This window comes from Scyliorhinus torazame, chromosome 10 (genome assembly GCF_047496885.1).
Source record: "Scyliorhinus torazame isolate Kashiwa2021f chromosome 10, sScyTor2.1, whole genome shotgun sequence".
In the NCBI taxonomy this organism is placed as follows: domain Eukaryota; kingdom Metazoa; phylum Chordata; class Chondrichthyes; order Carcharhiniformes; family Scyliorhinidae; genus Scyliorhinus; species Scyliorhinus torazame.
In genome coordinates this window covers 178,603,658-178,892,015 of record NC_092716.1, presented here as the reverse complement: position 1 = coordinate 178,892,015, position 288,358 = coordinate 178,603,658, and the positions used below count along the sequence as shown (strand labels likewise).

At 48.3% G+C, this 288,358-nt stretch overlaps 2 protein-coding genes across 3 annotated transcripts; both read left to right on the top strand.

The window, feature by feature from the left end:
* The first annotated feature begins 81,170 nt into the window (after positions 1–81,170).
* LOC140431070 (lysosomal membrane ascorbate-dependent ferrireductase CYB561A3-like) lies at positions 81,171–91,464 on the top strand. Of its 2 annotated transcripts, none has more exons than XM_072518999.1 (6): positions 81,171–81,262; positions 82,147–82,340; positions 84,959–85,167; positions 86,252–86,406; positions 88,617–88,788; positions 90,427–91,464. In XM_072518999.1, exons 2-6 carry the CDS (start codon positions 82,154–82,156, stop codon positions 90,445–90,447), a joined length of 744 nt encoding a protein of 247 aa, XP_072375100.1. In that variant the 5' UTR covers positions 81,171–81,262; positions 82,147–82,153; the 3' UTR covers positions 90,448–91,464. The 2 variants fall into 2 exon arrangements, with proteins under 2 accessions (XP_072375100.1, XP_072375101.1); XM_072519000.1 differs by lacking the exon at positions 81,171–81,262 and adding an exon at positions 81,421–81,552.
* Positions 91,465–141,419: 49,955 nt separating this feature from the next.
* ddb1 (damage-specific DNA binding protein 1) lies at positions 141,420–259,877 on the top strand. The gene is made up of 27 exons (XM_072518998.1): positions 141,420–141,574; positions 144,789–144,937; positions 148,233–148,349; positions 150,260–150,481; positions 163,132–163,246; positions 167,385–167,482; positions 174,147–174,305; positions 174,813–174,896; positions 176,084–176,200; positions 177,235–177,337; positions 178,719–178,794; positions 182,200–182,308; positions 185,564–185,742; positions 194,905–195,068; positions 196,060–196,167; positions 198,442–198,649; positions 198,876–198,971; positions 205,965–206,076; positions 224,940–225,063; positions 228,292–228,456; positions 229,972–230,066; positions 231,719–231,889; positions 234,165–234,274; positions 237,373–237,542; positions 245,937–246,039; positions 248,023–248,146; positions 257,406–259,877. Exons 1-27 carry the CDS (start codon positions 141,514–141,516, stop codon positions 257,487–257,489), a joined length of 3,423 nt encoding a protein of 1,140 aa, XP_072375099.1. The 5' UTR covers positions 141,420–141,513; the 3' UTR covers positions 257,490–259,877.
* Positions 259,878–288,358: the final 28,481 nt, after the last annotated feature.

Sequence of the window (288,358 nt, the reverse complement as noted above, 5' to 3'; positions counted from 1 at the left end):
CGAACCCAAACCTATGCAGCACCTCCCAGAGGTACTCCCACTCTACTCGGTCAAAGGCCTTCTCCGCGTCCATAGCTGCCACTATCTCCGCCTCTCCCTCCTCCGATGGCATCATTATCACGTTTAAGAGCCGCCGCACATTGGTGTTTAGTTGCCTGCCCTTTACAAATCCCGTCTGGTCCTCGTGGATTACCCCCGGGACACAGTCCTCGATCCTCGTGGCCAGCACTTTTGCCAGCAACTTTGCATCCACATTGAGGAGCGAGATCGGCCTGTACGATCCACATTGCAGTGGGTCCTTGTCCCACTTTAGGATCAAAGAAATTGTCGCTTCCGACATTGTCGGGGGCAGGGTCCCCTCCTCTCTTGCCTCATTAAAGGTCCTCACCAGTAGTGGGGCCAACAGGTCTGCGTACTTCCTGTAGAACTCCACTGGGAATCCGTCCGGTCCAGGGGCCTTCCCCGCCTGCATGCTCCCCAAACCCTTGCTCAGCTCCTCCAACCCAATTAGTGCCCCCAAACCAGCCACCTCTTGCTCCTCCACCCTCGGGAATCTCAGCTGATCTAGGAATCGTCTCATCCCCTCTTCCCCCGCTGGGGGCTGGGATCTGTACAGCTCTTCATAAAAGGCCTTGAATACATCGTTTATTTTCGTTGCACTCCGAACCGTGGCTCCCCTTCCATCTTTGACTCCCCCTATTTCCCTCGCTGCCATCCTCTTACGGAGCTGGTGTGCTAGCATCTGACTAGCCTTTTCCCCATACTCGTAGGTCGCCCCCTGCGCTTTCCTCCACTGTGCCTCCGCCTTCCCTGTGGTCAACAGGTCAAACTCCGTCTGAAGCCGTAATCTTTCCTCCGGGGCCTCTGCGTATCTCCTGTCCACTCTCAAAATCTCCCCCACTAACCTCTCCCTTTCCATACCCTCTGCCTTCTCCCTATGAGCCCTAATGGAAATTAGCTCTCCCCTGATCACCGCCTTCAACGCCTCCCATACCACCCCCACCCGCACCTCCCCGTTGTCGTTGGCCTCCAAGTACCTTTCGATACACCCCCTCACCTTCCCACACACCACCTCGTCCGCCAGCAGTCCCACATCCAGCCGCCACAACGGGCGTTGGTCCCTCTCCTCTCCCAGCTCCAGTTCCTGGTCCGCCACCTTCAGATGTGTCTCTTGGAGCATGGCCACGTCCGCTTTCAGTCCCTTTAAGTGCGCGAACACTCGAGCCCTCTTCACCGGCCCATTCACATTCCACGTTATCAGCTGGATTGGAGGGGCTCTCACCCCCCCCCCACGCCCCGCCGACTAGCCATCTCCTTTTCTGGGCCAGTCCCGTGTCCACGCCTCCCTCACCCTCCAGTCCCCCAGAGGGGGGACCCCCGTCCCGACCACCTCTTCTGTGTCCCATTCCCTTTCGGCCAGTGCAGCAGCAACCCTTTCCCCCCCCCCTCCCCTCTCTAGCTTTTTAAAGGTGGGACATGTTGCCACTCTCGCTGGCGGGCAGGGTACAGTTGATTAAAATGGTGGTTCTCCCGAGGTTTCTTTTTGTATTCCAATGCCTCCCAATTGTGATTACCAAGGCCTTCTTTATTTCATAGAATTTCATAGAATTTACAGTGCAGAAGGAATTCTACCCTTTAAGAGGATAAGCAGGAGCATTATGGGATTTTTGTGGGCGAGCAAGACCCTGAGGGTAAGGAGGGGGTTCCTGGAGCGTAGCGGAGATAGAGGAGGGATGGCGTTGCCAAATCTGGGTGGCTACTACTGGGCAGCCAACATGGCGATGATCCGTAAGTGGGTGATGGAGGGAGAGGGGGCAGCGTGGAAGAGGTTGGAGATGGCGTCCTGCAAAGGAACGAGCCTGGGGGCGCTGGTGACGGCACCGCTGCCGCTCTCGCCGACAAGGTACACCACGAGCCCGGTGGTGGCGGCAACGCCAAAGATCTGGGGGCAGTGGAGACGACATAGGGGAGCGATGAGAGCCTCGGTGTGGCCCCCGATCAGGGATAACCATCGGTTTGTCCCAGGAAGGATGGACGGGGGGTTTCAGAGCTGGCATCGGGCAGGGATTAGGAGAATGGGGCCCCTGTTCATCGACGGGACGTTTGCGAGCTTAGGGGCGCTGGAGGAGAAATTTGGACAACCCCTGGGAAATGCCTTCAGGTACATGCAAGTGAGGGCGTTTGTGAGGCGGCAGGTGAGGGAATACCCGCTGCTCCCGGCACAGGGGATTCAAGACAGGGTGATTTCGGGTGTATGGGTCGGGGAGGGCACGGTATCGGCGATATACCAGGAGATGAAAGAAGAGGGGGAGGCTTTGGTAGAGGAGCTGAAAGGTAAATGGGAAGAGGAGCTCGGGGAGGAGATTGAGGAGGGGCTGTGGGCTGATGCCCTAAGTAGGGTTAATTCCTCTTCCTCGTGTGCCAGGCTTAACCTGATGCAGTTTAGGTAGTTCACAGAGCGCATATGACGGGGGCGAGGCTGAGTAGGTTCTTTGGGGTGGAGGACAGATGTGGGAGGTGCTCAGGAAGACCGGCGAACCATGTCCACATGTTTTGGTCATGACCGGCACTGGAGGGGTTCTGGAGGGGAGTTGCGGGAACAGTATCTAAGGTGGTGAAAATCCGGGTCAAGCCAAGCTGGGGGCTAGCACTATTTGGAGTAGTGGACGAGCCGGGAGTGCAGGAGGCGAAAGAGGCCGGCATTCTGGCCTTTGTGTCCCTAGTAGCCCGGCGAAGGATCTTGTTAAAGTGGAAAGAGGCGAAGCTCCCCAGCATGGAGGCCTGGATAAATGATATGGCAGGGTTTATCAAGTTGGAGAGGATAAAGTTTGCCTTGAGAGGGTCTGCGCAGGGATTCTACAGGCGGTGACAACCGTTCCTAGACTATCTCGCGGAGCATTAGAGGAAGGTCGGATAGCAGCAGCAGCAACCCAGGGGGGGTGGGGGGGAGGGGGTGACATCTTTCTTGGGAGGAGGGAGGGGGGGGGGGAAGGGGGGCCTTTCTGGGGGGCATTTGAGCAAGAAAATACATGAATGATCCGGGAAACTGATATGTACGGGAGGAATCCAATGTACAAAGTTCTGTATCATATTGACTTGCCATGTTCATGTCTTGCTATGCGAGCTTTCTTTCTTTTGTGTTACGGGGGAGGGGGGGGGTTTGTTTTGTATGGTTGAAAATTTTGTTAAAAATTCTTAATAAACATTTTTTTTTAAAAGGAAGAAAGATGTGTTGGGCATTTTGAAAAACTTGAGGATAGACAAATCCCCCGGGCCTGACGGGATATATCCAAGGATTCTATGGGAAGCAAGAGATGAAATTGCAGAGCCGTTGGCAATGATCTTTTCGTCCTCACTGTCAACAGGGGTGGTACCAGGGAATTGGAGAGTGGCGAATGTCGTGCCCCTGTTCAAAAAAGGGACTAGGGATAACCCTGGGAATTACAGGCCAGTGAGTCTTACTTCGGTGGTAGGCAAAGTAATGGAAAGGGTACTGAAGGATCGGATTTCTGAACATCTGGAAAGACACTGCTTGATTAGGAATAGTCAACATGGATTTGTGAGGGGTAGGTCTTGCCTTACAAGTCTTATTGAATTCTTTGAGGAGATGACCAAGCATGTGGATGAAGGTAAAGCAGTGGATGTAGTGTACATGGATTTTAGTAAGGCATTTGATAAGGTTCCCCTTGGTAGGCTTATGCAGAAAGTAAGGAGGCATGGGATAGTGGGAAATTTGGCCAGTTGGATAACAAACTGGCTAACCGATGGAAGTCAGAGAGTGGTGGTGGATGGCAAATATTCAGCCTGGATCCCAGTTACCAGTGGCGTACCACAGGGATCAGTTCTGGGTCCTCTGCTGTTTGTGGTTTTCATTAATGACTTGGATGAGGGCGTTGAAGGGTGGGTTAGTAAATTTGCAGACGATACGAAGATTGGTGGAGTTGTGGATAGTGAGGAGGGCTGTTGTCGGCTGCAAAGAGACATAGATAGGGCGCAGAGCTGGGCTGAGAAGTGGCAGATGGAGTTTAACCCTGAAAAGTGTGAGGTTGTTCATTTTGGAAGGACAAATATGAATGCAGACTACAGGGTTAACGGTAGAGTTCTTGGCAATGTGGAGGAGCAGAGAGATCTTGGGGTCTATGTTCATACATCTTTGAAAGTTGCCACTCAAGTGGATAGAGCTGTGAAGAAGGCCTATGGTGTGCTAGCGTTCATTAACAGAGGGATTGAATTTAAGAGCCGTGAGGTGATGATGCAGCTGTACAAAACTTTGGTAAGGCCACATTTGGAGTACTGTGTACAGTTCTGGTCGCCTCATTTTAGGAAGGATGTGGAAGCTTTGCAAAAGGTGCAAAGGAGATTTACCAAGATGTTGCCTGGAATGGAGAGTAAGTCTTACGAGGAAAGGTTGAGGGTGCTAGGCCTTTTCTCATTAGAACAGAGAAGGATGAGGGGCGACTTGATAGAGGTTTATAAGATGATCAGGGGAATAGATAGAGTAGACAGTCAGAGACTTTTTCCCCGGGTGGAACAAACCATTCCAAGGGGACATAAATTTAAGGTGAATGGTGGAAGATATAGGGGGGATGTCAGAGGTAGGTTCTTTACCCAGAGAGTAGTGGGGGCATGGAATGCACTGTCTGTGGAAGTAGTTGAGTCGGAAACAGTAGGGACTTTCAAGCAGCTATTGGATAGGTACATGGATTACGGTAGAATGATATAGTGTAGATTAATTTGTTCTTAAGGGCAGCACGGTAGCATTGTGGATAGCACAATTGCTTCACAGCTCCAGGATCCCAGGTTCGATTCCGGCTTGGGCCACTGGCTGTGCGGAGACTGCACATCCTCCCCGTGTGTGCGTGGGTTTCCTCCGGGTGCTCCGGTTTCCTCCCACATTCCAAAGATGTGCAGGTTAGGTGGATTGGCCATGATAAATTGCCCTTAGTGTCCAAAATTGCCCTTAGTGTTGGGTGGAGGTGTTGACCTTGGGTAGGGTGCTCTTTCCAAGAGCCGGTGCAGACTCAATGGGCCGAATGGCCTCCTTCTGCACTGTAAACTCTATGATAATCTATGATTAATCTAGGACAAAGGTTCGGCACATCGTGGGCCGAAGGGCCTGTTCTGTGCTGTATTTTTCTATGTTCTATGTTCTATACATCCCCTCAATGGGGCGGAGCCAGGGGCGGAGCCCACAAGGGCACCAACATGATACATTCCGTGTAGTACAGTACAATGGTCCATAGGTGGAGCCCACATGGGCAACAGCATGATACAATATGATACACAATGTGATACAGTGGGGAATGGTTGGTACAATACGTTCACCACAAATACAGAGCAGGGAGACAAGTTATCTCCACTTTCCTCTCTCCCGCCAAGCAACAGGCAGCAACAACAGGCACCTCTTGCCCTCCATCCAACCGGCATAGCTCCGTTCTCCCTTCAAAGTCTGAAAAAGGCAGCCAGCATACAGAATAACACACCAGGTCCGGAAGCAGGGTTACAGCCAGAAGCAGCAGGAGCTCAGAGAGATTCCCCTCTTACAGATATTTTAAGTTTATTGTCAACTCAAGAGTACAAAAGAATCAGGGAGGCATGGTGGTGCAGTGGTTAGCACTGCTGCCTACCACGCTGAGGACCCGGGTTCGATCCCGGCCCCGGGTCACAGTCCGTGTGTATTTTGCACATTCTCCCCATGTCTGCGTGGGTTTATCCCCACAATCCAAACATGTGCAGGGTATTGGCCATCGCAGTCCGCCTATTGCCTATCGCCGCAACCGGTCCACAGCAGACGCTATCTCCCTGCCCCTACAATCGACACTCGAACATCTCAACAACAAGGATACCTACATCAGACTGCTGTTCATAGACTACAGCTCCACCTTCAACACCATTATCCCTACAAAACTAATAACCAAACAATGCAATCTTGGACATGACCCTTCCCTGTGCAGCTGGATCCTTGACTTCCTCATCAACAGACCACAATCTGTCAGGATAGGTAACAGCACCTCCTCCACGATAGTCCTCAACACCGGAGCCCCGCAAGGATGTGTGCTCAGTCCTCCACTGTACTCCCTATACACACACGACTGTGTGGCAAGATTTAACTCCAATTCGATTTGTAAGTTTGCGGGTGATATGACCGTGGTGGGTCGTATCTCAAACAACAACAAGTCAGACTACAGAAGGGAGATAGATCACTTGGTTGCATGGTGTACCGAAAACAACCTCTCTTTAAATGTCAGCAAAACCAGGCAGCTGATCATCGACTTCGGGAAGCGTAGTGCGACACATAACCCATCTACATCAGTGGCACCGAAGTGGAGATTGCCAATAGCTTTAGGTTCCTGGGGGTCACCATCACCAACAATCTGTCCTGGTCCACTCACATTGATGAAACAGCCAAGAAAGCCCAAGAACTTCTCTACTTCCCAAGGAAGCTAAAGAAATTCGGCATGTCTGCATCGATTCTCACAAACTTCTACAGATATGCCACAGAGAGCATCCTATCCGGCTGCATCATAGCTTGATATGGCAACTGCTCAGCCCAAAATCGCAAGGAACTGCAGAGTGTGGTGAACTCAGCCCAACGCATCACATAAGCTTACCACCCTCCCACTTATTCTGTCTACACCTCCTGCTGCCTCAGGAAGGCAGACAGCATTGTCAGAGATCCCTCGCACCCAGGCTTTGCCCTCTTCCAGACCCTTCCGTCAGGCAGAAGATACAGAAGTCTAAAGATCCGTACATCCAGACATAGGAACAGCTTCTTGCCCACAGCTACTACGCTCCTCAATGACTCTCGCTCGGACTGATCTGTTCCCTGAAAGACACTATTCACGACGCCCTATGCTGCTCTTGCTCATGTCGTATTTGCTTTGTTTGGCACTTGTTCCGCACTGTAACCAATTACTTATTAGTTGATGTACTTTGTCGATTATTCTTTTTGTCTACTGTGTACGTTCCCTTGGCCACAGAAAAATATTCTTCACTGTACTTCGGTCAATCAATTGCCCCTTAATTGGAAAAAAAAACAATTGGATACTCTAAATTTTAAAAAATGAAACAGTCACGAAAATCAGTAATGTGCGGAAAGCATTTACAAGACACCAAAAACAACCAATATCACTAGCTCTCAAGCCAGCACATACCCACCCACCACCACCATACACCCACCCCCCAGCCCCAATGATAGCCCCACCTCAGCGGAAAGGTGCCCAAATGAGCAGCAGGAACCACCGGAAAAGGACACACTGGTGCACAGCATGGTGTGTGAGAGAGGGAGAGAAAATACATCCTCCCTGTGGTGATATACATCACTGTAAGTACACAAAGGGTTAATGTACATACACTACACCTAGCTGGACACTAGAGGGAACACCAGAGACATGACAGACAGTCAACCAATAGGTCAGTAAGATAGGACACGACCAATGGGCATTCACGATACACACAGAGGTGACACTACCACAGGGGGGCATTACACCAACCCATATATAAGGACACTGCACACATGATCTTCCTCTTTCCAGTGGAGACTCTCAGTGAGTACAGACACAGGGTTGATTGAACATCACTCCCACCACGTGGATTGTAGCAGACTGGTTCGTCAGTCTGAGTAGCTATAGCAGGATTAACAGTAGCGTCGAATCCAAGTAGGGGAATTGTTAATAGTTCAATAAACGTGTTGAAGCTATCTCCAAGTCTGAACCTTCCTTTGTCAGAGTGCACATCAAGGAAGCAGCTTATGCTACGTCAAGAGCATAACAAAACATGATTCCAGGAGTGGACTGTTAAATCCATATAGTTTCAACTCAGCGAACAGTGACAACCAGCAACAAAAGCCAGGCAAGATGATGTTCGGGTTTCCGATTCCACAGCAGCTCCACTACCAAGGCAATCTCAGTGAAAACTGGCGTTGGTTCTGGCAGAGATTCGAGATCTACCTGGTAGCGTCCAACCTAGATGGCATGGCGGATGCAGAGAAAATAAAGCTTCTACTTACCATCGCGGGTCCAGAAGCAGCTGAAATCTTCCAGACCTTCAAATACTCAAAGGGGCAAAACAAGAGCGACTTCCAGGCAGTCCTGGACAAATTCCAAGAATTCTGCGAGGAACATACAGGAAGAAAAGGTAAAAGAGGCGCCAAAACTCACCGCGAGGTAGGCTTGCAGCAACGAACGGCAGTTTTGAATTACAGCCATCTTATAAACGGTGCTGCACATGCGCAATTGAAAAGAAGGCCCCAAGTAAAGGAACAGCGATATGCGCATGCGCAATCGCTTCTTACGCTCTATGTCACACACGTCATGACGTCAGAGGCCCCCGGACCACGCCCACTTAAAGGGGAAATGTCCCAAAACACGAAAAAAATAATTTAAAGTCTCCAAAACAGATTATTTCACCTGGAACGACAGCACAATGCCTGAAATTCGACCAGTAGCTGAAAGTAACCTCCGCAGAACCCTGCAACAAGCAGTAAGCACTGCCCAAAGAGATGGTACAGTCCTTGAAGACTGTGACTCAGACCTTGAATTCTTCTTTGGACATCGCAAGCCCAATGCCAGCTCCGACACAAAACGTGATGATATGGTCTTGGAAGACAACGACTCAGACAAAGCTTTCACCTTGGGAGGCTACCCCAGTACCAAATCCGAACCACAACTAAACGTGTTGCACATTGACGACCCTGCCGACGAATTCTTCGGATTTGAGGATCTTCAGCCCAGCAGATATGACATCCCGACTCGGGAGTGCAGGATTATGCTGCGACCTGACACCAAGAGACAGAGAGTGGTACAGGCCCACAGAGAGCGGCCTGCTGCCACACAGAGAATGGTCCATGCACCGTGAAGGGTCCCCGACTCCAAACAGAGCGTGGTCAACGCACCACAAAGGGTCCCAGCCTCCACACAGAAAGCGATGAAAGACTCCACAGTGAGCTCGTGGACAGACTCCACGATAGAAGCAACGCAATACTCCACAGCGCAGTTCTTGCATGACCAAGAAGTGACTCGAGTGACACAAGCCTCCACAGCGAGCTCGTGGACAGACTCCACGATAGAAGCAACGCAAGACTCCAGAGCGCAGTCCTTGCATGAACAAGAAGTGATGACAGTTTCCACAGAGAAACCAATGCACAATTCCACACAAGGAACGCTGCAAGACTCCATAGAGGGAGTGACACAAGCCTCCACAGTGAGCTCGTGGACAGCCTCCACGATAGAAGCAATGCAAGACTCCAAACGCAGTCCTTGCATGAATAAGACCATGAGGGTCTAGCAACCTCCTCTGAGCAACCAGCAGCCGACGATGAAAGTCTGCCACGCTCAAGTGAACAACAAAAAGACTATGACAGTCTGCCACACTCAAGTGTACAGCAAGCAGACTATGACAGTCTACCACGCTCCAGTGAACAAGGAGAAGACTTTGACAGTCTACCACCCTCCAGTGAACAAGAAGAAGACTCTGACAGTCTACCACGCTCAAGTGTACAGCAGCAGACTATGACAGTCCACCCAGATTATTTGAGCCACCAGAAGAAGACTCTGATGGTCTACCCAGCTAAAGTGAACGACAAGAAGACACTGAGGCTCTACCCACTGTATGTGCGACAAGTGACGACGGCACCCCACTTCCCATATCAGATGTGCAACGTGACAGACCTCATCTAGAATGTACAGAGGCACTCGACAATCACAGTGAAACTACTGGTGACTCCGGTGACACCACGTTACTTCAAACCTCATTCGCTCGAGCCTCTCCACAACCAAATGCATTCCTGAATGTTTTGAGTCCGGACGTGGAGCATCAAGAAACCTGAGAAGATGCAAGTGAACTTCAAATGACTCCGGACGGGGAGCACCAAGAAACCTCAGCTGACTCAAGTGAATCTGCAATGACTCCGGACGGGGAGCGTCAAGAAACCACAGCTGATTCAGGTGAACCAGAAAGCGCTCCAGACGGGGAGCATCGACAAGCCAAAACTGACTCAGGTGAGACAGACCAGACTCCAGGCGGGGAGCATCGACAAGCCAAAGCTGATGCAAGTAAGCCGGACATGACTCCAGATGAGGAGCACCGCAAACTCAGTGACGGCATGCTCAAGGAGACAGCAGATGCCACAAAGCACGCTAACACGAGTAACTGTGTGAAGGACTCGTATTATCCACAGAGTGTGGTCCTTGAGCGCAGCGAACACGGCAACAAAACCAACCACAACAACAACATCAAAGACAATAGCAAGAAGCGTACCAAAGGCAACAACGTCAACAACAAGCACGACAAAAACAACACCAATGGAACTACGACTGGTACAACATGGTACAACTCTCCAAATGAGGGACACTGTTACTGCTCAGCTCAGTACAATGACATACCATGGCAGGACGATGAATCTTACCAATTCACGTTTGCTGCACTACCAACAGGCAACCTGACTTTCAGGACAGATGCCATCAAGAATTACCACCACAAGCAACGAAAGAAAAAAATAGTCCAAATCAGACAACAGAGTGATTTGACCACTTCTTGGTTCCTTCAGCACAGGGACATTGATGGCGTTTACAATGCAATGCCACCATCAAAATCACCAACTCACCAACCAAACAAGAAAGATACTCGACCATAATAACTGATGAACTTTCGACTCATGCATATGATTTGGACTTATTGTTTAATGATCACTGTTATCATAACTTGTACAGAGTATCGCTCATCTACCTAGTTTGTTCAATTTTCTTCAACACTGTACAGAACATATGTAACACAAAAAAAGGGGGGATGTGGTGATATACATCACTGTAAGTACTGTATGTACATACACCACACCTAGCTAGACACTAGAGGGAACACCAGAGACATGACACACAGACAGTCAACCAATAGTTCAGTAAGATAGGACACGACCAATGGGCATTCACGATACACACAGAGGTGACACTACCACAGGGGGGCATTACGCCAACCCATATATAAGGACACTGCACACATGATCTTCCTCTTTCCAGTGGAGACACTCAGTGAGTGCAGACACAGGGTTGATTGAACATCACTCCCACCACATGGATTGTAGCAGACTGGTTAGTCAGTCTGAGTAGCTATAGCAGGATTAACAGTAGCGTCAAATCCAAGTAGGAGAATAGTTCAATCAATGTGTTGAAGCTATCTCCAAGTCTGAACCTTCCCTTGTCAGAGTGCACATCAAGGAAGCAGCTTATGCTACGTCAAGAGCATAACAAAACACTCCCCTCCCAAGAGGCGACACAGTTGAACCTTAAACAGTTCCTGTAAACAAACTACCAGCTGCAAAGCCAGCACACGGTCACCTGTTCCCCACCCTCCCCAATGGTAGCCCCATATTGGTGGAAAGACGCCCAAACACGCAGCATAGACCACCGGAAAAGGACACACCGACGCCCAGCCCTAAAGCTAGCTCCACGTCGATGGAAAGGGACCCAAATCAGAAGTCAAATGGGGCATGGTGGTAAAGAGAGAGAGAGAACTCCCTTCACAAAAAAACACAAGACAAAAATACAGAAAAACCACAAGAAACTCAACAAACAATTAAGTACAAGGCAAAGCTGCCAGCACTCAAGTCAGCACACGCACACTTCCCTCAGCCCCTCAGACCCCACCCCCCCACCCCCCCACCCCCCAGCTCCAGTCCAACAACCCCACATCAGTGAAGAGGTGCCCGCAAGCAACTCTGTCCACCAGAAAAGGGCAGCAGCGCACAGTTGAGGATAGAGAGAGAGAACACCCCTCCCCTTCACTAGCACCAGGAAAGACCTGTCAACCCCCAGTGCACAGAAGCAGGAGGGCCGCAACTCATGAGCGCCCAGCCACTAGGCCCAAAATAACAATACACAACAAACATACAATAATAACCATACAATCCCCAAACAATAAAACAAAATCAACATCAGTACAAGAAGTACACATAGTCAATTGAACCACTGCCCTGCTGCTCTCACAGTCCTGGCATCAGGTCTCCAGACACCACCCAGTCCAAAATCGCAAAAGCGAGTCCGTTCTACTCCACTTTCAGCCCGTCAGCGGGCCAACCAAAATCTGTCCTGTGCTCCACTCCCAGCCGATAAGCAGAAAGGCAGCCAGTAATAGGTACGGTTCCCAGGCATGGTAACTGCAGGCAAGCACTCTCCTCTCTCTCCCCTCCAAGAAACTGGCAGCAACAACAGGCACCTCTTGCCCTCCATCCAACTGGTCGTAGCATCGTTCTCCCTTGCCGTAGTCCAGGCTTCAAAGTTCAGAAAAGACAGCCAGCATACAGAATAACAAACTAGGTCTGGAAGCAGTGTTACAGCCAGAAGCAGCAGGGGCTCAGAGACAGATTCCCCTCCTGTACCTCAGAGTATGAGCTATCCAGGTGATTAGGGGCAGAGCTCCCTCCTGAAGTGTTGGGTACTCTGCTACACAGACGAACCAACACGGGTGCGAATGGTACAACTCAGTTTTATTACTAACATTTATTTACAGTGATAAACTGGTTACTGAGGTTCGATCATAACCCTAGAATCTGTGGACCTATTCCTAATACTGTCTTGTAGTGGCACTCAGCACATGGTGGATGTCTGAGTGGCTTGTTATGAGCTCTGTGCCCTGAGCTGTCTCCTGCTGGAATCCCCAGGAAGTGTTGTGTTCCCTGTTTTGTACTGTGTATGCTCTTGCCTGTGATTGGCTGTGGTGTTGTGTGTGTGTTGATTGGTCCGTTGATCTGTCCATTAGTATGTATGTATGTTTGTACTATGATGTTTACCTGAATATCATGACACCTCCTAATTGGAGGAGCTGCCCACAGAATATAAACCCCGACCTGGAAGCAGTTCGGGGAGTGAGAAATATTTTAAGTTTATTGACAACTCAAAAATACAAAAGAATCAGCAACATGCTAAATACAGTCACGAAAATCAGTAATATGCTAAAAGCATTTACAAGACACAAACAAAATAACAAACCACCAGCTCTCAAGCCAGCACACACCCACAGCCCCCCCCCCCCCTCACCCTCCCCCCACCCCCCCCCCCCCCACCAGCCCCAGTGACAGCCCCACATCAACGGAAAGGTGCCCAAACAAGCAGCACAGACCATCAGAAAAGAACATGCTGGTGAGGGTACGGTGTGAGCGAGAGAGAGAGAAAACATCCCTTCCCTCCCAAGAATGGGCACAGTTAAACCCCAAACAGTTCCCTTAAACAAACTACCAGCTACAAAGCCAGCATGCGGCCACTTTGCACCCACCCTCCCCAACCATAGCCCCACATTGATGGAAAGGTGCCCAGACGAGCAGCGCAGACCATTGGAAAAGGACAGACTGATGCCCTGCCCTAACAACTGCCCCACATCGGTGGAAAGACACCCAAATGGGCAGAGCAGACCACCGGAAAAGGACACACCTATATGGGGCATGGCAGAAGAGAGAGGGAAAGAACTCCATTTACAAAAAAAACAAGACAAAATACAGGGCAACCACAATGAACTCAACAAACAATTATGTACAAGGCAATGTCGCCAGCACTCAGGTCAACGCACGCCCCCCTCCGCCACCCTCCCCTGGCTCCAGCAACACCCCCAAGTCGGTGAAAAGCTGCCCGCAAGCAGCTCTGTCCACCGGAAAAGGACAGGCAGCACACGGTTGAGGAGAGAGAGAAAGAGAGAGAAAACCCCTCCCCTTCACTCGCACAACAAAGGACCTGTCAACCCTCAGTGCACAGGAGCAGGAGGGCCGCAACTGGTGAGCACTCAGCCACTAGGCCTAAAATAACAATACACACCAAAAATACAATAATAACCATACACTCCCTCAACAAAAATCAAAACCAACATCAGTGCAAGCAGTACACATAGTCAATTGGGTCACCGGCCTGCTGCTCTTACAGTTCCAGTGTTGCCGATTTTGATGAGTGGAATACTATCCCACTAGCGTCACTAATAACTGTTGCCAATTCTGCACTGGAGACGCCAATAATGTTGCCCTTCTTAATATTGAGTAATATTGCTTTTCAGAGTTGCCAGGTATCAGATGATACTACCATAAGATTCAACCGGATATTGATCAAAGACCCAACAACCAGTCAGTTAGTTCAAGTTCAATAATGGTTTATTTACACACAAGATTAACTCACACATGCAACATAAAAACACTACAAGCTAAACTACACCTAACACTACAACAACCTGTACTTAACTTTCAGGCACCCAGCTTTGGCAGAGGAACAAGGCCTTTGTTCGGATCTGGTAGCGATCGTTGATCTTGAACTTGCTTCTGGTCGTGGTGCTGCAGTTGGCTTTAGGTATAGGCCAGGCCGAAGAGTGCCGGGGTGCCAGGGCCAAAAGAGATCGAACACATGGCAGTGTCTGTTTTTATCCTTTGGGGTTTCACGCTCTTTTGGGCGGTCCTTTGCTCGGGACCCAATAATTCATCAGGCTTCGATTACTCCCTTCGATTTGAGCCAATAAAGGGGCGGGTGCCTTGATGGCTGGGCGTGTCCTGAGCGGTCATTGACCTTGGCTGTTTGGGCTTCCTGGGTGAAGGGAGTGGCGTCGATGTGTCTGGAATTGTATCTGATACCTGAGTACCAGTCCTTTGTCCTAGGGAAATGGGTCATTAGAATGCAAATCGGCTAGGGGTTTCGATACTGTCTGGTTCTCTGTCAGCAAATATACATTCAGGCTCTGAGTTTGCCTGAATCCTGTATTGGCCATATTTCCCTTGAGTCTTTGCATGTATCCATGTTTACTTTGTAAGTGGCCATCCCAGATGGCTACACCGGTATCCGGTTTCCAGACACCATCCAGTCCAAAATCACAAAAGCGAGTCCGTTCTACTCCACTTTCAGCCTGGCAGCAAACCAAAATCCACCCCATGCTGCACTCCCAGCCAAGAAGCAGAATGGCAGCCAGTAACAAGTACCGGTCCCAGGCATGGCAACTAAAGACAAGCACTCTCCTCTCTCTCCCCTCCAAGAAACTGGCAGCAGCAACAGGCACCTCTTGCCCTCCATCCAACCGGTTACAGCACCGTTCTCCCTTGCAGTAGTCCAGGTTTCAAAGTCCGGAAAAAGCAGCCAGCATACAGAATAACAAACCAGGCCCAGAAGCAGGGTTACAGCCAGAAGCAGCAGGAGCTCAGAGAAAGATTCCCCTCCAAAACCTCAGAGTGTGAGATACCCAAGTGACTAGGGGGCAGAGCTCCCTCCTAATTGGAGGAGCTGCCCACAGAATAGAAACCCTAAGCTGGATGCAGTTCGGGGAAGGAGACTCTGCGGGGAATGGAGCGTGGAGAGGAGTGATTATTGTGACTAGTGTGGAATAAATTGAGTTGTACCCTGTCAGCCTGGTCTCTTGTGGAGTCTTTGCCTCCATCAACAACACTGGTGATGAGGATCAAGTGTAGCTGCCATAAGAGGCAAGTGTGTGACCTCGGATTGTTTTTCAACTACTTCGGGAGGCCGCTCTTCGACCGGCAGGCATGGCATACAAAGCCTTTTGACCCCGATTCGGACAATTAGGCCCAGTATGTAGAAAGACTTCAACTGTTTTCCGCATTAACGCCATTACCATTGACAAGCGACAGATGTCACCTTACTGACCACCGTTGGCGGACCAACCTATGCATTAATCAGGAACTTGACTTACCCAGACAGGCCGGACGGGTTGTCATTCATCATGCTGATAGACCGGGTGGGCCATCCCCTAAATCCACAGCTACCGATTATGGTCCGGCGGTACTGGTTTCATACCCCAGCGCAGATGCCGGCGGAATCCACATGCGAATTCTTAGTACGTTTCAGGGGATTCGCTGCCCCCTGCGAGTTAGGAGCGGCCCTGGCTGAATCGCTGCAGGACTGCTTCGTTTGCAGGCATCGGGACCGGGAGGAGCTATAAATGGAGACCCCCCTGACCCTTGACAAGGCCAACAACATAGTGCTCACTCAGGAAAGCCGTCTGTGAGCTCCAGGGTCTGGTGGTCCTGAACATTGGGTGTTGCCGAGACCATCGGCCGATGGCTACCAGAAACGAGGTGATGAGGACTTCCCAGTCGGAAGCCACCGCAGGTCCCGCAACTGCCGCCACGACCCGCCCCAAAGCGACCATGGAGCTTTCCCCTGAAGTAAAAAACTCACCACTATTCTTAGAATTCCTCCTATACCAAAAAGGGTCAATAAGACATTCTAAATGGTGAACAGGGATTCTCACTCCCTGACTCCTATGCAGACTTAGGTGGGTGCTATTCGGGCAATCTAGATTTTCAAGTTATCCCCCGGTATAACCCATATCTTCATAGAAGATTCCATCTACTTACCACTTAGTCGCATCGACCCTGGGTCCCGCATTGCTAAGTAAGTAAAGTAGACTTTGTAATAACTAATGTTTCAGGTTAAAACTTTGTTATTTTATTATTATATTTTTTCTTTTAAAAGATGCAATCATTGTCTTTACAGAAAAGTAAAAAGATCTTGCTTCTGGATTCTCCTCGTTGGTTGAAAAGACCTTCAGGTCGACCTTGACAATCTCTCTTCTTTATCTTTTGGTTTTCTCCTGATGGATTCACTGTTCTGCTCGGTTTCTGTGTTCTATCCTTCCCATGACTGAGGGCAGCTATGAGAGCTGACTCTGCTGGCTGTTACCGATTTAGGGTTTATATTTCCCTTACCACAGTTATTAAGTTTATATGACATTATCGTAAAGTAACTTTGTTTTGCTCTTGATTGTTCAAGGTTCCTTGAATCTTAATTACTTCTAACACAACTATGTATTCATGTTAAGCATGACTTTAGCTCATTGAACTCTGATTACATTTTTTTCCTTTGTAATGTTCAAAAGTGCTTTGATCCTAGAGGGGTTCTGGTTCCTGTCACTTCTAAAGTTGCTTTATTACCAAATAGTGCCCTTAGCTTGTCAGAACTCTGGCCCTGATTTGGGGTTAACCTGTGCTCTCGTGGACACGTCGTCTCCAGCTTCCCATATTCACCTGGTGTCAACAGAATTTCACACTTAAACATTTGTCACCCAATTCAACTGAGGATCCTGGCAATTCTTTTTTAGTTGCTTACTAAAATAATTAACTTCAAAGAAGGTGTAAAATATTTTTTTTCCCATGTAACTAAAAGTTCAATCTGCTATGACTTGAATGGCAGGCATCAGTTTTACAGCTTGGGCAGTCACAAGCTGTTTTCTTAACGCCTGTTTGATAAAGGCTATCTGCATTTCAAAACCTTCTTTTGCAGCTGCTGTTAACCCTTCGTGGGATTTTTCCCTACATTTTCTCATGTACCCTCAGGTCAGGTTTTTGCCAGACTTCCATGTTTCAAATGACATATTTTCCCATTTTTACTTTACACCCCGACTCAGCATTCCTGGATGACAGACGCCAGTATCGAGCGGGAAACCAAGGCCAGGAATGAGGCTCTGGGCGATCACGTGAGGGCACTGTCCCCCGGCAACAAACAAGTCACCATTTCCTCATAAGAGACCGCACACATTTCCTGGAGGACTTAGATGCTGAGGGGCCAACCTACCGTTGCTCTGTGTGAGTGGCCCCAGAAAGGCACCTATCCGGGTGACGCTGCTGTTAAACGGACAACCCACCGAGATGGAACTGGACACGGGAACGGCAGATTTGGTCGTCAGTCGTAGCACGTTTGCCACCATCTGGACAGGTCTTCAGCCGCGAGAGCTTCGCGACATGGGGTCCCAACTGGCCACATATACCAGGAAGTCCTTAGAAATTGAGGGCAACGCCCATGTGCCTGTGGCATACGTAGATCAGTCCGTGTGCCTACCATTGGTGGTTGTCCGAGGCAATGGGCCCAGCCTATTGGGGCGCGATTGGTTACCTTTGGATTGGCAACCCGTGTGTCAGATGCACCCCCTGGGACGGATTGAGTGCTGTCAAAATTCCCATCGGTTTTTGCTGAAGACCTCGGGACCATTAAAGTACCTATGGCCACGATAAATGTGGAGGAAAATGCCCAGCCCGGTATTTCCATGCCCACCCTGTGCTGTACGCATTTTGCGCTAAGGTGGACCAGGAATTGGACCGTTTGAAGCAGCTGGGGATTATTCACACTGTCCACTATGCTGATTGGGCCGCACCCGTGGTCCCCATGTTGAAGCCATACGTGTCGATCTGGCTCTGTGGGACCAAAAAAATGACCGTAAACTGGGTATCCCGTCTTGACCCTCAGATAGAGGATCTCTATGCCCGGCTGAGTGGCAGAAAAATCTTCACTAAGCTGGACATGAGCCACGCGTACCTGCAGCTGGTGCTCGAGCCAAGTTCCCGGAAATACATGACAATTAATACCGTTCGGTGTCTCTTCAGCTTTTGCATTATTTCAGAGGGTTTTGGAGAACATCTTGCGAGCGATGCCAAGGGTGGTCGTCTACCTGGATGATGTTCTCATCACTGGGACCTAGCATCAGGAAAAAGTGGAGAACCTAACCGAGTTCCTCGAGCGATTTGCCTCATCCTCAAAATTTTTTAATTCTTATTGTTCTGGTGCAGAAAGCGCCAGGGATACCCCCCCCCCCCCCCTCCTCCCTCCCCCCTCTCCCCTCCCCCCATCAAAAGAGGAGAAAGCCGTGGCCATCTCGGATGGGGCAAGAGATTTAGGTTTGGAATTATCCAATATAGGGTCCAAAACACAGTTCAGGTCGCCTCCTAGAATCATCTGGTGTGGGGCAGCACAGTGGAACAGTGGCTAGCACTGCTGCCGCACAGCGCTGAGGACCTGAATTCGATCCCAGTCCTTGTGAAGTTTGCACATTCTCCCGGTGTCTGTATGGGTCTCATCTCCACAACACAAAGATGGGCAGGGTAGGTAGTTTAGCCATGCCAAATTGGGGAAAAAGGAATTGGGTACCCTAAATTTATATATTTTTTAAAAGAATCATCTGGTGTGAGTCAAGGCTGGGGAGAGAGTTTAAAAGAGAATTGATGAAGTTTGTGTCATCCCAGTTAGGGGCATAGATGTTAACATGACTACTGGAGTGTTCACCAGGGAGCCACACACAATAATATAATGACCATTAGGGTCAGCTATAATCTGAGAGGAGGAGAACTGAATTATCTTATTAATTAAAATTGCTGTGCCCCTGACCCTGCCACTAAAACTGGAGTGAAAAACCTGCCCAACCCAACTCTTATGTAACCTGGCCTGGTCCTTGACATGCAAGTGGGTTTCCTGCAAGAAGACAACATCGGAGTTTAGGCTCTTAAGATGGGTGAATGCCCTCAACCGTTTTACTGGGCCATTCAGACCCCGACCATTCCAGGTGACCAAACGAATTGGAGGTCTCCCACCAATCCTCAATCCCGAGTCAGCCATTCCCAAAGAGGAATACCAAACAAGGGACACTGAAAAAGCAAAGTAAAGGAGTCCACCTAAGATGGCCACTGAGATAAGTCAGATGACTCGACAAAAAAGAACCCATGAACACCATCAGCAAACTAATACTCCCCCCTCCCCACCTCAACAGCGCCATAGAACATAGAACATAGAAAAATACAGCACAGAACAGGCCCTTCGGCCCACGATGTTGTGCCGAACCTTTGTCCTAGATTAATCATAGATTATCATTGAATTTACAGTGCAGAAGGAGGCCATTCGGCCATATTGAAACAGTAAAAAACAATACCCTATCCCAAAACCCACAGTTAACAAAATGCAACCAACTATATGTTCTAAGCTCATTCTCACAGACTAATTGTGAAGAGGTGCAGGAAACCCTCTATCTCCGCTTCCATTTGCTAACCCCTTCATTAACACTCCCAACTAGAAAGTAAAACCTTTACTAATTTACAACACCACAATATTGTTCAATTATCAAACCCAACAACAATGATGAAAAGAGTAAGGGAACAACAAACTGATAACAAACAAACCCCAAACATGAAAAATATGAAATATGAAGTTAAAAGCAAATTACTGGAGGCTGGAATCTGAAACAAAAACAGAAAATAGTGGACAATCTCAGCAGGTCTGACAGCATCTATGGAGAGAGAAAGGAACTAATGTTTTGTATCTGGATGGCTCTTTGTCATGGCACTATGAAGTTCTTGTTCGCAGGACCATAAAATAGAATAAACATGTATTAAACAGTGCCCAATTTGAGCTCTCGAACAAGGAGTCTGCATCCTCTGGCAAATCAAAAAAGGGGTCCGTCTCCCCAACAGTCACTCAAAGGCGTGCCAGATAAACCATTCCGAATCTGACTCCATTTTTATACATGATGGCTTTCACTGCAGCTCTTCGGTTTGCAAGGTCCCCACTCAGATCTTGGTATAGCCTGATGGAGTGACCCTCCCACTTACATGTCACTGCTGTCTAGCCCAGCAAAGGACTTGTTCTTTTTCTTTGAAGCTATGAAATTATACGATGACCGCGTGAGGTGGAACTCCAGATTGAGGCTTTGGTCCAGCTAACGTTGATTCTGACGTAGATTCGTTTTCTCTGGTTTTCAAGAGCATGTGACGATTTGTTCTTGAAACCAACCCTTCCTCTGTCTGTACATTGTAGGGACGAGGTGCTACTTCTTCAAGTACAATGGTTTTTCTTGACCAATTGCCTGAATCTTCTATTCTCACAATGTCTTCACTACTCATAAGTGGTAAAGTTCGAGACACTCTATCATAGAACTGCTTTTGTTTTGCTTTAATGTTTTGCATTTCCTGCAGTACCACTGCATTCTCCTCCTTTTCCAAATATGGAAGTCTGGTACACAACCTTCTATTCATGTGTAACTGCTGGCGATCTACCATGTGACAATGGAGACACTCTATAACTCAATAGTGTGAGGTATGGATTAGATTAGCTGTCCATTGCCTTCTTCAACAATTGCTTGACAATACGTACACCTTTTTCGGCTTTTCCATTGGCTTGTGGGTACAACAGACTTGATGTGACGTGATTGAAATCATACATGGCTGCGAAGTGTTGCCACACTTTACAGCTAAAACAAGGACAGTTGTCACTCACAACAGCTTGAGGAATTCCGTGTCTAGCAAAAATTGACTTAGTATGCAGTATTACTGCTTGCCGTTATGCTTGACAGTAGAGCCATTTCGGAATAGTTTGAAAAATAGTCTATGATAATTAAATAATCCCTCTTGGTGAAAGAGATCCATAGCTACTTTCTGCCATCAGATATTTCCCTAGGTTCTCTTGTTTGCTTGCAATGATGCGTATGGCATGCGTCACAACAACTGACCATCCTGTCAATATCCTGGTTTATGCCGGTCCAGTAAACAGTCATGAGCTCTCTGTTTACACTTCTCAATCCTGAGATGTCCTTCATGTATCCTCTTAAGTACATCCTTGCGAAGAGATTGAGGTATAATTACAGTGTTCAAACAAAGTACACTCCATTATTGATACTGAGTTCAGATCTTATATTGTAGAACTCCACACATTGACCTCTGGGCCAGTGTGAGTTGATGTTCCTCATCACCTCTTGAAGAGTTTGATCCTTCCTGGTCTCTTCTTGGACCTCACGTAGCTTCGTATCTGATACTGGTAGTAGTGTGGAAATAAGATTGATATACAGATCTACATCTTCAGCAATTTCACTACTAATATTTTGTATCGGCGATCTTGATAATGCATCGGCTGAGAACAAATATTTGCCTGCCGTGTAGATGAGATTGAAGTCATAGCGTTGTAACTTCATCATCAATCTCTGAATGTGTAGAGACATTTGGTTGAGATTCTTCTTGATGATGTCAACCAAAGGACGATGATCTGTCTCAAGTGTGAAAGTTGGATGCCCATACCCGTAGCCGTGGAATTACTTCAAGCCTACAACTAAATATAGGCATCCTTTTTCTATTTGAGCGTACCTCTGCTCTGCTTTCATCATGGATCGTGATGCATATGCGACTGGTTTCCGATCGTCATGTTCGAGTTGCAGAAGAACTGCTCCTAGACCATCTTTGGACGCATCTGTTGACACTTTTTACAACACAATTGCAACACAACTATGACATCACTACATATCGTGCTAAATTATTGGGTTTCTAAAAGATAAATGGTTTGTGGCGCCAGAAAAGAGGGTTAAAAAAAAAACAGCTTTCTAGTGGGAGCCACCTCGTGCATGTCCTCTCCCTACATTGCATCACCAGAAGTTGAGGTATCCATTTCAAGGGACACAGCAGACGTCTCAAGTACCTTGGAAGTGTAGTCACTTTTGTAGTGTAGGAAACACAGCCGCCAATTTGTGCACAGCAAGCTCCCACAAAAGCAATGTGATAATGATCCGATTATCCAGATAACCTGTTTTTCTGCTGTTGGTTGAGAACACCCCTGCTCTTCTTTGAAATGATGCCATGGGACATTTTACATCCACCTGAGAGAGGAGACCAGACCTCAGTTTAATATCTCAATGGCGCCTCTCTCAGTGCTGCACTGGAGTGTCAGGCTAGAGTTTTGTGCTCAAGTCCTGGAGTGGGACTTGAACCCTGAACCATGTGATTCACAGCAAGAGTACAACCATTGTGGTTGGGGCTGGCATAACTGACAGGTGTAGAGCTATCAAAAAAGTATAATTCCAGACACTCTCTACTCAGCATTAACCACGCAGTAATGGTTTACAAGTCGGTCTGAATCAATCATTTCAGTGTAATCATATGTTTGGAAAGTTGAAATGACCTGTTGTTCATGTACAAGCCTATGCAGGTAAATACAGCATTCCCATTTTATTATATCTCCCAATATACTGTATTCTCCTAAAGTTGTTCACTCTTGCTTGGGTTGAAGTGCACTACATCCATCTACTGGTAGCTTATCAAAATGGAATAAACATTTTTTGGTTGTAAGTCTGCAACTATATCGTAGCATGATGACCAATGCTTGAGCCCCAGCTATCTACAATCTATATCTATGACTTGTGTATCCAGGTTTGCAGAAAATACAAGCTAAGTAGAAAAGTAAGCTGTCACGAGGTTTCAGACACTGTAAAGGGACATGGACAGAATGAGTCAGTGTAAGAATGCTGCAGATCAAATATCTTGTAGAGAAATGTAAAGTTAACCACTTTGTTAGGAAAAATAGAGAAGAGCAGAGTATTTTTTAAAAGGTGAGTGGGTGGGAAAGTGTAGCCACGTAAAATGGCTGCGTTCCGATTAATCTGGCCAAAACCCAGTTTGAAATGGCTAACCCGAAAGACTGCTGGGAAAAGCAGCTAACAAGACACAAGCAGGCAGCTGCAGACAGTATTGCATATTCGGCTCTGGGGAAGTTAGCCCAGATCGATACTCAGGGCTATCAACAGCCCATCAACCCAGGTATTTGCAGTTACATTCAGGACTGTTTACAGCCCATCTATCCAGACATCTGCAGTTAAATCGGCTATCCCCGGGAACAATTGCAACATATTAGCAATTGAATACCGGGCCAGACCTGTCGGCGCCTGCAGTGGCCGAAACAAAGACAGGTGAACGACCACCCCCCGATCGAGGAATAGTCTCACCATTGGATACATCGACCCCAGGGATTGGGAACAAATCCAATCACTTGGGACTCAGGGTCAAGGGCCGCCCCGGGAAGCGGGAAGCCCCTGGGCCCTATAAAAGTGAGGGGCCAAGTTCAGATCTCTCTCTCTCTCCTCTTCGCCTGCTCGAGACCTTCGCAAGAACAGCAACCGGCAACAGTAAGTTTGAATCCAGCGATCGCTATCCGGTAGAGACACCTAGCCACCGACCTGTAGCAGCCTTTTGAATCCCACGGGCCAGATCTGATTGGACAAGCCATTCGTTTCCCTGACCTGGTGGGCTCTTCCTAAGTTAAGCATTGGCCAGTAGTGATAGGTTTATTATATAGATAGTAGTATTAGTGTATTAATATTGCTTGTTGTATATAATAAATGACCTTTGTTTTAATCCTTACTAAGCGGTGTGCTGTATTATTAATCATAACCTGAACTTGAACCATGTGGCGGTATCAGAAAGATACCTGGCGACTCGTGAGCAAAGGTGACGTAATCAGAGCAAATAGACTAAGGCTAAAAAGAGCAACATAATTGATGACATCCTGACGGGACCCGACTTAGAAGTGGAAAACCACTCCGGGAGAACCTCAACATTTTGAATTAGAATACAATCGGAAACAACAAAAAAAACCACAAGTGTTCAAGCAGTTCTGGTTAATAATTCACAATTCGGAAGTGTGTATATGCATGCGTAACTAACAGGGTTATAAGGCAAAACTGATAGATTTTTTGTTGCGTGAAAACTATCGGCAGTTGGTATTTCGGAAATTAGCGCAAGCCGTACCCGCGTCTACCACACCACCTTAGCCCCCTGTTCCAAATTCGAACGTAATGAGCAGATAAGAGAGAGCCATGCAGGCAATGCAAGCGATGCAGCGCCTCATGAACCCCAAAGATTTTGCTGTCGCACCAGTCAGCAGCGTAGGAGCGGGACAGTGTCCCGTTTGGGAAGTGGAAATCCGCAAATTTCTGCAGGGTAAAGGATGGCCCATGTGGAAGGATTTCTGCAATAACGACGACTCAGGTCCTGGAAGTATAGTGCATACTTGGTGGGAGAACCCGAGTGAGATCCACAAAAAGAGTTTAGCAAAAGCGCGCAAGCCGATGGCAATTGTGTCCTGTCTGGCACAATTGCGAGGCACAGAGGAGGTCGTCAGGACGCTCCGCAGGGAAATAGAAGGCATACATTGGATGAGTAAAATCGATGTATGCGAAATTGAGAAAGAGAACCTGGAGTTAAAAGGGAAATTAGCAGCAAAGGACGAAGAGGTGGCTGACGCCAAACGGGGTCACCAATCTTGTCTGGCGCACTTGAGTAGTTTCCAGTCACAATATGAAAAGGCTTATCAGGACCTGCAGCGTGCAGTCCTGGTAAAGAAAGAAACAGAAAACCAGGTAGAGACGCTCCAGAAACAATGCAGTGATCTCAAGGCAGCCTTGAGAGCGCTCCACGCCACAACCACGGAACAAAGGCAGAGTACTTTGGACCATGCAAAGTGCCAAAAGCAGATTGCAGACTTGAAAGCATTGCTTTCTGTCCAAAAGGGATTTCAAGAAACCTTTGGGGAAAGTTTAGACCAGGAAGATGGCCCTGATTGGGAAGAATTGCAAGAGACAGCGCAGAGATATGTTCAGGGAGCATGTGCGCAGGGAAAACCCCAAAGGAGGAAAGCACCCCCACCCCCCACACAACAGATAATACAGGCTCCCATGAACCCTGTAACAACCCACCGCACCGCCACAGCAGACAAGGCGGAGGTCTTATATTCCATCCCCCTCACAGTGACCCAATTACGGGACGCGTGTGCCAAAATCACACCGTTCCTCCCCGCTTCAGACCCACACCATTTCTTTGCCACCGTCAAACACCAGGCGACCATGTACGGCCTGGATGAGAAAGAGCAGGTAAAGCTCACGGTCCTCAGCTTAGACCCATCGGTCGCAGCAGCCCTTCCCGACCCACAGAATGTAGGAGGAGGCACCCTTGCAGAAATGCATACCGCGATCCTGGATGCGATCGGGTACAACCGGGGCGACCCCGTAGACGGTCTGAATAAATGAAGGCAGAAAAAGTCTGAACACCCCACAGCGTTCGCAGGACGTTTGTGGATTCATTTTGAAGCCGTTTTCGGCAACGTAGATCGGCCCATTTGTCCCCAGACAATATGACCAAGTGGACCCGCACCCTTATCTGCCATGCCACGAAGCAGGACAGAATGCCTGTAGCAATTATGACCCCTCGGAGGAGGCTCATAATCAGAAGTGGGTGGTCAAAAGATTGTCCAGCGTTTGGGAACAAGCGGCTCACGGCAAATCAGCAACTAGAACCCCCGAGGAAAACCAAGCCGCCGCAGACGTGCAGGCAGTAAGAACCACTCTCCACAACCCCGCCTTGGTAAACGAGGGAAAGAACAGCCTCCCAGCCAAACCGCAAGAGTGCTACAATTGCGGACACTTGGGGCATTTTGCTAGAGAATGCAATGGCCCTAAAAACCCACAGAGAGCCCATCAGACCGGCACTCCCAATAAGAAAAAGGCAGAGCCCATACATAGCGTTAGCGCCCAGTCCGATCAGACAGACGTGACCGGAACGGACTGACGGTGTATAGGCTCCCCTCAGCTGGATCTGCGATACCCTTTGGGATAGGTCAGGACGACCCGTAGTCGCAGCAAAGGTTAGGGGACAGCCGATCGAGCTTCTCTGGGACACAGGAGGGTCCCGCACAACCTTAAATTCCTCCACCCTTGGTAAGGACACGTGGCCCACCACATCCACTATCACCCTCAGCGGCTTCACAGGCCACTCACAACAGGGGCAAATCATGACCCCTGTACCCATCCAGATCGGAAATATTAATACAAAGCACCTCGTAGTGTTAGTCGACCTGCCCCCAACAGCAGAGCACATTTTAGGGATCGATTTTATGAACTCACACCACCTCTCCTTCGATCCAGTCAACCAGTGTGTCTGGAAGATGGCGAAATCCGCTAGAGCCCCCGCAACACTCAATATAGGGGACTACATGAACAAAATAAGCGCCGTACGCGAGTTTTGGTTTAACCCCACCACACTCAGCACGGACCGACAGGTTAGGGCAGTCCTGCAAAAGAACAGGGCAGCATTTGCAACCCATAAACACGACTGTGGACGGATGACCGGCTCCGTACAGATAACCGGACCGGACCCAAGACCCCAGAAACAGTACAGATTTCCCCTAGAAGCAGAGGGAGAAATCCTAAAGGTCATAGAAAGCTTGTTAGAACAGGGCGTCCTAAGACCGGTAGCCTCGACTAACAATGCCCCGATTTGGCCAGTAAGGAAACCCGACGGATCATGGCGTTTGACCATTGATTATCGGGAACTCAATAAAGTCACCCCCGCAGCAGCCCCCACCGTTGCAACAAGTCCCGAGACCATGCTCAAACAGGGACTCCATGCCTGATATTTCACGGTTTTGGACGTCAGTAATGGGTTCTGGTCCATTCCATTGGCAAAGGCGTACTGTAGCGCACAATGACTTACGAGAGAGACGAGTAGAGATGAAGTCGATGAGGCTTTATTAAGCGAGACTTGTCCCCAGCAGTTCAGCAACAGAATGGAGCGGCAGGGAGAAGCTCGGGTTCTTATACTCCGCCTTCAGGGCGGAGCCAGGAGTCAACAGCCAACCAGGACCCGGGATCTGTCAGCCAATAGCATCACGGCTTCACAGTCCCACGTGACCCCTAATACATACTACCACATTCACCCATTTGTTAAAAAATGAACCCGGCGGGGTGGTGGTTCGCATGGTGGTAGGGGTTTACAAGGCTGGTCCTGGGAGGAAAGTTTCGGGCATGTCATTACAGTTTTAGCCCTACACTGGGCTATGTACAAGGTCTTCTGTGATCCGGCCGGGGGCCGTTCGGAGGTAGCCTTCAAAACAAGCTTGCCAGTGTTTAAAAGCTGCTGCCGAGTTCGTTGCGTGGGGGCTGATCCGCAGGCATTCCGGGGCGATCCGGAGCTCCATAGTCCTTTAAGCTCGCTTAATAAATTGTAGCGCACAATGACTTACGAGAGAGACGAGTAGAGATGAAGTCGATGAGGCTTTATTAAGCGAGACTTGTCCCCAGCAGTTCAGCAACAGAATGGAGCGGCGGGGAGAAGCTCGGGTTCTTATACTCCGCCTTCAGGGCGGAGCCAGGAGTCAACAGCCAACCAGGACCCGGGATCTGTCAGCCAATAGCATCATGGCTTCAGTCCCACATGACCCCTAATACATACTACCACACGTACCAGTACAAATTTGCCTTCAATTTCCGAGCTCAGCAGTACACGTGGACATACCTGCCACAAGGCTTCCACAACTCCCCCTCCATTTTCCACCGACAGCTGGCAAATGGACTAGCAAAATTTTCTCGCCCCGAATGTCTGGTACAGTATGTAGACGACCTACTACTGCAGACAGACACAAAGGAAGAGCACATTGAGCTTCTGTCCGAACTCCTGGAGTTACTACACTCCATTGGCTGTAAAGTAAACCCCAAAAGGCCCAAATATTGGAAGAAAAAGTGATATATTTGGGTACTATCATCACACATGGCAAACGCGAGATCGAGCGCAAAAGAATTGACTCGATCGCTAAATTGCCCCTTCTCCAACACGTGTCAGCCCTCCGGTTGTTTTTAGGATTGGTTGGCTACTGCCGAAACCACATTGACGGTTTTGCCAGCAAGGCAGCACCCCTCTCAGACCTCCTAAAGAAAGGAACCCCCTGGGAATGGCTTCCGCAGCATACGGAGGCTGTGGAATCACTAAAACAGGCAGTCATAGCCGCCCCCGCACTACAAGTTCCCGACCCGCTTTCCCCTTTCGCCATAGAGGTAGCGACCACAGACCGCACCCTTTCAGCCGTGCTCCTGCAGGAACGGCACGACCAGCTAAGACCTCCCGAAGTTCGGTCTCCCGAATTTTAGATGCTGTGGAGCAGGGATTTTCAGCCTGTGAGAGGCACCTGCTCGCAGTTTTCTGGGCAGTCCAGTACTTTTCCTACATTACCGGACTGAACCCCATCACCATCTTGACCGAACACACCCCCACACAACTTTTACTGGACGGACGACTTAAAGACGGTACCGTCAGCCAAATCCGCGCTGCTTGGTGGACCCTTCGCTTACAACGACGGGACATCACAGTAAAACGGACAAAGACTCACACATACTTAGCGGACAATCTACAATACCCCCGGAACCCCCCATGAGTGTGAAATCATCTCGCCCCAACATAATACAGGCCCCTTTATAGCCAGAACACCCCCCAGAAAACTAGCCACTCCATCTCAGAACCCCCCTCACCCGGACACGTGTGACCCCATCAGGATTTATGTGGATGGATCTTCCACAATCCTGGATGGGCAACGCATTATAGGTAGTGGGATTTATGTTGAGGACGCGCAGGGACGTGCCCTCGAAGAAATCGCATTAAAATTGCCCGGGCACTTAGGCGCGCAGGCTGCAGAGCTTGCGGCCATCGCCTACAGTGTAGACCACCCAGATTCCCCAGCCCAGCAGACATATATTCAGACAGTCTGTACGTCTGCAGCAGCCTCAACGAATTTCTGCCCCTCTGGGAAACAAGAGGATTTGTTTCCGCGGATGGAAACCCCACCCCCTCAGCCCCATTACTCCGCCATATTCTGGAAAAGGCCAAGAACAGGACTTGTGGCATTATAAAAGTCCGCAGCCACCATCGTTCTTCCCCCCCTGGAAATGTAAAAGCCGACGCGCTGGCTAAGGCAGGATCCATGCATGGGTACGTTTGGAAGCCCCCCGGGAGCGCCCCAGTGAGTGCGCCAGTGAGTGCAGTTCAGGTCGCGCAGACTAGGATCGAGGATCTAGTAGCGGCCCAGAAGCAGGATAGCGCTCTCACTGAAATCGTGAAAGGGACGTTTCCAGCCTCATACGAGAGATTCCGGAATACCATAACCACACATGATGGTGTGGTGCTAAAAGACAGCTTTTACGTGGTTCCTGTACAAGATAGGAATCAGATGATCTGTCTATTCCATGACGGCCATGGTCACCAGGGAATAGAACCCACCGCAGCTCACCTCAAGCAGCTTTGTTGGTGGCCAAATCTTAAAGAGGATGTATCCCATTACATCAAAAATTGCCTCATCTGCGCGCAAAACAACCCAGATAGGTATGCCAAAAAGGCACATCTCAGCCACACCCAACCCGTTAACGGCCCCTGGACTAACCTCCAGATCGATTTTATAGGTCCATTGCCCCCTTGCAGGAATGGCTATAAATATGTTCTGGTGGTCATTGACACTTTTACAAAGTGGGTGGAAGCATTTCCAGCCCGCACCAACACCATGAAAATCACCGCCAAAATCCTAACCCACCACATCTTCACAAGATGGGGACTCCCCCGCAGTATTGAATCGGACCAAGGTTCTCACTTTACGGGACGGGTCATGCAGAACGTCCTCACGATATTTGGCATAACCCAAAAATTTCACATTGCGTACCACCCTCAGTCGAGTGGTATAGTGGAGCGCATGAATCGGACCCTAAAAACCACCCTTAGAAAAATGGTCCAGCAAAACAACACCACTTGGGATTCGGTCCTCCTCTTTGCGCTGATGTTTTTGCGTAACACTGTTTCCACCTCCACAGGTTTCACCCCGCACACCCTCATGACCGGACGCCCCATGAAAGGGACAGAATACTTGCTAGGTTTAGACCTAACCAGCCCCGAAGTCACGGCCCTCACCCACGAGAAGGCCGTGGAACAACTACTTGCAAATATAAAGACGGCTCAGCTAGCAGCCGCTGTTAAACTGGGCACTAAAAGAAAACAGAGCAAGGCCTGTTTTGCTAAGGCAGTACATGCCACGGAGTACAACATAGGACAGCAAGTAATGTTGTCCGTGTACAACCCCAGCACGTTTCTGTCTCCAAAATACTCGGGTCCCTATTCAATTACGGACAAAATAAGCCCGTCAGTATATAAAATTAAATACCAAAATGGTAAGACTGCAAGGTTTCACATAAACCAGCTCAAGGTTTATGGAGCACAGTCAAACCACTCCCACCACGTCATGCTTGACGCAGCCGACCAAACCCCGCCCACATCCAACGTGACCACTCCCACCCCTTCCACGTCCAGCCCAGACACAGACTCTCCACCAACTCCACCCACGAACTTTACGCTCCGCCCCGGAACGCCCACAGACTGCAGCAGCACAGACAGCGACTGTGACTCTGACGACAGCCACAGCACGCCTCCCTACCATCCTGGTCCCACACCCAGCAACTCCGACATCGACTCCAGTGACCCCTTCCTCATCACCTACTTAAATAAACCCCACCACTGACCACCGAACTACACGGACGACCCCGACTTTGTCCCCACCCAACTCGACACCACTCATTGGCACCGAGCCAACTCCTGCAGACTCGTCCGCAACGACGAGGACGATCCCAACTCACACCACGCAGCCCTTTCCGCCCTGATCCACTCCAGAGTTTGGCACCCGGGAGAAGGTGACGACCTCGGGCCTGACTCCGCCAACCCTTTTGCGACCCTGTTCGCAACTGAGAACTGAGGTGTCCACATGATGATTTAAAGGAGACACTTGGTGAAAAGTGTTGTCCTTCCTGATGGAACCTGCAGAATGTTTTATGTGGTCTGTCTGTTTGTTAAATGTTGTTCGTCCTACAGGAGAATTTTCTCACCGCCCCACACCCATTCACCTGAACTTTGTAGCTCTTTTCCAATTGGACAAGCCAGACGCTTGTTCAGCGGTACCAACTTGTCCACAGATACGTGGTCACCAGACCAGACGCCCATCATAGCTACTCTTCTGATTTGATGGTAGAATCAGAACAGTAACCCCACTATGATGACTACATTTTTGTCCGTTCTTTGGCCGCTCAGGCAGTGGAGAAACGGCGTGAGACCCGCCCTGCCTGGGGATCCCCCCGTTGGTCAAAAACGCTCGGGTAGGGAAGATACGGTATTGGTAGCCGTCCTACCCGGGGACTCCACCCAAGTCTTACCCGTCGCGGCCCACACGCACCTCATTCGACCTTTTCTTTCAAAAACAGTTTATTTTATTTAGGCAACCTTTGGGTTGCTGCCACATGCTATTTACATCCTGGAACATTTGGATGATAAACCTAGCACTGGTCCACCATTGGGAAGTGTGCCGTGTCCAAACATTTGTTTTGAAAAAAAAAATGGGTGGGAGAGTCACATACTGTGACCAATTATAAGAGTTTAATTAGCCCCAAGAAGGACAGACACACTAACACACCAGATATTAAACCGAAGTATTTACACACACTACGCTTGTCTTACAGAACTCCAGAAGCTCCAAGTCCGGAGAAAACCAGCGAACACAGGAAAAGGAAAGAAAGAAGACAGCCATGAGGACTCCTTTCTTCGTGCTCAACATGTTTGTGCTGGACTTTTGGTTGCGTGGGAACGCAGACCCCATCACTCCAAACCCCTTTACTGTTAACACTTCACGGCCCAGTAGTACCGAGGGCCCAGTCACCAACCGCGCTGCATTATCCTGGTGTGCCAAGTTCATAACTTGGTACTCCTTATCGTACATCATTGAGGCACTGTTGGCATTGGCTATACGCAGTTGTGCAGTACAGACCATGCGCCTCCGCAAGTGGAAAAGGAGAGCGTACCGCGCTCGAACCCCGGTCTATCGGATCCGATCCCCGATATTCGGCTATGACCAGACCCCAGACCACTGCGACATATGAATAATAAAACATGCACTGGCATTTTTTCCTGTAAATAAAAAGAAAATGTATGGAAATGTATGATCCTTAGCTTGACTGCCAAGCCAGGAAAGAATATATTAAATGTTGTGATTGTTATTGTATGTTTAGAGAGATAAGATTGTATAATGCTTGAAAAATTGTTTAGGTAAAATTAGAGGTTCCAGTTTATTTTGTTTATAGATACAAGCCCCTGCCTGACATAGCGCCCTCAAGAATTGTTTAGGTAAATTGTTGTGCATAGCTAGGGTCAGAGTATTGGCCATGTAGGAGGTGCCCCCCCCACCGCCCCCCCCCCCCCCCCCCCACCCCGGTCAGGGAACGAAGAGGACAAAATCTATGTGATCCTTCACGCTTCGCGTTAGGATCACAAGGCGGGTATGTAGCCACGTAAAATGGCTGCGTTCCGATTAATCTGGCCAAAACCCAGTTTGAAATGGCTAACCCGAAAGACTGCTGGGAAAAGCAGCTAACAAGACACAAGCAGGCAGCTGCAGACAGTATTGCATATTCGGCTCTGGGGAAGTTAGCCCAGATCGATACTCAGGGCTATCAACAGCCCATCAACCCAGGTATTTGCAGTTACATTCAGGACTGTTTGCAGCCCATCTATCCAGACATCTGCAGTTAAATCGGCTATCCCCGGGAACAATTGCAACATATTAGCAATTGAATACCGGGCCAGACCTGTCGGCGCCTGCAGTGGCCGAAACAAAGACAGGTGAACGACCACCCCCCGATCGAGGAATCGCCTCACCATTGGACACATCGACCCCAGGGATTGGGAACAAATCCAATCACTTGGGACTCAGGGTCAAGGGCCGCCCCGGGAGGCGGGAAGCCCCTGGGCCCTATAAAAGTGAGGGGCCAAGTTCAGATCTCTCTCTCTCTCCTCTTCGCCTGCTCGAGACCTTCGCAAGAACAGCAACCGGCAACAGTAAGTTTGAATCCAGCGATCGCTATCCGGTAGAGACACCTAGCCACCGACCTGTAGCAGCCTTTTGAATCCCGCGGGCCAGATCTGATTGGACAAGCCATTCGTTTCCCTGACCTGGTGGGCTCTTCCTAAGTTAAGTATTGGCCAGTAGTGATAGGTTTATTATATAGATAGTAGTATTAGTGTATTAATATTGCTTGTTGTATGTAATAAATGACCGTTGTTTTAATCCTTACTAAGCGGTGTGCTGTATTATTAATCATAACCTGAACTTGAACCACGTGGCGGTATCAGAAAGATACCTGGCGACTCGTGAGCAAAGGTGACGTAATCAGAGCAAATAGACTAAGGCTAAAAAGAGCAACAAAAGTGTTGGTATTCATAGAGACCTGCCTCTTCTTGTACATAAATCACACAAAGTTAACATGCAAGCACAGAAACAATTAGGAAAGCAAGGAGATTGGGTGAAACAATAAAGAATATCTTACTATAATTGTCTATGGCTTTGATGAGACCACACCAAAAAATATATCACCAAAAACAGATTACGTGTTTATTATTACATTAATGTTTGTGGGAGCAGTTTGTGTGAAAATTGGTTGCAACGTTTTTTACATTACAACAGTGCAGAAGAAGTTTCTGAGAAAATGGGCCTTTCAGTTAAATGGCTGTAAAATTAAGGTCAATCAACACAACATCTACCCCATTGATTAAGATCAACAGCCAGATCCTGGAAGATGTGGACCAATTTCCATACCTTGAGAGCCTCCTCTCAATGAACGCAGACTTAGACAGCAAGATTTATCATTGCCTCCAATGAACCAGATCAACTTTCAGCCAACCGAGGAAAAGAGTATTTTGAGGACCACAAACTCAAACCGAAGACTAAGGTATTAGTTTATCAGGAAAAATTCAGAATTCTTGTGCTCCCAGATGCTTCATAGAATTGGGCAACCTAGAGCAAGGACCTCAAATCACTGGCATGTATCACCAGTGGTACTCTAAATCTGGTGGCAAGAAAGGCAGTCCAACAGCAGCATCCTCTGCCAAGCCACCAAGTCCAGCACCAAGGTGCTAATCACTCAAAACCAGCTTGGCTGGGTAGGATGTGATGTTCAAGTGCCTGACACCAGACTCCTGAAACACCTCTTCCAGTCAGAAATCAGTAGCAGACTCCCAGGAGGGCAGGAAAACACTCTGGGGATCTCCTCAAAACATCCCTGAGGTTATCAAACATCCCTGCCACCCCTGGCTGTGACTAACCAAAATGGAGAAAGTTCATTTGGAGAGGCACCGAACATATCGAGAGACTTTGTCGGGAATGTGTAACAGCAAAATCAAGGCATTGGAAAGAATGCATCAAACCTCCCAACAACTCATCTACTCAACCCTCCAACCACCACCTGCCCTGTAATTGGCAGAGTCTGCAGATGACACATTGGACTTCCCAATTACCTCAGAACCCATTGCACCAGGGTGGAAACATGCCATCCTTGATCCTGAAGAACATCCTAAGAAGAAGACAACAACAGTGAGCACACTTAAAGGGTTGTGAATCTTTGGAAGTCTCTACTCAAGAGAGCTGTGGTTGCTCAGTCATTGAGTTTATTCAATAGATTAATGGATACTAAGCAAATCAAGTGTTATGGGGATGGTACAGGAAGGTAGAGTTGAGATATGGGATGATCCATGATCTTGCTGAATGATAGAGCAGGCTTTTGTGGCCAAATTACCATTTTAGTATTTTTTATGATAGACTACATGAACTTACATTCCTATATCTCTTATTATGTACAGGAATATATTCCAATAGTTTTATATTGATGATAAAATGCTATGTGGGTGGAGAGAAGCCAGCTTTCAGTAGCAGAACACAAATAAAGTATTCAACTCAGGGATACCTTGCTTGAAACAACTATTACCACCATATAATGGCTGCCATTATTTGGCACTAGGTTAATCCCAGAGTTGAGGGGGTTGGATTACGAGAAGAGGTTGAGTAGATTGGGACTGTACTCGTTGGATTTTGAAGGATGCGGGAGGATCTTATAGAAGCATATAAAATTATGAAGGGACTAAATAGGATAGATGCAGGGAGGTTTTTTCCACTGGCAGGTGAAAGCAGAACTGGGGGGCATAGCCTCAAAATAAGGGGAAGTAGATTTAGGACTGAGTTTAGGAGGAACTTCTTCACCCAAAGGAATGTGAATCGATGGAAATCCCTGCCCAGTGAGGCTCCTTCAGTAAATGTTTCAAGGTAAAGATAGATAGTTTTTTGAAGAATAAAGGAATAAAGGATTATGGTGTTCAGGCGGGAAAGTGGAGCTGAGTCCACAAAAGATCAGCCATGATCTCATTGAACGGCGGAGCAGGCCCGAAGGGCCAGATGGCCTACTCCTGCTCCTGGTTCTTCTGTTCTTATGTTCTTATTCAGGTCAAAAATAGAGGGGAATGGGGCAGACCCATTAAATGTGGTGGAGGAGGTTTATGGAAGTCCTTAATGAGAACTGGATTAAAAAAAAATGTTTATTCAAAGTTTTTTCCAACAAAAATTTTCAACCAATTAAACCCCCCCCCCCGTAACAGAAAAGAGAAAGAGAAAAGAACAAAACACAACATAAACATATCAATCAAACATACTACAGAACTTATACAATGGTTTCTCCCACACATAATAACCCTCCCATATGCTTTTTACAAGTACCCCTAGGGAAAAAAAACCTCCCCCGCCCGCCCAACTACCCCCCCCCCGAAAGAGACACCCCCCCCCCTCCCTTCCTGGGTTGCTGCTGCTGACCGACCTCATTCTAACGCTCCGCGAGATAGTCTAGGAACGGTTGCCACCGCCTGAAGAACCCCTGCGCAGACCCTCTCAAGGCAAACTTTATCCTCTCCAGCTTAATGAACCCTGCCATGTCATTTATCCAGGCTTCCACACTGGGGGGCTTCACGTCCTTCCACATGAGCAAGATCCTCCGCCGGGCTACCAGGGACGCAAAGGCCAGAATACTGGCCTCTTTCGCCTCCTCCAAATAATGCCAGTCCCCAACTTGACTTGACCTGGACTTTCACCACCTTGGTCATAGTCTTTGTGAAACCCCTCCAGTGCCGGGCACGACCAGAACATGCGGACGTGATTCGCCGGGCTTCCCGAGCACCTCCCGCATCTGTCCTCCATCCCAAAGAACCGACTCAGCCTCGCCCCTGTCATATGCGCTCTGTGAATAACCTTAAACTGTATCAGGCTGAGCCTGGCGCATGAGGAAGAGGAATTAACCCTACTCAGGGCATCAGCCCACAGACCCTCTTCGATTTCCTCCCCCAACTCCTCCTCCCACTTGCCCTTCAGCTCCTCTACCGAAGCCTCCTCCTCTTCCTTCATCTCCTGATATATCGCCGAAACCTTGCCTTCTCCGACCCATTCACCCGAAATCACCCTGTCCTGAATCCCCTGTGTCGGGAGCAACGGGAATCCCCTCACCTGCCGCCTCACAAACGCCCTCACTTGCATATACCTGAACGCATTTCCCGGGGGTAACCCAACCTTCTCCTCCAGCGACCCTAAGCTCGCAAACGTCCCGTCTATAAACAGGTCGCCCATCCTTCTGATCCCTGCCTGATGCCAGCTTCGAAACCCCCCGTCCATCCTTCCTGGGACGAACCGATGGTTCTCCCGGATTGGGGACCACACCAAGGCTCCCATCCCACCCCTATGTCGTCTCCACTGCCCCCAGATCTTTAGTGTTGCTGCCACCACCGGACCCGTGTGTACCTTGTCGGCGAGAGCGGCAGCGGTGCCGTCACCAGCGCCCTCAGGCTCGTTCCTTTGCAGGACGCCACCTCCAACGTCTTCCATGCCGCCCCCTCTCCCTCTATTACCCACTTACGCATCATCGCCACGTTGGCTGCCCAATAATAGTCACCCAGATTCGGCAACGCCAACCCTCCCTGTCCCTACTACGCTCCAGAAACCCCCTCCTTACCCTCGGGGTCTTGTTTGCCCACACAAAACCCATGATGCTCCTACCTACCCGCTTAAAAAAGGCCTTGGTAATCATAATAGGAAGGCACTGGAACACAAAAAGAAACCCCGGGAGGACCATCATTTTAATCAACTGTACCCTACCCGCTAGCGAGAGTGGCAACACATCCCATCTTTTGAAGTCCTCCATCTGCTCCACCAGCCACGTCAAATTAAGTTTGTGCAGGGCCCCCCAGCTCCTAGCGACCTGGATCCCCAAGTACCGAAAGCTCCTTTCCGCCCTCCTCAACGGTAGGTCGTCTATCCCTCTTCCTTGGTCCCCTGGATGCACCACAAAGAGTTCACTTTTCCCTACATTGAGCTTATAGCCCGAGAAGTCCCCAAACTCCCTTAGGATCCACATGACCTCCACCATCCCCTCCACTGGATCTGCCACGTACAGCAACAGGTTGTCCGCATACAGCGACACCCGATGCTCCTCTCCCCCTCGGACCACCTCCCTCCACTTCCTGGACTCCCTTAATGCCATGGCCAAAGGCTCAATTGCTAATGCAAACAACAGGGGGGACAGGGGGAACCCCTGCCTTGTCCCTCGATACAGCCGAAAATACTCCAACCTCCGCCGGTTTGTAGCCACACTCGCCACCGGGGCTCTATAAAGGAGCTTAACCCAACTGATAAACCCCTCCCCAAACCCAAACCTCCGCAACACTTCCCAGAGATACTCCCACTCCACCCGGTCAAAGGCCTTCTCCGCGTCCATAGCTGCCACTAGCTCCGCCTCTTCCTCCACCGAGGACATCATAATCACATTGAGGAGCCTCCGCACATTGGTGTTTAGCTGCCTGCCCTTTACAAATCCCGTCTGGTCCTCATGAACCACCCCCGGGACACAGTCCTCAATTCTCGTAGCCAGCACTTTTGCCAGCAACTTAGCATCCACATTGAGGAGCGAGATCGGTCTATACAACCCACATTGCAGTGGGTCCTTGTCCCGCTTCAGGATCAGAGAGATCAGCGCCCCAGACATTGCCGGGGGCAGGGTCCCCCCCTCCCTTGCCTCATTGAAAGTCCTCACTAGCAACGGGGCTAACAGGTCCGCATACATCCTGTAAAACTCAACTGGGAACCCATCTGGCCCCGGGGCCTTCCCCGCCTGCATGCTCCCCAGTCCTTTAACCAGCTCCTCCAACCCAATTGGCGCCCCCAAACTAGCCACCTCCTGCTCCTCCACCCTCAGGAACCTCAGTTGATCTAGAAATCGTCGCATCCCCTCTTCCCCCACTGGGGGCTGAGATCTGTACAGCTCCTCATAAAAGTCCTTAAATGCCTCATTTACTTTCACCGCACTCCGCACTGTAGTTCCCCTGCTATCCTTAATTCCACCTATCTCCCTCGCTGCCATCCTCTTATGGAGCTGATGTGCCAGCATCTGGCTTGCCTTCTCCCCATACCCGTACATCGCCCCCTGTGCTTTCCTCCACTGTGCCTCTGCCTTCCCTGTGGTCAACAGGTCGAATTCCATCTGGAGACTTCGCCGCTCCCTAAGTAGTCCCTCCTCGGGGGCCTCTGCATATCTCCCGTCTACCCTTAGGATCTCCCCCACTAACCTCTCCCTTTCCCTCCCCTCTCTCTTCTCCCTGTGAGCCCTGATGGAGATGAATTCTCCCCTGACCACCGCCTTCAGCGCCTCCCATACTACCCCCACCTGCACCTCCCCGTTGTCGTTGGCCTCCAAATACCTTTCAATGCACCCCCGCACCCTCCCGCACACCTCCTCATCCGCCAGTAATCCCACATCCAGACGCCACAGCGGGCGTTGGTCCCTCTCCTCTCCCAACTCCAGCTCCACCCAGTGTGGGGCGTGGTCTGAGATAGCTATGGCCGAGTACTCCGTTCTCTCCACTTTCGGGAACAGCGCCCTACTCAAAACAAAAAAATCTATCCGGGAGTAGGCTCTGTGTACGTGAGAGAAAAAAGAAAATTCCCTGGCCAGGGGCCTAGCAAATCTCCACGGATCTACTCCCCCCATCTGGTCCATAAACCCCCTAAGCACCTTGGCCGCAGCCGGCCTCTTCCCCGTCCTAGATCTGGAGCGATCTAATGCTGGGTCCAACACCGTGTTAAAATCCCCCCCATTATCAAGCTTCCTGCCTCCAGATCCGGAATCCGCCCCAACATGCGCTTCATAAATCCAGCATCATCCCAGTTCGGGGCGTATACGTTTACCAATACCACCCACGCCCCCTGCAACCTACCGCTCACCATCACGTATCGACCTCCATTGTCCCCGACAATATTCTTGGCCTCAAACGACACCCGCTTCCCCACCAGTATTGCCACCCCTCTGTTCTTCGCATCCAGCCCCGAATGGAATACCTGTCCTACCCATCCCTTTCTTAACCTGACCTGGTCTGCCACCTTCAAATGTGTCTCCTGAAACATGACCACGTCTGCCTTCAGTCCCTTTAAGTGCGCGAACACTCGGGCCCTCTTAACCGGCCCATTCAGGCCCTTCACATTCCAAGTTATCAGCTGGATTGGGGGGCTTCTCCCCCCCGCCGACTAGCCATCTCCTTTTCTAGGCCAGTCCCGTGCCCGCGCCTCCCGCACCCTCCAGTCCCCCAGACGGGGGCCCCCCGACCTGACCACCTCTTCTGTTTCCAGTTCCCCGTCGGCCAATGCAGCAGCAACCCTATTTCCCCCCCCCCCTCTAAGCCCCCTCTCCCGCCCCCCGCTAGATCTGTATCTAGCTCTTTTGCTCCCCCATAACACTCCCGTAAGTCAGCTGACTCCTGCTGACCCCGGCCTCCCCCGCCATCCCATTGGACCCCCCCACCCCCGTGTGGGAATCCCCCCTCCCCAGCAATCAGTGTGCGCTCCTCCAACCCCCCCCGCCCCCCGCCATCCTTCCCTAGCGCGGGAAAAAGCCAGCGCTTTCCTGAGCCAGCCCCGCCCCCTCTGGCGCCGCACCTGTTGCGGCCTTATCTCAATTCCCCCATCTCTGGGGCTCCCCTCCCTCCAGCACCGGCACCCACATTCTCTCACAGTCTCCCCATCAGATCTCTTCCCCCATCCCCATCCCTCACCCAACTCGTGGAACATTCCCTACGCATAGTTAAGACCATAAGACCATAAGACAGAGGAGCGGAAGTAAGGCCATTCGGCCCATCGAGTCCACTCCACCATTCAATCATGGCTGATTTCAACTCCATTTACCCGCTCTCTCTCCATAGCCCTTAATTCCTCGAGAAATCAAGAATTTATCAACTTCTGTCTTAAAGACACTCAACGTCCCGGCCTCCACTGCCCTCTGTGGCAATGAATTCCACAGACCCATCACTCTCTGGCTGAAGAAATTTCTCCTCATCTCTGTTCTAAAGTGACTCCCTTTTATTCTCAGGCTGTGCCCCCGGGTCCTAGTCTCCCCTGCTAATGGAAACAACTTCCCTACGTCCACCCTATCTAGGCCATTCATTATCTTGTAAGTTTCTATTAGATCTCCCCTCAACCTCCTAAACTCCAATGAATATAATCCCAGGATCCTCAGACGTTCATCGTATGTTAGGCCTACCATTCCTGGGATCATCCGTGTGAATCTCCGCTGGACCCGCTCCAGTGCCAGTTAAAACCCTGTATACAACCGACATCCCCCCCACAATCACAACCCTCAGTTTGAGTCCAACTTTTCAGTTTGTATAAAGGTCCAAGCCTCCTCAGGCGTTTCGAAGTAGTGGTGTTGATCCTGAAACGTGACCCACAATCGCGCTGGCTGCAGCATTCCGAACCTCACCCCCTTCCGATGGAGCACCGCCTTGGCCCGATTAAAACCAGCTCTCTTCTTTGCCACCTCTGCACTCCAGTCCTGATAGATTCGGATCTCCGTGTTCTCCCACCTGCTGCTCCGCTCTTTCTTGTCCCATCTCAAGACACATTCTCTTTCCACGAAACGGTGAAACCTCACCACTACCGCCCTTGGCGGCTCGTTGGCCTTGGGTCTCCTCGCCAGGACCCGATGAGCCCCTTCTAGCTCCAGGGGACTCGGAAAGGCCCATCAGTGAGTTGAGCATCGTGCTCACATATGCCCCGGCATCGTCCCCCTCCACTCCTTCAGGGAGACCCAGAATCCGAAGATTCTTCCTCCTCGACCTGTTCTCCAGGTCCTCGAATCTTTCCGCCCACCTCTTGTGCAGCGCCTCATGTGTCTCCATCTTCACCGCCAGGCCCAAGATCTCATCCGCGTTCTCCGTGGTTTATTCCCACACCTCCCGGATCGCCGCCCCTTGGGCCTTCTGGGTCTCCACTAACCCCTCGATCGCCGTCAGCATTGGTGCCAGCACCTCTTTCTTCAGCTCCTCAAAGCAGCGCTTGAGAAACTCTTGCTGCTCTTGCACCCATGCCACTTGATATCCGCCCGCCGCCATCTTGTTTTTTCTCCCTCGCACTTTTCGCTCCTCCAAAAACGCTTTTTTGACCGCTCCGCTCCTGGTCCAATCCATATACTATGGGGGTGGTCCTTGCTATCACCTTCCCACACTGGAAGTCGTCGAAAAATTTCCGTTGGGGCTCCTCTGGAGAGCCCAAAAGTCCGTTTTAGCGGGAGCCGCCGAATGTGCGGCTTAGCTCCGCAGAGCCGCAACCGGAAGTCCAGGGGCGTCATTCTCCGACCCCTTAGAGGGTCAGAGAATGGCCGTTGGCCGCCGTGAATCCCGCCCCCGCCCCCGCCGAAGTCTCCGAAGGGAGAAAAGTCGGCGGGGCGTTAATGGCGCCGCTGCCGCGGAGAATGTCACGGGTCTGCGCAAGGCAGCCGATTTTCGGCCTGCCGATATTCTCCCTTCCGGATGGGCCGAAGTCCAGTCGACGTGATGACCGTTCACGTCGACGTGAATCAAACCTCCTTTTCATTGGCGTGACCCGGTGCTCCAGGCTCACGCCGACCAGCGTGGAGGTGAGTGACGGCCTGGGGGGTTGGCTCTGGGCAGGAAATGGCGTGGCCGCAGTCTGATTGCGTGAGAAGAGGTGTGTCTCGGGTTGTGTGTGTGTGTGTGCGGCGGGGGGGGGGGGGGGTGGTTAGAGTAGGCTGGGCTCCGGGGGAGTGCCGGGAGGGGGTCCGTGCCGGGGTGGAGGTTGGGGGGGGGGTCCGTGCCGGGGTGGAGGTTGGGGGTTGGGGGGTTCCGTGCTGGGGTGGAGGTTGGGGGGGGGGGTCCGTGCTGGGGTGGAGGTTGGGGGGGGGTCCGTGCCGTGCCGGGGTGGAGGTTGGGGGGGGGTCCGTGCCGGGGTGGAGGTTGGGGGGGGGTCCGTGCTGGGGTGGAGGTTGGGGGGGTCCGTGCCGGGGTGGAGGTTGGGGGGGGGTCCGTGCTGGGGTGGAGGTTGGGGGGGGTCCGTGCTGGGGTGGAGGTTGGGGGGGGTGCGTGCTGGGGTGGAGGTTGGGGGCGGGGTCCGTGCTGGGGTGGAGGTTGGGGGGGGGGTCCGTGCCGTGCCGGGGTGGAGGTTGGGGGGGGTCCGTGCCGGGGTGGAGGTTGGGGGTTGGGGGGGGTCCGTGCTGGGGTGGAGGTTGGGGGGGGTCCGTGCCGGGGTGGAGGTTGGGGGGGGTCCGTGCTGGGGTGGAGGTTGGGGGGGGTCCGTGCCGGGGTGGAGGTTGGGGGGGGGTCCGTGCTGGGATGGAGGTTGGGGGGGGGGGTCCGTGCTGGGGTGGAGGTTGGGGGTTGGGGGGGTGTCCGTGCTGGGGTGGAGGTTGGGGGGGTCCGTGCCGGGGTGGAGGTTGGGGGGGGGTCCGTGCTGGGGTGGAGGTTGGGGGGAGTCCGTGCTGGGGTGGAGGTTGGGGGGGGTGCGTGCTGGGGTGGAGGTTGGGGGGGGGGTCCGTGCTGGGGTGGAGGTTGGGGGGGGGGTCCGTGCCGTGCCGGGGTGGAGGTAGGGGGGGGGTCCGTGCCGGGGTGGAGGTTGGGGGTTGGGGGGGGTCCGTGCTGGGGTGGAGGTTGGGGGGGGTCCGTGCCGGGGTGGAGGTTGGGGGGGGGGTCCGTGCCGGGGTGGAGGTTGGGGGTTGGGGGGGTCCGTGCTGGGGTGGAGGTTGGGGGGGGTCCGTGCCGGGGTGGAGGTTGGGGGGGGGGGTCTGTGCTGGGGTGGAGGTTGGGGGTTGGGGGTTAGGGGGGGGTCCGTGCTGGGGTGGAGGTTGGGGGGGTCCATGCCGGGGTGGAGGTTGGGGGGGGTCCGTGCTGGGGTGGAGGTTGGGGGGGGTCCGTGCTGGGGTGGAGGTTGGGGGGGGTCCGTGCTGGGGTGGAGGTTGTGGGGGGGTCCGTGCCGGGGTGGAGGTTGGGGGGGGGTCCGTGCTGGGGTGGAGGTTGGGGGGGGGGGGTCCATGCTGGGATGGAGGTTGGGGGGGGGGGTCCGTGCTGGGGTGGAGGTTGGGGGGGGGGTCCGTGCTGGGATGGAGGTTGGGGGGGGGGGTCCGTGCTGGGGTGGAGGTTGGGGGTTGGGGGTTGGGGGGGTGTCCGTGCTGGGGTGGAGGTTGGGGGGGTCCGTGCCGGGGTGGAGGTTGGGGGGGGGGTCCGTGCTGGGATGGAGGTTGGGGGGGGGTCCGTGCTGGGGTGGAGGTTGGGGGTTGGGGGTTGGGGGGGGGTCCGTGCTGGGGTGGAGGTTGGGGGGGTCCGTGCCGGGGTGGAGGTTGGGGGGGGGTCCGTGCTGGGGTGGAGGTTGGGGGGGGTCCGTGCTGGGGTGGAGGTTGGGGGGGGTCCGTGCTGGGGTGGAGGTTGGGGGGGGTCCGTGCCGGGGTGGAGGTTGGGGGGGGGTCCGTGCTGGGGTGGAGGTTGGGGGGGGGGTCCGTGCTGGGGTGGAGGTTGGGGGGGGTCCGTGCCGGGGTGGAGGTTGGGGGTTGGGGGGGGGTCCGTGCTGGGGTGGAGGTTGGGGGGGTCCGTGCCGGGGTGGAGGTTGGGGGGGGGTCCGTGCTGGGGTGGAGGTTGGGGGGGGGTCCGTGCTGGGGTGGAGGTTGGGGGGGGGTCCGTGCTGGGGTGGAGGTTGGGGGTTGGGGGGGGCCCGTGCTGGGGTGGAGGCTGGGGGGGGTCCGTGCCGGGGTGGAGGTTGGGGGGGGGTCCGTGCTAGGGTGGTTGTTGGGGTGGGGTCCGTGCTGGGGTGGAGGTTGGGGGTTGGGGGGGGGGGTCCGTGCTGGGGTGGTGGTTGGGGGCGGTCCGTGCCGGGGTGGAGGTTGGGGGTTTTGGGGTGGGTCCGTGCTGGGGTGGAGGTTGGGGGGGGGTCCGTGCCGGGGTGGAGGTTGGGGGTTGGGGGGGGGTCCGTGCTGGGGTGGAGGTTGGGGGGGTCCGTGCCGAGGAGGGGGATGGGAGGGCAAATGAGTTGGTCCACCTGGCCAGGTGCCAGCCTCCAACAGTTGGACCCATGTGGTCCATGCCACCTGGCTGGGGGGAGGAGGGGATATGGGCAATGATGACATGTCGTCGTTCCCCTCCCCCCCACCAGGCCGTCATGTTTTCAGATCATCCAGCGATGTTGGCCGCCGTGGTGGCAGCCGCTCATGTCTATGTTGCCCTGGATGAGGAGGAGGAGGAGGAGGAGCGTGCCAGAGAGGCGGCGCAGGCTGCCGCAGGCGGGCAGGCGGTAGCCGCCCAGGCTGGAGGGACACCTGACCGACAGGACGAGGAGGGGAGGAGGACGTCGCGGCCCCACGGCAACGGAGGCACCCGAGGGCGCCCCGTGTGTACCGGCCACGGCAGTCATACCAGGACCTCACGGACCGGGAATGCAGGAGGAGACTCCGGATGAGCCGGGAAACCGTGGCACACATCTGCCACCTGCTGGCACACCTGTCACCGCGTGGCACTGGCGGGGGACACCCTCTCCCCGTGTCCGTCAAGGTTACGGTGGCCCTGAACGTTTATGCAACGGGGTCATTCCAGGCACCGAGTGGGGACCTGTCCGGCATATCGCAGACATCGGTGCATCGGTGCATCCGGGCAGTGACAGATGCCCTATATGCCATGGCGCACCGCTACATCCGCTTCCCCGTGGACCGGGCCAGCCAAGATGCCCGGGCCGTGGGCTTCCCTGCCGTTGCCGGGTTCCCCATGGTCCAGGGCGCGATCGATGGGATGCACGTCGCCGTGCGGCCACCTGCAGATAACAGGGCCGTGTTCACTAATAGGAAGGGGACCTATTCGATGAACGTACAGGTGGTCTGTGACCACCGCATGATGATCCTGCACGTCTGCGCCCGTCACCCAGGCAGTGTACACGACTCATTCGTGTTGTCGCGGTCATCCATCCCCGGCATGTAGGAGGGACGCCATCCCCGGCTGAGGGGCTGGTTGCTGGGCGAGAGGGGCTACCCATTGCGATCGTGGCTGATGACGCCTATACGGAGGCCACGCAATGAGGCGGAGAACCGCTACAATGATGCCCATGTAGCGACAAGGGGAGTGATCGAGAGGTGCTTTGGCGTGCTGAAGATGCGTTTCAGGTGCCTGGACCTCTCTGGGGGCGCCCTCCTGTATCGGTCAGATAGGGTCGGCCGCATCATTGTGGTGTGCTGCGTCCTGCACAACATAGCCCAGCAGAGGGGCGATGTGCCGCAGGCAGAGGAGGGCGGAGTGGAGGAGCAGCAGGAAGAGGCCCAGTCCTCCCCAGATGAGGGGGATGGGGGCAATGGTCAGGGCAGACGGGGTAGACACAGGCGGGTGGCTGTCCACCGTTACCGGCTGGCCCAGCGGGCACGGGACAGACTGATAGACGCCCGCTTTACTGACTAGATGGGCGTGGGAATCGGGTAGTATGGCCACAGATCGCACACCATGGCAACAGCCGACCACCCACACCCCCCACCCATCCACCCACCCAGCACCCTCACCCCCCTCCCCAACCCCACCCACCCCACCCGCATGCACACCACCCCCCCCCCCCCCATTGCCGATCCACCTGCGGCACAACGGGCCGGGCTCACACAGTTGCGGGTGGACGCGTGTCTATCGCAGGCCATGGAGGATGATGACAACCCGCCCTGCGATGAGCTCCTGGCTCTACATCGTTGGACTATGTCTGACCCATGGCCACAGTACCACCATCCACCCGGACCATCCCTGCATGCGGCTGTGACACTGCAGCGCACGGTCCCGTCCTCTGCCCGGGGGATGTTGATGGCGGCCCAGGGGGAAGGGGGCAGACTCACCTGGGGCTGAGGTAAGACCACCCCTCACACACACACTTGCGCTCAACGTACATGACACCCCCGCACACTTTGGACAGAGCACAAAGGCAGCTTCTGTAGGTGTAACATTGACTTTAATAACCAAAGGAGTTCATGCACGTGCCCTAGCCCCTAAAACTCATCTGTGCCCTGCACCCGTGCCAACTTACTCAGTGTCTAATTGTTTGGCCTTACGGGCCCTTTGACTACGTCTACGTGGTTCCCCAGATGGTACAGCAGAACTGGAGGTGGACTCCTGTGATTCCTGCCCTCTGACACTGGATCCCTTTGGCGGCCGTTTCCTGGGGCGTCCTGGCCTAGATGGGCCAGGCTGCGGCCCGGGCAACTGGGATGGCGAGCTGCCAGCCTGTCCTGCCCGTTGCCCAGCCGATGCACCTGGGACGGAAGGGGGGGAGTCCGAGATGTCGCGGTGTACCGGGACCTCCCCTACAGAGGGAGCCGGGACGGACCACACCACCTCCTCCTCCCTCAGGGTGCCCGATGGCCCCCAGGCCTCTACATGGGTGGGGGATGCGAACGGACTGGCCATCCGACGCCCCCCCCGACATCTGGCGCTGCCAGTCCTGGAGGCCCGTGCTGGTATCGACAGGGGTCTGCAGGTTTGCAGCCATGGAGCCCAGGGTGTTGGCAAACCCTGTCTGTGACAGTGCGACGCCGGCTCGCACATGGCCACTGGCGCCGATGCCCTCAGCGATGGCCTGCAGAGACTGGGCCATGGCCTGCTGAGACTGGGCCATGGCCTGCAGAGACTGGGCCATGGCGTTGAGCGCTTCTGCCATCTGGCGCTGGCACTGGCTCATGGCCTCCTGTGAGAGGGCAGCCATTTCCTGGGCCACAGACGCCGCCTGCACGGAAGGCCCCAGGCCTCGCAAACCGTTCCCCATGTCTGACACCGCCGCACCCATTGCCTCCACCGCGGACGCCACCCGTGCGGTGTCAGCCTGGGTGGCACGCATGACCGGCACCACTCCCAGCTCCTGGACGCGGGTGGACTCCTCCACCTGCGACCGCAGCCGCCGCAAGCCGCCCGTCACTCTCTTCGCTCGTCTCCGGGTCGGTGGTTGCATCGGATCTATGTGTGGGTGTGGTAACTGCAGGAAGCCGGGATCCATCTGGGCGGCAGATGTTCGCTTGGGCTGGGCTGCCCTCCGACCGCCCGGTCCCTCTGCTGCTCCTACCTCCACCTGCTGTACCGGGACGGCTGTGTTGTGCGCACCAGTGAGTGTACCAGACGCCTCATCACTAAAGTGCCCAACCGTGGTGAGTGTTTCTGCGATGGTGGAGGGTGTTGGTGACAGCAGTGGCGTTGTGTCGTGCTCTTCGTCCCACTCTGAGTCCATGGCACTTTGGGGTGGGGGTTCGTCTCCACCCATCCACTCTGAGTCACTGTCCGGTATTTCGTCTTCCTGGGTAGTGCTGTCCCGGGTAGTGCTGTCCCGGGTAGGGGTGTCCTGGGTAGTGCTGTCCCGGGTAGGGGTGTCCTGGGTAGTGGTGTCCTGGGTAGTGGTGTCCTGGGTAGTGGTGTCCTGGGTAGTGGCGTCCTGGCTCGGATGTGACGGGGGCCTGTGGCTGCCCCCCTCATCGCTGGCTGGTCGCTCCCGCACGTGACGGGGGTGTCATCTCCCTGTTGCTCCAGGTCTCTCCGTCTCCCGTGGTGTGCGAGGGACATCCTGCGGGCGTCGCATGCTGGAGGGTGCGGGTCTCTCCGTCTCCTGTGGTCTCCGAGGGGCATCCTGCGGGCGTCGCATGCTGGAGGGTGCGGGTCTCTCCGTCTCCTGTGGTCTCCGTGGGGCATCCTGCGGGCGGTCTGCATCTGCGGGGATGGGTGCCTGGACGTTTGGTCCTGCGATACACAATGAAGCATGCATGGTTAGACATCAGGCAGTGATCAGGTGATACGGGGGAGGGGGATAAAGGGGAGGGGGGATATGGGGACGGGCTGTCGGTGGCTCACTCGCTAGTACGCCCCCGACCTCTGCATCAGCAACCTCCCGGTCCTCAGGTCCGCCAGCCAGTTCCAGTGCCCTTTCCTCCTGTACGGTCAGTGGCCTCTCATCAGCGGGCCCTCCTCCAGTCCTCACATGCTCCCTATTGTTGTGTGCGCGCTTCTCCTGTGGGGGGGGCGGGTGGTGGCAGGGGTAAAAGGCAACACTGTTAGGCAGGTATATGAATGCACGCCATCGGTTGCGCGTGCATTGCAGAGGTTAAGGTTAGGGCTGGATTCACTTGGGGATATGGGGGATATGGGGGAGGGGGGATATGGATGATATGGGGGAGGGGGGATATGGGGGAGGGGGGATATGGGGGAGGGGGGATATGGGGGAGGGGGGGGATATGGGGGAGGGGGGATATGGGGGAGGGGGGATATGGGGAGGGGGATATGGGGGATATGGGGGATGGGGGGATATGGGGGAGGGGGGATATGGGGGAGGGGGATATGGGGAGGGGGGATATGGGGGAGGGGGGATATGGGGAGGGGGGGATATGGGGGAGGGGGGACATGGGGGATATGGGGGAGGGGGGGATATGGGGAGGGGGGATATGGGGGATATGGGGAGGGGGGATATGGGGGAGGGGGGATATGGGGGATATGGGGGAGGGGGATATGGGGGAGGGGGGATATGGGGGATATGGGGAGGGGGGATATGGGGGATATGGGGAAGGGGGGTATGGGGGAGGGGGGATATGGGGAGGGGGGATATGGGGGATATGGGGGAGGGGGGATATGGGGGAGGGGGGATATGGGGGAGGGGGGATATGGGGGAGGGGGGGATATGAGGGAGGGGGGGATATGGGGGAGGCTCACCCTGCCTGCTCTGACGAGGTCGTCCACCTTCTTGTGGCACTGGGTGCCTGTCCGTGGTGTCAGGGCCACAGCGGTGACGGCCTCTGCCACTTCCCTCCACAGACGCCGGCTGTGGCGTGGGGCAACTCTGCGGCCGTGCCCGGGATACAGGGCGTCCCTCCTCTGCTCCACCGCGTCCAGGAGCGCCTCCACATCGCGTGACTCGAACCTCGGGGCTGAGTGACGGCCAGCCATCCAGTCGGGTGTTGCGGTCGGGTGTTCCGGTCGGGTGGGGGGGAGCAGCGCGGCCTTATGAGCCGTCACGCCGTGCAGCGCGTATGACGCTGCACGGCGTGAACCACTGCGCAAGCGCGGATCCCGTTACGTCGCTGCTAGCCCATTTCGGGCCGAGACTATCGACCCATTTTTCCGACGTGACGCATGTCGGATTTGCGCCGTTTTTTGCGCTGATCGGCGGACTTTCCGCCGATAACGGAGAATTTCGCCCCAGAACTGGATTTTTTATTGTCAGCAGAATTCAGCCACAGTTTTGTTTTGTGGCAAATTTGAGATGCCTTTAAGATTGCATTGTTCTCAGGCTTTAAGAATGCTTTTCATTGGGAATAATTTTGAGCTGGACAGTGATCATGGCACTAGACTGCACCAGAAGTTAAGCTAAGCTTTCAGTCAACAGCTAAAGACTTGCTAAAAGTTGTAATCAAGTTCTACTGCTTAGGATTAACTCTGTCAGATAACTTATTGCGAGACAATTAGATAATTTTTATATAAGGCGGCAATCACATTTCATCAGTTGACAAAGCATATTATGAAGTTACCATTGAATAGCAAAATATGTGTCTACCAAGCATGTGTCCTAAGCACACTGCTGCAGAGCAATGAGACCAGAAGTACTTATAGCAGATATGAAAGATTAAACTCTTCCAATACCCGCTGTTTTCCCCGTATTCTAATTATTGAGAGAGGAGATAATGTTCCTGACACTGAAGCAATCAAAGAAACCACGTTGTCATGATGGGCATATTCCAAAAGATCTCTTGAATGGAGCAATTTCATATGATTCAAGACTGCTGGGCTGACCTAGACTAAAGTTTAAAAATACTTGGTAAAGTAAAGTAAAACTTTTAACATCAATACTGCAAGCTGGGAAGATGTGGCTAACAACAGGCCATACTGGCAGCTTTGCTGGATCAAGGAGCCAAAGATGCTGATGAGAGGTGACTGAGAGAGAGGAAAGAGAAGACAGCAAACAGAGAAACACATCAGGTTTAAAGAGTCAAAATTGTTCATCGTTTGAGTCCGTGATTGTGCCTGCATCATCTATGACATGGTTGGTATTCAAGAATTGGACTCCAACCGCTCACATTATTGTAGCACGGCAATATATATTTATCTGCCTCTCTACTTAACTATAAAACATTTTAAAATAATGCATCAGAACTCCAGATGTCATATTCCAGGCGCCAAACTGTCTCGTTCAAATTTATATATCTCATTTAATGGTGGAGCCAAAATGTCTACAGATCCCTACAAATAAAGTCAACATTCTGCAGCATGACTTTTAAGCAAGCTGAGGATTAATTTAAATGAACTACAAAGTGTAATTGTTTGCATATATATATATAGCTATACTTCAGCAGCAGAATCATCCATTATGTTTAACATGGTATATAATGTTTCTGTCTTTAGAAAATTGTGCGTTCTTATCATGATCAGTGCCATGTAATGTTAACTAATAATGTAAAAACAATACCATACGTCCGCATCTGCTAGATGTCACACTCAGGGCATCATATTTCACTCATCTAATCATAGATAGAATGTAATCATTAGTCTGTGTAGGGTTCACCCCCACAACCCAAAGGATAGGTAGATTGACCACGAGATGCCCCTTAATTGAAAAAAAAGAATTAGGTACCCTAAATTTATTGTAAAAAAATAATATAATTGTTAAAAAGAGAAAAAACCCAAGTTGTTGATGGCTGAGTGTATTTGATCTGGAGTTGAAACTAACTTTATTGTTTCCAAAGTTTTCTGACTAAAGAACAACTAAACTTTGGTACCTTTGCATTGTATGGTGTTAAGCACAAGCCCTCGGTCTTTTTGCTTCTAAAAACCTCTCCCATGTTCTAAAAATTCCACTGATCCCTGTAGCACAATATTATTATTTTCGTATTAAAAAGTTATGAAATTAAGTATGCATGTTTATTATTTCTGTTTTACTTAATTGCCGTTGCTGCTGCTGAATTCTGTCAGGATGTGGAGATACTTTGACGAACACATGCAAATGTAACGGTCAATGTCCATCCTGGTTATTTTATTTTCAGTTGGTTATAGCTGAACCTATCCAGGGGCTAGATTGATGGTGTTAAGCAGAACCCTAACGCAGACGTGGCATTAGACCACTTCTCGTGGACGCCTCCGGGGTCATGGGCTGCTCGTCAAGAATTCCTGGTGTAAAACACCAGCCTCTATAAAACAGGGTATCAAATGATTTACTGGAAATAATAAATTCATCACAATCCAGATATCACCCACCAGAGGGCATACTTTCTTACCATTGTAAAACTATCAAAAAATGAAAGCCATAGTGACCTGGAGCTGATCTGAAATCTGCAAGCATTTTGTTGACTTCAAATTGATCCCAGAAATTTACAAGTAGCTGAAATCCGTGAACTCCAGAAGTAAAGCCATGATGTGGAGATGCTGGCACTGGACTGGGGTGGGCACAGTAAGAAGTCTTACAACACCAGGTTAAAGTCCAACAGCTTTGTTTGGAATCACTAGCTTTCGGAGCGCAGATTCTTCATCAGGTGAGACTAATTTTGAGTCCATCTGTAGCGAGGTGGTGGACTCACTCGTGCCCGACATCGAGTCACCCTTCATCTCCCCAGGGTAACTCTGGGATTTTCTATGTGGAAACCGTGGTCGCCGAGACCGAGTGCAGCTAGCCCTCAGCCGGTAGTCGGACATGGTGCTGCTCATTAAGTCTTCCCGCGCCTACCCTAAAGAGGAGGAAGACACAGATGACACTGAGCAGAGCTGGCTGAAATCTTTCCCCAACGGACCCCAGAGGGAGCGGAGTAGCACGTGCTTGTCTGCTTCGTCCGAGCACTAAAAAGGTGACTGTGAAGGTAGCACCTTACTGCCGACATGAAGGTGACCATAACCAACCTCAACATCTTTTTTCTAATGCATTTTATCCCAAACATATTCAAAAATTCAAAAAACATAAATAATCTGGGGAACATTCTCCCCAACTCACAATTTTACTGTCTGTACAAATTTTCCCCCCTTTTCACCTCCCCCACCTGCGATGAAGAATTCCTGAAACATGGTCATGAACAACCCCACCATGCCTCAAAGCAACCCGCTGAACCCCTCAATTCAAACTTAATCTTCTCCAACCGGAGTAAGTCAAGCAGGTCCCCGAGACAAGCCGCCTCCCTCGGCAGCGTTGTCGACTGCCATTCAGCAAAATTCTTCACCGGACAACCAGAGAGACGAAAGCCACGACATCGGCCTTCCTCCCCTCCTTCAGCTCCGGCATTTCTGATACCCCCAAAATTTCCACCATAGGATCCGGCCCGACCTCTACCCCCACAATCTTTGTTAGCATCCCGAACACTCCCACCCAGTAACTCTCTAACTTCTCACACCACCAAAACATATGTGCATGGTTTGCAGGTCCTCGCCTACACTCATCTACCATCGCCTGGAAGAACCCACTCATCCTCGCCTGAGTCACGTGTCCCACCTGTGTACCACCTTAAACTGTATCAAACTCATCCTCGCACACAAGGAGGTTGAATTCACCCTGCACAGCGCCTCACTCCACACTCCCCAACCTATCTCCCCCCCAACTCCTCCTCTCATTTCTCCTTGATCCTCATCATCCGCTCCCCCATGCTCCCCCAACCACCCGTATATGTCCCCAATCCTACCCTCCCCTTCCATGTCTGGAAGCAGCAGCTGGTCCATAAGGGCATATTTCGGCAGCCTGGGAAACCCTTTCCACACCTTCCGTGCAAAGTCCCTCATTTGTAAATACTTAAATTCACTTCCCTCTGGGAGCTCCACTTTCTCCTACAGCTCTTCCAGACTTGGACCTTTCTCTCCAGCATCAGGTGCAGTGTATCCCACCTCCTAAAGTCCTCCCGTATCGCCTCCACCAATTTTGTTAAGTTCCACTTGTACAATGTCACCCACTCCCCTGTCACCTGGATCCCCAGATACCTAAACCTATCCCTGACTATCCTAAATGGTAACACCCCAAATTAGCTCCTGACCCACCTCATTCACCGGGAATACCTCGCTTTTTCCCATGTTCAACGTATAACCCGAGAAAACCCTGAACCTTTCTAATAAGCTCAGAATCCTCCCCATACACTTCAGTGTGCCTGACACATATAACAGCAGGTTGTCTGTGTACAGTGACATCCGGTGCTCCCTATGTGGGGATCTTTGTGAGGCGTTTCCAGGATGGAAGGCATAGTGGTCACAAAGATACACAAAGCTCTTTTGAAGAACTAAACTAATATTATTAACACTACTAAATTTGAGTTCGACACTTATTCTGAATAGCAAACATACACGTAAGAATTAAACTATGCTCACTAACACTATCTCTATCTCCTAACTATAACAATTATATCTTAACTAACCTCTGCAATACACTATGAATCTTAGCTTGTCAGCTCTAAATTCAGTCTCCCCACCGAGCCCAAGAGCCAGTGCAATTTATAGTACTGTCCCTTAGCTCCCTCTAGTGGTTAGGCATAACATAACATTAGCTCTTCACATGCTGTACATTTGTATAATGTCACACCTTACTCCCCCTCATAATCCCCTGCCACTCTGCTTACCCCTTAAGGGCCATCGGCAAGGGCTCTAACTTTAGTTCAAACAAAGGCAGTGTCAGCGGACACCCCTGCCTCATTCCCCTATGCAACCCGAAACTCCATGAGCTCATCTTGTTGGTCCGTACACTCGCCACCAGAGCTACGGGCAGCAAACGCACGCTGTGCTGATAGGTAGATTATTATCTGTAATAGGTTCATCATCATCTACATATATATTATAAGTTATAAGTTTTATTGTTGTAGTTCTAGCATCCGACCAGCAGGCGGGGCGAGTATGCAGTGTCAGGACCCGGATGCACCATGCGTCCTTCAGAAGGTGTTTGTAAGGAGTTGATAGCAGTCACAGATTAGAGTAGCTATGTACTGACTTCCGGGTGCGGCGATGACCAGCTAAGTCGCACGTTTCGGCAGCTCCCGGTGGAACGGACTTTTGGGCTCTTAATAAGAGCCCCAACGGCAATTTTAACGGCTAAAAGCACTGTGCGGTAAACCAGAAGGGAATCCCCCCTGGATACAGATGAAAAAGGAGAGGAAAGTGGCCGGATTGCGGTGGGTCCTTTAGAGCAGCGGCAAGGAAGGCAAGCAAAAACCAAGATGGCGTCAGAAGGTGGCAGTTTAACATGGGGCCCTGAACAACAAGAGTTTTTGAAATGTTGCGTGGAAGAACTTAAAAAGGAGATGAAGGAGGAGCTGTTGGCCCCGATATTACAGGCGATTGAAGGGCTAAAAGATGAGCAAAAGACCCAGGAGCCGGAGCTTCGGGTCGTGAAGGCAAAGGCTGCCGAGAACGAGGACGATATACAGGGCCTGGTGGTGAAGACGGAGATGCACGAGGCACACCATAAACGATGTGTGGAAAGGCTGGAGGTGCTGGAGAATAATGCGAGGAGGAAGAATTTAAGGATTCTTGGTCTTCCTGAAGGTGCAGAAGGGGCGGATGTCGGGGCATATGTGAGCACGATGCTGCACTTGTTAATGGGAGCGGAGGCCCCGACGGGTCCGTTGGAGGTGGAGGGAGCATACCGAGTGATGGCGCGAGGACCGAGAGCAGGAGAAATTCCCAGAGCCATAGTGGTGAGATTCCTCCGTTTTAAGGACAGAGAGATGGTCCTCAGATGGGCAAAGAAAACTCGGAGCAGTAGGTGGGAGAACGCGGTGATCCGCGGATATCAAGACTGGAGTGCGGAGGTGGCGAGAAGGAGGGCGAGCTTTAATCGGGCCAAGGCGGTGCTTCATAAAAAGAAGATTAAATTTGGAATGCTGCAGCCGGCAAGACTGTGGGTCACATATCAAGGGAAGCACCACTACTTTGAAACGGCGGATGAGGCTTGGACATTTATTGTTGAAGAGAAATTGGAATAAGCGGGTTATTAAAAAAGAACGTTTGAGACAAAGTGGTGGGGCGAATATGGGGGGCGAAGAGGGGGGAAAAAGTGCGGAGAGATGATTTTTATGTTGTTAATCCTGCGACCCGGTAACTTTTCTCTCTTCCACAGGTTGTGGGGGAGGGAGGAAGGGAGGTGGAGGAGCTGGGGGCGTTGGCCATTGGGGGCGGGGCCAAAAGGGAAGCGCGGGCTTTGTTCCCGCGCTATGATAATTATGGCGGGAATAGGGAAGCAGGAAGGAGGGGGCGTCGCACGGTGCGAGCCGAGGTCACGGGGGGAAGCCGAGGTCGGCCAGAGTTTGCTGACTTCTGGGAGCAACATGGGGGGTGTAACTACGCTAGTGGGGGATCTAGCGGGGGGGGGGGGGGATTTACTGGGTTGTGGCTGCTGGGGAGAAGGGGGAGCTGGTATGGGGTGGGGTGGGCGGGGCAGGAGGGCACCGCCTGGGGGGGACACAGCTGCGTGGGAACCGGGTGAGGAGCTGGATAAAAGGGGATGGCTAATCGACAAGGGGGGGGGGTAAAGAGCCCCCCAACCCGGCTGATCACGTGGAATGTGAGAGGGCTGAACGGGCCGATAAAGAGGGCACGGGTACTCGCACACCTTAAGAAACTTAAGGCAGATGTGGTTATGTTACAGGAGACGCATTTGAAACTGATAGACCAGGTTAGACTACGCAAAGGATGGGTGGGGCAGGTGTTTCATTCGGGGCTAGATGCGAAAAACAGGGGGGTGGCTATACTAGTGGGGAAGGAACGGGAGCGGTTGCTGCAAGAACTTTTGAGGGTGGACAGACAATATGCGGAAGTACCGGAGGAGGGACTGTACAGGGAAAGGCAAAGGCTACATGTAGAATTTGACTTGCTGACTACGGGCACTGCAGAGGCACAATGGAGGAAGGCACAGGGTGTACAGTACGAATATGGGGAGAAGGCGAGCAGGTTGCTGGCACACCAATTGAGGAAAAGGGGAGCAGCGAGGGAAATAGGGGGAGTGAGGGATGAGGAGGGAGAGATGGAGCGGGGAGCGGAGAGAGTGAATGGAGTGTTCAAGGCATTCTATGAAAGATTATATGAAGCTCAGCCCCCGGATGGGAAGGAGAGAATGATGTATTTTCTGGACCAGCTGGAATTTCCTAAGGTGGAGGAGCAGGAGAGGGTGGGACTGGGAGCACAGATCGAAATGGAGGAAGTAGTGAAAGGAATTAGGAGCATGCAGGCGGGGAAGGCCCCGGGACCGGATGGATTACCAGTTGAATTTTACAGGAAATATGTGGACTTGCTCGCCCCGCTACTGATGAGAACCTTTAATGAGGCGAGGGAAAGGGGACAGCTGCCCCCGACTATGTCAGAGGCAACGATATCGCTTCTCCTAAAGAAGGAAAAAGACCCGCTGCAATGCGGGTCCTATAGGCCTATTTCCCTCCTGAACGTAGACGCTAAGATTCTGGCCAAGGTAATGGCAATGAGGATAGAGGATTGTGTCCCGGGGGTGGTCCATGAGGACCAAACTGGGTTTGTGAAGGGGAGACAGCTGAATACGAATATACGGAGGCTGCTAGGGGTAATGATGATGCCCCCACCAGAGGGGGAAGCGGAGATAGTGGTGGCGATGGATGCCGTGAAAGCATTTGATAGAGTGGAGTGGGATTATTTGTGGGAGGTGTTGAGGAGATTTGGCTTTGGAGATGAGTATATTAGATGGGTACAGCTGCTGTATAGGGCCCCGATGGCGAGCATGGTCACGAATGGACGGGGGTCTGAGTATTTTCGGCTCCATAGAGGGACGAGGCAGGGATGTCCTCTGTCCCCATTATTGTTTGCACTGGCGATTGAGCCCCTGGCAATAGCATTGAGGGGTTCCAAGAAGTGGAGGGGAGTACTCAGGGGAGGAGAAGAACACCGGGTATCTCTGTATGCGGACGATTTGTTGTTGTATGTGGCGGACCTGGCGGAGGGGATGCCAGAGATAATGCGGATACTTGGGGAGTTTGGAGAATTTTCAGGATATAAACTGAACATGGGGAAAAGTGAGTTGTTTGTGGTGCATCCAGGGGAGCAGAGCAGAGAAATAGAGGACTTACCGCTGAGGAAGGTAACAAGGGACTTTCGCTACTTGGGGATCCAGATAGCCAAGAATTGGGGTACATTGCATAGGTTAAATTTAACGCGGTTGGTGGAACAGATGGAGGAGGACTTCAAGAGATGGGACATGGTATCCCTGTCACTGGCAGGGAGGGTGCAGGCGGTTAAAATGGTGGTCCTCTCGAGATTCCTCTTTGTGTTTCAGTGCCTCCCGGTGGTGATCACGAAGGCTTTTTTCAAAAGGATTGAGAAGAGTATCATGAGTTTTGTGTGGGCCGGGAAGACCCCGAGAGTGAGGAAGGGATTTTTGCAGCGTAGTAGGGATAGGGGGGGGCTGGCACTACCGAGCCTAAGTGAGTACTACTGGGCCGCCAATATCGCAATGGTATGTAAGTGGATGGGAGAAGAGGAAGGAGCGGCGTGCAAGAGATTGGAGAGGGCGTCCTGCAGGGGGACTAGCCTACAAGCTATGGTGACGGCGCCGTTGCCGTTCTCACCGAAGAAATACACCACAAGCCCGGTGGTAGTGGCTACTCTGAAAATTTGGGGGCAGTGGAGACGGCATAAGGGAAAGACGGGAGCCTCGGTGTGGTCCCCGATAAGAAATAACCATAGGTTTGCTCCGGGGAGAATGGATGGGGGATTTGGAACATGGCAAAGAGCAGGAGTAACACAATTGAGAGATCTGTTTGTAGATGGGACGTTTGCAAGTCTGGGAGCGCTGACCGAAAAATATGGGTTGCCCCAAGGGAATGCATTCCGGTATATGCAACTGAGGGCTTTTGCGAGGCAACAGGTGAGGGAATTCCCGCAGCTCCCGACGCAGGGGGTGCAGGACAGAGTGATCTCAAAGACATGGGTGGGGGACGGTAAGGTATCAGACATATATAGGGAAATGAGGGACGAGGGGGAGATTATGGTAGATGAGCTGAAAGGGAAATGGGAAGAAGAGCTGGGGGAGGAGATTGAGGAGGGGCTGTGGGCTGATGCCCTAAGTAGGGTAAACTCATCGTCCTCGTGTGCCAGGCTAAGCCTGATACAATTTAAGGTGTTACACAGGGTGCATATGACTGGAGCACGGCTCAGTAAATTTTTTGGAGTAGAGGATAGGTGTGCGAGATGCTCGAGAAGCCCAGCGAATCACACCCACATGTTCTGGTCATGTCCCGCACTACAGGGGTTTTGGGTGGGGGTGACAAAGGTGCTTTCGAAGGTGGTGGGGGTCCAGGTCGAACCAAGCTGGGGGTTGGTTATATTCGGGGTTGCAGAAGAGCCGGGAGTGCAGGAGGCGAAAGAGGCTGATGTTTTGGCCTTTGCGTCCCTAGTAGCCCGGCGCAGGATACTGTTGATGTGGAAGGAAGCCAAGCCCCCGGGTGTGGAGACCTGGATAAATGACATGGCAGGGTTTATAAAGCTGGAACGGATTAAGTTCGTCCTAAGGGGATCGGCTCAAGGGTTCACCAGGCGGTGGCAACCGTTCGTCGAATACCTCACAGAAAGATAGAGGGAATGGAAAAGAAGAAGACAGCAGCAGCAACCCGGGGGGGGGGGGGGGGGGGGCGGAGGAGGAGGAACCAGAAGGACTCTCAGGGATGTTAGTGTATAAGTATAATATGTATAGGTTGTTGTTATAGGTAATTGTATACTGGACTGCTGAATTGTATTTTTGGAGAGTATTTAGTTGGGACAAGGCAGTTGCCATTTAGTTTTGTTTTTTAATTTTGATGTTGTTTTTATATTATTTATTTCTTGTTTAAAAAACTGGCCATTGTTATTTATATTGTTATATTACTGTGTAAAAGATACACAATGTACTGTTATGGTTGGCCAAAAATTTTGAATAAAATATATTTTAAGAAAAAAAGAGTAGCTATGTACTGGAAATTCCGGTGATGGCAGGCAGAAGGCAGCTGCACACTGGAGGGCTCCTACTCGGGAATAGGAATTTCGGAGTTTTAACGCCTGGTCCTGGGGGCAACAGAGGCTGAAAAGGCTGTAAGAAGGCAAAGGGAGGAGAAATGTCCAAGTTTGGGAGAAAAACGGCCTGAAAAAGGGGGTTAATGGACTTTTGCCGGGGAGTAAAAAAGTCATCACAGGAACTGTAAGGAAAGCGGAGGCTGGAGCACCAGGGAAGGTTGCATCACTCACAGCAGAAGAAATGACCAAGGTGATGGCTGTGGAACTTGAAAAGCAGTTCACAAAACACATGGAAGCGATGAAGAAGGAGATGGGGGTGGTATTGAAAGTGCTGGTGGAGGAGGCGATTGCCCCGGTGAGGACGGCGGTATCAAGCGCAGCGGTGGAGGTGCAGGAGTAAGGTGAGACACTGGAGGAAGTGGAAGAGGCATTATCGCAGCACAGTGATCAACTCGCCTCGATGGGGAAGGGGCTGCGGAAGGTGATAGAGACCAACAAGGGTCTGCGAGCCAAAATGGAAGACCTGGAAAACAGATCCAGGCGACAGAATCTGAGGATTGTGGGTCTGCCCGAAGGGGTGGAAGGCCCGAGGCCGATGGAGTATTTTGCCACGATGTTGGCGAAGCTATTGGGGGAGGGGGACGATCCCTCCCGATATGAACTGGATCGGGCTCATCAGTCGTGGAGGCCTATGCCAAAGGCGAGTGAGCCGGCAAAAGTGGTAACTCTGTGTTTCTGTAGGTATAGCGTGAAGGAGAAAGTCCTGTGCTGGGCAAAGCAGAAGCGGGTGGTGCAGTGGGCTGGAGCTGGTATACGCATATACCAGGGCTTTACGGTGGAGCTGGCGAGGAGGCGGGTGAAGAAGGCACTGTACATCAGCAAGGTCCAGTGCGGCATATTATATCCAGCTAAGTTGAGGGTGACCTACAAATCCAAGGACTTTTGTTTTGGGACGGCGGAAGCAGCGGAGGAGTTTGCGAAGGCAGAAGGACTGTGGCAGAATTGAGAAATGGTCGTGTACTGATGTAGCCTCATGTAACTTTATTTTTTCACTGCGTGTTGGTGTATGTAGTAAATGAGTCGACGCTGTATATATTTGGACAAGGGAAGAGATGGGACTTTCATTTGTAATGATGGTTCTTTGGGGCTTGGGTGTGTATGCAGGGTTGTGTGCTAAAGAAGATTTCTTGGTTTTCCTGGGACCGGGAAAGGGGGAAGGAGACCCGGGCGGGGGCCTCCACGCTGGCCAGTTTAAGCCGGCCAGTGAACGGGAGTGAGGTAGGGGAAGGGGCTGCGGCTATCGAAGCCTGGTAGAACAGGTTTCGGTGAATCTAGCCGGGGGGGAAAAGTTGGGGGAAGGAACCGAGGTTGGGGGGAGAAGTTTACAAGAGGAAGTGGAGGGGAGCTGGGAAGGGGGGTGGGGGTGGGGAGAGGTCTACAATTCATGGGTGTCATTCACGGTACTCATTTGGGGATTGGATGGCATTGAATATTAGTAGGGGGGGGTTTGGGGGGGGTGGACTGTATTTGTCAATGGTGACCACAGGTGTTTCCTGATTCCTTTTCTTTTTTCCTTTTTTTTCACCTTGGGAGGGTTTGTTTTATTTGATGCTTATATTGTCAGACGGGCCGTTGTTTTGAGGGGGGGGGGAGGATGGGATTGTTGTTAATAAGGGGATTGACATTGTATTTGTTACCGTTTACTGTTTGTTGGTGGGGTGTAAATTCTGAAGAAAATGTGAAAATGGAGAATACAAACATTTATAAAATAGAGTAGCTCTGTAGCATCTCAGTGTAAGTTAGTGTTAGACATTTATTTCCAACTGTATTCATCTTAGACATTTTAGTTATTTGTTAGTGTAGTGTTAGTAATAAATATCTTTGTTTATAAAACAAAGTCTAATGTTCCTTGTTCACACGGCAATATCGAGATTCCTCATCAGCCCAATCAAAGAACATTACACACCCATGCCACAAACTTCGGCCCAACCCAAACCTTCCCAGGACCTCAAACAGGTACCGCCACTCCACCCGGTCAAATGCCTTCTCCACGTTCATAGACACCACTACCTCCGGTGCCCGTTCTCTTGACGTGGTCATGATCACATTCAATAGTCGTCTCATATTACTCGAGAGTTGTCTGCCCTTCGCGATCCTCTAAAACCACCCCTGGAACGCATCCTTCCATCCTCCCCGCCACTAACTTAACCAACACTTTCACATCTATATTCAACAGCGATATGTGCCTGTATGTCCCACACTCTAGCGGGTCCTTCCCTTTCTTTGGTATTCGGGTAATCATCACCTGTGTCATTGTCTCCAGCAGCTCTGTCCTCTCCAGCGCCTCGCTAAACACCCCCAGTAGATGTGGTGGCAACTCCACCGCAAACTCCTTATAAAGCTCCGCCGGCCCCGGAGCCTTCCACGATTTCATCCCTCTTATGATTTCCATTACCTCTTTTAACCTTAACGGCTCCTCTAGCACCTGCCTCCTCCCCTCACCCAGCCGTGGGAATTCTAGCCCATCCAAAAACCACCCCATATCCCCTTCCTCACCCCCGCATCGTCTCTGTAAAATTCCTCATAATACTCCCTAAACATCTCAATTATCCGCCCTGGCTCCAACACTACCTCCCCCTTCCCTGTCCGTACCCTTAGGATTTCTCTGGACGCGGCTTGCCTCTGTAGCTGATGGGCTAGCATCCAGCTCACCTTCTCTCCATATTCATACGGCATCCCCTCTACCTCCGGAGCTGCCCAGAAGCCCTTCCCATCATCAGCCTATTGAACTGCCCCTGTAACTTCTTTCTTTTCGCCAATCTCTCCACGGTGGGGGCCCTCGAATACTCCCTGTTCACCTTGGCTATCTCACTGTTGGATTCAACAATTACAGAGGGGTTCCTTTAACATATTAGCTGAGATGATTCTTGAAAATTACTGAACTTGTCGAAATATGAGTATGTCATAAAATTGGCTAATCTTTTGAATACTGTCCATGACTGTCTCAAACGTTACGAATAATGTACTGCAGGTACTCTTACTGATATGAGGGTACATTTAACGAGTTTGAAACAATCTTGTAACTGAGACCAGACATGACATAGTGTTGTACCGTCAATATGACGCAAGGCAGGTTGAAGTAACGTCAATTATTGGCTTTATTAAGCAGAACTTGATCCTCAGCAGCTTGGTTACAGAATGCAGCTGCTGGGGGAAATGCCGGGTTCTTATACCGGCATTTCTGGGCGGAGCCCAGTAGGCGGCCGATCCTATCAGGACCCGGCATCCCTCCACCAATAGCCTGTCGACACGTGGTGTACCGCAAAAATAGCAGCGGGGCCCCCCGGTTAGTCTGGTGTTTTGGCTGCGCAGGTTTGCGGGGGTGGGGGAGCTGCCGGAGAGTCGATCGCAGCGGGGGTCCACGGAGCCCAAGGGGCTGCAGTGCGGTCGGGGGCGTAGGCGCGGGCGTTACGCGAGGCCACATCGAGGGATGCCGCCAGGGCCCGAGCTTCTGAGAGACCCAGAGATTCTTTCTCCAGAAGCCTCTGGCGGATCTGGGAAGAAGCCAAACCTGCCACATACGCATCGCGGACCAGGAGCTCTGTGTGTTCATTCGCCGTTACCGCCGGGCAGTTGCAGTTCCTACCCAGGATCTGCAGGACGTTATAGAACTCGTCCAGCGATTCCCCTGGAAATTGCCATCGTGTGGCGAGCTGGTAGCGAGCAAAAACCTGGTTGGCAGGCTGGATGTAGATATCCTTCAGCGCGGCGATGGCATCGGGGAAATCGTCCTCGTCCTCGATAAGAGAGTAGACGTCGGGACTCACCCTGGAATAGAGGACCTGCATTTTTTGTTCATCTGTTGGTTTGCCGGGGGCCGTTTGGAGGTAGCCCTCAAAGCATGCCAGCCAGTGTTTGAAGATAGAGGTCGAGTTAGCTGCTTGGGGTGCGATGCGCAGGCACTCCGGGGTGATGCGGAGCTCCATATTCCTACGTCGTTTTTTTCTTTAATTTAAGTCTGCTTAATAAATTGTTGTACCGTCAATATGACGCAAGGCAGGTTGAAGTAACGTCAATTATTGGCTTCATTAAGCAGAACTTGATCCCCAGCAGCTTGGTTACAGAATGCAGCTGCTGGGGGAAATGCCGGGTTCTTATATCGGCATTTCTGGGCGGAGCCCAGTAGGCGGCCGATCCTATCAGGACCCAGCATCCCTCCAGCAATAGCCTGTCGACACGTGGTGTACCGTATTACCCCTAATACATACCACCACACGTAGGGAGTTTGAAAGTGGGACAAGAGTCTTGGAACAAAAGTCGTGGGAAAGATAATTAATTCATTTGGAGTAATTGATTAATGTCTAATTAACCAGTCGCCTGTTAAGTGATTGACACGTTCCTGAACGAATCAAGGGAGTCTCAGCTGAGAATTAGAACCAATGAAACTAAGTAAGGGGCTAAACCCAGATAAGGATTCCCTTAAGAATGTGATCCATTTGACTGATTAGCAGAGGAATTTTAGCCATTGGAGAATCCTTGAAGCATTAGTAAAAATTACTTTATATTATTTTTGAATTTCTTTTATTTTTTTAATTTAGAGTACCCAATTATTATTTTTTTTACAATTAAGGGGCAATTTAGCGTGGCCAATCCATCTAACCTGCACATCTTTGGGTTGTGGGGGTGAAACCAATGCGGACAGGGTAGAATGTGCAAAATCCACATGGACAGTGACCCAGGGCCGGGATTCGAACCCGGGTCCTCAGCACCGTAGTCCCAGTGCTAACCGCTGTGCCATGTGCCGTTCCGTAAAAATTACTTTTAAGGTCTTTTGATGAAATGACTTTTAATTTTGTAAATCTGAAGTCACTTTTATCTTCAAGATTTTGTTTCCACTCGTTGGTGTCTCAAGGACATTTTGAGACACACAGGTAAAAGTCTTTTCAGTTAATTTTGTGTAAATGTACCAAAATGTGTTCTGAAAGAAATAAACATTCCTTACATTCATTCAACTGGACTGAGACCTTATCTATGAGTGAGAGAACGTTTGGAGTCCTCGAATACTGCCTGTCCACCTTGACTATCTCGCCCAATAATCGTTCCTCTTTCCTCTTCCTATCTCTGTGCACCTTGAACGGGATAATCTCCCTCTGAACCACCGCTTTCAATACCTCCCAGAATGTGGGAGCCGATACCTCCCCATTTTGGTTCAACTCCACATAGTCCTTAATCACCAACCGTACCTTATCGCAGAAACCCCTGTCCGCTAACAGCCCCAAGTCTAGCCTCCATCCTGGCCTCTGTTCCTATCTTGAGCTAAGTCGAAGCTCCAGCCAGTGCGGCACGTGGTCCAAGATTACAATTCCCGCTACTCTTCCCCCACCATCCCCACCAATACCCCACGGCTCACCACAAAAAAAATTGATTCTGGAGTGTACCTTGTATGCATGCAAGAAGGAGTACTCCCTCTCCTCCAGGTTCTTAAACCTCCACGGGTCCACCATACCCATCCTTTCCATAAATCCTCCCAGCTCCTTCCACATCCACAGCCTTCCCATTGGCCTGGGGCTTGACCTGTCCACCCTCGGCTCCAGCACACAATTAAAGTCCCCTCCCATAATCAACTGATGTGTGGCCAAGTCCGGAATCGCTTGTGGGAACCCCCTCATGAACCCCATGTCATCCCAATTCAGTGCGTATACATTTACCAGCACCACCGGTGTCCCCTCCAACGCTCCATTCACCATCACGTATCTCCCACCCGGGTCCCGCACTTCCTTGGCATTTACTTTTTTAAAAATATATATTTTATTGAATTTTTCAAACAAAAATGTTTCCGTTTATACAACTCAACAAGGGATTATACATTATTGGTAAATCACATTATTTAAATAATATAGTTAACTTGCAATAAAAACTAAAAAAGAAAAACAAATAGCAAAAACACAGAATAGTGCTCCCCCCCCTCCCCCCTGGGTTGCTGCTGCTGTCATTTCTATCTTTTCATTATCGTTCCGCGAGATACTCAGGGAACGGTTGCCACCGCCTGGAGAACCCCTGAGCCGATCCTCTCAAAGCAAATTTTATTCGTTCCAATCCTATGAACCCTGCCATGTCGTTTATCCAGGCCTCCACGCCCAGGGGTTTTGCTTCCTTCCACATGAGTAGAATCCTACGCCGGGCTACTCGGGACGCAAAGGCCAAAATATCGGCCTCTTTCGCCTCCTGCACTCCCAGTTCTTCTGCAACCCCAAATATAGCTAACCCCCAGCCTGGCTTGACCCAGACCTTCACCACCTTTGAAATTACCCTTGCCACACACCCCCAGAACTCCTGCAGTGCTGGACACGACAAGAACATGTGTGTGTGGTTCGCCGAGCTTCCTGAGCACCTCCCACACCTGTCCTCGACCCCGAAAAACCTGTTCAGTCTTGCTCCCGTCATATGTGCTCTATGTAGAACCTTAAATTGAATCAGGCTAAGCCTGGCACACGAGGACGAGGAATTTACCCTACTTAGGGCATCTGCCCAAAGCCCCTCCTCAATCTCTTCCCCCAGCTCTTCTTCCCATTTTCCCTTCAGCTCCTCTATCATCGCCTCTCCCTCGCCCCTCATCTCCCGGTATATTTCGGACACTTTGCCCTCTCCAACCCATGCCCCCGAAATCACTCTATCTTGGATCCCCTGCGTCGGGAGCTGCGGAAATTCCCTCACCTGTTGCCTCGCCAATGCCCTCACTTGCATATATCGGAAGGCGTTCCCTGGGGGCAACTTATATTTTTCTTCTAGCGCTCCCAGACTTGCAAACGTCCCGTCTATAAACAGGTCCCTCAGCTTCCTAATTCCTGCTCGTTGCCAACACTGGAACCCCCCATCCATCCTCCCTGGGACAAACCTGTGGTTATTCCTTATCGGGGACCACACCGAGGCACCCGTCACTCCCCTATGTCGCCTCCACTGCCCCCAGATCCTCAAGGTTGCCACCACCACTGGGTTTGTGTACCTTTTCGGGGAGAACGGCAGCGGCGCCGTCACCAGCGCTTTTAGGCTCGTTCCCTTACAGGACGCCATCTCCAGCTTCTTCCACGCTGCTCCCTCTTCCTCCCTCATCCACTTACAGACCATCGACACATTGGCGGCCCAATAGTAGTCGCTCAAACTCGGCAGCGCCTGTCCCCCTCTGTCCCTACTGCGCTGCAGGAACCCCCTCTTTACTCTCAGGGTCTTTCCTGCCCACACAAAGCTCGTAATGCTCCTATCTATTTTTTTTAAAAAGGCCTTTGTGATCAGAATGGGGAGGCACTGAAACACGAAAAGAAACCTCGGTAGGACCACCATTTTAACTGCCTGCACTCTGCCCGCCAGCGACAGCGGCACCATATCCCACCTCCTAAAGTCCTCCTCCATCTGCTCCACCTGTCGCGTCAGGTTAAGTCTATTGCAGGGTTCCCCAGTTCCTGGCCACCTGGATGCCCAGGTATCGGAAGTTCCTTACCACTCTCCTCAGCGGCAGAGCATCTATCCCCCTACCCTGTTCCCCGGGGTGCATTACAAAAAGCTCGCTCTTCCCCATATTTAGTTTATATCCCGAGAACTCTCCAAACTCCCTAAGTATCTGCATTACTTCTGGCATCCCCTCTACCAGGTCCGCAACGTATAGCAGTAGATCATCTGCGTAGAGCGACACTCGGTGTTCCTCTCCCCCTCTAAGCACCCCCCTCCACTTCTTTGAATCCCTCAGCGCTATGGCCAGTGGTTCAATTGCCAACGCGAACAGTAACGGGGACAGGGGACACCCTTGTCTTGTACCCCTATGTGGCCGAAAATACCCCGATCTTTGCCGTTTTGTGACTACGCTTGCCATCGGGGCCCCATATAAGAGTCTGACCCATCTAATAAACCCCTCACTGAACCCAAACCTCTTCAGCACCTCCGACAGATAGTCCCACTCCACCCTATCGGATGCCTTCTCTGCATCCATCGCCGCCACTATCTCTGCCTCCCCCTCCGGTGAGGGCGTCACCATCACCCCCAGCAACCTTTGTACATTAACATTCAGTTGTCTCCCCTTTACAAACCCTGTCTGATCGTCATGCACCACCCCTGGGGCGCAATCCTCTATCCTTGTCGCCATCACTTTGGCCAGCAGTTTGGCATCTACATTTAGGAGTGAGATAGGCCTGTATGACCCGCATTGCAGCGGGTCTTTATCTCGTTTCAGGATTAGCGATATCGTCGCCTCCGACATTGTCGGGGGTAGCATCCCCCTTTCCTTAGCCTCATTAAAGGTTCTCGCCAAAAGCGGGGCCAACAGATCCATATACTTCCTGTAGAATTCCACCGGAAACCCGTCTGGTCCCGGGGCCTTCCCTACCTGCATGTTCCCCAGTCCTTTAATCACCTCATCCACCTTGATTGGCGCCCCCAGACCTGCCATCTCCTGCCCCTTCACCTTCAGGAACCTTAGCTGGTCCAGAAAGTGTAGCATTCCTTCTTTTCCCCCCGGGGGTTGGGACTTACATAGCCTCTCATAAAAGGTCTTGAACACCTTGTTCACTTTCCCTGCTCTCTGCTCCATATTTCCCGTTTCGTCCCTAACTCCCCCGATCTCTCTCGCCGCCATCCTCTTCCGAAGTTGGTGGGCCAACTGCTGGCTCGCCTTTTCCCCATACTCATATTGCATCCCCTGTGCCTTCCTCTACTGTGCCTCTGCCTTTCCCGTGGTCAGCAGGTCAAACACCGTCTGTAGTCTTCGTCTTTCTCTGTATAGCCCTTCGTCTGGGGCCTCCGCATATTTTTTATCCACCCTCAAAATTCCCCCCACTAATCTCTCTCTTTCTTTGCCCTCTTGTTTCCCCTTGTGGGGTCTGATGGAGATCAGCTCTCCTCTAACCACTGCCTTCAGCGCTTCCCATACTACCCCCACCTGACCTCCCCATCGGCGTTGACCTCCAGGTATCGCTCAATACACCCCCTCACCCTTCCGCAGACCCCCTCGTCCGCCAGTAGTCCCATAGCTAGTCGCCAGAGTGGGCGCTGCTCCCTTTCCTCGCCTAGTTCCAGATCCACCCAATGCGGGGCGTGGTCTGAAACGGCTATGGCCGAGTACTCCGTTCCTGCCACTTTCGGGATCAGTGCCCTTCCCAAAACGAAAAAGTCTATCCGGGAGTATACCTTATGGACGTGGAAGAAGAAAGAGAACTCTTTAACCATCGACCTGGCGAATCTCCACGGATCCACTACCCCCATTTGTTCCATAAATCCCTGAAGCACCTTGGCCGCTGCCGGCCTTCTCCCGGTCCTGGATCTGGACCGGTCCAGCCCTGGATCCAGCACTGTGTTAAAATCCCCCCCAATTATCAAATTTCCCACCTCCAGGTCCGGGATACGTCCCAGCATTCACTTCATGAATCCCACTCGCCATCACATATCTGCCCCCACTGTCCACCACTATATTCTTAGCCTCGAATGATACACGTTTCCCCACCAATATTGCCACCCCTCTGTTTTTCGCGTCCAACCCTGAGTGGAATACCTGTTCCACCCATCCTTTTCTTAGTCTAACCTCATCCGCCACCTTCAGGTGCGTCTCCTGGAGCATGACTATGTCCGCCTTCAGTCTCTTTAAGTGCGCAAACACCCGTGCCCTCTTAATCGGCCCATTTAAGCCTCTCACATTCCACGTGATCAGCCGGATTGGGGGGCCATTCACCCCCCACCCCCTCGTCGACTAGCCATCCCCTTTTTTAGGCCATCTCCTCATCCAGGTCCCGCGCACCCGTCTGTCCCCCAGGCAGCGCCTTCCCGCTCCGACCACCTCATCTCTTACCAGCTCCCCCTTGCACTCAGCAGCAGCAACCCAGTTAATCTCTCCCCCCCCCGCTAGATCCCCCTCTAGCTTGGTTATTCCCCCCATATTGCTTCCGGAAGTCAGCTAACTCTGGCTGACCTCGGCTTCCCCCTTTAACTCTCTGACCTCCCTGCGTGTGGGGCTCCCTTCCTTCCTGCGCCCGTTTTCCCGCTATAATTTCCATAGCGCGGGAAAATACCCGCGCTTTCCTCTCGGCCCCGCCCCCTATGGCGCAGTTCCCTCATTCCCCTTCCCTGTCCCTTTTCCCACCGGCGCCCACATTTCTTCATATCCCCCCCATCTGGGGGAGAAAAATTTCCCGTCCAACATTGCTGTACAACAGCCCTCCCCTTTCCCCACTTTACATTTCTGTACCACCACCTCGCTGCTTCTCTCCAAACATCAAACTCTCAAATCTAGTCAAGTTTCTCTTCTTGGATGAATGTCCATGCCTCATCCGCCGTCTCGAAGTAGTGGTGCTTGCCCTGGTGCGTGACCCACAATCGCGCCGGCTGCAGCATCCCAAATTTTATTTTCATCCTATGGAGCACCGCCTTGGCCCGGTTAAAGCTCGCCCTCCTTCTCGCCACCTCCGCACTCCAGTCCTGATACACACGTATCACCGCATTCTCCCATTTGCTACTCCGTGCCTTCTTGGCCCAGCTCAGGACCATCTCTCTGTCCCTGTAGCGATGAAACTTCACCACTATTGCTCTTGGTGTTTCACCTGCCTTTGGTCTTCCCACGAGGACCCGGTACGCTCCCTCCACTTCCAGGGGGCCCGTTGGGGCCTCAGCTCCCATTAGTGTGTGGAGCATCGTGCTCACATAAGACCCAACATCAGCTCCCTCTGCTCCTTTGGGGAGACCTAGAATCCATAGGTTTTTCCTCCTCGAGCTGTTCTCCAGGGCTTCCAGCCTTTCTATGCACCTCTTGTGTAGTGCCTCGTGTGTCTCCGTTTTTACCACCAGGCCCTGTATCTCATCTTCATTTTCGGCTGCCTTTGCCTTCACTCCACGGAGCTCCATTGCCTGGACCTTTTGTGTTTCCTTCAGTCCTTTGATTGCCAGTAGCATCGGCGCCAGCACCTCTTTCTTAAGCTCCTCCACACATCATCGGAGAAACTCCTGCTGGTCCGGGCCCCATACCATCTGGGCTCCATCCACCGCCATCTTGCTTCTCCCTTCTCTTCTCTGCCGCTGTTCCAAAGGATCCTTCGCAATCTGGCCACTACCGCTGCTCCTTTCCATACACACCCGGGGGGACTCCTTCCTTCGTCACCCCACACTGGGTTAGGTTGAAAAAAAATTCCGTTGGGACTCCCGATAAGAGCCCAAAAGTCCGTTAGAACGGGAGCTGCCGAAACGTGCGGCTTAGCAGTGCATCACCGCAACCGGAAGTCTCCTTGGCATTTACAAACCCCGTATTTTTACTCAATAGAATGGCCACCCCCCGCGACTGCGAGTCCCGTACCAGTCTCCCTGAACAGGCGCCGGAATGTGGCGACTAAGGGCTTTTCACAGTAACTTCATCGAAGCCTACTCGTGACAATAAGCGATTTTCATTTCATTTCATTTCAAACCCCGAGTGAAATACCTGACCCACCCATCCTTCTCTCAACCTAACCTGATCCCTCACCCGGAGGTGCATCTCCTGCGGAAAGACCACCCCCGCCTTCAGACTTCTCAAATGCGCAAAGACCCGAAATCTCTTCACAAATCCGTTCAACTCCCGAACGTTCCATGCTATGAGCCTTACCAGAGCCTTGCACCTCCACTCCCCTCTACTGACCGCCATCCTCCCCTACCGATTCTGTCCCTTTTAAATTCACCCTAAACTGGGCCCATCCAAGATAGCCCCCTTCTCCGCCAACCCTGCCACGTCCAATCTTATTAGAGGGGGGGACGGTGGTTACCTCCTTACAACTTATTACCGCATAACAAATAGTCACCACCATGAAATCCCACCACCCAAGAAGAAAAGACTCCCCACCCTCCGACCCAACACTACTCGCGTCCTCTGAACTCTGTTGTGCCAACTCCTCTGTCTACCATCAAAATTCAGTTCTCCCCCAGTTTATGCTCTTTAATAAGGTCATTGGCCTTCTCTGTGGTTTCAAAATAGTACTCCCGGCCTTCAAAAGTCACCCACAGTTTCGCCAAACCCCAAACGTGATCTGCCTTCGATAGAGAGCTGCCTTTCCTCTGTTAAACCCAGCACACCTTATCCCAGCTCTGCTCCAATGTCCAGGTTAATTCAGACCTTGTTCCCCTCACATTCACAGTTCTGTTTCTCCCTGGCCCACCTCAGGATCTTTTCAAGATCCACAAACTTGTGGAGCCTTACAATCTCCGCCCACGGCTGCTCCCAGCTCGTGGCTTATACCTTAGAGACCTGTGTGCTATATCCACCTCTGGGGTCTTGTCCAGCACCCCCTCCGCCACCAGCCCTGCCAGTATCCTTGAGACGTATCTCGTTGCACTCGTGCCTTCCACACCTTCAGGCAGGCCAACGATACGCAGGTTCTGCCTTCTAGATCTATTTTCTGCTCCTCTACCTTTGCTCTTAATGACTTGTGTAGATCCCCCAGGAGCCCCACCCGCACCTCCATGCCACCACCCAATCACTATGGTGAGACATCACCCTCTCCAACTCCCGGTTCTGCGGCCGCTGGGCCTCCAAGTGCTTCTCGACTCTCTCCATTTCAGGGCGCAACCAATCCTTCGATGGCCTTTGATCGGTCTTCCTGCAACTCTTTTCTTTGTTAGTGGAACTCCTCTTTGAGAAACGCCATCAGCTGCTCCATCTGGGGTTTTCCAACATGCAATGACCCTTCCCTCTCCGCCAACTTTCCAATTGTTGCTGGGCCATAGGTCCCTTACAATTCCTTGGCCAGGTCTTTAACCTTCTTCTGCCAGGTCTGATAACCAGCAGACATGCCACTCCCGGGGGGAACTTCTCCTCCAACCTTCAACTACACTTTCCCATCAAAATTCTCCCGTTTTCTGGTAAAACGAGCTCAAATCCATGCCTTCGAGCCGGAACTGCCCTGGTGCGACACTCAGTCCATGGCCGCCACCAGAAGTCCAGCCAGTCTCAACATCAACAGCAGCAGGGACACGCTCCGCAGGCTCCAGAACCTCTCAGTCCCCCTCTCGAATAAGAGAATGCGGCAGGCTTCCTGCAAGAAACCCACACAGACAAAGCCATGTGGTGACTGGAGTGGGGAGGGGGGCGGTGTCTACGTAAGTCACATGGCCTCACATTTAGGCAGGGTGGCTATCTTGTTGGCCCCACATTTTTAGCCGGAGGTCTTGGGAGTCAAGAAGCCAGTGCCAGGCCGGTTGCTGCAACTGACGGTCCGCGAGGGAGGGTGAGGTACGTCACTTTGTGAATGTCTGCGCTTCCCAGACTGACCAGCAGCAGACGACTTTCTTCAAACAAGTGTTCACACATCTTGACACCATCGCCGTGGGCGAGTGCATTGTCCTGGGGGTGGTGGAGGGCGGATTTTAATTGGACCATTGGGACAAAGGACCGCCTCGGTACCCAGTGTGGCTCTCGTGCGGTGGTGAAGTTAAGGAACCTGGTGGATGTCTGATGGACTTTCCGTTCTGACTCCAGCATCTTCACCTTTGTGAGGCCTGGAGTCAGAGTGCCTAGAATCGACCGCTTCTACATTTCAAGGGCGTACCTGCCCCACGTCCCGACGGCCTCTGTGCAGCAGGTGCCATGCTCAGACCACCGTCTGGTGTGGGCGAGTCTTGTCCTGCCTCGCGCTCAGTTATGGTCAACGTACTAGCACTTTAACAACCTGCTGCTGGAGGACGAGTGGTTGCTGGGCACGTTTTGTCGCTTCTGGGCCGGCTGGAGAAGGAAACGGGGAGACTTACCTTTCTTGAGGTTGTGGTGGGATGTGGGCAAGACTCGTGCAGCTAACCTGCACGTCATTGGACTGTGGGAGGAAACCGGAGCACCCGGAGGAAACCCATGCAGACACGGGGAGAACGCGCAGACTCCGCACAGACAGTGACCCAGCGGGGAATCGAACCTGGGACCCTGGCGCTGTGAAGCCACAGTGCTAATCACTTGTGCTACCGTGCTGCTCTGTGGCGGTATGGGCTTAAGTAGGGTGCTCTTTCCAAGAGCCGGTTGAGACTCGATGGGCTGAATGGCCTCCTTCTGCACTGTTGATTCTATGATTCTATTCTATGATTCTGTAACAAAGAGGTGGTGGAGAAGTGGGCTGGATGACACCCCACAAGTTAGCACAGCGTGCAGCGGTGGGTGTCCGGTTCGCAGCCAATGCCATCCGAGACCTCAAAACAGCTGTGCTTGGATCCGATGGCACTTGCTTGGACAGAATTCCACATTGGCCCCAGGCCCCAACACCTCCCTGGGAGCTGGTGCCGCACAATCCTAGCCGAATCATGGATATGCCCTCCGTGCTTTATCGGACTACGCGTCGGGGTTACCTGTATGGGCTGCTGCTGCACACCCTCTACCTCCTTACTCTCGGCTGTTGCCCGGACGCACCATGGTATGCCTTGCTGCCGTCCGGCAGCAGAGATCCCCACTAGAGGGCCCTCTATGGACGGGTCCTCCCCCCTCACCTGGGGTGAGGGTGTTGCATGCAGCAGTGCTGTACAATTACCGATTGCACCGGTTCACGGACTCCCAAGAAGCCTGCCATTTTTGTGGCCTTGTGGAGTCCGTAGACCATGTCTATGTTACGTTTTATAGGTTGTACTCCCTTTTTAGTTTTCTGAGAAATATTTTGTTAAAGTTCTGTTTGCAATTCAGCCCCATGCTCCTGATCTACAGGCACCCGGCGCAGAGAGGGGCGGGGAAGGCGGAGGACCTCCTTGTGTACCTGCTCCTGAATCTGGCGAAGCGCACCATTAATAGGTCCAGACAGCGGGTGACCAATGGAATCATCCAACCAGACTGTCTGCCTCTATTCCGTGCTACATTCGCGGCCGGGTGTCCCTAGAAAGGGAGCATGTTGTATCCACCATCGATGCCATCTGTGTCCAGTGGGCACCGCAAGAGTTGGAGTGCTTTATTGGCCCCTTTAATTGCACTCATTTGATGTTTGTAAATATCCGTTGATCTTTGTTACATTCGGGCCGTGCCCCGAACAGGAGCGGTCCTTTTTGCGTTGTCCCTAAGTTTGTGTCCTTTCTATCTAACATAGTAGCACAGAGATTAGCACAGTTGCTTCAAAGCTCCAGGGCCCCAGGTTCGATTTCCGGCTTGGGTCATTGACTGTGCGGAGTCTGCACATTCTCCCCGTGTCTGCGTGGGTTTCCTCTGGGTGCTCCAGTTTTATCCCACAGTCCAAAGATGTGCAGGTTAGGTGGATTGGCCATGCTAAATTGCCCTTATTGTCCAAAAAGGTTCGGTGGGCTTACTGGGTTACGGGGATTGGGTGGAAGTGTGGCCTTGTGTGGGGTAAAATTCTATGATTCCACTATTTGGTTAACCTCAAAAGAGTGGCCAATCCATGTATCCTGCACATCTTTGGATTGTGGGGGTGAGACCCATGCAGAGAGACACGGGGAGAATGTGTGTGCAAACTCTACATGGACAGAACCGGGGCTAGAATCGGACCCGGGTCCTCAGTGCCTTAAGGCACCAGTGCTAACCACTGTGCCACCATGCCCCCCTCACCTAATCTATTTTGGTGCTGTTATTGGTTAACAGATATATGTTGAGCAGAACATACTTTCTGCTGCTTCAAAATTTATTTGAGAAAGCAGAAAGGACCTCAGTATAAAGTCTCAACCAAAAGTGACCACTGCATTGAAATGGTTACCTTTTGTGGTAATATGTCATTATTCTTTGCCTTTAGATCCAGAATGGTCTGTTGAGTTGATGATAAAGAAACCACCAATCTTTGTAGAAAAGCAAAACTAATTTATTGAATAACGATTAATTAAATAGAGTTTGAACATTCTACTGAGCTATATCTATTAAGAAAGTAAGGTTTTAGCTGATTGTCTCTCTGTCCTTCTGTGAACTACTCCTCATGATGGTTGCTACTAATCTTCTTCTACCCAGCAGTCCCCGAGTTCTGATATTTATACTGGGAACTGGTGGTGACCTCTAGTGTTTGAATTACACTGAGATGTAATAATTAACCCTTCACTGGCGTACCTATATACATATCATTTCAGACTATGGGGGTGATTTTCCGAGCCCCGCGCGGGCCGGAGAATCGCCGTAACCGCGCCCCGACGCCGGTGCACGAATCTCCGAGGTGCGGAGAATTGCCGCCATTTGCGCCGGCGCGTTTGACGTGGCGCCGGCCGTGGGCCACTGGAATCGGCGGGGCTGCCGATTCTCCGGCCCGGATGGGCCGAGCGGCCGCGCAGGTACGACAGAGTCCCACCGGCGCCATTCACCCCTGTTCGCTGCCGGCGGGAACGCTAAGGGAAGTGTCGGGGGGGGGGGCGGCCTGTGGGACGGGGAAAAGCGATTCTTCACTGGAGGGGCCTCCGATGGGGTCTGGCCGGCAATCGGGGCCCACCGATCGGTGGACCGGCCTCTCCCCCCCGGGCCTACTTTGTTGCGCGGCCGGCCCCTGAACACCGACGCCATGTTGAGTTGGGGCCGGCGCGCTGAAGAAGTCCCCCACGCATGCACAGGTTGGCGCTGCCCAACTGCGCATGCGTGGGTTGGCGCGGCGCCCATTTGGCACCGGGAAGGGAGGCTGGAGCGGCGTGATCCGCTCCAGCGCCGTGCTGGCCCCCTGTGGGGGACAGAATCAGTTGTACCCGGGCCCGTTTTGCGCCGTCGTGAAACGCGACGGCATTCACGACGGCGCGAGCACTTGGTCTCCATTTTGGAGATTCGCCCCCCCCTATATCTGATGTGTGGTGAAGGGCAGAGAGACATGTGTGCTATCACTGAATAAGGCTTAAAACGTAGCAGTAAAAATAAGAACAGGAAATATCCATCAGGTCTGACACCATCTATTAAGAGAGAAAGTGATGCGACCATCAATTAACATGAGACGATTAGTAGAAGTGAACAGTGGTTTTAATAAGCGAGATCTGTGCCTGCCTGTGACTGCTCTGTACTGAGTGCCGCCTACAGGCTGCAGATCTATATACCACCCCCGAGAGGGCGGAGCCCACAAGGGCATCAACATAATACAACACAATACAGTGGTGAATTCATAGAATCATAGAATTTACAGTGCAGAAGGAGGCCATTCGGCCCATCGAGTCTGCACCGGCTCTTGGAAAGAGCACCCTACCCAAGGTCAACACCTCCACCCTATCCCCATAACCCAGTAACCCCACCCAACACTAAGGGCAATTTTGGACACTAAGGGCAATTTTATCATGGCCAATCCACCTAACCTGCACATCTTTGGACTGTGGGAGGAAACCGGAGCACCCGGAGGAAACCCACGCACACACGGGGAGGATGTGCAGACTCCGCACAGACAGTGACCCAAGCCGGAATCGAACCTGGGACCCTGGAGCTGTGAAGCAATTGTGCTATCCACAAGGCTACCGTGTAGCAGCAATACGTTCACCACATTCACCCCGTTACAAAATTGTAGTCCAGCGGGGGTGAAGTGGGCTCACAAATCGAGTCTGTCCAGCGCCTTGATCGTTCTCCGTGATCGCCTCAGCTCCGGCTTCGCTGCGGGCATGGGTGTTGGGCACGTTGACTCCGGGAGGGTGTCGTCTGGAGCTTCATCACGGTGGGTCAGCGATGGCGGGAGGGGGGGGGGGGGGGGTGTAGGCCATGTAGGGGTGTGGGCGGTGTTCGGTGTAGGGGGGGGGGGGGATAGGTGATGGTCGCTGGGGAACTGGCTGGTGCCAGATCCCAGAGGGAGACTGTATCTTGTCGGCTGTCGCGGTGCGCCACGTAGGCATACTGAGGTTGGCATGTAGGAGCTGGACCCTCTCGACCAGGGGTCGGACTTATGGCTCCTCACGTGCTCCCGGAGGAGGACAGGCCCAGGTGTTGTCAGCCAGGATGGATTTTCTGGGGAAGACAAATAAACGGTCGTGAGGGGTCTCGTTCGTGGCTGTGCAGAGGAGCGACCGAATGGAGTGGAGAGCGTCGGGGAGGACCTCCTGCCAGCGGGAAACCGGGAGATTTCTAGACCGTAGGACAAGAAGGACGGCCTTCCACACTGTCCCGTTCTCCCTCTCCACCTGCCCGTTTCCCCGGGGGTTGTAGTTGGTAGTCCTGCTCGAAGCAATGCCCTTACCGAGCAGGTACTGACACAGCTCATCGGTCATAAACGAGGAGCCCCGGTCACTGTGGACGTAAGTGGGGAAACCGAATAGGGTGAAGATGCTGTGCAGGGCCTTAATGACAGTGGCCGCGGTCATGTTGGGGCATGGGATGGCAAAGGGGAAACGGGAGTACTCGTCAACGACGTTGAGAAAATACACGTTGCGGTCAGTGGAGGGGAGGGGTCCTTTGAAATCGACACTGAGGTGCTCAAAGGGGCGGGAGGCCTTCACCAGGTGGGCCTTGTCTGGCCGATAGAAGTGCGGCTTGCACTCCACACAGACCTGGCAGTCCCTGGTCATGGCCCTGACCTCCTCGGTGGAGTAGGGCAGGTTGCAGGCCTTGATGAAGTGGAGAAGCCGGGTGATCCCCGGGCGACAGAGATCATTGTCGATGGCCCAAAGTCGGTCATCTTGCGCGCTGGCGCAAGAAGCCGCGGGACAGGGCATCTGGGGGCTCGTTGAGGTTCCCCGGACGATACACGATATCGTAATTATAGGTGGAGAGTTCGATTCTCCACCTCAAGATTTTATCATTCTTGATCTAGCCCTGCTGTGTGTTGTTGAACATAAAGGCTACCGACCGTTGGTCGGTGACGAGGGTGAACCTCCTACCGGCCAGGTAGTGCCTCCAATGTCGCACAGCTTCCACAATGGCTTGAGCTTCCTTCTCGACAGAGGAGTGTCAAATCTCGAAGGCGTTGAGGGTACGGGAAAAGAAGACCACGGGCCTGCCTGGTTAAGGGTAGCGGCCAGGGCGACATCCGACGCGTCGCTCTCCACCTGGAAGGGGATGGACTCATCCACCGCGTGCATCGCGGCCTTGGTAATGTCTGCCTTGATGTGGCTGAAGGCCAGGCGGGCCTCAGTCGTCAGGGGAAAGATGGTGGCGTTGATAAGTGGGCGGGCTTTGTCCGCCTAGTTGGGGACCCACTGGGCATAATACGAAAAGAACCCCAGGCATCTCTTCAGGGCCTTGGGACAGTGTGGAAGGGGGAGTTGCAGGAGGGGGCGCATGCGGTCGGGGTCGGGCCCTAGGACTCCATTTTCCACGACATAGCCGAGGATTGCTAGTCGGGTTGTGCGGAAAACGCATTTCTCCTTGTTGTAGGTGAGACTGAGGGCTTGGGCGGTTTGGAGGAACTTCTGAAGGTTAACGTCGTGGTCCTGCTGATCATGGCCGCAGATGGTGACGTTATCGAAGTACAGGAACGTGGCCCGCAGCCCGTACTGGTCAACCATTCGGTCAATCGGTTTTTTGAATACCAAGACCCCATTGGTGACGCCGAAGGGGACCCTGAGGAAGTGGAAGAGGCGGCCGTCTGCCTCAAAGGCAGGGTAGTGGCGGTCTTCTGGGCGGATCGGAAGCTGGTGGTATGCGGACTTCAGATCTACCGTGGAGAAAACCCGGTAGTGTGCAATCTGATTAACCATGTCCGCTATGCGGGGAAGGGGGTACGCATCGAGTTGTGTGTAACGATTTATGATCTGGCTGTAGTCTACAACCATCCGGTTCTTAAGGGTCGCGAGGCTACATACGGTGAGAGGGGGTAGGGGTCCGCCGAACTTCAGGGTCAGGCTTCTGAGGTTGCACTGGAAATCCAGTCCTAACAGGAGAGGAGCGCAGAGGTGGGGGAGGACATAGAGATTGAAATCGGCGTACTCGGCGCCCTGTATCGTGAGGTTCTCGACACAGTACCCCCAGATCTGCACTGAATGTGATCCGGAAGCAAGGGAGATTGTTTGGGATGAGGGGGAAATCTGGAGGGAACTGCGCCTTACCGTGTCCGGATGGATGAAGCTCTCCGTGCTCCCAGAGTCAAACAGACAGGACGTTTCGTGCCCATTGACCCAGACGGTCATCATGGAGTTCGTGAGGTGCTTGGGCCGTGACTGGTCGAGAGTGACAGCGCCAAGCTGCGGATAGCCGGCGTGGTCGGTGGTAGCGGGGTGGTCCCAAGATGTCGGCCCCCATCGGTCGCACATGTCGGGCGGCGTTGAAGATGGCAGCCAAGATGGCGGCCCCTGTCAGTCGCACGTGTCAGGTGGCGTTGAAGATGGCGGACCCCACGGATAGCACGAGGCGGATGACGTGTCAGAAGGGGGCGTTACCGGCAGGCACGCAGCTATGCTGCGAGGTCTGCGGGCCTGTGAGTCTGTGAGTTGGGCCTGCGATTTTGGAACTTTGGGTCGGGCCAAGCAGACTTTGGCAAAATGTCCTTTCTTGCCGCAGTCGCTGCAGGTCGCGTTCCGAGCCGGGCAACGCTGCCTGAGGTGCTGGTTCTGACTGCAGAAATAGCAAGGCGGCTCCCCGGGTTTGGCGGGCAGCCGCGCGGCACAGGCCTGGGACACCCTCGGATCGGGTGATGGTCGAAGGCTACCTCTAATGAGGTGGATAGTTTTACCGTCTCTTCTAGGTTGAGGGTGCCTTTTTCGAGCAGGCGCTGTCTGACATAGTTGGACCAGACTCCAGCCACCTAGGTGACCCGGATGGCGAGTTCCATGTGCTGCGAGGCCGTGACGTCCTTGTAGTTGCAGTTTCGAGCGAGTACCCTCAAGTCGCGCAGATATTCCTCAGCGACTCTCCGGGGCATTGACGATGTGTGGTGAGGAGATGCCGCGCGAACACTTTGTTCACCGGCCTCACGTAATGTCTTTTCAGGATCAAGACCGCGTCTACGTACGTGGTCGCATCTTCGATTAGTACAGAGATTCTGTGGCTCACCCGGGCGTGGAGGATACTCAGCTTCTGTGCCTCGGTGACGGCGGACGAGGAGGAGGCGGCGAGGTAGGCCTCAAAGCAGCGGAGCCAGTGTGAAAAGATTCCTTTGTCTTCAGCTGCCTGTGGGTCGAGTTCCAGTCGATCAGGTTTGAGGGCGGCTTCCATTGCGATATCTTAGCTTATTAAATTGATGCGACCATCAATTCACACGAGACGATTAGTAGAAGTGAACAGTGTTTTTAATAAGCTAGATCTGTGCCTGCCTGTGACTGCTCTGTACTGAGTGCCGCCTACAGGCTGCAGATCTATATACCACCCCCGAGGGGGCGGAGCCCACAAGGGCATCAACATAATACAACACAATACAGTGGTGAATTGTAGCAGGAATACGTTCACCACAGAAAGTTAATTTTTCAGTTTGGTAACCTTTTATAAGAACTCATTTTAAAGTAAAAATTAAAGTTTGCCACCATTTTCAGATGTGATGGACGGACTTCTCAGTGAATATAACAGTCCGGATTTTGATTACTCTGCCTAGAATTTCAAAAAATTTAAACCAGACATCAAAATAGATGCTGTCAAGCATCTGAAATTGATGGCAAAGCCTCTTGCAAAAAAAATAACCTTGTCGATCCTCCTCCTTACTCCTATCACACAATCAACAAGGAAGGCGGGCAGAAATTATAGTATTAACAACAAGCTTTCAGTTTCGGGAGGGGTAATCCCCAGAATGTGCATTCTCCTTTAAGGGCCAAACTCGCCTTGATGACATCGCATTATGGGAGATGTCGTTTATCTTTCAGAATGGGAGATGTTACATTGCGTGCATCGGACTACAATATCCACAATGCAACGAGGTCGGTGCGCATGCGTTTTTCATGCGGAAGGCAATCGTGAAGGTCGCGCGTATAAAAGTGGCTGTCAAAGCGCGCTTTAGTTGCACGGAGTGGAGGTGTAAGGTAAGATATTGTAATTCTGGGTAGGATTGGCAAATTACGGTTAAGGCGGCTTTGTTGTTGTATGTGGAATTTATGCTGTCGTCGTTATGGCTGGTGGCACTTGAAACTTTTGAGATAGGGATTTTTCCCTTTAAATTCCGTGGAGTATCATCTGCTGTCACGAGCAAGTAAAACATTTTAAGTATCGATTTCGCACCCGTGCTTAAGCTTTTAAGTGTGTCATGTGATGGCCTGTTAGCGAAATGAATTCTTTGTACAACAAGCTGCAACAGCTTAATCGATTTTAAACCGTGAGTCAGGACATTTATAAAAGAAAACTGTAACAGACATTGCAGTTAGTATTCGACATCAACTTCTATATATCTTAACGTGCAATCATTCATGGCTTCAATGCACTTTACGTTCTGGTCAACTATATCTCTTAATATCCATAGACTTCTACATATTAAAACACCAAAATAACCTATTTGGCAAGTTCTAGTATCTCAAGATCCATAGACTTCTGCATATTCAAACACCATTCAAACTTAATTGATTTTACAGTCCTTTACTTCCTCCTTGTATCCTGATAATCACCTACAGAGCAGAAGGAGGCCATTTGGTCCATTGAGTCCTCTTTCTTCCCCTCCTTTGCTGGTTCTTGGATTTGTACCTGGGTCAAAATGTTGGAAATCCTCTTTCTTCCCCCCCCCCCTGTGAATAACATGGAGTACCTATACTACATAGGTGATTCAAGACTGAAATTGGGGATCAGCAATAAATACTGGTGTATCCACATCCCTTGAATGATTTTTTTTTAAAAAACAGCCTCTTCATCAGTCAGCAACTTTGGGAAAAGGTTGAAAAACTGAACAAAACTAACTTTATTTTTGTTTGCTGTACAGGGCAAAGATGAAGAGCAGCAGTGTGTTTTATTTTTTCTACTCCTTGTCTCATCTCTTTGGTCTACTTTGTATAATATTTGTGACTACCTGGAGTAAGAGCTACAGGGGAGGCTTTGCATGGGATGGAACAGTGAAGATGTTTAATTGGCATCCTGTCTGCATGGTGACTGGGCTTGTTGTCCTTTATGGGAATGGTAAGCTTGGAACATATTTTGGTTGATTGCTGATATTTGCCTCTAGAACTACCATATTTTTGTGCTGTATGTTTTACAAAGTGAGACTTTCCCCAATTTTCAAACTTTACTTAACCATCATTTTGATCATGTTTTATATCAGTACTTGCCATTTATAAACTTCATCCATTCAGTAACTTTCTATAGCCTTCACTGTTCACCATTTTAATCTAGCTATCTGATAGCACATGCCAAACTGCTGCAGAAAATATAATCACATGATATCAATTTCAGCCCCAGATAACTGAAACAAACATTGCTCTGTCATCCCTACCAAGTCCTCAACAATAGCTGGGGGAACATGTGCTAAACATGGGGAGCTGTACCACAAGCTAGTCAGCAACCTGACATATACCTTGCAGCCAATATCCCAGACTTCTCCATCCCACCATAGATGGTGACACAAGAAGTGGCCCTGGGTGTCCTAAAAAATGATTCTGAACCCACGGTGGCTCTGGTATCAGATACAACACAATGAGGCAACATCCCACCCTCTCTCAACTGATGAATCAGGGCTCCTCCATGTTGAAAACCATTTAGAAGAAGCACTGAGGGTAGCAAGGGTCACTGCAGCTAGCTCTGTCCTGAAGGACATAGCTAGCTGAAGTTTCTGCTGCAGGCCCAAAGAAAAACTGCACTTGACAACATCTTTACCAAACTACCTGCTGCAGATGCATCTGTCCATGACTGTTTTGGTAGTGACTGCTGCACCATCCTTGTGGAGATGAGGTCCCATCTTCATGTTCAAGATAATTGTGCAAAATGGTATAGTTTCTCAACAGAGCCAGCAGCTCAACTGGGCAAACGTGAGGTGCTGTGGGTTAGCAGCAACAGAATTGTACTCCATCACATTCTGTAAGCTGCTGACCCAGTGTGTCCCGCAGGTTGGCGTTCCCGTCCCACAGGTTGGCGTTCCCGTCCCGCAGGTTGGACAAGCCTTGTAATTTCCATGAGGGCATGAAAGCTGAGTTGGCTAAAGTGAGTTGATAAATTAGGTTAAGGGATGGGTTAATGGAGATGCAGAAAGGAATATTTCCCCAAGAAAACAAGGGACTGACCCACTATCCCTGGTTAACCAAGGATGGGGAAAAAGATTAATAATGAGAGTGCAAGAGAAAGCTAGCCAGAGATATAAAGTTTTTTTTGTTTTTTTTTGTATGAATATTTAAAATAAACTAGTTCACCAAGTGAGTGTTGGTCCTGAGTCTGGAGAATTGATAGGAAATGGTAGATAAATTAAACATGTCTTCCAGAAGCAGTTATGAAATGGGAGGGAGCAACTCTGCAAATTGGTCACTGGAGAAGTGAGTAAATTGTTGGAGCTGACCAAGAGCCTGGGCATCCTAGGATCTTAGTGGCTAGTGATGCAGTTGATTATTTAGTTTAATTTCCCCTCCTTTCATTGACAAGGCCCATTGGAGAAAATGTAACTCCATTATTCAAAATGAAGGGGGACAGACAGCCTTGAGCAAAGTGAAGGACATGGGGGAGGAGGGGGGGTGGGGGGGTCAGACAACTGTGCACTTGCTTTCTATTTTCCTGTGTATAATAACCCTGTTGAAACATTGAGCTTATCATTTTATTCTCTCATACTGGCCATTGAAGCTGTTCAGTCAACTGCGGAAGATTCATTACTATGATTCTACCTGGTTTATGACCATTTACACCCTGCACTGTGGTGAGACTATCAAAATTATATTTAAACTTGTCCTTGAATTTTTTTAATGCATCTACTTGTGTGCACATCCTTCAAGAGACTACTGTAAAATGAAAGGCCACTTGTAATGGACGATATTTGCCATCCTCCAAGAATTCCATAGCACTTTGGAAACTGAAACAAAAAAACTAAACCTTGAAATGAATACTAAAACAGAAACTTTCCCAGCACACCACCACCTTATGTTTATAGGGTAGTCTCAAATCCAGGATGTCTGATTGTTGCAAGATTAAGGACCTATTCAAAAGTGGGAGGGGATTGTGGCAATTCTGTATCCTTTGTCTGGAACCTTTGTGGCTGATTGCATTTTGGTTGTTGGTACTGCATATAAGCTTAGGCCATTGTAACACGTGAGCCCAAGTCTGGGCTAGCCATAGTTTTAAACTAAATAACATGATATACCACTGAATAATAAATGTCTGGTGTGGTCAGCATTCGGTTTGTTGGGTTACGTATAACACCAGGTTGATTGAGGTTTAATTTTGGATTTACAGATAAGGTTAACGTGTGTGTGTAATCATTTGAAGTAGGACCGAAAAGTACAAGGCTACATCATCCATATGTGGAACATAGCCACTGGATTCAGTTCTTGTATTGATTTAATTTGTGAGCAGGATACTAATATTGTAAATTACTGGTGCTACAGAATTGATCCTAAATCTTCTCCACCCTGACTGAGGTGCATGTCTGCCTACCTGCAACACCCAAGTGAGTGTGTACATAGCCACTTTTCTGTGCAATACCAGCCTTTTGCCATGGGTAAATGGAGTAAATGGTTTAAATTAATATAAAATTCACCAGAAAATTGATTTGTATACTTGTGTGAAAAAGGGTGTAACTGTGACCTATTCCTTCCTTTCAGCAACTCTTGTATACAGGTTGCCCTTCACCTGGTCCAGCAACAAGTTGATACTAAAGTTTGTTCATGCTACATTGAACCTTGGTGCATTGTCTCTAGCTGTCATTGGGTTACTAGCAGCATTTGGGTTCCACAATAAGATGCACATCCCCAACTTGTATTCTATGCATAGTTGGGTGGGGTTTGCAGCAGTCATTCTCTTTGGTTTGCAGGTAAGCAGTGTTTAAAATGTAGTAAGTTTAAAACTTTTTCTATAAAACTTTCTCAAAAAAATCTCACGTTGGCTACTAGTTTACTAACTACTCCCACAATCATTAAGCGTTGACCTAATTTCTGTTCTAGGATGCCCATTTGACAGTTTCACTATATAGATGGAATCTATTCTTGCCAGAGCTCTAATTCACGAGGGTTGGTGTAGAATTGCTACATTTGGTCTGGCTTCCCTAGCATTAAGGGACAGAAATTCCCAATTTCTTAGTTACTCCAAGAACTCTTGTATGTGTGCCGCCCTGATACGACAGAGTCCCGCCGGCGCCGTTCACCCCTGGTCGCTGCCGGTGGCATCTCTGCGGGAACGGTGGGAACTCTGGCGGGGGGCTCTCTGATGGGATCTGGCCCACCGATCGGCCGGCTTTTTTTTTTCTCTTTCCCCCCCCCCCCCCCCCCCCCCCCAACCCCTTGCCGGGCCCTGAACACTGACCCCATGTTGGGTCAGGGCAGGCGCAAGAAGTTCCCCACGCATGTGCAGGATGTTGCGGCCCAACTGTGCATGCGCAGGATTGAGCTGGCACAACTGCGCATGTGTGGTTTGGCGTGGCGCCACAAGGAGGCTGGAGTGGTGTGAACTGCGCCAGGCCAGAATCGGTCGTGCCTGCTCCCTGTTCGTGCCATCATGAAACGTGACTGCGTTCACGACGGCGCAAACACTTGGCCTCCATATCGGAAAATCGCCCTCTGTACTCCCAAGTGTGGCCTAACTAAGATTCGATACAGCTGCAACAATGCAGGCAAGCCTACCATATGCCTTCTTGACTACCTTCTCCACCTTTGTTGCCCCTTTCAGTGACCTGTGGACCTGTACACCTAGATCTCTCTGACTATCAATACTCTTGAGGGTTCTACCATTCACTGTATATTCCCTACCTGCATTAGATCTTCCAAAAATGTTTTTTTAAAGTTGTAAACCCTCGGTGTCAACTGCTCACAAGGGGCCTGGTCAAACAAATTGGCATGAAAATGTAGTTTGCCATTTGAGTTCATTTTGTGATTCTAATTTGTTCCTCCTTTTATCTACAGTGGCTGTTGGGATTCCTGGCTTTTTTATTGCCTTGCACATCCCCTTGGCTTCGAGCTGCTTACAAAGACCTGCATGTCTTCTTTGGACTTTGTATCTTACCAATGACCATTGCTGCATCTCTGACAGGGATTAATGAAAAGTTGATATTTGTGCTGTAAGTAAACTAGGGTTTAAAAGTTTCTTTATTTTCAAGATTAAACTATGCTATCTCTAACTACAGAAATCAAATACAACTGCTCCTTGCTTCACCATTTTCCAACTCTCTGAATCCCTGAAGTCACATGATATATGACTGTTCTGTGGTTCCCTCCAGTGGTAAGAAGCATTATCGTGAACTTGTTAACTCTTTACATCCCAGTCAATATACATATCATATGACAGGGGTGACCAGCCAGGTTTCCAAATTCTGCTTACTGTAGTGACTCCTGCTGTGTTGGTCTTAACTGGATGTCCTGATCCTGTATTGTCAGCAATCCTAACTAATCTTCTCAGCAGGCTCTTGTGAACCTACAATGTGGTGTAGGTTGGCTGCTGCTAGATTCTGTGTAAAAGATAAAAATAGTTTGGGTTCAGCTGATGCATAGGAGGTGAAATGTGAAAAGATCCAATTGCACCCCCGAAATGACAATTCTTTCTTGTGTGCTTGGATTTTTTTGTTGTGTTGACATGGCTGTATGCCGGAAGTTCTCAACCAGGAGACAAACTGAAACTGCTGAATGTTAATCATTGGAGCCTAGTAATGTTAGCTGGTGGCTCCCTGGGAACTCCATTTTCAAAATCTCCTGTAAATATTCTTTAATTTCTTCACTGTTTCTCACCCTGAAATTCACATGGGTGGCGAAACAATTCACCTTGTGATTGCGTTTAATGAGAAACGGTCACTTCGTCCATCATTTTGTTCATAATGTCACACCTGATAGTTGGACTACAAAATTGACATTGATAATTCTCATGCGAACCTGCAGACTCTGCACACAAGTGACCCAAGCCGGGAATTGAACCTGGGACCCTGGTGCTGTGAAGCAACAGTGCTAACCACTGCTACTGTGCTGCCCTGTCCCCTCCAAGTAATTATTGTCAATTTCAAATAGTTGAAGCTTGAGCACTGATCTTTGTGGCATTCCACTAAAGTTTGTCATCTTAGTGACCCATTTATCCCCAGATTGACTAAGTCATCTACTTCATGCTAATCACCAAGCTATTGCATCATTTGTGACAAGCCAACTAGCTGAAAATCATCCTGCTTGTCTCCCTTCATGTTGCATTCTTCTAGGATATTTCCAGCATTCAAATAATTTTGGAAGATCACAACCAATATATTCCCTTCTGTAGCCACAAATATATTGGGATGCAGGACCTGACCTTTCCATTCCAATGGTTTTGCTAGTATGTTTTTGCCAGTAATTTTAATATCCCTTTTTTTTTTTTTTTTTGCTCCTTGATTATCTACTATTCTTGAATGCTTTGTCCCACTATAGAAAATAGATGCAAAATATTTGTTTTCCTTGTTTCCTATTTTTAATTACTGCATGGTGTGTGATGATATGCCTATGGGTTATATCATAGATGGATGGTGTGCGACCTCCAACCAGCAGGTGGTGGTCTTCAGACCAAGGTCATGTAACTAGTAACTTCCATATAAGGAGATTCATCCGGCCTTCAGAGGGGTAATAAGACATGCAAGTGAATGGTCGGTGCTAGGTACAGTTCCAGAGGAGTAACAAGCAGACTCATGATAAACGTGCTCTGCAACAGATTGCTATCTTACCAAGATCCTGGTTTGGGCAAGTCTAGGTGTGGTGGATTCCTTTGTATAGAAGACCAAACACCACAGTGGGTGAGGTCATACAGGCAGAATGTTGGCCACCAATTTCATGTTTAACTATCATGTACAAAAGATTTGTTACAAGTCTTGAGTTTTATGATTAAGCAAAAATATGCTTAACATGGTGGCATGTGCTGCAGTGGTTAGCACTGGGACTGCGGCACGGAGGACCTGGGTTCGAATCCTGGCCCTGGGTCAACTCCGTGTGGAGTCTGCACATTCTCCCCATGTCTGTGGGTTTCACCCCCACAACCCAAAGATGTGCTGGTTAGGTGGATTGGCCACACTAAATTGCCCCTAAATTGGAAAAGAAAAATAATTGGCTACTCTAAATTTATTAAATATGCTGAACCCCTGCTCTAAAAATCAGTCAAACATTTGACACCCTTAATGAAGTCTTTACTATAATCTAAGATTTGGAACAGGCTTGTCAAATCATTCTCTGGAAATCATGGGTTTGGGGGTGGGGGGGAAAGATTAAAAATAGAAAACTTTAAGTTAAATTAATTACAACGTCTTTATGCTCTGTTTTCCTCCAGCAATGCTCCAAACTCGACTGCTCCCTATAAGAAACTTCCACCTGAGGCATATTTGGCTAACACTTTGGGAGTGTTACTGTTGTGTTTTTCATTGACTGTAGCCTGGATGCTCCTTAAACGTGATTGGCAGCGACTGACTGTACGTGCATCTGCACTCAGCGATGCCACTGAGGTACTTTGTGAAAACAAAATTCCATGTATCATCAGAACCAAACTGCAGTGTTTATACCTCATTTATTTATTTTACTATGACTGGCAGATTTTTTTAAGGGCAAAAATTCCAATGTCCCTTTTCCACACTTCCTATATGTACTGAAGAGAGGGTATGGAAAAACCTAAAATTCAGATTTCTGACTGTTTATCTTGCAGCTAGATGCATGAGCAATTGTAGAATGAGTTGGGCTGACTTGTGCTTTTGAAGTGGCAAAGCTCAGCCCCCCACTTTCCTCATGGATCATGCAGTTGGATACTATTTTGGGTAATCTGTTTTCCATTGCCTACCACGTTTGTGAAGATTTCAATGATTGAAATAGAGTACAAGTGTTTCTGTTTTCACTGCATGTCATTCTTGAACAAATTGAATTCTATTGAAATGTTATGCTGGAATATTACCTATGAATTCAACATTTGTTTTAAAGTAAATTTTAAGATTGATGTTGAACTAGTACAACAACTCTGAACTGACTGTCTACGGTACTTTTGCCCCATTCGTCCTTTTTGTAAAATTAGTCATCCTTTCGTATCCCCTACAAAGGGGCTGTTTTTAGCACAGGGCTAAATTGCTGGCTTTGAAAGCAGACCAAGGCAGGCCAGCAGCACTGTTTGATTCTCGTAACAGGTGCCGGAATGTGGCGACTAGGGGCTTTTCACAGTAACTTCATTTGAAGCCTACTTGTGTCAATAAGCAATTTTCATTTCAATGATGTATATAATGTGTAAAACACCACCTGCCCCTGGGGTCACATTCTAAACTAAGAGCTTTGGTCGCCCAGTTGAGTTTGTTATGGAAACAGTGAGGTCAAGTCTGTCAAACAGTTCTGGTAAAGAGTTACCCCCAATTTTGACAGTTCTACCCAAACAACTTTGACTGCTTTTCCATTCACACTAGTTCCAAATGTTGCAAAATCTTGCATGAATTTTCTCAAGCTAATTTGCAGAAGTGTGAAACTTGTACATAATTACTGTTCCTCATTCTAGTATACTGCTGGCCTTCCAGGTTGTAGCTCCCAGACATGCAAAGGTAACTCAAGTATAGTAAAACTGTGCTGATTTGTTTGCTGGCAGGAGTAACTGTCTTTCAGTCTGATTAACATCAGAACAAAATCTAAGCCAAAAGACTTTAGGTATATTCTTAATTGTCTAATTTTAATGAACACGTCTCCTAGTGGGGGAGATGTCCTGCAGAACCAGAAGGTGCCAGGTTTGATCAATTTGTGCTTGGTTATTGACTGAAACTGCTGAAGAATAGATTGGGCTTGATGAGAATATCTTGCTAGTATTAAGGGAGTGCCTAATCTAATGGGTTTCTAAGATTGCCAGCTTCTGTGGAACAATATTCAAACAGACATTCTGTCTAAAAGATGAGGATAAATTGTCCATTCTGACTTACTGGGTCTTGGCCATTCTTGCTGTTCGAACAAACCAATAATGGGGTGAGCATGACTGTCACCTAGATGTCTTCAGTGCACTTAAAATGGTACATGGGAAGTAAGCATTCTGCAACAACCAGATAAATCTAATACCACCTAAATGTACAACTATTTGTTTGGCTACCTAATACTTGCTGACTGAAATATTTTTTTTTTAATAGCCACTTCTGACTGAGAACTAAATGAGGAAATTCATGAAGCTTCAGGATACAGTTGAAGAAGCTAGTCTTGACTGGAATGGAAATGTCCTGATGGTCTTATCACCGATCTTTTATTTTAGTAGCTCTGGTGTCAACCATTTGCTAAGTCTGGCAAGATAAAAGATTTGATTGAGCCAAGTTTATATTTTCTTTGAATGCAACTCCGTGACTAAAAGGAAGAGGCATGGAATGACTTTCTATCTGCTTTGCACTTTAGATTTATGGTCCGCCTGTTCAAAAGCTGAGGCATGCAGGTAACCAACTTTGTCAAACTGTGCTACACTTTACATTTGAAGACAGCGACTCTAGTGACTCTAATGACTCTAATGATGAATGCAAGTAAGAAACTTGGAAACCGTTTTAATTGCCAGAATGTATTTCCAGGCTGCTTAACTATCACCACCTGAAGCAGCTTTCTCTCACCGACCGAATTGTTGTCAAGTCTACACTTTTTTTGACCAACGAACTGTTTGATGTAGCTGGTGGTGGAACAGAACCGCACATTGCTATAAAAAGTTGTGCACCATAATAGTGAATTATACATTTTGTGACTAGGCTTGAATCCAGCTCATTTAGGATGAATCTCTAATGCTTATGCACTTGATGGTAGTCTCTACTGTCCAAAGCTGTGGTGTGACCACCATTCAAAAATTCCTGTTTATCCACGTTTTAATCCACACTATTCAAGTTGTTAGCTGCACTAGTACATGTGCACTTTATCTGACTTTTTGATTTGGGTCAACAGACTTTTAACATTTATTCCTGCAGCACAAGAAGCTACTTTGTGGGAGAGAAGAAAAGCTATTAGTACTATGACCAAATTTTAAAGTTCTGATTTTAAATGTAAGAATCAGTTGCTGTATACACCATAAGATTTGTTTCTGTGTTTACTATTAACAATGATTCGGGCCTACAGTTGAACTTGGTGTTCATTCAGGTCCATTGTGGGGGAAAAGGGTACAATTAATTAATAAATGAATAATTGCTGACTTGTCAAAACTAGCTTAATTAGCTAACAAAAATGATTGCAGGACACTTCAAAATGTTTTACAGAGAATTCCATTATAGACTGCTGATTCTTGCCCAGTGTGCTGATTCTTGCCCAGTGCAAGTCCAAAAGTAACAAGGGATACCTATTAAAATCAATATTGTTAGGGCACCTTGCAAACATCTCTCTGTAGATCAGACCCCCACAACCCAGGTTTGATCCTGGCCCTGGATCACTGTCAATGTGGAGTGCTGCACATTCTTCCTGTGTCTGCTTGGATCTCTCCTCCACAACTCAAAGATGAGGGTAGGTGGATTGGCCACGTTAATTTGGGGGGGGTCATGGTTAGCAGAAGAGGGTGCTTATGCAGAGATGAGTCTGATACCAAGTAGTTTGGAGTAAGGTGCTGGTGCTGTTTGATTTAACAGACTTGTTTTAAAATTTTACACTGAGCTTGTTATACCCGAAGAGGTAGGAACATGAACAATGGTATGAGTGAAGATTCTGGACAACTTAATCTCTGGAAGGGGTGACCAGCAGCCAGAAGGATGTCTGAGGTGAGCCATGAGGTATGTAATTGCGCAGTGGCAATAGAAACTAAAGCCAGATTGCTGTGGAAGCAGCCCTCTATACCAACATCCTAAAAGTCCAAGGTGCAAACAGTCACTGGGCAGAACCAGTCCAGTTACAGCACAGACATCAATTTAAAACAAGAATTAATTATTTTTAAAAAAACTTTAAAATCTGGTATTGCGATCCTGTGATGGTTTATCCTCAGCTGAATTATCTCTCCTGTCACCTGTATATGCTGACATCTGTGAAGTGTTTCTCACTTAAGTTCAAATCCCCCCCCCCCCCCTCCTCTTTGTAGGTGGGTTTATTCATTGTGTAATTCAATTCTGTTTCACCCAAAGTGAAACATTGCTCTAGTTTTGAAGTAATCCTCCGATCACAAGTTGTAGAAGCAGGAGGCTGAAGTTCAGATGAACATGCAACATAAATTGAAGATGAGGTTTGTGGAGGTGGATGGGATTGGGTATGGTGGAGATGACCCAGGTCACCATCCATGTGGAGTTTGCATTCTCCCCCACAGCCCAGGGATGTGCTGGGTAGGTGGATTGGCCACTCTAAAATTTACCCTTGATTGGAAAGGAGTGAGGTCAGGGTGTTCATTACTATTTATTTGGAACTGAGTCTGTAATTTCCAATAAGAATCTTGTACAACTGTCATTCCAAAAAGGATTGTTTGAAATTCTGCAATTTATTATAAGACTCATACTCCTCCAATCATCCTCATGGGGAGAACATAGACTCCACACAGACTGACCCAAGCCAGGAATCAAACCTGGGACCCTGGAGCTGTGAAGCAACAGTGCTACCCATTGCTTTCCTCATTCAATCTCTTATCAGTTCTTTCAACTTGGCAGCTACATGCCATTTACAGCCCTAATCTCATAAATTTTCTTGCACCTGTTCATGCCTGTGGTTTAGATATGCTATGGAGAAAGATGATGGATCTATGGTTATCTTCCATCTTGTTATCATGCTTTGATATGAAACTAATCCATCCAAAACTTGTTGGAAGCTATGTAGATGGTATTTTATTTGTCGCAAATGCAAACTGCATTCTGCTCCCAAGGTGGATCCTAGAGATGTCTACAAGAAGAACTGCAGTGGCACCTACATGTTTTGAGCTGCTTCATAATTGTCAACAACATGTGTCAAACTGCTCCCAAGTCTGATGCATACAATAGAAGACACAAGCTCCTGATGCAGTTTAAAAATTCCTGAAGTGGTTATTTTCAAATGCATCAATTTTCCCCTCCAAAACCCGGTTATGATTGGATGTGAACCAGGAACGTGGATTCCTGAAAGATTGATTTCTAATAGTGGAGCATTATATTCTAATAGTGAAGCCGAGATAATGCAACTTGCATTTTTTAAGTATCACATTAATTAGTTCAAGGGATAGTAGCTTTTGTCTGAATGTTACTTCTGCCTGTTTTTGTGATCCCCAATTTTTGAAGATGTCCAGCAGTAATTGGTGCCAGCAGTAATTAGTGCCCATAAACCACAATGACTTGTCTCTGGTGGTGGATGTTTAGAAGGGGCAACTGGATATGTTCATGATCAGTCATGGACTCTTTTTTTTTTGGTTTTTTAAAAAAAAAAAAAAAAAAAAAAAATTTTTTTTTAAATATCCTAGATTTTGGATATTTTGTTGATCCAATAATCATGTTTATAGTAAAATCGTAGATGTCCTGCTGTTATGATCGGTACAATAGACCCTTCATTGGGTTTTCTTTTAGTCATTATCAGCCATTCATTCAATGGTAATTTTGATTGACTTCAGCCCCTTCCTGTATTTCTGGACATTTATCAAGTCAAGTGCAGAGAAATGAGGGTACACTGTGCTATTGGAGATTTGGTGCCTGAAGAGAGTCTGCTCAGAGGATTCCATTCAATTGGTGGCCAATGAATTGACAGTGCTCTTGTATATGTGAAATCCGATCAACCATAATATTATTGAATGGCAGAGCTTACCCTTTAACCACTACTGCTCTCAATCTGTTTTAAAAATCAGCATGGCATGGAGTAATACTTGCATTGCAGAACAGATTTGGATTCCTGTTAACCCCTTCAGTCTCTGTCTGAATGTATTCAGGTCTTCAAAAAGCTGCTTCACCTGATGTGTTTTAGCTGCTTTTTCAAAAAAAAAAAAATATATATATTTTATTCAAATTTTTTCGGTCAAAGAAGAACGGTACAGGATTTTCCCCTTTTTTACAACTTTAAAACAATATAAATAATAATGACCATTTTTAACAAATAAATAATATATTAACTAAACGGCAACTGCCAACAACAATAATAATAACTCTCCAAAACAATGGAGTCCCATACGCCAGTATAAATAGCTAATACACAAACAATTATAGGAAACCCCTGAGGGCCCGCGTGCCCCCCCCCCGGGGTTGCTGCTGCCACCTTCCCCATTTCCCTTTATCGTTCTGCGAGGTAGTCAAGGAACGGTTGCCACCGCCTGGTGAACCCTTGAGCCGAACCTCTTAGTGCGTACTTTATCCGCTCCAATTTTATAAACCCTGCCATGTCGTTTATCCAGGCCTCCACGTCCGGGGGCTTAGCTTCCTTCTACATCAGCAATATCCTTCGCCGGGCTACTAGGGACGCAAAGGCCAAAACATCAGCCTCTCTCGCCTCCTGCACTCCCGGCTCTTCTGCAACCCCAAATATAGCCAACCCCCAGCCTGGCTCGACCTGGACCCCCACCACCTTGGAAAGCACAATTGCCACCCCCACCCAGAACCCCTGTAGTGCCGGGCATGACCAAAACATGTGGGTGTGGTTCGCTGGGCTTCCCGCATCTGTCCTCCACTCCAAAAAATCTACTTGACCTTTCTCCAGTCATATGCGCCCTATGTAGAACCTTGAATTGTATCAGGCTGAGCCTGGCGCATGAGGACTAAGAGTTTACCCTACTTGGGGCATCTGCCCACAGCCCCTCTTCGATCTCTTCCCCCCCCCCCCAGCTCTTCTTCCCATTTTCCCTTCAGCTCATCCACCATGATCTCCCCTCGTCTCATTTCCCTGTATACATCTGACACCCTACCATGCCCCACCCATCCTGAAATCACCCTGTCCTGAATCTCTTGCGCCGGGAGCTGCGGAAATTCCCTCGCCTGTTGCCTCGCAAAAGCCCTGTGTTGCATATACCGAAATGCATTCCCCGATGGCAACCCATATTTTTCCGTCAGTGCTCCCAGACTCGCAAACGTCCCGCCTAGGAACAAATCCCTCAATTGCACAATCCCTGCTCTCTGCCAGACTTTAAATCCCCCATCTATCTTCCCCGGGACAAACCTATGGTTGTTCCTTATCGGGGACCTCCCCGAGGCACCCATCACTCCCTTATGCCGTCTCCACTGCCCCCAAATTTTCAGTGTTGCCACCACCACTGGACTTGTGGTGTACTTTTTCGGGGAGAACGGTAAAGGTGCAGTCACTAATGCTTGCAGGCAGGTTCCCCTACAGGACGCCATCTCTAGTCTTTTCCACGCCGCTCCCTCCCCTTCGCCCATCCACTTGCATACCATTGATATATTGGCGGCCCAATAATAGTCACTTAAGCTCGGCAGTGCCAGTCGTGCCCCCCCCCCCCCCCCCCCCCCCATCCCTGCTACGCTGCACAAATCCCCTCTTCTTTCTTGGGGTCTTCCCAGCCCACAAAGCTCATAACACTCTTATCCACTAAAAAAACCTTGGTAACCATCACAGGGAGGCACTGGAACACAAAGAAATCGCGGAAGGACCACCATTTTGACCGCCTGCACCCTACCCGCCAGTGACGGGGGCACCATGTCCCATCTCCTAAAATCCTCTTCCATCTGCTCCACCAATCTTCCTAAATTAAGCTTATGCAAGGTTCCCCAGTTCCTGGCTATCTGGATCCCTAGGTACCGAAAATCCCTTGTTACACTCCTCAGCGGCAAATTATCTATTCCCCTGCTCTGTTCCCCAGGGTGCATCACAAACAGCTCACTCTTCCCCATATTCAGTTTGTACCCCGAGAATTCCCCAAACTCCCTTAGTGTCTGCATTATCTCGGGCATCCCCTCCACTGGGTCCGCGACATACAACAAATCATCCGCGTATAATGACACCCGGTGCTCTTCTCCTCCCCTAAGTACTCCCCTCCACTTCCTAGAGCCCCTCAGCGCTATGGCCAGTGGCTCAATTGCCAACGCAAACCGTATCGGGGACAGGGGACACCCCTGTCTTCTCCCTCTATATAGACAGAAGTAGTCAGATCTCTGCCTGTTTGTGATCACACTTGCCACCGGGACCCTATATAAAAGCTGAACCCACCCAATAAACCCCTCTCCAAATCCAAATCTCCTCCACTCTTCCCACAGGTAATCCCACTCCACTCTATCAAATGCTTTCTCAGCGTCCATCGCCACCACTATCACTGCCTCTCCCTCCGGCGGGGACATCACACCTAGCAGCCTCCGTATATTAGTGTTCAACTGTCTCCCCTTAACAAACCCAGTTTGATCCTTGTGAACCACCCCTGGGACATAATCCTCTATCCTTGTCCCCATCACCTTGGCCAAGAGCTTGGCATCTACATTCAGAAGGGAGATAGGCCTGTAAGACCCGCACTGCAGCGGGTCTTTGTCCCTCTTCAGGAGCAATGATATCATCGCCTCCGACATAGTTGGGGGCAACATACCCCTTTCCCTGGCCTCGTTAAAGGTTCTCGTCAGAAGCGGGGCTAGTAGGTCCATGTATTTCCTATAAAATTCCACCGGGAACCCATCTGGTCCCGGGGCCTTCCCTGCCTGCATGCTCCCAATCCCTTTTACCACCAATCTGTGCTCCCAATCCTATCCTCTCCTGCTCCTCCACCTTCGGGAATGCCAGCTGATCCAGGAAGTGCATCATTCCCTCCTTCCCTTCCGGGTGTTGAGCCTTGTACAGCCTCTCATAAAATGCCTTAAACACCCCGTTCACCCTCTCTGCTCCCCGTTCCATCTCACCCTCCTCGTCCCTCACCCCACCTATCTCCCTCGCCGCCCCTCTCTTCCTCAATTGTTGGGCCAGTAACCGGCTCGCCTGCTCTCCGTACTCATGCTGTACTCCGTGTCTTCCTCCATTGTGCCTCTGCCCTGCCTGTGGTCAGCAAGTCAAATTCCGTATGCAACCTTCGTCTTTCCCTGTACAGTCCCTCATCCGGAGCCTCTGCATACTGCCTATCCACCCTCACAATTTCTCAACAATCGCTCCCTCTCTTTACACTCGTTTCCCCTTATGGGCCTTTATGGAAATCAGTTCCGCTCTGACCACCGCCTTCAGTGCCTCCCAGACCACTCCCACCTGAACCTCTCCATCATCGTTAATCTCCAGGTACCTTTCGATACATCCCCTCACCCTTGCACACACACCCTCATCCGCCAACAGTCCCATATCTAATCTCCAGAGTGGGTGCCGTTCCTTTTCCTCCCCTACTACCAGATCTACCCAATGTGGGGCATGGTCTGAGATGGCTATGGCCGAATACTCCGTCCCTGTCACCTTCGGGATCAGTGCCCTTCCTAGGACAAAGAAGTCTATCCGAGAATACACCTTGTGGACATGAGAGAAGAAGGAAAACTCCCTACTCCTGGGCCTAGTGAATCTCCAGGGGTCTACTCCTCCCATCTGCTCCATGAAGTCCATAAGCACCTTGGCTGCTGCCGGCCTCCTCCCGGTCCTAGACCTGGACTGGTCCAGCCCTGGATCCTGCACCATGTTGAAATCCCCCCCCCCCCCCCATTACCAACTTTCCCGCCTCCAGGTCTGGGATACGCCCCAGCATACGCTTCATGAAGTTTGCATCATCCCAGTTCGGGGCATATACGTTCACCAGAACCACTGCTTCCCCTTGTAATCTGCCACTCACCATCACGTATCTACCCCCACTGTCTGCTACTATGGTCCTCTCCTCAAACACTACCCGTTTCCCCACTAATATAGCCACCCCCCTATTTTTTGCATCCAAGCCAGAATGAAATACCTGCCCCATCCATCCTTTACGTAGTCTGACCTGATCTGCCAGTTTCAGGTGCGTCTCCTGCAACACTACTACATCTGCCTTTCAGTTCTTTAGGGGTGCGAGTACCCGTGCCCTCTTAATCGGCCCATTCAGCCCTCATTCCACGTGATCAACTGGGTCGGGGGGGCTCTTTACCCACCCACCCACCCCCCCCCCCCCCCCCATGTCGACTAGCCATCCCCTTTTTTAGACCAGCTCCTCACCCGGTTCCCACGCTCCCGTTTGTCCCCTGACGGTGTCCTCCCGTCCCGACCACCCCGCCCCGTAACAGCTCCCCCTTTCCCTTAGCAGCAGCAACCCAGTTAACCCCCCCCTCCGCTAGATCCCTTTCTACCGTTGTTGCTCCCAGAAGTCAGCAAACTCTGGCTGACCTCGGCTTCCCCTGTTTATCCTTGGCCCCCCATTGTGTAAGGCCCCCTCCTTCCTGCGCTCCCTTTCCTGCTGCAATTACCATAGCGCGGGAACAAAGCCCGCATTTCCCACTCGGCCCCACCCCTAATGGCACAGCTCCCTCTCTCCTCTCCCTTTTCCCCCCCCCCCCCGCCCCCAACGAGGGGAATAGAGAAAATTTCTTCCCCTTCCCTGTCCCATACAAACCCTCCACTACTTTATTACAGAAACTCTTTCTCCCGTCTAGTCCAACTTCTCCTCTACAATAAATGTCCACGCCTCTTCTGCCGTCTCGAAGTAGTGATGTTTCCCTTGTTGTGTAACCCACAGTCTCGCTGGCTGCAGCATTCCAAATTTAACTTTCTTTCTATGTAGCACCGCCTTGGCCGATTGAAACTCTCCCTCCTTCTCGCCACCTCCGCACTCCAATCCTGGTACACACGGATCACCGCATTCTCCCACCTGCAGCTCCGTGTCTTTTTCGCCCATCTCAGGACCATCTCCCTGTCCTTATAGTGGTGAAACCTCACCACTATGGCTCGAGGTATTTCTCCTGCCTTTGGTCTTCGTGCAAGGACTCTATATGCTCCCTCCACTTCCAAGGGGCCCGTCGGGGCCTCCGGTCCCATTAACGAGTGAAGCAATGTGCTCACATATGCCCTGACGTCCGCCCCCTCTGCACCTTCAGGAAGACCCAAAACTCTTAAGTTCTTCCTCCTCGAGTTATTCTCCAGGGCTTCCAGCCTCTCTACACCTTTTTATGCAGTGCCTCGTGCGTCTGTCTTCACCACCAGGCCCTGTATTTCATCCTCATTCTCGGCAGCCTTTGCCTTCACATCACGAAGCTCCAACTCCTGGGTCTTCTGTGCCTCCTTTAGCCCTTCAATCGCCTGTAGCATCGAGGCCAACACCTCCTCCTTCAGCTCCTCCACACAGCGCCGCAGGAACTCTTGCTGTTCCGGGCCCCACACCGAACGGCCTCCTTCCACCGCCATCTTGCTTCGTGCTTCCCTTCCTTGCCGCTGCTCCTGAGGATACTCTGCAATCCAGCCACTACTCTCTCCTTTCTCCATATATCCGGGGGGATTCCCTTCTATTTCACCGCACAATGGTTTTAGCCGTCAAAAATTGCCGTTGGAGCTCCTAATAAGAGCCCAAAAGTCCGTTCCAACGGGAGGTGCCGAAACGTGCGACTCAGCTGGTCATTGCCGCACCCGGAACTGTTTTAGCTTCTTGTTCAACTGCTCTGCTTTACACCTGAGATTGTGGATGCAGCATCAGGCAGATGCTGCAACTCCTTTCTCCAAAAAGTCTCGAACCACATTAACTCTGCCAAGGACTTTCCCAGAACAGAATTCAACTCTCCTCTCTCCAAAAGTCTCGAACCACATTGACTGGGAAAGTCCAATAGTCTAAACTGAAACATTCCCAGTCCATTTCCCCTTCTGGCTGCTAAAAGCACACTGGCCCTGCAAAACAAATTATATAAAAAATTTTTTAAAAAACCATTACCACTGCAGTTAAACATACTCTAATCCCAATACTTGGAATCTAAAAATCTTCAGTTTTCTCACACCAACTGCAGTGGTGACATTTGAACTTTAAAAAAAAATTATTAGCCCTGCTCCACCATTCAATATGATCATTGCTATTCCTCTATCTCAAACGCCATCTCCCCTTGGCCATTGACGGTGTTTCAAGTCTACAAATCAAATTCCTGGTTTAATATATTCAGTACCTCCGTAGAGAATTCAGCATCTTCTGAGTGCTCGTCTCTGCCCTAAATGGCCTAACCCAAAGACTGCAACTGACCTCTAATTCCAAGCCAGAGGAAACCACATCCCCTATATCCTGCACTGTCCATTTCATACATTTCAATTAGGTCCCCTCTTAAATTCCAGTGAACACTGGTCCAGTAACCCATTCTGTCCACTTAAGACAATCTTGCCATCCCAAAACTGCCCACAGGTGTGATCTCATCAAGGCCCTGTATAGCTGCAGCAAGACATATTTGCTGTTGTATTCTAGTCCTCTTGCAATAAATATCCATTTATCATATTTTTTTTAAATATAAAGATGCTAGCAGTAGGCTAATTGATAGTAGTTCCAGCTCTCTCCCTTGTTTTAACTGGTGGGTTACATTTGCCACCCTCCATCTGCTGGCACTGTAATCTACTGAATTTTGGAAGATGACAACCAACTCCTCTACTATATTTGTGACCACTTCCTTTAATACTCTGGGATGTAGATTACTATTACCATGATTTATTGGCTTTCAGTCCCATTAATTTCTCCACCTAATTTCTTTTGATACCTCCTTCTCACTAGACCACTGGTTTCTTTAGCATTTCTGCAAGTTATTTGTGTCTCTCCTGAAGGCAGAATTAGATGTAGTTATTTAATTACTTTGACATTTCCTGGTTCTGTATTGCATTCACTGGTACATGCATTTATCTTCACTAAATCTTTTTCCACTAAATCTTTCTTCTTTGGCACTGGTCTTTTTTTAAATTTGCAGCGGTGTCATCCATAAACTGACACAGCCAAATAATATTAGGAAGGATGAAGAAAAACTTGGCAAAAGGTCTTCTGAGGTGAGTGACTGAGATGTAATTTCACAATGTAGGGCTTTGGAGGCCAAAGGCAAGAGGCTAAAAGGGGAACGTTTTTTGAGGTAGGATGCGTGAGAAATATTTGAGACGGTTTACTTAACCATTACTAGGAATGGTTGGGTGTTCTCATGAGGAAACATTAGACAGGCTAGGCTTTATCTGCAAGAGAAATCCTGAGGGGTCTTGCAGCATGATCCAATATCTAGGTGTGGAGAGGATGGTTCAACTTGTGGGATCTTTACATCAGACACTTTTTTGGAGCTGCTCTGAAAGATCACTTTTCCCCCTAAATTACCAACGTTTAAATCCCTTTCTCAAAAGGTGACATTGATTCTAGATAGACAAGGGGGGAGGGGGAGAAGGGGTTAAATAGATCAGCTATAATCTGATTGAAAGACAAAGTAGGCTTGAAGGGCTATCAAAAAGCTATTCCTAAATTAAAAGGTACTAACAACGAGGAATAGGAAACTATGGAGATTTCTAGGATGAACATTGAGTTTTAAAAAATTTAGAGTACCCAATTCATTTTTTCCAATTATGGGGCAATTTAGCCCCTACCTACCCTGCACCTCTTTGGGTTGTGGGGGCGAAACCCACGCAAACACTGGGAGAATGTGCAAACTCCACACAGACCATGACCCTGAGCCGGGATCAAACCTGTAACCTCAGCGCTTAAGGCTGCAATGCTACCCACTGTGCTGCCCTTTAAATTTGAGTTGAGAACCGGTGTAGTTTAGCGAGGACAGCATTGAGGCCCATATTCAAGTTTAGAAGAATGAGGGGAGATCAAATCAAGGTACACGATGCTAAAAGGTAAGTTCCTCTTGTGTGGCATTCTAACACGAGGTCTTCAAATAAGAGGTAGCAAATTTAAAACCAATTTGAGGAGAAACTACTTCTCCCAAAGGGTTGTGAATCTGTGGAATTCTCTCCCGCGAGTGTGGTGGATGCAGGGATTGTGAGTAAATTCGAAGAGGTAGGCAGATTTTTAATGGGTAATGGGTTGAAGGGTTATGGAGAACCAGCAGGACAGGAGTTGAAGCCAGGATGGGATCAGCTAAGATCAGAGGGTGTTTAGGCTCTTGAGGCTAAATTACCTGCTCCAAGGTCATGTGTTCTTGGGAGGAGATGCTCTGGCTGATTGTGCGATCCAGCTCTTGGATCTAACATTGCAGGTAGTAGATGAGGATCAGCCATGATATGGCAGAGCAGACATGATGGGCTGAATGGCCTAATGCTGCTCCTATATCATGAGTGGGGGCTTTTTAGTGTTAATACAAGCAGCATGAGAGGAGTTCGCAAACTGATTCAGCTGAGGATAAAATGGATGACATATTTACTTGCTGTGGGAGATGAAGGCAGTGGCTTTGATCTTTATTATTTGCAGGAAATGAAAGCTTATTGAATTATGTCAGAGGCAACACAAATTTGCCTGGAGGAACAGACTTTGGCTGCAGTGTTCCAGCCATTCACACTGGTGGGATCCTCCAGTCCAGCTGACGGCATACCCATGCTGCATGTTTCCTGGCGGTGTGCATTCAATAGGAAACCCCATTGACTGACTAGTGCAGGACCTGAAGACACTGCTGCCAGCCAATTGTGTTGTGAAAAATGCTGCCTGTAATATGATCACATTGTGTAATTTAGATCACGGATAGGATGTACAAAATAATCCAATATCTAGAAAAGTAAATCTAACCTTTTTATGCCTGTACTTTGTCTTATCATTTAAATTGAAATCCATAAAACTAGGACAATCACTACAAACAAACTTGTAGCAATGCAAGTGAATATCTATATGCTTCTTAAATATTAAAGGAGTAATAGTCATTAGGGAAGTAACTTCCAGACTATTGCCACTTGCTGGATGTTTCTACTCCACTCTCCTCTTTAGCCTTCTACCTCTTAAATCTATGCCCCCTGGTTGTTGACCCTCTGCTAAAGTACCTTCATAGCCACCCTATCTATGCCTTTCAGTCTTGTACACTTTGCTCCTCCAAGGAAAATAGCCCCAGCCTATCCAATCTTTTCCTCCATATCATGAGGGTGCTATTAGGAACTGGGGTCCAAGATGTAGCAGGCAATTTAGTGATTAAAAATACCCCTAGCAGCAGACTAGCTTTTATTGTCACAAATAGGCTTACATTAATACTACAATGAAGTTACTGCTTGAGTTATCTTGTCCCATTCAGATTTAACCTCATTAGTTGGAATACACAGGATGATCCATTCAAGATCTTTACCAGGACAACCTTGTTTGATCAGCCCATCAGAGTCTAATGATTTGATTGTCCATCAATAGAAGGTTAGTTGCATATAAATGGCATGGTTCTCGTGTTTGTGTGTATAAATGGGAGTAGGAAAAAGAAACACCTGCTAGTCAAACTGTTGGTAGTGTTGCCTTTTTTATGTGCTATAAATATGGCAATCGATAAGGTGGCCCTTTCTTTAGATATTGATATTGCTCAGTCACCAGGTATCAAATGATACCACCACGCGGTTCAACTGGATATTGTTCAAAGAGCCAAACACCAGTTAGTTAGGTCAAGATCAATGGTACTTTATTTTTACACAAGATTAATGTGCAACATAAACACCTAACAACTATGCCAACCTGTACTTAACTAACTTCAGGCACCCGGCTTAGGTCAGAGGGACAGTGGCCTTTGTTCGAATCTGGATCTACTGGGTCTGGAGAAGTAACTGCTGCTCAGCTGGGCTCATCCATCTGGTAGCAGGCATTGAACTTGAACTTTCTTCTGGTGGTGCTGCGATTGGAGGTGGACGTTGCCGGCGCGCCAGGTCCAAAAGAGATCAAACACATGGCGGTCTCTCTTTACCCTTGGGGAGTTTCGCGCTCTTTTGGGCGGTCCTTCGGTTTGGACCCCATTAATTGGGTAGTTCTTGATCACTGTATTCGATTTGAGCCAATAAAGGGGTGATGCCTTGATGGCTTGGCGTGTCCTCAGCAGTTGTTGACCCTGTTGTTGATGCTTCCTGAATACAGGGAGTGGCGCTGAAATGTCTGATTGTATCAGTTACTCAAGTATCAGTCTTTTGTCTTCTGGAGATGGGCCATCAAAATGCTGATCAGTTGGGGCTTTCGATGCTGTCTGGATTCTTTGCTCACAAATATACATTCAGGCTCTGAGCCTGCCTGAGCCTTACATTGTCCACATTTCCCTTTAGGCTTGCGAACGGTCATGTTTCTTGCTGTAAGTGGCCATCCCAGATGGCTACAGTAGGACATGTTTAAATATATCAAGCCTTGCCAAGACTCTATGTCGAAGCATACTTTATATCCTTTGAGAAAGTAGCTAAGCAATAGAATTGAATTAGCCAAAGACCATGTGGGTGGTGTTGGTTCAAACAAAGTTGGTAGGTAGAGCTAGTGATATGTTTGTCTCATCAGAGGATTATGATGTGGTGAAGGAAGCCATGAAGTGCCTATAAATTAGAGCCAGAAGCCTACCGACAGAAGTTTAGAAATCTAAGCGAGAAAAAACGGGTCAGACCTATCTAGAATTCGAGAATTTAAAAAGCAAATTTTGATAGGTGGACAAGGATATGAAAGATAAACCAATATGAGGTGCTTCGGGAGATAATCATTTTAGAGGAATTTAAAGATTCACTTCCCACAGTAGTGAGAACTACGTGGAAGAGCAGACAGTTGAAACGGCTAGACTGGCCACAGAAATGGCTGACTATTTTGAGTTGGTTCAGGGCGGCACACTGGTTAGCACTGCTGCCTACGGCGCTGAGCATCCGGATTCGGCCCTGGCTCTGGGTCACTGTCCATGTGGAGTTTGCACATTCAACCTGCGTCTGCATGGTTTCACTCCCACCACCCAAAGATGTGCAGGTTAGATGGATTGGCCATGTTAAATTGCCCTTTAATTGGAAAAAAATAATTGGGTACTCTAAATTAGAAAGTTTTGAGTTGGTTCATAAAGCAAAGTTTAGTGCCCGACTTCGATTTTCAATCTGCGAAGGATAGAGACTGAGGTCATGAGAAGTTCACAGGGGGTCCATGCAGATGAGGTGTAGTTGATGTTAAGGAGAGTGTGCCTCATAAAAAGGATACCCATGATAATGGTAGAGAGTCAAGAAAATGCAAGTGTTTTCATTGTAATGAAGCTGGACAAGTGAAGTCGCATTGTTGGTGGCTTATGAAAAGTACTGGGAAGACAGACTGGGTAAAACAGGTTTATTAAAGTGGGAAGAAAAACCACTGTTCCAATGGAAGAGGTGCCACAGAGTGTAGAAACTTAAGCTGGAGGATAAGCATATATCAGAACTTTTAAAGTATTTTATATGTGAGGGTAAAGTTTACTCACTTGTACAAAGTAGAGTTGATAAGGAGATTAAGATCTTGTAGGATACAGGAGGAAGTCGGTCTTTAATGGTGAGAAATAAGGAGCCAAGTGGTTCGGAAGGCACATTGTCAGAAAAGATGGTAACATGTGGGATTGGTGATGAGAACACCATCCTGGGGAATGAAATCGCTGGATCACAGGTGGGAGTGCAGCCTACTGTAATTGAAAAGCCAGTGAAAAATTGAACAATAGAGACGTGGCAAGAAGTATATCAGGGAGTATTTCCTGATTGTATGTATCCCGATCACAAAACCAACAGGTTGAGACAGGAGGAAGAGAACATGAGGGGTGGGATTCTCCACTCCTGCGCCGAAGTGCCCACTCCGTCGTGAACGCCGTCGAGGTTCACGACGGTGCGGAATGGCCCCTATCCCGACCGATTCAGGGCCCGATAATGGGCTAGGAGCAGGGCCGCGTCATTTACACGTGCCCGGCCTTGTCGGCATGTAAAGACGGCGCCGCATACGTGATGCGGCCGGCGCCGCATAACTGGCGTCACCCACGCATGCGTGGTTGCCGTCCTCTCCGAGTCCGCCCCGCAAAAAAATGTCAGACGGATCTTGTGGGGCTGCGGAAGAAAGGCGGTCCTCCTTCAGAGGACTGCCCAACGATCGGTGGGCACCGATCGCGGGTCAGACCCCATTTGAAGCCCCCCACCCCTTGCAGGCCGCCCCCCCCCCCCCCCCCCCAGCGTTCCCGTGCTGTTCCAGCCGGCAGCGACCGGGGGGGGGAACCCGCCGTTTTGGCCTGGCGGCTTGGTCCATCCGGGCTTGAGAATAGCGGGGGTGGCGGAGAATCGCCATTTTGGGTGTCTTGGGCGATTCTCCGGCCTGCGCAGCGCGGAACTCGACGGGGCCGTTCTCGCCGCTTGGGAGAATCGCGGGAGGGCGTCGGACCGGCGTTGCGGGAAAATTTGGCGACCCAGGCGATTCTCCCAACCGGCGCGGGAGTGGAGAATCGTGCCCAAGGAGTGCCAATTGAATAAAATTTAATTGTCAGAAACCATATTTGATCAGTTGGTTAGTCAAGACAAAGAGCATGTGGTAATCAAACCAGCGCCTTTAATACCTATTCCCGCATTCGAGGAACCATTAAAAGCATGGTTTAGGGCCTTATCAAATTGAAAGGAAACTGACTGAGGTAATTTATTTGATAGTAAAACCAGACAGAAGGCGGACTCCAAGTGTGTCAGGTTTTTAAAAGTAAATTTAGAGTACCAATTATTTTTTTCCAATTAAGGGGCAATTTAGTGTGGCCAATCCACCTCCCTGCACATCTTTTGGGTTGTGGGGGTGAGACCCACGCAGACACGGAGAGAATGTTCAAACTCCACACGGACAGCGGGCCGGGATCAAACCCAGGTCCTCAGCACTGTGAGGCAGCGGTGCTTGCTACCGTGCCGCCCTCTGAGTGTGTCGGGTTAATATGCTAAAATGTGATTTTGATAGTGAGGGAGGGAGTGTTAGTCGTTGTAACTCCGGGGGAATAGATAATTTCAGACAATTCTGATTTGACATTTCTTAAATTAAATTGGACAATGAGAAAACATTCCAAAATTGGGCTAAATTTGAGAAAATCAAAATAACCTGAAAGAGTCATTACAGTCATGTAGCGTTGTGTGGGGGGTAACTTGGGTCGCACAAACGTAATGAAGCAAGATGCAGCTATCAGAAATGATGTTCCCATTAAACAACACCCATGCAAGCTCAATCTGCTAACAACAGCACGGGTACAAAAGGACTGAGGTATGTAAATGAAAAATAGAACTCCTTGACAAATGGAGAGAGGAAGGCTAAGATGCAGCTGGTATGGGAACTTCACCCAGCAGGAGGCACCAGTGCTGGTCACATGGAAAAGAAAGCTAGTCTAGAAGGGCAGATTCCGAAGAAAGCCGAGACCCCAGCATCAGATTGTACAGGAACTCCAGCAATTATCTGCATGAGATCAAAGAGGAACAACAATGTCAACAAGAAGAGAACTACTCACCAGATAGCAGGTTTTCAATGAAAGAAACCACAGGAACTGGTGCTCCAAGAGCAGTCAAGGTTCTATCATAATGGTGATACAGGAAGTGATGGCACCTGGATTTGGTCAAGAGGAACAGATGGACTAAAACTGTCTCACCAGAGAGCATCGTCCATGGTGGAATACAGAATCTGGAGGCTGAAGAGCTGATACAAATTTAGCCAGAATAGTCAGCACACTTTTCAACGTGCAATGACTGGTGTTTGACGCTGTCCAAACGCACCAGATGTTACCAATTATTTTTGGCTATCCGCAACAGACAGCAAAAGAAGCAGGATACAAAACCATTGATAAATGCAATGAACTGATGATGAATGCTGCAATAACAACAATCTGTTCTACAGAGCAGCATGGGAGCGCAGTGGTTAAAACCACTGCCTCACGGCACTGAGGACCCGGGTTCAAACCCCGCTCCGGGTCACTGTCCATGTGGAGTTTGCACATTCTCCCCGTGTCTGCATGGGTCTCACCCCCACAACCCAAAGATGTGCAAGGTAGGTGGATTGGTCATGATGAATATTCCCTTTATTGGAAAAAATAATTGGGTACTCTAAATTTATAAAACAAAATCTGTTGTACTATCACATTGAAAGCTCTGCTGGTAAAGCCAGGCAACTGCATATAAACTGAAGTTTATCCATCCTGAAACGGTAAGGCGCTGCTCCCTATGCACCCATCCCGCATCCCAAACCATAGCCCTCGCATCTGGGTCCCACTCAGTACAAATCAAGGGGTACTGGATTGCGGATCTCTCGATCCAGGGTGCCAAATACACTCTCTTCAGATTTTATATCCTCCCTCACCTCTGTGCCCCCCTGCTGCTCGGAATGGATTTCCAGTGCAGCCACCGAAGCCTGACACTGAAGTTCGGCGGACCCTTGCCCCCCCCTCACGGTATGCTGCCTTGCGACACGGAAAGTCGCACCCCCCTCGCTATTCATGAACCTCACTCCCGACTGTAAGCCCGTCGCCACCAGGAGCCGGCGCTACAGTGCCCAAGATATGACTTTTATCAAGTCAAGAGGTCCAGCGTTTACTGGGAGAGGGGGTCATCGAGGCTAGCAACAGCCCTTGGAGAGCGCAAGTGGTGGTAGTCCGGTCCGGGGAGGAGAAACGGATGGTCGTGGATTATAGCCAGACCATAAACCGATTCACGCAGCTCGATGCGTACCCCCTTCCTCGCATCGCGGAAATGGTAAATCGGATCGGCCAATACAGAGTCTTTTCCACGGTCGACCTCACATCCGCCTACCACCAGCTCCCCATCTGACCAAAAGACCCCCCCCCCCCCCCCCTCAGGATGCTGCTGCTGCTGACACTTACTGCTCCCCTAGAAAGTCAAGGAAAAGTCGCCACCGCTGGGAGAACCCCATCAAGGATCCTCTCCAGGCGAACTTTATTCGCTCCAGGCTGAGGAACCCCGCCATATCGCTAACCCAGGCCTCCACAACCGGGGGTTTCGAGTCCCTCCACACTAGCAAGATCCGTCTCCGGGCTACCAGGGAGGCAAAGGCCAGTACCTCGGCCTCTTTTGCTTCCTGCTCTCCCGGATCCTCCACACCCCAAATATCGCTACTGATGGACTCTCCTTCATCTGAGTGTCCAAAATCCTGGACATCACCCTCGCAAACCCCTGCCAGATCTTTAAGCGCCGGGCATGCCCAAAACATATGAGCATAGTTCGCCGGGCTCCCTGCACATCTCGGGCACCTGTCCTCCACCCCCAAAAATTTACTCATTCTTGCCGCCGTTATATGCGCCCGATGCACCACCTTAAACTGAATTAAGCTGAGCCTGGCACATGAGGAGGAGTTCACCCTGCCCAGGGTGTTGGCCCACATGCCCTCATCCAGCTCCTCACCAAGCTTCCCCTCCCACTTGCCCTTCAACTCCTCCACTGAGGCTTCCTCCACCTCCTGCAGCTCCTGATAAATGTCCAACACCTTCCCCTACCCAGATGCCAGACACCACCCTGTGCTGGATCCTATGCGGGGGCAGCAGCGGAAATGTCCCCACCCATTTTCTAAGAGAGTCCCGAACCTGGAGGTACCTCAACGCATTCCCCAGGGGCAGGCTGAACTTCTCCAGCGCCTGCATGCTACGGAAAGTCCCGTCTATAAACTGGTCCCTCATTCTCCTAATACCTGCCCTATACCAGCCTTGGTATCACCCGTCCAATCCACCCGGAGCAAATCTGTGGTTATTCTGTATCGGGGTCCACACCGAGGCCCCCCTCCTCTCCCCGTGTCTCCTCCACTGCCCCCAGATCCTCAGTACCACCGTCACCACCGGACTAGTGGTGTATCGCGCCGGCTAGAATGGCAGCGGAGCCGTAACAAGTGCCCCCTGACTGGTGCCTCTACACGATGCCGCCCCCACCACCATCCATTTCCTGATCATGGCCACATTGGCCGTCCAGTAATAACTGCCCCCCCGACTACGCTCCAAGAATACCCTTTTTGACTCGCGGGGTTTTATTCGCCCACACAAATCCCGTCACAATCCTATTCACCTGCTTAAAGAAGGACCTGGGGATGAAAATGGGGAGGCACTGAAATACGAAGAGGAACCTGGGGAGAACCGTCATCTTCACCGTCTGCACCCGTCCCGCCAAGGAGAGTGGGAGCATATCCCACCTTTTAAACTCTCCCTCCATCTGCTCCACTAGCCGGGCTAAAATGAGCCTGTGCAGGGCATCCCAGTTCCTGGCCACTTGTATCCCCAAGTACCGAAAGCTCCTCCCCACTATCCTGAGCGGGAGCTCCCTCAGTCTCTCCTCCTGGCCCCTACCGTGGACCATGAACAGCTCACTCTTCCCCACGTTCAACTTATACCCTGAGAACCTCCCGAAGTCCCCCAGGATCTGCATGACCTCCCCCATCCACTCTTATGGGTCCGAAATATACAACAACAGGTCATACTTGGACAGGACTAATGCAAAAGTATTCAAAAGAAAAGGTGATTGCCCTGTCATGGCAGTGACATGGGGATAAACTACAATGAACTGTATTCATGTGATGTTTTAAAAATGGGGAAAAGCGACACGTACTGCATAGAATGTAAACTGTATATAATCTTAAGAAAATGTTTAGAATTCAAAAGGGTTCAGAAAATGAAGCCATCTGTGTATGTTGATTTATTTAAAAAAAAAAAAAAAAAAAAAAATTTTTTTTTGGGAGTGAGATGTCATGATCGGGAGATATTAGGAACTTGGGTCCAGAAATGGGGTCCAAGATTTGGCAGGCAATTTAGAGGTTAAAAAGACTGTTAGCAGCAGACTCCGAGGGATATGCCCACAGCCTGAGTTGCCTTGTCCCATTCAGACTTAACATCGTTCGTGGGAATACACAGGATGATCCACTCAAGATCCATTGTCATTCGGGACAACCTTGTTTGACCAGTCATCAACCCATCACCGAGTCTGATGACTTATTTGTCTGTCAATGGAAGGTAAGTTTCATATAAATGGGATAGCTCTGTTCTTTTGTAAAACTGGGAATGAGCAATCAGCCAAGATAACAAATAGAATCCAGTCTGACCACTTCAGGGGAGAATCTTTGTTTGAGGGGTAGTGGAATGTAGCGAAAGAGAGACAGGAAATGCTGTTCGAACAGTTACAGAGAAGGCTGTGGAATCAACCTCCGAGATCATGAAAGTTGCCATTGAGGCAGACTTGGAAAAAGGATTCTGAACAGAAGAAAAGTGCTTCGTAAATGCAAGTATTGCCTTTGTCTGATTATGTAAGTTGAACAAGAGCTGCATTTTCATGTACAGCATGGTTTAATGGGAACTTGTGTGTTAAGGTTAAGAAATTCCATGTAATCTGTTTGTGTTAGTTGAAGTAAAAGCTTAAATATTGTTTTCTTTTCTTGTGTTGTAAAATAACCAAGTCCTATTTCTTCTGTTATCACTCCAGGAATGACTCTATCTTTCTACACCACAATGAAACTTAAAAAAGGTTATGGAATCTGGTCCTGACTCTTAGCCACTGTAACACCCATAACTCAGACCCCTGGCCAAGGCAGCATCCTAGTAAATCAACTTTGCACCCTCCAGTGCAATCACACCCTTCCTATAATGGTGTGACCAGAGCTGCACGCAGTACTCGGTGGCTGAACCGGTGTTTTATACAGTTCCAGCACAACCTCCCTCTCTTGGACTCTGCCTCAGCTAATAAAGGCAAGTATCCCATATGTCATTTTAATCAGCTTATCTAGCTGTCCTGCCACCTTCAGGGATCAGTGGCTATGCACACCCAGGTGCCTCTGATCTTTATTTTCCAGGGTCCTATCATTTGTAGTGTAACCTTTTGCCTTGTTAGCCCTCCCAAGTACATTACTTCACCCTTTTCTACATTGAATTCCATTTGCCACTGCTCTGCCCACCAGACCAGACTATTGATATCCTCCTGTAGTCTACGGCTATCCTCCCTACTATTTACCACCCTACCAATTTCTTGATCAAGAAATCTGCTCCACTGCATATTTATTGATCATACCCCCTACATTTAAGTCCAAATCATTAATGTGCACCACAAATAGAAAGGGTGCCAGCACCATGCCTTGCAAAACCCCACTGGAAACACAATGAGTCACAGAAACATCCTCATACCTACTATCGCCCTCTGCATCCTACCTCTCAGCCAATTTTGGATCCAATGTGGCACTTTGCCTTAGACCCTATGGGTCCTGACTGTCTTGACCATTCTGTCATGAGCGACCTTATCAAAAGCCTTGCTAAAGTCCATATAAACCACCAAGTGTATTGCTCCATCAACACTCCTCGTTAACCTCCTTTTTAAAAAATAAAAAAAATTAGATTAAATTTGTCACAAACACTACCTTCCCTGAACAAATCTATGCTAACTATCTATGATTAATCCGTGCCTATCCAAGCGCAGATATATTCTGTCCCTCCGAATTCTTTCCAGTAACTCCCCCACCACTGAGATTAAACTGACTGGCCTATAATTTCCTGGTCTATCTCCACTTCCCTTTTTTAATAATGAAAAAAATGTTAGCAGTCCTTGCTGACACCTTGCCTGTGGCCAGAGAATTTAAACATTATTGCCAGTGTTTCTGATATCTTCTCCCTTGCCTCTCTCCACAGCCTGGAATACATCTCATCTGGACCTGTGGATTTATCCACTTTTTTAAGGCTGCTAAACCTGCTAGTACCTCGTTCCATGTTAATTTTCTCTAAATGTCACAGTTCACCACTATGACGTCTCTACCACCTTTGGGTTTTCCTTTATTCTACCCACCAAAGCTTTTTCATGCACTCTCTTAGCTTTCCTAATTTTGTTTTGATGTTTCCCCCATGCACTTTTTTTACTCTTCTAGGGACTCTGCCAATTGAGCCCTTGGTATCTGCCAGAGGCGGCTTTCTTTTTCTTAATTCTGATCTTTACGGCCCTTGACATCCAGGATTATCTGGTCTTGGTCCCACCCATTGCCTTTACGGGAACATATTCACCCTATATTCTGGCTATCTCCTCCTTGGAGGCCTGTAAAAGGGATTTATGTTTGTATTGGTAAATATCATCTCTCCACTGCTGTACCTGATTCCTTTAATCAATATTGTGACCCTCCCTCCTTCTATCCCCCTCTCTATTTTATCTGAATACCTTATAATCAGGAATGTTGAGCTGCGAATCCTGCCCATCTTTCAGCCAAGTTTCGGTCATAGGCACATGTATGTAAATATGTTATTGCTATCTGTGTCCCCCAGCTCATCTATCTTCCTCAGGCTCCTTGCATTAAAATATATTCCATTTAGCCTTGCTAGTCTCACTTCTTTCTTATCTAGCCGCTGTTTCCTCTAGCTGCTGTTTCCTCTGCCTTTCAGACACACTTACTGGTGGTTTTAACTTCTAATTCTATCTCATCCTCTCTTCCCTCTGAACTACTTCTCAGGATCCCACCCCCCTGCCAATTTAGCTTGAATCTGCACCAACGGCACTAGCAAGTGTCCCTATGAGGATGTTGATCCCATTCCTGTTCAGTTGTAACCTGTGCAACTTGTACAGGTCCTACCACCCCCAGGAGCTGTGAAATAGTATAAAAATACATAAACAATATAGGAGTTTATCAATGCCCTATATACCCAATTCTACTGTAATTCTGTGACAAATAGAATTCCAAATGTACTCCGAGTTGCATCCAGTATTTCAGTGTAACCGGTTAGACTCAAGGGCCTAGATCCACAAGGGCTTCCGGTGGCGGCCATGGAGTGAGTGGTCGCACATTTGATGGAATTTTCTGGTCCTTCCCCACCTGATTTGAGGGGTATTTTGCTGACGAATGGTGCATAAGTACTGAAGAATTGCAATAAACCTCTGATAGGGCCAGTTTATGGCTTACCAGAAGAGAGGGCCGGTTTATGGCTTACCAGAAGAGAGTAACAAATAAGAGGCAGCAGATTGGTCACGAGAATAGTCCAGGTGCCACACAGAAAAAGATGGCGCAATGTGCTGGAGCAGTGTTGCCTGATCAGCGGTCTACAGAGCAGCTTGTAAACGTTTTGAACAACTTCCAGCAGCAGAGGAAGGAGGCCTCAGAGAACCCCTTAGGATGGCTATCGAGAGACTAGAGTGGAGGCGCAGGGCCTGGCACTCCTGAAGGTGGAGGAGCTGATGAAGGAGCATGAGGATCGGCTGGCCTCACTGGAGGTGGAGATGGTTCTGGTTGCGGTTAGCCACAAGAGGTTGGGGAAGAAGGTGGAGAACCTTGATAATCGCTCCAGGAGGCAGAATCTCCAGTGTAGGGGTGCCTAAGAGGGTTGAAGGAGTGCAGGCCACTAAATATGTGGAAAATATGCTGGGTAAAGAAGGGTTATGGCTGACCGGAAAGGAAGGGGGCTGGAAAGCCCACCGACTCGGTTGATTACGTGGAATGTGCGGGGGCTGAACGGAATGGATAAACGGTCACGCCCTCCACCCAGACACACACAAGGTAAGGCTAAAGGAGGATTTTAAAAAATGTGGATTAAAGGGGAAGGTTTGAGATGACTCTTCACTGCTGCGGTTGCGGCCTCTGGGAAATAGATTTACTTGAGGTTCCGGTTAGTGCAATTCTGTCTTTTGACCACCGGGTGGCATTTTACCCAAGAGTTCCAGGTTGGTGCAAATCCACCCTTCCACCACCAGGTGGAGCTTTACACAGGATTTAGGTTGATGCGGGTTCACCCTTCTACCACCAGGTGACGCTTCTGCCTCCTTGGGATATTACTGCGCTTTAAATTTGAGAGTTCGGAGGCCTTTTGTTTGCCTAATTTTGTGCTCAAATGCCGGCTGTATTTTAAAGGATGCTCTCTGTTTAAGCTCTTCCCAGCCTTCCAGAGAGAGGATTAAAAGATTATAAACCTGCTGAGTGACTGCTTGTTTTCTTACTCCAGACTGCCTTCTCATGAGGAGAGTCTTCACAGAACTGGTTTGCAGGTTTTAGACATTATCTCTCCAAAAGAGAGAGAGAGAGTGCCTTCCAGCAGTGATCTGGCTGAAACCTTCTCAGAACTGGAGACAAAATGGAGCTCTGCAGAAGATCTGCCTTCTTATCTGAAAGTTTCTGATTGGCTTCAGCAATTACAGGCAACTATAGGAGCTCGCTGAGAATCCTACATACACTGCTTGTCAAGTCTATCCAAATCAACATCACTGGTTCTGCCACAGAACCTAAAGTGACGGCTTGGCCTGACTCATTGGGACAGGAGTGTTCCACTGTCCATTGTCTGTAATGTAAACAGAAATCCCAAAGGGTGTAGTAATGTTGTAGCAGCTAACCAGAAGGCTGTAGATCAAAGCATGCAGCAGGATGGGGATAAAAAGGTGAATACAGGAGCGACCAAAGATTTTATAATGTAACACCACTGTTTAAGAAGGGAGGGAGGCAGAAGACGGGAAATTATAGATTTTAGAGTCCATTATTAAAGATGAGATCGTGGATTACTTGGAAATGCATGATGAAACAGGACTGAGTCAGCACGGCTTCGTCAAGGGGAGGTCATGTCTGACAAATCTGTTAGAGTTCTTTGAGGAAGTGATGGACCATTAATTCACTGCAAGACGATGAGAGTGAGTGAACATAGGCTTTATTAACCAAGAACTTGCCTGCCTGTGTCTGCTGTACAAATGAGCACCGCCCCCAGGCAGCCGGTCTATATACCGTCCGAGGGGGGGGGGGGGGCAGAGCCAGAGGTGGAGCCCACCAGGTTTCAGTACAATACCTGTAAGGAGATCACATACCATTGGGCCACCGTGCTACTCAGACAGCTTATACTATGGTGAATACATTCACCACATTCACCCCCTGTTTAAAAAAAATGAAGTCCAGCGTGGGTGAAGTGGGATCATCATATGTTCAGTCTGTCTAGAGGCCGGATTGTTCTTTTGGACCCCCTCCACTCTGGCGGTGCGGTGGGTACGGGCATTGCAGTTGATGACTCCGAGAGCATGTTGTCTGGAGCTTCGGTCCAGTGTGTTGGCGACGGTTGAGGGGTGGGGTTAGGTAGGGGGGTGGTGGATGGCGGCAGTGTAGGCTTGGGACAGTACAGGAGCCCCGGGGGGGGGGGGGTCGTAAGGGATTTGGGGGGTGGCAATAGGTGGTCGGGGGGGGGGGGGGGCGGGTTGGCCTAGGAACCAGCGGGCGCCAGGTCCCGGATGGAGACCGTGTCTTGCCGTCCGTCTTGGTGCGTGACGTAGGCATATTGGGGGTTGGCGTGCAGCAGCTGGACCCTCTCGACCAGGGGGTCGGTCTTATGGCTCCTCGTATGCTTCTGGGGAAGGACAGGTCCCGGAGTCGTCAGCCAGGATGGAAGCGAGACCCCCGAGATGGACTTCCTAGGGAAGAAAAACAAACTGTCATGAGGGGGTCTCGTTCGTGGCTGTGCAGAGGAGTGATCTAATGGAGTGGAGCGCGTCGGGGAGGACCTCCTGCCACCAGGGAATCTGGAGACTTCTCGACCGAAAGGCAAGAAGAACGGCCTTCTATACCGTCGCGTTCTCCCTCTCCACTTGCCCATTTCCCTGCGGGTTGTAGCTCGTAGTCCTGCTCAAGGCGATGCCCTTACTGAGCAGGTACTGACGTAGCTCATCGCTCATGAAAGAGGTTCCCCGGTCACTGTGGATGTATGCAGGGAAACCGAACAGGGTGAAGATGCTGTGCAGTGCCTTTATAACGGTGGCCGAGGTCAAGTCAGGACATGGGATAGCGAAGGGGAAGTGGGAGTACTTGTCAATGACGGCCAGGAAGTATACGTTATGGTTGGTGGAAGGGAGCGGCCCTTTGAAGTCGATACTGAGGCGCTCAAAGGGCCGGGAGGCCTTTACCAGGTGGGCCTTGTCTGGCCGGTAGAAGTGCAGTTTGCATTCTGCGCAGACTTGGCAGTCCCTGGTCATGGCCCTGACCTCCTCGGTGGAGTAGGGCCATGGGGAAGAGTAAGCACCCGAAGGAAGTGGCGTAGGGCAGGTTGCGGGCCTTAATAAAGTGGATGAGCCGGGTGACCCCCGGGTGACAGAGGTCATTGTGGATGGCCCGAAGTCGGACATCTTGCGCACTGGTGGGACAGGGCATCTGAGGACTCATTGAACTTCCCAGAACGATACTTGATATCGTAAAAAAAGGTGGAGAGCTTGATCCTCCACCTAAGGTTTTGTCGTTTTTTTTATTTTGCCCCGTTGTCAAACATGAAGGCTACCGACCGTTGGTCGGTGATGAGGGTGAATCTCCTACCGGCTAGGTAGTGCCTCCAGTGCCACACAGCTTCCACAATGGCTTGTGCTTCCTTCTTGACAGCAGAGTGTTGAATCTCGGAGGCGTGGAGGGTTCTCGAAAAGGCTACTGGCCTGCCCGCCTGGTTGAGGGTGGCGGCCAGGGCGGCGTCTGACGCATCGCTCTGTACTGAAAAGGGATGGACTCGTCCACCGCATGCATCATGGCTTTGGCAATATCTGCCTTGATGCGGCTGAAGGCCGAGTGGGCCTCAGCTGGCAGGGGGAATATCGTGGCTTTGATAAGTGGCGGGCTTTGTCTGCATAGTTGGGGACCCACTGGGTGTAATAGGAGAATAGTCCCAGGCAGCGTTTGAGGGCTGTGGGGAAATGGAAGTTCGATGAGGGGGCCCCAGAACCCCGTTTTCCACGACATAGCCGAGGATGGCTAGCCGGGCAGTACGGAAAACGCACTTCTCTTTGTTATATGTGAGGTTGAGGGATTGGGCGGCCTGGAGGAACCTCTGGAGGTTGACGTTGTGGTCCTGCTGATCATGGCCACAGATGGCAACATTGTCCAAGTACGGGTATGTAGCCCGCAACTCGTACTGGTCCATCGTTCTGTGAAAAACCGAGACCCCGTTAGTGACTCCGAAAGGCACCCTAAGGAAGTGGAAGAGCCGGCCGGCGGCTTCAAAAGCAGTGTAGTGGCGCTCTTCCGGGCGGATCAGGAGCTGATGGGAGGCAGACCTCCGATCGACCGAGGAAAACACCCGGTACTGTGCGATCTGGTTGGCCATCTCCGCTATGCGGGGAGGGGGTACGCATCAAGTTGCGTGAACCGGTTAATGGTCTGGCTGTAGTCCACAACCATCCGATTTCTTTCCCCCGGTCCTGACGACCACCACCTGTGCTCTCCAGGGGCTGTTGTTGGCCACGATGATCCCCTCCCTCGAGTCGCTGGACCTCCGACTTGATAAAAATCATGTCTTGTGAACTGTATCGCCTGCTCCTGGTGGCGGCAGGCTTACAGTCGGGGGTGAGGTTCGCAAAGAGCGAGGGGGGGGGGGGGGGGGGGGGTGACCATGAGGGTCGCAAGGCTGCATACAGTGAGGGGGGTAGGGGTCCGCCGAATTTTAGCGTCAGGCTTCGGTGACTGCATTGGAAGTAGAGTCCGAGCAGTAGGGGTGCGCAGAGGTGAGGGATGACATACAGTTTAAATTGGGCGTACTCAGCGCCCTGTATTGCGAGGTTCGCAACACAGTACCCCTGGATCTGTACCGAATGGGATCCGGAGGCAAGGGAGATTGTCTGAGATGCAGGGTAGATGTGGAGGGAGCAGCGCCTTACCGTGTCTGGGTGGACGAAGCTCTTTGTGCTCCCGGAGTCGAAAAGACAGGGGATCTCGTGCCCATTGACCTGGACGGCCATCATCGAATTCCTCAGATGCTTTGGCCGCGACTGGTCGAGGGTTACTGCGCCGAGCTGAGGGTAGTCTGCGTGGTCTCGGGTATAGAGGTCACAAGTTGGCGGCCTCCACGGCTCGCACGTGTCGGGCTGAGTCGAAGATAGCGACCAAGATGGCCGCCTCCATCGGTCGCACGTGTCTGCTGGTGTTGAAGTTGGCGGCCAATATGGCCGCCCCCACGGGTCGCACGTGTCGGGCTGAGTTAAAGATGGCGCCCCCCACGAGCTGCACGAGGCGGATGACGCGTCTGAAGGGCGCGGTACCGGCAGGCACGCAGCCACCTTTTGTGGGGGTCTGTGAGGCCGTGGATCGGACCTGGTGAGCTTTCGACTTCCGGGGCTTTGGATCGGGCCAGCCAGACTCTGGCAAAATGTCCCTTTTTGCCGCAGTCGCTGCATGTTGCGGTGCGGGATGGGCAACGTTGCCGGGGGTGTTGGCCCTGCCCTCAGAAGTAGCACGACAGTTGCACGGGCAGCCGCACGGCACAGGCCTGAGTCGTAGTCGGGTCTGGTGACAGCCGTGTCGGTGGTACCCACGAGGGGTTCGCTGGGTCTGCTGGGAAAGCGCTGAGGCTCTGGTAGCCACCTCCAACGAGGTGGCTAGTTTTACCGTGTCCTGTAGGTCAGTGGGCCCGTTTTCCAGAAGTCGCTGCCGGATGGAGTTAGACCAGACCCCAGCCATGCAGGTGTCCCGGATCATCAGCTTCATGTGCTCATCACGTCCTTGCAGTTGCGGGTGAGTAGCGACAGGTTCTCTAGGTACTCGTCCAGTGATTCCCCGGCATGTTGACGGCGGGTAGTGAGGAGGTGCCGTGCGAACACTTCAATCACTGGCTTCACAAACTCTCTCTTTAGGAACGCGACCGCTGCTTCGTACGTGGCCGTGTCCTGAATCATACCCGATATTCGGTGGCTCACCCGGCCGTGGAGGATGCGCAGCTTGAGGGCATCAGAGAGAGGCGCTTCGAAGGAGTAGAGGTAGGCCTCAAAACGGCGGAGCCAGTGGGAGAAGATTTCCTTAGCTTCTGCTGCTCGTGCGTCGAGTTCCAGTTTATCAGGCTTTAGAGCGGCTTCCATAGTGATGTCTTTGGTTAATAAATTGATGTACCATTAATTCACTGCAAGACAATGAGAGTGAGTGAACATAGACTTTATTAACCAAGAACTTGCCTGCCTGTGTCTGCTGTACAAATGAGCGCCGCCCCCAGGGGGGGGGGTGCCCACCAGGTTCCAGTACAATACATGTAAGGAGATCACATTACCATTGGGCCACGGTGCTACACAGACCTCTTATACTATGGTGAATACATTCACCACAAGAAGTAACAAAGAAGTTAGACAAAGGAGAACCAGTGGACGTGATTTATTTAGATTTCCAGTAGGCCTTTGACAACGTGCGCATAGGAGACTATTAAATAAGTTAAGAGACCATGGTGTTAAGGGTAAAATCCTGGCATAGATAGAGAATTGGCTGACTGGCAGAAGGCAGAGAGTGGGGATAAAGTGGTCTTTTTCAGGATGGCAGCTGGTGAATAGTGGTGTACCTCAGGGGTCGGTGCTGGGACCACAACTTTTCACAACATACATTAATGATCTGGAAGAAGGAACTGAAGGCACTGTTTTAAGTTTGCAGATGATACAAAGATCGGTAGGGGGACAGGTAGTATTGAGAAAGCAAGGGGGCTGCAGAAGGATTTGGACAAGCTAGGAGAGTGGGCAATGAAGTGGCAAATGAAATACAATGTGGAAAAGTGTGAGGTTATGCACTTTGGAAGGAGGAATGGAGGCATAGACTATTTTCTAAATAGGAAGATGCTTAGGAAATCAGAAGCACAAAGGGACTTGGGAGTCCTTGTTCACGATTCTCTTAACATTACGTGCAGGTTCAGTCGGCAGTTCGGAAGGCAGATGCAATGTTAGCATTCATGTCCAGAGGGCTAGAATACAAGACCCGGGATGTACTGAGGCTATATAAGGCTCTGGTTAGACCTCACTTGGAGTATTGTGAGCAGTTCTGGGCCCCATATCTAAGGAAGGATATGCTGGCCTTGGAAAGGGTCCAGAGGAGGTTCAGAAGAATGATCCCTGGAATGAAGAGCTTGTCGTACGAGGAACGGTTAAGGACTCTGGGTCTGCACTCGTTGGAGTTTAAAAGGATGAAGGGGGATGTTATTGAAACTTACAGGATACTGTGAGGCCTGGATAGAGTGGACGTGGAGAGAATGTTTCCCCTTGTAGGAAAATCTAGAAGCAGAGGACACAATCTCAGACTAAAGAGACGATCCTTTAAAACAGATGAGGAGGAAATTCTTCAGCCAGAGGGTGGTGAATCTGTGGAACTCTTTACCGCAAAAGGCTGTGGAGGCCAAATCATTGAGTGTCTTTAAAACGGAGATAGGTTTTTGATCAATAAGGGGATCAGGGGTTATAGGGAAAAGGCAGGAGAATGGGGATGAGAAAAATATCAGCCATGATTGAATGGCGGAACAGACTTGATAGGCCGAGTGGCCTAATTCTGCTCCTATGTCTTATGGTCTTATAATATCCTAACAATATAGGGAGAGAGTGGAACAGGAGAAGAGGTTGGGGTTAATTGAGGACATCTTGAGGGTGGACCGGAGATATTAGGAGGCGTTCCTAAAGGAGAGACAGAAGCTCCAGATCGAGTTTGGGCTAGTGTCCATAGGAAAGGCAGTAGGGCAGCTGCAGAGAGCCAGAGGAGCGGTTTATGAATAAGGGGGAAAAAACAAACAGGATGTTGGCGTATAAGTTGAGGAAGCAGGCAGTGGCGAGAGAGATTGGAAGGGTGAGGGATGAGCGAGGCATGGTGGTGACAGAGCAGAGGGGTGAATGGGGTCTTTGAGGCCTTCTATCGAAGGCTGTATGAATTGGAGCCTCCAATTGGGAAGGAGGATATGAGGTGGTTCTTTGGTGGGCTGGAGTTATCAAGAGTAGAAGAGAATAGGGTGCAGGGATTGGGAGCCCCGATTGGGTTGTGGGAGGTGATGGACTGTGTGGGTTCGATACAGGCAGAGAATGCACCAAGTTCAGATGGGTTTCCAGCCGAGTTTTGCAAGAAGTTTGTGTCTGAGCTGGGGCTTCTCCTTGTTGGGATGTATAATGAGTTGATGGCAAGGAGGAATCCCCCCCCCCCCCCCCACGTTGTCGCAGCCGCCCATATCATTGATTTTAAAGAAGGACAAAGACCTGGAGCAATGTGGGTCATGCTGTCCAAATTCATTGTTAATTATGGATGCAAGGTTGTTGGCAAAGATGTTGGCGCCTTGGATAGAGGGTTGTGTGCCAGGTGGGATAGGAGAGAACCAGACGTGGTTCATAAAGGGGTGACAGCTGTTGGCGAATGTGTGCAGGCTGCTCAACATTATTATGATGTCCTCAGAGGAGCAGGAAATGGAAGTGGTGATGGCAATGGAGGCGGAGAAGGCGTTTGACAGGGTTGAGTGGGCATATCTGTTGGAGGTGTTGGGTCGGTTCGGGCATGGGTTTGTGGATTGGGTTCAGCTGCTGTATAAGGCATCAAAGGCTAGTGTACGGAAGAATATTATTAGTTTGAAGTACTTTGGGCTATGCTGCGGGACGAGACCGGGATGTCCGCTCTCCCCATTGCTTTTGGCTCTGGTGATAGAGCCGTTGGAAATGGTGCTTATGGCGTCGAGAGGGTGGAGGGGGATTGAGCAGGGAGGGGTCGAACACAGGGTCTCTTTGTATGCAAATGACCTCCCGTTGTACATTTATGACCCGGTGGGGAGTTCAGATAGGATCATGGGGATCCTGGGGGAATTTAGCCATTTCTCAGGATATAAATTGAATATGGGGAAAAGCTAGGAGTTCCCGAAGCTGCGGGGAGAAGATCGGGTTCTTGTACTCTGCCTTCAGGGCGGAGCCAGAAGTCGTCAGATCCAACCAGGACCCGGGATCTGTCAGCCAATAGCATCTCGGCTTCACAGGTCCCACATGACCCCTAATACATACCACCACATTCACCCCTTGTTAAAAAGGAACCCGGCGGGGTGGTGGTTCGCATGGTGGTAGGGGTTTACAAGGCTGGCCCTGGAACAAATTTCGGACTGTGTTACTACAGCTTTAGCCCTACACTGGGCTATGTACAAGTTTGTGAGAACTATTTACAATATGAGCGAAAAAAAAAAATTTTTTGTTACAGCAACATTCTTGGTGTCACGCGGATTCCCCGAGTCGAGCGGGCGGTCTGGTCTTCCTCGTCGATTGCCTCAGTGCAGGTGCTTGCTCGGGCGTTGTCTCCGGGAGCGTTTCGCTGTTTGTTCCTGTTTTACTCCTGGGTAGGCACGGGAGGAGGACCGATTCCCCCCCCGGGAAGGGGGCGGTCGCGGGGTGCACCGGTGGCAGGGAGGGGATGATCGGTGTCGGTGGTGTGTGTGTGTTTCTGGCGGGCGCCAGGTCCCGCAGGGAGACAGTGTCCTGTCGGCCGTCGGGGTACGCCCCCGTAGGCGTACTGCGGGTTCGCGTGGAGAAGGTGAACCCTCGACCAACGGGTCCGATTTGTGCGCCCGCACATGTTTCCGGAGCAAGATGGGTCCTGGGACCGCCAGCCAGGTCGGCAGCGACGTTCCGGAGGAGGACTTCCTGGGGAAGACAAGGAGGCGCTCATGAGGCGTTTGGTTAGTGGTGGTACACAGCAGCGACCGGATGGAGTGGAGAGCGTCCGGGAGGACCTCCTGCCACCGGGAAACTGGGAGATCCCTGGACCGTAGGGCCAGTAGGACGGTTTTCCAGACCGTGCTGTTTTCCCTCTCTACTTGCCCGTTCCCCCGGGGGTTGTAGCTGGTCGTCCTGCTCGAGGCTATGCCCTTGCTGAGCAGGAACTGGCGCAGCTCGTCACTCGTGAAGGAGGACCCCCTGTCGCTATGGATATACGCGGGGCAACCGAACAGTGTGAATATGGTGCCAAGGGCTTTAATGACTGTGGCCGCTGTCATGTCGGGGCAGGGGATGGCGAAGGGGAAACGAGAGTACTCGTCCACCACGTTCAGGAAGTATGCGTTGCGGTCGGTGGAGGGGAGGGGCCCTTTGAAATCCAAACTGAGGCGTTCAAAGGGGCGGGAAGCCTTGATCAGGTGCGCTCTATCCGGCCTGAAAAAGTGCGGTTTGCACTCTGCGCAAATGTGGCAGTTCCTGGTGACTGTAGGGACCTCCTCCACAGAGTAGGGGAGGTTGCGGGACTTTACGAAATGGTAGAATCGAGTGACCCCCGGGTGGCAGAGGTCCTCGTGGAGGGCTTGGAGGCGGTCTATTTGTGCGTTGGCACATGTGCCGCGGGTTAGGGCATCAGACGACTCGTTCAGCTTTCTGGGACGATACAAGATCTCATAGTTGAAGGTGGAGAGCTCGATCCTTCACCTTAGGATCTTGTCATTCTTAATTTTGCCCCGCTGTGCATTATCGAACATGAAGGCTACCGACAGTTGGTCGGTGAGGAGAGTGAATCTCCTGCCGGCCAGGTAATGCCTCTAATCTCTCACAGCTTCCACTATGGCTTGGGCTTCCTTTTCCACTGAGGAGTGGCGGATTTCTGAGGCGTGGAGGGTCCGGGAGAAAAAGGCCAAGGGTGGCCGCCAGAGCTACGTCGGATGCGTCGCTCTCGACCTGGAAGGGGAGGGACTCGTCGATGGCGCGCATCGTGGCCTTTGCGATATCCGCTTTGATGCGGCTGAAGGCCTGGCGAGCCTCTGTCGACAGGGGGAAGGTAGTGGACTGTATTAGCGGGCGGGCCTTGTCTGCGTACTGGGGGACTCACTGGGCGTAATATGAAAAGAAACCCAGGCAACGTTTCAGGGCTTTGGAGCAGTGGGGGAGGGGGAATTCCATAAGGGGGCGCATGCGTTCGGGGTTGGGGCCTATTACTCCATTGCGCACTACGTATCCCAGGATGGTCAAACGGTTTGTGCTAAAAACTCATTTTTCCTCGTTATATGTGCGGTTCAGGGCGTTAGCGGTCTGGAGAAACTTTTGCAGGTTGGCGTCATGGTCCTGCTGATCGTGGCTGCAGATGGTTACGTTGTCGAGATACGGGAACGTGGCCTGCAACCCGTGCTGGTTAACCATTCGGTCCATCTCCCGTTGGAAGACCGAGACCCCGTTCGTGACGCCAAATGGGACCCTTAGGAAGTGGTATAGACTCCCATCTGCCTCGAAGGCGGTGCACTTGCGGTCACCTGGGCGGATGGGGAGCTGGTGGTAGGCGGACTTGAGGTCCACGGTGGAGAAGACCTTATACTGGGCAATCCGATTGACCATGTCGGATATGCGGGGGAGAGGGTACGCATCTAGCTGCGTGTACCGGTTGATGGTCTGACTATAGTCTACGACCATCCTTTGCTTCTCCCCGGTCTTTACTACTACCACCTGGGCTCTCCAGGGACTATTGCTGGCCTGGATTATGCCTTCCTTCAGCAACCGCTGGACTTCAGACCGAATAAATATCCGGTCCTGGGCGCTGTACCGTCTGCTCCTAGTGGCGACGGGTTTGCAATCCGGGGTGAGGTTTGCAAACCAGGACAGCGGTTCAACCTTGAGTTGCCAGGCCGCAGATAGTCGGGGTATTGGGCCACCGAATTGGAATGTTAGGCTCTGCAGGTTACACTGGAAATCTAATCCCAGTAATGTGGGCGCGCAGAGTTGGGGAAGGACGTAGAGCCTATAGTTCTTAAACTCCCTCCCTTGCACCGTTAGGTTCGCGATGCAGAACCCTTTGATCTCTACGGAATGGGATCCTGCAGCTAGGGAAATCTTTTGCGTGCTTGGATGGATGGTCAGAAAACAGCGTCTTACCGTGTCTGGGTGAATAAAATTTTCAGTGCTCCCGGAGTCGATCAGGCATGGCGTCTTGTATCCGTTGACCAGCACCGTTGTTGTCGTCGTCTGGAGCGTCCGGGGCCGCGATTGATCCAGTGTCACTGAAGCCAGTCTTGGTAGTAGTGTCGCAGCGTCTTCTTCGGACCCCGTGGAGCCGTCGATGCTGGGGTCCTTTGTTGTCAACCAAGATGGTGGTGTCCATGAATCGCACGCGGCCGGGGGTGGACAAAATGGCCGCACCCATGGATCGCACGTGGTCGGGGGTGGACAAAATGGCCGCCCCATGAATTGCACGTGGCTGGGGGGTCGCAAGATAGCGGCGCTCATCCTCCCCTCGTGGTGCCCGGGACCCAAAATGGCGGAGCCCGCGGATCGCACATGGGGCGCTGGGGGGGTTGGGGGGTGTTTGGGATGTGCTGGGCTCGTTCTTCTCCGGGGATTGCGGCGACCCCCCCCCCGGGACCGGCACACTGCCGCGTAATGGCCCTTTTTGCCGCAGCTTTTACAAATAGCTGCGCGGGCCGGGCAGCGCTGCCGGGGGTGTTTCGCTTGTCCGCAGAAATAGCAGCGGGCCCCCGACGGGATGGTCTGGTGCTTTAACCGCGCAAGCTTGCGAGGGGGGGGGGGGGGTTTGTTGCGACGGGGGTCCACTGAGCCCAAGGGGCTGCCGCGCGGTCGGGGCCGTAGGCGCGGGCGTTTTGCGAGGCCACATCAAGGGAGGCTGCAAGGGCCCATGCCTCGGAGAGTCCTAGCGACTCTCTTTCCAAAAGTCTTTGGCGGATTTGGGGAGAGTTCATACCTGCCACAAATACATCACGAATTAGCAGGTCCGTGTGTTCGATCGCGTTCACCGGCGGGCAGCTGCAGCCTCGTCCCAAAATTAGCAGAGCGGCGTAGAATTCCTCTAGCGATTCTCCGGGACTTTGCCGTCTCGTCGCATGTTGGTGGCGTGCGTAGACCTGGTTAACGGGCCGAACGTAGATGTCCTTCAGCACTGCGCCGTCGGGAAATCCTCTGCGTCTTCTATGACAGGGTAAGTTTCCGGGCTTACCCTCGAATAGTCAGAGGCTTTTCCCCAGGGTAGAGGGGTCAATTACTAGGGGGCATACGTTTAAGGTGAGAGGGGCAAGGTTTAGAGTAGATGTACGAGGCAAGTTTTTTACGCAGAGGGTAGTGGGTGCCTGGAACTCTCTACCGGAGGAGGTAGTGGAAGCAGGGACGATAGGGACATTTAAGGGGCGTCTTGACAAATATATGAATAGGATGGGAATAGAAGGATACGGACCCAGGAAGTGTAGAAGATTGTAGTTTAGTCGGGCAGCATGGTCGGCACGGGCTTGGAGGGCCGAAGGGCCTGTTCCTGTGCTGTACATTTCTTTGTTCTTTGTTTGAATGCAGGACCTGCATTTTCTGGTCTTCTGTGATCCGGCCGGGGGCCGTTCGGAGGTAGCCTTCAAAGCATGCTTGCCAGTGTTTGAATACTGCTGCCGAGTTCGCTGCGTGGGGGCTGATCCTCAGGCATTCTGGGGCGATCCGGAGCTCCATAGTCTTTTAAGCTCGCTTAATAAATTGTAGCGCACAATGACTTACGAGAGACGAGAAGTGATGAAGTCGATCCAGGCTTTATTAAGCGATGCTTGTCCCCAGCAGCTCAGCAACAGAATGAAGCTGCGGGGAGAAGCTCGGGTTCTTGTACTCCGCCTTCAGGGCGGAGCCAGAAGTCGTCAGATCCAACCAGGACCCGGGATCTGTCAGCCAATAGCATCTCGGCTTCTCGGGTCCCACATGACCCCTAATACATACCACCACAGGATCAAATAATGAATTTAATTCTTATCATACAGCAGAATGGCATATCTTTTTTCACAAAGTGTGTGTCCTTGCAGTCCTTTGTCTCTTTAAAAAAGAATCTGTAGCAGCGAGAGAAGACTGATGATTAACTGTTTGAACTTTACGATCAGAGGAATCTGTGTGGATGTTCGTACAGTCATGTTGTAGTTACGGTTTATCTTTCTGGGAAATGAACCTGGTCTAGAGTTTTTAATTACAGACATTTGTGACACTTTACGCCAGATTGTAAGGACACTGACTTAATTAATTTGTTGTTTGGAAGCATTTGATAGGTTTCGCTGCTTGTGTATGAATGATATTCGTATGTGTCTGTTTCAAGTGTTGGTGTTTTCTGTCAATTGTAATCTTCGAACAAACAGCTAATACAACCTGGAGTCATGTTTTTTTGGCCAGAGGCATGATTCCAGGATATTTGTGACCAACATGTGAGAATTTTAATCCAGATACAAATTAACACATGTAAGTGTGAGTAATTTAAATTTAATAGGATTTATTGGAATTTGGGATATCTAAAATGATTATGACCAATCCTGTGTTGGATTGATCTTGTGTTAAAACATCTTGTCAGGTTCAAAAAAAAAAGAATTATTCCTGACACAAGAAGAAAGACAGAACAAATTCTGAGATCAAAAGAAAGTGTAGAGATTATTCAAGAAAAGGGGTCCCCTGATCCTGTTTCTCCTTGGGTCGAAACAAAGAGGTGGTGACGTAATGACGTCCAGTTGAAAACTTTTACTCCATCCCTTTTCTTACGCCACCCTTTTTTCAAACGAACAGGGAATTAACCTGTTCATCAGCCTGTTAACAGCTGAAGATGTATTTATATTTTTACAGGAATTGGGAATTACAAATTTCAAGTTTGAATTGTCAGATATGTTCCGATTAAGTAACCCATTTTCCCCCAAACAGAATGAATCTTTAGTGTTTTACTTACAGGTAACTGCAAGTGAAACAAGATTTGCAGTAGCTTCAGGAATTTCAGAATTGATCTGATAGCGGCATAGCATCATAGAATCACAACAGCACAGAAAGAGGCCATTTACCTTTCGGTCTGCGCCGACCCTCTAGGGGAGCGCCCTGTCCAGGCCCACCCCCCCGCTCTATCCCCATGGATCATAGCCAACACTCCTACCCTGTATATCTTGGAAATCCATATAGAACACCCATCAGTGCAGATTCTGAACATGAAATGAAATGAAAATCACTTATTGTCACAAGTAGGCTTCAATGAAGTTACTGTGAAAAGCCCCTAGTCACCACATTCCAGCGCCTGTTCGGGGAGGCTGGTATGGGAATTGAACCGTGCTGCTGGCCTGCCTTGGTCTGCTTTCAAAGCCAGCTCTTTAGCCCTGTGCTAAGATTGAAAATGATTTCAGATGCTAGAAGGGCTCAAGGGGAGTGTCAATTACTTAAATGGGTGGGTTACCGTCGTTAAGTCTGGAGGAAGCAAGACAGCCAAAATCCAGGATCCTGGTTGCACAAATACCAAAAGGCTCGGGCCAAAATAATTATTTTTTAAAAAATCGCACCACCTGTTGATCAGAATGTACATGATTATGTCGAACGCTTCTGTTCTATGTTTACTAAGTGTTCCAGAATTGCTATAGATGCCAGTATGCCGTCACTCGTTAATGTCCTTGTACAGGGGTTGCAGCCTGATCTTAAGAGAATGTTGATACTGACTTGTTGGTTGGGAGGGTAAGCAAAATCTGCCTGAAATTATTAGCGCTCTACAACACTGAGTGACAGCTCCAGTGTCAGAAACCTAAATTAGCAAACAAAGGCGCCGACAAGATCCTGTATGCCTGTCCACCCGGACCTGGTGAACAGCAACAGCAGTGGACTTGGAATGGTGGATGTGGGAGATGTAGGTAAGCAGGCCGGGGAGGGAATAATGGTGCCTGTTATAAGTGTAGTCTCCAGGGGCACTGGTACCGGAATTGCCATCAGAAACAGCAGCTGCCAACCCCTACTGTCATGTCGCTCCCACCTCCACCTTCGACCCCAGCAGGCTGTTCCTTTTACCATGAACAACCCCTTTGGTCAACCAGGACCCTCCCACAAGGGATGATACATCCATCAAATAAATGTCTGTCATTACCGCTGAAGAACCTAATTATACCATTGGTAGTTAATGGAACTTTTGCGTCGATACTGCCGCCACTTACTCAACTAGTTGTGCGGATGAGGCTCCTAACGTTCGTCTTTCACAGCAAACCTTTGGTGTTGTCGGAGTATCTGAAGAGGTCATGTTCTCACTCGCAGGACAATCTGGTGAACACCGATTCCTCCTCGGTTCTGATGTTACTATCAATCTCCTAGGTTGTGATTTTCTCTGCAAACTAGGATGCATATTCATTTGTTCCCCTGAAGGTGTCCACTTTGAGGTCCCTGAGGCAACTTACCCAACAGTCTGTGCTTTACCACAGGTTGCTGAACACCCCTTCCAACCTCCTGTGTGGTGGTGGAACTTTGGTAATGTCAACCTTTCATTTTGCCTGTGAAAGATATTCCTTCATCTACGGGCTGATGGGAGGGTTCAGGAGACCCTCGGAGACTGTTCTTGCTCTCTACAATACTGGCATAACCATCTCCACTGTACAACCCATTACGCGATGGATGGCCCCGATCCCAGTACGACCAAGAGGTATATGTCCACTTTCTTACTATAATCTTCCTTTGTGTTGACCCAGAGGGCGTTGCCGCCTCTGTCACCCTACCGCCCTGCCAAATGTAGCCCCACATGTCACCCTTTCCGTGACTCGCAGTTCCCAGGCCAAGGATCTTGGCCCTATGGTTTCTCATCTCCAACAGGAGAACCTGAAATTAAGTTTTAATGGGGGAAGGGGTATTGGCTTTTTATGAGAAGGCTGTACAGCTCCATTTTTGCTTTCCCTCTGTTATCAGGATGCTACCCCATCTCCATCTGATACCCCGACTGTTGACTTATCTCATGTTATTCATTGACAGTCCATTGGCCCCCATTCCAAACAAGATACTTGGGTATGAGCCCAATGCGCTTGGCACTCTGATGGTCTTTGGTTTTCCCCAGAAGGATGAGCTGTTGCCCCAGTATCCTCCTGCCCTGGCTTGCACACGAGGGGATGAGAAAGATGACACAGCAAGTATGGTTTGCACCAGGATTTTCCACCACGGCAGGGAAGGTTGCTGCCCCGTGCCTGCTCTGCCAACGCCATAACCCGGGAAAGATGCCGCCAGTAACTGCAGTGATGGGCCCATAGCCGTGGGGCCCTTTTGTGCATTTACAAAAAGACTTTATACAGATGCCTAAATGTCTGGGATATGGCTACGTGCTTGTTGTTATGTGTTTGTTTTTGCGATGTGTAGAAGCAGAGGAAGAATGATGCTGTTACTGTAGCCAAGTTATTATTATGCGAATATGCACCCAGGCTTGGGGTCCCTGAGGTTATATCCAGTGACAATGGTCCCCATTTTATGGGAAAAGTAATATGAGAATTGCTGAAAGCATTACAGTGCAAACACCACCACCTCCTGTCCTTGCCATCCCCAGTCTACGCGGGCAGTGGAGAGGCAGAACGGGAAACTAAAAAACAAGTTGCGGGCGGGGGAGGGGAAAAAAACTTTATTAGTATCACAAATAGACTTTCATTAACGCTGCAATGAAGTTGCTGTGAAAATTCCCTAGTCGCCACACTACGGCGCATGTTCGGGTACACTGAGGGAGAATTGAGAATGTCCAATTCACCTAACAAGCATGTCTTTCGGGACTTGTGGGAGGTAACCCGACATGGGGAGAATGTGCAGACACCGCACACACAGTGACCCAAGTCGGGAATCGAACCTCGGTCCCTGGCACTATGAAGTAACAGTAGGCTTGGGTTGGTGGGGGTGGGGAGATGGGGAGGGTGGGTTGTTAATTTTGTTACCTGTTGCCGAGGTTTGACTTTTGTATATATGAAAAATGCCTTCAATAAAAATATTTCTAAAAAAACCAAATTGATGCACACAAGTAACTTTGGTTATAGTTTTGCAAATCTGGTTGCACCCGAAACATAAATGTTTTCAGGCTCCAATTGTGTCCGTGTAAACCTTTTGAGCAATGCTTCATAGGCTGTCTCAAATTGATAACATCCCTTGTGTCATACAGTGGGTGTTTATTACAGCCAACTACACAATCCTTTCACAATGTGCTAGGAGTACAGTCTCTGTGCAGATAATTATTTTCTCCCTTTGCTTTGAAACTGAGATGTCAGAATAGTTCAGAGAAATAAAATGGTAGATGGCAGAAAATGGTTTTCAGTGTGTACACACGTGAGACTGTGTTAAAGGTCTGAATGTGTAGTTTAGAGAAGAAGCTGGCAAAGGAGATTTGACACTGATGAAAAAAACATGCAAAGGGTAAACCAAAAAGCAGAGAGGTAGATATTAAGTGTTGCTCTTTTTAGCTTTAGTCTATTTGCTCGGTTTAGGTCACCTTTGCTCATGAGTCGCCAGGTATCTTTATGATACCGCCACGTGGTTCAAGTTTAGGTTATGATTAATAACACAGCACACCGCATAGTAAGGATTAAAACAACGGTCATTTATTATATACAACAAGCAATATTAATACCCTAATACTACTTTCTATATAATAAACCTATCACTACTGGCCAATACTTAACTTAGGAAGAGCCCACCAGGTCAGGGAAACGAATGGCTTGTCCAATCAGATCTGGCCCGCGGGATTCAAAAGGCTGCTACAGGTCGGTGGCTAGGTGTCTCTACCGGATAGCGATCGCTGGATTCAAACTTACGGTACCGGTGGCTGGTCTTGCGAAGGTCTCGAGCAGGCGAAGAGGAGAGGGAGAGAGATCTGAATTTGGACCTTTACTTTTATAGGGCCCAGGGGCTTCCCGCCTCCCGGGGCGGCCCTTGACCCTGAGTCCCAAGTGATTGGATTCTGTCCCCAGTCTCTGGGGTCGATGTGTCCAATGGTGAGGCGATCCCTCGATCGGGGGGTGGTCGCTCACCTGTCTTTGTTTCGGCCACTGCCGGCGCCGACAGGTCTGGCCCGGTATTCAATTGCTAATATGTTGCAATTGTTCCCGGGGATAGCCGATTTAACTGGATGTCTGAGTTGATTAGGTGTAAACAGTCCTGAATGAAACTGCGGATACCTGGGTTGAAGGGCTGTTGATAGCCCTGAGTATCAATCTGGCTACGTTCCCAGAGCTGAATATGCGAACCTGTCTGCAGCTGCCTGCTTGTGTCTTCTTGGCTGCTTTTCCCAGCAGTCTTTCGGGTTAGCCATTTTAAACTGGGTTTTGGCCAGATTAATCGGAACGCAGCCATTTTACATGGCTACATAAGGAGGTAGAGTCCAAATTATTTATGTAAATTGTGAACAACTATGGCCCCAGTGCCAGTCGCTGCGAAACACCTTTAGACACCTTTGTCAATCTGAGCCTTTAACCCAATGCTGTTTTCTGTTTTGTAGCTAAGTTTCTAATCTGTCTGCTCCTTGTCCTTTGACTCCATGTGGCCTGACATTAGTTATAAGTCTACTATGTAGCAACCCTGTTACCTCATCTCCCTGACGGGAGGGGAATCTGCCTCTGCTTGGGGCTTCTTGGACTCAGGAGTACTGTACCATCAGTCTGCAAAGGTCTCCAGCAACTGTAATATGTCTGATCTACTTCTTGGCTGTCGAGCCACTGTCAGAGGTTTCAAGCTTTTTCTTTATTCTTTCAAAGAATGACTCTACCAGCATTTTTCATTGCCCATTCCCATTTGCCCTTTGTGGTAGTCACCACTGTTGTATTATATTGTATATACTGCACTGGATACGAGGGTATTACGGTAAGGCCCCTGTACTACAGGTACGGGGGTAGACCCCTGCCTGCTGGCTCCACCCAGTAGGCGGAGTATAAATGTGTGTGCTCTCCGAACTGCAGCCATTTCAGCAGCAGCTGTAGGAGGCCACACATCTCTGTGTAATAAAGCCTCGATTACGCTCTACTCTCGTCTCGTCGTAATTGATAGTGCATCTGTACAGTAGCAGATGGTACAGCGCCCAGGACTGGACCTTCATCAGGTCTGAGGTCCAGCGGCTGCTGCGGGAAGGTATCATCGAAGCCAGCAGCAGCCCCTGGAGAGCCCATGTGGTAGTGGTGAAAACGGGGGAGAAAAACAGGATGGTCGTTGACTACAGTCAGACCATCAATCGGTACACGCAGCTCGACGCATACCCCCTCCCACGCATATCTGATATGGTCAATCAGATTGCATAATACCGGGTCGTCTCGACAGTGGATCTGAAATCTGCCTGCCACCAGCTCCCCATTCGTAAGGCGGACCGCCCGTACACCGCGTTTGAAGCGGACGGCCGCCTTTACCATTTCCTTAGGGTTCTCTTCGGCGTCACTAACGGGGTCTCAGTCTAACAACGGGAGATGGACCGAATGGCTGACCGGGACAGACTGCGGACCACTTTCCCGTACCTGGATAACGTCACCATCTGCGGTCACGACCAGCAGGACCACAACGCTAACCTTTCCAAATTTTTCCACACCACCAAACACCTCAACCTAACCTACACCAAGGAGAAGTGTGTGTTCAGCACGAACCGATTAGCCATCCTCGGCTATGTGGTTCAGAACGGAGTTCTAAGGCCCTCAAAAGATGCCTGGGGTTCTTTTCGTACTACGCCCAGTGGGTCCCTAACTATGCGGACAAGGCCCACCCACTCATCCATTCCACCGGTTTCCCACTGACGGCCGAGGCTCACCAGGCGTTCAACCGTATCAAGGCCGACATCGCCAAGGCCGCGATACACGCGGTCGACGAGACGCTCCCCTTCCAAGTCGAGAGTGATGCATCAGACGTCGCTCTGGCCGCCATCCTCAACCAGGCAGGCAGGCCCGAGGCATTCTTTTCCCGCACCCTCCATGCCTCTGAATTTCGGTGCTCCTCCATCGAAAAGGAGGCCCAAACTATCGTTGAAGCTGCGCGGCACTGGAGGCATTACCTGGCCGGCAGGAGATTCACTCTCCTCACAGACCAACGGTCGGTTGCCTTCATGTTTAACAACACACAGCGGGGTAAGATCAAAAATGATAAGATCTTGAGGTGGAGTATCGAGCTCTCCACCTTTAATTACGAGATTTTGTATCGCCCCGGTAAACTCAACGAGCCCCCCCGATGCCCTGTCCCGAGGTACATGTGCCAGCGCACAAGTGGACTGACTCCGGACCCTGAACGATGATCTCTGTCACCCAGGGGTCACCCGCTTTTATCACTTCATTCACGCCCGCAAACTGCACTCCTCCATCGAGGAAGTCTGTGACTTGGAAGGGAACTTGTGGGTGGTGGAGCTCCCATGCATATGTCTTGTCCTTCTGGGTGGCAGCATGTGGTAGTCACCACTGTTGTATTGTGTATACTGCATACGAGTGTTATTACGGTAAGGCCCCTGTATTACAGGTACGGGGGAAGATCCCTGCCTGCTGGCTCCGCCCAGTGGGCGGAGTATAAATGTGTGGGCTATCCGAGCTGCAGCCATTTCGGCAGCAGCTTCGGGAGGCTCCACATTTCTGCGTAATAAACCCTCGATTACTCTCTACTCTTGTCTCGTCGTAATTGATAGTGCATCAATTTATTACGCAGAGATTTTACAACGATGGATCTCCTTATAGTGCCTTCATGTTTAACAACACGCAGCGGGGTAAGATCAAAAATGATAAGATCTTGAGGTGGAGGATCGAGCTCTCCACCTACAATTACAAGATTTTGTATCGCCCCGGTAAGCTCAATGAGCCCCTCGATGCCCTATCCCGAGGTACTTGTGCCGGCGCACAAGTGAACCGACTCCGGACCCTGCACGACGATCTCTGTCACCCAGGGGTCACCTGCTTTTATCACTTCATAAAGGCTCGCAATCTGCCCTACTCCATCGAGGATGTCAGGGCTGTCACCAGAGACTGCCAGGTCTGCGCGGAGTGTAAACCGCACTTCTACCGGCCAGACCGTGCGTGCCTGTTGAAGTCCTCCTGCCCCTTTGAACGCCTCAGCGTGGACGTCAAAGAGCCCCTCCCCTCCACCGACCGCAACACTTTCTTAATGTGGTCGACGAATATTCCAGATTCCCCTTCGCCATCCAATGCCCCGATATGACGTCTGCCACCGTCATCAAAGCCCTCAACACCATCTTCGCACTGTCCGGTTTCCCCACCTACGTCCACGGCGACCGGGGATCCTCATTTATGAGTGATGAGCTGCGCCAGTACCTGCTCAACAGGGGCATTGCCTCGAGCAGGACGACCAGCTACAACCCCCGGGGAAATGGGCAGGTGGAGCGGGAGAATGGGATGGTCTGGACGGCCGTCCAGCTGGCCCCAAGGTCCAGAAATCTCCCGGCCTCCCTCTGGCAGGAGGTCCTCCCCGACGCCCTCCACTCCATTCGGTCGCTCCTGTGCACTGCGACTAATGAAACTCCCCATGAACGCCTCTTTGCCTTCCCCAGGAAGTCCACCTCTGGGGTTTCGCTCCCAACATGGCTGGCAGCTCCAGGACCCGTTCTCCTCCGCAAGCACGTGCGGTTCCACAAGGCGGACCCTTTGGTTGAGAGGGTACAGCTACTCCACGCGAACCCGCAGTACGCCTATTTAGCGTATCCCGACGGCCGCCAAGACACAGTCTCCCTCAGGGACTTAGTGCCAGCTGGGTCCCCCCCCCCCCGCTGCTGCCCCGGTGCCTACCACCCTCCCCCCCCCCCCCCCCCCCCCCCAGCGCACCCCACCACAGCCTCCGCTCCAGGACAATCCATCCTCCCCTTGGTCCCACCTGGGGATGAAGTTGACGTCGACACGCTCCCGGGATCACTGACAACCGTACCGACGCCTGAATCCCCACCAGAACTGCGGCGCTCGCAACGACGGATCAAGGCGCCCGATCGTCTAAATTTGTAAACTCTTTCTAAAATTTTAAACAACCCGTATGTGGTAGTATGTATTGGGGGTCATGTGGGACTGGAAGCCCTAATGTCATTGGCTGACAGATCCCGGGTCCTGGTTGGCCGTTGACCTCTAGCTCCGCCCTGAAGGCCGGGTATAAGAAGCCGGAGTCTTCCCCCGCAGGCCAGTTTACTATCGAGCTGCGGGGGAACAGACATGCTTAATAAAGCCTCATCGACTTCACTCTATTCGTCTCACGGAGTCTTTGTGCGCTACAATTTATTAAGCGTGCCTAAAAAGGACTATGGAGCTCAGGATCATCCCGGAATGCCTGAGGATCAGCCCCCACGCAGTGAACGCGGCAGCAGCCTTCAAGCACTGGCAGACTTGCTTCGAGGCCTACCTCAGAACGACCACCGGCCGGGTCACAGAAGACCAAAAACTGCAGGCCCTGCACTCGAGGGTGAGCACGGAGATTTTCTCCCTCATCGAAGACGCGGAGGATTTCCAGACGGCGTTCGCAGCACTGAAAAGTCTCTATGTCCGCCCAGTTAACCAAATCTACGCTCGCTACCAGCTCGCGACGAGACGGCAAGGTCCCGGAGAATCGATGGACGAATTCTACGCCGCGCTGCTGATTTTGGGACGAGCCTGCAGCTGCCCGTCGGTTAACGCAAACGAACACACGGACATGTTAATGCGCGATGCTTTTGTGGCAGGTATGCAATCCTCCCAAATCCGCCAAAGACTTCTAGAAAGAGTCGCTAGGACTCTGAGGCACGGGCCTTAGCAGCCTCCCTAGACGTGGCCGCGCGTAATACCCGCGCCTACGGCCCCGACCACGCGGCAGCCCATTGGGCCCTGTATGTACCCGTCGCGACAAACCCCCTACCCCCCCCCCCCGGACACCCCACAGGCTTGCGCGGTCCAAACGCCGAGTCGCACCGGGGGCGCCCGCTGTTATTTCTGCGGCCAGGCGAAACACCCCCGACAGCGCTGCCCGGCCCGCGCAGCTATCTGCAAAAGCTGCGGGAAAAAGGGCCATTATGCGGTTGTGTGCCGGTCCCGCGAGGTCGCTGCTGTCCCGGGAGAACAGGGAACCCTGCAAGCCGTTTACGCGCCCCCAACCCCCCCAGCACGCCATGTACGACCCGCAGGCGCAGCCGCTCTGGGTCTCGACCACCACGGTCCCGGGAGAACAGGGAGCCCTGCACGCCACTTACGCTCCCCAACCCCCCTCCCCGCAGCCCATGTATGACCCGCCGCCAGCGCTACCGCTTTGGGTCCCGGCCAACACTCTCCACGGAGAGGAGGGAGTTTTGCGCGTCCCTAACGCCCCCCTAACCCCCGCCCCACGCCTGACCCGCTGGCGCCACCTACTTGGGCCCCGACCACCGCTGTCCCCGGTGAGGGAGCTCCGCGCGGTCCTAGCGCTCGCGGTCCAAGCGCTCCCCAGCGCACCATGTGCGACCCACAGACGCCGCCATTTTGGGTCCCGGCCACCACGAGGGGAAGAGGGGCGCCGCCATCTTGGACCGCCCCAGACCTGTACGACGCGTGGGGGCGGCCATTTTGTCCACCCCCGCCGCCATCTTGTGACCCCCCAGCCACGTGCGATGTATGGGGGCGGCCATTTTGTCCATCCCTGACGCCATCTTGGACGGCAACAACGGACCCCACTCCGCTTCTACAACCACGTCTCGCTTCAATTACGCTCGATCAAGCTCGGCCCCGGACACTCCAGACGATTACGACAACGGTGCTAATAAACGGCCATGAGACGCCATGCCTAGTCGACTCTGGGAGCACGGAGAGCTTTATACACCCCGACACGGTAAGACGCTGTTCCTTGACCACCTATCCCAGCGCACAAAAGATTTCCCTAGCTGCAGGATCCCACTCCGTACAGATCCAGGGATTCTGCATAGTTACCCTAACGGTGCAGGGGAGGGAGTTCAAAAACTACAAACTAAACGTCCTTCCCCAACTCTGTGCCCCCACCTTGCTGGGATTAGATTTCCAATGCAATCTACAGAGCCTTACGTTCAAATTCGGCGGCCCAATACCCCCACTCACTATCTGCGGCCTCGCAACCCTCAAGGTGCAACCCCCGTCCTTGTTTGCGAACCTCACCCCGGATTGCAAACCCGTCGCCACTAGGAGCAGACGGTACAGCGCCCAGGACCGGACCTTCATTCGGTCCGAAGTCCAGCGGCTACTAAAGGAGGGCATAATCCAGGCCAGCAATAGTCCCTGGAGAGCGCAGGTGGTAGTAGTGAAGACAGGGGAGAAACAAAGGATGGTCATTGACTATAGCCAGACCATCAACAGGTACACACAACTAGACGCGTACCCTCTCCCCCGCATATCCGACATGGTCAACCGGATTGCCCAATATAAAGTCTTCTCCACCGTGGACCTCAAGTCCGCCTACCATCAGCTCCCCATCCGCCCAAGTGACCGCAAGTACACAGCCTTCGAGGCAGACGGCCGTTTATACCATTTCCTACGGGTCCCTTTTGGCGTCACAAACGGGGTCTCGGTCTTCCAACGGGAGATGGACCGAATAGTTGATCAACATGGGTTGCGGGCCACGTTCCCGTATCTCGACAATGTAACCATCTGCGGCCACGATCAGCAGGACCACGACGCCAATCTCCAAAAATTCCTCCAGACCGCCAAAGCCTTGAACCTCACGTACAACGAGGACAAGTGCGTTTTTAGCCATTCTGGGCGACGTAGTGCGCAATGGGATAATAGGCCCCGACCCCGAACGTATGCGCGCACTCATGGAATTTCTCCTCCCGCACTGCCCAAAAGCCCTGAAACGCTGCCTGGGGTTCTTTTCATACTACGCCCAGTGGGTCCCCCAGTACGCAGACAAGGCCCGCCCCCTAATACAGACCACGACCTTCCCTCTGTTGACAGAGGCTTGCCAGGCCTTCAGCCGCATCAAAGCGGATATCGCAAAGGCCACGATGCGCGCCATCGACGAGTCCCTCCCCTTCCAGGTCGAGAGCGACGCCTCCGACGTAGCTCTAGCGGCCACCCTTAACCAAGCGGGCAGACCCGTGGCCTTTTTCTCCCGGACCCTCCACGCCTCAGAAATCCGCCACTCTTCAGTAGAAAAGGAAGCCCAAGCCATAGTGGAAGCTGTGCGACATTGGAGGCATTACCTGGCTGGCAGGAGATTCACTCTCCTCACTGACCAACGCTCGGTAGCCTTCATGTTCAATAATGCACAGCGGGGCAAAATCAAAAACGACAAGACTCTTTCATGAGTGACGAGCTGCGCCAGTTCCTGCTCAGCAAGGGCATAGCCTCAAGCAGGACGACCAGCTACAACCCCCGGGGGAACGGGCAAGTAGAGAGGGAAAATGGCACGGTCTGGAAGACCGTCCTACTGGCCCTACGGTCCAGGGACCTCCCAGTTTCACGGTGGCAGGAGGTCCTCCCGGACGCTCTCCACTCCATCCGGTCGTTATTATGTACGAGCACTAATCAAACGCCTCACGAGCGTCTCCTTGTCTTCCCTAGGAGGTCCTCCTCTGGAACGTCGCTGCCGACCTGGCTGGCGGCCCCAGGACCCATCCTGCTCCGAAAGCATGTGCGGGCACATAAGGTGGACCCGTTGGTCGAAAGGGTTCACCTCCTCCACGCGAACCCCCAGTACGCCTACGTGGAGTACCCCGACGGCCGACAGGACACGGTCTCCCTGCGGGATCTGGCGCCCGCCGGCAACACGCACACCCTCCCGACACCATCAACCCAACCCCCCCCCCTTCCTGCCACCGCCGCACCCCGCGACCGCCCCCTTCCCAGGAATATCGGTTCCCCTCCCCTCAGCACCGACCAAGAATAAAGCCCAAGCTGAAACCGAAAGGCTCCTGGAGGCGACAACACCAGTACAAGCACCACCACCACCGGGGCCGAGGCGATCGACACGGACGACCAGACCACCCGACCGACTCGTGGCGTCGATCTAAAACTAAATATGGACTTTTCACAAGAACATTTTGCTTTTCTTCCTATACCCTCTGTAAATAGTTGCAACAGGACAAAATTGTACAATACTGTATTGCCTTGTGAATGTTTTTTTTCCTCCCAGGACCAGCCCTGTAAACCCTTACCACCATACGAAGCATCACCCCGCCGGGTTCATTGTTGACAAGGGGTGAATGTGGTAGTATGTATTGGGGGTCATGTGGGACTGGAAGCCCTAATGTCATTGGCTGACAGATCCCGGGTCCTGGTTGGCCGTTGACCTCTAGCTCCGCCAGAAGCCGGAGTCTTCCCCTGCAGGCCAGTTTACTATCGAGTTGCGGGGGAACAGGCACGCTTAATAAAGCCTCATCGACTGCACTCTATTCGTCTCACGGAGTCTTTGTGCGCTACACTGTATGTAAATAGTTTTCCACCACCCCCGCTGCACTCTTTTTTTAACAGGGGGTGAATGTGGTAGTCACCACTGTTGTATTGTATATACTGCATACGAGGGTATTACGGTAAGGCAGGTACGGGGGTAGATCCCTGCCTGCTGGCTCTGCCCAGTAGGCGGAGGGAGTATAAATGTGTGGGCTCTCCGAGCTGCAGCCATTTCGGCAGCAGCTGCGGGAGGCTCCGCACCTCTGCGAAACAAAGCCTTGATTACTCTACTCTCCTCTCGACGTAATTGATAGTGCATCACAGCAGTCTTCCTCCGCACCTGCTCATTGCTGCAGTCCTTGTTCTCCCCCATGGCCTCGGGTTCTGCCCTGGAGCCTGCCAATAACACTTCTTACTGCTCAGTTGGGCCTCCCAGTTCCTTGGCTCGGGTGCTCTCCCCATCTATTGGCGATCCCATTACAAAAAGGTGATAAAGTTGAGATTGTCGGAGGCTGTGAACGAACGTCGTGCATTGAAGAGGGGTGTCATGTCTCGCAGGACGATGCGGTATAAAGACACTGACTGACACTATTGGATGTATATTAACCAGGAACGTTATTGGGGACTGGCAGCGAAGGTGGCATGAATGGGAAATGGATACGTTGAGCAAGTTGTGCAGTCCTTCCTGAAGTACCGAACCACTCTTTGGATTAGCAGCCACAGGAGTCAGGTGGCAGCATTTGCCCCGAACAAAAATGGCCGCTGTTAGTCAGACGGCGGCCGTTGCTCAGGCCGTGATCACGTGACGGGGGACGGCGGGAGTACGAGGTCGGAGGAAGCGCGAGCGAAAAGAGCTGGTATCGCCGGAGAGCGCGGGCCGCCACCATGTCTTACAACTATGTGGTGACAGCGCAGAAACCGACCGCTGTGAATGCCTGCGTTACTGGTAAATATTGTTAATGCGCAAACTGCTCACTTTCCCTGCCCGGCAAAGAACCTGGGTTTTTGGGAGGGAAGTGTGGTAGGTTCGGGCTGGCAGAGTCAGGCCTCGAGTAAGGCCTAGTCACAACAGTGAATGAGCAGCAGGTAGACGCTGCAGCAATCTTTGGAGCAGTTAGGGAATGTACAATTGATTCAGCTCTTTGCATTTATGCGGCTTAATATCAATTACATTAGGATATTAATGTTAAAGGAGTGTTTACCCATCGAAAAGTGTGTGACAAGCCTTTGTTTGTTTATTAATACCTTCCAATTAACTTAAAATCTTGCCACATCCCTGCTGAATATACTGAGGTCGATGCTGTCCTTTGGGTGCCAGTGGTCCCTTCTGCCTCATTTAGGCCGGCAGCTTCATTGTTTGAGCCTTTACAGTAAATGTGGGCTGTTGCACTGTTGTGTTTTGTCACAACCAGATTCAATTCTTTACACACCTAATATCCACATATGTGCACTTTTAAACAGGGCAACATTGTATAGTACTGGGACATCAGAACATATATTTTTCTTTCCTTGGGTGCTGACTATATTTATTCCTGCATTGCACCATTTTCACCTCTGAGGTGCTTTGGGACTTGAAGGTGCTGGTTTTAGGGCCAATAACAAATCATTTATCTACAGAGTAGGGGCGGCAAGGTGTTGCAGTGGCTAGCACTGCTGTCTCACGCCGCTGAGGACCCGTGTTCGATCCCGGCTCCGAGTCACTGTCTGTGTGGAGTTTGCACATTCTCCCTGTGTCTGTGTGGGTCTCACCCCACAACCCAAAGATGTGCAGGATAGGTGAATTGGCAAAGCTAAATTGTCCCTGAATTGGAAAAAAATAATTTAGTACACTAAATTGAAAAAAAAAATCGACAGAGTAACCAGAGGTCATTTTTTAAAACTTGAATTTTATTGATGTGATCATCAGTAAATTTGTTAGACAACTTAAGCCTTATCATATCTTTGTCTGATGCTCATCTCCCAAAAATCATTCTAGGTTTTCTGTGCCTTTTTGCCATTTCTCCAAATTAAATAGGTTTGCTGAAAATTTTCATGAGGATGTTGCCCTTTGGATGTATCAGTTTCGCACACAACTCGTATTAATTCTGATAATTTTCATTGCGATGCTCTGTTCCTCCGTAGTTGTGAACAAGATACCACTTTTAGAATGCCAAGTGAGAGACGTAGCATTGAGAATTTGTAAATTTTCCGTTTTGGCCACTAGGAATCGGTATCTAGGTTTCCTTGGTTAGGTATGGATTGGATAAAGTACAAAGCTTCCTATAACTTTGCTTGACCAATGTAACTTTTACTATTGCAATACCCACTTTTTGCAGCAGTTGTACAATAACTTCGCTGAGTTTCAGAGCAATGTGGAGTGAAATTGTTGGGACTTTGAATGAAAGACTCCTTTACAGTTGGACTGTACTTCAGACCAAATTCCTGGGAGAAAAGAGATAGTGGCACACCTGTTGTATCTTTCAGCTCCTATTTCATCCTGTACACTCCCTTCACCTCAAAAGAAAAACCACAGCCTCAAACACTGCATTTATTTAGAACCTCGTCATTAAACTCAAGAACTTGGCTGTTCAGAAACTACAGCTGGAACCAGGTACAATAAAAATACATGATCATATGTACATTCCATTCTCCAGTGCTGACTTCCTGCACCTTGGTAATGTTTGAAGAAGGATTCTATTAACACAACTGTGAAGAAAGCAAGCACCTTATGGAAAATAACACAGTATTAATGAATCATGCCAAACTGATTTTTACAAGGGTGACATCATCCTTTAACAGACTAATTTTATTATTGCTCGGTCAAAATTCTGGAACTTCAGACTTAACAGCACTTTCGGAGTTAAGTTCACTACATGGACTTAAGAAGGTATGCCATCACCAAAGGGTAGGTAGGAATGGGCAACGATTGTTTATGTTGCCAAGAAAGTCCATTTTCTGAGAATGAATTTTTTAAAAACAAAAGCCGCCATATAAATGCTAAATATTTTGCATGTTGGAGACCTGAAATAAAGTGCTCAATAAACTCAGCAGTTCTGATAGCATCCGTGCAGAGAGAAGCACCATTAATGTTTCAAGTCCAATATGACTCCTCTTCAGAAGTTGATGAGTGGGTCAGTATTATAGTTACTGAAAGGTTAAAGTTGGGTTTAATCCTGTAACTTTTTCCTGGGTCACTGTTTTGTAAGTCAGAGTTTCAGAGGCTTCCAGGCACACAGTAATTGACCAGTGAAAGTTGAAAATTCCCATGCAGTCCTTGCTTGGGGATGCCCCCCACATGGGGACCTCTGAAGGTCCCACAGTGCATCTCTGGGGGTATCTCCAGGGTATGGACCACCCCAACAATGTGAAACTGTCTACCACAAGAAGTAGTTGAGGTGGATAACATAGCATTTAATAGTAAGCTGGCTAACCACATAAGGGAGAAAGGAATAGGAGGGTCTGGTGATAGCATCAGATGAGGAAGGGGGCTCACACAGATCATGAATGCCATCAAGCTGAAGATCATGTTTCTGTGCTTCATATTCAATGTTGGCCAAGATAATCGCCTGAAAAACTCCTGGTGGCATCGGATTCTACTCCTGAGTAAATTGGATTTATAAGTGAATGCCTTATTTATGGATCTTGTTTTGGACTTCCCCACAAGTGGAAGATCTTTTCTATCTCTTCTCATTCAAACCCCTTCATACGTCTGAACATTTCTATCAATTCACCTCACAGTCTTGCCTTTTCTAAAGAAAATGTGACTCGTGCCATACTAGTCAGTGCATTTGTTCATTAAGACAGCAAGGCTCATGAAACTTGTATTGCAGATATTCTTCTATTGGATTCTGAAAATGTTACCTGTTGATTTCTTGGTTGTTCCTTACCTTAGCCACTGCTTTATAGTTGTTTTGGTTTAATTCACAGTGAATCAACTCCAACTTCCCTATCTTCCTTAGTTCAGATTACGCTTCGGTTTGGATTATACTTCATCTAATATGATACAGCGGATGCTTATTTGTTTATAAGTTTTCACTTTATTTGCTTGGACTAAAAATGAGGGAGATTTTTAAAAAAAAAAATGTATGTAGTTTTTTGAGACTGGTTGTGACTTTCTCATTATCAGGTTCATGGTGTGATTTCATGTCTAAAAACATTGGTTTCAATTTGTTTTGTTTTAGGTCACTTCACCTCAGCAGATGATCTGAACCTGCTGATCGCCAAGAACACAAGGTTGGAGATTTATGTGGTTACACCAGAGGGTTTGCGCCCTGTCAAGGAAGTGGGCATGTATGGCAAGATTGCTGTAATGGAGCTTTTCCGACCGAAGGTAAGATATACAAAGAGGCGTTAGGTTTCAGCTGTAATTTGGTCAGATGCAATTCCTACATATTCAGCCAATTCTCTCCCATTCTGAAGGCACAAGATACTCTGGTATCATAAATTAGCATTTTTCATGAGATTCTGCATGGTGAATGTTAGGTTACTCAGTAGCTGGTTTACATTACAACAAGAGTCCTGTCCCAATGCTCACTTATAGCCTGGAGTCATCAAATAATGACCAAGAGTGGAAACATTGGCTGATTTTCCTTCCTTCCTCCCTACCAGTTCATGGTGCTGCAACTACTTGCAAAGCCCCATTTATGCTCCCATAGAAGTCACATGCTGGGAAGTGATTTTGGGATTGGGAAGCCCAAATTGTTTTTTTTTTAAGTAGGATATTTGTTTGAACTGAGGGTGGAGGAAAATATTTCAGTTTGTGTGTCAGGGAGGAAGGCAGTGTTTGTTTTGGTTGAAGCATGTATCTTTCATGCTTGTCACCAGAATGAAATGAAATGAAAATCGCTTATTGTCACAAGTAGGCTTCAAATGAAGTTACTGTGAAAAGCTCCTAGTCGCCACATTCCGGCGCCTGTTCAGTGCTAAAGTGATGATTGCCTTTTTCAGTTATGTTGTGATGGTTTTTCCTGACTTCAGAGCATATTTGCACTCTGTTTTATATTGTATCTTGTACGTGTGGAGCCAACTGCCAGTGCCTTTACAAGAGGAGGGAAAATGGCAATTTATTTACTCTGAGTGATGGACAAGACCCAAGAAAAATTAAGGTGACCGTAAGAGTCTGAAGATCAACCAGTTCCCACTTCGAGAGTAACGGGGGAATGCAAATTAAATTGGATTGGTCTCAACATGAGTTACTCTGATATGAATCAGTGAACAAAGTTGTTGTAAACTGAAAGTTGTTGAGGGGTAGATGCACCCCAACTGACCGTGACCAGTTTGCTGTAACCCTTTTTAATTCTGATGCGTTACATGATTTTCATTTTCATTTCGATAGACGAAGGAGACAAGATTCAGGTAAAGATTCAACACCACTTTATTAAACAGTTTATAACGAAGCAATACTTATCAAACTTTCTATAAATAAACAGTCCAAAATCTGCACTAGCTATCTGCTTCTGCCACGAACTTCCGTGGATTCCTTACACCCTATCCACTTATTCCTATATTTGAATGGTTTGTCTGAAAAGCCTGATTAAACCCCGTTGGCTGTTCCTCGGTCTTTGAGGGTTGGCTGATGTCTTAGGATCTGCAGTTGTTGATTTGAGCTTCCCTCTTATCTAGGGCTGGTATTGGTCTTTGGGCCGTCTCATCGTGGTAGTCACCCATGCTGGGGTTCCAGGTTGTCCTTTTATACCCCACTTCGTGTCCTCGAAGATTCCGTGACCGGTGTCCAATAATAATAATTACCTTTATTGTCATAAGTAGGCTTACATTAACACTGCAATGAAGTTACTGTGGAAAACCCCTTGTTGCCACACTCTGGCGCCTGTTCGGGTACACGGAAAATTCAGAATGTCCAATTCACCTACCAGCACATCTTTCGAGACTTGTGGGAGGAAACCGGAGCACCCAGAGGAAACCCATGCAGACACAGGGAGAACGTGCGGACTCTGCACAGACGGTGACCCAAGTCGGGAATCGAACCTGGGACCCTGCCACTGTGAAGCAACAATGCTAACCACTGCTACCATGCTGCCTGACTAGCATCTGCTGGGGACAAGAAGGTCTAATGAGGTGGCTGCTCTCATATTTGGAGGTCGCATAACAGGATTTTGAACTTCCAACTATTGGATCATGACATGTCTCTGGCCCCTGTCCCCACCCCACTTGAACAATTTATTTACAGAACCAGTATGTCCTGTATTCTCTCAACTGCTTCAAACTGTTTTGTAAACTGGGGTGTGCAGGGTAGAAATTTGAAGGAACAACACATTTCAAATCAGTTCAGTAGAACGTTTCTTGGAAGCAAACTGACATGAAATAATTATAGGATGTCCAGCCAGTATAAGCATGTTTCTCTCCAGTTGATGCATACAACCCCAAATCTTGTTGAGCTATGAATTGGAGGGGTAAAAATAAGTTTTATTTCATATATATATCATATAATACAGAGACTTCTGTCTATGTATGCATTTTCTTCCTTCTGCAGTATTTTTCATAATATTCATTATGATATAGACTGTATGCAGAAGTTTCTGTTTATTTATCCATTTTCTTCCTCCTGCAGTATGTTTCCTAATATTCGGAACAATAGTTAATTTTTTTATTGAATAGAGACATGCCAATGCTTTTCACCTTGCACTCATCAGGACAAATGTAAAAATGCCAAATTTCAAACAATCCCAACAATTCCTATTACAGGTAAAGAGTACTGATTGGTTGTCAAGTCAACTCTGGCTGAGGCGTTGCCATGGAGATGGCAATGTAGAACATGTGTTCGTGGGCCATTGAAAAAGGTGCAAGGCTTCAACATATTTCTTTTGTTTGCAGAGAACAGATCCCTGCTTATGAATGTAGGTCACTTCTATCAAATGCAAATAAGCTTGTATAAGCTTGATTGATTATCTTAAATTAGTGTAGCTTTTAGCACATTTCGAATTGTTCTGCAAATGCTGCCCAATCATTGCTAATTTACGTTTGCCAGAAGTGACGTACAGTCATTCGTAGGGATATGTTCTCTGCAACCAAAAGGAATATGTTTTAAGCATGGATCTCATGTTTGAAAACATATGTTTGAAGTTGTGTGTTTTTAAGTAACTTCACCTCCGTAGATGATCTGAACTTCTGATTGTCAAGAACAACAGGTTGGAGTTTTATAGCATAATCTCTTTTCAAATGCTTGGGAAGCCTATACTTTCTCCGTTGATTTCTCCATGGCAACGCCTCAGCCAATCAGAGTCAACTTGCTGACCAATTGGCAGTCTTTTCTCCCGTAGTATAAATTTTGTAATTGCTTGAAATATGGCATTTTTGCATTTCTCCCATGAGTGCAAGGTGAAAAGCTGCGGCACCAGTAATCCCAAGTTCTGACTACCATACAATAGTTTAAATAGCACTTTGGCTTTGTTTAATAAATTTTCTTCACACTTCTTTACGGCATAGTGCGAAAGGAAACCTATTGTGTTGAATGGTTAATGGAGGGAAGGCCTTCCTGTGCTGTGAGTTATTGGTAGATAATTTCAAATGAACTATTAATGGACAGTTTTTTGAGATGGGTTTGAAGAATACTTGATGGGACATCTATCCATGAAATGGCTGACAAAGTTACATCTGTATTCAAACAGGGTGAGTGCAAGGATCTGCTTTTCATTCTGACTGCAAAATACAATGCCTGCATTCTGGAGTATAAGCAGAATGGAGAAAACATTGATATCATCACACGAGCCCACGGAAATGTACAGGTAAGATAAACTTATATTTCTGCATCCTTATTTACATGAGCTCTGAAGTCTTGGAGTAATTAAAAAAAACTTAAATTCCTCTTGGTAGATTAGAATTTGTTATAGCATTTAAAGTTAATGTGCTGTAGTTGCAGTGGATAAATCTTGGAATGTTTGGATGAGTGTTCATGCCTGTGGTTCTTAAAGCAACACCAGTTTAATTCTGGTATATCCCAGCACTCCACCTTAAGACCCCTTTATGCACCATCTATATGTTGTCCATCTGTAACATAATCTGCAAGTACAGGTCAGCTTCTTGTACAGTAATGGCATCCAACTGTGTCTCTTGACTGTCAACATTGAGTTCAGGGCTGTCATCATGCTATTCAACTTATCTGCTTGAGTTGAAAGTTATGACAACCGAATACCATCTAAACTGAAGCTAACATAGAACATAGAACATACAGTGCAGAAGGAGGCCATTCGGCCCATCGAGTCTGCACCGACCCACTTAAGCCCTCACTTCCACCTTATCCCCATAACCCAATAATCCCTCCTAACCTTTTTGGACATTAAGGGCAATTTAGCATGGCCAATCCACCTAACCTGCACGTCTTTGGACTGTGGGAGGAAACCGGAGCACCCGGAGGAAACCCACGCAGACACGGGGAGAACGTGCAGACTCCACACAGACAGTGACCCAGCGAGGAATTGAACCTGGGACCCTGGCGCTGTGAAGCCACAATGCTATCCACTGTGCTACCGTGCTGCCCTTTAAAGCTACTTTGGATTTGCTGATGCTCAAATGCACCTGATGTTGATTGGAGTGACATCCCTGCCTAACTCTTCATACTGAATCAGCGGCACGTAATCTTGGTGTTCTATTGTGGTATTCTAACCCTGAACTGATTTTCCTAATGCATATGTACGTATGCTTTATTGACAAGTATTTTTCAGTTTATTATTGTAAAATTAGTTAGTCCATTTGAAGCTTTTGAAGAGAAATAAATAAGCTAGAAACACTCCATGGATAATCAGCAAAATGGACTGTGATGCAAGGCTATTTATGTTAACACCTCGGACATTATTTTCTAACAGCTAAAGGAGAGTTAAATGTAATACTGTAAAATCCAGGGTATGTCATTGCTGTACACTTACCCGTTTATTATTTAAGAAATCTGTTTGGCAGTAACAGCCTTATCCACCATCAAGTGAAGTATATACTCCACTGCTTTTATAAATAAAGATTACATCACTGTACATCAGGCTAACTAGTAAGCTGTAATACCATAAGCGTTTTCTGTTTGATCCTGGGAAGCCTTCAAACAACCTAGATATTGGGAAAGCCAAGGCATGCATACTTATATTTTTCATGCTGAATCCAATTTTTAAAATGAAGATATGTACTCGAGATCCAAAAATGAAGTATTTTTATGTTTCACTGTAAACACTCTGATTCCGGTTAGAATCAGAGCCTGTTTTGATCCTGCTTTGATGCTTATATCCTCGTTCAACCATCAAAGCTGATCTTCTAGCCATTCTGCACCCACTCTCAGGAATTCCTACCTCAAAACTCAATTCTCTCCTTGAAAAGCCACCTAAACATCTTTCTGATTTAACCTTGCTTCTGCTCACAAGCCTATGTTCCTGCTGGGCTTTCGCCTCTGAAGAGAACTATTTTATGTAACATTCTTCTATTAAATAAATATTATCAATGAAAACTGAAAACATTGGTAATCACTTAACTGGTCAGAAAGCATGTGGAGATAGAAACAGTCATATTTTCAGGTTGAGGACATTTCCTCAGAGCTTTTTATACCACCTATGACAAATATTTAACAATGATCATCCTCTTCGGCTTCCTGTATGCTCCTGAACACCTGATTCTCATTCTTTAAACAATGCTATATCCCTTTTGATGTTCTTTTCAGGATCGTATCGGCCGCCCCTCTGAGACCGGAATCATAGGTATTGTGGACCCTGAGTGTCGCATGATAGGTCTCAGGCTGTATGATGGGCTCTTCAAAGTGATTCCACTGGATAGAGACAACAAAGAGCTGAAGGCATTCAACATCCGTCTGGAAGAGCTGCATGTAATTGATGTAAAGTTTCTGTATGGCTGTCAGGTCCCAACTATTTGCTTTGTCTATCAGGTAAGAAGTCCAATTTTGTGGGGTAGACTGGGAGATGAAGTGGATAAGACACTAACCATTTTCCGCTATCCCAGAGAATAAGTGTAACACAAAAGGGACACATGCAGATGTGGAAAATTTTAGAAACAGGATAAAGGAAAGCTACAAAAAATAATATTTGAGCATAATGGGAATAATAGCTTAATGTTAATATTACTGGATTAGTAATCCAGAGGCCTGGACTAATGCTGTGGAGACATAAATTCAAATCCTATGTGACAACTGGAGGGAATTAAATCTAATTAATTAGTAAATCTGGAATGAAATGCTAGTCTTATTAATAGGGATCATGTAACTACCGTTTGTTGTAAACAGTTGGTTCACTAATGCCCAGCAATTCTTATCTGGTCAGGGTGCGATGCCAGACCCACAATATTGTCCGTCACTCTGAGATGCCTTCTGAAGTGGCCGAGCAAGCCTGTCAATTGCAGACAGCTCAACAACACCTACTCTGGCAATTAGGGATGGCAATAAAAGCTGGCCTTGTCAGTGATGCGTCCCAAGAATGAAAAAATAACACAGGACATGCAACACAAACTGTTCGGTCCAACCAGTTCATGCCAGTGTTTATGTTCCACTCGAACCTCTTCCTACCTTTCTCAACTGTCAGACCCTTAGTGTCCAAAAGGTTAGGTGGGGTGAGGGGGATGGGGTGAAGGCGTGGGCTTAAGTAGGGTGCTCTTTCCAAGGGCCGGTGTGGACTTGATGGGCCGAATGGCACCCTTCACTGTAAATTCTATGATTTACAGATGAGAAGGAGGCCATTGGGCCCATCATGTCTGCAACAGGTCCCAAAACAACAACCTAGCTAGTCCCAGTCCCCAGCCCTATCTCCAAAGCCCTAAAAATTCATCACTTTCAAATATACATCCAGCTCTCTTTTGAAACCTCCTATGGAATTCGCCTCCACCACTCCCGGGCAGCGCATTCCAAACCCCAACAATTCTTGGAAGTTTCTCCTCATATCGCTCCTAGCTCTCTTGCTGACCATCTTGAAATTATGACCTAGAGTTACTGACTTACCATCTAGTGGAAACAGAATATCCTTGTTTACCCTGTCAAAATTGTTCAGAATTTAGAGCACCTCAAGGTCACCTCTTAATCTTCTCTGCTCCAAGGAGTACAATCCCAATTACTTCAAACTTTCCTTGTATCTAAAATATCTCATTCTTGGTGTCATTTGAGTAAATCACCTCTGCACTCTCTCCAGGGCTTTAACATCCTTTGTTAAATAAAGTGGCTAGAATAGAACATAAGACTCCAAATGTGGTCTGACCAATGATTTGTAGTGATGTAGCATCACTTCCTTGCGTTTATATTCTATGCCTCTATTTATAATAATAATATAATCTTTGCTGTCACAAGTAGGCTTACATTAACACTGCAATGAAGTTACTGTGAAAAGCCCCTAGTCGCCATCTTCCGCTGCCTGTTTGGGTACACGGAGGGAGAATTCAGAATGTCCAAATTACCTAACGGCATGTCTTTCGGGACTTGTGGGAGGAAATCGGAGCACCCGGAGGAAACCCACGCTGACATTAGGAGAACGCTCAGACTCCACACAGGCAGTGACCCAAGCTGGGAATTGAACCTGGGACCCTGGCACTGTGAAGCAACAGTGCTAATCACTGTGCTACCATTTATAAACCCAAGGATGCTAAATGCCGCCTTAACTGTTACAACTTGCCTGGTCACCTTGAACCCTGAGGCCCCTGTACACAGGGAGAACGTGCAGACTCCGCACAGACAGTGACCCAAGCCGGGAATCAAACCTGGGACCCTGGAGCTGTGAAGCAATTGTGCTAACCACAAATCTACCGTGCTGCCCAACACTGTTCCCTGGGGAACACCACTTTCAACTTGTCTCCAGTCTGAAAAATGCCCATTTATGCCTACCCTCAGTTTCCTATCTCTTGGCCAACTTTTAATCCAAGCTGCCAAGGACCCATCAATCCCAAATGTTTTAAATTTGCTAACCAACCTGCCATGTGACACTATATCAAATGCTTTCTGGAAGTGCAAATATACAACATCCATGGCACTACCTTCAAATTCAGCCTGATACCTCACTTTTATCTATGTTGAAATCTTTGCCAATAATGTATCCATTTTACAAGTTTATTCATGTCTTCTACTTTGCTACAGTCCTCCTCAGTAATTGTTTTAGATTCTAACATCCTGACCATTAATATAATTTTTGAACAACGGGTGATCGTAGCACTGATTACTGTGAAAAATCACTTCCTATTTTCTGCCAATCTAAATAACTTCTCATTGCCCCTACTGTTTTCTGTCTTGAAGTCAGCTATCTAACCATTCTGCTGCTTTTCCTCAACTCTGCATTCTGGGACCTAATTCATGAGTATTTTATTGGAGCCCCATTGAAAGTCCAGATAAATTACTGCCTACTTTCTGTTACCTCTTCAAAAAATGTGATGAGGTTGGGCAAGCAAACCCCCCTTTTGAAATCCGTGTTGATGACTCATTATTGTATTTTGGTTTCCAGATGTTCTTTTCTTAAGGATTCCATTGTTGTTTTCTACCGTCAACATTAAACTGATGGCTTTGTAGTAACCTGGAATGTACTATCCTTTAAATATAGGTATAATATTAGCTACCTGGTAATCACGGCAGCATAGTGGTTAGCACTATGACTTCACAGCACCTGTGTACCAGGTTTGATTCCTGGCTTGGGTCACTGCCTGTGCGGAATCAGCACATTCTCCCCCGTGTCTGCGTGGGTTTCCTCCGGGCGCTCTAGTTTCCCCCTTGCAAGTCCCGAAAGACGTGTTATTAGGTAATTTGGACATTCTTAATTCTCCCTATGTGTACCCGAACAAGCGTCAGAATGTGGCGACTAGGGGCTTTTCACAGTAACTTCATTGCAGTGTTAATGTAAGCCTACTTGTGACAATAAAGATTATTATTATCTTCTTGCACTATACCTTTCTCCAATGAATTATTAAAAATATGTAGGAATGCCCCTGCTATCTCTTCCCTAGATTATTCTAACATGAAATCCACCTGGACACTGGTTTGATTTGCTTTGATTAGTCTATTTGTTTCAGCTCTTGTTTGAAATGCAGTTGTTTCATCTCTAATCTCACAATCAATTGTCATGTCTACCGTTCCTGGTGAATACTGAAGCAAAGTAATTATTTTAATACTTGTCATTTCTCTACCATTACCTGTGATATATTACTGTCCGAGTGGCCTTATTCTGATCTCGACTTTCATTTTATTAATTTATGGGCCTGTAATATATTTTCGCTATTTTATTTTATGTTCCTTAGTTAATGTTTATCCTCCTGATGTTTTTTTTCACTTATCTACTATTTTTTAATATTCTCCTTCATGCTGTCTCCCCTGCTGTCCATGCACTAAAAACAAAGGGTGATTACATAGACTTTCTGAAGCACATTCAGATAAAAGGATAATCGGATAGTGGCAAAGTACAGATCTGCCCTTATTTTAACATTTGTTGGCAATCTTATTCAGAGATGTACTGGATGGGAAATGAAAAAAAAATCTTTGTAGTTGGAAGTACTGTGTTGAGATTGAGGTGAAGACAAGTTATACCGCATAATAAATAAAGCTTTGCTTTTCATCTAACCTGTACTGTACATGACATTGAGTATTTGGAAAAATTTGATGCCTGAACTAAGGTACCTCAACGAGCATAACATTTACTGAAAGCAAAGTTATATATAAAGTGTTGAAATTTGCAATAACTTTTTTTCACATTTTTGTGGTTTTCTTCATTTCACTGACTATTTGCTTTTTGTCCAGCATTATTGTAAGTTAGAGGGGACACACAACATTCTCGTCCTTTCCATGGGATCTCAGCCCTGCAGGGTCAGTTTTATTTACTGAACTTCCCCATTTCTCTGCATACACTTGCATCATTAGCAAGCAGGTGACATCATCCTGCGCAATGTGGTTCTCCATAACTCACTGCAGTAATGTGTGGGAAAGCAGTATTGTGTTTATTTTTCTCTCTGTTTCGAGAGCTGGATAGGCTGACCTATTCAGAGACGTGCTAACATTTTTAAAATGTAAATTTAAAGTACCCAATTCATTTTCTTTCCAATAAAGGGGCCAATCCTTTGGGTTGTGGAAGTGAGATCCACGCAAACATGGTGAGAATGTGCAAACTCTACACACACTGACCCGGGGCTGTGATCGAACCCATGTCCTCATTGCCTAACTTGCCAATTTACTGATAATTTTTAAGATGCCTTTTTTGTTTGAAAATATTTTTGTTCATAATTTACAAAGCAAATCAAAACTGACATGTGTATCAACACCAGAAACAATTCCAGCCAACAACTGTGACAATCCCCCCTCTAATGAAAATATAACCCAAACAACACCCCCCCCCCCCACACACACCTAACAGTGACCAATTCCATAAAGTGCAATATGAACAGATGCCACCTGTTGTAGAGCCCCTCAATCAACTTCCTCACAGTGAACCTGACCACCTTGAGGTACAGAAACTCCCATCAAGTTACCTAACCACACTGAGTCACCTGCCTCCAACTCAGCAGAATGTGCTGCCGAGCAATCAACAAGGCAAATGCCAGGGCACCCCTGCACTCATCCTCCACTCCAGCTGGTCCGGCATATAGCTACTAATGGACAAAGCTCTAAATCAACATTCAGGATTGCTGCTATGGTGCTAAAAAAAGACCCACCAAAAACACACCAATTTGGGACAGGACCAGAACATGTGCATGTGGTACACAGGCCCTCTCAAACACTGCTCGCACCTATCCTCAACGCCTGCAAAAAATTGACTCATCCTGGCCTTGGTGAGGTGCGCCCTAAACACCTTGAGCTGCATCAAGCCCAACCTCGCACAGTATGACGTAGCCTTCACCTTGCGGAGGGACTCTCTCCACACCACATCCAAGATGGGCCCAGTCTCCTCCTCCCACCTGACCTTCACCTCTTCCACCGAAACCTCCCCCCCCCCCCCCCCCCCCCACAAGAATCGTCCATATACCTCCCCTTCAGAAACAAATCCCTCATCCTCTCTAGTGCTTTAGCTTTCCATCCCCCAAGTGTGGCGTTAATTTTTTGCCAGCTCAAACAAATAAGTCCTATGGATAGGTACCCATCTTTTTAAAAAAATATATATTTTATTCAAGATTTTTTGGCCAAACACAACAGTTCGTAGTGTTTCTTTTAAACAACAATAAAGCAATATAAATAACAGTGGCGAGTTTTAAACCAGTAAATAAATAATATATAAACAGAAACCAAACTAAATGGCAACTGCCTGGTCAAAAATAAATACTCTCCAAAGATACAATCCAACAGTCCAATATACATTACCTAAAACAAGTGCCTACACATATACAATAACATCCCTGAGAGTCCGTCCGATTTCCCCCCCCCCCCCGGGTTGCTGCTGTTGCCTTCTTCTTTTCCATTCCCTCTATCTTTCTGTGAGGTAGTCGACGAACGGTTGCCACCACCTGGTGAACCCTTGAGCCGAACCCCTTAGTACGAACTTAATCCGTTCTAACTTTATAAACCCTGCCATGTCGTTTATCCAGGTCTCCACACCCGGGGGTTTGGCTTCCTTCCACATTAACAATATCCTGCGTCGGGCTACTAGGGACGCAAAGGCCAAAACATCAGCCTCTCTCGCCTCCTGCACTCCCGGCTCTTCTGCAACCCCAAATATAGCCAACCCCCAGCTTGGTTCGACCCGGACCCCCGCCACCTTCGAAAGCGCCTTTGCCACCCCCACCCAAAACCCCAGTAGTGCCGGGCATGACCAGAACATGTGGGTGTGATTCGCTGGGCTTCTCGAGCATCTCGCACACCTATCCTCTATTCCAAAAAATTTACTGAGCCGTGCTGCAGTCATATGCGCCCTGTGTAACACCTTAAATTGTATCAGGCTTAGCCTGGCGCACGAGGATGATGAGTTTACCCTACGTAGGGCATCAGCCCACAGCCCCTCCTCAATCTCCTCCCCCAGCTCCTCTTCCCATTTCCCTTTCAGCTCATCTACCATGATCTCCCCCTCGTCCCTCATTTCCCTATATATGTCCGACACCTTACCATCCCCCACCCATGTCTCTGAGATCACTCTGTCCTGCACCTCCTGCGTCGGGAGCTGCGGGAATTCCCTCACCTGTTGCCTCGCAAAAGCCCTCAGTTGCATATACCGAAATGCATTCCCTTGGGGCAACCCATATTTTTCCGTCACGCTCCCAGACTCGCAAACGTCCCATCTACGAACAGATCTCTCAATTGTGCTACCCCTGCTCTTTGTCATGCTCCAAATCCCCCATCCATTCTCCCCGGAACAAACCTATGGTTATTTCTTATCGGGGACCGCACTGAGGCTCCCGTCTTTCCCCCATGCCGTCTCCACTGCCCCCAAATTTTCAATGTAGCCACCACCACCGGGCTTGTGGTGTATTTCTTCGGTGAGAACGGCAATGGCGCCGTCACCATAGCTTGCAGGCTAGTCCCACTGCAGGACGTCCTCTCCAATCTCTTCCACGCCGCTCCCTCCTCTTCTCCCATCCACTTGCACACCATTGAAATATTGGCGGCCCAGTAGTACTCACTTAGGCTCGGTAGTGCCAGCCCCCCCCTGTCCCTACTACGCTGCAAAAATCCCCTCCTCACTCTCGGGGTCTTCCCGGCCCACACAAAACTCATAATACTCTTCTTGATTCTTTTGAAAAAAGCCTTCGTGACCACCACCAGGAGGCACTGAAACACAAAAAGGAATCTCGGGAGGACCACCATTTTAACCGCCTGCACCCTCCCTGCCAGTGACAGGGACACCATGTCCCATCTCTTAAAGTCCTCCATCTGTTCCACCAACCGCGTTAAATTAAGCCTATGTAACGTACCCCAATTCTTGGCTATCTGGATGATAGGTACCCATCTTGACACTGCCCTCAACTTAAAATGCTGAAGGAGTTGCAATTATGTTTTCAAAGTGAAGACGACCACCACGTTCAAAGAATCTGTCGCTGGAGTAAATGGCAGCAATCCAATTGCCAGCGCCTCCAAGCTGGATCCTTTGCACAGCCTCAACTCCATCCGCCCCTACGTAGGAGCGAGGCCTGGATAGAGTGGACGTGGAGAGGATGTTTCCACTTGTAGGAAAAACTAGAACCAGTGGTCACCAGGGGCTGGTTTAGCACAGTGGGCTAAAGAGCTGACTTGTAATACAGAACAAGGCCAGCAGCACGGGTTCAATTCCCGTACCGGCCTCCCCGAACAGGCGCCGGAATGTGGTGACTAGGGACTTTTCACAGTAACTTCATTGAAGCCTACTTGTGGCAATAAGCGATTATTATATTATAATTATTATATTATTACACCAGCAGCACGGTAGCACAAGTGGATAGCACTGTGGCTTCACAGCGCCAGGGTCCCAGGTTCGATTCCCGGCTTGGGTCACTGTCTGTGCGGAGTCTGCACGTCCTCCGGGTGCTCCGGTTTCCTCCCACAGTCCAAAGACGTGCAGGTTAGGTAGATTGGCCATGCTAAATTGCCCTTAGTGACCAAAAAGGTTAGGAGGGGTTATTGGGTTACGGGGATAGGGTGGAAGTGAGGGCTTAAGTGGGTCGGTGCAGACTCGATGGGCCGAATGGCCTCCTTCTGCACTGTATGTTCTATGTTCTATGTTCTATCTCAGACTAAAGGGACGATCCTTTAAAACTGAGATGAGGAGGAATTTCTTCAGCCAGAGGGTGGTGAATTTGGAACTCTCTACCGCAGAAGGCTGTGGTGGCCAAATCACTGAGTGTATTTAAGACAGAGATGGATAGGTTCTTGATTAATAAGGGGATCAGGGGTTATGGGGAGAAGGCACCTCCAAATCCAAGGTGTTTTCCCCACCCATATGAAGCCTGTTATGAGCTACTCCATCCCCCAGAAAAATGACTTGGGTTCAGTAACTGGGAGGCATTGAAATAAAAACACATTGCAGCAAGATCTTCATCTTAATGGATTGGACCCGGCCTCCCAACGACAATGGAAGGCTGTCCCAGCTCTAGATTTGCCTTGACCGTACCCATCGGGCTAGTGCAATTCAATTTGCGAAGCCATGCCCAAACCCAAGCCGCCTGGTACCCTAGATATCGGAAACTAGTCCCAGCCAGGTTGACCCCAACTCCGCTCCTTCCACCGAAGGGCTAACCACAAAATAATCGCTCTTCCCAACGTTTAGTTTATACCCCGAAAAGGAGCTGGACCTTTTGAATATACCCATGATATCCCCCATAACTGGCCCCTGATCCCTTGCATAAAGCAGAAGGTTGTATGCATACAGGGACACTCTGTGTTGTACTCTGACCCTCACTGTTCCTCTCCATTTATCTGAGGTCCACAAAGCGATAGCCAATGGCTCGATCGCCAATGCAAACAAAAGAGGAGACCTAGGACTTCGTATAACAGCCGCACCCACGACGCAAACCCAGGACCCAGTCCAAACCTCTCCAGGGCCGCAATAAGATAGCTCCACTCTTATCAAATGCTTTTGTTTGAAAATATTTTTATTATGTTTTTAACATTTTATATAAAATATAAATCGAAACAACAAATCATGTATCAACACCCTCAACAAACCCCAACTGATCAAAAACAGAACACCCCTCACTAACAACTAACAGCAAACCAGATCCTTAAAATGCAATATAAACGGATGCCATCTCCGATAGAACCCATCAATTCTCCCTTCACTGTGAACTTATCTTCTCGAGATACAAAAACTCCCATCAAATCACCCAGCCATGCTGCAGCACTGGGGGGGTTGCGGCCTGCCTCCAACTCAACAGGATCCGTCGCCGAGCCAACTCAACAGGATCAGTCACCAAGTCAGCAATGAAAACCAAAGTGTCCGCCATCACCCCCGTCCTCTATTCCGGCTGGTCTGACACCCCAAATATCACTTCTAGTGGGCAGGACTCATAATCACATTTAAAATTGCTGATATGTTGACCCCGCACATAACAATTCTCTCCAGCAAAGAAGACTGCGGCGTCACCGTGAATGCCGAGAACACTCGTCAGATCCAATCACATACCTGAACATTTCCATCCCGCCAACGCCTACCGTATCCCTCAGCTCCTCCCAATCAGGAAACCGACCCTCCAAAAATAAGTGCTCCAGCATCTTACTGTTACCTCCAAATTGGCATCAATTTCCCTCTGCTGATACAAATGGTTCCAACAGATAAGAGGACCCCCCCCCTTAAAGAAATTGAATTGCTGACTAAGCTGCCGCTGTATCTGGAGTATAGAGATGACCACTGAATTCAACAAATACTTCGCTGGAGTGAACAGCAGCATATCAATCCTCGGATAAGGGCACTAAAACTGCACACAATACTCCAGGTGTGGCCTCACCAATGCACTATACAATTGCAGTAAAACATCTCTATTCCTATACTCCAATCTTCTCGCTATGTAGGCTACATATCTTTTGCCTTCTTTACTGCCTGCTATACCTGTGCTCTTACTTTCAGCGACTGATGTATGAGGACACCAACGTCTTGCTGAGTATTCACCTCTCTCAATTTACACCCATTCAAATAATCTGCCTTTCTATTTTTGCTACCTCACATTTATCCACATTATATTGCATCTGCCATGCATGTGCCCACTCACTCAGCCTGTCCAAAACCCACTGAAGTATCTCTGCATCCTTCTCACAGCTCACCTTCCCACCCAACTTTATATCATCTTCAATTTGGAGATAATACATTTAGTTCCCTCGTCCAAATCGTTAATATATAATGTGAACAGTTGAGTCCTAGCACAGATCCCTGTGGTACTACACTACTCACTGCCTGCCAATCAGAAAAATACCTATTTATTCCAATTTTTTGCTTCCTGTCTGCTAATCTCAAGACGCTACCTGTAATTTCATGAGCTTTAACGTTACATGTTAATCTGCTGTGCAAAACCTTCTCGAAAGCCTGGTCAACTTTACTAGTTATATCTTCAAAGAATTCTAGCAGATTTCTTCACATGATTTTCCTTTTATAAATCCATGCTGACTTTGCCTGATTACACCACTGCTTTCCAAATGCTGTGCTATGAAATCCTTGATGATTGATTCCAGCAGCTTCCCTACTACTGATGTTGTGCTCATTGGTCTATAGTTCCCGTTTTCTCTGTACCTCCCTTTTTGAATAGCGAGGTTACATTTGCTACCCTCCAATCTGTAGGAACCATTGGTGAGTCCAAAGAATTTTGGAAAATTACCACCAATGAATCTACAATTTCTAGGACCATTTCCTGATGTACACTGGGATGAAGATTATCAGACTGTGGAGATTTGTTTGTCTTCAATCCCATTATTTCCCCAAAACCATTTCTTCACTCCTAATTTCCTTCAGCTCCTCACTAAAACCTTTATTTCTCCGAACTTCCAATACATTATTCATGTCTTCCTTTGTGAATGTGAAGACAAACAAAGTACAAATTTAGTTCCTTAGCCATTTCTTTGTACCTTGTCATGAATTTCCGTGTTTCTGACTGTAAACTACATTAGTTTTTATCAATCTTTTTTCTTTTTTATAAATGTTTTTTATTGGGTTTTTGAACAAAGTATATTTGCCGTTATGTACACAGAATTAAAAAAAAAAAATATATATATATATATATATATATAGAAGAGAAGAGCACACAAAAATACAAAAAATAAAATAAAATAGCTGGTAGGATATTATTCACTAGCTCAACAACAGCAACTCTGTACAATTGGCAATATTATTTTTAATACATAAGTAGGCATCTGTTTGTGGGGTGGGGGGAAACTGGGGAGGTATATATACATTTGGGTGCCGGAGAAACAATTACAGAGGGCAATACGTGAATGGATCTGGTGTTGGTGTCACTTGCTTCTCCCGGATGGATTTTGCTGCCGTTTTCTTCTCGTGCTCACCTCCGCTTCAGCCGTTCGTCCTGTCTTTCGCCCGTATTTTCCTTGCTGTCTGTTCCTGTAGATGCCAAGTTTGTTATCTTTCCCCTGATTCTTGGCTACCTGGCTATTCTTCTGCTTGTTCGTTGGCCACAAACAGGTTCCGGAACAATTGGGTGAATGGATCCCACATTCTGTGGAAGCCGTTGTCTGACCCTCGGATGGCAAGTTTGATTTTCTCCATTTGGAGAGATTCTGAGAGGTCGGACAGCCAATCTGCAGCATTGGGTGGTGCTGCTGACCGCCAGCTGAACTCAATCTTTTTCTCTTTGTATACATATAGAAATATTTACCTAGCAATCCTCCCCAAACCCTAAAGAACAAAAACAACAAAGAGGCATAAATACACTGCACAAACACCCCCTCGGCATACACACAGTCTTCCTCAGACTTGCCCAAGCTTCTTCTCCTTGATGAAGGCCTCTGACATCTCCTACATGTTGAAATCTTTTGAGCCGATTGTGACCCACAATCGCGCCAGGTACACCATATCAAACCGCACATCTTGCTATAAAACTCTTGCTATAAAACACTGCTGTCGCCATGCTGAAGGCCGCACATCTCTTCGCCAACTCTGTCCCAATGTCCTGATACATCCGCACCGTGTGCCAGTCGATGTTCTGGATCATTTTCGCCCACTCCAAGACCCTCCTTCCTTTGATAGCAGTGAAAGCGATAATCACCACCTGTGGTCGCTTCTGCCTGAGCGCCCGATGAGCTCTAACCAACTCTGGAGGGGAGAACAACTCGCCCCCTCACACCACCCGAGGAACATGGCCGAAAAATACTCAGTCACTTCGAGCCCTCCACGCCCTCTGGCAGCCCCACCATCTGAGGTTCAACCGCCTTGACCTGTTCTCAAGATCCTCCACTTTAAATAATAATAATTCCGGTTAAGAGGCAATTCAATTTGGCCAATCCACATACCCTGCACATTTTTTGGGTTATGGGCATGAGACCCATACAGACTCCAGGAGAATGTGCAAACTCCACATGGACAGTGACCCAGGGCCGGGATTGAACCTGGGTTTTCGGCGCCGTGAGGCAGCAGTACGAACTGCGCCACAGTGCTGCCCTCGCTCTTCCACTTTTAACCTCAGACCTTTGTTGCTATCTGCCACGAACAGCAGTTCTGTTTTCAGCGAAACAAACCAATCCTCTTGCTGTGACAAGGCCTCCTCCACACCCTTCAACGTCTCACCTTGTGCTTTCACCACATTCGAGGTCTTTACAAGCTGTTCGCGAATCGGGCCCAAAGCCGCCTCAACAACGGCTTTAAATGAGTCCTTTATCGTTTTGCCCTGCTGCTCGAACTGCCTATCCACCTGTTTGCCGAATTTTTCCAGTTCTGCTGCCAATGCCATTGCCAGCGTGTCTAATGTAATGGGCGGGCAGTCAGCTCTCTCCTTTAAATTCTTTTGAAGCGCTACCCTCCTGAGCCTTCTTCACGTTGGGCTTTGTTGACATTTTCAATGTTTTCTTCCATCGTGCGAGACTACACCAGAACAACTGGCGTTTGGACACCAAAATTCCCTGAAAAAACGGATAAAAGGGATCAAAAACAAAGACCCTGCTGGGAGCCATTTCTCATGCTATTACATGATGTCACCTAAGATTCCTTTTCAAACTTTCTATACCTTTAGGATCCCCAGGGACGTCATGTAAAGACCTATGAAGTATCTTTGCGAGAGAAAGAATTTAACAAAGGGCCCTGGAAACAGGAAAATATGGAGGCTGAGGCATCAATGGTCATTGCAGGTTGGTTTCTTACCTTTTTTAAATAAAAGACCTTGGTACTGTTTTAATTTAATCATTTATGCTCAACAGGTTTGTCGAGTGAAGGCAATGCAGCTGAGAGACCAGTAATTTTCCTCAAATTACAATAAAGGGTACAGAAGATGCACTGTTCAAATTAACAACTGCACCAAAATACTTTTAATTTAAGATACCTATGCAGTTGCCCAGTAAAGGTATCAAACATCGAAATATACAGGCTGCTCATCAGAAAGAAAATTTAGAGAAATCACCGATTTGTGAGTCTACATAGATACATAGAAGATAGGAGCAGGAGAAGACCTTTTGGCTCTTCGAGCCTGCTCCGCCATTCATTGTGATCATGGCTGATTATCCAACTCAATAGCCTAATCCTGCTTTCTCCCCATAGCCTTTGATCCCATTCTCCCCAAGTGCTATATCTAGCCACCTCTTGAATATATTCGAAGTTTCAGCATCAACTACTTCCTGCGGGAAGGAATTCCACAGGCTCACCACTCTTTGTGTGAAGAAATGTCTCTTTATATCTGTCCGAAATGGTTTACCCTGAATCCTCAGACTGTGACCCCTGGTTCTGGACACACCCATCATTGGTAACATCTTCCCTGCATCTACCCAGCACGGGGCAGCACGGTACCATAGTGGTTAGCACAATTGCTTCACCGCTCCAAGGTCCCAGTTTCAATTCCCAGCTGGGTCACTCTCTGTGCGGAGTCTGAACATTCTCCCCGTGTGGATGTGGGATTGCTCCGGTTTCCTCTCACAGTCCAAACATGTGCAGGTTAGGTGGATTGGCCATGCTAAATTGCCCTTAATGTCCAAACTTGCCCTTCGTGTTGGGTGGGGTTATGGGGATAGGGTGGTGGTGTGAGATTGGGTAGGGTGCTCTTTCCAAGAGCCGGTGCAGACTCGATGGGCCGAATCACCACCTTCTGCACTAGATTCTATGATACCCGGTCTAGGCCTGTTAACATTTTTTAAGTCTCTATCAGATCCCCCCTCATTCTTCTGAACACCAGCGAGAACCTAGTTAATCTCTCCTCGTGTGACAGTCCCGCCATCCCTGGAATCAGTCTGGTAAACTTTTGCTGCACTCCCTCGAGAGCAAGAACATCCTTCCTCTGAGAAGGAGACCAAAACTGCACACAATACTCCAGGTGTGGCCTCGCCAAGGCACTGTATAATTGCAGCAACTCATCCCTGCTTCTATACTCAAAGCCTCTCGCAATGAAGGCCAACATACCATTAGCCTTCTTTACCACCTGCTGCACCTTCATGCTTACCTTCATCGTCTGGTGCACAAGGACACCCAAGTCCTGCTGCACACTCCCCTCTCCCAATTTACAACCATTCAGGTAGTAATCTGCCTTCCTGTTTTTGCTTCCAAAGTGAATAACCTCACACTTATCCAAATTATACTGCATCTACCATTGATTTGCCACTCACCCAACCTGTCCATATCATGCTTTAGGATCCCTGCATCCTCGTCACAATTCACCCTCTCACCCAACTTGGTATCATCTGCAAACTTTGAGATGTTACATTTTGTTCCCTCAATCAAATCATTAATATATATTGTGAATAGCTGGGGTCCCATCACCAATCCCTGTGGTACTCCACTAGTTACTGCCTGCCAATTTGACAAGGACCCATTAACCCCTACTCTTTGTTTCCTCTTTGCCAACCAGTTTTCTATCCACCTCAATATATTTCCCCCAACCCCATGCGCTTTAATTTTACACAATCTCTTGTGCGGGACTTTGTCAAACGCCTTCTGAAAGTCCAACTATATCACATCGACTGGCTTCCCCTTGTCAACTGTACTGGTTACGTCTTCAAAGAATTCCAACAGATTTGTCAAGCATGATTTTCCCTTCATAAATCCATGCTGACTCTCACTGATCCTGCCACTGATTTCTAAATGTTCCGCAATAAAGTCCTTGATAATGGATTCAAGCATTTTCCCCAATACTGATGTTAGGCTTACAGGTCTATAATTCCCTGCTTTCTCTCTACCTCCCTTTTTGAATATTGGAGTGAAGTGAGCTACTCTCCAATCTGCAGGGACAATGCCAGAGTCTATAGAATCCCAGAAGATGACCTCCAATACGTCCACTATTTCCAGAGCCGCCTCCTTAAGCACTCTGGGATGCAGATTCTCAGGCCCTGGGGATTTATCCGCTTTCAATCACATCAATTTTCCCAGCACCTTTCTCTACTAATGTTTTTTTTAAAATAAATGTTTTTTATTGGCTTATTGAATGTATATCTGCTATTATGTACACCAAATATGATATCTATAATATATATATATATATATATTTTTAGAAGAGAAGGGCACATACAAACATATCACAAAAAACAGGAAAAAAAAGTAATAAAGAAATTTAAAAAATCAAATAACGTAACTGGTAAGGTATTATGCAGCAGCTCAACAGCAGCAACTCTGTACAATTTACAACACAAAAGTAGGCATCTGTTTCTGGGGCCGGGGATGGCGGTTCGCCTTTTTTTCCTCTTGGGTTTAGCTGTCCGCCCCCCCGGTCTATCTCTCACTCTCATGCTTTGGCTACTTTCCCCTGATTTTTGGCTACCTGGCTATTCTTTCTCTACTAATGTTGTTCTCCCTCAGTTCTTCCCTCATAAACCTTTCATTTTCCAGCGTTTCTGGTATCTGATTTGTGTCCTCTTTTGCGAAGACAGAACCAAAGTATGTATTCAATTTCTCAGCCATTTCTTTGTCCCTTATTATGTATTCCCATTTCTGTTTGTAGGGGGCCTACAATCTCTTTACCAATCTCTTTCTCTTCACATCTCTATAGAAACTCTTCGTGTCAGTCTTTATGTTCCCTGCAAACTTCCTTTCGTACTGTACTTTCCCCTTCTTAATCAATCCCTCTGTCCTTTGATGAATTCTAAACTGCTCCTAATCCCCCAACCTATTATTTTTCTTGGCCAATCTGTATGCTTCTTCCTTGGATCGGATACTATTTCGAATTTCCTTTGTAAGCTATGTATTGGCTCTCTTACCCCCTTTGCTTTTGTGCCAGACAGGAATGAACAGTTGCTGTAGTCCCCCCATGTGTTTCTTAAATGTTTGCCATAGTCTAGTCAGCATGAACGGCATAACAACGAAGCCCGATCATACTCTGAACTGTTTTTCTTCATTCAATCAAGGGATGTGGACTTTGCATTCATTGCCTATCTCTGATTTGCCCTTGCGGACCACTGTAGTTCATGTGGTGTAGGTACATTCACAATGCTGTTAGGGAGGGATTTTGACCCAGCGAAAGTGAAGGAATTGCGACATATTTCCAAGTCAGAATGATGACTGGCTTGGAGGGAAACTTCAAGGTGCGATATTCTTATGTACCTGCTGCCTTGACCTTTTAGATGGTATTGGCCTTTGGTTTGGAAGGTGCTGTCTAAGGAGCCTTGGTGATTCCCTGAACGTTCTTGCAATCAGGATTAGCAATCCTTTTTTAAAATACATTTTAGAGTACCCAATTATTTTTTCCCAATTATGGGGCAATTTAGTGTGGTCAGTGCACCTAACTTGCATATCTGGGCACAGACCCGGGGAGAATGTGCACATAGATAATGACCGGGATCAAACCCGGGTCCTGAACGCCGTAGGCAGCAGGCTAAGCACTGCGCCACCGCGCTGCCGAAGGATTAACAATCCTGATAAATTTTTATTTACCCGTCATTCGTCAATTGCAGCACTCCTGTTATTGTCAGGCTGAGATCAGTTAACTCGCTGGAGACCAGGAATCGAACACCAGACCGAACGATATTCCTTTGTATAAAATAGGAAAAGTGAATTTAACCACTGAAATATTGGCTTTTTTAACATTCTGCTGAAGTAAAGTTTTCTCGCACTTTGATTCTCGGCATTCTCTGTATTTCACTGGTTGGTATCGATGTTTCATTTTGTAATACTTATGCTGCCTAACAAACATATCACCCATGTGCTGCTTATGTTTCTTTAAAAGTTGATTAGCCTTGCTCCCTGACATTCCTATGTAGTCCAATTAAACCAGATCACCTTGATTACAAGTTTGAATGCAAAGGTTGTTGCATTGTAGTAATGAATGATTGGTGTATGTGTGTTTTGTGTTAGTCCCAGAGCCATTTGGAGGAGCACTAATCATAGGCCAAGAGTCTATTACATACCACAATGGAGACAAATACCTCGCAATTGCACCACCAGCTATCAAGGTATGGAACATCAGTAGGACTCAACAATATTTCTGAGTGAAATAAAGGAAAACCATTGAAACTTTAATTTGTAATATGTACAGATTCCTCAGTCACTTGAACATGACTTGATTGATCATGTCTACTCTCTCGTTTCTAGTCTTATGCAGCATATTCCTTTGCAGTTCATTTAGATTTTTGCATATTAGGATACTGTTGGCAGGAAATAGGGCAGTGTTGCCGGCTGATTTATTTGGCAGTGTAAACAAAGAAAAGTATGGAAGCAATTATTTTTGCTACCTGTTCGAATGCATCCGCAAGTCTCACAGAGATTTGCGAAGTTGGGTCTTCACTATGTACTGCCCTTCTGTGGTCAACATAATGAAGAAAGACTAGATGCTTCAGAAATTGAACTGATGTGGAGGGTTATCCAGAGATAACAAGCTTCTCTTATGCATTGCTTATTTTAATTCTCCTGTCCTCATCCGCTGCAAAATAAAATCCTGGCTGGGTGATATTGCATGCCCTGCTAATGGGGAGATTTCCAAAGCTTTTTCATTCTGGATTGCTTCTCGGTTTACATCAATGGTAGTACTGTTGCTTCTGAGAGTTCAACCCTTGTAGGCAAAGATTGAACATGTAAACTAGGCTGATATTTCTGTGCACTATTTCTATGCTGCATTGTCTGAGATGCTTTTTTCTGGATAAAATAAGGGATGTTGAAGATAATCACCATTTATGATTCACCAACACCACTGAAATTGATTAATTGGTCATTATCTCATTGTGTTCATGAAAGTTTGTGCACAGATTGGCTGCCACATTTTCCTGCATAATAGTGCTGAGTTATTAATTGACTAAAACATTTTGGGACATTGAGCACAAGAAAGGTGCTATGTTAAATGCACATTTTGGTTTTTATATGTGGATAGGAGACTTTTTTGCTTAAAGGGTAATACAGTTAATAGCAAAAGCCATCAAAAACTTATTGAAATACTTCGGAGAATTGTGTCACAACAGTTATATTTCACCTGTGATGGAGACAGGTGTTGGAACGTTATTGCCTCAATGGTTTGGATTTTGCAGTCAGAAGTAAAGTAAGGGCACATGATGAGGAGGAATTGACCCTGTTTAGGGTGTCCGCCCACAGGCCTGCATCCAGCTCCCCACCTAGCTCCTCCTCCCATTTGTCCTTAAAAGAAAGCGTAGCCGATTAACAATCTCTGGTGAGAGCTTAAGCTGCCTTGATATGCAATTGGTTGTAGCTTTGTTTGATGAGGAGTCTCTTGAACTGCAGTGATGCCATCAAGCTGTGCAAGCAACCAATCAAATCCAAAAGTTATTGAGGACTGCTAACAAGGAAATGAAAAGCACTAATAATCAAATTACTTTTTAACAATTTTACATGGAGCAAAATAAAGATTGGGACATCATACTCGTGGGTTAGGGTAAAAGTTAAATATAAAAGAATCTTAAAAAGTTATTTAATTCTGATGGATTTAAAGACATTCCACAAGTATTTTAAAAAAAATTATTTTTTTATTCAAATTTGTGTCAAAAAACATAATTTTTGCATAACCGTACGCAACAATTAACAGAACAAAGAAAAAAAAATGTTAACCGTATGTACAAAGAATGGAACAATATAACGTGACGATTACCCCCCCCCCCCCCCCCCCCCCCGATGCTGCTGCTGTCCTAGAAAATCGAGGAACGGCTGCCACCTCCGAGAGACCCACTCAAGGCAAACTTTATTTTCTCGAGACTGAGAAACCCAGCCATGTAACTAACCCAGGCCTCTACACTCGGGGGCTTCGAGTCCCTCCACATTAAAAAGATCCGTCTCCAGGCTACCAGGGAGGCAAAGGCCAATACGTCGGCCTCTTTCGCTTCCTGATCTCCCGGATCGTCTGACACACCAAAGATCGCTACCTCTGGACTCGGCACCACCCGCGTGCCTAAGATCTTGGACATTGCCTTAGCAAATCCCTGCCAGAATCCCTTAAGAGCTGGGCATGCCCAGAACACATGGACATGATCTGCAGGGTTTCCTGCACACCTCACACATTTATCCTCAACCCCAAAGAGCTTGCTCATCCTGGTTGCCGTCATGTGTGCCCGGTGGAACACCTTAAACTGGATTAAGCTAAGCCTGGCACATGATGAGGAGGAATTGACCCTGTTTAGGGCGTCCGCCCACAGGCCCGCATCCAGCTCCCCACCTAGCTCCTCCTCCCATTTGTCCTTAAGCTCCTCCACTGGGGCTTCCTCTGCCTCCTGAAGTTCCCGGTAAATGTCCGAAACCTTCCCCTCCCCTACCCAGATGCCGGAGACCACACTATCCTGTATCCTGCGTGGGGGTAGCAGCGGAAATGATACCACCTGTTTTTTCAGAAAGGCGTGCACCTGAAGGTATCTGAAAGTGTTTCCAGGGGGTAAACTGAATTTCACCTCTAGCGTTTTCAGGCTGGGGAAGGTCCTGTCTATGAACAGGTCCCCCATCCTTTTAATGCCTGCCCTTTGCCAGCTTTGAAACACTTTGTCTATCCTACCCGTGACAAATCTGTGATTGTTGCGTATCGGGGTCCAGACTGAGGCTCCCTCCATTCCTCTTTGCCTTCTCCACTGACGCCAGATCTTTAATGCCGCCACCACCACCGGACTAGAGGAATAGCGGGCCGGCGAGAACGGCAGAGGTGCCATTGCAAGTGCCCCGAGGCTGGTACCTTTACTTGAGGCTGCCTCTAACCGCTCCCACGCCGACCCCTCCCCCAATACCCATTTCCTAATCATGGCTATGTTAGCTGCCCAATAGTAGCTGCAAAAGTTCGCCAGTGCCAGCCCCCCCCGACTGCGCTCCAGGTACAGTCTCTTTACTCACGGGGTCTTATTTGCCATAAGAATCCCAAGGTGATCTTGTTCACCCGCTTAAAGAAGGTCTTAGGGATGAAGATGGGAAGGCACTGGAAGACGAACAGAAATCTGGGGAGGACCATCATCTTAACGGTCTGCACCCTCCCCGCTAGAGATAGCGGGAGCATGTCCCACCTTTTGAAGTCCCCCTCCATCTGCTCTACCAGCCGAGATAGATGAAGCTTGTGGAGGGCTTCCCACTTTCGAGCCACCTATATCCCTAGGTACCGAAAGCTCTTCTCGACCAATTTCAGCGGAAGCTCTCCCAGTCCCTTTTCCTGCCCCTGAGCTTGGATCACGAACATCTCGCTTTTCTTCTCGTTTAGTTTGTACCCCGAGAAATTGCCAAAGTCCCTCAGAATCTACATGACCTCCCCCATCCCCTCTAGGGGATCCGAAATATACAAGAGCAGATCATCCGCATAAAGCGAGACCCGATACTCTTTCCCCCCCCCACCCCCGAACCAACCCCCGCCAGTTCTTTGAGGTCCGCAGCGCTATAGCCAGCGGCTGTATCGCAGGGGCGAATAATAACGGGGAGAGGGGGGGCACCCCTGCCTTGTCCCCTGGTGGAGCCTAAAGTATTCCGACCTCACCCTGTTCGTGCACACACTTGCCACTGGGGCCTGGTAGAGTAGCTGGACCCAATCAACCTCTCTAATCCGAACCTTCTTAGCGCTTCCCACAGGTACTCCCATTCCACCCGGTCAAAGGCTTTCTCCGCGTCCATTGTCGCCACCACTTCTGCCTCCCCTCCCTCTGAGGGCATCATGATGATGTTTAGGAGCCTCCGTACGTTGGAGTTCAATTGCCTGCCCTTGATGAAGCCTGCCTGATCCTCCCCTATCATCCCAGGGACACAGTCCTCAATCCTAGCAGCTAAGATCTTGGCCAGCAGTTTGGCATCTACATTCAGGAGCAATATCGGTCTATAAGATCCACACTAGTGGATCTTTCTCTCGTTTGAGGATGAGTGAAATCAAAGCCTGTGACATTGTTGGGGGGAGGGTCCCTCTCTCTTTGGCCTCATTGAAGGTCCTTAGCCGGAGTGGGCACAGCAGTTCCGAAAATTCCTTGTAGAATTCTACAGGATCGCCGTCCGGCCCTGGGGCTTTGCCCGACTGCATGTCCCCTAAACTCTACCATCTCCTCCAGCTCTATCGGGGTGACATTCCACAAGTATAATATATTTTCAGGACCAGACTAGGATCCACTCTGCTCACTCTACATGTGGCAAGGGTGAGAAAAGGCCTCCTAAAAACTAGTCTTCTGTCCTCAACTTGACTGAAAAAATGCATCCAGCAGGCTCATCTACTTGCGGTCAGAAAATCAAAATCACCTCCCGGAAACGCTGTCAGGTGTGCGGTCGAAGATATGGCTCCAGGATCAGGCTCATTAGCCATGCAAGGACCCACAGAACTCTTTACCAGTAACATGGAATTTCTTAGGTGGACAATCATACTCGTTAGCGAGTGATCACTGACGAAGAATGTGGAAGCTAAATATGAATATTAGAAAGTATTTCAATCTATTGGAGAGGTTTAAAGACATTCCACAAGTATAATATGTTTTCAGGGCCAGATAATTTGTTGAGCAGTAGTTATTATTCAGATTGTCATTATAAACCACATTACACCTCCTTGAGCAAGGCTTAACTTGATGATACGGCAGTAGAAAAGCTTTTGCCAAATCATTGGATTTCACATTGCTGGCTTTGTGGGAGGTCCACAATGCAGTTTGTGGCAGAACAAAACACACTGCAATTTCAGGATTCCCATGTGAATCTACACTTGCTAAATCCAAAAGTTGCAATGACAGTGAATGCTGATATTTTGCCATCAAATACTCCCAAGCTCCAAGCAAATGTAGTATTCGGAGTTTGGAAAAGAAAGACTTGGATTTGTATAGTTCTCTTCATGCCCACCGGACATCGCAAAGGGCATTAAAACCAATGATATACTTTAAAGCGTAGTCACTGTTCTAATCTAGGAAATGCAGCAGCCAAATTGCATACAGCAAACTCTCATTGCAATGTGATAATGACCATATAATCTATTGTTCTGATATTGATTAAGGGATAATTATCTGTCAGGGCAATGGGGATAATTTCCTTACCCTTCTTCAAAAATGGAGCCATGTGATATTTTATGTCCATTTTAGTGGCCAGATAGAATCACGGCCTAAATTCTCCGGGCAGCACGGCTGCGCACTGGTTAGCACTGCTGCATCAAGGCGCCAATGTTCCAGGTTCGTTCCCGGCTCTGGGTCACTGTCCGTGTGGAGTTTGCACATTCTCCCCAGGGTTTAGAGAACACCAAAGTATATCATGGAGTTCACCAGACCCACAACTGTTTATAGATTTTGGTTATGAGGAACTTAAGGGCCATCCCTTCAGGTGTTATTCAACAGCGGCATTAAGCACTTAATCAAAAACAAGGTTTATTCTTTGAATTCAGTTAACATTTCTATAAACACACACAGTAAGCATTTTATCAACTACAAACATAAATACCCCACACAGCTACAGTTTTTTTTCTCTCTCTCTCTCTCCATATATAATGTATATATTTATATATAAAACCCTTAATAACATCCCTTTCACCTATTTTAATTTGATACCAACATCCAATAAACTTAAAAAAAAACTTTTAACCAAAACAGTAGGTTTGAATTCTTTACAGAAAACAGTTATCACTTTTAAATTATCAAGTGACCTGGACACCTTTTAACATGCAGAGAGAGAGAAGAGAAGCCATCCTCGTCTGAATCCAGCTTCCAACTGTGTAAACTGAAAATAAAACTCAGAGCCACAGCCAGCGCCCAGCTTAAAACGAAAGTAAAAGCCAGAGCCACAGCCCAATTCACCCGCACAATGACATCACTGAAGCCATTTGATAAACACACATTTCTTAAAGGGACACTCCCATGACAGTGGGTTTCGCCCCCACAGCCGAAAAGATGTGCAGGGTAGGTGGGATTGGCCACGCTAAATTGCCCCTTAATTGGAAAAAATGAATTGGGTACTCTATTTATAAAAAAATAAATGAATTTTCATCTGAAAGATGGTGCCTCAGGCAATACAACATTCCTGTAGTACTGCACCCGCAGTTTTAATCTTTACGAAAAGTAATCACTTCATAGGGAATACATTTGGTTGGGATAAACTGCTTAAATACATACTAATGAATTATTTCCGAGTGTGAATAAACTGTGATCATTGATATGGATTACATAGATGCTTGTTAGTCTTGCAGAAGAGAATATCTGTGCATTACATTAAATGAATGGTGTGAGGTTGGTGCTGAGGGGTGCAAAATCAAAGACAAACTAATGGTTAACAAAATCACATGGTTGAACAGGAACCAAATGCAAAAATGTATAAGATTGCAAAAATAAGGAGTTGTATTGATCTTGTTGGCAACAGAAAAGTTTGTTATTGAACCACTCGGCCTCATTAACTTTATTGTAAGGGATTTTTAAATTTTTGGTGCGATCATTTTGTAAAGATCTATTGATTGTCATGAAATTAGGGCTGGCCCAAGGTATAAAAGTCGCAAACTATACCATGAATTTGGATTCAAAGGTTTAATTAACTCCTGTATTGACAAAACATCATAGCTTTACACTATTTTCTTTAACTTGGTGAAGTGCCTATTCAGTTATAAGTGGAAATGATTTACTGTTGGAAAATCTCTGGATTGTTATGGTCTTCAAGTATTATTTTGAATGTGAATAAGCTCCTAATTGTCTTTTTGTTTCTCCTTCCTGTCAGCAAAGCACGATTGTTTGCCATAATCGTGTGGATCCCAATGGTTCCCGGTACTTGCTGGGAGATATGGAAGGTCGTCTTTTTATGTTGTTATTGGAGAGGGAAGAACAAATGGATGGGAACGTCACTGTCAAAGACCTCCGTGTAGAACTGTTAGGAGAGGTCAGCACTGTAACGTAACCTCTTGACTAAATTTGTGTTGGCGTGTGACAATCTGTCTGACATAATAGCTGAAGATATTAGCAATTTAACATGCTCATATTACATTACTTTGCCATTATAGCAAACAATTAGTGCATTTAAAATAAATGAGTTCACACTACATTAAAAGCGCATGAAGATAGTGTATAAACATTGTATGCATTCTTCTGCCAAAAGAAAATCAGTAGATCATGTTCTTACACTAATTATTTTAACATACTGCAATGGCAGAATTTCTTTTGCCATTGACTGCAGCTATAGGTAACTATGGACCCAGATTTCATGGTGGCTGTTGCACTCATCATTAACTTTATGGGTTTGTTATGCTGCAGCATGCTAAACCTTTCATCTTTCTGGGTAGTTCTCAAGAGCATTATATGCATTTAGAATTAACAACTTAGATCATATAATGAGCTATAAACAAGATATTGATCTCATACTATTATGTTAAATCTCACTTGTCCTTAGACATCTATTGCCGAATGCTTGACCTATTTGGACAATGGAGTTGTATTTGTTGGATCTCGTCTTGGCGACTCTCAGCTTGTTAAGGTACGTAATTTAATCATAATAGCTCTTTGCCTGCTACAGTTGCATAAGTTTTATATGTATGTTGTCATATTAACGTGGCATAGCATGTTACTGGACTAATAATTGTTGCATTGAGTGGATGGGCGCACGGTAGCACAGTGGTTAGCACTTTTGTTTCACAGTGCAGGGACCCGGGTTTGATTTCTGGCTTGGGTCACTGTGTGCGGAGTCTGCACACTCACCCAGTGTCTGCGTGGGTTTCCTCCGGGTGCTCTGGTTTCCTCCCACAAGTCCCGAAAGATGTGCTGTTCGGTAAATTGGACATTTTGAATTGTCACTCGGTGTACTTGAACAGGCACTGTGGTGTGGCGACTCGGGGATTTTCACAGTAACGTCATTGCATTGTTAATGTAAGCCGACTTGTGATACTAGTAAAGATTATTATTATTATATTTCAATCTCAGGAGTTTGTGGCCTTTCATCTTTATATTCTCCCTGTTCAGAAGAAACTTGTGAGATATCCCCTCTCCACTATCCGGGAATTATGAGACATTGGGTGAGGGTGTGGGTGGAGGAGCATTATGTGATCAGTAAAATTACATTTCATTGATATAAAAACGTATTGTTGATATTTTTCTACATCTGAGTTGTCATGTGCAACATTCTGTTCCCCTGATAGGTATTTTGTTATTTCTGATCTCTTGACGTTTCCTCCTGAGTACACTGGCTCTTATGCCTCTTGCGCTGAGACATGTGTGACACTGAGACTGGACAATTGACCCTCTTTTATTTTCTTCCTGTGAATGGACTGTTCTTCGGTCTTTTCCATCTGCTGATGGGCCAATTGAAATTGGAGACAATGGTGTGGAATTCAAACATTTCAGTTACTAACTTGGTGCGATGAAATGTTTTGCAACATGATTTATGGAGCACTATGGTTCAAGGGAGCTTGTTTTGCAAGGGATTTAAATATATTCAGCTGATTTGTAGAAAACCTATTGTCATGGACTATGTGGAAAAGTACTGAAACATAAGATTTTTGAGGTCACAAAAACAGTAATTTCCTCCACCTTAACTAAGTACAATTCAGAAGTACAAACTGTTTACTTGGGATACTTGCTAAGTGTCACAAACATGAAAATTGAAGTGGCATAAAACATCTTGGCTAAAAATATTCTATTTAAAAATCTGTAGTGTCTTTATTGCAGCTAAACGTGGATAGCAATGAGCAGGGATCCTATGTTGCTGGCATGGAAACCTTCACCAATTTGGGCCCTATTGTGGACATGTGTGTAGTAGATCTGGAAAGACAAGGACAGGGCCAGGTAAGGTGGAGCATTTCAACCTACTATTCTATGATTGGCTGTTTTGTCTTTGAGGGTGAGGTGAGCTGATCTTCCATTTTCACATTGTAGTGCAATTGTTAATTTTTTTTTACAGGGAGTGTCCGTTATTGTAAAGAGTCTGCCAGTATGATCGTGCCTATTGGTTCAGTAATTTCATAAGCTTAAGGACATGGGATATGGCAGGGTATTCGGTCAGAGAAGCTGAAAGCTGTCCTATCATTTCTTTGTTGGCTATTTGGTTGGATCTCTAGCTTTGGTGGCAAAGCCAATGCTGATGTGTTGCTATCCTTTTTGTATAGCCTGTATTGTCTTTGTGTTGTGTTTTTTTTTTGTTTATTTGCCAATCACAATCAGCCTTGGGAAGATAGTTTGCTACGCTGCTCTGTGTTTTTTTTTCTGATATTTGATTCCTCAGCTGGAGTCTGAGAGTGTACTGCTGTTAAATATTATCAGTGAGCTAGTTGACGTAATTTGGAAAGAACACAAGTGGGTCATGTGACAGCAGTGGGTGGAGCAACAATTGACGACCTCATCCTTCGGCCAGAGAGGAGAAAGTTAAGTATTCAAGGAAACTGCAAAGGAAGACGTGCTTATGTTGTGGAAATTGTAAGGTGCTTGCTACTCAAATGTTAAATGTTTGAGAGAAAGCCAGCCTACGTTTCTAACCCATGCAAACCAACATGGACATTGAATTAGGACTTGTGAAGTCCTTCATGGTCAAATTACTTACTAGTTACTGTCTAGGCTCAACTACAAGAGTGAGCACTTTCAGATATAGGAATGCAGCAAATATCCAAGGGACTGCACCGTGGCAAAGGTGAAGAAGAGAGAGAATTACAAACATATTTTCACTCTTTCAAGATTTGCTAACCAGTAAAAGAAAAGACAAAGTCTTGCAATTTCAAATTTTGAGCAGTGAAAATGCACTTGGTGAAAACACCTTTTGGTTAGCAGGGATGTTGTAGGATTGCTGTATGTGTTTGTGACTGATCATGTGATCTTTCTCAATAAAGCTGGTAACTTGTTCAGGAGCATTTAAAGAAGGTTCTTTGAGAATAATTCGGAATGGAATTGGGATCCATGAGCATGCGAGCATCGATCTTCCTGGTATTAAGGGTATGTATTCAAAATCGACCAAGTAAAAGGTGCCAGCTTTTACTGTGATTGAGCACATTTTATAAACATTCAGTGACATATAAAGATTTTATTCTAGGGCAGCACAGTAGCGCAGTGGATTAGCCCTGCTGCCTCACTGCGCCGAGGTCCCAGGTTCGATCCCGGCTCTGGGTCACTGTCCGTGTGGAGTTTGCACATTCTCCCATGTGTTTGCATGGGTCTCGCCCCCACAACCCAAAAGATGTGCAGGCTAGGTAGATTGGCCACGCTAAATTGCCCGTTAATTGGGAAAAATGAATTGGGTACATTAAATTAATTAAAAAAAAAAAAAAGATTTTATTCAGGTGTTTCATAGTTTTAAAATACTTTTGATTCAGTCTTACTTGCTTTGCTACTCCCTATACCCATCTAAAATGTTGGCTTCTACGTTCTGCCTCTCGTCTTAATTAGCTTTGTGATTCTAATTCTATTCAAGCTAGGAATGTAACAGCAGCTCTTAGATTTTCTTTCTTTGGAAGGTGCAGACCCTGATTGGGTTGTGGCTGCACATGCCTGTGATCACTTGTTTAGAAAATCATTTATGTGAACAATTCATCAGTCTGGATCAGAAACTTTGATTGTTTCTTTCCATTACTAAATGTTTTGATCCAATCATTTTGGCCCAATTGCTGCTTGCGATCAGCTCATTCTGGCAGATTGCAAAAAGCTGGTGCAATCTTTTCCTTTGTTGGGGGTAGTACCACAATATGTGATGTACTTGCCTGAACTGCTTGCAGGGGGGTTTGATTAAATAGAAAATCTGTCGGCACCTAATTAGCTTGAGTGATCAGCTGGTGAAATACTGTTAAAAAGATTTTGCAATGTGCATCCTCAAAGTTAGATAACTTGCAATGTTGTTTTAATTCCTGCAACCAGTTGTAAATTTATCCCTTGCTGAGGCTCTCGCTTGAAGAATGGGCACTCAATGATATCAGAGTGAACTGTGCACCAACTAGGCAATAACTAGAGAAAGGGAGATAATTAGGAAAAGTGAATTTGTACCCTCTTGTTTTCCTGACTGCATAATTTTGACAATTTAACTTTTTTGATGCTGGGAATCACGAGTGCTGCCTTACTGGAAGTGCTAATTGTTCGATTAGATGCGGAGTCAAAGTTTGGTCTGCCTGTTTTGGTTATTCAGTAGACATTGAAGATCCAGTAGCATGTTTTCAAGATGATCCAAGAGTTCCCTTGTGTGGTCTACATGCTTGACTCAGCCAGTTGCATCAAAAAAACAGATTAAGCTGTGTGCAAATTGAATGCTCCGTTTGCTATTTTAAATATATTTTTTGACACAAATATAATTTTTTTCCCCTTTATTTCCTGATTGTTATGTCCTTAGGTCTGTGGCCACTACGTTCTGATTCCACTCGTGATACCGATGATATGTTGGTACTCTCATTTGTCGGACAGACTCGGTAAGCAGCTGTTCCTTAACTTTTTAAATATGGATATATATTGGAGTTCAATTATTTTTACAGATAACGCAACAAAATTAAAAAACACAAACTGGTACAATACTGAACAATTATTTCTGCAAACATAAGAACAGAGAAAGACAGGATAATTTCAGAACTATGGTCCTTGAGAACTAGTGTCTCTAATTACACAGCAGATAATCTTTATTATTGTCAAAAGTAGGCTTACATTAACACTGCAATGAAGTTACTGTGAAAATCCCCTGGTCGCCATATTCTGGTCCTGTTCGGGTACACTGAGGGGAATTCAGAATGTTCAATTCACCTAACAAGCACGTCTTTCAGGATTTGTGAGAGGAAGCCGGAGCACCCGGAGGAAACCCACGCAGACACGGGGAGAATGTGCAGACTCCGCACAAACAGTGACCCAAGCCGGGAATCAAACCTGGGACCCTGGTGCTGCGAAGCAACGGTGCTAACTACTGTGCTGCCCATAATGTGGGTGGGGGGAAGAGGGAGAGAGATGATAAAACCATGCAAACATGATAGAAGCCTTTATTTACAACAAAATTAAGACTTGCAACATGGCTCACGGAAAACCTTGCAGGAACAGTTAACCGGTCAAACCGAGCAGAGCCTATAAATTTGAGATACTTTACGGAATCTGACTTCGAATGGAGTACAAAAGTCATGAATTCTAGAGGAATACAATCCATTACTATTTTATACCAGTTTGAAATTGAAGGATACTTGTCACTAATCCAGGAGTAGAAGATATATTTTCAAACTGCAAAGATTAGGATGTTATGCAGCCTTTTTTCATCGTGCCAATAATTCTCCTATCTGGAAGATCCAGAATAAAGAATCAAATTCCAAGACCGTGCCAAATATCCTGTCAAGCTCCTTAACTACACCAGACCATAGGATTGAATCTTGATCGGACCATACACAGTGTATTTAATCAACCTCTACTGCCAGGCACTTTAGGCACAAGGGGGAAATAGCAGAGTCAAACCAAACTCGGTGTAATGTGCAAACGGTGCAGTATGTTGAACAGAGTCTCCTTCAGAGAACGATGTTTTATTGGCATCGTCCCATATACTACCTCATGTCTCCTCATCCATGTTGGTTGCCAAATCTCTCTCCCAAAACTGCAATGTACCCAATAAACTCACACAGGATCTAGAACACAAGATATCATAAAACTTTCTAATTAACTGTTTGGGCTCCGCAGAAGTCAGGATATTTTCCACTGGGGAAATAGAAGTGTCAAGATGCATAGTTGTCTTATCAAGGATGACATCTGTAGGGCGGCATGTTGGCGCAGTGGTTAGCACTGCTGCCTCATGGCGTCGAGGACCGAAGTCCGATCCCAGCCCTGGGTCATTGTCCATGTGGAGTTTGCACATTCCTCCTGTGTCTGCCTGGGTCTCAACCCTCAACCCAAAGATGTGCAGGGTAGGTGGATTGGCCACGTGAAATTGGCCCTTAATTGGAATTTTTTAAAAAAGGATGACGTCTCTAAGTTGCAGATATTTAAAAAAGGAGTGTCTTGGAATGTTAGATTGTTTTTTAAAAAATACATTTAGAGTACCCAATTCATTTTTTCCAATTAAGGGGCAATTTAGCGTGGCCAATCCACCTACCCTGCACATCTTTGGGTTGTGGGGGCGAAACCCACTCAAACATGGGGAGAATGTGCAAACTCCACATGAACAGTGACCCAGAGCCGGGATCGAAACTGGGACCTCGGCGCCGTGAGGCAGCAATGCTAACCACTGCACCACCATGCTGCCCTTGGAATGTCAGATTATTGGCATAGCTGCTCAAAGAATGAGGAGGGGGCACCACTGAACATATCTCCCAGCCTACAAGTACCTCTATCTCTCCAAATATTGAATCCATGGTCCATAAGACCTGGTGGGAAATCCAGGTTGCCCTGAATGGGTGAAGAGAATCGAAGTCAAAGAACAAACAAAGAACAAAGAAATGTACAGCACAGGAACAGGCCCTTCGGCCCTCCAAGCCCGTGCCGACCATACTGCCCGACTAAACTACAATCTTCTACACTTCCTGGGTCCGTATCCTTCTATTCCCATCCTATTCATATATTTGTCAAGATGCCCCTTAAATGTCCCTATCGTCCCTGCCTCCACTACCCCCTCCGGTAGTGAGTTCCAGGCACCCACTACCCTCTGCGTAAAAAACTTGCCTCGTACATCTACTCTAAACCTTGCCCCTCTCACCTTAAACCTATGGCCCCTAGTAATTGACCCCTCTACCCTGGGGAAAAGTCATAAGACCATAAGACATAGGAGCAGAATTAGGCCATTTAGCCCATTGAGAGAGCGATCTCCAAGAGTAAAGACTGTAATGTCTGTGGTCAGCAAAGATGAGTGCGTTACTTGTGGGAGAGAGCATTGCCTCTGGTTGAAGCAACATATCCTGTGGCACTCTAAAGACCAGAAGACTTACTCTGGCAAGGCTAGGAGGAGTAAATGCTGGAATGGACATTGCTGCTGGTAGATGGTTAAGGAATTTGTCGAAAACTTAAAGTAACCACTGGCAGAGCATGGAAAAATGAACTGTTGGGAGCAAGAACTGACTGTGTGCTGTGTCCTTTTAAAGACTAATCCAGTGGAGAACATGCGAGAAAATATACATATAGTGTGGGGTTATCAGTGTTAAAACAGTAATAAGCGTTATATTTACTGTAGTTTAAAGTACTAGTTACCGACTAAATAATGTTTAGTCTCTGTTGCTTTTAGTTTGTTACAGTAACAGTCTTAAAACCTGAAATCTTTATCTCTTTAAATGTTATTGGTTTCTATGAGGATCATTTAAATGTTCATGCTGCACATATTTTATATATACCCATTTTAGTTCTCATATAATTACCTTTCTATTTTGTTCTTTTGCCCATTTTTTTTTAAACTCCAGAGGTACTAGAGCTGTCTCTCAATTTTATACCAAAGGGAAATCAATGGCTGCTGAAAGCTCATGACTAAAACCGATTAATTCCTGTTTTGTCGTCCTGCTTTCCCTAGCTCTGCACATAATTTTTTGAAGTTGTACATGGAATCAGAAACAGAGTGTAATTGGAATACAAAACCAAAAATTGACTCAGTTCAATCATTTTTGGAAGTTTTTTTCCACTAGCGCCTTGCATTCTCGCTAATTTTGTGTGATCAATAATTAAATGGTTTGTTTTCCATGACTTGTGATGAATGACTTCTTCCAATCACTGTCCTCCCGAGCTGTAACTTGCTGTTCTAGTATTTTCCTTGAACAGACAAATCCACTATTTTGGGCTCCAGTTAACCCAGGAATCTGAGGAGGAGAACTTGGGAGAGGGAAATATTACCGAAAAAGGCTGACTGAGCATATATTTTCACTTAACTGCAGTGTGCTGATGCTTAATGGGGAGGAGGTGGAAGAGACTGAAATGCCAGGCTTTGTTGATGACCAACAGACCTTCTACTGTGGAAATGTGGCCCATCATCAACTCATTCAGGTGTGAAAGATTCTAGATGGGACATTTAATTGTCAAGTGGAAACATGTTTTATCTGGGGTTCCTATAAATCTGTGGCTCCATCTTCTAACTTGTAATGGGCAGTGTCGTCACCCAAAGTAAAAAGTTTTGTTGCAGCATTTGTAATTTTCTATATCAGTATATGGCACAGAATGTGAGAATAAACAAATATAGCCAAACAAATGTACTACCATAGGATTTGCAATCCTATGCATGAAGCTTTTCTTTTTTAAAATGTATTTTATTGTAAACAGGTATAAAAACAGGTTACAGCGAATAAACACCCCAGGAAACAAACTTCCCAACAATCAACTATACAGTCTGTACAGATTTTTCCCCTTGTTCACCCTCCCCCGCGACCAACAGCCCCTCAAGCATGGTCACAAACATCCCCCCCACCTTTTCCTCAAACTCCCCAGAAGAGCCCCATAACTCATACTTTATCTTCTCTAATCGCAGGAAGTCGTACAGGTCAACCGACCAAGCCGCTACCCCGGTGGCGATGCCGACCCCGACCGCCACTCCAGCAAAAATTTCTGTTGTGCAATCAGAGAGGTGAATGCCAAGACATCGGCCTTCCTCCTCTCCATGAGCTCCGGCTTCTCTGAAACCCCAAATATCGCCACCAAAGGGTCCGGGTCAACCTCCTTCTCCACTATCCTGGCTAAGACCGCAAACACTCCCGCCCAGAATCTTCCCAATTTTTCGCAAACCCCAACCCCCCCTCACTCATCAGCTACCCCCTGAAAGAACCCACTCATTCTCGCCTGAGTCATATGCACCCTGTGCACCACCTTAAACTGCATTAGGCTCATCCTTGCACAAGAGGAGGCCCCGTTTACCCTTCGCAGAGCCTCACTCCATACTCCCCAATTGATCTCCCCTCTCAACTCTGCTTCCCATTTCTCCTATTGCATGAAGCTTTTTGGTAACCAGATAGTATTGCATAATAACCATTCCATAATAACTACCTTAATTATCCTAATTTCTTTCTTTCTAATCCTACAGTTCTAGTTTGGATAAACCTTTCTGTGAAGATCTTTAATTTAGGAAAAACAATGGAAAATTGACAAGTTAAAACCTGTCCACATAAACAAGACAAATCTAAACCAGCGATTAGCTGCCCTATCTCCGTACTCCAACAATCGGCAAAGTAAAAGAACACTCAACAATGCTACTCTCTTTGACTTAGTCACCAGTAATATACTCGCTGCTCAGTTTGTTTTCCGCCATATCACTTGACCATAGACCTTATCAGTCTTTGCCCAAAAGCGAACATAAGACTTGATTTAAGGAGGTGAGATTACAGGACAAGAAGGCATTTGACTAATGTAAAGCACCAAGGTGCCCGAGTAAAACTAAACCAGGATCAGATAAAACCTTTCCAATGACTGAAGACATATCTTGCACATGGTAAAATTGATTGTTGGAAGCCAATCATTTTGGTCCCAGGACGTTGCTCCTAGGCCCCATTAATATCAGCTGCTTTATTAATTAACTTTCCCCAATCATGGGAATCCGAACTATGCCTGTTTGGTGATAATTGTACAATGCTTTGATTCCAGTTGGATTTACTAATGAGCAGTCAGTGTTCGAATGCAGCAAGATCTGGATTTTCTTTAAATTGATTTGCAAAATATTTAATTTTCCTTTTCTACTATTATCAAATAACATAAGAATTCTGTAGAGCGTAGCTCACTTCCTGACTCCCACAACCGGCAAGGCATAAGTTAGGAATGTGTCCACTTACCTGGATGAGTGCAGCACCATCCAGGACTAAGTGACCCTCTTTTTTTTTTTAAATATAAATTTAGAGTACCCAATTTTTCTTTGAATTATGGGGCAGTTTAGCATGGCCAATTCACCGACTCTGCACATCTTTTTGGATTGTGGGCGTGAGACCCACGCAGTCACTGGGAGAATGTGCAAACTCAACATGGACAGTGATCCGCGGTCAGGATCGAACCTGTGTGCTTGGCACCGTGAGACAGGAGTGCTAACCACTACTCCGCCGTGTTTCCCCAATTCGCTTGATTGGCACCTCATCTACTATTTTAAAAATTCACTCCCCCTACCACCGGTGCACCGTGGCAGTGGTATGTACCATCGACAAGATGCTCTGCAGCAATTTCCCAAGGCTCTTTTGACAGCACCTTCCAAACCCACAATCACTGTCACCTAGAAGGGAGTACAAGGGCAACAGGTACATGGGAATACCACCACCTGCAATTTCCTCGCCCAGTCGCACCAACCTGACTCTGAACTGTATCACCATTCCTCATTCCTTCTCTGTCACTGGATCGAAATCCTGGACCACCCTTCCTAATACAGTGGCGGTTGTACGTACATCACATGAACTGCAATGATTAGGGGCAACACGGCGGTGCAGTGGTTAGCACTGCTGTCTCAAGGTACAGAGGACCCAGGTTCGATCACGGCTCCAGGTCACTGTCCATGTGGAGTTTGCACGTTCTCCCGTGTCTGCGTGGGTCTCACCCCCACAACCCAAAAAGATGTGCAGGGTAAAAATTACCCCTTAATTGGAAAAAAATAATTGGGTACTCTAAATTTATAATTTAAAAACAAAATGATTCATGAAGGCAGATCACCACCTCCACCTCGAGGGCAATTGGGGTGAGCAATAAATGCTGGCCTAGCCAGCGACCGTGACATCCCATGAATGAATTTTAAATAAATCCCTGCTTAATAAAGTTGCCTAATTGGCCTGAATTAAATCCTCAACTATTGCTCCAAATTTTTAAAACAATAATTTAGGCAATTTAGAATGGCTGAATTGAATGGTACTGTCACTGTCGCCTGCATGTTTTTTGCTCATGGCAGTCTTGAGTCTGCATCAGGGTCATGAAACCTAAATTAAGTATTCAATTATTGTTGGTATCCTTAATTAAATACAGTGTTAGTTGTTTTAATGTATAGAGATTTTTCAACTGTCCTTCTTTCAATAATGCAGGATTCATCATTAGCCATTAAATGTTTGGGAAGTTAAAATCCTACGTTATGTAAATATGACTCGGCTCCAGTGCTGAGTGACTTGTATCCAAATTTGGGTCTTTGGGCCTTTTCTACTTCCTAAAAATCTGTATTATACATTCTAGTTTTAATGTGTCTCATAATGAATAATTAGCTTGCATCCTTGTATACCATCCATTGTTCAGTTGTAACATTTACGTGCCGTTTAGTGCCTTTCAAGTGCTAATAAGTGTTTCACCATGCAGATAACATCTGGTTCAGTGCGACTGGTTAGCCAAGAGCCCAAATCACTGGTTAGTGAGTGGAAGGAACCAAATGGAAAGAACATCAGTGTTGCATCCTGTAATAACAGCCAAGTGGTGGTGGCAGTGGGCCGTGTGTTATATTACTTGGAAATCCATCCCAAAGAGCTCAAACAAATCAGGTAATCGATCCATTCTAATGGGAACCTAATTATAATGGAATAGTAATTACATTACTGTGGACAGCACGGTAGCATAGTGGTTAGCACAGTTGCTTCACAACTCCAGGGTCCCAGGTTCGATTTGCGGCTTGGGTCACTGTCTGTGTGGAGTCTGCACGTTCTCCCCATGTCTGCGTGGGTTTCCTCCGGGTGCTCTGGTTTCCTCCCACAGTTCAAAGATGTGCGGGTTAGGTGGATTGGTCATGCTAAATTGCCCTTGGTGTCCAAAAAGGTTAAGTGTGGTTACTGGGTTACGGGGATAGGCTGGAGGTGTAGGCTTGAGTAGGGTGCTCTTTCCAAGGACCGGTGCAGACTCGATGGGCTGAATGGCCTAATTTGGCACTGTAAATTCTGCGATTCTGTGATTAATCATGGGACATTTCACATCCTGTGACCCATCAATGTTAATTTGCCAATTAATGGAGGGAGATGGAGGGCAGTTTTGTGCTATCAGCCATTCCTGTTAAAGAGAGAGTTTGCACTTGTATAGCACCTTTCATGGTCCGTAAAGTCACAAGGCAAATGCAGTTTCACAGCAATGCAGAAAAGGCTTGTGGGGCTGTGTGGTCTACCACCTGTTATGATCCCAGCTTGTATTACGACTGGGCAGTAAGGTCCCAGAATGGAACCCTGGCTCAATAGACCATAATTTTATTTTTTATTCAAAGATATGGTTTAAAGGAGTCACAGGACAGCCAAATAACTTTTAACAAAAGAAAAAAATAAATTAAACATAAGATTGACTATGATACAATACTCCTTCACCCTACCTAGATCTTAGATGTACAAAGATTTTAAAGGACACACAAGTTACAAACGTATTTTTTTTAATGTGTTTTATTCCAAATGTATATAAAAAGTTACAACACATAATCAATTCGGGAAACAAACTTCCCAACACACAACTGTACAGTTTGTACAAATTACCCCCCCCCCTTTTTGTGCACCCCTCCCCTTCAACGAACATTCCCCACCTTCCCTCCGCTGAACCCCTTAACTCGTATTTGATCTTTTCCAGCCGAAGAAACTGATATAAGTCACCCAACCAAGCCGCTACTCCCGATGACGTTGCTGACCGTCATTCCAATAACATTCATCGCTGGGCAATCACAGAGGCAAAGGCCACAACATCGGCCTTCCTCCCCTCCATCAGCTCTGGCTTCTCAGATATCCCGAATATAGCCACCAAAGGGTCCAGCTCAACCTCCTCCCCTACTATCCTTGCTAGTCGCCGCAAACATTCCCGTGCAGAGACTCTCCAACTTTTCGCAGCCCCAGACCATATGCCTGTGATTTGCTGGTCCCTGCCCACACTTCTCGCACTTGCCTGCCACCCCCTGAAAGAACCCACTCATTCTTGCCCACGTCATATGTACCTTGTGTACGACCTTAAACTGTATCAGGCTCATCCTTGCGCACCAGGAGGTCACATTTACCCTTCGTAGTGCCTCACTCCATACTCCCCAGTTTATCTCCCTTCCTAGCTCCCCTTCCCACATCTCCTTAATCTTCACCACCCGCTCACCTCCCTGTTCTCCCAGCCACCTGTATGTGTCTCCAATCCTTTCTTCCCTTCCACATCCGGATGTACCTCGGCAACCTGGGGAACTCTTTCCAAACCTTATGCGCGAAGTCCCTCACCTGCAGGTCCCGAAACTCTCTCTCTCTCTATCTCTCTCTATCTCTCTCTCGCTCTCTCACACATACACACTCTCACCCCCCCCCCCCCCCCCCAAGCTCAAAACTGTTTTCACACCGACACCCCCTCTATCCTTAAGTGTCTCCTCAGCTGGTTCCAGACCGCCACCGTGGAAAGCACCACAGGGCTCTGCAAGTATCTGCTTGGCGCCATTGACAACGTCGCCATCACCATAACCCTTAAGCTGGACCCCCTACAGGATTCCACCTCCATCCTTACCCATTCTCTTTTCCACCATCGGCTCATCTCCATGTTCGCTGCCCAATAGTAATGTAGCAGGTTCGGCAACCCCAAATCTCCCTACTGCCTCTTAACCCATGGTACTATTACTGCCCATACAAAGTCCGAAATAATCGTGTCTAGTTTTCGAAAGAAAGCCTTCGGTATAAAGATCGTGAGTGCCTGGAATATGAACAGGAACCGTGGCAGAATGTTCATCTTCATCACTTGGACACTCCCTGCCAAAGTCAAGTGCAGCATTTCCCACGTCTTGAGATCCTCCCTAGCCTCCTTCACCAGTTTTGTTAAATCCCATTTGTGAAACATCGCCCATTCCCTTGCTACTGAATCCCCAGGTATCTCACAATAATCTTTATTAGTGTCACAAGTACACTACAATGAGGTTACTGTGAAAATCCCCGAGTCGCCACACTCTGGCGCCTGTTTGGGTACACTGATTCGGAATTCTGAATGTCCAATTCACCGAACGATCACATCTTTTGGGACTTGTGGGAGGAAACCAGAGCGCCCGGAGGAAACAAAGGGTCATCTGGACTCGAGACGTTAGCTCTTTTCTCTCCCTACAGATGCTGCCAGACCTGCTGACATTTTCCAGCATTTTCTCTTTGGCCTCATTTATCTTCCCCGGCTCCAACACCACATCCCCTGCCCCATATCTTCAATAATTCCCTGGACGCGGCCTGCCTCCGCAGCTGATGAACTAACATTCGACTTCACTTCTCCCAGTATTCGGGTAGAGCATCCCAAATCTGATCTGCTGCCGATACAGCGCCACCTTGGTTCTGTTGAACCCTGCACGTCGTTTTGCAAGCTCAGCTCCAATGACCTTGTATATTCGGACCTTCTTCCCCTCCCATTCGCAGTTGCGCTTTTCCCTGGCCCACTGCAGAATCTTCTACACAAACTTGTGGAGCCTCACGATCACCGCTCGAGGTGGCTCCCCCACTCTAGACTTCTGCCTCAGAGACCTGTGTGTTCTGTTCACCTCAGGGGCCTTATCCAGCATCCCCTCCGCCACCAGCCCCGCCAGCATCCTCAAAACTTCACTCACACCTTCCACTCCTTTAGGTAGGCCCACTAGCCGCAGTTTCTGCCGCCTTCATCTATATGCTCTCAACGTCTTGCAAAGATCCCCTATTTTATACTATAATATTCTCAATAAGTATATCGTCCATGTAAACCAACAGGAAAAATGTGGTCTGACACATCATGCTCTGAAACCTAGCGGCAGATGGCACCTGAAACCACTTCTGTGAATTTCTCTTGAAATCTTCCCTAGATGCTTATCACCAGTGTGAGCCAACTGGTCTCACTGCATCTCTGGGGTTTGATTCTCCGCCTCTGGATTCTCTGCCTCCTGGCATCGACAGCTAGAAAGCTAGAATCGTGATTGGGTCGAGAATATCAGATAATCCAAAAATTGTGGCATTGCACGTGCCGCTGATTCCGACACCATACACTGGTTCCCCCGCTGGCAGTATTAGTGAAGTTTGTGCCCTGCTTCGGTGAGCCCATGTAAAACCGTCATTTGCACGGATTTGAATGTCATTAGCGGGTTGGTCACCGTATGTTCCACCCATCCGCGATGCTCGACCCCTCTCAGGCAGGAGGCACACAGGCACAAATTGGTGCAAGTATTCACAAGCAGGACCTGGGACCATGGCTGTTGAGGGGGAGCGAGAAGGTAAAGAAAACTCACTAATTTTGTCTGGTATGCAGGCAGGTGGCTGTCTGCGCCGCAGGGAGTAGTGGGGAACAACTTGGTGCCACGTCCGTGCACCCGGGGTTCCCCTTTCAGGATGGGGGTGACCTGGCTCAGACCGCCATTGCTGCAATATGCAATTTAAACACACCCCTTTGAGGCTTCTGGATGTTCACACCTTGCTGCTTACTGTGTTCTGTAAATGCTCGGAGAGCCTCTGGTTATGTGGGAACCCACTCAGCCCGCGCCCCCAGAAACCCTCACCCCAGTAGCATCATGAACAGGATAGGGATGGCCATGTTCAGTCACTGGCCGACCAGGTGTAGGCACTGGAAGCCAGTGGTTAGCACTGCTGTCTCACAGCACCAGGGACCCAGGTTCAAATCCAGCCTTGGGGAGAACGTGCAAACTCCGCAGACAATCACCCTTGTCTGTGCGGGTTTCCTCCGTGTGCTCCAGTTTTTCCCACAGTCCAAAGATGTGCAGGTTAGGTGGATTGACCATGACAAAATTGCCCCTAGTGTCCAGGGATGTGTAGGTTAGGTGGGGTTATGGGGATAGGGAAGGGAAATAGGCCTGGATAGGGTGCTGTTTCAGAGGATCGGTGCAGACTCGATGGGCTGAATGGCCTCTCAGCACTGCCGGGTTTCTGTGGTTCTGAGTAAGGCCTCACCCGTGACACTACCAGCTAGTCTGCCCCTCCGGATCACAAGCTATCTGCATGCCATGCCTGTCCACTGCAGCCTTACTCCCATCCAGGAAACGTGACCAGCTTTCTGTCACAGGACTCGCATCACGCTGCAGCTAATATGCCAGCAAACTCACGCCTCCCTCGCTCACCCCCCAGCTGTAGGACCAGCCCCTACACAATCCTCTTAGCATGGAGGTGATTGGCATGTCTTCTCTGACCATCTTCATAGCTGGAATGAGAGCATGTGATGAGTAGAGCGCCTAGAAGCAGCTCCATCTTGTCATGCTCTTCAACACAAATTCCGGTGCCAGTGAATCCGACACCAGCGGAGATGGGAATTGCTTCCAATTTACGTAAGCAAAGTGTTGGCTCATTTGCATTTCCTTTTCGGATCAAGTAGCGCCCACAGCGATAACACGAATTACATGCAATACAGTTCCAAACTGAGAATCCAGAACCTGACTTCCACACGAGTGTTTCCAATCTCCATTCTCGAAAAACGCATGAGTATCTTCTCCCAAATGACACTTCTCTGATGCCTTCACCAAGGATACACTTCCAGATTTCAATCTATCTTTTCAGTATTCCTCTGCCTTGGATTGCCAGATGCATTTAAGCTTCTACACAATCTCTTTGCTACCCAGCCATGCCAACAGAACACCACTGCTTCACAGGCTGTATTAAGGTGTCAGCAACTATGGGACTACTTCAGATGTCTGAGTCTCGCTGGCTAACTTCACCAAGACTGCACATTTCAGCTCTACCTTTAACTGCGAGTCTCTCTCTACCCCTTTCTTTCACTTCCGTGAACAGTACCGTGTTCATATTCCAGTTCTTTGTCTCTTTGACTTAATCGTTCCTGGGATTTCTTTATTCCCTAGTTTCTGGAACTGTCTTCTTTAGCTCCTGGAACTGTTCTGTGCCCTCATTCCATTGCCTGCCTCTGTTGGCAGTTTCTGTGAGAGTTGCTTCTCAGATACCTGGTTCCAAGCAACAGCTTAGACTTTCTTTAAACCCTGTTTGTTTTCACGTCGTAAACATTTTAATTGCAGTTCAGGCACAGTCTAAAGCGACCAATACAGACATGCAGGGACTTTTGGTTAACATGAAGCTAACTAAAGTTTTAACCTTTTCATATACTTACTTAAAATGATTGTTTCTAATATCCACAAATGCAAATCTAGATTATCTAAAACTACTTCTGTTTCCTGACAGACCCCTATTACATTCTCAAGATTTTGCAAACACTTGAATGATAAATGTTGTCAACAACAAAGAACAAAGAAATGTACAGCACAGGAACAGGCCCTTCGGCCCTCCAAGCCCGTGCCGACCATACTGCCCGACTAAACTACAATCTTCTACACTTCCTGGGTCCGTATCCTTCTATTCCCATCCTATTCATATATTTGTCAAGATGCCCCTTAAATGTCCCTATCGTCCCTGCTTCCACTACCTCCTCCGGTAGTGAGTTCCAGGCACCCACTACCCTCTGCGTAAAAAACTTGCCTCGTACATCTACTCTAAACCTTGCCCCTCTCACCTTAAACCTATGCCCCCTAGTAATTGACCCCTCTACCCTGGGGAAAAGCCTCTGACTATCCACTCTGTCTATGCCCCTCATAATTTTGTATACCTCTATCAGGTCTCCCCTCAACCTCCTTCGTTCCAGTGAGAACAAACCGAGTTTATTCAACCGCTCCTCATAGCTAATGCCCTGCATACCAGGCAACATTCTGGTAAATCTCTTCTGCACCCTCTCTAAAGCCTCCACATCCTTCTGGTAGTGTGGCGACCAGAATTGAACACTATACTCCAAGTGTGGCCTAACTAAGGTTCTATACAGCTGCAACATGACTTGCCAATTCTTATACTCAATGCCCCGGCCAATGAAGGCAAGCATGCCGTATGCCTTCTTGACTACCTTCTCCACCTGTGTTGCCCCTTTCAATGACCTGTGGACCTGTACTCCTAGATCTCTTTGACTTTCAATACTCTTGAGGGTTCTACCATTCACTGTATATTCCCTACCTGCATTAGCCCTTCCAAAATGCATTACCTCACATTTGTCCGGATTAAACTCCATCTGCCATCTCTCCGCCCAAGTCTCCAGACAATCTAAATCCTGCTGTATCCTCAGACAGTCCTCATCGCTATCCGCAATTCCACCAACCTTTGTGTCGTCTGCAAACTTACTAATCAGACCAGTTACATTTTCCTCCAAATCATTTATATATACTACAAAGAGCAAAGGTCCCAGCACTGATCCCTGTGGAACACCACTGGTCACAGCCCTCCAATTAGAAAAGCATCCCTCCATTGCTACCCTCTGCCTTCTATGGCCTAGCCAGTTCTGTATCCACCTTGCCAGTTCACCCCTGATCCCGTGTGACTTCACCTTTTGTACTAGTCTACCATGAGGGACCTTGTCAAAGGCCTTACTGAAGTCCATATAGACAACATCTACTGCCCTACCTGCATCAATCATCTTAGTGACCTCCTCGAAAAACTCTATCAAGTTAGTGAGACACGACCTCCCCTTCACAAAACCGTGCTGCCTCTCACTAATACGTCCATTTGCTTCCAAATGGGAGTAGATCCTGTCTCGAAGAATTCTCTCCAGTAATTTCCCTACCACTGAAGTAAGGCTCACCGGCCTGTAGTTCCCGGGATTATCCTTGCTACCCTTCTTAAACAGAGGAACAACATTGGCTATTCTCCAGTCCTCCGGGACATCCCCTGAAGACAGCGAGGATCCAAAGATTTCTGTCAAGGCCTCAGCAATTTCCTCTCCAGCCTCCTTCAGTATTCTGGGGTAGATCCCATCAGGCCCTGGGGACTTATCTACCTTAATATTTTTTAAGACACCCAACACCTCGTCTTTTTGGATGACAATGTGACCCAGGCTATCTACACCCCCTTCTCCAGACTCAACATCTACCAATTCCTTCTCTTTGGTGAATACTGATGCAAAGTATTCATTTAGTACCTCGCCCATTTCCTCTGGCTCCACACATAGATTCCCTTGCCTATCCTTCAGTGGGCCAACCCTTTCCCTGGCTACCCTCTTGCTTTTTATGTACGTGTAAAAAGCCTTGGGATTTTCCTTAACCCTATTTGCCAATGACTTTTCGTGACCCCTTCTAGCCCCCCTGACTCCTTGCTTAAGTTCCTTCCTACTTTCCTTATATGCCACACAGGCTTCGTCTGTTCCCAGCCTTTTAGCCCTGACAAATGCCTCCTTTTTCTTTTTGACGAGGCCTACAATATCACTCGTCATCCAAGGTTCCCGAAAATTGCCGTATTTATCTTTCTTCCTCATAGGAACATGCCTGTCCTGTATTCCTTTCAACTGACACTTGAAAGCCTCCCACATGTCAGATGTTGATTTGCCCTCATACATCCGCCCCCAATCTATGTTCTTCAGTTCCCGCCTAATATTGTTATAATTAGCCTTCCCCCAATTTAGCACATTCATCCTCGGACCACTCTTATCCTTGTCCACCAGTACTTTAAAACTTACTGAATTGTGGTCACTGTTACCGAAATGCTCCCCTGGGTATATTAGACTCATAGAATGCCACCAGTACAGAAGGAGGCCATTGGGCCCATCAAGTCTGCACCGATCCTCCGAAAGAGCACTCCTCACCCCCACCCTATCCCCGTAACTTCACCTAAACGTTGGAGACTAAGCGGCAATTTAGCATGGCCAATCCACCTAATCTGCGCATCTTTGGACTCTGGGAGGAAACTGGAGCACCTGGAGGAAACCCATGGCGACGCAGGGAGAGTGCCTTCTTTTTCCTTAGGTAGTGTTATTGGATCTTTCTTTCAGTCTGAGTAGGCAGATTAGGACCCTGGTTTAATAACAAAAATAGAAAATACTGGAAGAATTCAGCAGGTCTGGCAGCGTCTCTGGCACGAGAAATAGAGTTAACGTTTCAAGTCCAGTGTGACTCTTCTCCGGAACGATTCGATGTTGACTTTCTGACCAAGAACGTTTGATGACTAAATTGGAATTGTGGAAACTTGTTTCTTGTATAGCAATAATCAATGACTTTCATTCTATCAATCTAAGATGAATTTAAAGCGTCTTATGTTCTCCCATTACCAGTAACACTTCATTTGTGGATCCATAACATATTAAATGAAGCAGTTTGAATTGACCATAAATGTGCAACTTCAAAAGAAAGCAAATCTTCAAAGCAATGCTAATAGTGTATATGTAAAAGAAAAGTGTGAACATAGTTTTACTCTTATTACTGCTCAAAAGTCATATGATTCTATTCATTGCTCTTCCAAAGTTTACTGTAATCATGGGAAAACTAGGTGGTCAATTTTGCTTCATATTTTGCAACCTAATCTGTTTCACTGATGACCTGTGTTGGTGTCAAAGAAGACAGAATGGGGGGACAAATGGATTTCTGATATGAGAATCCTTAATTTGTAAAACAAAAAACCCTAAGCCCTTATGGGAAAGATTCTTTTAATAAAGATAAATAACATTTCTGATATTATATATCTGTCTGTTTAGCACAGGGCTAAATCGCTGGCTTTGAAAGCAGACCAAGGCAAGCCAGCAGCACGGTTCAATTCCCGTAACAGCCTCCCCGAACAGGCGCTGGAATGTGGCGACTAGGGGCTTTTCACAGTAACTTCATTGAAGCCTACTTGTGACAATAAGCGATTTTCATTTTTTCATTTCATATATATCCTTATATATATTTTATATTGAGTTTGGAGACAAATAGCAGTGGAAATTGACCAACTATCTTTTTAAAATTCTACCAGCTTTATAGAGATGGAACATGAAGTGGCTTGCCTGGACATCACTCCATTGGCTGAGGGTAGCAGTATGTCACCCTTGTGCTCTGTCGGGCTTTGGACAGATATTTCAGCTCGGATCCTCAAACTACCATCATTCGAAACATTGCATAAAGAAATGCTTGGGGGAGGTAAGAGATGCAACATAACTTTCTATACTGTTGGATTTTTTGAGTTTTTACTTGGGACTTATTTAAAATTTTGTAATTTTAAACACTTTGTCCTTTTACTTATCATAGGCCAGGATTTGTTGAAAGGAATTATAATTCTTTCAATTGTATTTTAAACCTCTTACCATGGAGCAGTAAAGGATAAAACATTAATATTAAAACTGGCTGAATTTTAAAAAAAAATTAAGACTTCTATGCATCACAGGTCAGCTAAGGACCTGGCAACAATAAGCTGATCTTGATGAAAAGATATATGTGGTTGAGTAAAATGACTTGTTTTAATCATATTCATGTGTCTAATTATGAGAAAGTTTGAGCAAGGAAGACGAAAGCAAAACTGTTGCACCATGGAAAAAAACCCGGAAGAGCTGTGTTACTGTTCAGAAAATTTCAAGGGCCCATCATTAGTTTTTTTGATATGTCATGCTTGTCGTTTCAAGCTTAAGAAAGTTATGAAGTTTCCTGTGAAATCTACGCAGTCCTTCTAAAGTGCACATGTTTAAGATTAATTCCAACAATAATGCATAATTTATTATATTGTCGGTAAAATCTTCTCTTGTATTAGATCACAAAATGCATTTTTATTGTTAGACGTCCGACTTTAAAAACAGTCAAATAAAACTTTGTATTTTAGGTTTGGCCTTTGCACATAAAGTGAGTGACATACTTTCCATTCCAGAAGTCTAGTAATGTCACTGCTGTACTGCTAACCTGCCTCCTTTCATGTTCACGTATGCACAGTATATTGCTGTTGCAAAGTTGAAATGAGCCAAAAGTAAGCAGCTAACAAAGTGCAGACTTTATAGGAGGGCTGAGATCTGCGTACTTTAAAAAATAAATCACGTACATTTTTTCTGTTAACCAAACCTTCTTTACTGTTGCTATTTTCTGAAATGTAACCACTTCCCGACTCCATTTCCTGCCATTTTTTTTTGTTTTTTTTTTTTTGCAGAGATCATTCCACGATCCATTTTGATGACAACATTTGAAGGCAGCCATTACCTGCTGTGTGCTCTGGGTGACGGTGCTCTCTTTTACTTTGGACTTGAAATAGAAACAGGTATAGTAATAATAGGTTCCTACTCGGGGAAATGTGGCTGCACCAAATATTTACAGTAGAATGGTTTCAGTTATTATCAAAGCTCATAGTGACATTACTGTATAGTCTTACTGCATAAAAATGCTATAAAAATTATATTTGTCATTTAAGAAAGGATTTAAAATTAGATTTGTGGTTTTGTTAGCTGGAGGGTTCCTGATCTTGGGTAACAAGGAGTGAAAATATCGAGCTAAAGAAAAGCATTTTTCTGACTTGAAAGACTAATTAGCAAAATTGAAGCTAATGGGATGAAAGGGGCTGTGACTGGATTTGAAATTGGCTGTAGGGAATAGTGGTAAGTAGTTCATTTTCAGTCTGGAAATCAAGTAAGATGCAGTGATGTTCCCAAGGAGCTGGTTTTAAGACAATTACCTCTTTTGAACTTGGGTATACAGGGCATAACTTCAAGGTTTGCAAATAATATGAAATACTGAAATGTGTCAACAGTAGGTGTATAGTAACATATTGGACTTATCAGCTAGAGCCATTGAACTGGAGTGAATGCAAATCACCCTTGATTTTAAAGGATTGTTTGAAGAGGACAGAGACAACATTTTCAGGGCTTTGAGGGGAAAAAAGGGGTGTGGGATTGATTTTCCAAGAACCAGCATGTGTGCCATGAGCCATATGGCCTCCTTGTTTGCTACAAGACTCTGAGGAAGGAAAATTAAAGGGCAGTCCAACAGTAAGTGCTTGACACATTGATATTTTTGTTTAACCAGGTTGCGCAACTTGTATGTCCACTCACCCCTGAACGAGACAAGGGAAGAATGGGGGAGGGTGGGGGGGCTTGAGTCAAGAATTCCCAGGTGTCAGTGGTGTCATGCAGTGCCCCTTTAAGAAAGGTTTTTGTCTTATCACATGGCTTCAGTGATGTCATTGGGTGGGTGGCGCTGGGCTGTGGCTGTGTGAGGTTTTTGGTTTCGCTTTCATTTTGATTTTGACTGCTGTGGACTACAGACAGAAAATAAGTGTTTTGGCCTGCTCTCCTCTTGGCCAGCTCCGCACCCAGGTCCTGGTACACTCTTAAGCTCACTGTCCTCCCAGGTACATTGCCTCGTTTGCCTGACCCACCTCGGGATCCGCTCTTTGTCCAAAAACCAATGCAGCCGCACCACCATCACCCTCGGTGGCTTGTTACCGGGCGGCTTCCTCATCAGCGCACTGTGCGCCCGGTCCACCTCCAGGGACCGTTCAAAGGCCCCCTCTCCCAGCAATGTCTCGAACATCCTGGCCACATACGAGCCCGGATCCGCTCTCTCGCTGCCCCCCGTTAGCCTCAGGTTCTAACTCGGGGACTGGTTCTCCAAATCCTCCACCTTCTCCTGTAGCCGCCTCTGAATATCTCGCATCATCCCCATCACGGCCGCCATCGAAGTAAGCTGCTCCTCATGCTCCCCCACCGTCTCCTCCACCTTCTGGATTGCCTGTCTTTGAGACTCCAATCTCATCTTCACGCGGTCGATCCCCACCTTAAGCGGATCCACTGTCCTCGCCAGGTCCTCCAGAGATTCCTTCCTCTGCTGGGTGAACTTCTTGTTTAAGAAGTCCACCAGCTGCTCCATAGACCACTGAGACGCTAGGGCCGGTCCCTTACCCTTCGCCAACCTCCTCTGTGTCCCAGGCGCAGCTTCTCGTTCCAACTGCTCCTTTTGCTTAAAACCACTTCTGGTCCACGAATCCCACTCTTCTTCCACCACTTCTGCACCTTTTTCCATCAACAAGTCCACCCGTTAGCCGGGGAAAAGGTCCAAAAACACCACCACAAGCGGGATATGTACTATAAAATGAAGGTCTCAATGGTTAGATGCTACTAAGTATGGTAACTGGCTGATGCAGATTTGTTTTATTTCTGATCCCTGAATTAGCTGGAGTATGATGAGCACACTAAATATACATTTCTGTCTGGGGATTAATGAGAAAAAATGTCAGGTACCCTGGTTTTGATCACTAGCCTGATGTCTCTGCTAAAAAGTGATTGTGCGGATGTGATCCGACTCCACCATAGTCACACAAAACTCAAGTAGTTTGCTGGCATACTGTTTTGGTTCACCTATGAAGAACAATTATTTCTGTAAGATACAAGAGGGTAACAAGTGCCTTTGGACTGAAAGGTACGTTGTGCAGTTCAGCAGAGGAAAGAAAATCTGAACATGGAAAGTAAACAAGTGAATTCTAATTATGATTATTACTGATAGCAATAACCTTATGTATTCTATTGTATTTTTAAATTAGGTTTGCTGAGTGACCGAAAGAAAGTCACACTGGGGACCCAGCCAACAGTGTTGCGAACTTTCAGATCTTTGTCCACCACAAATGTTTTTGCCTGTTCTGACCGTCCTACTGTCATTTATAGCAGCAATCACAAGCTTGTTTTCTCGAATGTTAACCTCAAGGAAGTAAACTACATGTGTCCTCTTAACTCCGAGGGATACCCTGATAGGTTAGTGGCAAATTAACAGTCTCCAGTGGCTGGGGACATTCAATGTTGATTCATTTACCAGAAGTAATTTTCTAAGTTTTCTATGTATATTTGTGGTTAATCTTTTATTTGCTAATATTCATCCATGCCTCGTCATCTCCAATCTTGATTTCTGCAGTGAAATTTCTCACACCCTGAGCTTCTGTGATTGCTTTCTGATTTTGTTTTGTTCCTCTCTATCCAACAGCTTAGCCTTAGCCAACAACAGCACTTTAACCATAGGAACCATTGATGAGATTCAGAAATTACATATCCGTACAGTTCCCCTTAACGAGTCTCCAAAGTAAGTGTTCCTCATGTATTGTTCTTGTCACAAGAAGCAAATATAAATTGTTTCAAGATGTTGGCTTTGTGATTAGTCTTAAATATTGTAACTGCTTAAGTGCTCTGAGCTTCCTTAAATTGTGTGCAGTTATACATGACTGGGTTCTGGGATTACACTGCAGGTAGTAACTTTGATCATTCCTGGGACTCTGGAGCGAAGCACTGAGCACGGCGAACTCTACCTCCTCCTGCGCAGGCTAAGCCTAATGCAGAAGTGGTGCACAGAGCACACCTGACCAGAACCCGAATGAGCAGGTTCTTCCCGGAGGTGGAGGACAAATGTGAGCGGTGCCAGAGGGGCCCGGCCAACCACACCCACATATTTTGGGCTTGCCCCAAGCTTGCTGGGTTCTGGACAGCCTTCTCGAGGCAATGCCCAAGGTTGTGGGGGTGAGGGTGAAGCCATGCCCAAAAGTGGCAATCTTCGGTGTATCTGAGCAGTCAGCTACACATGGGGAAGGGGGCTTTCGCTTCCCCAATCGCACGCCTGAGAATCCTGCTCGGCTGGCGACCGGCAGCACCACCCAAAGCTGCAGACTGGCTCGCTGACCTCTCGGAATTTCTGAAGGTCAGAGGAAGGCTTCCTGAATACTTGGGGGCAGTTCGTCGGCCTGTTCCAAAACCTGTTTGAGGGCAGCAATGAGGAGTAAGCTAAGAAAAAGATTTTAACAAAAAAAATCTCTGATAATTCCTGTTTCAACACTAATCAGCTTGTTGTACTAAACTTAAAAAAACATTCTGTTTCAGGAGTGGATTCATTAAGAGTATTCATAACGGGGATTGCTTCTCTGTCTCAAATGGTGATAAGTCATACATTGAAAATCCCTATCACAGAATAGTTTAATTAGGGGTGAGTGGGGTAAAGTACAATCCCTAAATCATACAATTTTCCCATGGACTAGATTGACATTTTTGATCCAGTAATTTGTGGTTTGGGAGTGAGCGTTCAAAACAAAGTTAGATCGTGGGATTTCCAGCATTTGTACCTTTTTATTAAACTATGGATTATGCAGTCTGGAGCTTAATGATAACTGTGGCATGTCATTCTGCACAACACAGAACATAGAACATTACAGCGCAGTGCAGGCCCTTCGGCCCTCTATGTTGCGCCGACCTGTGAACCCAATCTAAAGCCCATCTACACTATTCCCTTATCATCCATATGTTTATCCAATGACCATTTAAATGCCCTTAATTTTGGCAAGTCCACTACTGTTGCAGGCAGGGCATTCCACGCCCTTACTACTCTCTGAGTAAAGAACCTACCTCTGACATCTGTCCTATATCTATCTCCCCTCAATTTAAAGCTATATCCCCTTGTGCTAGCCATCACCATCCGAGGAAAAAGGCTCTCACTGTCCACCCTATCTAATCCTCTGATCATCTTGTATGCCTCAATTAAGTCACCTCTTAACCTCCTTCTCTCTAACGAAAACAGCCTCAAGTCCCTCAGCCTTTCCTCATAAGATCTTCCCTCCATACCAGGCAACATCCTGGTAAATCTCCTCTGCACCCTTTCCAATGCTTCCACATCCTTCCTATAATGCGGTGACCAGAACTGCACGCAATACTCCAAATGCGGCCGCACCAGAGTTTTGTACAGCTGCAACATGACCTCATGGCTCTGAAACTCAATCCCTCTACCAATAAAAGCTAGCACACCGTACGCCTTCTTAACAACCCTATCAACCTGGGTGGCAACTTTCAGGGATCTATGTACATGGACACCGAGATCTCTCCTCACACTTTTCTACATTAAACTCCATTTGCCACCTCTCAGCCCAGCTCTGCAGCTTATCTATGTCCCTCTGTAACCTGCAACATCCTTCCGCACTGTCCACAACTCCACCGACTTTAGTGTCATCTGCAAATTTACTCACCCATCCTTCTACGCCCTCCTCCTGGTCATTTATAAAAATGACAAATAGCAGTGGCCCCAAAACAGATCCTTGTGGTAAACCACTAGTAACTGAACTCCAGGCTGAACATTTCCCATCAACCACCCATCAACTGTCTTCTTACAGCTAGCCAATTTCTGATCCAAACCGCTAAATCACCCTAAATCCCAGGCCTCCGTATTTTCTGCAACAGCCTACCGTGGGGAACCTTATCAAACGCTTTGCTGAAATCCATATACACCACACCAACTGCTTTACCCTCATCCACATGTTTGGTGACCTTCTCAAAGAACTCAATAAGGTTTGTGAGGCACGACCTACCCTTCACAAAACAGTGTTGACTATCCCTAATCAAATTATTCCTTTCTAGATGATTATAAATCCCATCTCGTATAGACCTTTCCAAGACTTTGCCCACAACAGAAGTAAGGCTCACCGTATAGTTGAGTATAGTTACCGGGGTTGTCTCTACTCCCCTTCTTGAACAAGGGGACAACATTTGCTATCCTCCAGTCTTCTGGCACTATTCCTGTAGACAATGACGACATAAAGATCAAAGCCAAAGGCTCAGCAATCTCCTCCCTAGCTTCCAGAGAATCCTAGGATAAATCCCATCCAGCCCAGGGGACTTGTCTATTTTCACACTTTCCAGAATTGCTAACACCACCTCCTCATGAACCTCAAGCCCTTCTAGTCTAGTAGCCTGTATCTCCGTGTTCTCCTCGACAACATTGTCTTTTTCCTGTGTGAATACTGAGGTAAAATATTCATTTAGCACCTCTCCTATCTCCTCGGACTCCACGCACAACTTCCCACTACTGTCCTTGACTGGCCCTACTCTTACCCTAGTCATTCTTTTATTCTTGACATACATATAGAACGCTTTAGGGTTATCCTTGATCCTACCTGCCAAAGACATCTCATGTCCCCTCCTGGCTCTTCTTAGCTCTCTCTTTAGGTCCTTCCTAGCTAACTTGTAATTCTCGAGTGCCCTAACTGAACATTTACGTCTCATCTTTACATAAGCCTCCTTCTTCCTCTTGATAAGTGATTCAACTACTTTAGTAAACCACGGTTCCCTCGCTCGACCACTTCCTCCCTGCCTGACAGGTACATACTTATCAAGGAGACGCAGTAGCTGTTCCTTGAACAAGCTCCACATTTCAATTGTGTCCATTCCCTACAGTTTCCTTCCCCATCCTATACATCCTAAGTCTTGCCTCATCACATCATAATTGCCTTTCCCCCAGATATAACTCTTGCCCTGCGGTATATACCTAACCCTTTCCATCGCTAAAGTAAACATAACCGAATTGTGGTCACTATCACCAAAGTGCTACCTCCAACCTACCTCCAAATCTAACACCTGTCCTGGTTCATTATCCAGTACCAAATCCAATGTGGCCTCGCCTCTTGTTGGCCTATCTACATACTATCTACATAGAATCATCTTTGTAATCCTTTCCTCTACATCTCTGGAACTTTTCGGAGGCCTATAGAAAACTCCCAACAGGGTGACCTCTCCTTTCCTGTTTCTAACCTCAGCCCATTCTACCTCAGTAGACGAGTCCTCATCAAACATCCTTTCTGGCACCGTAATACTGTTCTTGACTAACAATGCCACCCCTCCCCCTCTGTTACCACCTTCCCTGAGCTTACTAAAATATCTAAATCCCGGAACCTGCAACAACCGTTCCTGTCCCTGCTCTATCCATGTCTCCGAAATGGCCACAACATCGAAACCCCAGGTACCAACCCATGCTGCAAGTTCACAACAGCTTTGTTGACTAGGCCAGATGCTGTTTTTAACATGACCATGGACGAAAAAATGTTCATTCTACTTTGAGTTCTGCAATACGTTATCTGGACATTGAAATAAATTAATGAAATCAATTTAAAATGTTGATTCGCAATGTACCTTTCTGCTTAGCTATTTGCTTTTGAGGCCCAAAGCAGTTATGCAAGCTGCTACAGATTTAATGTACAATTTGAAGGGTGCAGACAGTTCCAATTAAAGCATTTTATGTGGAAAATGGCAGTTATTTCACTTCTCTTCCTGTGTTTAGTTATTAATGACACCCAAGAAGGCAATTCAGGATGTTTCACAAAAAGGTCAATTATTTTGTTTTGAGGGCCCAAGTCGTGACATTTTGATGGCAACATCATATCTATATTTCAATTTTGTTGTGACGCACAATGCTTCTGGAAGGATCCAACGTTATCTCTTGGATCTGGAGTCCCAGTGTTGCAGGGAAACCTACCCATTTGAAGGGGCTGGTTTAGCACACTGGGCTAAATCGCTGGCTTTTAAAGCAGACCAAGGCAGGCCAGCAGCACGGGTTCAATTCCCGTACCAGCCGGAATGTGGCGACTAGGGGCTTTTCACAGTAACTTCATTTGAAGCCTACATGTGCCAATAAGCAATTTTCATTTTCATCTATAGCAATCTGGGCAGTGTTCAGAAGATTTGTCTGAAACACAGTCCAATTACTCCTGGATAGATCAGGACACTGTGCTGGAAAATGTACTGATTGGACTCAGTTTGGCATCTGGGGTCACTCAAAGCTTTGCTTCATTCAGGAAGTAGTATGACTTATAACTAATGCATAGTGCTGCGTTGGTTTCTAACTGAGTGTGGGAATGTGATTCTGTTGCTCATTATGGTCAATCTGCGAAAGGAAATTGCATCTACTTGTATTCTTATCTGCTATCCAGGCTAAGCATTGGTGCTATAAATTGTTTAATTACCAGAAGGTATCTGTTGTAGACCTCCATGTTTTGGTTCAATGTGTTACTGAGTTTACTCATTTCAGATTATATGCTCTGTGCTTTTAACAGCAGTTGTGTGTTATATGATTTCAATACACAAGTCACTTATTAACGTATATTTGAAGGTGATTTTAATCTATGCAATCCATGGGAGGATCAAAGATGGTCTTTGCTATGAAGCATTTACTTCAAGAGATTGGAACAGGTTTTAAATGATTTAAAAGCCACAGTAGCAAATGAGCACAACATCGTAGAGGTCAACACTTTTCTTTTGAGAAATAAATTGCATCATGCAATACACACACGTGTTTAGTATAGAAAGTATGAAAATCTCAATCAGTACTTGCTGGTGACTGCAGTTGATTCAAGGAGGGTTTATGCCCTTCACCAGTCCGATCTGGACCTCAATTTCCACAATGTGTTTCCAAGAAAGTAATAGTTTGAATCATGCTCGCTCTTTCCAGTCGTCCATACAAATCAGAAGGTTTCAGCTTAATATTTCTAGTCTCCAGTAAATTCATTGATTACAGCTGAACAGCACTTAGGGCATTACTATGCTTAGTCTCAGCAGGCAACAGTTGGCCTCAACATCTTGGGCTAGAGAGAGAAAATTCAACCAGGATTTCACTTCCTATTCACTATTCAGTGGTCTCTTGGAAAGTGAGACAGATTTGATCTTGATTTCAATCTCAACCCTACGTTGGAATGGCCTGCTTATATATGCACACTTTTGAAATGTCGTGCTACCCATTAGACGAATGATCATTTGAGGCGGCATGGCGGAACAGTGGTTAGCACTTTTCCCTCAGTGCCAGGAACCCAGTTCAATTCTGGCCTTGGGTGACTATTTAGTTTGCACGTTCTCTCACTGGCTGCGTGGGTTTCCTCTGGGTGCTCCGGTTTCATCCCACAGCCCAACGATGCCAATGTTAGGTGGGTTAGCTATGCTAAATTGCCTCTTTGTGTCTAGAGATGCGCAGGTTAGGTGGAGTTACAGGGATAGGGCGGGAGATGACCTATGTAGGGTTCTCTTTCAGAGGATTAGAGTAGACATGGGCTTAGTGGCCTCCTCTGCATTGGAGGGATCTGTGGTTCTAAGGTGTGGTTTGAGGCAAGTGTTACCTGTGGCAATGCACCCAGCAAAAGCCAACATGGACAAAAACAGAAGAGAGAAAGCTGCCACATAAAAAGGCAGGCATTGAACCAAAATGTAATGTATCCTGTATTGTCTAGGTTGACGACCTTTGTAAACATTTTGATATTGTTTAATTTAAAAGATTAAACTACAAAATTAATAAAATATTCTTGGGATTTATGAGAATAGAAAGAATTTTATTTTAACAATTATGCAATAAAAACAACAAATGCTGAAAATGCGCAGCAGGTAAGTGGGCAGCTAAGAGAAAAGACGGGGTAACATTTTGGTTCCACAAATGTTTTACTGAATTTTTTTCCAAAACCCGCACTTTTTTGTTTTGTTTTTGTTTTTATGAATGGTGGGTAAGGTGTCAGAGACTGGAATTGAGGGGGTAGCATGTCTAATCAGAAGAATAAGCAAGATAATAGTTGTGTTGCTACAGGATAGCAGGTAGCTGACGACAAGTTACAAGGCAGTAATTCAGTTAAACACGTACGGTGCAATCTGTCAGAACAAAATGAGTGTTTATGATGCAGCAAGTGGCATCATTTCTGCAGTGAACTCATTGTTGGATTTAATTTACAATTTTTGTTTTATGAGTTGAATGTAATTTTTTGTGCTCATCATCAGGATGGTTTTAGTGCTTAGAATAGAATACTTCAATTTCAGCAACCGTCTCAATGTCGTACCTGGGTCAGGTGCAGTACATTTCCTCAACCGTACTCCAACAACCTGGTTGGCCCAAACTGTGGTCAATCTAAATAGTACCATAATCATACCGAAGTTTAACGTCACTGATGGCAATTGCATTTAGATTGTCCCGCTTCAAAGTGAAATCTTTTGTTCCTTCGATTTAAAAAAATAAAGTGAACTGAATTTAATTTTAATTCTACTTTGGGCAGATTGAGTATAGTGGAGAAGTGTTGAAAACAAAATAAAGACGAGATTTATAGAGAAAGTCAGTGGAAATGGCATCATATTGGTTTTTTTTTAATTAACTGAATTTAAGGGGTGTTTTATGCATATGTTTTGAAATAAATTTTGCAAAAGTAAAAAATATTCTTTTTTGTAAGGCCTGCACTGAAATTTGCTCAACCTAGTTTCCCATGCTTTTTGTGGTTTCTCTTACCTTTTCCTTGTTCTGCAGGAGAATTTGTTACCAAGAGGCATCACAGTGTTTTGGTCTGGTAAGCAGCAGAGTAGAAGTGTTGGACCCAAGTGGAGGCACCACTGTACTGAGACCAAGTGCTAGCACTCAGGTAAAAGCATGCATGATGAAGATGCGTTAAGTTTTTATTGAAAAACTTTTGAAAACAAGACCTGCATTGAAAAATGGATCATGACTGTTGAGAGAGAGAAACCGGAGCAGATTCCAAACCCTCATGTAGCCTTTGCTATTGGAAGTTTTTTTTTGACAGAGTCAAGATCTGTTGGAGCTCAGTGAGGATTAGGATGAAGGCTGGTTGGGGTTTGGTACAGGACATGGTACAGGCAGCAAAGTTTAGGATGGTTAACAGTTTGGAAGGATATCACAGGTATCTAGTCTAGAGGTTTAAAAGGTTTTGCCAAAGGTTCTGTGGTAATGGGCAAAAAGTGGGTTATGGGACAATATAATGCTGCAGCAGTGGAGGTAAGTGTACATAGCAGTTTATAGGGCATACGGTTTGGCATTCAATTCTAGGTCAGTGAGAATGCTGTGATTATTGTGCATTTGGTTAAGCCAGAACATGCAGAAAGAGCAATGGAGACAAAAACAGATGTGAAATTTTGATGAAAGCTTTGGTCTTCCCTGATGTTCAATTTTTTAACATTTTATGCCTCATCCACAACTTCATGCCGAAGTGGCACTCCAACACCATGGAAGTGGTCATGGGGAGAGATGGAACTTTTGTCTGAACTTTGGACATGTCATTGAAGTACGTCATGTATTTGAGAACGAGAAAGGGACCAAGCGCGCGTGAGCGAAGGCACTGTGTGGGCTCATGAGGGAAATGAGAGGGGTGGACCCGTGAAGGCTCTTGCACCTGAGGGAGTGGGAGTATTCGGTTTTCTCCTCTGTTTGTAAAGTTTATTTGAGGATAGACTTTTTCGTAGTAGGGAAGGCATTGCTGGCTGGGATTAGCAGATCAGAGTATTCAGCGATAACTATCTCTGATCACATGCCACATTGGGTGGACATGGTCCTGGAGAAGGGGGTGGTGCAGAGGCCGGGATGGAGAATGGATGTGAGGTTGCTGGGGGATCAAAGTTTCTGTGAGAAGATGGGGAAGGTGATTGAGGAGTACGTGGGCTTTAACTGTACAGGGGGAGTATCGCAGGTGGTGGTATGGGAGGCCCTGAAGGCGGTAGTGATGTGCGAGGTGAAATTATTTAAGACCAAGGTGGGTAAAGAACGAGAGGGAAGAGTGTCAAAGGCTGATAGAGGAGCTGTTCGAGGTGGGCAAGAGGTACGTGGAGGATGCAGAACCGGCCCTTTTGGACAGAAGAAGGGAGCTTTCGCTTTGTTTGGTTGTACACTGGAAAGGCGGTAGGCCAACCGAGGTGGGCAAGGGGAGCGATTAATGAATACAGGGAGAATGCTGGCAGGCCAACTTCGGAGGGAGGTGGCGGCGAGGGAAATAGTCCAGGTGCGGGATACGACGGGGAAATTGGTGGTGGCCCCGGACCAATTAATAAGGTGTTTGAGGAGATCTTTGAAAAATTGTGTAGGTCGCAGCCACCGGAGAGGATCAGGGCATGGGGGAGTTCCTGGACTGTTTGGAGTATCCGAGGCTGGAGTAGGAAGATGGGGCCAGACTGGATAGGTCAGTGGAAATTGAGAGGATGCTATTGGGGAAGGTGGTAGGACCAGATGGGTTTCCAGTGGAGTATTAGAAGAATGTAAAGACAAATTGGTGCTGTTGATGGTGGGGTTGTTCCAGTAGGAGATGGGGTGCTACCACAAACGTTGGGGCAGGCTTCAATCTCCCTGCTGTTAAAAGAAAGATATGGGCCTGACGCAGTGTGGGTTGTATAGGCCTATATCGCTACTGAATGTTGACGCCAAGATACTGACGAAGGTACTGGCAGCTAGGTTGGAGATGTACCTCCTAAAGTGAGAGGTTTGTGACAGATATGGGGCGAAATTCTCCGTTATCGGCGCAAAGTCCGCCGATCGGCACAAAAAACGGCGCAAATCCGACTTGCGTCACGCCGCAAAAATCGGCGCAAATTCTCCGGCCCGAAATGGGCTAGCAGCGACGTGACGGGATCCGCGCTTGCTCACGTGGTTCACGCCGTGCAGCGTCATACACGCCGCATGGCGTGACGGCTCATAAGGACGCGCTGCTCCCCCCCACCCGACCGGAACACCCGACCGGATGGCCGGCCGCCGCTCAGCCCCGAGGTTCCAGTCACGGGATGTGGAGGCGCTCCTGGACGCAGTGGAGCAGAGGAGGGAGGCCCTGTATCCCGGGCACGGCCGCAGAGTTGCCCCACGCCACAGCCGGCGTCTGTGGAGGGAGGTGGCAGAGGCCGTCACCGCTGCGGCCCTGACACCACGGACAGGCACCCAGTGCCACAAGAAGGTGAACAACCTCGTTAGAGCAGGCAGGGTGAGCCTCCCCCCCCCCCCCCAGCCCGATATCCATATCCCCCCTCCCCCATATCCCCCCTCCCCCATATCGCCCCTCCCCCATATCGCCCCTCCCCCATATCGCCCCTCCCCCATATCGCCCCTCCCCCATATCCCCCCTCCCCCATATCCCCCCCTCCCCCATATTCCCCCCCTCCCCCATATCCCCCCTCCCCCATATTCCCCCCCTCCCCCATATTCCCCCCTCCCCCATATTCCCCCCTCCCCCATATTCCCCCCTCCCCCATATTCCCCCCTCCCCCATATTCCCCCCTCCCCCATATTCCCCCCTCCCCCATATTCCCCCCTCCCCCAGATCCCTCCTCCCCCATATCCCCAAGTGAATCCAGCCCTAACCTTAACCTCTGCAATACACACGCAACCGATGGCGTGCATTCATATACCTGTCTAACACTGTTGCCTTTTACCCCTGCCAACCCCCCCCCCCCCCCCCCCCCCCCCCCCCCCGCCACAGGAGAAACGGGCACACAACACCAGGGAGCATGTGAGGAGGCCCCACTGATGAGAGGCCACTGACCGAACACGAGGAAAGGGAACTGGCTGGCGGACCTGAGGACTGGGAGGTTGCTGATGCAGAGGTCGGGGGCGTACTAGCAAGTGAGCCACCGACAGCCCGTCCCATACCCCCCTCCCCTATATCCCCCTCCCCCATATCACCTGATCACTGCCTGCGTGTCTAACCATGCATGCTTCATTGTGTATCGCAGGAGCAAACGTCGAGGCACCCATCCCCGCAGATGCAGACCTCGGAGGCCACGGGAGACGGAGAGACCCGGACCCTCCGGCATGCGACGCCCGCAGGATGCCCCTCGCACACCACGGGATCGGAGAGACCCGGACCCTCCGGCATGCGATGCCCGCAGGATGCCCCACGCACACCACGGGAGACAGAGAGACCCGGACCCTCCGGCATGCGACTCCCGCAGGATGCCCCTCGCACACCACGGGAGACGGAGAGACCCGGACCCTCCGGCATGCGACACCCGCAGGATGCCCCTCGCACACCACGGGAGACGGAGAGACCCGGACCCTCCGGCATGCGACGCCCGCAGGATGCCCCTCGCACACCACGGAAGACGGAGAGACCCGGACCCTCCGGCATGCGACGCCCGCAGGATGTCCCTCGGAGACCACGGGAGACGGAGAGACCTGGAGCAACAGGGAGACGATGCCCCCGTCATGATCGGGTGCGACAACGCAGGCGTGTGCCACCCAGCGACGAGAGGGGCAGCCACAGGCCCCTGTCACAGCCGAGCCAGGACACCCCTACCCAGGACACCCCTACCCGGGACACCCCTACCCGGGACACCCCTACCCGGGACACCCCTACCCGGGACACCCCTACCCGGAACAGCACTACCCAGGAAGACGAAATACCGGACAGTGACACAGAGTGGATGGGTGGAGACGAACCCCCACCCCAAAGTGCCATGGACTCAGAGTGGGACGAAGAGCACGACACAACGCCACTGCTGTCACCAACACCCTCCACCATCGCAGAAACACTCACCTCGGTTGGGCACTTCAGTGATGAGGCATCTGGTACACTCACTGGTGCGCACAACACAGCCGTCCCGGTACAGCAGGTGGAGGTAGGAGTAGCAGAGGGGCTGGGCGGTCGGAGGGCAGCCGAGCCCAAGCGAACATCTGCCGCCCAGATGGATCCCGGGTTCCTGGAGTTACCACACCCACCCATAGATCCGATATAACCACCGACGCGGAGACGAGCGAAGAGGGTGACGGCCGGCTTGCGGCGGCTGCAGTCGCAGGTGGAGGAGTCCACCCGCGTCCAGGAGCTGGGAGTGGTGCCGGTCATACGTGCCACCCAGGCCGACACCGCATGGGTGGCGTCCGCGATGGGGGCACTGGGTGCGACGGTATCAGACATGGGGAACGGTTTGCGAGGCCTGGGGCTTTCCGTGCAGGCGGCGTCTGTGGCCCAGGACATGGCTGCCCTCTCACAGGAGGCCATGAGCCAGTGCCAGCGCCAGATGGCAGAGGCGCTCAACGCCATGGCCCAGTCTCTGCAGGCCATGGCCCAGTCTCAGCAGGCCATGGCCCAGTCTCTGCAGGCCATGGCCCAGTCTCAGCAGGCCATGGCCCAGTCTCAGCAGGCCATGGCCCAGTCTCAGCAGGCCATGGCCCAGTCTCAGCAGGCCATGGCCCAGTCTCAGCAGGCCATGGCCCAGTCTCAGCAGGCCATGGCCCAGTCTCAGCAGGCCATGGCCCAGTCTCAGCAGGCCATGGCCCAGTCTCAGCAGGCCATGGCCCAGTCTCTGCAGGCCATGGCCCAGTCTCTGCAGGCCATGGCCCAGTCTCTGCAGGCCATGGCCCAGTCTCTGCAGGCCATGGCCCAGTCTCTGCAGGCCATGGCCCAGTCTCTGCAGGCCATGGCCCAGTCTCTGCAGGCCATGGCCCAGTCTCTGCAGGCCATCGCTGAGGGCATCGGCGCCATTGGCCATGTGCGAGCTGGATTCGCACAGTCACAGACAGGGTTTGCCAATCCCCTGGGCTCCATGGCTGCAAACCTGCAGACCCCTGTCGATACCAGCACGGGCCTCCAGGACTGGCAGCGCCAGATGTCGGGGGGGCGTCGGATGGCCAGTCCGTTCGCATCCCCCACCCATGTAGAGGCCTGGGGGCCATCGGGCACCCCGAGGGAGGAGGAGGTGTGGTCCGTCCCGGGTCCCCCTGTAGGGGAGGTCCCGGAACACCGCGACACCTCGGACCCTCCCCCCCCCCCCCCCCCTCCCGTCCCAGATGCATTGGGTGGGCAACGGGCAGGACAGGCTGGCAGCTCGCCATCCCAGTCGCCCGGGCCGCAGCCTGGCCCATCTAGGCCAGGACGCCCCAGGAAACGGCTGCCAAAGGGATCCCGTGTCAAGGGCAGGAATCACGGGAGTCCACCTCCAGTTCTGCTGTACCGTCTGGGGAACCACGTAGACGTAGTCAAAGGGCCCGTAAGGCCAAACAATTAGACACGGAGTAAGTTGGCACGGGTGCAAGGCACAGATGAGTTTTAGGGGCTAGGGCACGTGCATGAACTCCTTTAGTTATTAAAGTCAATGTTACACCTACAGAAGCTGCCTTTGTGCTCTGTCCAAAGCGTGCGGGGGTGTCATGTACATTGAGCGCAAGTATGTGTGTGTGAGGGGTGGTCTTATCTCAGCCCCAGGTGAGTCTGCCCCTTCCCCCTGGGCCGCCATCAACATCCCCCCCGGGCAGAGGACGGGACCGTGCGCTGCAGTGTGACAGCCGCATGCAGGGATGGTCCAGGTGGATGGTGGTACTGTGGCCATGGGTCGGACATAGTCCAACGATGTGGAGCCAGGAGCTCATCGCAGGGCGGGTTGTCAACATCCTCCATGGCCTGCAATAGACACGCGTCCACACGCAACTGTGTGAGCCCGGCCGTTGTGCCGCAGGTGGATCGGCAATGGGGGGGGGGGGGGGTGGGGGGGGGTTGGGGAAGGGGGTGAGGGTGCTGGATGGGTGGGGGGGGTGGGTGGTCGGCTGTTGCCATGGTGTGCGGTCTGTGGCCGTACTACCCGATTCCCACGCCCATCTAGTCAGTGAAGCGGGCGGCTATCAGCCTGTCCCGTGCCCGCTGGGCCAGCCAGTAACGGTGGACAGCCACCCGCCTGTCGAGCCCGTCTGCCCTGACCATTGCCCCCATCCCCCTCATCTGGGGAGAACTGCGCCTCTTCCTGTTGCTCCTCCACTCCGCCCTCCTCTGCCTGCGGCACATCGCCCCTCTGCTGGGCTATGTTGTACAGGACGCAGCACACCACAATGATGCGGCCGACCCGATCTGACCGATACAGGAGGGCGCCCCCAGAGAGGTCCAGGCACCTGAAACGCATCTTCAGCACGCCAAAGCACCTCTCTATCACTCCCCTTGTCGCTACATGGGCATCATTGTAGCGGTTCTCCGCCTCATTGTGTGGCCTCCGTATAGGCGTCATCAGCCACGATCGCAATGGGTAGCCCGTCGCCCAGCAACCAGCTCCTCAGCCGGGGATGGCGTCCCTCGTACATGCCGGTGATGGATGACCGCGACAACACGTATGAGTCGTGTACACTGCCCGGGTAACGGGCGCAGACGTGCAGGATCATCATGCGGTGGTCGCAGACCACCTGTATGTTCATCGAATAGGTCCCCTTCCTATTGGTGAACACGGCCCTGTTATCTGCAGGTGGCCGCACGGCGACGTGCATCCCATCAATCGCGCCCTGGACCATGGGGAACCCGGCCACGGCAGAGAAGCCCACGGCCTGGGCATCTTGGCTGGCCCGGTCCACAGGGAAGCGGATGTAGCGGTGCGCCATGGCATATAGGGCGTCTGTCACTGCCCGGATGCACCGGTGCACCGATGTCTGCGATATGCCGGACAGGTCCCCACTCGGTGCCTGGAATGACCCCGTTGCATAAAAGTTCAGGGCCACCGTAACCTTGACGGACACGGGGAGAGGGTGTCCCCCGCCAGTGCCACGCGGTGACAGGTGTGCCAGCAGGTGGCAGATGTGTGCCATGGTTTCCCGCCTCATCCGGAGTCTCCTCCTGTATTCCCGGTCCGTGAGGTCCTGGTATGACTGCCGGGGCCGGTACACACGGGGCGCCCTCGGGTGCCTCCGTTGCCGTGGGGCCGCGACGTCCTCCTCCCCCTCGTCCTGTCGGTCAGGTGTCCCTCCAGCCTGGGCGGCTGCCGCCTGCTCCTCTGCGGCAGTCTGCGCCGCCTCTGGCACGCTCCTCCTCCTCCTCCTCCTCCTCATCCAGGGCAACATAGACCTTAGCGGCTGCCGCCACGGCGGCCAACATCGCTGGATGATCGGAAAACATGACGGCCTGGTTGGGGGGGTGGGGGAAACGACGACATGTCATCATTCCCCATACCCCCTCCTCCCCCCAGCCAGGTGGCATGGACCGCATGGGTCCAACTGTTGAAGGCTGGCACCTGGCCAGGTGGACTAACTCACTTGCCCTCGCACCCCCCCTCCCCGGCACGGACCCCATCCTCCTCCCCGGCACAGACCCCCCCCCCCCCATCCTCCTCCCCGGCCCGGGCCCCCCATCCTCCTCCCCGGCATGGACCCCATCCTCCCCGGCACGGACCCCATCCTCCTCCCCGGCACGGACCCCCCACCATCCTCCTCCCCGGCACGGGCCCCCCCATCCTCCTCCCCGGCACGGGCCCCCCATCCTCCCCTGCACGGACCCCCCCATCCTCCTCCCCGGCACGGACTCCATTCTCCTCCCCGGCACGGACTCCATTCTCCTCCCCGGCACGGACCCCATCCCCCTCCCCGGCACGGACCCCCCCCATCCTCCTCCCCGGCACGGACCCCCCCCCCCCCCCCGCACTCCCTCGGAGCCCAGCCCACTCTAACCATCCCCCCAGGCCGTCACCCACCTCCACGCTGGTCGGCGTAAACCTGGAGCACAGGTTGACGCCAATTAAAAGGAGGTTTGATTTACGTTGACGTGACCGTGACGTGACGGGAGAATATCGGCAGGCCCAAAATCGGCTGCCTTGCGCCCACCCGTGCCATTCTCCGACGTCAGCGGCGCCATTAACGCCCCGCCGACGTTTCTCCCTTCGGAGACTTCGGCAACCGGCGGGGGCGGGATTCACGGCGGCCAACGGACATTCTCCGACCCGCTGGGGGGTCGGAGAATGACGCCCATGGTTCGTGAAAGAGAGGCAGCTATTTTCAAATATTCGGAGGTTATTAAATGTAATCATGCCGGCTGAGGGAAAGGAGACGGAGGTGCTGGTTGCGCTATAGGCATTTGATGGAGTAGAATGCGGGTATTTGATGGCGATTCTTGAGAGGTTTGGGATGGGGCAGAATTTTGCGGAGTGAGTATGGCTATTGTATAAGGAACCGATGGCTAGGGTCCGCATGAGCAACATGAGTTTGGGGTACTTTGCTCTGCACCGGGCGACCTGGCAGAGGTGCTCCACTATTTTCATTAGCGATAGAGCCTTAAGCCATCGCTTTAAGGAGCTTAGGACTGTGGAAGGGAATAGTATGCGGGGGGGGGGGGGGGATGGAATATCGGGTATCTCTGTACACGGATGATTTATTGCGACATATATCAGAGCTGAGTACGTCGGTGGGGAACATAATGGAACTTCTCCGAAGATTTGGGCCTTTTTCAGGATATAAATTGAACCTGGAAAAGAGTGAATAGTTTGTAGTGTCCCAGGCGGGAGTGGGAGGGCTGCCATTTCACAGAGCGGCAACCCACTTCAGGTATTTGGGGTGCTGATGGCGCGGGACTTGATGGAGGGGGGGGCTATAGGTACAATTTTACAAGGTTGGTGGGGAGGGTGAAAGCAGACTTGGCAAGGTGGGACAACCTCCCTCTGTCACTGGCAGTTCGTGTGCAGCTGATTTAAATTAAGAGAGAGATATATAGATAGATATAGATAGATAGATAGACAGATAAATAAAACAAACAAACACGTGTTCCGGGGGGGATGTTGTGCAAGGGTAGAAGAGTTGGGGAGAAATATGGATTGGGGAAGGGTTTAGGCACCTGCAGCTCCAAGACTGTTAGGAAGCAGGTTCACAGCTTCCCGATAGCGCCGACCCCCTCACTGTTGGAAGACATATTGATGGCAGGGGGAATGGAGAAGGCGGTGGTGTCGACGATCGGGAGGATTTTGGGGGAAGACGGGGTGTCCATGGAGAGGATTAAAGCCAAGTGGAAGGAAGAGTTTTGGGAGGTTATGGGAGAAGGTCTGTGGTGTGAGGTGCTCTGGAAGGTGAACGCCTGCCTCTACCTCATGCACAACGTTGGGACTAATACAACTGAAGGTCGTGTATAGGGCGCACCTCACGAGGGTGAGGGTGAGGATGAGCCGACTCTTCGAGGGAGTAGAGGATGTATGTGTATGCTGTGGGAGGAGTCCTGCAAACCATGCACATATGTTTTGGTCCTTTCAGAAGCTGGAATGGTATTGGAGGGAGGTTTTCAGTATCATTCCAGGGGTACTACACGTGAACGTGGAACCAAGGCCCCTAGAAGCCATTTTTGGGGTGTCAGCCTGGGCTGCAGGTGGGTCTATTGAGGGGGCTGGCTGCTGGTTTTGGTTGGGGGTTGTTATTTTATTTGTTTTTTGTTTTGTTTATTTGATGAAAATGTTGAAAATGACAAAGATTTATAAAAGCACTAAAATGAACCCTAAACATATTTTAAATGCGTACTGTGTAAGATATTAACTAGGGAAAAAGTTGGACTTATTAAGACCCAACTGGCAGAGGATTTGATTAAAGTATTAAATGAGTGCTCTGCATCTGCCTTCAGGATGATGTAAAGGTTACTTTAAGAGGGGAAAGGGAAGTTACAGGGAGGAGAGTAATAGATGGAACCGAGGTACTAAGAGGATTGCTGAAAGATAGTGAATCACCTGGTGCAGGTGAAAAACATCCTCGGTTGTTAAAAGAAGCAAAAAATGAAATGGAAGTGTTGGTCACATTCTTTAATTCCTTATTGGAAACAAAAGTAGCGTTAAAAGACTAGAGAGTTGCTGGTGTCATACCACAATTCAAGAAAGATGGGGATGAACCAAGAAACTGCAGGCCAGTCAGCCTTCGGTGGTGGGGCAGTTATTGGAAAAATAAACTTCCATTTAGAAAGGCCTGGAGTAATCAGAGAGCCAAAATGGATTTTGGAATGGTAAGCTGTGTTGTTCTGTCTTGATTGAGTGGAATGGACTTGATGCAGCAAAATGCTATGCAGGAGTCTTATTAAGAACTTGGAAGCTTATGAAAATGAGGGGAGAGTGATGTGGATATGAAATTTGCTTTGTGACATAAAGACTGGTGGATGGATGTTTTCAGACTGGGAGTTGGTTTGCAGTGGTGGTCTCCTGAAGTTAGTTTTGTATCCATTACCTTTTGGAACTTTTATCAATAACCTAGACTCTGGTGGAAGGAACAGCATTATAAAGTTGGCAGATGATGCAAAATGAGATGGACTAATGGGTAATGAAGAGGATAGTTTAGACTTCAGGTAACATGGACAGAAGCATGACAGCTGGAATTCAATGTATTCGGGTGTGATTCGATGCACTTTGCAAATTGCATGATTTTGAACAGTGGGGTTCACTGACTTGAATCTTGAACAGGCACACTATCAGAGATTACTTTTATTTAAATTGTTAGTACACAGATAAAATAAGAAAAGCCAACTTGACCCTGCCTGGTGTCTTCAATGCCTTGTTTTTTTTTAAAATGGTTTGTTCACGGTGTGGACATCGCTGGCCAGGCCATTTATTGCCCATCCCGCATTGTCCTTGTGAAGGTGATGGTGGGTTGCCTCCTTAAACTGCTGCAGTCCATGTGTTGTAGAAACAGCCACTGTGCTGTTAGGAAAGGAGTTCTAGGATTTTCACACAGCAACAGTGAATGATGATGTGAGGCTTGGATGGAAATTTGCAGGTGATGGTGTTCCCATGCATCTGCTATCTATGTCCATCTACGTGGTAAAGGTTGTGGGTTTGGGAGGTGCTGTCAAAAAAGCCTTGGTGAGTTGCTGCAGTACATTTTTTATATGATTGGCCAGATGGACGTTTAATCATAATCTGTTGACTCTTTAGATGCCTTTTTTCCATTAAACTAGGCCAATCATTTGTTCCAGTTGACAGTAGCACAGTTGCTTTGGGCATTAAGTTCTTGTATTTTTTGTGTATGCATTTACATGCACAGGTCCATGATTCCTTGAAGCATGCTCCAAACCCCTTTTCAAGGTTGAGTGGGGTTACTTAACAATGCACGTTACTTTCTGATGCTCTTGAGTTTTATTATCTCAAAACATTTCTGATTCCATGGCAACACAAGATTTGTTCTTGGTTATCTTGCCTCTCACAGATAATGTCAAAGAACAATACAGCACATGAACAGGCCCTTCGGCCCTCCAAACCTGCACTGGTCAAGATACCACCCTTGGCCAAAACCCTCAGCACTTCCTAGTGCAGTCTATACCCAACCTATCCATGTATTTGTTGAGATATCTTTTGAGCACTGTTAATGTATCTGTTTCCTCAGCCGCCCCTGGCAACGTGTTCCAGGCACTCGCCACCCTCTGCGTAAAAAAACCTGCCTCTCACATCTCCTCTAAACTTTGCCCCTAAACTTTGCCCCATGGACCTTAAACCTATGCCCCCTGGTGACTGACTCCTCCACAATGGGAAAGAGTGCCTGCCCATCCACCCGATCCATGTCCCTCATAATCAGGTCACCCCTCAACCTCCGTCTTTTTAATGAAAACAGTCCGAGTCTATTCAGTCTCTCGGCATAGTTAACACCCTCCAGACCAGGCAACATCCTGGTAAACCTCCTCTGCACCCTCTCCAAAACCTCCACATCCTTCTGGTAGTGTGGCGACCAAAATTGTGCGCAATAATCCCAAGTGCGGCCGTACCAAGGTTCTATACAACTGTAGCATGACTTGCCAATTTTTATTCTCGATGCCCTATCTAATAAAGGCGAGCATTCCGTATGCTTTCTTGACTAACTTGTCCACTTGTGTTGCCACTTTCAAAGCTCTGTGGACCTGCACGCCCAGACCTCTGACTTTCTATATTCCTAAGAGTTTTGCCATTTATGGTATATTTCCCGTCTATGTTAGACCTACCAAAATGCATTACCTCACATTTGTCCGGATTAAACTCCATTTGCCATTTCTTTGCCCAAGTCTCCAACCTATCTATGTCCTGCTGTATCCTCTGATAATCCTCAACACTATCTGCCACTATCTGACACCAACCTTGGTGTCATCCGCGAACTGACTAATCAGGCCAGCTACATTTTCCTCCAAATTGTTTTATGTATACTACAAACAACAGAGGCCCAAGCACAGATCCCTGTGGAACGCTACGAGTCACAATCTTCCATTCAGAAAAACATCCTTCTACTGCTAGACTCTGACTGTTTTCATTAGAATGAAGGAGGTTGAGGGGTGACCTGATAGAGGTCTACAAGAGTGAGAGCATGGATAGAGTGGGTGGGCAGGCGTGGGCAAGGGGCCGTAAGGGGAGAAGGCCAGCAGCTTGTTGGCAGGCCAACCTTGCTAGCAGACGACTGCGGTAGAGATTGTTCGGTTCTGGGATCGGACAGGGGAGCTGGTGCTGGCACCGGAGCAGGTGAACAAGGCCTTTTGAGTTCTGTCGTGGCGCCGAGGACGTGAGTTCGATCCCAGACCTGGGTCACTTTCTGTGTGGAGTTTGCCCATTCTCCCTGTGTCTGTGTGGGCCTCACCCTCACAACCCAAGAAGAACTGCAGCATAGGTGAATTGGCCATGCTAAATTGCCCCTTAATTGGAAAAAAAGAATTGGGTATTCAGAATTTATTTATAAAAGGATGAGTCAGAGATGAGGGACCTTTTTGGCAAAGGGGAGCGAATTGGAGTGTCTCGAAGTGGGAGAGAAGGAGAGGGCAGGGTTGGAGGAGCCAGTGGGGGTGGAAGAAGTGCAGGAAGTGATCGGGAAAATGCAGGCAGGTAAGGCACCGGGGCTGGATAGTTTCCCGGTAGAGTTTTATAAAATGTTTATGGATAAGTTGGCATCATTTCTGTTGATGGAGATGTTTCAGAACGCGATGGCTAACAGGGCACTGCCAGTGACTACGGAAGGCATCCATTTTATTGTTGCTTAAGAAGGACAAGGGCCTGGTAGAGTGTGGGCCACATAGGCCTATATCTTTGCTGAATGTAAATATTGGCGAAGGTTGGAGGAGTGCCTCCCGTCTACGATTGCGGAAGATCAGACGGGGTTCGTTAAGGGCAGACAATTATCGTCAAATGTGCGGCGCCTGGTGCTTTCTCCGGCAGAAGGAAGGGAGGTGGTGCTGGATGCGGAGAAGGTGTTTGATCTATTTGTGGTGTTGGCGAGTTTTGGGATTGGGCCTAAGTTTGTGGCATGGGTGAAATTGCTTTATAAGGATTGATGGTGTGTGTGCACACAAATGAGATGAATTCAGGGTACTTTGCATTGCATAGAGGAATGAGGCAGGGATGCTCTATGTTGCCCCCTTCTGTTTACACTGGTTATAGAACTCTTGGCCATCGCGCTGAGGTGCTCGGATGAGTGGAGCATTGGGTGTCCCTGTATGATGATTTGTTGTTGTATGTCGCTAACCTGAGCTCTTCAGTGGGGGATATAATGGGACTTCGGAGGCAATTTGGGGCTTTTTCAGGCTATAAGTATAATTTGGGAAAAGGTGAGTGTTTTGTGGTGACATCCCCAGGGGCGGGAGTTGGGGAGGGGTGGGGGGTTGCCATTTTGGATGGTAACAACTCACTTTAGGTATTTGGGAGTAGAGGTAGCTCGGGATTGGACCCGGTTCTGTAAGTTGAACTTTTACGAGTCTGGTGGGCAGGGTCAAAGGTAGATCCATCGAGGTGGGGCAGTCTTCCCCTATTTTTGGCAGGTTGCGTGCAGACGGTTAAGATGAACATTTTTCCGTGGTTTTTATTTTTATGTCAGTACTTGCCGGTCTTTTTGCTCAAATTGTTTTTGAGAGGGTGGATAGGTTAGTTTTGATGGTTTGTGTGGGCAGGTAAGGTGGCAAGGATCAGTAGGTCAGTACTTCAGAGGGCGACAATCTGTGGGAGTGGGGGTGCGTGCTTGGTCTTTCCGAACCTTTTACACTATTGTTGGCCGGTGAACGTGCAGAATTGGAGGAGGGAGTCGGAGGCTTTGTTGGTGACGATGGAGGCAGACTCTTGCAAGGGGTCGGGGTTGCAGGCGCTGGCAACGGCGCCTTTCCTGTTTGCCCCAGGGAGGTTCTCGGGAAGTCCTGTGATGGTGGTCATGCTGAACATATGGAGGCAATTTCAGCAGCACTTTAGGTTGGGGGTGGGTTCGAAGGTGATGCTGATCTGAGGGAACCACGGGTTTGAGCCAGGGAGGATGGATATGAGGTTTTGGGGATGAGAGGAGCGAGGGGTGATGGAGATGAAGGACTTGTTTTTGGAATGGTGGTTTGGAGGAGTTGGGGGCGAAGTTTGGGTTCCCGGGTGGGCGGGATTTCGCAAAAAAGGATTTTCCAACATTTCCAGTGGCAAAGTGCTCCTTGTTGCTGGAGGGGATGGTGTCGGTGATTCAACGGGGTGGGGGAGGGGTGGGGGGGGGGAGGCGGTATGTATGTTGGCGATCAATGGGACGGTTTTGGAGAAGGATGAGGTGTCTGGAAGGTGTGAAGTTGGAGCAGGAGCTGGGGATGGCGCTGGATGCGGAGAAGGCTGTGGCGTGAATGCCTCAAACTTGTGTGCGAGGCTGGGATTGATGCAGCTAAAGGTGGTACACAGCGCACCTGACAAAGTCGAGGATGAGAGGGCGTGGAGGATATTTGTGAGTGGTGTGGGAGGGGCCCATCCAATTACGCATGTTCTGGTTCTGCCCAGAGTTGGGGGAATTTTGGAGGTCGTTCTTCAGCACCATGTTGGCGATCTTGTATGTTGACTTTGAGCCCACTATCCCCAGGGGGCCATATTCGGGGTGTCAGACTTGACGGAGTTGCAGACTGGAGTGGAGGCAGTTGTTTTAGCTTTCGCCTCGTTGATCGCTTGCAGGCGGGTTCTGTTGGGGTGGAGGTCAGCTTATCCACCCTGACCATTGGCATGGCTGGGGTATTTAATGGAGCTGAAATACTCGACCTGGAGCGGTGGTGGAAGTTGATTCTATAAATTTTAAAAGGGAGTTGGAAGGTACTCAAGACAAATGCAGGGTCTTGGACGAAAAGTGGGATTATCTTTCAAAGAACTAGAACAACGGACGTTGGCCTAAATGGTCTCCTGTGTAATATATTTCTGAAATTCTGTGAACATTTTGGGGCGTCAGTGAGTTGCCAGAATGATAGCTGATTCCAACCAGAGGGAGCAGTTGGTCTGCAATGCTAATTAAAACAAAACAACTTAAAAACAACCAAATCATTCGCTGGATATATTTGAATTGTTAGTACCCTCGGAGGCATGCAACTAATTAATTGTAGGCAATAATGCTATGTGCAATTTGTGAAGGGTGCAAAGTACTTGCTGATTCTTTTGATACTCATTAACATTTCTTCCCCAAGGACTCTAATCCAATCCATATCTTAGCCAATCAACACTCAGCAACGCTGCACAATTTGCATTAAGGAATGATAACATTCAGATCTGATCGTATAGTTCTCCAAAATGAGAGTACCAATTTAAATCATGTGAACATTGTTAAATGGAGACCAATTACTTCCCTGGAGGAAGAGGGAAAATTAAATTGAGGGACAATAGTTGCATTGCACATTTATATTTAAGTAGAGTATTTTCTCTTAATTAATAGTCGTTTTGATAACTATCATCTGTTGATAACGTTCCTTTACTGCCTTTAACTGTAGAGCTAGTAAAAGAGAAATAATGACACCATCAGCGTGTTTTGTAGCAAGTCTCTCAACGGTCGCAAACGGAGGGAGGCAACCTGCAATCATCCCAAAGCTGTAATGAGCACCAATGTTTAAAAGCATTAGATATGCACGCTGCTATGTTAAGGATAGCAAAGCTCAGAAGCTGCAGATAGAGTTTGGTCTGATATCCACAGGGAAGGCGGTGGGGCAGTTGAGGAATGCGAGAGGGGCGAGATACGAGTATGGTGAGAAGGCCAGTAAGATGCTAGCACACCAGCTAAGGAACAGGGAGGCGGCCAATGATAGGAAGGCTGAAGGACAGAGGGGGGAATACGGTGTTGGACCCATCGGGGGTGAATGTGGTGTTCAAGGAGTTTTACAGTCGGCTGTGTGAGTCGGAGCCCCCAGCTGGGGTGGAGGGAATGGGGCAGTTTTTGGAAGGATGGAGTTTCCGAAGGTGGGGGAAGAGTTGGTGAGGGGTTTGGGAGCCCCAATCGGGATTGCAGAAGTAGTAGAGGGATTGGAGACCATGCTGTCGGGCAAGGCCCTGGGACTTCATGGTTACCCAGTGGAATTTTACAAGAAGTTTTCTGGTATGGGTATGCTGGGTCCGCTGCTGGTGAGGGCATTTAATGAGGCAAGGGAGTGGGGTGTTCTTCCCCCAACAATGCCACAGGCTTAGATTTCATTGATCCTGAAGCGGGAGAAGGACCCAGAGCAATGTGGGTCATACAGACCAATCTCCCTACTGAATGTCAATGCCAAATTGTTGGCGACAATTCTGGCCTTGAGGCTAGAGGACTGTTGCCGGGGGTGATAGGGGAAGATGGGATTTGTGAAAGGCAGGCAGCTAACAGCCAATGTTAGAAGGCTCCTGAATGTAATCATGGTGCCCTCCGAGGGGAGGGAGGAAGAGGTGGTGGCCGCTATGGACGGGAGGAAGGCCTTCGACTGGTTGGAATGGAATTATTTGTGGGAGGTCCGGGGGCGGTTTGGGTTTGGGCAGGGTTTTATTGACTGGGTGCGGTTGCTGTGCTAGGCACCGGTGGCGAGTGTGCGGATGAACCGAGTGGATTTGGACTACTTTAGACAAGGCAGGGATGTCCCCTCTCCCCACTGTTGTTTGTGCTATTGAGCCATTGGCAATGGCGCTGAGAGTGTCAAAGGACTGGAAGCGGCTAGTCCAGGTGGGGGTGGAACACAGGGTCTCGTTATATGCAGATGACCTACTCCTGTATATTTCTGACCCGTTACGGGGGATGGGGAAGATTATGCGGATCTATGGGGAATTTGGCTGATTTTTGGGGTACAAATTGAATATGGGTAAAAGAGAGGTTTTTGTGATGTAGGCGAGGGGGCAGGAGAGGAGACGGGGAGTTGCCGTTTAAAGTGGTGGGAGGGTTTTTTCGCTACTTGGGTATCCAAGTGGCAAGGTGTTGGGAGCAGCTACATAAATTAAATCTGGCCCGTTTAGTCAAACAAATTAGGAGGACTTTCGGAGGTGGGATATGCTCCCGTTGTCACTAGTGGGGAGGGTACAGACCGTAAAAATGATGGTCCTCCCAAGATTTTTGTTTGTTTTCTAGTGCCTCCCTATTTTTATACCAAAGGCCTTTTTTAAGCGGATGAATAAGGTGATATCTGGGTTTGTGTGGGTGGGTAAAACTCTGTGAGTAACGAAAGTACTGTTGGAGCAGAGACCGAGGTTTTGGCGGGGGGGGGGGGGGGGGGGGGGGGGCTGGCACTGCCGAACTTTAGGAAATAAAGCCACGGTTTGGAAGTGGGTAGTGGGGGGAGTAGTCAGTGTGGAGGCGTCCTCATGTAAGGGCGCAAGTTCGGGGCATTGGCAACGGCTCCTCTGCCGTTCCCACCGGCCCAATACTCCACGAGCCCAGTGGTAGTGGCGACCCTGAGAGTTCGGGGACAGTGACGGAAGCATATGTAAGAGGAGGGGGAGCGCCGGTGTGGGCTCCAATTTGTGGTAATCGCCGGTTTGTCCCAGGGAGGATGGATGGGGGTTTCAGAGGAGGCAGAGAGCAGGGATTGAGAGGTTGGGGGATCTGTTTATTGATTGGAGCTTCTCCCTGTTTGGAGGACCTGGAAGAGGAGTTTGAATTGCCGGGGAGCGATGGGTTTCGTCATCTGCAGGTGAGGGATTTTGTGCAAAGGCAGGTTTCGACCTTTCCGCTTCTGCAAGGTAGTCTCTAGAACGGGAGTGGGAGAGGGGAGGTATCAGAAATCTGTAAGAAACTTATGGAGTGGGAGGAAACCCAGATAGGTGAGATAAAACATAAATGGGAAGATGAGTTGGGAAAGGAGATAGAGGCAGGTCTGTGGGAGGATGCTCTGAGCAGAGTTAACACCACCTCATCACGTGCCAGGCTCAGCCTCGTACAATTCAAGGTGGATCACCGGGCGCACATGACGGTGGCACGGATGAGCAGGTTTTTTAGGGTAGAGGACAGGTGTGTGAGGTGTGCAGGAGGGCCCGCAAACCATGTCCACATGTTTTGGGCATGCCTGAAGCTCAGGCGATTCTGGCAGGGATTAGCGGATGTCATGCCCACAGTACGAAAAACGAGAGTGGTGCCAAATCCAGAGGTGACTTTCTTTGGAATGTTGGAAGACCCGGGTGCCAGGGGACGAGAGAGGCTGGCGTTTTGGCCTTTGCCTCCATGGTAGCCCGGAGACGGATATTACTAGCGTGGAGGACTCGAAGCCCCCAAAATCAGAGGTATGGGTTGGCGACATAGCTGGGTTTCTCAGTCTTGAGAAAATTAAGTTCGCCCTGAGAGGATCAACGTTTGGGTTTGTCTGGAATTGGCAGCCGTTTATCGATTTCTTCAGAGAAAACTAAACTGGCAGCAGGTTCAATGGGGGGGGGGGGGGGGGGGGGGGCGTTGGACCAGTGGGAGATGGAGGGATGTGTTATGCACTGAACTATGTTTGCTTGTGTTTGTTTCTTTTATTATCATAAAACCATAAATGCCTCAATAAAATGTTTATTTAAAAAGAAAGGATAGCAAAGCTCTCTGGATATCAATGCCTGTGATTCTTCATTTTTTACTTTATTGAACTGTGCCTTGTTCTCCCCATAGGCTCTTTCTACTAGTGTTAGCTCCAGTAAGCTCTTCCCAAGTAGTACGTCACAGCATGAGAGCTCATTTGGGGATGAAGTGGAAGTCCACAATCTATTGATCATAGATCAACATACTTTTGAAGGTAAATAGATTCCGTTGTTACTGGAGTTTTGGTGATTGTTAGCCAAATAAAGGTAGTTTCTAGGGATTTATATTTGTATTGGTAAATATTAGAAATAAGGTCTAGTTTTCAGTGGGTTTAATTTAATGTTTCTGAGCCTGCAAGAGTAAAACCTCTAGTTGGATTCATGCTGGACAAAGGTGTTTGAATGTGTGGAGGTTGGTTCAGTTTCAAATGCATGTTCCCTGTGCATGGAGAGGACTGTGACGTGAAGAATAAATAGAAGTGAGTTATTACTTCGCTACAGGAGGCCACTTTCCAGAGGCACCAGCTTTCCATTCTTCTTGGTTTTAACTGGAAGCCAGAGCAGATGAAGATAGGTATAGAGAGAAGGCAACTCTCACAGATCAGCTCGAAGCAGTTGGTTTAGAAGGCGAGAGAGGCCATACTGGAGAAGGGAAACAATTGCAAAAATCTGAAGAAATTAAGGAAACTAGAGAAATGAAGAGAGGTTTCCAAGAAGACTGAAGTTAAAGGTATGAGAACAGAGCCCTGTTCAGTAAAGGTAGACTGAGCTGAGAAGAAGGCTGAGATGCCAGAAAGATATCAGAAGTGACTGTGGAACATGAGTTGAAATAACTGTGGAAATTGCTGGCTGGATCTCGGGTTTGTGTAAAAGCCGTTGAGATAAAGGACACCTAAAAGGGAGTGGTGTAAAATCCTGAACTCGATCCGCTGTTAAAAGCTTGGTAATTTGCAAAACCTGGATATCAAAATGCAAATTGCTGTGGGAAAGCATGATTATGAGAGAAGATTTTAAATTGTGTTTATTAGAGTGGTGTTTGGAAATTCTCGCATAACAATCACCTGGGGGGTGGGATTCTGCAGAGAAATCCAGATTCACTTGAGATGTAGAGCAGTGTGCATTTGAGCACCATCATCTGGTGTGCTTAAAAGGAAATTTATGTTGATGAGACCATTGTAGTGCAGGATTCATAGAATCCCTCCAGTGTAGAAGGAGGCCATTCGGCCCGTCGAGTGCACCGATCCTCTGCAATAGCACCCTGCCTGGGCCGCCTCCCCTGCCCTATCCCTGTAACCCCACCTAACCATTGGACACTAAAGGGTAATTTAGCATGGCAAATCCACCTAACCTGCACATCTTTGGACTGTGGGAGGAAATTTGAGCACCCGAAGGAAACCCACACAGACACGGCAGAATGTGCAAACTCCACACACAGTCACCCAAGGACCCTAGCGCTGTGAGGCAGCAGTGCTAGCCACTGTGCTGCCCCATGTAATACATTATTTTCCTACCTGCTGTAACACTCCTGTTATTATGAATCGGGGAATTATAAAAGTTATGAGAAACACCGGGCAAGATCCAAGAGTGCATATGATGCATGGAACTGAAAAAGCTTCTTCTTTATCTTGCTCCTTCAAATAACCCGTGTAAAGCTATTTCACCATGGAATGTCCAAATTTATTTAACCTCAAAATATAACCATTCATAACATTTCCAAATGTGAAATTTCTTCCTAACTGGTTAAGATCAACAAGCATGTAAGACATCAATATGACTCTGCAATCTAAGATGTATCATGCAATCAAAGAATCCCTACAACGCAGATGGCACGGTGGTGCAGTGGTTAGCACTGCTGCCTCATGGCGCTGAGGACCAAGGTGCGATCCCAGCCCTGGGGGGTCACTGTCCATGTGGAATTTGCACATTCTCTCTGTGTCTGCTTGGGTCTCACCCCGACAACCAAAAAAGATATGCAGGATAGGCGAATTGGCCGCGCTAAATTGCCCCTTAATTGGAAAAAAAAGGAATTGGATACTCTATAAATGTATTTTTTAAAACACGGGGGGGGGGGGGGTTAAAAAAAATCCATAACAGTGCAGAAGGAGGCCATTCAGCCGATCAAATCTGCACCGACCCTCCGAAAGGGCACCTAACTGTTGGACATTAAGGGGCACCCTAGCACGGCCAGTCCACCTAATCGGCACATCTTTGGATTGTGGGAGGAAACCGGAGCACCCAGCGGAAACCATTCAGACACAGGGTGAATGTGCAGACTCCCCTAGGTCGGAATTGAACCTGGGTCCCTGCTGCTGAGAGGCAGCAATGCTAACCACTATGCCATGCACTTTGTAATCTGTGTTAATCCTAACACCTGTGTATGCTAAAAAGGGAGTAAAGGAGTTTACTACAATTCTTTCATGTTGAAGAAATGTTTTTTTCTTCTTAAAATTAATTAGTGGTCTTGCGATTGTCCCTCCACATTTTTATATATATATATATATTACGGCCTTTTGAGCCAGAGTTCCATTCTGGGATCTTCCCGTCCAGTTATAATATCAACTGGGATAGGAAACAATTTCACCAAACATCTTTCCATTTAAACTATCACTCCGGTTGTATTTTCTTTTGAAAAATTGTTTGCAGAAGTTTAGTTTTCTGCCAATTATTTGTAACTATAGCTATTTTAGGGTCGTAGAAGCATATACTTTACAGTGCAGAAGGAGGCCGTTCAGCCCATTGGGTCTGCACCGGCCCTTGGAAAGAGCACCCTACTTAAGCCCACACCTTTACCCTATACCCGTAACCCAGTAGCCCCACCCAAGTTTTTTTTGGGGCACTAAGGGCAATTTAGCATGGCTAATCCACCTAACCTGCACATCTTTGGACTGTGGGAGGAAACCGGAGCAGCCGGAGGAAACCCACGCAGACACTGGAAGAACATGCAGACTCCCTACAGAGAGTGTCCCAAGCCGGGAATCGAACCTGGGATCCTGGAGCTGTGAAGCAACTGTGCTAACCACTGTGCTACCATGACGTCATCTAGATTATTTCAGTCTTCATTTGGTCGAATATTTAACAGAACTAATTATTTTCCATTACATTTTTTATTGCCTGTTGTCGGCAGGAAAACAGGTAATTGCTAGGGACATAAGAGACACCCAAGTTTTGAAATAAAAACAAAATACTGGATATGCTCAGATTAGGGAGCTCCTATGGAGAGAAAAACAAAGTTACTGTGATCAGGAGTACGACTGTTGATAGAATTTTGTTTCTTTTTATGTCGATTTATAGCATCATGGCTGCTGGCCTGGTTGCGAGCAAGCAGCTTTATGGATCCCTTTATTCTGAGTTTTAATGGCTTTATTTGTGTAGATTTCTTATTTAATCAGGTTGTTTGGTCAGATCCCCATTGATTTTAACATGACTTTGTCTCCTGTTTTCAGTTCTTCATGCTCATCAGTTCCTTCAGAACGAGTATGCTCTAAGTATTGTGTCCTGCAAATTAGGCAAAGATCCGAATACATACTTCATTGTAGGCACAGCAATGGTATATCCTGAAGAAGCAGAACCAAAACAGGGTCGAATCATTGTGTTTCAGTACTCTGACGGTAGGTTATGTGCTCAGCTTATGTTTGTTGTAAACCAATTACTGAAAAGTTCAAATAGTCTTCTTTCCATCAAGTCCCCAAACCCAATTGCACCATCATGTGCAGACTGGCATTGTTACTGTGAGAGACAATGGTATTGCTTCTGACCTGCAGAGTGCTTCCTGCACCACCACTGAGCAGCCCTGATCCATATGTATGTTTATTGAAGGCTTCTGACCCATCACATTGCACCTGCACTATGACCATGAAGTTTTGACTCCTAGAGTTCTCCATATACCAATACTGAACAATGCTGGCTTACAGTTCATTCTGTCCTGTTTAAAAAAAAATATTTATTAAGGCATTTATGATTTTATAATTAAGTATAAAAACAAATGTAAATATAATTCAGTACATAACACCCCCAACAACCATACCCAGCCAACATGGCTTCTTCACACAATTCCCCAGTCCCTCCATCTCTTCTCGCTGATCACGCCTGATCTAAACTAAACTAACCGCCCCCCCCCCCCTCTCATATCTGTGAACAGATTTGATTTCCCCAAAGAAGTCGGTAAACAAGCGCCACCTCCGAACAAACCCTAACATTGATCCTCTCAGGGCGAACTTAATTTTCTCAAGCCTGAGAAACCCAGCCATGTCGCTAACCATACCCTCGATTTTGGGGGCTCCGAGTCCCTCCAGGATAATAGGATCCGTCTCCGAGCTCCGGCCAAAACGTCAGCCTCTCTCGCCCTCTGGGCTCCCGGGTCTTCCGACACTCCACAAATCGCCACCTCTGGACTCGAGGCCACCCTCTTTTTTAGCACCATGAACATGACATCGACAAATCCCTGCCAGAATTCCCTAAGTTTCGGACATGCCCAAAACATGTGGACATGGTTTGCGGGCCCTCCCACAGACCTCACACACCTGTCCTCTACCACCAAAACTTGCTCATCCGAGCCACTGTCATGTGTGCCTGGTGAACCACCTTAAATTGTATCAGGCTGAGCCTGGCACATGACGACATGTTGACTCTACTCAGAGCATCCTCCCACAGACCTGCCTCCAGCTCCTTACCCAGCTCATCTTCCCACTTGCACTTTCCCTCCCCTATCTGTGTTCCCTCCCACTCCATCAGCATTCTGTCCTGTTGATGAGAAGTAATGATCCATGTTGTTGTTCCCCCATGCTTCCAACTGTGCAGACGTAGGAATAAACAAAGACCAGTCTGGACCTACATCTTTACGTTGTTGTGGCACTGCACCTTTGTTGATCCATATTTCAGGCAAAGTAGTAGACTTTACATTAATTTTGTCTCTTCTCTCGCTCTGTCCATTCTTCTCCAGTACAGTGGAGTATATCTCGTACCAGAAGTGCAGATAAAATTACAGGATTGTTTGGTCACATCTATTTATGAGCACTTTGGATCAACCACTGCTCTTCCTCTAGTTTACCCATACCTTTCTCAATGGACTTTGTTTTAAAATACAAGAATGGATATTTTAACTAACATATTGTTTCATTAAACAGGTAAACTTCAGACAGTAGCAGAAAAAGAAGTAAAAGGTGCTGTATATTCCATGGTAGAGTTCAATGGCAAGTTGTTGGCAAGCATCAATAGCACGGTACTTAAGCCTATAAGATTCTCAAAGCTTTTCTTTGCATGTAGTCTGCCTGCTCAAAATGATCTGTTGGTGAATGTAAATTTCATAAAATCCCTAAAGTGCAGAAGCAGGCCATTCAGCCCATCGAGTCTGCACCGCACACCCCCGTAACTCCACCTAAATTTTGGATACTTAGGGGCAATTTAGCACGGCTAATCCACCTAGCCTGCACATCTTTGGACTGTGGGAGGAAACCGGAGCACCCAGAGGAAACCCACTCAGACATGGGTAGAAAGTGCAAACTCCACCCAGACAGTCACCGAAGGTCGGAATCGAACCAGGGTCCCTGGTGCCGTGAGACGGCAGTGCTAACCACTGTACCACCATGCAGCCCTTGTTCAGTGGTGCCGGCTGTTTTGGCTTGCTGTGTGAAAGTTGTAAAAATAGTTTTCTTTCTATTAAAAATTGGCATGTTTTATGGTTCAGTGTGTTTTTCTTTGTTCTTCCCCTTCTAAGAGGGCTCCTGTTGCTGCACATGTCTCAGTTAGCATTCTGTTGACATTAAGCTTTGCATGAATTTTTACATTTTATTTCTTCTCCCTGGGCTGGAGGAAGAAGAATCAGTTCCTCTGGTTTCAAGCTATGAACTGAGCAGTCAAAGCTAGTCTGTGCGGTTTAATTTTGCATTTTGAGAGTAGTTTTACCTTTTAAATTTATACCTGTAGCTATTTAAAATTAGTTAATAAGTGTGTGTTTTCTCACAATAATATGTCACAAAATTTATGATACCTGCAGATGTAGATTGAGAATTACAGAGTTCAGCACACTTGAGTGATATAAAGAAATAAGGGGAATGATAAATGCAAAAATTATCTTGAGTCTCTTCACATAATGGAGCATTTTTGGGGTACCCATGTGGTAGGTAAACACCCATGTGGACTGACTGGGGGAATTGCCTGTTGCTGTTATGCAATTTTTGTGCAAGTCTGAGTGCAGTGATGAGGTAAATGTGGCAAGCATCTGCACCAGTAACATCGTACAAACCACAAATGACGTGAATAACCAATTATTCCAATTGACTGACTGTGAGATATTGAGCAGGATCTTGACTGAATTTCCTCTTCAAGTAGTGGCACAGGATTTTTAAATTCTGCCTAAAAACTGAAATTATTGGAAGGACCTAGTTTAATAATAATGCTAGTGTAATTAGAAGTTTTAGTGTTGTTGCTATATGTGCTGTGTGTAATATATAAAATATATCTACACAAATGTACTAATAGATGAAAGGAAAATTGAGCATCCATCTAATGCAACTTTTGTCTTTTGTTCTTAATTCACCTCCTCGATCAGTAACTGCCATAACTTTATTCTAGTACCTGGCAACTACAAAAAGTTTGTTCCAGCTCCAACCCAATTTTGCAAAAACATGCACTCGATAATTGTACCACTGAGTGTGTTCTTCATAGTTTAGATGGATGTTTTCAGTTCAAATGGACATGGAGTAAAGATTCACATTCACTGGAGTTCACTGTAATCCTACTGACAGCTTCATTTTCTTATTCATTTGTCTCATCACTGATTTTTATCAGGTGGATCAAACCAAATCTTAATGTATTTACTCTTGGATTCTCTTCTGGACCTGATGAAGTAACAAGTATGATTTTTCACTTTAGGTGCGATTATATGAATGGACTGCAGAAAAAGAGCTACGTACAGAATGCAACCACTACAATAATATCATGGCACTCTACCTGAAAACAAAAGGAGACTTCATACTGGTGGGAGATCTGATGCGTTCAGTGCTGCTTCTTGCATATAAACCAATGGAAGGGAATTTTGAAGAGGTACAATGCAACTTGAGTTGCTTTTTTGCAGTTTCCTGCTGCTCAAAGAGCAAAATCATATTGGCCCATCATGGGGGATATTGACATTTTAATTAGCAGAATGTTCACCCATGGAAGGAATTACAACACAGTTTGGTCCTGTCTTCACCAAAAGTCTGTATGCACACTTTTATGCAAGGGGTCAGTGATGAAGAGTGAAGCTTGACAAAATTATATTTTCCTACTTTCCCTGACCTAGAGATGTCACGTCCAGCTTTGATACCCCAGCTGTTGATTTAATCTCGACTAGCTATCTGGTGGGGCCTTCTTCTGATTTGAATGTCCCAGTGTAATGTTGGCCACCAATAAGATGTTGCATCCTGAAAATAGATGCCCACCAGGCCCAGATAGGAGAAGCAAGGGAGGAAATAGCGGAGGTCCTGTCGGTCATTTTTCAATCCTCTTCGGCCTACAGGCACAGTGCGAAATGACTGCTAATATTGTAGTGCTTAAAAAAAGGGCAAAGGGATGGACCAAGTAACTACAGGTCAATCAATCTAACCTCTGTGGTTGATATTTTTTGGGGAAAATTGAAAGACAGTATAAATTATTACTTGGACACAGCTTAATCAAGGACAGTCAGCATGGGTTTGTTCAGAAGTCGTGCCTGACTCAACAATTAAATTTTTTGAACAGGTAACCAGGATAGTTGATGAAAGATAGTGATTTTGATGTAGCCTACATAGTTTTAGCATAACAGACTGGTCAAAAAAAATCAAAGCTCAAGGAATATAAGAGGAAGTGGCAAGTTGGATTCAAATTTGGCTCCGTGGCAGGAAGCAAAGGGCAACGGTATTTTTGTGACTAGATGACTGTTTCCTTTGGGGTTTTGCAGGGCCCTTTATTAGATCCCTTGCTTTTTGTGCATTTGACAATTTAGGTTTGGTAAGGGCATGATGCAGACATTTGCAGGTGAAACATAAATGGGCTGTGTGTTGATGGTGAGAAAGAAGGCTGAAGGAACAAATCAGTGGACTGGTCAGGTGGGTAAAAGTGACAACATGGAATTCAATCCAGAGAAGTCCATGATAATGCATTTTGGGAGAGCAAACCGGGTAATTGATACACAAATAAATGGATAGTGAAAAGTTAATGGAATGGAGAAAGCTTGGTGCGGATGCCCACAGATCCCTGAAAGTACCAGATTGGGTAGATAAGATGATGTACAATGGCATACAGGATACTTTTATTGGTCAAGGCACAGAATATAGGAGAAGGGAGGTTATGGTCCAAAACACTAATTGGGCTGAAGCTAGAGTACTGCATCCAGTTCTGTGTCGCCACATTACAGAAATGATATGGTTTAAGTAATCTGCTGCAGCTGATTAATTCAACCCATTTAAATCAATTTTAATGTATTTTGGTGGATTGTGTGACTGACTGAATCTCTATGATTGCGAGGCTTTGGCGGAAACTAAACCTGCACTTTGTGTCTGTATTTGTGGTTTGTGCCCCTTACCTCCACCCTCCCTACTGTACAGCAAAATGAGACTTTTGTACAAGAGGATCAGAGTTGCACTAATTTCATAGATATTGGACTGGAATTTAATTATAGAGGCTGTTCTGAGGGTCCTACCATTTCTGCTTTCAATGAAAGAAATTTCCAAAATGCATCTTCGCCATTACTAGAGAGAGAACTTTATAGCATTAAATAAAAGCAAAATACTGCAGATACTGGAAATCTGAAATAAAAATAGAAAATCCTGGATAGACTCAGGCCTGGCAGCACCTGTGGAGAGAGAAACGGAGTTAACATTTGAGTCCACATCATGGGGCGCGGTGGTTAGCACTGCTGTCTCACAGTGCCAGGATCCTGGGTTTGATTCTGACCTCGGGTGACTGTGTCGAGTTTGTACTTTCTCTCCATGTCTGTGTGGGTTTCCTCCAGGTGCTCTGGTTTCCTCCCACAGTCCAAAGATGTGCAGGTCGGGTGGATTGCAATGCTAAATTGCCCCTTAGTGTCCAAAGGTTAGGTGGGGTTACGGGGATAGGGTGGGGGATTGGCTTAGATGGGGTGCTCTTTTGGAGGGTCGGTCCAGGCTCGATGGGCTGAACGGCCTCCTGCACTGTCGGGTCTCTAATAATCCAATCTTTTTCAAATAGTAAATTTGGATCACGTAGGCAATGCCTCAGTTTAGTATCTCATTAATTGACATCACAAGTATTTGTCTACTGTTATATTGTTACATTAATGAAAAAGACTTGCATTTATTTTGTTCCTTTACTTTTACATAAGATTGCCCGAGACTTCAACCCTAATTGGATGAGTGCTGTTGAGATACTGGATGACGATAATTTCCTTGGTGCAGAAAACTCCTTCAATTTATTTGTGTGCCAGAAAGACAGGTGAGCAGGTTCTGTGAATTCACTCCAGTCCTGCACGCATTGCATGTACATGTTCCCGTTAAACCTTTCAATGCAATATATTACACAAATGCTCTGGCCACAGTTGGAGTGCAAAATTGTCATGAAGCACGCAGATGTTATCTGCGAGGGTATCCGAGCTTTGAACAACAGTTCAAAGGGTGTATAGTTTTTTGTTTTGGTGTGAGAAAACAAGTGAAACCCCAGTGAGAATAAACAGCCCAGCTAATAAGAACAATTATTGAAGACTAAGTATGAAATTAAAGGAAAGATAAATACAGACGAACAGGACTACACTACTCTTAAGATGATTAAATACGTAAACCACTAAACACTCAGAGTTTATGTGGAATGTACACCTTGTTCCAAAATATATATCTATGATTCCTGAAATCCTTAAGAGTTCCTTTTTCCCCAAACAACAAAGTAAATAAAACTATAAGTAAAATTGAACTCATTATTACCACACAATACAGAGTTGATGGTCAAGTCTGCCTTTTCCTGATTCAGTGAAAATATTTCAAGTGCGATTCTCAAAAATTTCTAAGTTCATTTGTGGCAGGTTTTTCAGAGAGTTTCCCGCCGGCTCTGCCGTGAATTCCCCACTGCTATTCAATGACACTTAATCATTTTTTTGGGCAGGGGAGTTTCTCACTGGTTTACCCCACTCTTAGGAATTTGTTTAGCACGGGGAGCTGAACTCAGAGATCAGGCCATCATTTTGAAAGGGTCCCCCCCCCCCCCCCCCACACACATACCTGGGTGAATCCCGCGAGGCGTGAAGACTGTCGGGAAGACTGCGAGAGGGCTCTCCAGCGTTCAGCGCTCAAGGGAGAGCGCATTGCGGCCGGTGGATCACGCCCTTAAGCTACATTTATGAAGTGGAGATGCCGGCGTTGGACTGGGGTGAGCACAGGAAGAAGTTTTACAACACCAGGTTAAAGTCCAACAGGTCTGTTTCAAATCACGAGCTTTCAGAGCACTGCTCCTTCCTCAGGTGAATGAAGAGCCTCTCAACTGCTAGATGTTAACTGGCATCAGGATGCTCGATGTAAAACTGGCCCCCCTGCTTCTGAGGTTGCTGCCATTTCTCTCCTTTGATTCTGCATTCTGCATATTTGGCTGTCTACCTCTATCAAATTCCTTGACTCTAAAAATTAGCATGTATATACCTCATTGATCTCCCGATTGTCTAAGTTAGCTGTTTCAACTTTATAGGCGATCTCACCTGATTCTATTTATGATGCCTGGTAATATCGTTATTGGGAAAGGCTCATCTCATCCTGCCTTTTGAATACTGGCTCCAGCTGTAACTAGGCAGATTTCTACCCGTAGCTGGGCAGATCACACCCTATTATGTCTTGTTTAATTTATGTTACCAGGCAAATTCATGACAGATCACAAAGGAAATATGAAAGAATGTTCTTGTAGGATGAATACCCAGCCAGCTTTGAATTGCACAGACCAGTTTAAGGGTGTGACTTTGGTACCATCTTGATTTGAAAGTCAAACCTACAAATGTGGTCTCTGCTGCTTCATTTTTAAAAAGGTTGTAAAGATTTGTTCTGCATTCAGGCTGCTTGAATTGACCACTGCACATGAGCACGATGAGATCTTAAATATACTAGTGCTTGAATTCTATCAACACTTTTCAGAAATTTGCACTCTTGTTCTCACTCAGCCTCAGATTGAATATTAAGTGAGACTTCACAGGGTTACAATACAAGGTCATTTCCCCACCTCCATTACGTTGATCTCTGACTGTTACTGTTCCTGACACACACACACACATTCTTTCTCTTGATGTTTATTTGGGAGCAGAGCATGAGCCATCTGACTGTCCTCCAAAACGATGAGGATTATTTCCATTTCTGAAATATGTTATTTATTCCATGTTTACTTTTTGCTACTTTTTTATTTCATTCATTTTATTCTGAATTGCAAATTTTTGTATTTTCACCATGCTTGCTGTTGGTACATCTGCACTGGAGATGAAGACTTCATTTGAGTTTGGATGCAAATACACATCCTGCCATCTTATGGAAAGGTGCATGTTTTTTTGGGCTACCAAGATCAATTTTTCCACAAATATCACTGTTCCTCACTTGATAAATTAAGGTTAAGTTTATACAAGTGTGGAACACTTATTAGGTAATGAGTTGAGCTGATATAAAGAGACACTACTTTGACACTGGTGGTTGTGTTGGAGAGTTAGGACCTAAAGGTCTCTTTGGGAATAAATCTAAAACTATGTAAAGATTAACATTCTGGTCGTATCCTTCTCCACCAACTGGCTGTCAGAGGTTTAACAGCTTGTACCTTTTCTTCATAATGTTCTAATTATGTAATTATATGCTTGTATCATCTTGAAATTCAACTTATCAAAACATTTTTCCAGTCAGCCTTCTATCCTTTACCTTCTTCAAATTACAGCACATTTATACCATCGCCAACATTGTTGCTTCCATTCGCCTCTGTCATTGCAAAGGTCCACTGGCTTCCCATATCCAAGCAAATTTGCTCAGTGACCTTTTTTTTAATAGGGGCTGGCTTTGAAAGCAGACCAAGGCAAGCCAGCAGCATGGTTCAATTCCTGTACCAGCCTCCCCGAACAGGTGCCGGAATGTGGCGACTAGGGGCTTTTCACAGTAACTTCATTTGAAGCCTACTTGTGACAATAAGCGATTTTCTTTTCATTTCATTTTACTGAGCCGCTTTTCTTCAGCAAGCACGGTATATTTCCCGCTGTCCTTCGTTGCACATTAGTGACCATTGTTTCTGTCACCATACCCCACCCTTCAATAAAGTTCCTCCAATTTAATGCATCTCTTTAGTTTCTAAACTAAAAGCACTCCTCAACCATGCTTTAGGCATTTTTTCCTTCTCTTTCCCTGGTCCCATCTCGATGTTGAATGTTTTCCTAACCATGTAAAGTGTTCTTGGGTATCACCTTCTGTGAGAAGCATTGTAGCAATGTAATTAAATACTCAGTTTGCAGTGAGTTCTGCCACCTCTCTGACCATAAAATGGAAGCTGTTGGAATTGTACATGCAGCAATAGTGTTGTGTTTTTGTTTTCAGTGCGGCTACAACAGATGAAGAAAGGCAACATCTCCAAGAAGTAGGATTGTTCCACCTTGGCGAGTTTGTTAATGTGTTCTGTCATGGATCTCTGGTAATGCAGAATCTTGGCGAGACTTCCACACCTACACTGGGTTCGGTATTGTTTGGCACAGTCAATGGCATGATTGGTGAGTTTGCACACTTGAAGGTTGTTTGAACAGAACAAAAGCTTACATCAAATGCTTATTCCAAAAGCAACAACAGTAACTTGCATTTATATAGTTTCTTTTTTTTCCGGGGCAATTTAGCGTGGCCAATCGACCAAACTTGCACATTTTCAGTACTCAATTATTTTTGTTTAGTTAAGGGCAATTTTAGCGTGGCCAATCCACCTACCCTGCACATCTTTCGGTTATGGAAGTGAGACCCACGCAGACACAAGGAGAAAGTGCAAACTCCACACGGACAATGATCCAAGGAAAGGATCAAACCCGGGTCCTCGGCGCTTTGAGGCTGCAGTGCTAACCACTGCGCCACCGTGCCGGCCCAATATATTTCAATGTCACCTCTCATTTTTCTTGGTTCCAGTGAGTATACATAGTAACATAGAACATACAGTGCAGAAGGAGGCCATTTGGCCCATCTAGTCTACACAGACCCACTTAAGCCCTCACTTCCACCCTATCCCCGTAACCCAATAACTCCATCTAACCTTTTTTGGACGCTAAGGGCAATTTAGCACGGCCAATCCACCTAACCTGCATGTCTTTAAACTGTGGGTGGAAACTGGAGCACCCGGAGGAAACCCACGCAGACACTGGGAGAACGTGCAGACTCCGCACAGACAGTGACCCAGCGGGGAATCGAACCTGGGACCCTGGCGCTGTGAAGCAACAGTGCTACCATGCTGTCCCAACCTGTTTAACCTTTGCTCACAAGAAATCCCCCCCCCCCCCCAAACACACCGGGGATCATCCTTGTGAATCTTTTCTGAACCACCTCCAGTGAAATAATATATTTCCTTAAGGGGACCTAAACTGCTCACAGTACTCCAGATGTGGTCTCAACAACACCTTGTATAGTTGCTGCAAGACTTCCCTAATCTTGTATTCCAACCTGCTTGAAATAAGGACCAACATTCCATTAGCTTTCCTGATTATCTGCAGCACCAGTGTTCTAGCTTTCTGTGTTTCATGCACAAGTGCCCCAAGTCGCCCTGTGTTGCAGCTTTCTGCAGTTTTTCAGTATTTAAATAATACCCTGTTCTTTTGTTCCTCCAAAATGAACAACTTCATATTTTCCCACATTATACTCCATTTGCCAACTTTTTGCCCAAAATCTCTTCGCAAACTGTTTGCATCTCTCTTGCAACTTGCCTTTCCACCAATGTTTGTGCTGTCTGTAAACCTGGCTACAGTACCTACGCTTCCTTCCTCCAAGTCATTAATATATAATGTAAACAGTTGTGGTCCCGGCATTGATCCCTGTAGAACCCCACAGGTTGCAGATCGCCAACTTGAAGAAGAACCCCTTATCCCCACTTGCTGTTTCCCACCCATTAGCCACTTCTCTATCCATGCTAATGTACTATCTCCAACACCATGAGCTCTTATGACAACCTTTTGTGAGGTACCTTGTCAAACGCCTTCTGGAAGTCCAAGTCCCAAGTACAATACATCTACTGGTTCCCCTCCATCCACTCTGGTTGAGACTTCCTCGAAAAAGTCTAATAAACTAGCCAGTCTGATTTCCCTTTCATGAAGCCATGCGAACTCTGCTTGATTAGATTATGATTTTCCAAATGTGCTGCTATTATTCCTTCATAATTGATTCCCACATGTTTCCAACAACAGATGTTAGGCTAATCAGCTTATAGTTACCCATTTTTTTTCCTTCCATCCTTTTTGAATAGGGGTGTCACATTGGCAGTTTTCCAATCGTCCTGTACTTCTCCAGAATCCAAAGGATTTTTGGATAATTGCAACCAGTTCTTCAACTATCTCTGTAGCTACTTCTTTTATGATTCTAGGATGCAAACCATCAGGGCCAGGGGCCTTATCTACCTTTAACCCCATCAGTTTATCTAATACTACTTCTCTAAAGATGGTATTTGATTGTTCCCCATATTCTTTAGTATTTACCCTGTCAAGCCCCGTCCTATATGCTTTTTAAAATTTAAAGTACCCAATTCATTTTTTTCTAATTAAGGGACTATTTTAGCGTGGCTTTTCAAAGTATCTTCCACCGTAAAGACTGATGCAAAATGTTTAACTCCCCTGCCATTTCCTTGTTCCTCATCACTATCTCCCTAGATACATTTTCTATGGGGCCTATGTTCACTTTGGCCTCTCTTTTTTTCATATATTTGAAGAAGGTCTTATTGTCAGTTTTTATATTCCTTGCTAGTTTGACCTTGTAGTTCGTTTTCTCCCTCTTTATTACCTTATTAGTCTTCTTTTTTTTTTGATGTATTTTATTACAAAATGTATCAAAACAGGTTACAGCAAATAAACACTTATTAGTCCTCTTTTTCTGGATTCTGAATTTTTCCCAATCTTTGGGGTTATCACTGACATTCACCTCCTCATATGCTTTTTCTCTCAACTTAATACCCTCCTTAACTTCCTTGGGTATCCCTCTCTTGGAATCTTTCCTCCTGACGGGGATAAGCTGCCCTTACACAAACAGGTCCCCAAACTGCTTGATCCCTGCCCATCGCCAGCCCCCCCCCCAGAGCAAATCTATGATTGTCACAAATCGGTGCCCACACCGCGACTCCTTCCAACCTCAGATGCTGCCACAGGGCTCGTGGAGTACTTGGCCGGCGAGCATGGCAGAACGCCGTCAACAATGCCCCTAAACCCGTGCCCCGGCAAGAGACTCTATCTGCCCCCTCGCCCACTACCCACTTCCTCAACTTAATAATATTCGCTGCCCAATAATAATTCATTACGTTTGGAAAGGCCAGCTCATGCCCACCCCCGTTCCAACAGCACCTTTACCCGTGGGGTTTCTGCGGCCCACCCAAACCCTGAGATCAAAGCATTAACTTTCCTGAAGAATGATTTTGGGAAAAAGATCGGGAGGTTCTGAAAAACAAATAAGAGCCTCAGCAGCACTGTCATTTTCACTGTCTGCACCCGCCAGCGATAGTAGCAGCACATCCCACCTCTTAAAATCCCCCCCCCCCCCCCCCCACCATATCGGTTCCATCAACCGCGCAGGTTCAACTCATGCAGCTGCTCCCATCCCTGTGCCGCCTGGATACCCAAATATCTGAAGCTTGCCCCCACCACCTTAAACGGCAGCTCGCTCAACCTCCTCTCCTACCCACTGGCCTCGATCAGTACGACTTCACTCTTTCCCATGTTTAGCTCATATCCGGGGAAACCGGCCAATCTCACTTAAAATACTCATTCCCCCAATGTCTCCCAGTGGGTCCAAGATATAAAGCAACAGGTCGTCCGCGTATAGCGAGTCCCTGTGCTCAACCCCCACCCCAACAATCCCTCTCCAACTCCTTGATGCTCTAAGTGCCATTGCCAATTACTTTTTTATTCCCAAGGCAAAAAGCAACGGGGAGAGTGGGCACCCTAGCCTTAACCCACAGTGTAGCCCGAAGTACCCCAAGCTCACCCAATTCATCTGCAGGCTCGCAAGCTGTGCCCTATACAACAATCTGACCCAGCCTGCAAATCCCTACCCAAACCATCCCAACACTTCCCACAAGGACTCCCATCCCACTCGATTGAACGCCTTCTTTGCATCCATTGCAACTGCCACCTCCAAATCATTATCCCATTTAGTAACCTCTGGATTTTCGCCTACAGTTGCCTCCCCTTTATGAACGCCGTCTGTTCTTCCCTGTTGCCCCTGGCACACAGTCCTCAATTTGCGTCCACTCCACGTTTTGCGACGATATCGGGCGATGGGACCCACACTGTTCTGGATCTTTATCCTTCTTTAATATGCGGGAAATGGATGCCTGCAATAATGTAGGGGGGAGCTCCCCCGTATTCTATAGGAGGCTCCGATTCGCAAAACCTCCTATAGAACGCTTCAAATACCCCATTCAGTCCCACCAGGTCGAGTACCACTCTTCCCCTCCTGTCCTTCACCCTTCCAATCTCCCTCGCCGCCTCTGGTTTCCTCAGTTGGTGGACCAGCATCCTACGCGCCTTCTCCCCGTACACCTACACTGCCCCTCCGCAACTGCCCTCTTGCCTTCCCCGTGGACACTAACCCAAGCTTCATCTGAAGCTTCTGCCTCTCCTTCAACAATCTCGCTTCCGGGCCTCCGAATCATCTGCTCGCACACCTCCTCATCCGCTAACAGCCCGACATCCAGTCTCCACTGTGGGCCCTTCTTAAAGAGGCCAGCCTTCACTTGATTAAACCCAGCTCTCTTCTTCGCCCGGTCTGCGCCCAGGTCCTGGTGTGCCTTCCCAGTTGCACCTCCTTGTCTGCCTTGCCAACCACAATATCTTCTCCTTGTCGAGGAATCGGTGGAATCAGACCACCATCGCCCTTTGCGTCTCTTTTGCCTGCGGCTTCCTCATAAGTGCCCTATGCGCCAGGTCGACCTCCAAGGGCCAGTCGAAGGCCCCCTCCCCATTAGCTTCTCCAACATCTTGGCTAAATGTGAGCCAGCGTCCGCTCCCTCGATATCTTCAGCAATCCCCACAATTCTTAAATGTTGTCTCCGGGAGCGGTTCTCCAGATTCTCCACCTTCTCCTTTAGCTGCTTCTGGGTCTCAAGCATCATTCCGATCTCGGGTGCCAAAGAGGTAAGCTGATCCTGGTGCTTCCCCACCGCCCCCTCCAATTTGCGAATGTCGTGGCCCTGGGTCTCCAGCCTCTGCTCCACCCGCTCAATTCCTGTTTTTAATGGTTCTACTGCTGTGGCTAGGTCTTCCTGGGCTTCCCGCCTCTTTCAGCTGAACTTCTCCTTTGAGATGTCCACCAGCTGTTCTGTTGACCACTGGGCAGGCAGGGCTGACCCTTTACCCTCCGCCATCTTCACCTGTGGCGCACAAAGAATTTCTTGCTCCAACAGCTCCCTTCTTCTCGACCCACTTCTGGTCCATGGATCTATCCACCTGCACCATCAATGGAGTTTAACTTTCCTCAATCGCCTCTACATCGTTTCCCACCAAAACATCTGCCCAGCAAACGGGGAAAAGGACCAATAAAAACACTTCGACCAGGAGCTGCCAAATGTGTGACCACTCACTCCAAGACTGGAAGTCCTTCTGTTTCTACTCTGACTAGCACGTGGCATTGGTAGTAATCCTGAGGTCTTACTTTTCAACTTATTCCTAACTCCTATATTCGGCTCTTAGGAACTCATCCCTTTTTGTACCATTGGCACCAATATGTACCACGATCTCTGGCTGTTCACCCTCCCCTTCCAGCATGCCATGCAGCTGCTATGAGACATCCTTGACTCTAGCACCAGAGAGGTAGCATATCATCCTGGAGCTCTCCCCTTATGCGGGAGAACACACATGATGTACTTTACAGAATGAACCCGTAATCATTTGCATCGACTGTTATTAAATTTGTAATGGCTAAGAATTGATGCAAAAAGTGGTCGTGTTGATGTCACTTGGTTTTCCTGGATCAGATCATTTAAATAGTCTTTCACTATGAGTCCACTCCGATGTACTCAGATTCTGTGCTGTATGGCCAGTGCAAAAATTAAATTGATATGTAGACATGGATGGAAAGAGCAATCATGTTTAGAGGCAATCAGCCAGTGAGAGTGCCCGGTTTACCTATATCCCAGAGTGATGTGGTGAATGGAAGGATGTGACAATTGTGGGATATGTAGGAGAGGCTACTGGCAAGTTTAAACTTTGGTCAAATGTTGGCCATGAAGTGAAGCCCATGGCAGAATGGTGTGTAAAAGTGGAGAGCAAGCTCTGTAGAAGTACTGACTTTTGTTTCTCGAAGTGACGCTTGCATCAGGAAAGGAGCACATACTAGAGGAAGAGCCTCTAATAATGCAAAAGGGAGATCTTCCAGTAGTAGTCCCGGCAGACATAAATGTGGCAATAGAGGATGTAGCTTGAATAGATTAAATAAAGTAAAAGCTGTAGGACAGTCTTCAAGAAGCAGAAGTCCTCATGACAAAGTTTGGTGGCGAAGGATAGATTAGTAATAGAGGTGAAACAAGGGCAGCACGGTGGTGCAGTGGTTAGCACTGCTGCCTCACGGCACCGAGGTCCCAGGTTCGATCCCCGCCGGGTCACTGTTTGTGTGGAGTTTGCACATTCTCCCTGTATTTGTGGGGGTTTTGCCCCCACAACCCAAAGATATGCAGGGTAGGTGGATTGACCACGCTAAAATTGCCCCTTAATTGGAAAAATTAATTGGATACACTAAATTTTTTTTTTTAAGAGGTAAAACAAAGAGAGTTGGAGAGAATTTGAAATTTGTTCTGCGGTACGAGATAAGGAATAACCTGCTGCTGGGATCCTATGACATGGAAAGAAGCCCAACACTATTTAAAACTTTATCCTGACTGCTATTTTTAAAAAATACTTGACTTTTCTCTTGAACAAAGAGAATTACGAAGGCGGCTAGAAGTCAGCCGATCACAGGATTGGCCCTCTATCTGGAAGCTATTCCCGAGAATTTCAAGGACAAAATAATTATTTTTCCAGCTTCTGGAATGTCACACCTCGTTACTTCTGGAGCACGACTAACAAATTTATAACACATTTGTTCAATGTGCTGTAGTTAATTACTGCAATGAAACACCTCTAAAGTAGAGAATGTTTTGAGGGTGAGTAAAATGTGTACTTGGTTCCCATCTTTAGGTCATCCAAAAAACATGAAACAAGTCAGTTTTGCAAAGCTTCAAATGCTAATTTTCCAGGTGGATATTAGAGCGCAGTTGCTTTTGCATTGAGCCAAATCTTCTGGTCTCTGAATCATCAGAGACTGAATGCATGTTGAAGATGTACATTGGAATCATGTGGAAGCTTTGACCCGTGGACTGCAGTGAGAATTGCCTGGGCAGTTTCAAATTCCAATGGGCAATTTCCCTGCTCCCTGAAATCTTTCACAAATCTCTCTCCTCTCCAGATTAAAACCTAGTCTAACATCTAGGTAATTCAACAAGTGCCCACTTGTTCTTTCAAACCCTCCCCCAGCTCAGCTACTGATCTGACATCTGACAGCCTCCCAGACACAAGACAGCTTGAAGTCCAACTTCCCACCTAGCCCTGACCCGCCTATCTCTCTCTCTCCCTCTCTCTCTTACCCCCCCCACCCCAAATCGTAGGACCTTATAGCGTCATCATGGTATTAAAGGAAGCCATTTTGCTTTGCAGTTGCCTGTCGAGCAATCCATTTACTCCATTCTCCTGCTTTATTCCTGTACCTTGCAAGTTTATTTCCCCCAAACGCCTATCCAAATTCATTTTGAAATCTTTGATCATTTCTACTCCCACCAAACTGCCAACAGTGATTCCAGGTCAGTGGTATATAGATAATAGTACATTTTGGGATAATGTACACTTTACAAAAAATGTGAACAAGCTAAGGTTACAGATTGGCCTTGCTGACTTGAAACAAATGCTGGAGAGAAAGAAAATCTCAGACTAGTTGTGTGGATGCTAGTTATCTATTTTAGGGGGGAAAAAATGCATAAACAAAGAAATTGTTAGCGGTTTCAAGGAGCGTAAACAGATAATATGTTTTATACAGCGCTCTTTTTCCTGTGATTTGATTCTCTGTGGATACTGATCGGGTTGCAGCAGGCAGCATCACTGCCTCTGAGGTGGCAGAGCTCATCCACTCAGTTTCTAGTTAAGTGAGCCTCCGTCACAGCACAGATGGCATTTCAGTACATCACATCTGTGACTGCGCTCTGCAAAAGCAATTCAGCTGTCTCTCCCATGCCGTTAACACATAACCCTGCAAATCTTTTCTGTTCAGATAATTTTCCAATTCTGCTTTAAAACAATCCTGCACATGGTGTAACAAGCTGTAGCTCTGCGGGTAAAGTAACTGAAACAGATTTATCAGTTACTATTTTCAATGTGATTCTAGTCAAGTCTCACACAACTGCAAACCAGAAAGCTTAGTGCCCTTTAGCAGTTACAGTATTTAATACTGTCCACAAAGTTAACATTTTGAAAGAATTTAGTACTTCTCGTGACGAGCACAGTAGAGAAACAGTTTGGAGACTTGAGGAGAGCTGTCCAGATGTAGAGTTTCTGATTTCATCGGTGTTGTTGTTGGCCATGGCCAACCCATCCGGGTATTGTAGGTACAGTCCTTGTATACTGAAAAAAATAAGCTGCCTGATATTCTCAGTAAAACCGGAAATAAGGGAATTTCTAAATTGAAACTCGTACTCAAAGTTGTAGGGACATAAAGACATTATCAAAACAATTGGGACCAAGTCTCTGAAAAATCGAAGTGGGAATGGACAAATCAAAATGAGAATACAGTGAAGAATAATCCTTCAGTCTCAGTAGAATCAATACTGCAATCTCACTTTTTAGAACAATGTTTTAATGTAAGCAGTCTTGTTTCACTGATTTAATTATCTCTTGACTGTTTTACAGGTTTGGTTACCTCATTATCTGAGAGCTGGTATAACTTCCTTTTAGAAGTTCAAAATCGACTGAATAAAGTTATCAAGAGCGTGGGCAAGATTGAACATTCATTATATCCTTTTCCATGAATTTACATATTTTGAATAGTTTAATGGTTTTATCAAAGGGGAAAAGAATACATGCCAAGCTCCTCCCTCCCAGAATCTGGTGTTCAGCAGGTCTAGGTTCACTCAAGCCAGTCTTCAACCATGAAAGTTGTAACATTTGATAGACTGCTTAAAAATACCCAGAATAATTTTCTTTTTAATTAGTTCTCAGAATGTTGATATCACTAACAAGGCCAGTATTTATTGTGCATCTCTAATTGCCCTTCGGCCTTCATGAATTGCTGCTGTCTGTTTAGTGAAGGTACTCCCATAGTGTTGTTAGGTAGGAAGTTCTTAAGCTTTTGATCCAATGATGATGAAGGAACAGTGATACATTTCCAAGTCAAAGTGTGACCTGGAGAGGAACTTGCAGTTTTGGCACTCCTAAGCATCTGCTCCCCATGTTATTTGCAGTGGTAGAGGTTGTGGGTTTAGGAGGTGTCGTTGAGTCCTTGGCATGTTCCTGCAGCACATTTTGTAGATGGTGCATACTGCAGACATTGTCTGCCAATGGTGGAATGAACTTTTAAGGTGGTACATGAGGGGTCAGTCAAGCGTGGAAGGCTTTGAACTTTGAGTGTTGTTGCAACTGCACTCATTCAGGAAGTGGAGAGTATTCCATTGTGCTCCTAAGGTGCAGCACGGTAGCACAGAGGGTAGCACTGTTGCTTCACAGTTCCAGGGTCCCAGGTTGAATTCCCAGCTTGGGTCACTGCCTGTGGAGTCTGCACATTCTCTCTGTGTCTGCGTGGGTTTCCTCCGGGTGCTCCAGTTTCCTCCCACAAGTCCTCCTGAAAGCCGTTCTGTTAGATAATTTGGACATTCCGTATTCACCCTCTGTGTACCCGAACAGGTGCCGGAATGTGGCAGCTCGGAGCTTTTCACAGTAACTTCATTGCAGTGTTAATGTAAGCCTACTTGTGACAATAAAGATTATTATCATTATGATTTGTGCCTCCAGGATGATGGAGAGCCTTTTGGGGAATTCGAATGCAAGTCAGTTGTCACAGAATACCCAGCCTCTGATCTGCTCTTGGAGCCACAGTATTTACGGACCTGGCCCAGTTATGTTGCTGGTCAATGGAAGCCTGTGTGGAGACTGAGATTCACATATTTTTCAATACAGAGTAGGGCAGTAGCTTGTAAAAATGTACACTCCTTTCCCCATTCCTTAAATATCTGTGAGAAGTCTGAGGGAAATTATTTTAATGTCATTAAGCATAGATACAACCGTAATCATCTATGGTCAACGCCTTATCTAGAAAGTCTTATTTGAAAAGTCCGTTAACCACAAGTTTACAGTGCTTTTAATGTTTTTCTAAATGTATTTTCACTCTGGTCTTTCGGTTTTCCCCCTGAACGTTTATGGTCAGATTTGGAGTATAGATTCCATTGTGTGTCCAACATAAACACTGAACACAAGGCGGTGTTATAGTGATGTTGGACTGTGAACACTTCATAAAGCATTAATTGTCTATTAAATCGTTCTATGATGTTTATAAAATAACTCTCAACATCATGGTTCTTGCACTTTTACAGCTCATTAATCAGAATATCTGAAATAGAGCACCAGGGAGTGTCAGGATTGAGGGATATGAGGGCAGCACGGTGGCTCAACCCGGTGGCACAGGTAGCACTGCAGTCTCACGGCGCCGAGGTCCCAGGTTCGATCCCGGCTTTGGGTCACTGTCCATGAGGAGTTTGCACCTTCTCCCCGTGTTTGCGTGGGTTTCGCTCCCACAATACAAAGATGTGCAGGGTAGGTGGATTGAACACGCCAAATTGCCCTTTAATTGGAAAAAATGAATTGGGTACTCTAAATTTATTAGAAAGAAAGGATTGAGGGATATGGTAACATGCGATGGATGGAGTTGGGGTGCAAAGCTGCCTTTGCTGTTTAATGCTAATAAATTTGTCTTCAAAAGAACTCTTCCATGACTACTCTTTACCTGGAGATCGTTTCACTCAGAGCGAAAAACTGAACCTGCTGCAGGATTCATAGATGGAGACCTTATCGAGAGTTTCTTGGATCTCAGCCGACTTAAAATGCAGGAGGTGGCTGCAGGCTTACAGGCAAGTGTGACTAACTAATTACTCACGATATCTTTGCAGATAAATTATTAAAATCTATCTTAGTACATTCATTATTTATTTTTCAATTGGCCAAAACATGTTGGCATTGCATCATATGCTTCAGACCCATATTAACAGCTCCAATCTGCATGAAAGCCAATCACCAGATAGAACATTCTCAAGAATCCAATCTTCAAAAGTACTTGCATGTAAAGTATGTATGAAGGAGAATCACTATTAAAAAATAGAAAATGCTGGAAATACTCAGCAGATCAGGTAGCATCTAGACAGAGGACCAAGAGGCTGATGACCTTTTGTCAAAAACAGTTTCTCTCCACAGATGCTGCATGACATGTTGAGCATTTCCAACATTTACTGTCCTTATTTTTTATTTCCAGCGCTTGGAGTATTGCTACTGTATTTAAGTTTTTCCAAGTATTTGTTTTGAAAATATTTTTATTCAGGACATTTTCCATTTTACAAAAAAAAGCACAACACTCATTCAGCCCTGTACAATTTTCATATCCAACAACTGACCCAACATCCTGCCTTGTGTGGGGTGTTTTATTATAACATCGCCACGCCGACAATTACCAATTCTTGAAAGAAATAAACAGCCTCCGCTTTGAATAAAACACACCCTCTGAGCTCCTGACGGCAAACTTAATTTTCTCCAAATGCAGAAACACCTAAAGGTCTCCCACCCACGTCATCGTTCTAGGCGGCTCTGAATTCTGCCACCCAAACAAAACCCTCGTCCGGGCTATCCGGGAGGCAACAACCAATATGTTGACCTCTCTCCCCATCTAAACTCCTGGCTCATCCAGGACCCCAAATATTGCTACCCACTTGCTCGGTGCCACCCATACTCTTAAAATCTCCAACATTGTCTTAAAAAAAGACTCCCAAGAATCTCACCAGTTTTGAACAGGACCAGAGCATGTTTGTGTGGTTCGCTGACCCCCTTAAACACCGCTCACATTAAGGGCAGCACGGTGGAGCAGTGGTTAGCACTGCTGCCTCATGGCACTGAGGACCCGTGTTCGATCCCAGGTCGCTGTCCGTGTGGAGTTTGCAGATTTTCCCCATGTCTGCGTGGATCTCACACCCACAATCCAAAGATGTGCAGGGTAGATGGGTTGGCCAAGCTAAATTACATTTAATTAGAAAAAAAAATAATTGGGTACTTTAAATTTATTTTAAAAAACCACTGCTCACATCTGTCCCCCAGTTCCAGAGATAACCTATTGATGTCCGTACCGGCCTCCCCGAACAGGCGCCGGAATGTGGCGACTAGGGGCTTTTCACAGTAACTTCATTGAAGCCTACTTGTGACAATAAGTGATTATTATTATTACATTTTGGCCATTACACTCTGTGCACTAGTTTAAATTGAATCAGGCTCTATCTTGCACATGAGGAGGTACAGTTTATTTTGCATAAGGCTTCATCTCACACCCCACCTTTGAATGCCCACCCAACTCCTCCCACTTCCTCTTTATCCCCTCTCCCTCTCCATTAACTGTCCATAGATATCTGAATTCTTTTCCTCCCCTACCCCATCCTTAGAGACAACCTTGTCCATCAATAAAGGGAGTGGTAACCACAGAAACGTGGCCAACTCCTTTTATATATCGGACCCCCCCCCCCCGAAGCTGAAACCTTTCCTCCAGCCCTGCATATCTACCCTCCACAAACCGATCCCTAAACCTCTCTCCCCTCCTCCCATTCCCAAACCCTGTACGTTGAATCCAATCTCGCCGAGATAAACCTATTGTTCCCACATATTGGCGCCCACAATGACATTCCCTCTAACTTAAAATGTTGCCTAAATTAAACCCTTAACGAAGCTACAACTACCGGACTCCTAGATTACCTGGCCGGTGAGAATGGAAGCGGAACCACCACAAGTGTCCTCAAACTAGATGCTAGACAGGAAGTCTCCTCCATCCGCCCCCAAACTGTCCTCCCTCCATGACCCATTTCCGAACCATCTTGATATTTGCCACCCATTAACAAATTTGGCAACGCCTACCCCTCTGGACCGCCTGTCCCTCTGCAAAATGCTTTCTGGATCTGAGGCACCCTACCTGCCCACACTAAGCTGAGGTCAGCCTATTAACTTACCCAAAAAAGAATTTAGGTAAGGAAATCAGATTCTGGAAAATAAATAAGAATTTCGGAAAGATCATCATTTTCACCTTTTGGGACTTCCGGTGACAGGGATGTGCTGAGAATGCCCTGCCTGCAACAGTAGTGGACTCGCCAACACTAAGGGCATTCAAATGGTCATTGGATAGACATATGGACGATAAGGGAATAGTGTAAATGGGCTTTAGAGTGGTTTCACAGGTCGGCGCAACATCGAGGGCTGAAGGGCCTGTACTGCGCTATAATGTTCTATGTTCTAAGTCGCATATCAGGTGGCTCTCCTCCCGGGAACCCGAAAAATAGATACTTATTGCCTGAACATGCCTGCAAACGAGGCAAATCATCCCCACACCACCAACAAAACTAAGAAGGAAACATGCCAAATAACAGCCAGTCCAGAGGATGATTGGAGACCAGGGGCGAGATTCTCCGACCCCCCCCCCCCGCCGGGCCAGGTCGGAGAATCGCCGGGGGCTGGCGTGAATCCCGGCCCCGCCGGTTGCCGAATTCTCCACCACCGGATATTCGGTGGGGGCGGGAATCGCACCGCGTCGGTTGGCGCCCCCCCCCCGCGATTCTCCGACCCGGATGGGCTGAAGTCCCGCCGCTAAAATGCCTGTCCCGCCGGCGTAGATTAAACCACCTACCTTACCGGCGGGACAAGGCGGGGTCCTGGGGGGGCCCGGGGGGTGCTCCCACGGTGGCCTGGCCCTCGATCGGGGCCCACCGATCCGCGGGCGGGCCAGTGCCGTGGGGGCACTCTTTCCCTTCCGCCTTCCCCATGGTCTCCACCATGGCGGAGGCGGAAGCGACTCCCTCCACTGTGCATGCGTGGGAATGCCGTCAGCTGACGCTCCCGCGCATGCGCCGCCCGGAGATGTCATTTCCGCGACAGCTGGCGGGGCACCAAAGGCCTTTTCCGCCAGCTGGCGGGGCGGAAATTCGTCCAGCGCCGGCCTAGCCCCTTAAGGTTGGGGCTCGGCCCCAAAGATGCGGAGCATTCCGCACCTTTGGGGCTGTGCGATGCCCGACTGATTTGCACCGTTTTGGGCGCCAGTCGGCGGACATCGCGCCGTTTCCGGAGAATTTCGCCCCAGGAGTGGGAAGATCCTGAACAAACAGCAACCGGCCGAGCTGACCAGCGCACAAGGCGGCGAAACTTGGACTTCGCCAGAGTGAGAGGAACTGACCCGCTGCACGAGAAGCCCCCCTCACCAAAGGATGAATGGAAGACGTTCCCCTTATTATGGGGGTGTATATATATGTTAACTAAGTTCTTAGAATAAACTTATTTTGATTAAAGTGTCTAGGGAGACTTTTGAAGCACACCTGAAGGGAAGGCTCTTGTGCTTATCCCAGCCAAATTCAACATAAAGGTTGTAGGTCAGGTGGATTTCATACTGTACTTTGGAGTTTCTACGCCCTGACCCAGAACACTCGAGAGTTGAGGGAACACTGAGATGAGACAAAATCAGACAAACAAGCTGCAGTGAAGGGTGCAGTGGCTGAAGCTCTGGGGAATATGCAGATGGCCCTGGACAAAGCCGAAAAGTGACTGGAGGCCAATGGGCAACGATTAAAAGATCTGGAGAGGGCCACAACGAACCAGAGTGACCGATCGTCACCCTGAAAAAGGAGGTGGCAAAGCTGGTAGCCACACAAGGCGACCTGAGAGGAAAGGTTGAGGATCAGGAGAACCGGTCGAAGCGGCAGAACCTACAGATCGTGGGCCTACTGGAGAGGACCAAAGGTAGGAACCCTGCAGACTATGTGGCTCAAATGCTGGGTAACCTGGTGAGAAGTGACAGCTTCCCCAACCCACCAGAAATCGACAGAGCACACCGGTCACTCCGACCAAAGCCCAAAACTGGGGAACAGCCGAGGGGATAATTGCAAAAGTGCACCGGTGCCAGGACCAGGAGCAAATCCTGCGCTGGGCCAGACAGTCCAAGAACTGCAGCTGGCATGGCCACAAGATCCGGATCTACCAGAACATTGGGGCTGACCTGGCCAAGTACGGGCCGAATTTAACAAAGCAAAGGCCGCGCTGTACAGAAAGGGCATAAGATTCAGAATTCTGTACCTAGTCACATATCAAGGCAGGGAACACTTTTTCACGGTCCCTTCGTTGCGGAGGTCGGCCTGGAGAAGCAGCAGCAAGGGGTAGTGATGAAGAGCCCGCAGAATGAGACATTGATAACGCAATGTTTTAACAAAAAAGGTTCTCTCCCTTTTAAGTCTGTACAGCCAACAGTAGACCATTGCCACAGCGTTCGCTTTACGCGGGAGAACCCACTGCCCTGTTTTGGAGATGAGAGCAGCAAGAGAGGGAAGGATGATCTAAGTACAGCTCAGCACAGGGTAAGGAGGGGGAAATGGTGGAGAGGGAGCCCAGAGATCGGGCAACGGGAGGTAGTGTTACAACTCACGGGAGGAGGGCCACCACACTAGCGAGGTAGCTAGCACCGGGATTCATGAAGAAAGAGGCTGCGCGCATCCCCAGCAAGGGGAAGACACGTGGTGGGAGTGGGGTGGGCAGATAACGGATATAGAACATAGAACGATACAGCGCAGTACAGGCCCTTCGGCCCACGATGTTGCACCGAAACAAAAGCCATCTAACCTACACTATGCCATTATCATCCATATGTTTGTCAAATAAACTTTTAAATGCCCTCAATGTTGGCGAGTTCACTACTGTAGCAGGTAGGGCATTCCACGGCCTCACTACTCTTTGCGTAGAGAACCTACCTCTGACCTCTGTCCTATATCTATTACCCCTCAGTTTAAAGCTATGTCCCCTCGTGCCAGCCATTTCCATCCGCGGGAGAAGGCTCTCACTGTCCACCCTATCTAACCCCCTGATCATTTTGTATGCCTCTATTAAGTCTCCTCTTAACCTTCTTCTCTCCAACGAAAACAACCTCAAGTCCATCAGCCTTTCCTCATAAGATTTTCCCTCCATACCAGGCAACATCCTGGTAAATCTCCTCTGCACCCCCTCCAAAGCCTCCACGTCCTACCTATAATGCGGTGACCAGAACTGTACGCAATACTCCAAATGCGGCCGTACCAGAGTTCTGTACAGCTGCAACATGACCTCCTGACTCCGGAACTCAATCCCTCTACCAATAAAGGCCAACACTCCATAGGCCTTCTTCACAACCCTATCAACCTGGGTGGCAACTTTCCGGGATCTATGTACATGGACACCTAGATCCCTCTGCTCATCCATACTTCCAAGAACTTTACCATTAGCCAAATATTCTGCAAGGGAGAAATAGGTGTGTACAGGACCCATGTATTGACAGATCGAATCCTAAAATGAGAAAGACCTCCAACATGGCGAAAGAACTTAGCCTGTTTATGGAGCAGATGGGGGTGGTGGACCCATTGCAGTTCACTCACCCAGGAGAGAAGGATTTCTCCTTCTCCCAAGTACGTAACGTCTATTCAAGGATCGACTTCTTTGTAGTCCGTGCTTCCAGGGCTTGTAAGGGAGGAATACTCCGCGATCGTAATCTCCGACCACGCTCCACATTGTTTGGATGTGAGGTTGGAGACGAGCCCTGCCCAACGTCCCCCATGGAGGTTGGACGTGGCCCTCCTGGCCGACGAGGCTTTTTGCTACGAAATATCACAGGCCATAGACGAGTATATTACTAAAAACCAGAACAGGGAGGTTTCACCCTCCACGTTCTGGAAGGTGCTGAAGGGGAGAAATTATCGCTTTTAAAGCACTATGGTGGCTAGGCAACAGCTTGTTGACTCCATACTGGAGGTGGACCGGCGATACTCAGGCCCCAACTGTAGAGCCCCTGACTGCGAGGAAAACGCTACGGATGGACTTTGATTTGCTCTCCACAAGGAAAGCAGTGCACCAACTCTGCCAGGCACGAGGGACCCTGTACAAACATGGAGATGAAGCTAGCCGCCTGCTCGCTCACCAGCTGAGAAAGCAGACATCCACAAGGGAAACGGGACATATCAGGGACAGCAGAGGCAAATTAGTAGCGGAATTGGACACGGTCAACAAGGCCTTCGAGACCTTCTACCAGGGGCTGTACACCTAGGAGCCCCCAGCAGCGGACTCTGGGATGAAGCAGTTCCTTGATGGACTGGACATGCCAGTTGTGGGGAAGACCTGAAACGGGGCCTGGAAGCACAGCTCGAACTGGGTGAAGTCATGTAGAGTATTAGCTCCAGGCAGGTGGGGAAGGCACGGGGACCAGACAGTTTCCCAGCAGACTTCTACAAAAGATTCACGACAGCTCTGGTCCAGAACCTGCGAGAGATGTTCATTGACTCGCTGGAGAGGGGCACACTGCAGCCTACCCTAGCACGAGCCTCAATCTCGCTGATACCTAAAAAAGACAAAGACCCAACAGAATGTGGTTCCTACAAACCTATCCCGCTACAAAACATAGACACAAAAATACTGGCCAAGATCCTAGCCAAAATGCTGGAGGACTGCGTACTGGAGGTGGTTGCAGAAAACCAGACTGGCTTTGTCAAAAATAGCCTGCTGAACATGATTATGACCCCATCCGAGGAGAGAATACCTGAGGTGATCGTCTCCCTGGATGCTGAAAAGGCCTTTGACAGAGTCGAATAGAAGTACCTCGTAGAGGTGCTGGAGCCGTTCGGTCTTGGCATAGGGTTCACCGCCTGGGTGAAACTCCTGTACAACGCTCCCACAGCGAGCGTGCGGACAAACACCACCTTCTCTTAAGTACTTCCAGTTACACAGGGGCACGAGGCAGGGATACCCGTTAACCCCGCTGCTGTTCACCCGAGCGATCGAGCCACTTGCGATCACGGTAAGGGCATCAAAGAACTGGAAAGGGATCCGGAGGGGAGGCAGAGAGCACAGAGTCACACTCTATGCGGATGACCTGCTCCTCTACATCTCAGACCCGAGGCACATGGAAACAATCATGGCGCTCTTAAAAGAGTTTGGAGCCTTCTTGGGCTATAAGCTTAACGAGCAAAAGCGAGATCTTCCCGGTGAACCCGCAAGGTGGAGGGGCAGAGCTGGAGGGGTTCGGCACAAATTCAATGACGGGATCCACAAGTGGAACCTGACCAGCCTGACGGAAGAAGTAAAAAAGGACCTGCAGAGATGGAACACACTGCCACTCTCCCTGGCAATACTCAATAAAAAAACACTTTTAAAAAAAGAAAAATTATGAATTTTTTCACCATTTGGACCCACCCAGCCAACAATAGCGGAAGAGCATCCCACCTCTTCACCCGGAACGGCAGCTTCTCCAGTTCTCCGTGTCCCTGAGAGCTCACCGGGAACCCCTCACTCTTCCCAACATTAATTCTGTACCCCAAAAAGGAGCCAAACTTGCCCAACACCTCCATAATCCTATTCCGACCGGAGAGCGGGTCTGTCACATATAACAGGAAATCTTCCACGTTAGGGATACTCCCCTCTCTATAACATTCCACTCTGTCAATCCTTGGCGCAATCACCAGTGGCTCAGTTGCCAATGCAAAATATAACGGAGAAAGTGTCCCCCTCATTCCTCCGGATCCTCATTCTTTTTCAAAATCAAAGCCTGTGCCAATGTGGGTGGGGGGGACAACTCACCACGGCCTAATTGGTCATTGAACAGCTCCATTAGATGAGGCCCTAGCTCCGTTACAAAATTTTTATTAAATTCTGCTGGGAATCCATCCGGACTCGAAGCCTTTCCAGGTTGCATAGAGCACCTCATAACCTCCTCCAACCTCAGCGGGGCCTGCAACCCTTCTACCCCATTTCTACCACCTGGAAATCTAAACCATCCAGGAATTGTTCCATGTCCGAGTCACCCTCCGGGGGCTCAGACCTCTACAACCCCGGTAGAAGGTCTCAAATATCCCTGGCCTTGTCCCAATGATTATAAAATGCCCTTTGTACCCGGCGAACCGACCAACTGCTTTCACCGTCGAAACAATTTCAAACTGCATCTGGACCTTCTTCCACTCCTTCAACAACTCCCCCCGGATTAAAGCTTTTAACGTCTCCCAGAAGGTGGAGGGTGAGACCTCCTCGTTCTTATTGAATTCCACGTACATTTGAATCGTCGCAACTATCCTCACACGCCCCAACAGTGCCACAGCTGCCAACAATGCAACATCCAACCGCCACAGCGGCCGCTGGGGCACCCCTTCTCGACACATCCACAAAGCAGTTCAGAAAAGATACACTTGATTGATACCTGGGATGATGGGGTTGCCTTATGAGGAAAGGTTGGGCTTCTATCCATTGGAGTTTTGAAGAATGGGAAATGATCCTATTGAAAGCTGCAAGATCCTGATGGGACTAGACAGGCTGGATGGTGAAATAATGTTTGGGAGAGACAGTTAGGGACACAGTTTAAAAATAAGGATTTCCCATTTAAGACACATGTGGATTTTTCTCCCAAGTATCGTTCATCTGTGAATTTTTTTCCCCCAGAGAGCAGTGGATGCAGGATCATTGGATACTTTTACGGCTGAGTTAGATTATTTTTAAAAAATAATTTTAGAGTACCCAATTATTTTTTTCCAATTAAGGGGCCAATCCACCTTCCATGTACATTTTTGGGTTGTGGGGGTGAAACCACGCCGACACTGGGAGAATGTGCAAACTCCACATGGACAGTGACCCAGTGCCGGGATCGAACCTGGGTCCTCAACACAGTTAGATTTTCGACTAACAAAGAGTGTCAATGGGGATAGATGGGGAATTGGAGTTCAGGCCACAGTCAGATCAGCTATGATCTTATCAAATGGCAGAGCAGACCCGTGGTGCTGAATGGCCTTCTCCTGCTCCTAATTCATATGCTTGCATGTACCCAACCAGAAATCTATTCCCGAACCAAACATTTAGGTAACTTTTTGAAGGACATTTTGCAAAATGACACAACTGTTTTGCTGAGGATCGGCTCTGAATGTTGAGATCTTTTGCTCATTAGGAGTTTGTAAGTTTTCAACCAGTAGGCAAGTCTTTTGCTCTGTAAATGGCACTTATTTCTTGACTATTCTATAGTTGTGTGTTTTTACCAGGAATAAAGCTTGGATAGTTCATGGGTTGTTGGACTTTCGACACTTACGTGACTGATTTTATTTTCAGATTGATGACGGAAGTGGGATGAAGAGAGAAGCAACCGTAGATGACCTGATAAAAATCGTTGAAGAGTTGACCAGAATACATTAGCTGAGCGTGGGCTGTGCTGTCAATCAGTGGTATTGCTGGTATTATCAGAGGGTTACAGTGAATCCTTTGTAAACAGTAAGAACAGCTACAGAGCAACCATGAAATGAACCAATAATGCCTGGGATGCAAAGCCTCTTCACTCATAGCTGTTTCATCACTGTTTTGAGCTGCTGAGTTAGGACACCTTTTCTTCATGTGGAAGGGAATTTCGGGGAAGGCTGACAAAAATGACATTTTCCCTAGTGTCTGGCATTACACAAGGCCAAAAATTAAATGTAAAATTACCTACGGAAGATATGTTATTAATTTCCCAGCTATTATTGCCTTTAGCGGGAAGAATGTGATACGTTATAGTTTTTGGAGCAAAGGAATAGGCAGAAATGACAAGTAATAATGTGGGACTGTTGGGTATTAAGACGAAGACTGCTCAACTTTAATCCTTGGCTAAGTGCTCAGTGCAAATAAATTTATCTATTAAGAGTCTGCTGGCTCCTAGTGATAGTTCTTTGACACTTTGTGATTAAAAGTGTAAAGACCGTTTCTGCAAGGAGGGCAGTAGGTGTTACAATTTTATGTACAGAGAAGTAGCACATTGAGGTTAGCACACCAACTTCACTCCTGGGTCTTACGTTTGAATCCAGATCACATTGAAGATTCTTCTCATTCTTGGCTGTGAGTGTCAAACCAGAATTGAATTTGAGCTAGACCTTTATGCTGATCTTGTTGAACTGTAGACAGTTTAATGCGTGAATTCATGGTCGCCAAGTTGAATAGTCTCACTGAGGTGGGAAATTTAAAAACCCAATGCAGTTGGAGGCAATTTTCTGAAATTAAGGTTAGTAAGGCATGTTATTGAGACAGTGTAGAAATAGCATTAGTTTTAATTTAACCTGTGCTATACTTGGCCAAGGAGAATCAGATGTTGACGCTAAATGCTTAATATCAAAAATAATTCCGTTCCTGTGCATCGACTAACGACATAATAGGTTAAAAAAATGTACACTAATAAAAAAAGTTATTTGCACACATGCAGCACTGCATTTGGGTACTGCTGGACTGTGTGCCCAGGACTCATGATTTGGCACATCACTTTTTGGTGCTGTGATACTATAAAAATGAGCCTGGGACAGTTGTTGGGAAAACATTTTTGTTGGCATCCTGGGGTTCTTAAGCACCTTCTATTTGTGATATATCTGTGACTGAGCACCAGACAGTGTCAAAAGTATTTTGTAAAGAACAGCATTGAGTGTTAGAACTGTCATTTAGTATGCCTTAAGATGAGAGCATAATTACAGGCCTCAAAATAAGTAGCAAAACGTGGCAAATTTGCACTGTAGAATTGAGCATACATATACCCTCCTCTCTCTCTCTCTCTCTCTCTCTTCCTCCCCCCACCACCCAAAAAGAATATCCTGGCACACTTTGGTTTGGACACTATTGGTGTGCAACCGTTAGTCTCTGAAAACCGTTTTGGTCAACATATATATCAAAATCCTTTAGCTGCCTAATAGATCTTAATTATGCATTGTAGTAATGAGAGAGAACTTGCATTGCATTGATGTAAATTAATGTTGAGTTGTGCCGTTCTTAAGAATTGGAGCGTGAGGATTAGTTTATTATAGTTTAAATTCAGTATTTGGATTTTCACCATTGACCATATATTGTTTATCTTGCATGTAAATCCTTTCTGGTCAAACGGAAACAAAATATAATACTAAAAATTCTGAAATGAAAATAATAAAAGTGCTGCAGATGCACAACAGATTTGTCAACACCTTGGAGAGCAAAAGTTAATAGATCGAGTGGAATTCTGTTAGGCCCTAATCTGGTCATTTGAGTTTTGAGGATCTCCCTTTATCTCAAGAGGCTGCGCTTATCAAAGAACTTGTTTTAGGATTTAATTTCTAAATGTTATAGAAGGGAGAAACAGAAATAACACTCCTCCCCTTCTCAACAGAAACACTGGTTGAAAGGTGGCAGCACTAACCAGAGCTTATCCTTGCATTTGGGTTAATATTTTGGTTAAAATAAAAAGAACTGTTGGACATTTTAGGAGATAATCTGATGGTTGCTCTTATTTGCAGCTGTTTCTAGGGCCTATTGTGAACTTGGGCTCATCGCCCTTGACAGGGAATCACTGTGAAGATGGTATACGGACAGTGCATAGTACAGTGTTGTGTGCCTATTTCCTTTGGTTTATAGGTAGCGCCCCCTTCATATTACTTGGAAGAAATTTTAGTTCTTCCCATTGTGGCTGTTTAAATAAAAATGTGTCCTTTTGTAGGCTGAAAATAAAATTGCTTTATAAATAATGAACAGATTAGCACTGTGCTCGAAACTTTTAATGAGTATTTGTTATTTTCTTCAATAAATTTCAGTTTCAAAGTGTATGAAGTACAGTTTTAATTTATGTCCATGAATGAACTTAATAGAGCTGTGCTGTTAGATACTCTAACCTGGGTCCAATCTGACTCAATTGGAATGAAAGATTCCTTCCTCCAACATGAAGGATCGATCCTGTGTGTCATGACAATCTTAATCATGTTGTTAATGGGATCACAAACTGCTATTAAGAAGCACTAAATTGGTCATAGAGAAGCCCTGGGATGATTGGTGTGGGAGATGGAAAAATGTCACTGATGCAGGGGGAATGCTTTGAGGTTGAACTTTATTCAGCATTTGACGATGCAAAAACTGCCACCAGCTGCCTAGAATGAAAGCTGCTCCATGCCCCAAAACATTACTTTTGTAGGTGCACAATTTGTAAAAAAAATATTGATCACTACAAAAGATACCATTATTATCTACAGATTTGTTGAAATGGTTTGCCATATATGGAATGACTTTCCACAAGTTAGTGATCTCAGGATGGGTGGGGTGAGGGTGTTACTCAACGAGGATTATTTTATCCCCCCCAGGTTGGGTTAAAAAAAAATTTTTTTTAACTTGTTGAAAATATTTTTATCGGAATTAGCATTTAATATCAAAACTTCACAGAACAGTATAAAAACAATAAAAGTAGATAAATATTTTAATTAAAATTTGTATTTTTACACCACAAGAAAAATAGATGAAATGAAATGAAAATCGCTTATTGTCACAAGTAGGCTTCAAGTGAAGTTACTGTGAAAAGCCCCTAGTCGCCACATTCCGGCACCTGTTCGGGGAGGCTGTTACGGGAATCGAACCGTGCTGCTGGCCTGCCTTGGTCTGCTTTCAAAGCCAGCGATTTAGCCCTGTGCTAAACAGCCCCCAAACAGTAAGAATTTACAAGTTCCTTTTTGGCACCATCCCTCCACCCCTTTGCCCAACCCTCCCCTTTTCTGCTGTCTCAGGGTCCTAACCTAGGTCCTTCCCTTCAGTGTAGATAGTTTGTTTTGGCGATTGTTTTACTATATAGCTTTGTGAGGGGCCCGCTGGTCCCCGTGTTGGTCTCTCCCTGGGCTTTCCTTGGGTCTCTCCCCATTCCTGTATGCTTTCTGTGGCCCTGGTGGTTCCTGTGGGCTTCCTGCCCCCTCCCCCGACCCTCAGATGGTGTATTTGATCTTCTCCAAGTGGAGAAATTCCGCTAAGTCTGCCAGCCAGTCTGCAGCTGTAGGTGTTGCTGCTGATCGCCAGCTAAACCGGATTCTCTGGCGGGCGATTAGGGAAGCAAATGTAAGGGCGTCGGCCCTCTTTCCCATACGTTCTGGCTGGTCCAATACCGCGAAGACTACCACTCTCGGGCACAGCTCCCTTCACTCCTACAATCGTGGACATTGCCTCGAAGAAGGCTGTCCAAAACCCAGCAAGTCTGGGGCAGGCCCAGAACACGTGGGCATAGATGGCTGATCTCCCTGGCACCGTTCACACTTGTCCTCCACCTCCGAGAAGAATCTGCACATTCGGGTTCTTGTCAGGTGTGCCTGTGCACCACTTTTAGCTGCATGAGGATTAGTCTTGCGCAGGAAGTGGAGTTGGCCCTGTTCAGTGCTTCGCTCCAGAGTCCCCATCCTACTTCCATCCCTAATTCTTCCTCCCATTTCTCCTTTGTTCCGTCCATTTGGGAGCTTTCTAAATGTCAGAGTGCCTGTCCATTCGGTAGTTCCAGTTTCTCCGTCAGCTCTAAGGTTGCAAGTCTGTCCCCTGTGTAGATGTCCCTAACTGCTAGTGTCCCCTCGTTCTTTCTCCATCTTTTAACGGTGGCATCCAGCATGGCTGGTGGAAACCTGTGGTTGCTGCAGATGGGGGCCATGGAGGACACCTCGGCTGTCTCTGATTCCACGTTAGTGCTGCTACTACCACTGGGCTGGTTGAGTTTTGCCAGTGGTGATGGGAATGTTGCCATGGTGAGTGCACGGAGGGTAGTTCCCATGCAGAAGAGAACTCCTCCATCTTCACCTATTTCCTGTTTGCTTCCTTTACCTATTCCCATACTCTCTTGACCGTGGCGGCTGAGTGGTATTGCAAGTTTGAGAGAGCCAGACCTCCCATGTTTCTTCTCCGTTGCAGCGCTGTCTCAGGGATTCTTGGATATTTTCTCTCATTTCTCCCTCCCCCCTCCCCCCCCCCCCCCCCCCACACACACACACACACACACAGCACGTGCACGCACTCTCACACACACAAACGCCATTGTCATTCTGTCTATATTTTTGAAAAAGGCCTTGGGGATGAAGATCAGTATGGATCTAAACAGGAGGAGGAACCTGGACAGTACATTCCTCTTGAGCATCTGCACCCTTCCCGCAAGGGAAAGTGGGAGTGCATCCCATCTCTGTAGGTCCTTTTTAACTTCCTCTGACAGACTGGTCAGATTCCACTTGTGGATCTGTGTCCAATCGTGGGCTATGTATGATCCACATTCCGTCGGGTCTTTGATTTTTTTTGGGTATCAACGATATGGTTCCCTCTGTTAGCGTTGGAGGCAGGGTGATCGCTAGTGAGTCTGAGAACATCTCCCGCAGGTGCAGGGCGGGAGAGTGCAAATCTTTTGTAGATGTCCGCCGGGAACCTGCCTGCATAGTGTTGATGCTCTCATAACTTCTCCCAATTCTATGGGTGCTTCCAGCTCTCCCCATCTGTTGACCCCACGACTGGCAGGTCCAGTCCATCAAGGAACCGTTTCATCTCCCAGTCCCCGTTGGGGGGCTCAGAGGTGTACAGTCCCCGGTAGAAGGCCTCAAATACTTTGTTGACATTTTTTGGTTCGGCTACCAGTCTGCCTCTGCTGTCCTTTAGCCAGCAGGCGGCTAGCCTCTCCATGTTCATAAAAGGTCCCCAGTGTCTAGCGGAGTGGGTGCACTGCTTCCTGATGGATAGAAGATTAAAGTCCATTCGTCGCTTTTTCCTCTGAAGCTCCATGGTCAGGGCCTTGGAGTACTGTCTGTCGACTACCAGGATGGAGTTGACCAGTTGCTGCCGAGCCACCCTCTCCCTTTCTCTACGAGCCTTGTAGGCTATAATTTCTCCCTGAATCACCGCCTTCAGTGCCTTCCAGAATGTTGAAGGTGAGACTTCCCGTTTTGGTTGTTTGTAACGTACTCGCCTATGGCCTGTGATGTTCTCTGGCAGAAGACCTTGTTGGCCAAAAGGTCCATGTCCAACCTCCATGCGGGGCATTGGGTACGGCCAGTGTCCAACCTCACATCCACGTAATGTAGAGCATGGCCAGAAAAACATTTGTGGAGTACTCCACCCTAATTATGTTTGGAAGCACCGATTTTCCCATTACAAGGAAGTCTATACGGGTGTAGACCTTATGTACTGGGAAGAACAAAAATTCCTTCTCACGTGGGTGCAGGAACTGCCATCTATTCCATGCCTGTTATTTTCCCCGTTCTGGGGTTTGACCTGTCCGTCACCCCCCCCCCCCCCCCCCCCCCCCATCCCAACGATCAGTCAGTGGTTTCCACCATGGCCTTCCTTATAAATCCCGTGACGTCCCAGTTGGGCCACTGCACCTTTACCAGGAGTACCGGTGCTCCGTCTAGGACACCGCTGACCATGACGTACCGTTCCCCTTGGTCCTTGACCGTCTTTGTGTATCAGTCTGGCTACTCCCTAGCCCTCGTTCCGTAGCAAGAATGGTAAGTCTGTCCCACCCAGACCTTCCTTACCCGTAGTCAGTCCTCCCTCAGGTGCGCCTGTTGGAGGAAGACTCGGCTTTCAAACTTCTCAGATGGGTGAAGACTCCAAATCTTTTCTCTGGGCTGTTAAGACCCCTAACGTTCCAAGTGACGACCTTGGTGGAGGGTTTCTGTCCCTCCCTCCTTCCTGTGGGATCAACTGTACCTGGTGGATGCGCCCCTGCGCTCCGGAGTTTCCCTTTGTCCAGGAGCACCCAACATGGCCTCCAATTGTGTGTGCGCGCTACGTGGGTGAGCCCTTATACTCCAGGGTTTCCCTTTGTTTAGGGGCCCTCCAAAGTGGCTGCTTACGGTGCCACCGTGTTCCATCAACCTGGACCTGACTGTCGAGCGCTTCCCTTATCATTATGGTCCCTCTGTTCCCCTTTCTACCATCACCCTGTCAGGCGCTCCCTCCCCACTGGGAGATAGAACATAGAACATTACAGCGCAGTACAGGCCCTTCGGCCCTCGATGTTGCACCGACCTGTGAAACCACTCTAAAGCCCATCTACACTATTCCCTTATCGCCCATATGTATAGATGCGCCGCGGTCCCCTTCTCTTTCATACCGACTGGCGCTAGCTTTCCCCGCTAGTGTGGTGCCCCCCCCCCCCCCCTTCCGGGCTGATCTTCCCCCCCCTCCTTATCAATTGTCGCCCTCTCTGTCTCCTCTTCCCTTTCCTGCGCTCCGCTTCCCTTGTCCCTTCCTGTGAACCAATGCTCCTGCTCAAAGCGAGGCAGTACCGTCCCGTGCAAAAATTGTTCATATCCGCAACTTTTCTTTTTCTTTTCTTTCCCTGCGACTTCCTCATCGCTGCTCTGTCTGCCTTTTGTCGAGGCCATTCGCCCGCACAAACGTGTCCACCTTTGTCGGGGCGGTGAAGTAATGTTTATTCTGGAATGTCACCCAGAGCCTGGCTGGGAATAACATCCCAAATCTTATACCGTTCTTGTGCAGGGCTGCTTTTGCTTGGTTAAATAATGGCCCCACACTTTGCTAGGTCTGCTCCTGGTACACCCGTATTCTGTGTCCTTCCCAACTGCTTGGTCTGGTCTGCCGAGTCCAACGCAGGATCCTCTTCCGATCCTGGTACCTGTGTAACTTGGAGATTATCGCCCTTGGTGCTCCCAGGTCTTGGGCTTCGGTCGGAGTGACCTGTGGGCCCCGTCGATCTCTGGTGGCTTGAGGAAGCTGTCCCTTCTGACAATGTTGGCCAGCATCAGGGCCACATAGTCAGTCGGGCCTCTGCCTTCGATCCCCTCTGACAGGTCCACTATTCGAATATTCTGCCGCTGAGACCGGTTCTCCTGATCCTCGACATTCCCCTTCAGGCTCCCTTGGGTCACACCAACTTTTTTTCTCTGCTTCCAGAGTGACGATCCTGTCACTCTAGTCAGTCGACACCTTTTCGAGTTCCTGGATTGTCTTTCCCTGAGCTTCCAGCTTCTTCCCCATTCCATCGAGTACCGTCTGCATGATGACCAGCGCCTCTGCCACCTGGATCTTCACTTTGATCTCTTCCTTCATCATGGTCAATTCCTTGGTTAGGAATGTCTTCCATCCCTCTCCAGACGGGGGTGGAGCCCGTTGTTCAGTCTCCCCCTCCCGCGGGTGGCCGGGGACCCCTCCCGTCATGGGACCGCCGACTCGCTGCTCCTGCCCTTTTCCACCGCGGCCTCTTGGGCTAATGCTTGCTGGCATATTGCTCTTTTTCTCTTTTTTGTTTGAATTTTCAGGCTAAATTCAGCCAAAAGTGCATATTTTATTGTATTCTGGAAGAGAGCCCGCTGATGAGCGACTGCTCAGCACATCCTTGTCGCCGGAAGTCTAAAAACAATAACCGTAATCAAAACGATGACACCAGCATGAGTATCCCACATTGCTATCGTCTCTGTGACAGTAGTGCCAGTACTATTTTCTACATGATTTACATTAGTGTGTATTTAAACAGTTTATTTTTACAGGTGTTCTTATTGGGACTTGCAACATTTAATAATAAGAATTATACACAATTTTACATACGTATTTACAGTTCCTGCCAGGACTCCAGGTTGTTTACGATTACTTTCATTTTGCTGGGGGGGGAGGGGGAAGGGAAGGGAGAGTCCTGTTTTCTCCACCCCCGCCCCACTTCAGTTCTCACCCACTATAATCCGAAGCTAATACATGGAAAAGGGCCTTTTTGCTAACTATGGTTTGTCTGAGTCATTATGGCACAGAAGGAGCCCTTTTGGCCCATCGAGTCCATGCTGGCTCTCTGCAGAGCAATCCAGTCAGTCCCGTTGCACCTTCCAATCGTCTTTTGAAGTCATTGATAGTCTCCACTTCAACAACCCTTGTAGGCAGTGAATTCCAGGTCATTGCCATTTATTTACAGAAGATAGGAGCAGGAGGAGGCCTTTTGGCCCTTCGAGACTGCTCCGCCATTCATCACAATCATGGCTGATCATCCAACTCAATAGCCTAATCCTGCTTTCTCCCCATAGCCTTTGATCCCATTCTCCCCAAGTGTGATATCTAGCCGCCTCTTGAATATATTCAGTGTTTTAGCATCAACTATTTCCTGTGGTATTGAATTCCACAGGCTCACCACTCTTTGTGTGAAGAAATGTCTCTTTATATCTGTCCGAAATGGTTTACCCTGAATCCTCAGACTACGACCCCTGGTTCTGGACACACCCATCATTGGTAACATCTTCCCTGCATCTACCCTGTATTATGGGCTAGAGTTTAGAGAACACCAAAGTATATTATGGAGATCACCTGACTCAACTTTGAATAGATTTTGGTTATGGGGAGCACAAGGGCCCACTTTACAGGTGTGATGCAACAGATCTAAAAGTATTTTTAAACAAAAACAATGTTTATTCTGCGAATCCAGTTAACATTTTATAAACACACAGTAAACAGTTTATCAACGACCAACCCTGATAACCCCTCCCCCCAAAAAGATACAGTACTCTATAGATAATCCTTGATAACTTTCCAAATAACATCCATAATTCAAAAAACCCTTTCAACAAAGACAGTAGGTTTGCATTCCTTACAGAAACGGGTATTACTTTGAAATCATCAAGTGATCTGGAGACATTTTTTAGATTGCAGAGAGAGAGATCAATACACATCTTGCTTTGAATACAGTTCACCAACTGAAAGGGAAACAAACCACAGAGCCAAAACAGCTTTCAGCACAAAACAAAAGTAAAAAGCAGAGCAGAGCCCAGCTTCACCCAGACAACGACATCACTGCAGCCATTTGATAAAGCACACTTTTCTTAAAGGGACATTCACATGACACCTCACCCCAAGAAAAAAAAACATCAACTTTAAGATGGCTTCATTTTTCACCTTTTCACTTTCCTTTAAGAAGTATTGACAGTGAATATACGTTTTCTTTCAACAAAACAAAACACGCAAATATTTATAATAACAGTCCATTTTTGTTCTACTTCCTCCAACTGGAATCCCTCTTGATTGACAGTCTATTTGGACAAGAAGGTCTTTGCACGATCCAAGTCCCATTTCTCTACGCTTCAGCCAGATACTTTAATTCAATCCGATCACAGAGCCCCTTGTAATTCTCCAACACAGCAGCATTGGTTATCACAGCCTTTAGGCCTTCCAATGCCTGTTGACACTCCGCTGTCCATTGAAATTTTTGACGTTTCTTCAACATGTCCGTCAGTGGAGCAACCACGCTGCAAAGTTTGGGCACAAATTTTCGATATAATCCACTCATGCCAAGAAATCGCATTATTTCTCTTCGTGTCAAGGGTATTGGAAACTCCCCAATAACTTTTGTTTTCACAGCCCGTGGGACCATTCGACCCTGTCCAATTGTATGGCCAAGGAAAGTGACTTGGGCTTTTCCAAATTCACTTTTGGCTAAGTTTACCACCAAACCCGCCTCCTGAAGGCGATTGAATAACTCCATCAGATGCTTTAAATTTCTTTCCATGTCTGACTGAAAATTACCAGATCGTCGATGTATACTCCACAATTGGGTAATCCTGAAATGACTTTGTTAGTTAACCGTTGAAATGTGGCTGGGGCGTCTTTCTTACCAAATGGCATAATTTTGAATTGGTCTCCCATCCGGAGTCACAAAAGCTGAAATCTCCGTCATCCTTTTGGATAAAAGTACTTTTTTTGATTTGATTTGATTTATTATTGTCACATGTATTAGTATACAGTGAAAAGTATTGTTTCTTGCATGCTGTACAAACAATGCATACTGTACACCGGGACGGAAGGAGAGACTGCAGAATATCGAACGAGAGTAAAAAATAGAATTAGCGGGTATGCTGGGCACAGCTGGCAAGAAGTCGCCTCGCTCCGGCGCCATCTTGGAAATCAATACTTGCCAGTAACCTTCAAGTAAATGCAGTTTGGAAATAAAAGCTGATTGTCCTACCTTCTCAATGCAATCCTCCAAACGTGGGCTCGGACAAGAGTCCGTTCTTGTAACTGCATTAACCATTCTATAGTCCACACACAACCGTTGGGTACCATCTGGTTTCGGTACCATCACTATGGGTGAGCTCCATTGGCTGCAACCCACTTCAATTATGCCATTTTTAAGCATACTTTCAATTTCCTTGTTAACCAGTGCCAATTTGAAAGGGTTAAGTCAATATGGATGTTAATTAATTGGAACAGCATTTCCCACATCTACATCATGTCTACATCACGGTAGCATTGTGGATAGCACAATTGCTTTGCAGCTCCAGGGTCCCAGGTTCGATTCCGGCTTGGGTCACTGTCTGTGCGGAGTCTGCACATCCTCCCCGTGTGTGCGTGGGTTTCCTCCGGGTGCTCCGGTTTCCTCCCACAGTCCAAAGATTTGCAGGTTAGGTGGATTGGCCATGCTAAATTGCCCTTAGTGTCCAAAATAGCCCATAGTGTTGGGTGGGGTAGCTGGGATTGGGGATAGGGTGGAGGTGTAGACCGTGGGTAGGTTGCTCTTTCCAAGAGCCGGTGCAGACTCGATGGGCCGAATGGCCTCCTTCTGCACTGTAAATTCTATGAAATCTATGTATAGCCATTTTAGTACTTCCCAACTTATCTCTACAAACTTGCCCATGTGATATCAATAACTCTTTCAGGTCAGTTTGTTTTTCCTCTGGAAGGTAACTCAACAATTTATCCCAATTTTTAAGAACATCCTCGTTATACAATTTAATTTGAGGGATGTCAAATTCAAAGTTATCTGGATTTGGTCTTCACTTTGAGTTAAAATCATTAAAACCTCCTTTTTCTCTCCTTTCCTTTCAAAGTACCTTTTAAACATATTCACATGACACACTCAGTGAGTTTTCCTTCTATCTGGCATTACCACATAATTCACCTCACTTAATTTCTTTTCAATCTGACAAGGTCCACAAAACCTAGATTTTAAAGGTTCACCTACCACTGATAACAATAATAAAACTTTATCTCCACTGGCAAAACTACAAACTTTTGCTTTCTTGTCCGCTACGCGATTCATCACATGTCGTGCAACCATTAAATGTTGTCCAGCCAATTCCCCTGCTCTATTTAATTGTTCCCGAAAATTTGACACGTCATCCAATAATGTAAGTTCCGACTGCTCACTCACCAATTTTTCCTTAATCAATTTAAGTGGTCCTCTTACCTCATGACCAAACATTAGTTCAAAAGGACTGAATTTGGTTGACTCATTAGGTGCATCCCTAATTGCAAACAGTACGAATGGAATTCCTTTATCCCAATCCTCTGGATAATCTTGACAATAAGCCCTCAACATTGTCTTTAATGTCTAATGCCACCTTTCTAATGCTCCCTGCGATTCTGGATGGTACGCAGTTGATTTAAATTGTTTTATTCCTAAGCTATCCATGACTTCTTTGAATCACCTTGAAATAAAATTTGATCCTTGATCCGATTGTATTTCTGTGGGTAGTCCATATCTAGTAAAGAATTTAAGTAACCCCTCCACAATCTTTCTAGCTGTAATATTGCTTTCTGGAATGGCCTCTGGAAACCTAGTAGACACAGCCATTATAGTCAAAATATATTGATTCCCACTTTTTGTTTTAGGAAGCAGTCCAATCAGTTAGGACCCTTGTAAAAGGTTCCTCAAATGCTGGAATAAGGGTGCTGGTTTTATCACTGCTTGAGGTTTCCCTATCACTTGACATGTGTGACATGATCGACAAAATTTAACTACATCTTTATGCAGTCCAGGTCAATAAAAATGTTTTTGGATTTTTGCTTGAGTTTTACTCACTCCCAAATGACCTCCCACTGGTACCTCATGTGCTACTCGCAACACCTCCTTTCTATACCCTACCGGCAATACCACTTGATGAACTTTTGCCCATTTTACATCCACCTGCACATGTAAAGGTCTCCATTTTCTCATCAAGACATTGCTTTTACGATAATAACACTGGTCTTCACTCCGATCCCTCTTCCGTGTATGCTTTCTGGTACATCCGTTTTATTTCTACATCTTTCTGTTGTAACTCCACCAATTTTCATGAGCTAAAAATATCCGCCTCATCCTCCACCTGTTCTTTTCCAACCATCTAATCAAAAATCTTTTCTGATAATTCCACTTCAACTTTATCTTCGCTCTCGGATTTCTCCTCTTGTCTTAACCTGTGACTTTGTGACCTGGTTACTACACAATCCGGAAAAATCCCAGGATATTCGTCCTTGTCTGATTTTCCATTGCTTATCAACCACAGTAGGCATCACTCCCACCTGTGATCTAGCTATATCATTACCCAAGATAAACTGTATTCCTGGACAAGATAGTTTCTCTATTACTCCTACTACCACTTCATCACTCTTCACTGGACTTTTCAACCTTACCTTATGTAATGGAACACTACTCTTCTGGTACATCCGTTTTCATACGCTGCAGGAAAGGATGTCCCGAAGCGTGGTACATTGGCGAGACCATGCAGACGCTGCGACAACGAATGAACGGACATCGCGCAACAATCACCAGGCAGGAATGTTCCCTTCCAGTCGGGGAACACTTCAGCAGTCAAGGGCATTCAGCCTCTGATCTCCGGGTAAGCGTTCTCCAAGGCGGCCTTCAGGACCCGCGACAACGCAGAATCGCCGAGCAGAAACTTATAGCCAAGTTCCGCACACATGAGTGCGGCCTCAACCGGGACCTGGGATTCATGTCGCATTACATTCATCCCCCACCATCTGGCCTGCGAAATCCTACCAACTGTCCTGGCTTGGTACAATTCACACCTCTTTAACCTGGGGTTACCCCATCTCTGGATCTGTAAAGATTTAATCACCTGCTAATGCTCGCATTCCAAGCATTGTTTGGCATCTTTGAATTTGTCTATATATGTGTTTCTGGAACAGACCTCTTCATTCATCTGAGGAAGGAGCAGCGCTCCGAAAGCTCGTGACATCGAAACAAACCTGTTGGACTTTATCCTGGTGTTGTAAGACTTCGTACTACACTACTCTTCTCAGCCTGGATTCCACATATTACCATCTTTTCTGGCAATATTCTTCCCAAACTACATAACCCCCTCCACCCACACAATGACATCACTGAAGCCATTTGATAAAGCACACTTTTCTTAAAGGGACATTCATCTGACACCTGTCTAGTCCTGTTAGAATTTTATAAGTCTCTATAAGATCCCCCCTCATTCTTCTGAACTCCAGCGAGAACAATCCCAACCTAGTCAATCTCTCCTCATATGACCGTACCGCCATCCCTGGAATCAGTCTGGTAAACCTTCGCTGCACCCCCTTGAGAGCAAAAGCATCCTTCATCAGAGAAGGAGACCAAAAGTGCGCACAATACTCCAGGTGTGGTCTCACCAAGGCCTGTATAATTGCAGCAACACACCCCTGCTTCTATACTCGAAACTTCTCGCAATGAAGGCCAACATACCATGCTTCTATACTCGAAACTTCTCGCAATGAAGGCCAACATACCATTAGCCTTCTTTACCGCCTGCTGCACCTACATGCTTACCTTCAGCGACTGGTGCACAAGGACACCCAGGTCCTGCTGCACACTCCCCTCTCCCAATTTACAACCATTCAGATAATAATCTGCCTTCCTGTTTTTGCTTCCAAAGTGAATAACTTCACACTTATCCAAATTATACTGCATCTGCCATTGATTTGCCCACTCACCCAACCTGTCCAGATCTTGCTGCAGGATCCCTGCATCCTCGTCACAATTCACCCTCCCACCTAACTTGATATCATCTGCAAACTTTGAGATGTTACATTTTGTTCCCTCATCCAAATCATTAATATGTGTTTTGAATAGCTGGGGTCCCAGCACCGATCCCTGTTGTACCCCACTGGTTACTGCCTGCCAATTTGAAAGGGACCCATTAATCCTTAACTCTTTGTTTCCTCTCTGTCAACCAGTTTTCTATCCACTTCAATACATTTACCCCAAACCCATGCCATTTAATTTTGCTCAATAATCTCTTATGCAGACTTTGTCAAACGCCTTCTGAAGGTCTAAATATACCACATCAACTGGTTCCCCCTTGTCAACTGTACTGGTTACATTGTCAAAGACTTCAAACAGATTTGTCAAGTATGATTTTCCCTTCATAAATCCATGCTGACTCTGACTGATCTTGCCACTGCTTTCTAAATGTTCTGGTATAAAGTACTTGATAATGGATTCAAGCATTTTCCCACTACCGATGTTAGGCTTACTGGTCTATAATTCCCTGCTTTCTCTCTCCCTCCCTTTTGGAATATCGGAGTGACGTGAGTTACCCTCCAATCTGCAGGGACAGTTCCAGAGTCTATAGAATCCCGGAAGATGACCACCAATGCATCCACTATTTCCAGAGCACCATGGGTTGCAGATTCTCATGCCCTGGGGATTTATCCGTCTTCAATCCCATTAATTTTCCCAGCACCATTTCTCTACTAATGTTGATCTCCCTCAGTTCTTCCCTCTCACTGAACCTTTCACTCTCCAACATTTCTGGTATCTGATTTGTGTCCTCTTTTGTGAAGACAGAACCAAAGTATGCATTCAATTCCTCAGCCATTTCTTTGTCCCTTATTATGTATTCCCCTGTTTCTGTTTATAGGGGACCAACATTTCTCTTTACCAATCTCTTTCTCTTCACATATCTATAGAAACTCTTTGTGTCAGTCTTTATTTTCTGATGCACAATCAATTGCACAAAGACTAAAGTTGGGTACAACTGAGGCTTTATTACATTCAGATGTGTGGCCTCCTGCTGCAGCTGGTGAAATGGCAGGGCACTGGAGGTTATGCATATTTATACAGTTCTCCCTGGGCAGAGCCAGCCGGCAGGAGCTACCGGCAAACCTGTAGTGCAGGTCCTACCTTACATTTCCTATTACAGTGTATCACCACATTCACCCCCTGTTAAAAATGAGTCCGGCGGGGGTGATGTGAAACTATATACAATTAGTGCAATTATGTACAGTGGTAGGGAAAGAGAAGTCCATGTTGACGGTCCGGAGTCCGTCAAAGGTTCAGCTGGTCCGGTGCTTTGGTGCTTCGTTGGGAGCGGCGAAGTCGGTGGTGGAGGTGGGAGCGATGGCGGTGCTGATGCTGGCCAGTCACCGGGGAACTCCGGGAGCGTGCAGAAGTCCTCTTGTGCAGAAAAGGGGAGGGGGGGTGGTCTGGTGGGGTCAATATTGGCGGCGCGGTGGGAGGTAGGCGCATTGGTGGGGGGGGGGGGGGGGGTGTTGGGGTGGAACCTGACGGTGCCAGGTCCCTGAGTGAGACAATATCTTGGCGGCCGTCGGGGAACTCAACGTAGGCATATTGAGGGTTGGCGTGGAGCAGGTGAACCCTGTCCACCAAGGGGTCCACCTTGTGGAGTCGGACGTGCCTACGGAGAAGGGCCGGTCCTGGAGCAGCGAGCCAAGTCGGGAGCGACACCCTGGATGTGGACTTCCTGGGGAAGGTGAAAATACGTTCATGGGGTGTATTATTAGGGGCGGTGCACAATAGTGACCGGATGGAGTGTAGAGCATCAGGGAGGATCTCCTGCCAGCGAGAGGCTGGGAGGTTCCTGAACCGTAGGGCCAGCTGGACGGCCCTCCAAACCGTCCCATTCTCCCGTTCTACTTGCCCGTTTCCCCGGGGGTTGTAGCTGGTCGTCCTGCTGGAGGCTATACCCCTGCTGAGCAGGAACTGACGCAGCTCATCGCTCATGAATAAGGAGCCCCTGTCACTGTGGATGTAGGCGGGGAAACCGAACAGGGCAACGATGGTGCTGAGGGCCTTGATGACGGTGGCAGACGTTGAGGCAATCTGCTGAGGCGTTCAAAGGGGCGGGAAGCCTTCACCAGGCGCGCACGGTCCGGCCGGTAGAAGTTCGGCTTGCACTCCGCACAGATCTAGCAGTCCCTGGTGACTGTCTTTCCTTCCTCAACAGAGTAGGGCAGATTGCGAGCTTTGACCAGATGGTACAATCGAGTGATCCCTGGGTGACAAAGGCTGTCGTGTAGGGCCCGGAGTTGGTCCACTTGTGCGCTGGCACATGTACCTCGGGAGAGGGCGTCTGGGGACTCGTTGAGTTTATCAGGGCGATTCAAGATCTCGTAATTATAGGTGGAGCGCTTGATTCTCCACCGCAAGATTTTATCATTTTTGATCTTGCCCCGCTCTGTGTTGTTGAACATGAAGGCTACCGACCGTTGGTCTGTAAGGAGAGTGAATCTCTTACGGGCCAGGTAATGCCTCCAACGCCGCACAGCTTCAACGATAGCTTGGGCCTCCTTTTCGACGGATGAGTGTTGAATTTCAGAGGCATGAAGGGTGCGGGAAAAGAATGCCACGGGTCTACCTGCCTGGTTTAGAGTGGCGGCAAGGGCGACTTCTGAAGTGTCGCTTTCTACTTGGAAAGGCAGTGACTCGTCCACTGCGGGCATCCTGGCCTTGGCGATGTCTGCTCTGATGCGGGCGAAAGCGTGTTGTGCCTCGGCCGCGAAGGGGAATTGGGTGGACTGGATGAGTGGGCGGGCGTTGTCCGCATAGTTTGGGACCCACTGAGCGTAGTAGGAAAAGAACCCCAGGCAGCGTTTGAGGGTCTTGGGGCAGTGGGGGAGGGGAAGTTCCATGAGGGGGCGCATGCGGTCGGGGTCGGGCCTGAGAAGTCCATTTTGGACTATATAGCCGAGAATGGCTAATCGGTTCGTGCTGAACACACACTTCTCTTTGTTGTAGGTCAGGTTGAGAAGAGTGGCAGTGCAGAGGAATTTATCGAGGTTGGCATTGTGGTCCTGCTGGTCATGGCCGCTGATGGTGACATTATCTAAGTACGGAAAGGTGGCCCGCAAACCGTACTGGTCGACCATTCGGCCCATCTCTCTTTGGAAGACCGAGACCCCATTTGTGACACCGAAAGGGACCCTAAGGAAGTGGTAGAGGTGACCGTCCGCCTCGAAGGCAGTGTATGGCCGGTCCGACTTCCGGATGGGGAGCTGGTGGTAGGCGGATTTCAGGTCAATTGTTGAGAAGACCCGGTACTGCGCAATCTGATTGACCATATCAGATGTGCGTGGGAGGGGGCACGCGTCGAGCTGCGTGTACCGATTAATGGTCTGGCTGTAGTCCACGACCATCCTGTGTTTCTCCCCAGTTTTAACCACTACCACTTGGGCTCTCCAGGGGCTGTTGCTGGCCTCGATAATACCCTCCTTAAGCAGCCGCTGGACTTCGGACCTGATGAAGGTCTTGTCCTGGGTGCTGTACCGTCTGCTCCTAGTGGCAACGGGTTTGCAATCCGCAGTTAGATTGGCAAAAAGGGAGGGGGGATCGACCTTGAGGGTCGTGAGGCCGCAAACGGTAAGGGGGGGGGGGGGGTAAGGGCCCACTGAATTTGAGGGTGAGGCTGTGGAGGTGGCACTGGACGTCCAGGCCCAACAGGAGTGCAGCGCAGAGATTAGGAAGGACATTGAGGCGGAAGTTACTAAATTCTACGACCTTAACCATGAGGGTGACTGTACAAAAGCCTCGGATCGGGACGGAGTGGGATCCGGAGGCATGGGGAGATCCTTTAATTGGCAGGGTGGACCGCGAGGGAGCAGCGCCTTACTGTATCTGGGTGAACGAAGCTTTCGGTGCTCCCATTGTCCAGCAGGCCCGAGGTCGCGTGGCCGTTGATTTTAACCGTCGTCGACGCAGTGGTCAGGTTGTGCGGGCGAGATTGGTCCAGCGTCATCAAAGCGAGCTGCGGGTAGCCATCGGATGCTTCGGGTGGCGAGCTTGTGCGATTCCGATGTCGGGATGTCCGGGGACCCAGTGGGGAACAAGATGGCGGCACCCATGGTGCGCACATTGCGTGGTCGGGACAAGATGGCGGCGCACGTGGCCGAAGCGGAATAAGATGGCTGCGCCCATTGGTCGCACATAGACTTGGGAGGAGAAGATGGCGGCTCCCATTGTGCATCTGGCGTGGGGGAGGGGGCGATAGCGGGCACAATCACAGCGACTGCGCGGGCCTGGCACACAGCCGCGAAGTGGCCCTTTTTACTGCAGGCTTTACAAACTGCAGTGCGGGCCGGGCAGTGTTGGCGGCGATGTTTCTGCTGACCGCAGAAGTAGCAGCGGGGACCCCCGGGGTGTGCCTGCGTGCGGCGCAGGCGTATTTCAAAGGCAGGGCCCCGGCTGAGGAGGTCGTCGGCGGGGTCCAGGAGGGGTAGGAAGGGGTAGAAGGGTGGGCAGCGCGGCGGGAGAGGTACGATTGTACGTTATGGGATGCGACCGTCATGGAGAGCGCCAAGGTTTTTGTCTCCGCCAGTTCGAGCGTGGCCCCTTCCAGCAATCGTTCTCGGATGCGGTCCGACGCAATCCCCGTCATCAAGGCATCGCCCATGAGGAGATTTGCGTGTTTGGCGGCAGTGACGGCCTGACAGTCACAGTCCTGGACGAGTGGAATTAGGGCACGCCAGAAGTCTTCGATAGACTCACCAGGTAGTTGCGAGTGGGTGGCAAGTACGTGCCTGGCGAAGAGCGTGTTCGCCTTCTGCGCGTAATGTTCTTTGAGAAGTTCCATTGCTTTTGTGTAAGTCGTGGCGTCTTGGATCAATGGGAACACGCTGGAGCTCAGTCTGGAGTACAGGACGTTGATCTTCTGAGCCTCCGTTGGTGCGGGGTCTGCCACATTGATGTAAGCCTCGAAACATGCTAGCCAGTGAGTAAAGTCTTTCCTGCCGTCGGGCGAGTGAGGATCCAGCTGCAGGCGATTGGGCTTAATTCGGATATCCATTCTGTGGAAAATCTGACTGTAATAAATTGATGCACAATCAATTGCATAAAGACTAAAGTTGGGTACAACTGTGGCTTTATTACAGTCAGATGCGTGGCCTCCTGCTGCAGCTGGCGAAATGGCAGGGCACTGGAGGTCATGCATATGTATACAGTTCTCCCTGGGCGGAGCCAGCCGGCAGGAGCTGCCGGCGAAGCTGTAGTGCAGGTCCTACCTTACATCTCCTATTACAATGGATCACCAGATGATCCCTGCAAGCTTCGTTTCGTACTGTACTTTCCCCTTCTTAATCAATCCCTTCGTCCTTCTTTGCTGAATTCTAAACTGCTCCCAATCCTCAGACCTATTATTTTTCTTGGCCAATCTGTATGCTTCTTCCTTGGATTGGATACTATCTCTAATTTCCTTTGTAAGCCATGGATTGGCCCTCTTATCCCCTTTGCTTTTGTGCCAGACAGGAATGAACAGTAGTTCGCCTATGCGTTCCTTGAATGTTTGTCATTGTCTATCCACTGTCATCCCTTTAAGTAACTCTCTCCAATCTATCAAGGCCAACTCACGCCTCATATCTTCATAGTTCCCTGCTGGTTAAAGAGGAAATTAGATTCAGCACCCTAGTCTCCGAATCAACGACTTCACTTTCCACCTTCATAAAAAATTCTAGCATGTTATGGTCGCTCATCCCCAAGGGGTCTCGTACAACCAGATTGGCAATGATTCCCTTATCATTACCCAGTCTAAGATGGCCTACTCTCTAGTTGATTCCTCCTCATATTGGTCAAGAAAACCATCCCATATACACCCCAGGAATTCCTCCTCTACGGCATTGTGGCTAATTTGATTTGCCCAATCTATGTGAAGATTAAAATCACCCCTGATCACTAATATTCCCTTATTACATGCATCTCTAATTTTGTGTTTAATGCCATTCCCAACCTCACCACTGCAGTTTGGGGGTCTATATATGACGCCCACTAATGTTTTTTGCCCCTTAGTATTTCTTAACTCTACCCATACAGATTCCACTTTGTCAGAGCCAATATCCTTTCTCACTACTGTGTTAATTTCCTCTTTAACCAGCAGTGCCACACCACCACCTTTTCTTTTATGCCTGTCCTTCCTAAATACTGAAAACCCTGGGACATTCAGTTCCCATCCCTGGTCACCCTGCAGACATGTCTCCGTAATCCCAATTATATCATACCCATTTATATCTATCTGCGCGATGAGTTCATCCACTTTATTGCAAATGCACCGCGCATTAAGGCACAGAGCCTTTAAGTTGCCTTTTTCACAATGTTGTTTGTCTTGCTCCCAATATTTTTCTCTATTGCCCTGTTTGAATTTTGCCCTTGGTTTCTCCACCTACCACTTTTCTTATTCACTTTTTGTTTTTGATGTTGCTCCCTCTTTCTCTGACTCCTTGCATAGGTTCCCATCCCCCTGGCATATTAGTTTAAACCCTCCCCAACTGCTCTAGGAAATAGGAAATGTCCCCCTAGGACATCAGTTCTATCCTGCCCAGGTGTAACCCATCCAGTTTGTACATGTCCCACCTCCCCCAGAACCAATCCCAACGCCCCAGGAATCATTCTATATACCCTGTCATTTCTACTCTGACTAGCACGCGGCACCGGTAGTAATCCTGCGATCAATACCTTTGAGGTCCGATGTCTTAACTTCCTTCCTAGCTCCCTGTATTCTGCTTTTAGGACCTCATCCCTTTTTTCACCTATGTCGTTTGTACCGATGTGTACCACGACCACTGGCTGTTCACCCTCCCCCTCCAGAATTAATTACATTAAACAAATTCTTTCCCACCCTGTTTCTCACACCCAAAATCTTAAACCTGTGTCCCTTTATCCTTTATCTAAACCTGTCAATCTTATACACCGCGATCAGATCTCACCTCAACCAAGGAGAACAATTCCAGTTTCTTCAACCGAACCCTGTAGCTAAATTTCTCAAGTTGAAATATTCTGGTCTCCTCCGCATCCTCAAGCACCCATATATCTTTTCTGATGTATGGTGACAAGGACTGGGTATGGTCCACTCGTCGTAGCCTCATCAGAGCTTTATAAAGGTTCAGCATAACTTCCCTGCTTTTGTACTCAATACCTCCTGTTTATCTCCGGTTTATGCAGTCCAAGATCCCATATGCTTTGCTAATTACTCTCTCTATGTTCAGCCACCTTCAAAGATCTGTATATAGAATCATATCATTAAATCTATTTGCCTCCCTTCTGCTAAAACACCTCACACTTCTCAATCACCATTTGTCTGCCCATTCTGCTCGCCTATCTTTGTCTTGTTGCAGTCAATTAGTATCATACTCACTTCGCCACAATTACCCACCTTGGTATTCTCTGCAGATATATATGTATATATATTATTTATATGTTTTTTCATGAGCCTCAATTTTGTCAATCGGTCTTCTAGACAGTGGTACATAATCAAATGCTTTCTTAAAATCCATATAAACAGCATTCATTGCATTCCTCCATCAGCCTTCTTTCTTTCAATCAAAAATTAACATTAAATTGGAATAATCAAGCATGATGTGCCTTTTACAAATCTATGCTGCCTTTCCTTAATATAGCAATAAAAAGCATTTATGTAGGCTATACCTATTGCAGGTGAAGACTGACTATTACATTTCCTTCCACCAATTATAAATGGCAATTATTCTAAGCTTCATTTTCAGTTCTCCTTAAGTGCTGTTGTGAAGACTTCCGGTGGCGGCCATGAGCTGCTCGGCTACACAGCTGCTCCCACTTGGCGGTATTGGTTTTGGCCCTTTCTGCCCAGTTAATGGGTGATTTTGTGGAGAAAGTGAGAAGTGAGTGAAGGATCGTCATTTTTCCCCCCAGAGTGGAAATGTAATTGAGGTATCACACCTGGCAAAAGTTGGTAAGCACCCTAGCACAGGGCTTGGAGGTCATTGGGAAGTGCTTTTGGGCAGGGGCTGCCGCGCCAACAGGTTATGCTGATGAACGGAAGTGACGTGGTGAATGGGGGAGGGGAGGAAGTGGGGGGGAAGGGGGAAAGGGGGGGAAGTTGCTGCAACATGGCAGGGGGTGAGAGATGACATGGTCAGGGTCAGAGAAAGGGGCCACCTGGGATGGGCTAGGCATAGGGTGGAATTAAGGGGGCGGGAGTTAAGTAGGGAAGATGACGGACGGTAGAGTGGATTGGAGGCGTAAACCTCTCCAGTAAGGCTGGTAACATGGAACGTCCGGGGACTGAATGGGCTGGTTAAAAGGTCACGGGTGTTCGCGCACCTCAGGAGCCTGAAAGAGGGGGGGGGGCCTTTCTTCAGGAAACGCACCTCCGTGTGAAGGACCAGGTTAGGTTAAGGAAGGGGTGGGTCAGGCAGGCTTTTCACACGGGGTTTGATTTGAAATCGAGGGGAAGCAAAATTTAATTTTAATGAGTAAAAAAATGGGATTTGTGAGTGCGAAGCAGGTGAGGGATCCAGGTGGGAGATACGTGATTGCCAGTGGGGTATTGGAAGGGGCACGCTAGTGTTGGCAAATGTGTATGCCCCAAATTGGGATGATGTGGGTTTTATGAGGGGGTTGCTGGCAGCAATCCCGGATTTGGCCATGCACCAGTTGATCATGGGAGGAGATTTTAACTATGTCCTGGAGCCGAGGGTGGATAGGTCGAGCCCCAGGGGGAAATTATTTTGTTTACGGCTCGTGCGGATAAGGAAAGGAGGGCAGAACATGACCGTCTAGTGAGCGAGATGGTGGAGGTGGACAGGGAATATTCAAGGGTGCCCACCGTGGAGGGATTGGCGAGGAGGAAGAAGTTGCAGGGCAGTTTGACAGGCTGACAACGGGGAGGGCAACTGCGCATGGCAAGAGGGGTGCAATATGAGTATGGAGAGAAGGCATGCTGGCGCACCAGCTGCGGAATCAGGCTGCGCCAGGGAAAAATTGAAGATACGGACTGGGGCTGGAATGTGGTGTCGGAGCCAGGGAAGATAAATGAGGCATTTAGGGAGTGGTACCAGGGACTTTACGAGGCGGACCCGGGTCGGGGTAGAGGAGGGGGACAGGGGCGGTTTCTGGACAAGATGGAATATCCCCAGGTGGAGGAAGCAAAAAGGCTGGCATTGGAGGAGCCCCTGGGGCTGAGGGAGGTGCTGGATGGTATCGGGTATGAAGTCGGCGAAGGCCCCTGAGCTGGATGGGTACCCGGTGGAATTTTATAAGGAATTTGCGATGGACCTGGCACCACATCTGTTGGGGGGGGTTTAATGAAGCACTGGAGAAGGGGGAGTTGCCAGAGACGATGACACAGGCAGTAATCACATTAATGCCCATCGAGTCTGCACCGGCTCTTTGAAAGAGCACCCTACCCAAGCCCACACCTCCACCCTATCCCCATAACCCAGTAACCCCACCCAACACTAAGGGCAATTTTGGACACTAAGGGCAATTTAGCATGGCCAATCCACCTAACCTGCACATTATTGGACTGTGGGAGGAAACCGGAGCACCTGGAGGAAACCCACGCACACACGGGAAGAACGTGCAGACTCCGCACAGGCAGTGACCCAAGCCGGGAATCGAACCTGGGACCCTGGAGCTGTGAAGCAATTGTGCTAGCCACCATGCTACCGTGCTGCCCTATTGAACACAGATGTGAAAGTATTGGTGAAGTTGTTGGGGGGGGAGGATGGAGTAGTGTGTCCCCGGGGTGGTTGCAGAAGATCAAACAGGCTTCGTGAAGGGCAGGCAGCTCGTGAGTAATATAAGACGGCTGTTGAATGTGGTGTTGAATCCATCGGGGGCTCTGGTACCGGAAGTGGGTGGTGTCAATGGACGAGGAGCAGGCATTTGATCGGGTAGAGTTGGCAGTACTTGTTTGAAGGTTTGGGTTTGGGCTGAGATTTGTGGCATGGGTGCGGTTGCTGTATGTAGCACCAAGGGCGAGGGTGAGGACGAATGATATGAGCTCACGAAGCTTTGACTTACACAGGTGTACGAGGCAGAGAGGCCCACTGTCGCCGTTGCTGTTTGCGCTGGCCATAGAGCCATTGGCGATGGCTCTCAGGAGGTCGGCGGAGTGGCGGGGGATTACGAAAGGGACAGAGGGAGCATCGGGTGTCGCTCTATGCCGATGGGCTCTTGCTCAATGTTTTGGATCCATTGGAGAGTATGGGAAGGATTATGGGCCTGTTGTGGAGGTTTGGAGGGTTCTCGGGGTACAAACTGAATGTCGGGAAATTCCCGGTGATTGAGCTGGGACAGCGGGCTAATTTAGGGGGGATGCCATTTACATTAGCGGGGGATAGGTTTAGGTATTTGGGGATTCAGGTAGCGAGGGAATGGACGGGTTTCCATTAGTGGAACTTAACAAAGCTGGTGGAGGAGGCCAGGGAGAATCTTAAAAGGTGGGACTTAACATTGCCGGGGAGGGTCCAAGTGGTGAAAATGAATATTCTGCCGAGGTTCTTGTTTATCTTTCAGGCTCTCTCGATCTTTAAACCAAAGACCTTATTTCGGAAAGTGGACACAATCATCTCGGACTTTGTGTGGGTGGGGAAGGTACCGAGGGTGGGGAGGGCCCTGCAGAGGCAGAGACAGCAAGGGGGGTTGGCGTTGCTGAACTTACTTCATTATTATTGGGTGGCGAATGTGGACAAGGGCTCAGCAGGGGAGTTTGAGAAAAGCTGGGGGATGTTTGTGACCGTGTTTGAGTAGGTATTCATCGCAGGGGTGTGGGAGGTGGCTGGTCAGGGAGGTGGGTGGTGAGGGGAGGGTGAAAAAGGGGAAAAATTTGTACAGACTGTATAGTTGATTGTTGGGAAGTATGTTTCCCGGGGTGTTTATTGGCTGTAACCTGCTTTGATACATGTTTGTAATAAAATACATTTAAAAAAAAAATAATATTCCAAAATTCCACAGACATGGGAAAGGTTCCAGCAGATTGCAAAAATGCTAGTGTAACGCCCTTATTCAAAAAGGAAGGGAGGCAGAATGAGGGAAATTACAGATCAGTTAGTTTAACATTTGTTGTTGGAAAATTGTTAGAATCAATTATCGAGAACATTTGGAAAGCCAAAGTGCTATCCATCAGAGTCGGCATGGTTTTATGAAAGGCAAATCATGTTTAACTAATTTGCCTGAGTTCTTCAAAGATATAACAAGCGAAGTGGATAATGGGGATCCTGTAGATGTAGTATATCTGGACTTCCGGAAGGTGTTTGATAAGAGCCGCACAGAAGGTTAGTTCACAAGGAGAGATCACATGGGATTAGGGGTAATTTATGAGCTTGGAAAGAAGCCTGGCTTATGGACAGGAGACAAAGAGTCGGAATAAATGGATCTTTTTCTGGATGACAAATGGAATATTGCTATTTATAGCAAAAGGAATTGCGTATAAAGGTAAGGAAGTGTTACAACTACATAAGGCATTGGTAAGACCGTACCTGGAGTATTGTGCACTGTTTTGGTCCCCTTAATTGGAGAAAAGATGTGACATTGTAAGCAGTTCAGGGGACATTCACTAGATTGATTCCAGAGATGAGGGGTTTGTCGTATGAGGAGAGATTGAACAGTTTAGGCCTATACTCTCTAGAGTTTAGAAGAATGAGGGGAGATCAAATCACGTGTACAAGATACTAAAAGGTATGGATAAAGTAGATGTGGAGCAGATGTTTCCTCTTGTGGGGCATTCTAAAACAAGAGGTCATAGTCTTAGAACAAGAGGTAGCAAATTTAAAACAGATTTGAGGAGAGACTACTTCTCCCAAAGGGTTGTGAATCTGTGGAATTTACTGCCCCAGAGTGCGGTGGGGAGAGTGAGTGAATTTAAGGAGAAGTTAGGCAGATTTTTAATTGGTAACAGGTTGAAGGGTTGAGGCCATGATGGAAACAGCCACGATCACATTGAAGGTGTTTAGGTTTGGGAGGCTGAATTGGCTACTCCTCCTCCTCGGTCATGTGTTCTCGGGAGGAGATGCTCTGGCTGATTTCTGCAGCATTGTAGGTAACAGATGAGGAATATATCAGCCATGATAGAATGGCAGAGCAGACTCGATGGGCCAAAATGGCCTAATTCTGCTCCAATACCTCATGAACTTATTGGGACATTGGTGCCAACTTGACCAAACAGCATTAAGGCCTAGGCAGCGCTCTTTCGGAGCAAGGTTCATTTTGGGGTGTTGTACGCGGCCAATCTTTTGGTGATTTTTAAGGTCAGGGAACATTGTTTCATGACGCCGAAGGACTTTGTCAAGGGGCATTAGTTTGGGAGGGCCAATGTTGGAAATTTTTGTATGTTTTCTATGACCTATGTACATGCTAATTTTGTAACACGGTAGTACAGTGGTTAGCACTGTTGCTTCACAGCATCAGGAACCCGGGTTCGATTCCTGGCTTGGGTCACTGTCTGTGCAGAGTCTGGACGTTATCCCCGGGTCTGCACGGGTTTCCTCTGGGTGGTCCTGTTTCCTCCCACAAGTCCCAAATGTTGCGCTTCTTAGGTGAATTGGACATTCTGAATTCTCCCTCAGTGTACCCGAACAGGTGTCGGAGTGTGGCGACTAGGGGATTTTCACAGTAACCTCATTGCAGTGTTAATGCAAGCCTACTTGTGACACAAATAAAGATTATTATTAAATCGATATGTTCTTTTTTGCACATGATGGGTTTTTTGGATTTGTTTATATACATTATCTGTATGGGTTTGGTTATTTGTGCATGTTGGTACAGTGAACGACTGGGTAAACGAGGGGATGGGACAGAGTTGTGGGTTGGAGTAAGGTGGTGGAAGCAGACTGGGGGGGGGGGGGGGGCGGTGTAGTTTGGCTGGGGTCCTTTGTTTGGGTCTCCAGGGGGGAGTTGCCATGCTAGCAGGGAATACTAGTAAACAAAATCAGAGTGGGGGTAGGGGCCATGAAGGATGGCCGGAGAGGTGGTGGGGAGGGGTTTGGGGGAGGCTGGTGATGCAGTTGGTGTTTTGATTGAGATTCGGAAGGGATGGAGGAGGCTACCATTTTGGGTGGGCCCAGATGAGAGAGGTCCTGGATGGTTAGGTGAGATCTGTGCTCAGTGGGATGGCAGATCTTAGTGGGGGAGGGGGGTGCAGAAACCCCATGGTGAGGATAGTAACATGGAACATACAATGTTTGAATGGTCCCGGGTGTTTGAACACAGGAAACGTTTGAGGGCAGGTGTGGTTTTCCTTCAGAAACACATTTATGGGTGAAGGACCAGCCATGGTTAAGGAATGGATGGGTGGGGCAGACGTTCCATTCGGGTTTTGACTCTAAGGCGAGGTGGGGTTGCTATCCTATTCAGTTAAAAAAGTGGCATTTGTGATGGCTGGGGAGGTGCGGGACGATTTTAATTGTGTGCTGGATCCTAGGGTGCTTAGGTCTAGCTTCAGGTCAATGATCAGGATGGCAAAGGAACTGGGGGTATTTATGGACCAGGTTGGGGGATGGATCCGTGGAGGTTCAAAATCCTGGAGAGAGGGGGTTTTCCTTCTCCTAACTACATCGGATGTACTCACAAATTTATTTCTTAGTGGTAGGGAAAGCGGCATTTTTGGGGGTCGTTGGGGTGGAATATGCAATAAGAGTAATTTCACCGCCTTATGTGGCCATGCCTTTCAAAACGGGATGGATGCAGAAACAAGACTGGAGGTTGGATTCGGCGCTCCTGACAGATAAAAAGTTCTGTGAGAAAGTGGCTCTGGCAATGAAGAATTAGGTGGAGCTGAATCAGAATGGGGAGGTTATTTCTGATAAGGCTGACAGGGATAAAGTGAAAGGGAGCAGAGGCAGAGGTAGTTGGAGGATATTGTAGAGGTGGACGGAAGGTACTTGAGGGTGAGATTGCGCAGATGAGGGAAGCAGGAGGGGGGATGATGACGACGCCGGAAAAAAAATCAGTGAGGCTTTCTATCGGGGGCTGTATAGGTCTGTGCTGCGGGGGGGGGGGGGGCATATTTTTTGGATGGGGTGGTGTAGCCATCTGGGATGGCCACTTCCAACTAAGCACAGAGCAACTCACAAAGACTGATGGGTAAAATGGACAAGCCAAGAGTCAGGCAGGTTCTGAGCCTGAAATGCATATTTGTCAGCAAAGTCCAGACGGTATCGAAACCCCGTGCCATTAGCATGTTAATCAGGCCGATTAGCAGGTGATGGCCCATCTACCCCCAACACAAAGGACTGGTACTCCAGCTACCGGGACAGTCCCAGACATTTCGGCGCCACTCCCTGTCCAAGAGAAACACAAACAACGGGGTCAATGACCGCTTGAGAGACGCCCAATCATCCAGATCCCCGCCCACTTATTGGCTAAGGAATTGAACGGAGTGATCAGGGATCACCCAATTAGTAAGGCCCAAATCGCAGGACCGCCCAAAAGAGCGTGAAAGCCCCCCAAGTATAAAGGAAGAGCTTGTCATATGCTAGCTCTCTTTTGACCCTAGTACCCCGGTCACGGCCATTGCCAACTGCAGCAACACCAGAAGCAAGTTCGAGTTCAACGCCCACTACCAGAAGGACGAGCACAGCCAAGCAGCAGTTACCACTTCAAACCCAAGAGATCCTGAACAGCGGCCATTGTTTCCTGACCTAAACCGCGTGCCCGAAGTTAAGTACAGGTTGTCTTAGTAATAGGAGTAGTTACCTAGTAAAGTATGTTGCATGATTGATTGTATGTAAATAAAGTACCCTTGACCTTGAGCTAACTAACTGGTGTTTGGCTCTTTGATCGATAGCCGGTTGAAACTTGTTGTGGTATCATTCGATATCTGGCGACTCTAAGCATTCGGACATAGACAACATAGAAAGAAGGCAAATTCACTGATTGCCCTAATTGGAACAGAGGCAGAGAAAAGAGCATAGTAAAGAGAAATCGGCAACAGTTATTGGCGACATCTGACGGGACTCAACCCAGAAGTGACCGTGTCACTCCGAGAGAACCCACAAAAGCATTTGAATTAGAATCCAAATCGGTAAAGTAAAAGAAACCACAAGCGAAACCAGTATCGATCGAACCTCCAGAATTCGGAAGTGTGTAATTTGCATGCGTACTAACAAAGGGATATAAGGTAAACTCGATAGATTTTGTTGCGTGAAACTTTCGGGAGTTGCGTAAACCGGAAAATAGCGTAAGCCGGACCCGTGTTTGCACCACCGCTTTATTCCCCCTTGTTCCAAATTTCCGGTAAGAGACAGAAGAGTATTTGTAGGGATGGCCATGAAGGCAATGGAATGCCTTCTGCATCCACAAGAGCCCGAGGTCGCAGCGACCAATAGATCAGAACAGTGCCCCATTTGGGAGGAAGAGATCAGGAAGTACCTAAAGGGGAAAGGATGGCTCCTATGGTTGGGATTTTGCTCGAATGAAGAGACAGGTCCTGGCAGCATAGGACAAACTTGGTGGGACAGTCTGACCGAGATCCATAAAAAGAGTTTCGCTAAGGTTCGTAAGCCAATGGCAATCGTGTCCGGTCTGGCACAATTGCAAGGCACAGAGGAGGTCGTGAAGACGCTCCGCAAGCAGCTTGAGGTGAAAGAGAAAAGTAGAGAGGGAGATTCAAGTGAATGCGAGAAGTTAAATGTACAGCTCCGGGAGCAGTTAGCGGCGAAGGACAAGGAAATGGATGATGTCAAGAGGGCACATCAATCCTGTCTTGCCCACCTTAGCAGCTTCCAAACCCAATATGATAAGGCCTACCAGGATACACAGTGTGCTGTGCTGGTAAGAGAAGAGACAGAGAATCAGGTACAGATCCTAAAGAAACAGTGCGATGATTTGAAGGCAACCCTCCGAGCACTCCACAATTCCACCACGGAACAGAGGCAGAGTTCGGTGGACCATGCCAAATGCAGGCAGCAAATTGCAAGGTTGCAATCCCTGCTATCAGTTCAAAATGGGTTTAGAGACACCTTTGGCCCACAGCTAGACCAGAAAGACGGCCCCGATTGGCAGGAACTCAGTGAAACGGCCCAACGGTACGTAAGCGAGACGGAGAATCAAAATAGAGCCCCCCAGGCCCCGAAGAGAAAAGCACCCGCCCCACTGACAGCACAGGCAGCACCCAACCCAATGAACCCCATCATCACACAGCGCAGGGTGACCACGGAAGACCAACCCGATTTCATATACACCACCCCATTATCGATCACCCAGTTACGAGATGCCCGCGAGACGATAGAGACTTTCCACCCCACATCAGACCCACATCATTTATTCGAGTTAGTGAAACAACAGACCCTCATGTATGGTTTAGACGAGCCGGAGCAGGTTAAGCTCATAGTTATGTGCTTACACCCCTCAGTAGGTTCAGCCCTTCCTGACCCACAAAATGTAGGAGGAGGTAGCCTCCAAAAAATGAAACCGGCCATTTTAGACGCCATAGGATATAACAGAGGAGATCCTGTAGACGGACTCAACCGGTGCAAGCAGAAAAAGGGCGAGCACCCAACAGTGTTTGCTGGCCGCCTTTGGATCCATTTTACTGCGGTATTCGGTGAGTTAGCCCACG

Excerpts from the sequence above, each read along its gene's own strand:
- LOC140431070 (XM_072518999.1), top strand. The coding sequence starts at position 82,154 with ATGAAGAGCAGCAGTGTGTTTTATTTTTTCTACTCCTTGTCTCATCTC. Across the intron at positions 82,341-84,958 it reads TGTTGTCCTTTATGGGAATG|CAACTCTTGTATACAGGTTG; the intron begins GTAAGCTTGGAA and ends CCTTCCTTTCAG. Across the intron at positions 88,789-90,426 it reads CACTCAGCGATGCCACTGAG|CCACTTCTGACTGAGAACTA; the intron begins GTACTTTGTGAA and ends TTTTTTTAATAG.
- ddb1 (XM_072518998.1), top strand. The coding sequence starts at position 141,514 with ATGTCTTACAACTATGTGGTGACAGCGCAGAAACCGACCGCTGTGAAT. Across the intron at positions 148,350-150,259 it reads GAGCCCACGGAAATGTACAG|GATCGTATCGGCCGCCCCTC; the intron begins GTAAGATAAACT and ends TGTTCTTTTCAG. Across the intron at positions 237,543-245,936 it reads CACAGTCAATGGCATGATTG|GTTTGGTTACCTCATTATCT; the intron begins GTGAGTTTGCAC and ends ACTGTTTTACAG.